Source organism: Taudactylus pleione, unplaced genomic scaffold, assembly GCF_031769625.1.
Source record: "Taudactylus pleione unplaced genomic scaffold, aTauple2 ptg001337l, whole genome shotgun sequence".
Taxonomy (NCBI): domain Eukaryota; kingdom Metazoa; phylum Chordata; class Amphibia; order Anura; family Myobatrachidae; genus Taudactylus; species Taudactylus pleione.
In genome coordinates this window covers 391,567-679,924 of record NW_028285737.1, presented here as the reverse complement: position 1 = coordinate 679,924, position 288,358 = coordinate 391,567, and the positions used below count along the sequence as shown (strand labels likewise).

The following is a 288,358-nucleotide window of genomic DNA, read 5'->3' as shown; positions in this document are numbered from 1 at the left end:
TGTGACACTATGACGGTGCAGTGATGAGGTATGAGTATGTGACACTATGACGGTGCTGTGACGAGGTATGAGTGTGTGACACTATGATGGTGCTGTGATGAGGTATGAGTGTGTGACACTATGATGGTGATGTGATGAGGTATGAGTGTGTGACACTATGACGGTGCTGTGATGAGGTGAGTGTGTGACACTATGACAGGGCTGTGATGAGGTACGAGTGTATGACACTGACGGTGCTGTGATGAGGTATGAGTGTGCCACTATGACTGTGCTGTGATGAGGTATGAGCGTGTGACACTATGACAGGGCTGTGATGAGGTACGAGTGTGTGACACTTTGACGGTGCTGTGATGAGGTATGAGTGTGTAACACTATGACGGTGCTGTGATGAGGTATGAGTGTGTGACACTATGACGGTGCTGTGATGAGGTATGAGTGTGAGACACTATGACGGTGCTGTGATGAGGTATGAGTGTGTGACACTATGATGGTGCTGTGATGAGGTATGAGTGTGTGACACCATGGTGTGATGAGGTATGAGTGTGTGACACTATGACGGTGCTGTGATGAGGTATGAGCGTGTGACACTATGACAGGGCTGTGATGAAGTATGAGTGTGAGACACTATGACTGTGCTGTGATGAGGTATGAGTGTGTGACACTATGGTGTGATGAGTTATGAGCGTGTGACACTATGACGGTGCTGTGATGAGGTATGAGCGTGTGACACTATGACTGTGCTGTGATGAGGTATGAGTGTGTGACACTATGACGGTGCTGTGATGAGGTATGAGTGAGGGACACTATGACAGTGCTGTGATGAGGTATGAGTGTGTTACACTATGACAGGGCTGTGATGAGGTACTAGTGTGTGACACTGACGGTGCTGTGATGAGGTATGAGTGTGCCACTATGACTGTGCTGTGATGAGGTATGAGCGTGTGACACTATGACGGTGCTGTGATGAGGTATGAGCGTGTGACACTATGACAGGTCTGTGATGAGGTACGAGTGTGTGACACTATGACGGTGATGTGATGAGGTATGAGTGTGTGACACTATGACGGTGCTGTGATGAGGTATGAGTGTGTGACACTATGACGGTGCTGTGATGAGGTATGAGTGTGTGACACTATGATGGTGCTGTGATGAGGTATGAGTGTGGGACACTATGATGGTGCAGTGATGAAGTATGAGTGTGTGACACTATGAAGGCGCTGTGATGAGGTATGTGTGTGACACTATGGTGTGATGAGGTATGAGTGTGTGACACTATGACGGTGTTGTGATGAGGTATGAGTGTTTTTTACAATGACAGGGCTGTGATGAGGTACGAGTGTGTGACACTATGACTGTGCTGTGATGAGGTACGAGTGTGTGACACTATGACTGTGCTGTGATGAGGTATGAGTGTGTGACACTATGACGGTGCTGTGATGAGGTATGAGCGTGTGACACTATGACAGGTCTGTGATGAGGTACGAGCGTGTGACACTATGACGGTGATGTGATGAGGTATGAGTGTGTGACACTATGACGGTGCTGTGATGAGGTATGAGTGTGTGACACTATGACGGTGCTGTGATGAGGTATGAGTTTGTGACACGATGACGGTGCTGTGATGAGGTATGAGCGTGTGACACTATGACAGGGCTGTGATGAAGTATGAGTGTGAGACACTATGACTGTGCTGTGATGAGGTGTGAGTGTGTGACACTATGGTGTGATGAGGTTTGAGCGTGTGACACTATGACGGTGCTGTGATGAGGTATGAACGTGTGACACTATGACTGTGCTGTGATGAGGTACGAGTGTGTGACACTATGATGGTGCTGTGATGAGGTATGAGTGTGTGACACTATGACGGTTCTGTGATGAGGTATGAGTGAGGGACACTATGACGGTGCTGTGATGAGGTATGAGCGTGTGACACTATGACAGGGCTGTGATGAGGTATGAGTGTGTGACACTATGACGGTGCAGTGATGAGGTATGAGTATGTGACACTATGACGGTGCTGTGACGAGGTATGAGTGTGTGACACTATGATGGTGCTGTGATGAGGTATGAGTGTGTGACACTATGATGGTGATGTGATGAGGTATGAGTGTGTGACACTATGATGGTGCTGTGATGAGGTGAGTTTGTGACACTATGACGGTGCTGTGATGAGGTATGAGTGTGTGACACTGACGGTGCTGTGATGAGGTATGAGTGTGACACTATGACGGTGCTGTGATGAGGTACGAGTGTGTGACACTATGACAGGGCTGTGATGAGGTACGAGTGTATGACACTGACGGTGCTGTGATGAGGTATGAGTGTGCCACTATGACTGTGCTGTGATGAGGTATGAGCATGTGACACTATGACAGGGCTGTGATGAGGTACGAGTGTGTGACACTTTGACAGTGCTCTGATGAGGTATGAGTGTGTGACACTATGACGGTGCTGTGATGAGGTATGAGTGTGTGACACTATGACGGTGCTGTGATGAGGTATGAGTGTGAGACACTATGACGGTGCTGTGATGAGGTATGAGTGTGTGACACGATGACGGTGCTGTGATGAGGTATGAGCGTGTGACACTATGACAGGGCTGTGATGAAGTATGAGTGTGAGACACTATGACTGTGCTGTGATGAGGTGTGAGTGTGTGACACTATGGTGTGATGAGGTTTGAGTGTGTGACACTATGACGGTGCTGTGATGAGGTACGAGTGTGTGACACTATGACGGTGCTGTGATGAGGTATGAGTGAGGGACACTATGACAGTGCTGTGATGAGGTATGAGTGTGTTACACTATGACTGTGCTGTGATGAGGTATGAGCGTGTGACACTATGACGGTGCTGTGATGAGGTATGAGCGTGTGACACTATGACAGGTCTGTGATGAGGTACGAGTGTGTGACACTATGACGGTGATGTGATGAGGTATGAGTGTGTGACACTATGACGGTGCTGTGATGAGGTATGAGTGTGTGACACTATGACGGTGCTGTGATGAGGTATGAGTGTGTGACACTATGATGGTGCTGTGATGAGGTATGAGTGTGGGACACTATGACGGTGCAGTGATGAAGTATGAGTGTGTGATACTATGAAGGCGCTGTGATGAGGTATGTGTGTGACACTATGGTGTGATGAGGTATGAGTGAGTGACACTATGACGGTGCTGTGATGAGGTATGAGTGTTTTGTACAATGACAGGGCTGTGATGAGGTACGAGTGTGTGACACTATGACTGTGCTGTGATGAGGTACGAGTGTGTGACACTATGACTGTGCTGTGATGAGGTATGAGTGTGTGACACTATGACGGTGCTGTGATGAGGTATGAGAGTGTGACACTATGACAGGTCTGTGATGAGGTACGAGCGTGTGACACTATGACGGTGATGTGATGAGGTATGAGTGTGTGACACTATGACGGTGCTGTGATGAGGTATGAGTGTGTGACACTATGACGGTGCTGTGATGAGGTATGAGTGTGTGACACTATGACGGTGCTGTGATGAGGTATGAGAGTGTGACACTATGATGGTGCTGTGATGAGGTATAAGGGTGTGACACTATGAAGGTGCTGTGATGAGGTATGAGTGTGTGACACTATGGTGTGATGAGGTATGAGTGAGGGACACTATGACGGTGCTGTGATGAGGTATGGTGCTGTGATGAGGTATGAGTGTGTGACACTATGACAGGGCTGTGATGAGGTATGAGTGTGTGACACTATGACGGTGCTGTGATGAGGTATGAGTGTGACACTATGACGGTGATGTGATGAGGTATGAGTGTGTGACACTATGATCATGCTGTGATGAGGTATGAGTGTGTGACACTATGACGGTGCTGTGATGAGGTATGTGTGTGACACTATGACGGTGCTGTGATGAGGTATGAGTGTGTGACACTATGACGGTGCTGTGATGAGGTATGAGTGAGGGACACTATGACGGTGCTGTGATGACGTATGGTGCTGTGATGAGGTATGAGCGTGTGACACTATGACAGGGCTGTGATGAGGTATGAGTGTGTGACACTATGACGGTGCAGTGATGAGGTATGAGTATGTGACACTATGACGGTGCTGTGACGAGGTATGAGTGTGTGACACTATGATGGTGCTGTGATGAGGTATAAGCGTGTGACACTATGATGGTGCAGTGATGAGGTATGAGCGTGTGACACTATGACAGAGCTGTGATGAGGTACGAGTGTGTGACACTATGACAGGGCTGTGATGAGGTATCAGCGTATGACACTATGACAGGGCTGTGATGAGGTACGAGTGTGTGACACTATGACGGTGCTGTGATGAGGTATGAGTTAGGGACACTATGACGGTGCTGTGATGAGGTATGAGTGTGCGACACTATGACAGGGCTGTGATGAGGTACGAGTGTGTGACACTGACGGTGCTGTGATGAGGTATGAGTGTGCCACTATGACTGTGCTGTGATGAGGTATGAGCGTGTGACACTATGACTGTGCTGTGGTGAGGTATGAGTGTGTGACACTGACGGTGCTGTGATGAGGTATGAGTGTGTGACACTATGATGGTGCTGTGATGAGGTATGAGTGTGAGACACTATGACAGTGCTGTGATGAGGTATGAGTGTGTGACACTATGATGGTGCTGTGATGAGGTATGAGTGTGTGACACTATGGTGTGATGAGGTATGAGTGTGTGACAATAAGATGGTGCTGTGGTGAGGTATGAGCGTGTGACACTATGACCTTGATGTATGAGCGTGTGACACTATGATGGTGATGCGATGAGGTATGAGTGAGGGACACTATGACGGTGCTGTGATGAAGTATGAGTGTGTGACACTGACGGTGCTGTGATGAGGTATGAGTGTGCCACTATGACTGTGCTGTGATGAGGTATGAGCGTGTGACACTATGACGGTGCTGTGATGAGGTATGAGCGTGTGACACTATGACAGGGCTGTGATGAGGTACAAGTGTGTGACACTATGACGGTGCTCTGATGAGGTATGAGTGTGTGACACTATGACGGTGCTGTGATGAGGTATGAGTGTGTGACACTATGATGGTGCTGTGATGAGGTATGAGTGTGAGACACTATGACGGTGCTGTGATGAGGTATGAGTGTGTGACACTATGATGGTGCTGTGAAGAGGTATGAGTGTGTGACACCATGGTGTGATGAGGTATGAGTGTGTGACACTATGACGGTGCTGTGATGAGGTATGAGCGTGTGACACTATGACAGGGCTGTGATGAAGTACGAGTGTGTGACACTATGACTGTGCTGTGATGAGGTATGAGTGTGTGACACTATGGTGTGATGAGGAATGAGTGTCTGACACTATGACTGTGCTGTGATGAGGTACGAGTGTGTGACACTATGACGGTGCTGTGATGAGATATGAGTGAGGGACACTATGACAGTGCTGTGATGTTGTATGCGTGTGTGACACTATGACAGGGCTGTGATGAGGTACTAGTGTGTGACACTGAGAGTGCTGTGATGAGGTATGAGTGTGCCACTATGACTGTGCTGTGATGAGGTATGAGCGTGTGACACTATGACGGTGCTGTGATGAGGTATGAGCGTGTGACACTATGACAGGTCTGTGATGAGGTACGAGTGTGTGACACTATGTCGGTGATGTGATGAGGTATGAGTGTGTGACACTATGACGGTGCTGTGATGAGGAATGAGTGTGTGACACTATGACGGTGCTGTGATGAGGTATGAGTGTGTGACACTATGATGGTGCTGTGATGGGGTATGAGTGTGTGACACTATGACAGTGCTGTGATGAAGTATGAGTGTGTGACACTATGAAAGTGCTGTGATGAGGTATGTGTGTGACACTATGGTGTGATGAGGTATGAGTGTGTGACACCATGACGGTGCTGTGATGAGGTATGAGTGTTTTGTACAATGACAGGGCATTGATGAGGTGCGAGTGTGTGACACTATGACTGTGCTGTGATGAGGTACGAGTGTGTGACACTATGACTGTGCTGTGATGAGGTATGAGCGTGTGACACTATGACGGTGCTGTGATGAGGTATGAGCGTGTGACACTATGACAGGTCTGTGATGAGGTACGAGCGTGTGACACTATGACGGTGATGTGATGAGGTATGAGTGTGTGACACTATGACGGTACAGTGATGAGGTATGAGTGTGTGAAACTATGACGGTGCTGTGATGAGGTATGAGTGTGTGACACTATGACGGTGCTGTGAAGAGGTATGAGTGTGTGACACTATGAAGGTGCTGTGATGAGGTATGTGTGTGACACTATGGTGTGATGAGGTATGAGTGAGGGACACTGTGACGGTGCTGTGATGAGGTATGAGCGTGTGACACTGTGATGGTGCTCTGATGAGGTATGAGCGTGTGACACTGTGACGGTGCTGTGATGAGGTATGAGCGTGTGACACTATGACGGTGATGTGATGAGGTATGAGCATGTGACAGTATGACGGTGATGTGATGAGGTATGAGTGTGTGACACTAAGATGGTGCTGTGATGAGGTATGAGCGTGTGACACTATGACGGTGATGTGATGAGGTATGAGTGAGGGACACTATGACGGTGCTGTGATGAGGTAGGAGCGTGTGACACTATGACGGTGCTGTGATGAGGTACGAGCGTGTGACACTATGACGGTGCTGTGATGAGGTACGAGCGTGTGACACTATGACAGAGCTGTGATGAGGTACGAGTGTGTGACACTATGACTGTGCTGTGATGAGGTATGAGTGAGGGACACTATGACGGTGCTGTGATGAGGTATGAGCGTGTGACACTATGACGGTGCTGTGATGAGGTATAAGCGTGTGACACTATGACGGTGCAGTGATGAGGTATGAGCGTGTGACACTATGACAGAGCTGTGATGAGGTACGAGTGTGTGACACTATGACAGGGCTGTGATGAGGTATCAGCGTGTGACACTATGACAGGGCTGTGATGAGGTACGAGTGTGTGACACTATGACGGTGCTGTGATGAGGTATGAGTTAGGGACACTATGACGGTGCTGTGATGAGGTACGAGTGTGTGACACTATGACTGTGCTGTGATGAGTTATGAGTGTGTGACACTATGACGGTGCTGTGATGAGGTATGAGCGTGTGACACTATGACAGGTCTGTGATGAGGTTCGAGCATGTGACACTATGACGGTGATGTGATGAGGTATGAGTGTGTGACACTATGACGGTGCTGTGATGAGGTATGAGTGTGTGACACTATGACGGTGCTGTGATGAGGTATGAGTGTGTGACACTATGACGGTGCTGTGATGAGGTATGAGTGTGTGACACTATGACGGTGCTGTGATGAGGTATGAGGGTGTGACACTATGAAGGTGCTGTGATGAGGTATGTGTGTGACACTATGGTGTGATGAGGTATGAGTGAGGGACACTATGACGGTGCTGTGATGAGGTATGGTGCTGTGATGAGGTATGAGTGTGTGACACTATGACAGGGCTGTGATGAGGTATGAGTGTGTGACACTATGACGGTGCTGTGATGAGGTATGAGTGTGACACTATGACGGTGATGTGATGAGGTATGAGTGTGTGACACTATGACGGTGTTGAGATGAGGTATGAGTGAGGGACACTATGACGGTACTGTGATGAGGTATGGTGCTGTGATGAGGTATGAGCGTGTGACATTATGACAGGGCTGTGATGAGGTATGAGTGTGTGACACTATGACGGTGCAGTGATGAGGTATGAGTATGTGACACTATGACGGTGCTGTGACGAGGTATGAGTGTGTGACACTATGATGGTGCTGTGATGAGGTATGAGTGTGTGACACTATGATGGTGATGTGATGAGGTATGAGTGTGTGACACTATGACGGTGCTGTGATGAGGTGAGTTTGTGACACTATGACGGTGCTGTGATGAGGTATGAGCGTGTGACACTATGACGGTGATGTGATGAGGTATGAGTGTGTGACACTATGACGGTGCTGTGATGAGGTATGAGCGTGTGACACTATTATGGTGCTGTGATGAGGTATGAGTGAGGGACACTATGACAGTGCTGTGATGATGTATGGTGCTGTGATGAGGTATGAGCGTGTGACACTATGACAGGGCTGTGATGAGGTATGAGTGTGTGACACTTTGACGGTGCTGTGATGTGGTATGAGTGTGTGACACTATGACGGTGATATGATGAGGTATGAGTGTGTGACACTATGATGGTGCTGTGATGAGGTATGAGTGTGTGACACTATGACGGTGCTGTGATGAGGTATGTGTGTGACACTATGACGGTGCTGTGATGAGGTATGAGTGTGTGACACTATGACGGTGCTGTGATGAGGTTTGAGTGTGTGACACTATGACGGTGCTGTGATGAGGTATGAGTGAGGCACACTATGACGGTGCTGTGATGAGGTATGGTGCTGTGATGAGGTATGAGCGTGTGACACTATGACAGGGCTGTGATGAGGTACGAGTGTGTGACACTGACGGTGCTGTGATGAGGTATGAGTGTGCCACTATGACTGTGCTGTGATGAGGTATGAGCGTGTGACACTATGACAGGGCTGTGATGAGGTACGAGTGTGTGACACTTTGACGGTGCTCTGATGAGGTATGAGTGTGTGACACTATGACGGTGCTGTGATGAGGTATGAGTGTGTGACACTATGATGGTGCTGTGATGAGGTATGAGTGTGAGACACTATGACGGTGCTGTGATGAGGTATGAGTGTGTGACACTACGATGGTGCTGTGATGAGGTATGAGTGTGTGACACTATGACGGTGCTGTGATGAGGTATGAGCGTGTGACACTATGACAGGGCTGTGATGAAGTATGAGTGTGAGACACTATGACTGTGCTGTGATGAGGTATGAGTGTGTGACACTATGGTGTTATGAGGTATGAGCGTGTGACACTATGACGGTGCTGTGATGAGGTATGAGCGTGTGACACTATGACTGTGCTGTGATGAGGTACGAGTGTGTGACACTATGACAGTGCTGTGATGAGGTATGAGTGAGGGACACTATGACAGTGCTGTGATGAGGTATGAGTGTGTTACACTATGACAGGGCTGTGATGAGGTACTAGTGTGTGACACTGACGGTGCTGTGATGAGGTATGAGTGTGCCACTATGACTGTGCTGTGATGAGGTATGAGTGTGTGACACTATGGTGTGATGAGGTATGAGTGTGTGACAATAAGATGGTGCTGTGGTGAGGTATGAGCGTGTGACACTATGACCGTGATGTATGAGCGTGTGACACTATGATGGTGATGCGATGAGGTATGAGTGAGGGACACTATGACGGTGCTGTGATGAAGTATGAGTGTGTGACACTGACGGTGCTGTGATGAGGTATGAGTGTGCCACTATGACTGTGCTGTGATGAGGTATGAGCGTGTGACACTATGACGGTGCTGTGATGAGGTATGAGCGTGTGACACTATGACAGGGCTGTGATGAGGTACGAGTGTGTGACACTATGACGGTGCTCTGATGAGGTTTGAGTGTGTGACACTATGACGGTGCTGTGATGAGGTATGAGTGTGTGACACTATGATGGTGCTGTGATGAGGTATGAGTGTGAGACACTATGACGGTGCTGTGATGAGGTATGAGTGTGTGACACTATGATGGTGCTGTGATGAGGTATGAGTGTGTGACACCATGGTGTGATGAGGTATGAGTGTGTGACACTATGACGGTGCTGTGATGAGGTATGAGCGTGTGACACTATGACAGGGCTGTGATGAAGTACGAGTGTGTGACACTATGACTGTGCTGTGATGAGGTATGAGTGTGTGACACTATGGTGTGATGAGGTATGAGTGTGTGACACTATGACTGTGCTGTGATGAGGTACGAGTGTGTGACACTATGACGGTGCTGTGATGAGGTATGAGTGAGGGACACTATGACAGTGCTGTGATGAGGTATGAGTGTGTGACACTATGACAGGGCTGTGATGAGGTACTAGTGTGTGACACTGAGAGTGCTGTGATGAGGTATGAGTGTGCCACTATGACTGTGCTGTGATGAGGTATGAGCGTGTGACACTATGACGGTGCTGTGATGAGGTATGAGCGTGTGACACTATGACAGGTCTGTGATGAGGTACGAGTGTGTGACACTATGACGGTGATGTGATGAGGTATGAGTGTGTGACACTATGACGGTACTGTGATGAGGTATGAGTGTGTGACACTATGACGGTGCTGTGATGAGGTATGAGTGTGTGACACTATGATGGTGCTGTGATGAGGTATGAGTGTGTGACACTATGACAGTGCTGTGATGAAGTATGAGTGTGTGACACTATGAAGGTGCTGTGATGAGGTATGTGTGTGACACTATGGTGTGATGAGGTATGAGTGTGTGACACTATGACGGTGCTGTGATGAGGTATGAGTGTTTTGTACAATGACAGGGCTGTGATGAGGTGCGAGTGTGTGACACTATGACTGTGCTGTGATGAGGTACGAGTGTGTGACACTATGACTGTGCTGTGATGAGGTATGAGCGTGTGACACTATGACGGTGCTGTGATGAGGTATGAGCGTGTGACACTATGACAGGGCTGTGATGAGGTACGAGTGTGTGACACTATGACGGTGCTCTGATGAGGTTTGAGTGTGTGACACTATGACGGTGCTGTGATGAGGTATGAGTGTGTGACACTATGATGGTGCTGTGATGAGGTATGAGTGTGAGACACTATGACGGTGCTGTGATGAGGTATGAGTGTGTGACACTATGATGGTGCTGTGATGAGGTATGAGTGTGTGACACCATGGTGTGATGAGGTATGAGTGTGTGACACTATGACGGTGCTGTGATGAGGTATGAGCGTGTGACACTATGACAGGGCTGTGATGAAGTACGAGTGTGTGACACTATGACTGTGCTGTGATGAGGTATGAGTGTGTGACACTATGGTGTGATGAGGTATGAGTGTGTGACACTATGACTGTGCTGTGATGAGGTACGAGTGTGTGACACTATGACGGTGCTGTGATGAGGTATGAGTGAGGGACACTATGACAGTGCTGTGATGAGGTATGAGTGTGTGACACTATGACAGGGCTGTGATGAGGTACTAGTGTGTGACACTGAGAGTGCTGTGATGAGGTATGAGTGTGCCACTATGACTGTGCTGTGATGAGGTATGAGCGTGTGACACTATGACGGTGCTGTGATGAGGTATGAGCGTGTGACACTATGACAGGTCTGTGATGAGGTACGAGTGTGTGACACTATGACGGTGATGTGATGAGGTATGAGTGTGTGACACTATGACGGTACTGTGATGAGGTATGAGTGTGTGACACTATGACGGTGCTGTGATGAGGTATGAGTGTGTGACACTATGATGGTGCTGTGATGAGGTATGAGTGTGTGACACTATGACAGTGCTGTGATGAAGTATGAGTGTGTGACACTATGAAGGTGCTGTGATGAGGTATGTGTGTGACACTATGGTGTGATGAGGTATGAGTGTGTGACACTATGACGGTGCTGTGATGAGGTATGAGTGTTTTGTACAATGACAGGGCTGTGATGAGGTGCGAGTGTGTGACACTATGACTGTGCTGTGATGAGGTACGAGTGTGTGACACTATGACTGTGCTGTGATGAGGTATGAGCGTGTGACACTATGACGGTGCTGTGATGAGGTATGAGCGTGTGACACTATGACAGGTCTGTGATGAGGTACGAGCGTGTGACACTATGACGGTGATGTGATGAGGTATGAGTGTGTGACACTATGACGGTACAGTGATGAGGTATGAGTGTGTGACACTATGACGGTGCTGTGATGAGGTATGAGTGTGTGACACTATGACGGTGCTGTGATGAGGTATGAGTGTGTGACACTATGAAGGTGCTGTGATGAGGTATGTGTGTGACACTATGGTGTGATGAGGTATGAGTGAGGGACACTGTGACGGTGCTGTGATGAGGTATGAGCGTGTGACACTGTGATGGTGCTCTGATGAGGTATGAGCGTGTGACACTGTGACGGTGCTGTGATGAGGTATGAGCGTGTGACACTATGACAGGGCTGTGATGAGGTATGAGTGTGTGACACTATGATGGTGCTGTGATGAGGTATGAGTGTGTGACACTATGGTGTGATGAGGTATGAGTGTGTGACAATAAGATGGTGCTGTGGTGAGGTATGAGCGTGTGACACTATGACCGTGATGTATGAGCGTGTGACACTATGATGGTGATACGATGAGGTATGAGCGTGTGACACTATGACAGGGCTGTGATGAGGTATGAGTGTGTGAATCTATGACGGTGCTGTGATGAGGTATGAGCGTGTGACACTATGACGGTGCTGTGATGAGGTACGAGCATGTGACACTATGACGGTGCTGTGATGAGGTACGAGCGTGTGACACTATGACAGGGCTGTGATGAGGTACGAGTGTGTGACACTATGACTGTGCAGTGATGAGGTATGAGTGAGGGACACTATGACGGTGGTGTGATGAGGTATGAGTGTGTGACACTATGACGGTGCTGTGATGAGGTATGAGTGAGGGACACTATGACGGTGCTGTGATGAGGTATGAGCGTGTGACACTATGATGGTGCTGTGATGAGGTATGAGCGTGTGACACTATGACAGAGCTGTGATGAGGTACCAGTGTGTGACACTATGACAGGGCTGTGATGAGGTACGAGCGTCTGACACTATGACAGGGCTGTGATGAGGTATGAGTGTGTGACACTATGACGGTGCTGTGATGAGGTATGAGTTAGGGACACTATGACGGTGCTGTGATGAGGTATGAGTGTGTGACACTATGACAGGGCTGTGATGAGGTACGAGTGTGTGACACTGACGGTGCTGTGATGAGGTATGAGTGTGCCACTATGACTGTGCTGTGATGAGGTATGAGCGTGTGACACTATGACAGGGCTGTGATGAGGTACGAGTGTGTGACACTTTGACGGTGCTCTGATGAGGTATGAGTGTGTGACACTATGACAGTGCTGTGATGAGGTATGAGTGTGTGACACTATGATGGTGCAGTGATGAGTTATGAGTGTGAGACACTATGACGGTGCTGTGATGAGGTATGAGTGTGTGACATTATGATGGTGCTGTGATGAGGTATGAGTGTGTGACACCATGGTGTGATGAGGTATGAGTTTGTGACACTATGACGGTGCTGTGATGAGGTATGAGCGTGTGACACTATGACAGGGCTGTGATGAAGTATGAGTGTGAGACACTATGACTGTGCTGTGATGAGGTATGAGTGTGTGACACTATGGTGTGATGAGGTATGAGCGTGTGACACTATGACGGTGCTGTGATGAGGTATGAGCGTGTGACACTATGACTGTGCTGTGATGAGGTACGAGTGTGTGACACTATGACAGTGCTGTGATGAGGTATGAGTGAGGGACACTATGACAGTGCTGTGATGAGGTATGACTGTGTTACACTATGACAGGGCTGTGATGAGGTACTAGTGTGTGACACTGACGGTGCTGTGATGAGGTATGAGTGTGCCACTATGACTGTGCTGTGATGAGGTATGAGCGTGTGACACTATGACGGTGCTGTGATGAGGTATGAGCGTGTTACACTATGACAGGTCTGTGATGAGGTACGAGTGTGTGACATTATGACGGTGATGTGATGAGGTATGAGTGTGTGACACTATGACGGTGCTGTGATGAGGTATGAGTGTGTGACACTATGACGGTGCTGTGATGAGGTATGAGTGTGTGACACTATGATGGTGCTGTGATGAGGTATGAGTGTGGGACACTATGACGGTGCAGTGATGAAGTATGAGTGTGGGACACTATGAAGGTGCTGTGATGAGGTATGTGTGTGACACTATGTTGTGATGAGGTATGAGTGTGTGACACTATGACGGTGCTGTGATGAGGTATGAGTGTTTTGTACAATGACAGGGCTGTGATGAGGTACGAGTGTGTGACACTATGACTGTGCTGTGATGAGGTACGAGTGTGTGACACTATGACTGTGCTGTGATGAGGTATGAGTGTGTGACACTATGACGGTGCTGTGATGAGGTATGAGCGTGTGACACTATGACAGGTCTGTGATGAGGTACGAGCGTGTGACACTATGACGGTGATGTGATGAGGTATGAGTGTGTGACACTATGACGGTGCTGTGATGAGGTATGAGTGTGTGACACTATGACGGTGCTGTGATGAGGTATGAGTGTGTGACACTATGATGGTGCTGTGATGAGGTATGAGTGTGTGACACTATGACGGTGCTGTGATGAGGTATGAGGGTGTGACACTATGAAGGTGCTGTGATGAGGTATGTGTGTGACACTATGGTGTGATGAGGTATGAGTGAGGGACACTATGACGGTGCTGTGATGAGGTATGGTGCTGTGATGAGGTATGAGTGTGTGACACTATGACAGGGCTGTGATGAGGTATGAGTGTGTGACACTATGACGGTGCTGTGATGAGGTATGAGTGTGACACTATGACGGTGATGTGATGAGGTATGAGTGTGTGACACTATGATCATGCTGTGATGAGGTATGAGTGTGTGACACTATGACAGTGCTGTGATGAGGTATGTGTGTGACACTATGACGGTGCTGTGATGAGGTATGAGTGTGTGACACTATGACGGTGTTGAGATGAGGTATGAGTGAGGGACACTATGACGGTACTGTGATGAGGTATGGTGCTGTGATGAGGTATGAGCGTGTGACATTATGACAGGGCTGTGATGAGGTATGAGTGTGTGACACTATGATGGTGCAGTGATGAGGTATGAGTATGTGACACTATGACGGTGCTGTGACGAGGTATGAGTGTGTGACACTATAATGGTGCTGTGATGAGGTATGAGTGTGTGACACTATGATGGTGATGTGATGAGGTATGAGTGTGTGACACTATGACGGTGCTGTGATGAGGTGAGTTTGTGACACTATGACGGTGCTGTGATGAGGTATGAGCGTGTGACACTATGACGGTGATGTGATGAGGTATGAGTGTGTGACACTATGACGGTGCTGTGATGAGGTATGAGCGTGTGACACTATTATGGTGCTGTGATGAGGTATGAGTGAGGGACACTATGACAGTGCTGTGATGATGTATGGTGCTGTGATGAGGTATGAGCGTGTGACACTATGACAGGGCTGTGATGAGGTATGAGTGTGTGACACTTTGATGGTGCTGTGATGAGGTATGAGTGTGTGACACTATGACGGTGATATGATGAGGTATGAGTGTGTGACACTATGATGGTGCTGTGATGAGGTATGAGTGTGTGACACTATGACGGTGCTGTGATGAGGTATGTGTGTGACACTATGACGGTGCTGTGATGAGGTATGAGTGTGTGACACTATGACGGTGCTGTGATGAGGTTTGAGTGTGTGACACTATGACGGTGCTGTGATGAGGTATGAGTGAGGCACACTATGACGGTGCTGTGATGAGGTATGGTGCTGTGATGAGGTATGAGCGTGTGACACTATGACAGGGCTGTGATGAGGTACGAGTGTGTGACACTGACGGTGCTGTGATGAAGTATGAGTGTGCCACTATTACGATGGTGCTGTGATGAGGTATGAGTGTGTGACACTATGACGGTGCTGTGATGAGGTATGAGCGTGTGACACTATGACAGGGCTGTGATGAAGTATGTGTGTGAGACACTATGACTGTGCTGTGATGAGGTATGAGTGTGTGACACTATGGTGTGATGAGGTATGAGCGTGTGACACTATGACGGTGCTGTGATGAGGTATGAGCGTGTGACACTATGACTGTGCTGTGATGAGGTATGAGTGTGTGACACTATGACAGTGCTGTGATGAGGTATGAGTGAGGGACACTATGACAGTGCTGTGATGAGGTATGAGTGTGTTACACTATGACAGGGCTGTGATGAGGTACTAGTGTGTGACACTGACGGTGCTGTGATGAGGTATGAGTGTGCCACTATGACTGTGCTGTGATGAGGTATGAGCGTGTGACACTATGACGGTGCTGTGATGAGGTATGAGTGTGTGACACTATGGTGTGATGAGGTATGAGTGTGTGACAATAAGATGGTGCTGTGGTGAGGTATGAGCGTGTGACACTATGACCGTGATGTATGAGCGTGTGACACTATGATGGTGATGCGATGAGGTATGAGTGAGGGACACTATGACGGTGCTGTGATGAAGTATGAGTGTGTGACACTGACGGTGCTGTGATGAGGTATGAGTGTGCCACTATGACTGTGCTGTGATGAGGTATGAGCGTGTGACACTATGACGGTGCTGTGATGAGGTATGAGCGTGTGACACTATGACAGGGCTGTGATGAGGTACGAGTGTGTGACACTATGACGGTGCTCTGATGAGGTTTTAGTGTGTGACACTATGACGGTGCTGTGATGAGGTATGAGTGTGTGACACTATGATGGTGCTGTGATGAGGTATGAGTGTGAGACACTATGACGGTGCTGTGAAGAGGTATGAGTGTGTGACACTATGATGGTGCTGTGATGAGGTATGAGTGTGTGACACCATGGTGTGTTGAGGTATGAGTGTGTGACACTATGACGGTGCTGTGATGAGGTATGAGCGTGTGACACTATGACAGGGCTGTGATGAAGTACGAGTGTGTGACACTATGACTGTGCTGTGATGAGGTATGAGTGTGTGACACTATGGTGTGATGAGGTATGAGTGTGTGACACTATGACTGTGCTGTGATGAGGTACGAGTGTGTGACACTATGACGGTGCTGTGATGAGGTATGAGTGAGGGACACTATGACAGTGCTGTGATGAGGTATGAGTGTGTGACACTATGACAGGGCTGTGATGAGGTACTAGTGTGTGACACTGAGAGTGCTGTGATGAGGTATGAGTGTGCCACTATGACTGTGCTGTGATGAGGTATGAGCGTGTGACACTATGACGGTGCTGTGATGAGGTATGAGCGTGTGACACTATGACAGGTCTGTGATGAGGTACGAGTGTGTGACACTATGACGGTGATGTGATGAGGTATGAGTGTGTGACACTATGACGGTACTGTGATGAGGTATGAGTGTGTGACACTATGACGGTGCTGTGATGAGGTATGAGTGTGTGACACTATGATGGTGCTGTGATGAGGTATGAGTGTGTGACACTATGACAGTGCTGTGATGAAGTATGAGTGTGTGACACTATGAAGGTGCTGTGATGAGTTATGTGTGTGACACTATGGTGTGATGAGGTATGAGTGTGTGACACTATGACGGTGCTGTGATGAGGTATGAGTGTTTTGTACAATGACAGGGCTGTGATGAGGTGCGAGTGTGTGACACTATGACTGTGCTGTGATGAGGTACGAGTGTGTGACACTATGACTGTGCTGTGATGAGGTATGAGCGTGTGACACTATGACGGTGCTGTGATGAGGTATGAGCGTGTGACACTATGACAGGTCTGTGATGAGGTACGAGCGTGTGACACTATGACGGTGATGTGATGAGGTATGAGTGTGTGACACTATGACAGTACAGTGATGAGGTATGAGTGTGTGACACTATGACGGTGCTGTGATGAGGTATGAGTGTGTGACACTATGACGGTGCTGTGATGAGGTATGAGTGTGTGACACTATGAAGGTGCTGTGATGAGGTATGTGTGTGACACTATGGTGTGATGAGGTATGAGTGAGGGACACTGTGACGGTGCTGTGATGAGGTATGAGCGTGTGACACTGTGATGGTGCTCTGATGAGGTATGAGCGTGTGACACTGTGACGGTGCTGTGATGAGGTATGAGCGTGTGACACTATGACAGTGCTGTGATGAGGTATGAGTGTGTGACACTATGATGGTGCTGTGATGAGGTATGAGTGTGTGACACTATGGTGTGATGAGGTATGAGTGTGTGACAATAAGATGGTGCTGTGGTGAGGTATGAGCGTGTGACACTATGACCGTGATGTATGAGCGTGTGACACTATGATGGTGATACGATGAGGTATGAGTGAGGGACACTATGACGGTGCTGTGATGAGGTATGAGCGTGTGACACTATGACAGGGCTGTGATGAGGTATGAGTGTGTGAATCTATGATGGTGCTGTGATGAGGTATGAGCGTGTGACACTATGACGGTGCTGTGATGAGGTACAAGCATGTGACACTATGACGGTGCTGTGATGAGGTACGAGCGTGTGACACTATGACAGGGCTGTGATGAGGTACGAGTGTGTGACACTATGACTGTGCAGTGATGAGGTATGAGTGAGGGACACTATGACGGTGGTGTGATGAGGTATGAGTGTGTGACACTATGACGGTGCTGTGATGAGGTATGAGTGAGGGACACTATGACGGTGCTGTGATGAGGTATGAGCGTGTGACACTATGACGGTGCTGTGATGAGGTATGAGCGTGTGACACTATGACAGAGCTGTGATGAGGTACCAGTGTGTGACACTATGACAGGGCTGTGATGAGGTACGAGCGTCTGACACTATGACAGGGCTGTGATGAGGTATGAGTGTGTGACACTATGACGGTGCTGTGATGAGGTATGAGTTAAGGACACTATGACGGTGCTGTGATGAGGTATGAGTGTGTGACACTATGACAGGGCTGTGATGAGGTACGAGTGTGTGACACTGACGGTGCTGTTATGAGGTATGAGTGTGCCACTATGACTGTGCTGTGATGAGGTATGAGCGTGTGACACTATGACAGGGCTGTGATGAGGTACGAGTGTGTGACACTTTGACGGTGCTCTGATGAGGTATGAGTGTGTGACACTATGACAGTGCTGTGATGAGGTATGAGTGTGTGACACTATGATGGTGCAGTGATGAGGTATGAGTGTGAGACACTATGACGGTGCTGTGATGAGGTATGAGTGTGTGACACTATGATGGTGCTGTGATGAGGTATGAGTGTGTGACACCATGGTGTGATGAGGTATGAGTTTGTGACACTATGACGGTGCTGTGATGAGGTATGAGCGTGTGACACTATGACAGGGCTGTGATGAAGTATGAGTGTGAGACACTATGACTGTGCTGTGATGAGGTATGAGTGTGTGACACTATGGTGTGATGAGGTATGAGCGTGTGACACTATGACGGTGCTGTGATGAGGTATGAGCGTGTGACACTATGACTGTGCTGTGATGAGGTACGAGTGTGTGACACTATGACAGTGCTGTGATGAGGTATGAGTGAGGGACACTATGACAGTGCTGTGATGAGGTAAGAGTGTGTTACACTATGACAGGGCTGTGATGAGGTACTAGTGTGTGACACTGACGGTGCTGTGATGAGGTATGAGTGTGCCACTATGACTGTGCTGTGATGAGGTATGAGCGTGTGACACTATGACGGTGCTGTGATGAGGTATGAGCGTGTTACACTATGACAGGTCTGTGATGAGGTACGAGTGTGTGACACTATGACGGTGATGTGATGAGGTATGAGTGTGTGACACTATGACGGTGCTGTGATGAGGTATGAGTGTGTGACACTATGACGGTGCTGTGATGAGGTATGAGTGTGTGACACTATGATGGTGCTGTGATGAGGTATGAGTGTGGGACACTATGACGGTGCAGTGATGAAGTATGAGTGTGGGACACTATGAAGGTGCTGTGATGAGGTATGTGTGTGACACTATGGTGTGATGAGGTATGAGTGTGTGACACTATGACGGTGCTGTGATGAGGTATGAGTGTTTTGTACAATGACAGGGCTGTGATGAGGTACGAGTGTGTGACACTATGACTGTGCTGTGATGAGGTACGAGTGTGTGACACTATGACTGTGCTGTGATGAGGTATGAGTGTGTGACACTATGACGGTGCTGTGATGAGGTATGAGTGTGTGACACTATGACAGGTCTGTGATGAGGTACGAGCGTGTGACACTATGACGGTGATGTGATGAGGTATGAGTGTGTGACACTATGACGGTGCTGTGATGAGGTATGAGTGTGTGACACTATGACGGTGCTGTGATGAGGTATGAGTGTGTGACACTATGATGGTGCTGTGATGAGGTATGAGTGTGTGACACTATGACGGTGCTGTGATGAGGTATGAGGGTGTGACACTATGAAGGTGCTGTGATGAGGTATGTGTGTGACACTATGGTGTGATGAGGTATGAGTGAGGGACACTATGACGGTGCTGTGATGAGGTATGGTGCTGTGATGAGGTATGAGTGTGTGACACTATGACAGGGCTGTGATGAGGTATGAGTGTGTGACACTATGACGGTGCTGTGATGAGGTATGAGTGTGACACTATGACGGTGATGTGATGAGGTATGAGTGTGTGACACTATGATCATGCTGTGATGAGGTATGAGTGTGTGACACTATGACAGTGCTGTGATGAGGTATGTGTGTGACACTATGACGGTGCTGTGATGAGGTATGAGTGTGTGACACTATGACGGTGTTGAGATGAGGTATGAGTGAGGGACACTATGACGGTACTGTGATGAGGTATGGTGCTGTGATGAGGTATGAGCGTGTGACATTATGACAGGGCTGTGATGAGGTATGAGTGTGTGACACTATGACGGTGCAGTGATGAGGTATGAGTATGTGACACTATGACGGTGCTGTGACGAGGTATGAGTGTGTGACACTATAATGGTGCTGTGATGAGGTATGAGTGTGTGACACTATGATGGTGATGTGATGAGGTATGAGTGTGTGACACTATGACGGTGCTGTGATGAGGTGAGTTTGTGACACTATGACGGTGCTGTGATGAGGTATGAGCGTGTGACACTATGACGGTGATGTGATGAGGTATGAGTGTGTGACACTATGACGGTGCTGTGATGAGGTATGAGCGTGTGACACTATTATGGTGCTGTGATGAGGTATGAGTGAGGGACACTATGACAGTGCTGTGATGATGTATGGTGCTGTGATGAGGTATGAGCGTGTGACACTATGACAGGGCTGTGATGAGGTATGAGTGTGTGACACATTGACGGTGCTGTGATGAGGTATGAGTGTGTGACACTATGACGGTGATATGATGAGGTATGAGTGTGTGACACTATGATGGTGCTGTGATGAGGTATGAGTGTGTGACACTATGACGGTGCTGTGATGAGGTATGTGTGTGACACTATGACGGTGCTGTGATGAGGTATGAGTGTGTGACACTATGACGGTGCTGTGATGAGGTTTGAGTGTGTGACACTATGACGGTGCTGTGATGAGGTATGAGTGAGGCACACTATGACGGTGCTGTGATGAGGTATGGTGCTGTGATGAGGTATGAGCGTGTGACACTATGACTGGGCTGTGATGAGGTACGAGTGTGTGACACTGACGGTGCTGTGATGAGGTATGAGTGTGCCACTATGACTGTGCTGTGATGAGGTATGAGCGTGTGACACTATGACAGGGCTGTGATGAGGTACGAGTGTGTGACACTTTGACGGTGCTCTGATGAGGTATGAGTGTGTGACACTATGACGGTGCTGTGATGAGGTATGAGTGTGTGACACTATGATGGTGCTGTGATGAGGTATGAGTGTGAGACACTATGACGGTGCTGTGATGAGGTATGAGTGTGTGACACTACGATGGTGCTGTGATGAGGTATGAGTGTGTGACACTATGACGGTGCTGTGATGAGGTATGAGCGTGTGACACTATGACAGGGCTGTGATGAAGTATGAGTGTGAGACACTATGACTGTGCTGTGATGAGGTATGAGTGTGTGACACTATGGTGTGATGAGGTATGAGCGTGTGACACTATGATGGTGCTGTGATGAGGTATGAGCGTGTGACACTATGACGGTGCTGTGATGAGGTACGAGTGTGTGACACCATGACAGTGCTGTGATGAGGTATGAGTGAGGGACACTATGACAGTGCTGTGATGAGGTATGAGTGTGTTACACTATGACAGGGCTGTGATGAGGTACTAGTGTGTGATACTGACGGTGCTGTGATGAGGTATGAGTGTGCCACTATGACTGTGCTGTGATGAGGTATGAGCCTGTGACACTATGACGGTGCTGTGATGAGGTATGAGCGTGTGACACTATGACAGGTCTGTGATGAGGTACGAGTGTGTGACACTATGACGGTGATGTGATGAGGTATGAGTGTGTGACACTATGACGGTGCTGTGATGAGGTATGAGTGTGTGACACTATGACGGTGCTGTGATGAGGTATGAGTGTGTGACACTATGATGGTGCTGTGATGAGGTATGAATGTGGGACACTATGATGGTGCAGTGATGAAGTATGAGTGTGTGACACTATGAAGGTGCTGTGATGAGGTATGTGTGTGACACTATGGTGTGATGAGGTATGAGTGTGTGACACTATGACTGTGCTGTGATGAGGTATGAGTGTTTTGTACAATGACAGGGCTGTGATGAGGTACGAGTGTGTGACACTATGACTGTGCTGTGATGAGGTACGAGTGTGTGACACTATGACTGTGCTGTGATGAGGTATGAGTGTGTGACACTATGACGGTGCTGTGATGAGGTATGAGCGTGTGACACTATGACAGGTCTGTGATGAGGTACGAGCGTGTGACACTATGACGGTGATGTGATGAGGTACGAGTGTGTGACACTATGACGGTGGTGTGATGAGGTATGAGTGTGTGACACTATGACGGTGCTGTGATGAGGTATGAGTGTGTGACACTATGACGGTGCTGTGATGAGGTATGAGTGTGTGACACTATGACGGTGCTGTGATGAGGTATGAGGGTGTGACACTATGAAGGTGCTGTGATGAGGTATGTGTGTGACACTATGGTGTGATGAGGTATGAGTGAGGGACACTATGACGGTGCTGTGATGAGGTATGGTGCTGTGATGAGGTATGAGTGTGTGACACTATGACAGGGCAGTGATGAGGTATGAGTGTGTGACACTATGACGGTGCTGTGATGAGGTATGAGTGTGACACTATGACGGTGATGTGATGAGGTATGAGTGTGTGACACTATGATCATGCTGTGATGAGGTATGAGTGTGTGACACTATGACGGTGCTGTGATGACGTATGTGTGTGACACTATGACGGTGCTGTGATGAGGTATAAGTGTGTGACACTATGACGGTGCTGTGATGAGGTATGAGTGAGGGACACTATGACGGTGCTGTGATGAGGTATGGTGCTGTGATGAGGTATGAGCGTGTGACACTATGACAGGGCTGTGATGAGGTATGAGTGTGTAACACTATGACGGTGCAGTGATGAGGTATGAGTATGTGACACTATGACGGTGCTGTGACGAGGTATGAGTGTGTGACACTATGATGGTGCTGTGATGAGGTATGAGTGTGTGACACTATGATGGTGATGTGATGAGGTATGAGTGTGTGACACTATGACGGTGCTGTGATGAGGTGAGTTTGTGACACTATGACGGTGCTGTGATGAGGTATGAGCGTGTGACACTATTATGGTGCTGTGATGAGGTATGAGTGAGGGACACTATGACGGTGCTGTGATGAGGTATGGTGCTGTGATGAGGTATGAGCGTGTGACAGTATGACAGGGCTGTGATGAGGTATGAGTGTGTGACACTATGACGATGCTGTGATGAGGTATGAGTGTGTGACACTATGATGGTGCTGTCATGAGGTATGAGTGTGTGACACTATGACGGTGCTGTGATAAGGTATGTGTGTGACACTATGACCGTGCTGTCATGAGGTATGAGTGTGTGACACTATGATGGTGCTGTGATGAGGTTTGAGTGTGTGACACTATGACGGTGCTGTGATGAGGTATGAGTGAGGCACTCTATGACGGTGCTGTGATGAGGTATGGTGCTGTGATGAGGTATGAGCGTGTGACACTATGACAGGGCTGTGATGAGGTATGAGTGTGTGACACTATGACGGTGCTGTGATGAGGTATGAGTGTGTGACACTATGATGGTGCTGTGATGAGGTGAGTTTGCGAAACTATGACAGTGCTGTGATGAGGTATGAGTGAGGCACACTATGACGGTGCTGTGATGAGGTATGGTGCTCTGATGAGGTATGAGCGTGTGACACTATGACAGGGCTGTGATGAGGTATGAGTGTGTGACACTATGATGGTGCTGTGATGAGGTATGAGTGTGTGACACTATGATGGTGCTGTGATGAGGTGAGTTTGCGAAACTATGACAGTGCTGTGATGAGGTATGAGTGTGTGACACTATGATGGTGCTGTGATGAGGTATGAGTGTATGACTATGCCAGTGCTGTGATAAGGTATCAGTGTGTGAAACTATGACGGTGCTGTGATGATGTATGAGTGTGTGACACTATAAAAGTGCTGTGATGAGGTATGAGTGTGTGACACTATGATGGTGCTGTGATGAGGTATGAGTGTGTGACACTATGACGGTGCTGTGATGAGGTATGTGTGTGACACTATGACGGTGCTGTGAAGAGGTATGAGTGTGTGACACTATGATGGTGCTGTGATGAGGTATGAGTGTGGGACACTATGATGGTGCAGTGATGAAGTATGAGTGTGTGACACTATGAAGGTGCTGTGATGAGGTATGTGTGTGACACTATGGTGTGATGAGGTATGAGTGTGTGACACTATGACGGTGCTGTGATGAGTTATGAGTGTTTTGTACAATGACAGGGCTGTGATGTGGTACGAGTGTGTGACACTATGACTGTGCTGTGATGAGGTACGAGTGTGTGACACTATGACTGTGCTGTGATGAGGTATGAGTGTGTGACACTATGACGGTGCTGTGATGAGGTATGAGCGTGTGACACTATGACAGGTCTGTGATGAGGTTCGAGCATGTGACACTATGACGGTGATGTGATGAGGTATGAGTGTGTGACACTATGACGGTGCTGTGATGAGGTATGAGTGTGTGACACTATGACGGTGCTGTGATGAGGTATGAGTGTGTGACACTATGACGGTGCTGTGATGAGGTATGAGTGTGTGACACTATGACGGTGCTGTGATGAGGTATGAGGGTGTGACACTATGAAGGTGCTGTGATGAGGTATGTGTGTTACACTATGGTGTGATGAGGTATGAGTGAGGGACACTATGACGGTGCTGTGATGAGGTATGGTGCTGTGATGAGGTATGAGTGTGTGACACTATGACAGGGCTGTGATGAGGTATGAGTGTGTGACACTATGACGGTGCTGTGATGAGGTATGAGTGTGACACTATGACGGTGATGTGATGAGGTATGAGTGTGTGACACTATGATCATGCTGTGATGAGGTATGAGTGTGTGACACTATGACGGTGCTGTGATGAGGTATGTGTGTGACACTATGACGGTGCTGTGATGAGGTATGAGTGTGTGACACTATGACGGTGCTGTGATGAGGTATGAGTGAGGGACACTATGACGGCGCTGTGATGAGGTATGGTGCTGTGATGAGGTATGAGCGTGTGACACTATGACAGGGCTGTGATGAGGTATGAGTGTGTGACACTATGACGGTGCAGTGATGAGGTATGAGTATGTGACACTATGACGGTGCTGTGACGAGGTATGAGTGTGTGACACTATGATGGTGCTGTGATGAGGTATGAGTGTGTGACACTATGATGGTGATGTGATGAGGTATGAGTGTGTGACACTATGACGGTGCTGTGATGAGGTGAGTTTGTGACACTATGACGGTGCTGTGATGAGGTACAAGTGTGTGACACTGACGGTGCTGTGATGAGGTATGAGTGTGCCACTATGACGGTGCTGTGATGAGGTATGAGTGTGTGACACTATGACAGGGCTGTGATGAGGTACGAGTGTATGACACTGACGGTGCTGTGATGAGGTATGAGTGTGCCACTATGACTGTGCTGTGATGAGGTATGAGCGTGTGACACTATGACAGGGCTGTGATGAGGTACGAGTGTGTGACACTTTGATGGTGCTGTGATGAGGTATGAGTGTGTGACACTATGACGGTGCTGTGATGAGGTATGAGTGTGTGACACTATGACGGTGCTGTGATGAGGTATGAGTGTGAGACACTATGACGGTGCTGTGATGAGGTATGAGTGTGTGACACTATGATGGTGCTGTGATGAGGTATGAGTGTGTGACACCATGGTGTGATGAGGTATGAGTGTGTGACACTATGATGGTGCTGTGATGAGGTATGAGCGTGTGACACTATGACAGGGCTGTGATGAAGTATGAGTGTGAGACACTATGACTGTTCTGTGATGAGGTATGAGTGTGTGACACTATGGTGTGATGAGTTATGAGCGTGTGACACTATGACGGTGCTGTGATGAGGTATGAGCGTGTGACACTATGACTGTGCTGTGATGAGGTACGAGTGTGTGACACTATGACGGTGCTGTGATGAGGTATGAGTGAGGGACACTATGACAGTGCTGTGATGAGGAATGAGTGTGTTATACTATGACAGGGCTGTGATGAGGTACTAGTGTGTGACACTGACGGTGCTGTGATGAGGTATGAGTGTGCCACTATGACTGTGCTGTGATGAGGTATGAGCGTGTGACACTATGACGGTGCTGTGATGAGGTATGAGCGTGTGACACTATGACAGGTCTGTGATGAGGTACGAGTGTGTGACACTATGACGGTGATGTGATGAGGTATGAGTGTGTGACACTATGACGGTGCTGTGATGAGGTATGAGTGTGTGACACTATGACGGTGCTGTGATGAGGTATGAGTGTGTGACACTATGATGGTGCTGTGATGAGGTATGAGTGTGGGACACTATGACGGTGCAGTGATGAAGTATAAGTGTGTGACACTATGAAGGCGCTGTGATGAGGTATGTGTGTGACACTATGGTGTGATGAGGTATGAGTCTGTGACACTATGACGGTGTTGTGATGAGGTATGAGTGTTTTTTACAATGACAGGGCTGTGATGAGGTACGAGTGTGTGACACTATGACTGTGCTGTGATGAGGTACGAGTGTGTGACACTATGACTGTGCTGTGATGAGGTATGAGTGTGTGACACTATGACGGTGCTGTGATGAGGTATGAGCGTGTGACACTATGACAGGTCTGTGATGAGGTCCGAGCGTGTGACACTATGACGGTGATGTGATGAGGTATGAGTGTGTGACACTATGACGGTGCTGTGATGAGGTATGAGCGTGTGACACTATGACAGGTCTGTGATGAGGTATGAGCGTGTGACACTATGACGGTGATGTGATGAGGTATGAGTGTGTGACACTATGACGGTGCTGTGATGAGGTATGAGTGTGTGACACTATGACGGTGCTGTGATGAGGTATGAGTGTGTGACACGATGACGGTGCTGTGATGAGGTATGAGCGTGTGACACTATGACAGGGCTGTGATGAAGTATGAGTGTGAGACACTATGACTGTGCTGTGATGAGGTGTGAGTGTGTGACACTATGGTGTGATGAGGTTTGAGCGTGTGACACTATGACGGTGCTGTGATGAGGTATGAGCGTGTGACACTATGACTGTGCTGTGATGAGGTACGAGTGTGTGACACTATGATGGTGCTGTGATGAGGTATGAGTGTGTGACACTATGACGGTTCTGTGATGAGGTATGAGTGAGGGACACTATGACGGTGCTGTGATGAGGTATGAGCGTGTGACACTATGACAGGGCTGTGATGAAGTATGAGTGTGAGACACTATGACTGTGCTGTGATGAGGTGTGAGTGTGTGACACTATGGTGTGATGAGGTTTGAGCGTGTGACACTATGACGGTGCTGTGATGAGGTATGAGCGTGTGACACTATGACTGTGCTGTGATGAGGTACGAGTGTGTGACACTATGATGGTGCTGTGATGAGGTATGAGTGTGTGACACTATGACGGTTCTGTGATGAGGTATGAGTGTGTGACACTATGACGGTGCAGTGATGAGGTATGAGTATGTGACACTATGACGGTGCTGTGACGAGGTATGAGTGTGTGACACTATGATGGTGCTGTGATGAGGTATGAGTGTGTGACACTATGATGGTGATGTGATGAGGTATGAGTGTGTGACACTATGACGGTGCTGTGATGAGGTATGTGTGTGACACTATGACGGTGCTGTCATGAGGTATGAGTGTGTGACACTATGATGGTGCTGTGATGAGGTTTGAGTGTGTGACACTATGACGGTGCTGTGATGAGGTATGAGCGTGTGACACTATTATGGTGCTGTGATGAGGTATGAGTGAGGGACACTATGACGGTGCTGTGATGAGGTATGGTGCTGTGATGAGGTATGAGCGTGTGACACTATGACAGGGCTGTGATGAGGTATGAGTGTGTGACACTATGACGATGCTGTGATGAGGTATGAGTGTGTGACACTATGACGGTGATGTGATGAGGTATGAGTGTGTGACACTATGATGGTGCTGTGATGAGGTATGAGTGTGTGACACTATGACGGTGCTGTGATAAGGTATGTGTGTGACACTATGACGGTGCTGTCATGAGGTATGAGTGTGTGACACTATGATGGTGCTGTGATGAGGTTTGAGTGTGTGACACTATGACGGTGCTGTGATGAGGTATGAGTGAGGCACTCTATGACGGTGCTGTGATGAGGTATGGTACTGTGATGAGGTATGAGCGTGTGACACTATGACAGGGCTGTGATGAGGTATGAGTGTGTGACACTATGACGGTGCTGTGATGAGGTATGAGTGTGTGACACTATGATGGTGCTGTGATGAGGTGAGTTTGCGAAACTATGACAGTGCTGTGATGAGGTATGAGTGAGGCACACTATGACGGTGCTGTGATGAGGTATGGTGCTCTGATGAGGTATGAGCGCGTGACACTATGACAGGGCTGTGATGAGGTATGAGTGTGTGACACTATGATGGTGCTGTGATGAGGTATGAGTGTGTGACACTATGATGGTGCTGTGATGAGGTGAGTTTGCGAAACTATGACAGTGCTGTGATGAGGTATGAGTGTGTGACACTATGATGGTGCTGTGATGAGGTATGAGTGTATGACTATGCCAGTGCTGTGATAAGGTATCAGTGTGTGAAACTATGACGGTGCTGTGATGATGTATGAGTGTGTGACACTATAACAGTGCTGTGATGAGGTATGAGTGTGTGACACTATGATGGTGCTGTGATGAGGTATGAGTGTGTGACACTATGACGGTGCTGTGATGAGGTATGTGTGTGACACTATGACGGTGCTGTGATGAGGTATGAGTGTGTGACACTATGATGGTGCTGTGATGAGGTATGAGTGTGGGACACTATGATGGTGCAGTGATGAAGTATGAGTGTGTGACACTATGAAGGTGCTGTGATGAGGTATGTGTGTGACACTATGGTGTGATGAGGTATGAGTGTGTGACACTATGACGGTGCTGTGATGAGGTATGAGTGTTTTGTACAATGACAGGGCTGTGATGAGGTACGAGTGTGTGACACTATGACTGTGCTGTGATGAGGTACGAGTGTGTGACACTATGACTGTGCTGTGATGAGTTATGAGTGTGTGACACTATGACGGTGCTGTGATGAGGTATGAGCGTGTGACACTATGACAGGTCTGTGATGAGGTTCGAGCATGTGACACTATGACGGTGATGTGATGAGGTATGAGTGTGTGACACTATGATGGTGCTGTGATGAGGTATGAGTGTGTGACACTATGACGGTGCTGTGATGAGGTATGAGTGTGTGACACTATGACGGTGCTGTGATGAGGTATGAGTGTGTGACACTATGACGGTGCTGTGATGAGGTATGAGGGTGTGACACTATGAAGGTGCTGTGATGAGGTATGTGTGTGACACTATGGTGTGATGAGGTATGAGTGAGGGACACTATGACGGTGCTGTGATGAGGTATGGTGCTGTGATGAGGTATGAGTGTGTGACACTATGACAGGGCTGTGATGAGGTATGAGTGTGTGACACTATGACGGTGCTGTGATGAGGTATGAGTGTGACACTATGACGGTGATGTGATGAGGTATGAGTGTGTGACACTATGATCATGCTGTGATGAGGTATGAGTGTGTGACACTATGACGGTGCTGTGATGAGGTATGTGTGTGACACTATGACGGTGCTGTGATGAGGTATGAGTGTGTGACACTATGACGGTGCTGTGATGAGGTATGAGTGAGGGACACTATGATGGCGCTGTGATGAGGTATGGTGCTGTGATGAGGTATGAGCGTGTGACACTATGACAGGGCTGTGATGAGGTATGAGTGTGTGACACTATGACGGTGCAGTGATGAGGTATGAGTATGTGACACTATGACGGTGCTGTGACGAGGTATGAGTGTGTGACACTATGATGGTGCTGTGATGAGGTATGAGTGTGTGACACTATGATGGTGATGTGATGAGGTATGAGTGTGTGACACTATGACGGTGCTGTGATGAGGTGAGTTTGTGACACTATGACGGTGCTGTGATGAGGTACAAGTGTGTGACACTGACGGTGCTGTGATGAGGTATGAGTGTGCCACTATGACGGTGCTGTGATGAGGTATGAGTGTGTGACACTATGACAGGGCTGTGATGAGGTACGAGTGTATGACACTGACGGTGCTGTGATGAGGTATGAGTGTGCCACTATGACTGTGCTGTGATGAGGTATGAGCGTGTGACACTATGACAGGGCTGTGATGAGGTACGAGTGTGTGACACTTTAATGGTGCTGTGATGAGGTATGAGTGTGTGACACTATGACGGTGCTGTGATGAGGTATGAGTGTGTGACACTATGACGGTGCTGTGATGAGGTATGAGTGTGAGACACTATGACGGTGCTGTGATGAGGTATGAGTGTGTGACACTATGATGGTGCTGTGATGAGGTATGAGTGTGTGACACCATGGTGTGATGAGGTATGAGTGTGTGACACTATGACGGTGCTGTGATGAGGTATGAGCGTGTGACACTATGACAGGGCTGTGATGAAGTATGAGTGTGAGACACTATGACTGTGCTGTGATGAGGTATGAGTGTGTGACACTATGGTGTGATGAGTTATGAGCGTGTGACACTATGACGGTGCTGTGATGAGGTATGAGCGTGTGACACTATGACTGTGCTGTGATGAGGTACGAGTGTGTGACACTATGACGGTGCTGTGATGAGGTATGAGTGAGGGACACTATGACAGTGCTGTGATGAGGTATGAGTGTGTTACACTATGACAGGGCTGTGATGAGGTACTAGTGTGTGACACTGACGGTGCTGTGATGAGGTATGAGTGTGCCACTATGACTGTGCTGTGATGAGCTATGAGCGTGTGACACTATGACGGTGCTGTGATGAGGTATGAGCGTGTGACACTATGACAGTGATGTGATGAGGTATGAGTGTGTGACACTATGACGGTGCTGTGATGAGGTATGAGTGTGTGACACTATGACGGTGCTGTGATGAGGTATGAGTGTGTGACACTATGATGGTGCTGTGATGAGGTATGAGTGTGGGACACTATGACGGTGCAGTGATGAAGTATGAGTGTGTGACACTATGAAGGCGCTGTGATGAGGTATGTGTGTGACACTATGGTGTGATGAGGTATGAGTGTGTGACACTATGACGGTGTTGTGATGAGGTATGAGTGTTTTTTACAATGACAGGGCTGTGATGAGGTACGAGTGTGTGACACTATGACTGTGCTGTGATGAGGTACGAGTGTGTGACACTATGACTGTGCTGTGATGAGGTATGAGTGTGTGACACTATGATGGTGCTGTGATGAGGTATGAGCGTGTGACACTATGACAGGTCTGTGATGAGGTACGAGCGTGTGACACTATGACGGTGATGTGATGAGGTATGAGTGTGTGACACTATGACGGTGCTGTGATGAGGTATGAGCGTGTGACACTATGACAGGTCTGTGATGAGGTACGAGCGTGTGACACTATGACGGTGATGTGATGAGGTATGAGTGTGTGACACTATGACGGTGCTGTGATGAGGTATGAGTGTGTGACACTATGACGGTGCTGTGATGAGGTATGAGTGTGTGACACGATGACGGTGCTGTGATGAGGTATGAGCATGTGACACTATGACAGGGCTGTGATGAAGTATGAGTGTGAGACACTATGACTGTGCTGTGATGAGGTGTGAGTGTGTGACACTATGGTGTGATGAGGTTTGAGCGTGTGACACTATGACGGTGCTGTGATGAGGTATGAGCGTGTGACACTATGACTGTGCTGTGATGAGGTACGAGTGTGTGACACTATGATGGTGCTGTGATGAGGTATGAGTGTGTGACACTATGACGGTTCTGTGATGAGGTATGAGTGAGGGACACTATGACGGTGCTGTGATGAGGTATGAGCGTGTGACACTATGACAGGGCTGTGATGAGGTATGAGTGTGTGACACTATGACGGTGCAGTGATGAGGTATGAGTATGTGACACTATGACGGTGCTGTGACGAGGTATGAGTGTGTGACACTATGATGGTGCTGTGATGAGGTATGAGTGTGTGACACTATGATGGTGATGTGATGAGGTATGAGTGTGTGACACTATGATGGTGCTGTGATGAGGTGAGTTTGTGACACTATGACGGTGCTGTGATGAGGTATGAGTGTGTGACACTGACGGTGCTGTGATGAGGTATGAGTGTGCCACTATGACGGTGCTGTGATGAGGTACGAGTGTGTGACACTATGACAGGGCTGTGATGAGGTACGAGTGTATGACACTGACGGTGCTGTGATGAGGTATGAGTGTGCCACTATGACTGTGCTGTGATGAGGTATGAGCGTGTGACACTATGACAGGGCTGTGATGAGGTACGAGTGTGTGACACTTTGACGGTGCTCTGATGAGGTATGAGTGTGTGACACTATGACGGTGCTGTGATGAGGTATGAGTGTGTGACACTATGACGGTGCTGTGATGAGGTATGAGTGTGAGACACTATGACGGTGCTGTGATGAGGTATGAGTGTGTGACACGATGACGGTGCTGTGATGAGGTATGAGCGTGTGACACTATGACAGGGCTGTGATGAAGTATGAGTGTGAGACACTATGACTGTGCTGTGATGAGGTGTGAGTGTGTGACACTATGGTGTGATGAGGTTTGAGCGTGTGACACTATGACGGTGCTGTGATGAGGTATGAGCGTGTGACACTATGACTGTGCTGTGATGAGGTACGAGTGTGTGACACTATGACGGTGCTGTGATGAGGTATGAGTGAGGGACACTATGACAGTGCTGTGATGAGGTATGAGTGTGTTACACTATGACTGTGCTGTGATGAGGTATGAGCGTGTGACACTATGACGGTGCTGTGATGAGGTATGAGCGTGTGACACTATGACAGGTCTGTGATGAGGTACGAGTGTGTGACACTATGACTGTGATGTGATGAGGTATGAGTGTGTGACACTATGATGGTGCTGTGATGAGGTATGAGTGTGGGACACTATGACGGTGCAGTGATGAAGTATGAGTGTGTGATACTATGAAGGCGCTGTGATGAGGTATGTGTGTGACATTATGGTGTGATGAGGTATGAGTGAGTGACACTATGACGGTGCTGTGATGAGGTATGAGTGTTTTGTACAATGACAGGGCTGTGATGAGATACGAGTGTGTGACACTATGACTGTGCTGTGATGAGGTACGAGTGTGTGACACTATGACTGTGCTGTGATGAGGTATGAGTGTGTGACACTATGACGGTGCTGTGATGAGGTATGAGCGTGTGACACTATGACAGGTCTGTGATGAGGTACGAGCGTGTGACACTATGACGGTGATGTGATGAGGTATGAGTGTGTGACACTATGACGGTGCTGTGATGAGGTATGAGTGTGTGACACTATGACGGTGCTGTGATGAGGTATGAGTGTGTGACACTATGACGGTGCTGTGATGAGGTATGAGAGTGTGACACTCTGATGGTGCTGTGATGAGGTATGAGGGTGTGACACTATGAAGGTGCTGTGATGAGGTATGAGTGTGTGACACTACGGTGTGATGAGGTATGAGTGAGGGACACTATGACGGTGCTGTGATGAGGTATGGTGCTGTGATGAGGTATGAGTGTGTGAAACTATGACAGGGCTGTGATGAGGTATGAGTGTGTGACACTATGACGGTGCTGTGATGAGGTATGAGTGTGACACTATGACGGTGATGTGATGAGGTATGAGTGTGTGACACTATGATCATGCTGTGATGAGGTATGAGTGTGTGACACTATGACGGTGCTGTGATGAGGTATGTGTGTGACACTATGACGGTGCTGTGATGAGGTATGAGTGTGTGACACTATGACGGTGCTGTGATGAGGTATGAGTGAGGGACACTATGACGGTGCTGTGATGACGTATGGTGCTGTGATGAGGTATGAGCGTGTGACACTATGACAGGGCTGTGATGAGGTATGAGTGTGTGACACTATGACGGTGCAGTGATGAGGTATGAGTTTGTGACACTATGACGGTGCTGTGACGAGGTATGAGTGTGTGACACTATGATGGTGCTGTGATGAGGTATGAGTGTGTGACACTATGATGGTGATGTGATGAGGTATGAGTGTGTGACACTATGATGGTGCTGTGATGAGGTGAGTTTGTGACACTATGACGGTGCTGTGATGAGGTTTGAGCGTGTGGCACTATGACGGTGATGTGATGAGGTATGAGTGTGTGACACTATGACGGTGCTGTGATGAGGTATGAGCGTGTGACACTATGACGGTGATGTGATGAGGTATGAGTGTGTGACACTATGATGGTGCTGTGATGAGGTATGAGTGAGGGACACTATGACGGTGCTGTGATGAGGTATGGTGCTGTGATGAGGTATGAGTGTGTGACACTATGACAGGGCTTTGATGAGGTATGAGTGTGTGACACTATGACGGTGCTGTGATGAGGTACGAGTGTGTGACACTATGACTGTGCTGTGATGAGGTATGAGCATGTGACACTATGACGGTGCTGTGATGAGGTATGAGCGTGTGACACTATGACAGGTCTGTGATGAGGTACGAGCGTGTGACACTATGACGGTGATGTGATGAGGTATGAGTGTGTGACACTATGATGGTGCTGTGATGAGGTATGAGTGTGTGACACTATGATGGTGATGTGATGAGGTATGAGTGTGTGACACTATGATGGTGCTGTGATGAGGTGAGTTTGTGACACTATGACGGTGCTGTGATGAGGTTTGAGCGTGTGGCACTATGACGGTGATGTGATGAGGTATGAGTGTGTGACACTATGACGGTGCTGTGATGAGGTATGAGCGTGTGACACTATGACGGTGATGTGATGAGGTATGAGTGTGTGACACTATGATGGTGCTGTGATGAGGTATGAGTGAGGGACACTATGACGGTGCTGTGATGAGGTATGGTGCTGTGATGAGGTATGAGTGTGTGACACTATGACAGGGCTTTGATGAGGTATGAGTGTGTGACACTATGACGGTGCTGTGATGAGGTACGAGTGTGTGACACTATGACTGTGCTGTGATGAGGTATGAGCATGTGACACTATGACGGTGCTGTGATGAGGTATGAGCGTGTGACACTATGACAGGTCTGTGATGAGGTACGAGCGTGTGACACTATGACGGTGATGTGATGAGGTATGAGTGTGTGACACTATGACGGTGCTGTGATGAGGTATGAGTGTGTGACACTATGACGGTGCTGTGATGAGGTATGAGTGTGTGACACGATGACGGTGCTGTGATGAGGTATGAGCGTGTGACACTATGACAGGGCTGTGATGAAGTATGAGTGTGAGACACTATGACTGTGCTGTGATGAGGTGTGAGTGTGTGACACTATGGTGTGATGAGGTTTGAGCGTGTGACACTATGACGGTGCTGTGATGAGGTATGAGCGTGTGACACTATGACGGTGCTGTGATGAGGTATGAGTGTGTGACACTATGACGGTTCTGTGATGAGGTATGAGTGAGGGACACTATGACGGTGCTGTGATGAGGTATGAGCGTGTGACACTATGACAGGGCTGTGATGAGGTATGAGTGTGTGACACTATGACGGTGCAGTGATGAGGTATGAGTATGTGACAGTATGACGGTGCTGTGACGAGGTACGAGTGTGTGACACTTTGACGGTGCTCTGATGAGGTATGAGTGTGTGACACTATGACGGTGCTGTGATGAGGTATGAGTGTGTGACACTATGACGGTGCTGTGATGAGGTATGAGTGTGTGACACTATGATGGTGCTGTGATGAGGTATGAGTGTGTGACACTATGACGGTTCTGTGATGAGGTATGAGTGAGGGACACTATGACGGTGCTGTGATGAGGTATGAGCGTGTGACACTATGACAGGGCTGTGATGAGGTATGAGTGTGTGACACTATGACGGTGCAGTGATGAGGTATGAGTGTGTGACACTATGACGGTGCTGTGACGAGGTATGAGTGTGTGACACTATGATGGTGCTGTGATGAGGTATGAGTGTGTGACACTATGATGGTGCTGTGATGAGGTGAGTTTGTGACACTATGACGGTGCTGTGATGAGGTATGAGTGTGTGACACTGACGGTGCTGTGATGAGGTATGAGTGTGCCACTATGACGGTGCTGTGATGAGGTACGAGTGTGTGACACTATGACAGGGCTGTGATGAGGTACGAGTGTATGACACTGACGGTGCTGTGATGAGGTATGAGTGTGCCACTATGACTGTGCTGTGATGAGGTATGAGCGTGTGACACTATGACAGGGCTGTGATGAGGTACGAGTGTGTGACACTTTGACGGTGCTCTGATGAGGTATGAGTGTGTGACACTATGACGGTGCTGTGATGAGGTATGAGTGTGTGACACTATGACGGTGCTGTGATGAGGTATGAGTGTGAGACACTATGGCGGTGCTGTGATGAGGTATGAGTGTGTGACATGATGACGGTGCTGTGATGAGGTATGAGCGTGTGACACTATGACAGGGCTGTGATGAAGTATGAGTGTGAGACACTATGACTGTGCTGTGATGAGGTGTGAGTGTGTGACACTATGGTGTGATGAGGTTTGAGCGTGTGACACTATGACGGTGCTGTGATGAGGTATGAGCGTGTGACACTATGACTGTGCTGTGATGAGGTACGAGTGTGTGACACTATGACGGTGCTGTGACGAGGTATGAGTGTGTGACACTATGATGGTGCTGTGATGAGGTATGAGTGTGTGACACTATGATGGTGATGTGATGAGGTATGAGTGTGTGACACTATGACGGTGCTGTGATGAGGTGAGTTTGTGACACTATGACGGTGCTGTGATGAGGTACAAGTGTGTGACACTGACGGTGCTGTGATGAGGTATGAGTGTGCCACTATGACGGTGCTGTGATGAGGTATGAGTGTGTGACACTATGACAGGGCTGTGATGAGGTACGAGTGTATGACACTGACGGTGCTGTGATGAGGTATGAGTGTGCCACTATGACTGTGCTGTGATGAGGTATGAGCGTGTGACACTATGACAGGGCTGTGATGAGGTACGAGTGTGTGACACTTTAATGGTGCTGTGATGAGGTATGAGTGTGTGACACTATGACGGTGCTGTGATGAGGTATGAGTGTGTGACACTATGACGGAGCTGTGATGAGGTATGAGTGTGAGACACTATGACGGTGCTGTGATGAGGTATGAGTGTGTGACACTATGATGGTGCTGTGATGAGGTATGAGTGTGTGACACCATGGTGTGATGAGGTATGAGTGTGTGACACTATGACGGTGCTGTGATGAGGTATGAGCGTGTGACACTATGACAGGGCTGTGATGAAGTATGAGTGTGAGACACTATGACTGTGCTGTGATGAGGTATGAGTGTGTGACACTATGGTGTGATGAGTTATGAGCGTGTGACACTATGACGGTGCTGTGATGAGGTATGAGCGTGTGACACTATGACTGTGCTGTGATGAGGTACGAGTGTGTGACACTATGACGGTGCTGTGATGAGGTATGAGTGAGGGACACTATGACAGTGCTGTGATGAGGTATGAGTGTGTTACACTATGACAGGGCTGTGATGAGGTACTAGTGTGTGACACTGACGGTGCTGTGATGAGGTATGAGTGTGCCACTATGACTGTGCTGTGATGAGCTATGAGCGTGTGACACTATGACGGTGCTGTGATGAGGTATGAGCGTGTGACACTATGACAGTGATGTGATGAGGTATGAGTGTGTGACACTATGACGGTGCTGTGATGAGGTATGAGTGTGTGACACTATGACGGTGCTGTGATGAGGTATGAGTGTGTGACACTATGATGGTGCTGTGATGAGGTATGAGTGTGGGACACTATGACGGTGCAGTGATGAAGTATGAGTGTGTGACACTATGAAGGCGCTGTGATGAGGTATGTGTGTGACACTATGGTGTGATGAGGTATGAGTGTGTGACACTATGACGGTGTTGTGATGAGGTATGAGTGTTTTTTACAATGACAGGGCTGTGATGAGGTACGAGTGTGTGACACTATGACTGTGCTGTGATGAGGTACGAGTGTGTGACACTATGACTGTGCTGTGATGAGGTATGAGTGTGTGACACTATGACGGTGCTGTGATGAGGTATGAGCGTGTGACACTATGACAGGTCTGTGATGAGGTACGAGCGTGTGACACTATGACGGTGATGTGATGAGGTATGAGTGTGTGACACTATGACGGTGCTGTGATGAGGTATGAGCGTGTGACACTATGACAGGTCTGTGATGAGGTACGAGAGTCTGACACTATGACGGTGATGTGATGAGGTATGAGTGTGTGACACTATGACGGTGCTGTGATGAGGTATGAGTGTGTGACACTATGACGGTGCTGTGATGAGGTATGAGTGTGTGACACGATGACGGTGCTGTGATGAGGTATGAGCATGTGACACTATGACAGGGCTGTGATGAAGTATGAGTGTGAGACACTATGACTGTGCTGTGATGAGGTGTGAGTGTGTGACACTATGGTGTGATGAGGTTTGAGCGTGTGACACTATGACGGTGCTGTGATGAGGTATGAGCGTGTGACACTATGACTGTGCTGTGATGAGGTACGAGTGTGTGACACTATGATGGTGCTGTGATGAGGTATGAGTGTGTGACACTATGACGGTTCTGTGATGAGGTATGAGTGAGGGACACTATGACGGTGCTGTGATGAGGTATGAGCGTGTGACACTATGACAGGGCTGTGATGAGGTATGAGTGTGTGACACTATGACGGTGCAGTGATGAGGTATGAGTATGTGACACTATGACGGTGCTGTGACGAGGTATGAGTGTGTGACACTATGATGGTGCTGTGATGAGGTATGAGTGTGTGACACTATGATGGTGATGTGATGAGGTATGAGTGTGTGACACTATGATGGTGCTGTGATGAGGTGAGTTTGTGACACTATGACGGTGCTGTGATGAGGTATGAGTGTGTGACACTGACGGTGCTGTGATGAGGTATGAGTGTGCCACTATGACGGTGCTGTGATGAGGTACGAGTGTGTGACACTATGACAGGGCTGTGATGAGGTACGAGTGTATGACACTGACGGTGCTGTGATGAGGTATGAGTGTGCCACTATGACTGTGCTGTGATGAGGTATGAGCGTGTGACACTATGACAGGGCTGTGATGAGGTACGAGTGTGTGACACTTTGACGGTGCTCTGATGAGGTATGAGTGTGTGACACTATGACGGTGCTGTGATGAGGTATGAGTGTGTGACACTATGACGGTGCTGTGATGAGGTATGAGTGTGAGACACTATGACGGTGCTGTGATGAGGTATGAGTGTGTGACACGATGACGGTGCTGTGATGAGGTATGAGCGTGTGACACTATGACAGGGCTGTGATGAAGTATGAGTGTGAGACACTATGACTGTGCTGTGATGAGGTGTGAGTGTGTGACACTATGGTGTGATGAGGTTTGAGCGTGTGACACTATGACGGTGCTGTGATGAGGTATGAGCGTGTGACACTATGACTGTGCTGTGATGAGGTACGAGTGTGTGACACTATGACGGTGCTGTGATGAGGTATGAGTGAGGGACACTATGACAGTGCTGTGATGAGGTATGAGTGTGTTACACTATGACTGTGCTGTGATGAGGTATGAGCGTGTGACACTATGACGGTGCTGTGATGAGGTATGAGCGTGTGACACTATGACAGGTCTGTGATGAGGTACGAGTGTGTGACACTATGACTGTGATGTGATGAGGTATGAGTGTGTGACACTATGATGGTGCTGTGATGAGGTATGAGTGTGGGACACTATGACGGTGCAGTGATGAAGTATGAGTGTGTGATACTATGAAGGCGCTGTGATGAGGTATGTGTGTGACATTATGGTGTGATGAGGTATGAGTGAGTGACACTATGACGGTGCTGTGATGAGGTATGAGTGTTTTGTACAATGACAGGGCTGTGATGAGATACGAGTGTGTGACACTATGACTGTGCTGTGATGAGGTACGAGTGTGTGACACTATGACTGTGCTGTGATGAGGTATGAGTGTGTGACACTATGACGGTGCTGTGATGAGGTATGAGCGTGTGACACTATGACAGGTCTGTGATGAGGTACGAGCGTGTGACACTATGACGGTGATGTGATGAGGTATGAGTGTGTGACACTATGACGGTGCTGTGATGAGGTATGAGTGTGTGACACTATGACGGTGCTGTGATGAGGTATGAGTGTGTGACACTATGACGGTGCTGTGATGAGGTATGAGAGTGTGACACTATGATGGTGCTGTGATGAGGTATGAGGGTGTGACACTATGAAGGTGCTGTGATGAGGTATGAGTGTGTGACACTACGGTGTGATGAGGTATGAGTGAGGGACACTATGACGGTGCTGTGATGAGGTATGGTGCTGTGATGAGGTATGAGTGTGTGACACTATGACAGGGCTGTGATGAGGTATGAGTGTGTGACACTATGACGGTGCTGTGATGAGGTATGAGTGTGACACTATGACGGTGATGTGATGAGGTATGAGTGTGTGACACTATGATCATGCTGTGATGAGGTATGAGTGTGTGACACTATGACGGTGCTGTGATGAGGTATGTGTGTGACACTATGACGGTGCTGTGATGAGGTATGAGTGTGTGACACTATGACGGTGCTGTGATGAGGTATGAGTGAGGGACACTATGACGGTGCTGTGATGACGTATGGTGCTGTGATGAGGTATGAGCGTGTGACACTATGACAGGGCTGTGATGAGGTATGAGTGTGTGACACTATGACGGTGCAGTGATGAGGTATGAGTTTGTGACACTATGACGGTGCTGTGACGAGGTATGAGTGTGTGACACTATGATGGTGCTGTGATGAGGTATGAGTGTGTGACACTATGATGGTGATGTGATGAGGTATGAGTGTGTGACACTATGATGGTGCTGTGATGAGGTGAGTTTGTGACACTATGACGGTGCTGTGATGAGGTTTGAGCGTGTGGCACTATGACGGTGATGTGATGAGGTATGAGTGTGTGACACTATGACGGTGCTGTGATGAGGTATGAGCGTGTGACACTATGACGGTGATGTGATGAGGTATGAGTGTGTGACACTATGATGGTGCTGTGATGAGGTATGAGTGAGGGACACTATGACGGTGCTGTGATGAGGTATGGTGCTGTGATGAGGTATGAGTGTGTGACACTATGACAGGGCTTTGATGAGGTATGAGTGTGTGACACTATGACGGTGCTGTGATGAGGTATGAGTGTGTGACACTATGACTGTGCTGTGATGAGGTATGAGCGTGTGACACTATGACGGTGCTGTGATGAGGTATGAGCGTGTGACACTATGACAGGTCTGTGATGAGGTACGAGCGTGTGACACTATGACGGTGATGTGATGAGGTATGAGTGTGTGACACTATGACGGTGCTGTGAAGAGGTATGAGTGTGTGACACTATGACGGTGCTGTGATGAGGTATGAGTGTGTGACACGATGACGGTGCTGTGATGAGGTATGAGCGTGTGACACTATGACAGGGCTGTGATGAAGTATGAGTGTGAGACACTATGACTGTGCTGTGATGAGGTGTGAGTGTGTGACACTATGGTGTGATGAGGTTTGAGCGTGTGACACTATGACGGTGCTGTGATGAGGTATGAGCGTGTGACACTATGACGGTGCTGTGATGAGGTATGAGTGTGTGACACTATGACGGTTCTGTGATGAGGTATGAGTGAGGGACACTATGACGGTGCTGTGATGAGGTATGAGCGTGTGACACTATGACAGGGCTGTGATGAGGTATGAGTGTGTGACACTATGACGGTGCAGTGATGAGGTATGAGTATGTGACAGTATGACGGTGCTGTGACGAGGTACGAGTGTGTGACACTTTGACGGTGCTCTGATGAGGTATGAGTGTGTGACACTATGACGGTGCTGTGATGAGGTATGAGTGTGTGACACTATGACGGTGCTGTGATGAGGTATGAGTGTGTGACACTATGATGGTGCTGTGATGAGGTATGAGTGTGTGACACTATGACGGTTCTGTGATGAGGTATGAGTGAGGGACACTATGACGGTGCTGTGATGAGGTATGAGCGTGTGACACTATGACAGGGCTGTGATGAGGTATGAGTGTGTGACACTATGACGGTGCAGTGATGAGGTATGAGTATGTGACACTATGACGGTGCTGTGACGAGGTATGAGTGTGTGACACTATGATGGTGCTGTGATGAGGTATGAGTGTGTGACACTATGATGGTGCTGTGATGAGGTGAGTTTGTGACACTATGACGGTGCTGTGATGAGGTATGAGTGTGTGACACTGACGGTGCTGTGATGAGGTATGAGTGTGCCACTATGACGGTGCTGTGATGAGGTACGAGTGTGTGACACTATGACAGGGCTGTGATGAGGTACGAGTGTATGACACTGACGGTGCTGTGATGAGGTATGAGTGTGCCACTATGACTGTGCTGTGATGAGGTATGAGCGTGTGACACTATGACAGGGCTGTGATGAGGTACGAGTGTGTGACACTTTGACGGTGCTCTGATGAGGTATGAGTGTGTGACACTATGACGGTGCTGTGATGAGGTATGAGTGTGTGACACTATGACGGTGCTGTGATGAGGTATGAGTGTGAGACACTATGGCGGTGCTGTGATGAGGTATGAGTGTGTGACACTATGACGGTGCTGTGATGAGGTATGAGCGTGTGACACTATGACAGGGCTGTGATGAAGTATGAGTGTGAGACACTATGACTGTGCTGTGATGAGGTGTGAGTGTGTGACACTATGGTGTGATGAGGTTTGAGCGTGTGACACTATGACGGTGCTGTGATGAGGTATGAGCGTGTGACAGTATGACTGTGCTGTGATGAGGTACGAGTGTGTGACACTATGACGGTGCTGTGATGAGGTATGAGTGAGGGACACTATGACAGTGCTGTGATGAGGTATGAGTGTGTTACACTATGACTGTGCTGTGATGAGGTATGAGCGTGTGACACTATGACGGTGCTGTGATGAGGTATGAGCGTGTGACACTATGACAGGTCTGTGATGAGGTACGAGTGTGTGACACTATGACGGTGATGTGATGAGGTATGAGTGTGTGACACTATGACGGTGCTGTGATGAGGTATGAGTGTGTGACACTATGACGGTGCTGTGATGAGGTATGAGTGTGTGACACTATGATGGTGCTGTGATGAGGTATGAGTGTGGGACACTATGACGGTGCAGTGATGAAGTATGAGTGTGTGATACTATGAAGGCGCTGTGATGAGGTATGTGTGTGACACTATGGTGTGATGAGGTATGAGTGAGTGACACTATGACGGTGCTGTGATGAGGTATGAGTGTTTTGCACAATGACAGGGCTGTGATGAGGTACGAGTGTGTGACACTATGACTGTGCTGTGATGAGGTACGAGTGTGTGACACTATGACTGTGCTGTGATGAGGTATGAGTGTGTGACACTATGACGGTGCTGTGATGAGGTATGAGCGTGTGACACTATGACAGGTCTGTGATGAGGTACGAGCGTGTGACACTATGACGGTGATGTGATGAGGTATGAGTGTGTGACACTATGACGGTGCTGTGATGAGGTATGAGTGTGTGACACTATGACGGTGCTGTGATGAGGTATGAGTGTGTGACACTATGACGGTGCTGTGATGAGGTATGAGAGTGTGACACTATGATGGTGCTGTGATGAGGTATGAGGGTGTGACACTATGAAGGTGCTGTGATGATGTATGAGTGTGTGACACTATGGTGTGATGAGGTATGAGTGAGGGACACTATGACGGTGCTGTGATGAGGTATGGTGCTGTGATGAGGTATGAGTGTGTGACACTATGACGGGGCTGTGATGAGGTATGAGTGTGTGACACTATGACGGTGCTGTGATGAGGTATGAGTGTGACACTATGACGGTGATGTGATGAGGTATGAGTGTGTGACACTATGATCATGCTGTGATGAGGTATGAGTGTGTGACACTATGACGGTGCTGTGATGAGGTATGTGTGTGACACTATGACGGTGCTGTGATGAGGTATGAGTGTGTGACACTATGACGGTGCTGTGATGAGGTATGAGTGAGGGACACTATGACGGTGCTGTGATGAGGTATGGTGCTGTGATGAGGTATGAGCGTGTGACACTATGACAGGGCTGTGATGAGGTATGAGTGTGTGACACTATGACGGTGCAGTGATGAGGTATGAGTATGTGACACTATGACGGTGCTGTGACGAGGTATGAGTGTGTGACACTTTGATGGTGCTGTGATGAGGTATGAGTGTGTGACACTATGATGGTGATGTGATGAGGTATGAGTGTGTGACACTATGATGGTGCTGTGATGAGGTGAGTTTGTGACACTATGACGGTGCTGTGATGAGGTTTGAGCGTGTGGCACTATGACGGTGATGTGATGAGGTATGAGTGTGTGACACTATGACGGTGCTGTGATGAGGTATGAGCGTGTGACACTATGACGGTGATGTGATGAGGTATGAGTGTGTGACACTATGATGGTGCTGTGATGAGGTATGAGTGAGGGACACTATGACGGTGCTGTGATGAGGTATGGTGCTGTGATGAGGTATGAGTGTGTGACACTATGACAGGGCTTTGATGAGGTATGAGTGTGTGACACTATGACGGTGCTGTGATGAGGTATGAGTGTGTGACACTATGACGGTGATGTGATGAGGTATGAGTGTGTGACACTATGATGGTGCTGTGATGAGGTATGAGTGTGTGACACTATGACGGTGCTGTGATGAGGTATGTGTGTGACACTATGACGGTGCTGTGATGAGGTATGAGTGTGTGACACTATGACGGTGCTGTGATGAGGTTTGAGTGTGTGACACTATGACGGTGCTGTGATGAGGTATGAGTAAGGCACACTATGACGGTGCTGTGATGAGGTATGGTGCTGTGATGAGGTATGAGCGTGTGACACTATGACAGGGCTGTGATGAGGTATGAGTGTGTGACACTATGACGGTGCTGTGATGAGGTATGAGTGTGTGACACTATGATGGTGCTGTGATGAGGTGAGTTTGCGAAACTATGACAGTGCTGTGATGAGGTTTGAGTGAGGCACACTATGACGGTGCTGTGATGAGGTATGGTGCTCTGATGAGGTATGAGCGCATGACACTATGACAGGGCTGTGATGAGGTATGAGTGTGTGACACTATGATGGTGCTGTGATGAGGTATGAGTGTGTGACACTATGATGGTGCTGTGATGAGGTGAGTTTGCGAAACTATGACAGTGCTGTGATGAGGTATGAGTGTGTGACACTATGATGGTGCTGTGATGAGGTATGAGTGTATGACTATGCCAGTGCTGTGATAAGGTATCAGTGTGTGAAACTATGACGGTGCTGTGATGATGTATGAGCGTGTGACACTATGACGGTGCTGTGATGAGGTATGAGTGAGGGACACTATGACGGTGCTGTGATGAGGTATGAGCGTGTGACACTATGACAGGGCTGTGATGAGGTATGAGTGTGTGACACTATGACGGTGCAGTGATGAGGTATGAGTATGTGACACTATGACGGTGCTGTGACGAGGTATGAGTGTGTGACACTATGATGGTGATGTGATGAGGTATGAGTGTTTTGTACAATGACAGGGCTGTGATGAGGTACGAGTGTGTGACACTATGACTGTGCTGTGATGAGGTACGAGTGTGTGAAACTATGACTGTGCTGTGATGAGGTATGAGTGTGTGACACTATGACGGTGCTGTGATGAGGTATGAGCGTGTGACACTATGACAGGTCTGTGATGAGGTACGAGCGTGTGACACTATGACGGTGATGTGATGAGGTATGAGTGTGTGACACTATGACGGTGCTGTGATGAGGTATGAGTGTGTGACACTATGACGGTGCTGTGATGAGGTATGAGTGTGTGACTATGACAGTGCTGTGATGAGGTATGAGAGTGTGACACTATGATGGTGCTGTGATGAGGTATGAGGGTGTGACACTATGAAGGTGCTGTGATGAGGTATGAGTGTGTGACACTATGGTGTGATGAGGTATGAGTGAGGGACACTATGACGGTGCTGTGATGAGGTATGGTGCTGTGATGAGGTATGAGTGTGTGACACTATGACAGGGCTGTGATGAGGTATGAGTGTGTGACACTATGATGGTGCTGTGATGAGGTATGAGTGTGTGACACTATGATGGTGCTGTGATGAGGTGAGTTTGCGAAACTATGACAGTGCTGTGATGAGGTATGAGTGTGTGACACTATGATGGTGCTGTGATGAGGTATGAGTGTATGACTATGCCAGTGCTGTGATAAGGTATCAGTGTGTGAAACTATGACGGTGCTGTGATGATGTATGAGCGTGTGACACTATGACGGTGCTGTGATGAGGTATGAGTGAGGGACACTATGACGGTGCTGTGATGAGGTATGAGCGTGTGACACTATGACTGTGCTGTGATGAGGTACGAGTGTGTGACACTATGATGGTGCTGTGATGAGGTATGAGTGTGTGACACTATGACGGTTCTGTGATGAGGTATGAGTGAGGGACACTATGACGGTGCTGTGATGAGGTATGAGCGTGTGACACTATGACAGGGCTGTGATGAGGTATGAGTGTGTGACACTATGACGGTGCAGTGATGAGGTATGAGTATGTGACACTATGACGGTGCTGTGACGAGGTATGAGTGTGTGACACTATGATGGTGCTGTGATGAGGTATGAGTGTGTGACACTATGATGGTGATGTGATGAGGTATGAGTGTGTGACACTATGATGGTGCTGTGATGAGGTGAGTTTGTGACACTATGACGGTGCTGTGATGAGGTATGAGTGTGTGACACTGACGGTGCTGTGATGAGGTATGAGTGTGCCACTATGACGGCGCTGTGATGAGGTACGAGTGTGTGACACTATGAGAGGGCTGTGATGAGGTACGAGTGTATGACACTGACGGTGCTGTGATGATCTATGAGTGTGCCACTATGACTGTGCTGCGATGAGGTATGAGCGTGTGACACTATGACAGGGCTGTGATGAGGTATGGTGCTGTGATGAGGTATGAGTGTGTGACACTATGACAGGGCTGTGATGAGGTATGAGTGTGTGATACTATGATGGTGCTGTGATGAGGTATGAGTGTGTGACACTATGATGGTGCTGTGATGAGGTGAGTTTGCGAAACTATGACAGTGCTGTGATGAGGTATGAGTGTGTGACACTATGATGGTGCTGTGATGAGGTATGAGTGTATGACTATGCCAGTGCTGTGATAAGGTATCAGTGTGTGAAACTATGACGGTGCTGTGATGATGTATGAGCGTGTGACACTATGACGGTGCTGTGATGAGGTATGAGTGAGGGACACTATGACGGTGCTGTGATGAGGTATGAGCGTGTGACACTATGACAGGGCTGTGATGAGGTATGAGTGTGTGACACTATGACGGTGCAGTGATGAGGTATGAGTATGTGACACTATGACGGTGCTGTGACGAGGTATGAGCGTGTGACACTATGACTGTGCTGTGATGAGGTACGAGTGTGTGACACTATGACGGTGCTGTGATGAGGTATGAGTGTGTGACACTATGACGGTTCTGTGATGAGGTATGAGTGAGGGACACTATGACGGTGCTGTGATGAGGTATGAGCGTGTGACACTATGACAGGGCTGTGATGAGGTATGAGTGTGTGACACTATGACGGTGCAGTGATGAGGTATGAGTATGTGACACTATGACGGTGCTGTGACGAGGTATGAGTGTGTGACACTATGATGGTGCTGTGATGAGGTATGAGTGTGTGACACTATGATGGTGATGTGATGAGGTATGAGTGTGTGACACTATGATGGTGCTGTGATGAGGTGAGTTTGTGACACTATGACGGTGCTGTGATGAGGTATGAGTGTGTGACACTGACGGTGCTGTGATGAGGTATGAGTGTGCCACTATGACGGTGCTGTGATGAGGTACGAGTGTGTGACACTATGACAGGGCTGTGATGAGGTACGAGTGTATGACACTGACGGTGCTGTGATGATGTATGAGTGTGCCACTATGACTGTGCTGTGATGAGGTATGAGCGTGTGACACTATGACAGGGCTGTGATGAGGTACGAGTGTGTGACACTTTGACGGTGCTCTGATGAGGTATGAGTGTGTGACACTATGACGGTGCTGTGTTGAGGTATGAGTGTGTGACACTATGACGGTGCTGTGATGAGGTATGAGTGTGAGACACTATGACGGTGCTGTGATGAGGTATGAGTGTGTGACACGATGACGGTGCTGTGATGAGGTATGAGCGTGTGACACTATGACAGGGCTGTGATGAAGTATGAGTGTGAGACACTATGACTGTGCTGTGATGAGGTGTGAGTGTGTGACACTATGGTGTGATGAGGTTTGAGCGTGTGACACTATGACGGTGCTGTGATGAGGTATGAGCGTGTGACACTATGACTGTGCTGTGATGAGGTACGAGTGACACTATGACGGTGCTGTGATGAGGTATGAGTGAGGGACACTATGACAGTGCTGTGATGAGGTATGAGTGTGTTACACTATGACTGTGCTGTGATGAGGTATGAGCGTGTGACACTATGACGGTGCTGTGATGAGGTATGAGCGTGTGACACTATGACAGGTCTGTGATGAGGTACGAGTGTGTGACACTATGACGGTGATGTGATGAGGTATGAGTGTGTGACACTATGACGGTGCTGTGATGAGGTATGAGTGTGTGACACTATGACGGTGCTGTGATGAGGTATGAGTGTGTGACACTATGATGGTGCTGTGATGAGGTATGAGTGTGGGACACTATGACGGTGCAGTGATGAAGTATGAGTGTGTGATACTATGAAGGCGCTGTGATGAGGTATGTGTGTGACACTATGGTGTGATGAGGTATGAGTGAGTGACACTATGACGGTGCTGTGATGAGGTATGAGTGTTTTGTACAATGACAGGGCTGTGATGAGGTACGAGCGTGTGACACTATGACTGTGCTGTGATGAGGTACGAGTGTGTGACACTATGACTGTGCTGTGATGAGGTATGAGTGTGTGACACTATGACGGTGCTGTGATGAGGTATGAGCGTGTGACACTATGACAGGTCTGTGATGAGGTACGAGCGTGTGACACTATGACGGTGATGTGATGAGGTATGAGTGTGTGACACTATGACGGTGCTGTGATGAGGTATGAGTGTGTGACACTATGACGGTGCTGTGATGAGGTATGAGTGTGTGACACTATGACGGTGCTGTGATGAGGTATGAGAGTGTGACACTATGATGGTGCTGTGATGAGGTATGAGGGTGTGACACTATGAAGGTGCTGTGATGAGGTATGAGTGTGTGACACTATGGTGTGATGAGGTATGAGTGAGGGACACTATGACGGTGCTGTGATGAGGTATGGTGCTGTGATGAGGTATGAGTGTGTGACACTATGACAGGGCTGTGATGAGGTATGAGTGTGTGACACTATGACGGTGCTGTGATGAGGTATGAGTGTGACACTATGACGGTGATGTGATGAGGTATGAGTGTGTGACACTATGATCATGCTGTGATGAGGTATGAGTGTGTGACACTATGACGGTGCTGTGATGAGGTATGTGTGTGACACTATGACGGTGCTGTGATGAGGTATGAGTGTGTGACACTATGACGGTGCTGTGATGAGGTATGAGTGAGGGACACTATGACGGTGCTGTGATGAGGTATGGTGCTGTGATGAGGTATGAGCGTGTTACACTATGACAGGGCTGTGATGAGGTATGAGTGTGTGACACTATGACGGTGCAGTGATGAGGTATGAGTATGTGACACTATGACGGTGCTGTGACGAGGTATGAGTGTGTGACACTATGATGGTGCTGTGATGAGGTATGAGTGTGTGACACTATGATGGTGATGTGATGAGCTATGAGTGTGTGACACTATGATGGTGCTGTGATGAGGTGAGTTTGTGACACTATGACAGTGCTGTGATGAGGTTTGAGCGTGTGGCACTATGACGGTGATGTGATGAGGTATGAGTGTGTGACACTATGACGGTGCTGTGATGAGGTATGAGCGTGTGACACTATGACGGTGATGTGATGAGGTATGAGTGTGTGACACTATGATGGTGCTGTGATGAGGTATGAGTGAGGGACACTATGACGGTGCTGTGATGAGGTATGGTGCTGTGATGAGGTATGAGTGTGTGACACTATGACAGGGCTTTGATGAGGTATGAGTGTGTGACACTATGACGGTGCTGTGATGAGGTACGAGTGTGTGACACTATGACTGTGCTGTGATGAGGTATGAGTGTGTGACACTATGACGGTGCTGTGATGAGGTATGAGCATGTGACACTATGACAGGTCTGTGATGAGGTACGAGCGTGTGACACTATGACGGTGATGTGATGAGGTATGAGTGTGTGACACTATGACGGTGCTGTGATGAGGTATGAGTGTGTGACACTATGACGGTGCTGTGATGAGGTATGAGTGTGTGACACGATGACGGTGCTGTGATGAGGTATGAGCGTGTGACACTATGACAGGGCTGTGATGAAGTATGAGTGTCAGACACTATGACTGTGCTGTGATGAGGTGTGAGTGTGTGACACTATGGTGTGATGAGGTTTGAGCGTGTGACACTATGACTGTGCTGTGATGAGGTACGAGTGTGTGACACTATGACGGTGCTGTGATGAGGTATGAGCGTGTGACACTATGACTGTGCTGAGGTACGAGTGTGTGACACTATGATGGTGCTGTGATGAGGTATGAGAGTGTGACACTATGACGGTTCTGTGATGAGGTATGAGTGAGGGACACTATGACGGTGCTGTGATGAGGTATGAGCGTGTGACACTATGACAGGGCTATGATGAGGTATGAGTGTGTGACACTATGACGGTGCAGTGATGAGGTATGAGTATGTGACACTATGACGGTGCTGTGACGAGGTATGAGTGTGTGACACTATGATGGTGCTGTGATGAGGTATGAGTGTGTGACACTATGATGGTGATGTGATGAGGTATGAGTGTGTGACACTATGATGGTGCTGTGATGAGGTGAGTTTGTGACACTATGATGGTGCTGTGATGAGGTATGAGTGTGTGACACTGACGGTGCTGTGATGAGGTATGAGTGTGCCACTATGACGGTGCTGTGATGAGGTACGAGTGTGTGACACTATGACAGCGCTGTGATGAGGTACGAGTGTATGACACTGACGGTGCTGTGATGAGGTATGAGTGTGTGACACTATGACGGTGCTGTGATGAGGTATGAGTGTGCCACTATGACGGTGCTGTGATGAGGTATGAGTGTGAGACACTATGACGGTGCTGTGATGAGGTATGAGTGTGTGACACGATGACGGTGCTGTGATGAGGTATGAGCGTGTGACACTATGACAGGGCTGTGATGAAGTATGAGTGTGAGACACTATGACTGTGCTGTGATGAGGTGTGAGTGTGTGACACTATGGTGTGATGAGGTTTGAGCGTGTGACACTATGACGGTGCTGTGATGAGGTATGAGCGTGTGACACTATGACTGTGCTGTGATGAGGTACGAGTGTGTGACACTATGACACGGCTGTTATGAGGTATGAGTGAGGGACACTATGACAGTGCTGTGATAAGGTATGAGTGTGTTACACTATGACTGTGCTGTGATGAGGTATGAGCGTGTGACACTATGACGGTGCTGTGATGAGGTATGAGCGTGTGACACTATGACAGGTCTGTGATGAGGTACGAGTGTGTGACACTATGACGGTGATGTGGTATGAGTGTGTGACACTATGACGGTGCTGTGATGAGGTATGAGTGTGTGACACTATGACGGTGCTGTGATGAGGTATGAGTGTGTGACACTATGATGGTGCTGTGATGAGGTATGAGTGTGGGACACTATGACGGTGCAGTGATGAAGTATGAGTGTGTTAGACTATGAAGGCGCTGTGATGAGGTATGTGTGTGACACTATGGTGTGATGAGGTATGAGTGAGTGACACTATGACGGTGCTGTGATGAGGTATGAGTGTTTTGTACAATGACAGGGCTGTGATGAGGTACGAGTGTGTGACACTATGACTGTGCTGTGATGAGGTACGAGTGTGTGACACTATGACTGTGCTGTGATGAGGTATGAGTGTGTGACACTATGACGGTGCTGTGATGAGGTATGAGCGTGTGACACTATGACAGGTCTGTGATGAGGTACGAGCGTGTGACACTATGACGGTGATGTGATGAGGTATGAGTGTGTGACACTATGACGGTGCTGTGATGAGGTATGAGTGTGTGACACTATGACGGTGCTGTGATGAGGTATGAGTGTGTGACACTATGACGGTGCTGTGATGAGGTATGAGTGTGTGACACTATGACGGTGCTGTGATGAGGTATGAGAGTGTGACACTATGATGGTGCTGTGATGAGGTATGAGGGTGTGACACTATGAAGGTGCTGTGATGAGGTATGAGTGTGTGACACTATGGTGTGATGAGGTATGAGTGAGGGACACTATGACGGTGCTGTGATGAGGTATGGTGCTGTGATGAGGTATGAGTGTGTGACACTATGACAGGGCTGTGATGAGGTATGAGTGTGTGACACTATGACGGTGCTGTGATGAGGTATGAGTGTGACACTATGACGGTGATGTGATGAGGTATGAGTGTGTGACACTATGATCATGCTGTGATGAGGTATGAGTGTGTGACACTATGACGGTGCTGTGATGAGGTATGTGTGTGACACTATGACGGTGCTATGATGAGGTATGAGTGTGTGACACTATGACGGTGCTGTGATGAGGTATGAGTGAGGGACACTATGACGGTGCTGTGATGAGGTATGAGCGTGTGACACTATGACAGGGCTGTGATGAGGTATGAGTGTGTGACACTATGACGGTGCAGTGATGAGGTATGAGTATGTGACACTATGACGGTGCTGTGACGAGGTATGAGTGTGTGACACTATGATGGTGCTGTGATGAGGTATGAGTGTGTGACACTATGATGGTGATGTGATGAGGTATGAGTGTGTGACACTATGATGGTGCTGTGATGAGGTGAGTTTGTGACACTATGACGGTGCTGTGATGAGGTTTGAGCGTGTGGCACTATGACGGTGATGTGATGAGGTATGAGTGTGTGGCACTATGACGGTGCTGTGATGAGGTATGAGCGTGTGACACTATGACGGTGATGTGATGAGGTATGAGTGTGTGACACTGACGGTGCTGTGATGAGGTATGAGTGTGCCACTATGACGGTGCTGTGATGAGGTACGAGTGTGTGACACTATGACAGGGCTGTGATGAGGTACGAGTGTATGACACTGACGGTGCTGTGATGAGGTATGAGTGTGTGACACTATGACGGTGCTGTGATGAGGTATGAGTGTGCCACTATGACGGTGCTGTGATGAGGTATGAGTGTGAGACACTATGACGGTGCTGTGATGAGGTATGAGTGTGTGACACGATGACGGTGCTGTGATGAGGTATGAGCGTGTGACACTATGACAGGGCTGTGATGAAGTATGAGTGTGAGACACTATGACTGTGCTGTGATGAGGTGTGAGTGTGTGACACTATGGTGTGATGAGGTTTGAGCGTGTGACACTATGACGGTGCTGTGATGAGGTATGAGCGTGTGACACTATGACTGTGCTGTGATGAGGTACGAGTGTGTGACACTATGACAGGGCTGTGATGAGGTATGAGTGAGGGACACTATGACAGTGCTGTGATAAGGTATGAGTGTGTTACACTATGACTGTGCTGTGATGAGGTATGAGCGTGTGACACTATGACGGTGCTGTGATGAGGTATGAGCGTGTGACACTATGACAGGTCTGTGATGAGGTACGAGTGTGTGACACTATGACGGTGCTGTGATGAGGTATGAGTGTGTGACACTATGATGGTGCTGTGATGAGGTATGAGTGTGGGACACTATGACGGTGCAGTGATGAAGTATGAGTGTGTGAGACTATGAAGGCGCTGTGATGAGGTATGTGTGTGACACTATGGTGTGATGAGGTATGAGTGAGTGACACTATGACGGTGCTGTGATGAGGTATGAGTGTTTTGTACAATGACAGGGCTGTGATGAGGTACGAGTGTGTGACACTATGACTGTGCTGTGATGAGGTACGAGTGTGTGACACTATGACTGTGCTGTGATGAGGTATGAGTGTGTGACACTATGACGGTGCTGTGATGAGGTATGAGCGTGTGACACTATGACAGGTCTGTGATGAGGTACGAGCGTGTGACACTATGACGGTGATGTGATGAGGTATGAGTGTGTGACACTATGACGGTGCTGTGATGAGGTATGAGTGTGTGACACTATGACGGTGCTGTGATGAGGTATGAGTGTGTGACACTATGACGGTGCTGTGATGAGGTATGAGTGTGTGACACTATGACGGTGCTGTGATGAGGTATGAGAGTGTGACACTATGATGGTGCTGTGATGAGGTATGAGGGTGTGACACTATGAAGGTGCTGTGATGAGGTATGAGTGTGTGACACTATGGTGTGATGAGGTATGAGTGAGGGACACTATGACGGTGCTGTGATGAGGTATGGTGCTGTGATGAGGTATGAGTGTGTGACACTATGACAGGGCTGTGATGAGGTATGAGTGTGTGACACTATGACGGTGCTGTGATGAGGTATGAGTGTGACACTATGACGGTGATGTGATGAGGTATGAGTGTGTGACACTATGATCATGCTGTGATGAGGTATGAGTGTGTGACACTATGACGGTGCTGTGATGAGGTATGTGTGTGACACTATGACGGTGCTATGATGAGGTATGAGTGTGTGACACTATGACTGTGCTGTGATGAGGTGTGAGTGTGTGACACTATGGTGTGATGAGGTTTGAGCGTGTGACACTATGACGGTGCTGTGATGAGGTATGAGCGTGTGACACTATGACTGTGCTGTGATGAGGTACGAGTGACACTATGACGGTGCTGTGATGAGGTATGAGTGAGGGACACTATGACAGTGCTGTGATGAGGTATGAGTGTGTTACACTATGACTGTGCTGTGATGAGGTATGAGCGTGTGACACTATGACGGTGCTGTGATGAGGTATGAGCGTGTGACACTATGACAGGTCTGTGATGAGGTACGAGTGTGTGACACTATGACGGTGATGTGATGAGGTATGAGTGTGTGACACTATGACGGTGCTGTGATGAGGTATGAGTGTGTGACACTATGACGGTGCTGTGATGAGGTATGAGTGTGTGACACTATGATGGTGCTGTGATGAGGTATGAGTGTGGGACACTATGACGGTGCAGTGATGAAGTATGAGTGTGTGATACTATGAAGGCGCTGTGATGAGGTATGTGTGTGACACTATGGTGTGATGAGGTATGAGTGAGTGACACTATGACGGTGCTGTGATGAGGTATGAGTGTTTTGTACAATGACAGGGCTGTGATGAGGTACGAGCGTGTGACACTATGACTGTGCTGTGATGAGGTACGAGTGTGTGACACTATGACTGTGCTGTGATGAGGTATGAGTGTGTGACACTATGACGGTGCTGTGATGAGGTATGAGCGTGTGACACTATGACAGGTCTGTGATGAGGTACGAGCGTGTGACACTATGACGGTGATGTGATGAGGTATGAGTGTGTGACACTATGACGGTGCTGTGATGAGGTATGAGTGTGTGACACTATGACGGTGCTGTGATGAGGTATGAGTGTGTGACACTATGACGGTGCTGTGATGAGGTATGAGAGTGTGACACTATGATGGTGCTGTGATGAGGTATGAGGGTGTGACACTATGAAGGTGCTGTGATGAGGTATGAGTGTGTGACACTATGGTGTGATGAGGTATGAGTGAGGGACACTATGACGGTGCTGTGATGAGGTATGGTGCTGTGATGAGGTATGAGTGTGTGACACTATGACAGGGCTGTGATGAGGTATGAGTGTGTGACACTATGACGGTGCTGTGATGAGGTATGAGTGTGACACTATGACGGTGATGTGATGAGGTATGAGTGTGTGACACTATGATCATGCTGTGATGAGGTATGAGTGTGTGACACTATGACGGTGCTGTGATGAGGTATGTGTGTGACACTATGACGGTGCTGTGATGAGGTATGAGTGTGTGACACTATGACGGTGCTGTGATGAGGTATGAGTGAGGGACACTATGACGGTGCTGTGATGAGGTATGGTGCTGTGATGAGGTATGAGCGTGTTACACTATGACAGGGCTGTGATGAGGTATGAGTGTGTGACACTATGACGGTGCAGTGATGAGGTATGAGTATGTGACACTATGACGGTGCTGTGACGAGGTATGAGTGTGTGACACTATGATGGTGCTGTGATGAGGTATGAGTGTGTGACACTATGATGGTGATGTGATGAGCTATGAGTGTGTGACACTATGATGGTGCTGTGATGAGGTGAGTTTGTGACACTATGACAGTGCTGTGATGAGGTTTGAGCGTGTGGCACTATGACGGTGATGTGATGAGGTATGAGTGTGTGACACTATGACGGTGCTGTGATGAGGTATGAGCGTGTGACACTATGACGGTGATGTGATGAGGTATGAGTGTGTGACACTATGATGGTGCTGTGATGAGGTATGAGTGAGGGACACTATGACGGTGCTGTGATGAGGTATGGTGCTGTGATGAGGTATGAGTGTGTGACACTATGACAGGGCTTTGATGAGGTATGAGTGTGTGACACTATGACGGTGCTGTGATGAGGTACGAGTGTGTGACACTATGACTGTGCTGTGATGAGGTATGAGTGTGTGACACTATGACGGTGCTGTGATGAGGTATGAGCATGTGACACTATGACAGGTCTGTGATGAGGTACGAGCGTGTGACACTATGACGGTGATGTGATGAGGTATGAGTGTGTGACACTATGACGGTGCTGTGATGAGGTATGAGTGTGTGACACTATGACGGTGCTGTGATGAGGTATGAGTGTGTGACACGATGACGGTGCTGTGATGAGGTATGAGCGTGTGACACTATGACAGGGCTGTGATGAAGTATGAGTGTCAGACACTATGACTGTGCTGTGATGAGGTGTGAGTGTGTGACACTATGGTGTGATGAGGTTTGAGCGTGTGACACTATGACTGTGCTGTGATGAGGTACGAGTGTGTGACACTATGACGGTGCTGTGATGAGGTATGAGCGTGTGACACTATGACTGTGCTGAGGTACGAGTGTGTGACACTATGATGGTGCTGTGATGAGGTATGAGAGTGTGACACTATGACGGTTCTGTGATGAGGTATGAGTGAGGGACACTATGACGGTGCTGTGATGAGGTATGAGCGTGTGACACTATGACAGGGCTATGATGAGGTATGAGTGTGTGACACTATGACGGTGCAGTGATGAGGTATGAGTATGTGACACTATGACGGTGCTGTGACGAGGTATGAGTGTGTGACACTATGATGGTGCTGTGATGAGGTATGAGTGTGTGACACTATGATGGTGATGTGATGAGGTATGAGTGTGTGACACTATGATGGTGCTGTGATGAGGTGAGTTTGTGACACTATGATGGTGCTGTGATGAGGTATGAGTGTGTGACACTGACGGTGCTGTGATGAGGTATGAGTGTGCCACTATGACGGTGCTGTGATGAGGTACGAGTGTGTGACACTATGACAGCGCTGTGATGAGGTACGAGTGTATGACACTGACGGTGCTGTGATGAGGTATGAGTGTGTGACACTATGACGGTGCTGTGATGAGGTATGAGTGTGCCACTATGACGGTGCTGTGATGAGGTATGAGTGTGAGACACTATGACGGTGCTGTGATGAGGTATGAGTGTGTGACACGATGACGGTGCTGTGATGAGGTATGAGCGTGTGACACTATGACAGGGCTGTGATGAAGTATGAGTGTGAGACACTATGACTGTGCTGTGATGAGGTGTGAGTGTGTGACACTATGGTGTGATGAGGTTTGAGCGTGTGACACTATGACGGTGCTGTGATGAGGTATGAGCGTGTGACACTATGACTGTGCTGTGATGAGGTACGAGTGTGTGACACTATGACACGGCTGTTATGAGGTATGAGTGAGGGACACTATGACAGTGCTGTGATAAGGTATGAGTGTGTTACACTATGACTGTGCTGTGATGAGGTATGAGCGTGTGACACTATGACGGTGCTGTGATGAGGTATGAGCGTGTGACACTATGACAGGTCTGTGATGAGGTACGAGTGTGTGACACTATGACGGTGATGTGGTATGAGTGTGTGACACTATGACGGTGCTGTGATGAGGTATGAGTGTGTGACACTATGACGGTGCTGTGATGAGGTATGAGTGTGTGACACTATGATGGTGCTGTGATGAGGTATGAGTGTGGGACACTATGACGGTGCAGTGATGAAGTATGAGTGTGTTAGACTATGAAGGCGCTGTGATGAGGTATGTGTGTGACACTATGGTGTGATGAGGTATGAGTGAGTGACACTATGACGGTGCTGTGATGAGGTATGAGTGTTTTGTACAATGACAGGGCTGTGATGAGGTACGAGTGTGTGACACTATGACTGTGCTGTGATGAGGTACGAGTGTGTGACACTATGACTGTGCTGTGATGAGGTATGAGTGTGTGACACTATGACGGTGCTGTGATGAGGTATGAGCGTGTGACACTATGACAGGTCTGTGATGAGGTACGAGCGTGTGACACTATGACGGTGATGTGATGAGGTATGAGTGTGTGACACTATGACGGTGCTGTGATGAGGTATGAGTGTGTGACACTATGACGGTGCTGTGATGAGGTATGAGTGTGTGACACTATGACGGTGCTGTGATGAGGTATGAGTGTGTGACACTATGACGGTGCTGTGATGAGGTATGAGAGTGTGACACTATGATGGTGCTGTGATGAGGTATGAGGGTGTGACACTATGAAGGTGCTGTGATGAGGTATGAGTGTGTGACACTATGGTGTGATGAGGTATGAGTGAGGGACACTATGACGGTGCTGTGATGAGGTATGGTGCTGTGATGAGGTATGAGTGTGTGACACTATGACAGGGCTGTGATGAGGTATGAGTGTGTGACACTATGACGGTGCTGTGATGAGGTATGAGTGTGACACTATGACGGTGATGTGATGAGGTATGAGTGTGTGACACTATGATCATGCTGTGATGAGGTATGAGTGTGTGACACTATGACGGTGCTGTGATGAGGTATGTGTGTGACACTATGACGGTGCTATGATGAGGTATGAGTGTGTGACACTATGACGGTGCTGTGATGAGGTATGAGTGAGGGACACTATGACGGTGCTGTGATGAGGTATGAGCGTGTGACACTATGACAGGGCTGTGATGAGGTATGAGTGTGTGACACTATGACGGTGCAGTGATGAGGTATGAGTATGTGACACTATGACGGTGCTGTGACGAGGTATGAGTGTGTGACACTATGATGGTGCTGTGATGAGGTATGAGTGTGTGACACTATGATGGTGATGTGATGAGGTATGAGTGTGTGACACTATGATGGTGCTGTGATGAGGTGAGTTTGTGACACTATGACGGTGCTGTGATGAGGTTTGAGCGTGTGGCACTATGACGGTGATGTGATGAGGTATGAGTGTGTGGCACTATGACGGTGCTGTGATGAGGTATGAGCGTGTGACACTATGACGGTGATGTGATGAGGTATGAGTGTGTGACACTGACGGTGCTGTGATGAGGTATGAGTGTGCCACTATGACGGTGCTGTGATGAGGTACGAGTGTGTGACACTATGACAGGGCTGTGATGAGGTACGAGTGTATGACACTGACGGTGCTGTGATGAGGTATGAGTGTGTGACACTATGACGGTGCTGTGATGAGGTATGAGTGTGCCACTATGACGGTGCTGTGATGAGGTATGAGTGTGAGACACTATGACGGTGCTGTGATGAGGTATGAGTGTGTGACACGATGACGGTGCTGTGATGAGGTATGAGCGTGTGACACTATGACAGGGCTGTGATGAAGTATGAGTGTGAGACACTATGACTGTGCTGTGATGAGGTGTGAGTGTGTGACACTATGGTGTGATGAGGTTTGAGCGTGTGACACTATGACGGTGCTGTGATGAGGTATGAGCGTGTGACACTATGACTGTGCTGTGATGAGGTACGAGTGTGTGACACTATGACAGGGCTGTGATGAGGTATGAGTGAGGGACACTATGACAGTGCTGTGATAAGGTATGAGTGTGTTACACTATGACTGTGCTGTGATGAGGTATGAGCGTGTGACACTATGACGGTGCTGTGATGAGGTATGAGCGTGTGACACTATGACAGGTCTGTGATGAGGTACGAGTGTGTGACACTATGACGGTGCTGTGATGAGGTATGAGTGTGTGACACTATGATGGTGCTGTGATGAGGTATGAGTGTGGGACACTATGACGGTGCAGTGATGAAGTATGAGTGTGTGAGACTATGAAGGCGCTGTGATGAGGTATGTGTGTGACACTATGGTGTGATGAGGTATGAGTGAGTGACACTATGACGGTGCTGTGATGAGGTATGAGTGTTTTGTACAATGACAGGGCTGTGATGAGGTACGAGTGTGTGACACTATGACTGTGCTGTGATGAGGTACGAGTGTGTGACACTATGACTGTGCTGTGATGAGGTATGAGTGTGTGACACTATGACGGTGCTGTGATGAGGTATGAGCGTGTGACACTATGACAGGTCTGTGATGAGGTACGAGCGTGTGACACTATGACGGTGATGTGATGAGGTATGAGTGTGTGACACTATGACGGTGCTGTGATGAGGTATGAGTGTGTGACACTATGACGGTGCTGTGATGAGGTATGAGTGTGTGACACTATGACGGTGCTGTGATGAGGTATGAGTGTGTGACACTATGACGGTGCTGTGATGAGGTATGAGAGTGTGACACTATGATGGTGCTGTGATGAGGTATGAGGGTGTGACACTATGAAGGTGCTGTGATGAGGTATGAGTGTGTGACACTATGGTGTGATGAGGTATGAGTGAGGGACACTATGACGGTGCTGTGATGAGGTATGGTGCTGTGATGAGGTATGAGTGTGTGACACTATGACAGGGCTGTGATGAGGTATGAGTGTGTGACACTATGACGGTGCTGTGATGAGGTATGAGTGTGACACTATGACGGTGATGTGATGAGGTATGAGTGTGTGACACTATGATCATGCTGTGATGAGGTATGAGTGTGTGACACTATGACGGTGCTGTGATGAGGTATGTGTGTGACACTATGACGGTGCTATGATGAGGTATGAGTGTGTGACACTATGACGGTGCTGTGATGAGGTATGAGTGAGGGACACTATGACGGTGCTGTGATGAGGTATGGTGCTGTGATGAGGTATGAGCGTGTGACACTATGACAGGGCTGTGATGAGGTATGAGTGTGTGACACTATGACGGTGCAGTGATGAGGTATGAGTATGTGACACTATGACGGTGCTGTGACGAGGTATGAGTGTGTGACACTATGATGGTGCTGTGATGAGGTATGAGTGTGTGACACTATGATGGTGATGTGATGAGGTATGAGTGTGTGACACTATGATGGTGCTGTGATGAGGTGAGTTTGTGACACTATGACGGTGCTGTGATGAGGTTTGAGCGTGTGGCACTATGACGGTGATGTGATGAGGTATGAGTGTGTGACACTATGACGGTGCTGTGATGAGGTATGAGCGTGTGACACTATGACGGTGATGTGATGAGGTATGAGTGTGTGACACTATGATGGTGCTGTGATGAGGTATGAGTGAGGGACACTATGACGGTGCTGTGATGAGGTATGGTGCTGTGATGAGGTATGAGTGTGTGACACTATGACAGGGCTTTGATGAGGTATGAGTGTGACACTATGACGGTGATGTGATGAGGTATGAGTGTGTGACACTATGATCATGCTGTGATGAGGTATGAGTGTGTGACACTATGACGGTGCTGTGATGAGGTATGTGTGTGACACTATGACGGTGCTATGATGAGGTATGAGTGTGTGACACTATGACGGTGCTGTGATGAGGTATGAGTGAGGGACACTATGACGGTGCTGTGATGAGGTATGGTGCTGTGATGAGGTATGAGCGTGTGACACTATGACGGTGCTGTGACGAGGTATGAGTGTGTGACACTATGATGGTGCTGTGATGAGGTATGAGTGTGTGACACTATGATGGTGATGTGATGAGGTATGAGTGTGTGACACTATGATGGTGCTGTGATGAGGTGAGTTTGTGACACTATGACGGTGCTGTGATGAGGTTTGAGCGTGTGGCACTATGACGGTGATGTGATGAGGTATGAGTGTGTGACACTATGACGGTGCTGTGATGAGGTATGAGCGTGTGACACTATGACGGTGATGTGATGAGGTATGAGTGTGTGACACTATGATGGTGCTGTGATGAGGTATGAGTGAGGGACACTATGACGGTGCTGTGATGAGGTATGGTGCTGTGATGAGGTATGAGTGTGTGACACTATGACAGGGCTTTGATGAGGTATGAGTGTGTGACACTATGACGGTGCTGTGATGAGGTATGAGTGTGTGACACTATGACGGTGATGTGATGAGGTATGAGTGTGTGACACTATGATGGTGCTGTGATGAGGTATGAGTGTGTGACACTATGACGGTGCTGTGATGAGGTATGTGTGTGACACTATGACGGTGCTGTGATGAGGTATGAGTGTGTGACACTATGACGGTGCTGTGATGAGGTTTGAGTGTGTGACACTATGACGGTGCTGTGATGAGGTATGAGTAAGGCACACTATGACGGTGCTGTGATGAGGTATGGTGCTGTGATGAGGTATGAGCGTGTGACACTATGACAGGGCTGTGATGAGGTATGAGTGTGTGACACTATGACGGTGCTGTGATGAGGTATGAGTGTGTGACACTATGATGGTGCTGTGATGAGGTGAGTTTGCGAAACTATGACAGTGCTGTGATGAGGTATGAGTGAGGCACACTATCACGGTGCTGTGATGAGGTATGGTGCTCTGATGAGGTATGAGCGCATGACACTATGACAGGGCTGTGATGAGGTATGAGTGTGTGACACTATGATGGTGCTGTGATGAGGTATGAGTGTGTGACACTATGATGGTGCTGTGATGAGGTGAGTTTGCGAAACTATGACAGTGCTGTGATGAGGTATGAGTGTGTGACACTATGATGGTGCTGTGATGAGGTATGAGTGTATGACTATGCCAGTGCTGTGATAAGGTATCAGTGTGTGAAACTATGACGGTGCTGTGATGATGTATGAGCGTGTGACACTATGAGGGTGCTGTGATGAGGTATGAGTGTGTGACACTATGACAGAGCTGTGATGAGGTACGAGTGTGTGACACTATGACAGGGCTGTGATGAGGTATGAGCGTGTGACACTATGACAGGGCTGTGATGAGGTACGAGTGTGTGACACTATGACGGTGCTGCGATGAGGTATGAGTTAGGGACACTATGACGGTGCTGTGATGAGGTATGAGTGTGTGACACTATGACAGGGCTGTGATGAGGTACGAGTGTGTGACACTGACGGTGCTGTGATGAGGTATGAGTGTGCCACTATGACTGTGCTGTGATGAGGTATGAGCGTGTGACACTATGACGGTGCTGTGATGAGGTAAGAGTGTGTGACACTATGACAGGGCTGTGATGAGGTACGAGTGTGTGACACTATGACGGTGCTGTGATGAGGTATGAGTGTGTGACACTATGACAGTGCTGTGATGAGGTATGAGTGTGTGACACTATGACGGTGCTGTGATGAGGTATGAGTGTGAGACACTATGACGGTGCTGTGATGAGGTATGAGTGTGTGACACTATGATGGTGCTGTGATGAGGTATGAGTGTGTGACACTATGGTGTGATGAGGTATGAGTGTGTGACACTATGACGGTGCTGTGATGTATGAGCGTGTGACACTATGACAGGGCTGTGATGAGGTACGAGTGTGTGACACTATGACTGTGCTGTGATGAGGTATGAGTGTGTGACACTATGGTGTGATGAGGTATGAATGTATGACACTATGACGGTGCTGTGATGAGGTATGAGCGTGTGACACTATGACTGTGCTGTGATGAGGTACGAGTGTGTGACACTATGACAGGGCTGTGATGAGGTATGAGTGAGGGACACTATGACAGTGCTGTGATGAGGTATGAGTGTGTGACACTATGACAGGGCTGTGATGAGGTACTAGTGTGTGACACTGACGGTGCTGTGATGAGGTATGAGTGTGCCACTATGACTGTGCTGTGATGAGGTATGAGCGTGTGACACTATGACGGTGCTGTGATGAGGTATGAGCGTGTGACACTATGACAGGTCTGTGATGAGGTACGAGTGTGTGACACTATGACGGTGATGTGATGAGGTATGAGTGTGTGACACTATGACGGTGCTGTGATGAGGTATGAGTGTGTGACACTATGACAGGGCTGTGATGAGGTATGAGTGTGTGACACTATGATGGTGCTGTGATGAGGTATGAGTGTGTGACACTATGACGGTGCTGTGATGAGGTATGAGTGTGTTGTACAATGACAGGGCTGTGATGAGGTACGAGTGTGTGACACTATGACTGTGCTGTGATGAGGTACGAGTGTGTGACACTATGACTGTGCTGTGATGAGGTACGAGCGTGTGACACTATGACAGTGCTGTGATGAGGTACGAGTGTGTGACACTATGACGGTGATGTGATGAGGTATGAGTGTGTGACACTATGACGGTGCTGTGATGAGGTATGAGTGTGTGACACTATGATGGTGCTGTGATGAGGTATGAGTGTGTGACACTATGACTGTGCTGTGATGAGGTATGAGGGACACTATGATGGTGCTGTGGTGAGGTATGAGTGTGTGACACTATGACGGTGATGTGATGAGGTATGAGTGTGTGACACTATGACGGTGCTGTGATGAGGTATGAGTGTGTGACACTATGACGGTGATGTGATGAGGTATGAGTGTGTGACACTATGACGGTGATGTGGTATGAGTGTGTGACACTATGACGGTGCTGTGATGAGGTATGAGTGTGTGACACTATGGTGTGATGAGGTATGAGCGTGTGACACTATGACGTGCCATGAGAATGTCAGCTAGATAAGACTATGCACTGGCCTCCTTACTGACAGTAATGGCTGCTTCCTCACCGTGACAATGTGTATGGAGCATTTGCTCGTTCATATAATTATAATGACCCATTAGTATAGAATACCCTACAGTAGCAGCAGAACGAGTAGCTGTGCATTGGATGTATTGATACAGAATGGTAAACTTCCATGAAGTCTACTTTACAGATCACAAAGTAACTATGTATTTGGGAGAGCAGTAAAGGAATGTATTCTAACCCCTCTATATTGTATCTTTAGGGGTTTAAAACCTGTTTACAGTTACTTCAACCAAGACTGGTGCTGCTGAGCCATCTGGCTTCTGTATTGTATGTTATCAATGTTATAGAGAGCGCTCTGCAATTCAGGATGTCATACTAGTAGCTTATTTGGAAGTGACCAAAGTTTCTAGGGAACAACCCGAATTTTATTATTTCTCAGCCCTAACCAGAACATTTACCGAGGGACCAGTAACGTCAGTAATTGTGTACTGAAGTTTTATTTGTAGCTTGTGCTGTAATTTTGTCCCAAATAAAAGCACAAAGAGCTGCATCAATGACCACAGCAAATAGGGCTGGCATGTATGATACGTCCTTGTGATCTCTTAATACCCAGTCATCCTCGTAATAATTTGGACAGAATGTGCAGATGTTCCAATGTTACACCAAGGCATCTATTCTGGCATAGAATCAGTGTTAAGCACCTGATGCCAGGACATGACGAATGCTGAACTCCACTGTTGGTTGCGAATCGTCTTCCACTCAGGTGCTTCTTCAATGGTCCAAAGAGATGGAAACCATTCGATGCCAGGTCAGGTCTGTAGGGAGGATGGTCCACCTTCCAATATTAGCGCCATAACTCATGCGTGCAGTTGTGTGGCCTGGCGTTATTGCACAGAAATACAATGCCTGTTCACAGCAACCCTGGTTGTTTTCCTCAACAATTTGGCGATGAATTTCAGCTGCTGATGTGCCCTGTAGACACAGAAATTTGATCACGCTACGCAACTCAATGTTTGAACGTTTCCACCAGCTTACAACTGATGTTGGGACAGTATCACTGATATGAGGCGCAGTCTAATGGCCATGAGGGGAAGCAGTGATGTACCTGCTCTGGACTAGTGGGAAACTAGAATGAAATAGAGAACTTTACACACGAGAGGTCTTGTTACCTTACTTATTGAACCACCCCGAAATGTAGCAAATCGCAGTGGCATCGATTGCACAAGTGGACAGTAGACCTCTAGAGAGATGTTGACACCTTGCCATCTGGATAGCTTTCCACAGCTCCCTGATATTTGTATGTGCAGGATCTTGGGTGCAGATTGACCTCTTCACCATGTCCCATAAAGGCTCGATTGGGTTCATTTCAGGCAAACGTGGTGGCCACACAATTCATCAGAACTCTACAAAATGCTCCTCGAACCTCATTTGTGTGTTTGCATGCTCTTATTTCATGTGTGTTTATGTCCTTGCATATCTGCTTTTCCACATTAAGCTAGCGTGGGAGGTAGAAAAAAAGCCCCAATTACAGGATAGAGTGAGGCTCGAATTGTACCATCTCTAAGCATGTACAATATTCTAGTCCTCTTGCAGGTGGTAAATTAGGCCCTGCAGCACCCGTTAACCCGGGATGGTTCCTCTAAATACACACATGCTCCATCCTTTACCCCGCTTCCCCTCTGAGCCTATTCTCACACTTTCTGGGCTTGTTACATTTCAGTGTCAGTAATTATTTATGCAGTAACAGAAGGGAAACATGTCTATGGCTGCTGTTACCCATATTATTCATGGTACAGGCTGTGTGACACTATTAATGCCATTAATGAATACACAGGGATCACATGCCAGCATTTGCCTAGATGTTATCCTCTGTATCTGGGAGGTGAGTGCATCTTACCTAGATGTGAATGGGGTATGAGGAATATTTCATAGAGTAGGATCTGGCAGATGAGGAACCCTGGACGTTGGGCTGATCATGGTGTTATTTGCTAGAGATAATACAGATTTGTAGTGGTGATGACAAGCGCTGACAATAATTGTCTCTCTGTTTATTTCTCCTAAAGAAGCAAAATCTCCCCAAAACAGGCAAAGAAATATATATATTTTATATTAAATTGCGAGACAGTAAAAAGAAAGCTAATATTTTTATTTTACTTTTCCTAGCCACCATCAATAATTTCTGGTTCATACATCACCATTAATCTATCATTCCAAAAGAGCAGATCGTTGGTTTCTATCCATAAGGTTCAATAATAAAATCTGATTTGAAATATAATAATGTATTTTATCTTTTAGGTGTTTGAAATGCATAAAATGTATCCCCTATATAACAACGCCGTGGTCTGTTATTACTGCAGAGAGTGGTGACGATATCCAATAGAATGAAGACAATACTGTTAGTTTCACCTAAATGTTCATTTCCAGTCACATACTAATGACACATCCCAATTATCTGTGGATGATTTACATACAATGTTAAAATCTCTTCCCCTGAGGAAACTGCTGCACACCTGAGTGGAGGAACGTGTAAGAGCTTCCTATCATCTGACTGCACCCTTATAATTTTTTGGAGGTCTGCCACCACATCAGCTGACTGGAGATGACTGCACTGTTCTCAATGAGATCGCTGTTTGGGGGCAGAAGGTGCCCTGTATTCACCCACAACTAATATTGAAATCACTGAAGCGGTTCCATATTGCCATAGCTGTCCTCACTGCACAGACGGCACCAGAGAACATCTACTCAGGATGGTAATATTACTGTGTAGTGTTCACTCTAGAGAAAGGGCACTTCTGCATGCACCAAAGGGGCATGGCCAAGGAAAAGAGGCATGTCTTTATGACGCATCCCTTTTGATCACTTTTGGGGGCGTATCCAGCATTTATGGACATGCCAGGCAGCCCCCAAGCGCTACGGTCACTGTGAATGGATTTCGGGTGCATCGCTGCACCACAGTTTTATCCACCTGCGGGACACTGCGGCCCGTGGGAAGGGACAGAACCCGCAGGCTGTTTCAGTGGGGTGCCGCGCCGGAGGGCAGGGTGCTTCCTGCCCTTTTAGAAATAGAGCAGGGCATGGTGCCCCACTGAAACAGCCTAGCGGGAATACTGCTGTGTGTGTGCCGGACTACACATTAATACAGCAGGATACTGAAATCTGTTCAGCCGCTATTAATACCATCTGTCACAGTTTTCGGTGGTTAGAGATACGAGTTCTGCAGACCATTGGCAAATATTACATCTGCTCACAGTGGGTAACTGAATTTAAAGGCACCTTTGACTATCGAAGTGCAGCTTATTATAAGATCTAATATATATCTTAATTCACAAGGGACAAGTGCTACACCTCTTTACAGGGGTTTGAAAGCATCACATTTGGGGCTAAAAACTTCCTTTACATGATTTAGGAACCATAATCACTATATAGACTGAATACTTATTGGCCAGACTACAAATTAGGTGCACCTAGTGCAGAGGTGCCCTTATGAACAAACTGTGTTTTACATTTGTATATTATGTGATGTGTTTCTTGCAGTCATTTTTATGATTCATTGTGTTGTCATTTGGTTTATTTTAATAAAATTTGAAAATCTTCATTAGCGCTCTTTGGATGAATACTATATAGTGTTATTGATTAGGCAATTCATTGTCGAGAAATAGTACTCACCCGTATTATTGTATTTTTTGATTGGGTAGTAGGCTTGACCCTTATTAGGAGCGTCTGATGAAGTATTTATTATTAATTATAATTACATTTAAATAAAATAATTGTATACACAGTTGCGCCATAATTATTTATAATCAGGATAAATATAATTATTGTATATAAAATGTTAAAATAATGGAGTGCTGCTACAACCCTGTTTTGTATCAGCTCATAGAAATTATTTTTTCTTGTGTGAAATCTGATGTCTAACAAGATGAGATTTATGTGAAAAAGATTTCCCACACTCAGAGCATGGAAATGGTTTCTCACCTGTGTGACTTCTCTGATGTATAACAAGATGTGATTTATCTGTAAAACATTTCCCACACTCGGAGCATAAAAAGGGATTTTCACCTGTGTGACTTCTCTGATGTGCAACAAGATTTGATTTGTGTGCAAAACATTTCCCACACTCAGAGCATGGAAATGGTTTCTCACCTGTGTGACCTCTCTCATGTTTACCAAGAGCTGATTTATTTGAATAACATTTCCCACACTCAGAGCATGAAAATGGTTTCTCACCTGTGTGACTTCTCTGATGTACAACAAGATCTGATATCCGTGTAAAACATTTCCTACACTCAGAACATGGAAATGGTCTCTCACCTGTGTGAATTCTGTTATGTGCAACAAGTTCTGATTTCCGTATAAAACATTTCCTACACTCAGAACATGAAAATGGTCTCTCACCTGTGTGATTTCTCTGATGTGCAACAAGAGCAAATTGAAATGTAAAACATTTTCCGCACTCTGAGCATGGAAATGGTTTCTCACCTGTGTGACATTTCTGATGTTTAACAAGATATGATTTATATGTAAAACATTTTCCACACTCAGAGCATGGAAATGGATATTCACCTGTGTGACTTCTCTGATGTGCAACAAGATCTGATTTCTGTGCAAAACATTTTTCACACTCAGAGCATATAAATGGTTTCTCACCTGTGTGACGTCTCTGATGTGTAACAAGATCTGATTTATATGTAAAACCTTTCCCACACTCAGAGCATGAAAATGGATATTCACCTGTGTGACTTCTCTGATGTCTACCAAGATCTGATTTCTGTGCAAAACATTTCCCACACTCAGAGCATGGAAATGGTTTCTCACCTGTGTGACTTCTCTGATGTCTAACAAGATGTGATTTATGTGTAAAACATTTCCCACACTCAGAACATGGAAATATTTTATCAGTTGTATGAGCTGCCGTATGTGTAACAAAATTTGAAGTATCAGAAGAACAGTCATTGGGATTAGAGGGATCAAATGATATATCTGCACAGTTATGTACAGGATATATATTTAGCATAACAGGGCTGTCTCGTAGAGATTCCTGTGTGATGTTATCTTCTATATTAATATCTGCAGACACGATGAGATCCCCCTCCAAGGCATTACTGCTTGTGCGTCCATCTGCTGGATATAATATTATTCACAATTCTTTATATAGCCCAGACATACTATGCAGCATTTTACAGAGAATAGTCATTCAAATCAGGCCGTGTCCCAGTAGAGCAATCTATGGGGTCTATTTACTAAGCAGTGCTAGGAGACAGAGTGAAAAGTGATAAGGTGCCAGCCAACCAGCTCCCAACTGTCATTTTTCAAACACAGCCTGTGAGATGGCAGTTGGGACCTGATTGGCTGGCACCTTATCACTTTTCACTCTGTCTCCTAGCACTGCTTAGTAAATAGACCCCTATATTCCCTACCACATGGACACACATACACACACTAGGGTTAATTTGAGTTAGAAGCCAATTAACCTACCAGTATGATTTTTGTATGGTTGGGGGAAACACATACGCCTTGTTCGGGAATTAAACTCATGAGTTCAGTGCTCTGGAGACAGCAATGCTAACCACTACACAACCGTGTTACAATTATGAATAAAGACATTCAGTTGTTTAATTTAATCTTGCAAACTACCATTTTATCGCAATTACAAATGTATCAACAACAAATAATGGACCCCATTCCCCTGCGATGCATTGGGGCAATTTGGAATTTTGTAGATGCTTGTCCCAAAAATGTATGGGGTTCACCAATTGCTGATTCTGATGAAAAAGTGCTCAGAATCACTAAATCAGGTTCTACAAAATGTTGATATTCAGAACTTAATCGGGGCTATACAGTTGATTGGTGCTGTATGGCTATGATCAACCGATTTGCTGACTGTTTTAGTGAAATTATGGGACTTTCACGACTGGCAGATCTGTGAATTGATGTAAATGATCTGCAAATCACTGACAACTATCTAATGTATGGGCACACATTGGTGGATTCGGGAATCTTTAAATCGGGGGGGGGGGGAATTCACAGAACCTGTGTTTTAGTTTTTTTAGATTGCTGATATGTGGGCCCCTTAAGTCTTTCTCGTTGAACAGAAAAAAAATCCCACAAGCTCATTATCAGCAAATGTCATAGACCCAGCTATAGGGATGTGATTATGGCATATCACCAATATATATCTCCAACCCCCCTTCCACACTAAATGCAGACTTTGCTGGGTAACGTTCCCTAGCCATCATCACAGAGCAGGAAGCCTCATTAGCCAGTGACATTGGTGAACCACAATACCCATCTAGACCGCCCTAACACACACACACGGGAAACTTGTGGGCTAATCAACAACTGCGTCCACACTACACAAATTTTTCCAGAAGGATATATATGTAGCAAAAGCAGCCTCTATATGGTCCTCTGGTCATCCTCGGGGAGAGTAGCCCCACCAGAGCCATGTTACTAAATTAGGGTAATGAGTCACTGTATATAACCGCTGAGAGGGAAGGAGAGCGATAGGACAGAGCAACACAGAATGATGGCGTCACAGAGCGGGGGAGGCAGCAGTACAGGGTAGGGGAACGGTGCAGGGCCAGTACAGGGTAGGGGAACGGTGCAGGGCACAGAGCGGGGGGAGGCAGCAGGACAGGGTAGGGGAATGGTGCAGGGCACAGAGCGGAGGAGGCAGGACAGGGTGGGGGAATGGTGCAGGGCACAGAGCGGGGGAGGCAGCAGGACAGGGTAGGGGAATGGTGCAGGGCACAGAGCGGAGGATGCAGGACAGGGTAGGGGAATGGTGCAGGGCACAGAGCGGGGGAGGCAGCAGGACAGGGTAGGGGAATGGTGCAGGGCACAGAGCGGGGGAGGCAGCAGGACAGGGTAGGGGAATGGTGCAGGGCACAGAGCGGGGGAGACAGCAGGACAGGGTAGGGGAATGATGCAGGGCAGAGCGGGGGAGACAGCAGGACAGGGCAGGGGAATGGTGCAGGGCACAGAGCGGGGGAGGCAACAGGATAGTGTAGGGGAATGCTGCAAGACACAGAACGGGGGAGGCAACAGGACAGAGTAGGGGAATGGTGCAGGGCACAGAGCGGGGGAGGCAGCAGGACAGGGTAGGGGAATGGCGCAGGGCACAGAGCGGGGCTGGCAGCAGGACAGGGCAGGGGAATGGTGCAGGTCACAGAGCATGGGAGGCAGCAGGACAGGGTAGGGGAATTGGTGCAGGGCACAGAGCGGGGGAGGCAGTAGGACAGGGCAGGGGAATGGTGCAGGGAATATAGCAGGGGAGGCAGCTGGACAGGGTAGGGGAATTGGAGCAGGGCACAGAGCGGGGGAATGCAGTAGGACAGGGCAGGGGAATGGCGCAGGACACAGACTGGCAACAGCAGAAAGAGGAAGACAGCAGAAGGGCAGAGCAGAATAGAGAAATCAGCAGATAAAGCACAACAGTACAGAAAATGCAAGCACAGAGACTGCAGAAAGACATTGTGCAATTAGAGTTGTGTGGTTATAGCACTGTGTGTGTAAAGAAGGTATTGTTTGTGTGATGTGTGTGTTGTAATGGGTCTAATAGGGGCTGATGGCTCCTGATGTATGAGATACACCAGATAGTGTGGGGAGGAAACTGGTCAGATCTCTGGGCTGGTAACACACAGTGACATGATGTGAGGAGGAGAGCAGGAGTATGATAGGGGCTGATGGCTCCTAATGTATGAGATATACCAGAGAGTGTGGGGAGGAGACTTGTCAGATCTCTGGGTTGGTAACACACAGTGATATGATGTGAGGGGGAGAACAGGAGTATAATAGGGCCTGATGGCTCCTGATGTATGAAATACACCAGAGAGTGTGGTGAGGAGACTGGTCAGATCTCTGGGCTGGTAACACATGGTAACATGATGTGAGGAGGAGAGCAGGAGTATAATATGGGCTGACGGCTCCTGATGTATGAGATACACCAGAGAGTGTGGGGAGGATACTGGTCAGGTCTCTGGGCTGGTAACACACAGTGACATGATGTGAGGGGGAGAGCAGGAGTATAATAGGGGCTCCTGATGTATGAGATACACCAGAGAGTGTGGGGAGGAGACTGGTCAGATTTCTGGGCTGGTAACACACAGTGACATGATGTGAGGGGGGAGAGCAGGAGTATAATAGGGGCTGATGGCTTCCGACTCCACTGGGCAGATACATTTACCTCATTAATTTGTAGCGACAGAGGAGGGCGTAGGATAAGAGATTGTTCTAGTGACTGAGCAAGGAGAATACATGACTAATTTCTGTATTAAGTGTTTATTACTCACCTGCATTGATATATGTAGGGATTTGTTCCTCCTTACACTGCTGGTCACACCTCACACATGTCTCTTCTTCTCCATCTATATCTTCTGCCTTCATATCAGTCACATACGTCTCTTTTTCTCCATCTATATCTTCTGCCTTCATATCAGTCACATACGTTACTTCTTCTCCCTCTTTCTCTTCTGCCTTCATATCAGTCACATTCGTTTCTTCTTCTCGCTCTATATCTTCTGCCTTCATATCAGTCACATACGTCTCTTCTTCTCCCTCTTTCTCTTCTGCCTTCATATCAGTCACATACGTTTCTTCTCGCTCTATATTTTCTGTCTTATTATCAGTCACATACATCTCTTCTTCTCCCTTCATATCAGTCACATACGTCTCTTCTCCCTCTATATCTTCTGCCTTCATATCAGTCACATACATCTCTTCTTCTGCCTTCATATCAGTCACATACATCTCTTCTTCTCCCTTCATATTAGTCACATATGTCTCTTCTTCTCCCTCTCTATCTTCTGCCTTTATAGTAGTCACATACGTCTCTTCTTTTCCCACTTTATTTTCTACCTTAATATTAGTCAGAACTTCATCCTAAAAAGCCCAAGAACCAAAATGTAACATGTCCACTATAAAAGAGAACCCACCAAAGATGCCTCACACTGGTACACTCCCTAAATCCCAGGGATGATACTTACAGTTTGCCCTCTCTTATTGTTTAATTCGTTTTTCCCCACTATTTATCTTAAATTATATTATTAAACAAAATGTTATACTGTGTTCCTTTCCCATTTCTTTACCACAACCTCATTGTTGTACAACTAATCCGCCCTTATCTAAATGTGTCATAATCTTACACATTATATCCTTTATAACCCTTAATGACATATATCCCTGACTAAACATTACGGTGCAGTCAGTAAAAAGGACGCACGGCATGGAGTTCTGTGTGAAGAGTCATTCACTGTCCTTGGCTAAGAGGTGATGTTCTGCTAGGGGTTTGCTGTGGAACCCACTGTATTGGATTATTTGGGACGTTGAGGCAGGTTATTCATCTGAAACCCTGTATTGCATGAGGACTTCTACATCAATCTGTGGACATCTTGAGGACGCGTGTGGACACCTTTGAATGTGTGCCATGGTGTGTTCAGTTCTGTCTTCATAATAAACCTCAAGGTGATCTGCGAAACCTGTATCCTCACATTTGCAGACAGTAACAGTAGGATTATTAAGACACCAACCCACGAGCACAGAAAGAGTGAGGTCACAGCAGAGAACACAGGATCAGCCATATGTAAAGAAAAAGAAATCATAGTGAGGTGGTTCCAGCAAGTGATTGGGTGTCAGTTCCATGAAAGGTAAAATGTTCCCAAGGAAAGCAAATCAATGCCGCAAGACTTTCAGGCAGTAGAGCTCATAGATAGAGGTTCATCAACGTATCAACAAGCTGGGAAGCCAGATATGTCATTTATTTTTACGAAGATGCAGACTATTTGGGAGTACCTGAATGAAGTTTGGCAGATTATCATCAGGTGGAGATTTGCCAGCATGCAGGACAAATTGTGTTACCTGTTGGATGCGTTCCTGCACTGCAAAGGGGAGACAGCTGCATGAAATCTGCTGGGGAGCCAGAGTTTGTAGGATTCACAAAGGAAGCAAACGCGAGAGTGGCCAAAAGGACACAAAAAGGCCAATATTTCAAGACAGGAGGGCAAGTCCAGTGTTAACTGTCTTCCCAGATAGAGCCAGAAGAGAAGTTCGACATGGGGCTGCTGCAACCCAGGCAGATGACCAAGTAGTCCAACCAGTGGGGCTTGTAGACCACTGAAAGAAATGAGCATGAAAATGAGCATGGTGGAGTTGATAGAGGAATGTCAGCTGTGAGGCATCCCTTTACAATTTTGCACTTGCAAGGATATCCTCCAGTGTATCCGCCAGGACCAGGGGGACCCAACAAAAGTGTTCACTGATTACTGGACATGGACCCTTCGTCTGGGTCCACGGATGAATGTGTGGGAACAGTTGGAGTCTGGAGGAGTGCTTCCTAGTGGCAGAGGAAGAAGCATTGGATAGGGGCCTCCTGGATACCCCACCTTGCCGAGATCAGTGCACTAGGTGAAAGCTAAAAGGCACCATCTGCAAGAGCTTCTCCCACACCCAAGGTAAACAGCTGGTCAGTGTACTGTACAGGGGTAAATGCTAGTGGTGTAATAAAAGTGGTACCCACCATCCAGGCACCATAGAAGGAGCTGATTAACACCTTAATTTTTTTCCGAGGTGGAAGATGAAGACCTATTAATGAGCTGCCAGGGGATCTATGAAGACAGTGTCCAAAAGGAGATCACTATGGACAGGGTAGTATTGTCCCACTCAACCACAAGCATACGAGCACTGTTTGACACCTTGCTCCAGGCTGCCCAGCATATTTCAGTTGGGGGAGGCCTATTGTGGGGGATTGGCAATGGCCACCCCAGTTATTTTGCCAAGGAAGGCTGAAGAGGTAGTGCCCTGTGAAAACCCTGTTTCCCTAACTCCACAAGAAGGTTATGAAGGATTGTTTCAATTTAGCAATTTGGAGAACAAGAAGCTGCTAAATGCCAGTACATACCCATTGACCAAAAAGGGACACGAATATCTGAGACTGTTAACATAATATCAGAGCAGGGGAATATGTTGCTCCACTTAAATTCTCCTGAAAGTTTTGTTGACTGTAACTGTGTGCCAGAGTACTTTTCCTGCCCTAAGTAAGATCCAACAAGTGCTGATCACGTGGATTTCAGGAGACACCATTTACCAACCCTTGTAACCTCCCAAAGAGAAGGCACTACGCAACTCAGCACCCTGTAGCCTGCAAAGCATAAGGTAGTTTTGGAGACAATCCTGGAAGCTTCAGCGGTTACAACCCTGTGCTAAACCCCACCAGTTACCCAGCCAACTAGGTCGGCAGTGGTGGTTATTCCAGAGAAGGACAGAGCAGAAGCAGCACCAGGTGAGACACTAGCTTTTGGGGGGGGGCTGGAACAGTACCAGCCTGTCCTGTCAACTCCCTTGCATCCACCATCTGCAATATTCCCGATGGATGGTCCATACCTGGCTCTGGGTGATGAGGAGCCAGGAAGCACGTTGCACTAACATTTGTCAGCCCCCAACTTGTTTGGGGGAGTAGATAATGGTCACAACTGCTGAAATGCTGGGTACAGGACCCAAACATTTGCCTGCCCCTGGGCAGCTGTTACTTGAATGAGGAGCAGTGGTGGAAGGTGTCTCCTGCCCCAGTGCGCCGAGGTGAAGGAGGTGAACATGGGCAGAGAGAAGACCCTGAGTACCCCAACTCGTGTACCAGATTATTTCAGATGTTTGAGGAAGGACAACTAGGGCCCAGATTTCTTGGATGGCAGTCTACTGGTACCATTCAATGTTTTAACATTGAACAGTGGAGACTTGGCTTATGAGGGGGGCTTATGAGGAGGGAAGGCTACGTCAAGACCTTTAGTTTTGGTTACTCACCTGCAGCAAGCCGTGACTTTTTGGATCAAAAGAAAGAATGATAGATCGATTCCTAATACACCAGAGGCGAGGGAAGCGAGGCACTGACTTCTGGATGTGTTGGGAAGTATTGGTTCTATGGGTCCTCTGCCTAATCAGGGCACCTCTGAAATAGGAACCATTTATGTGTGGTTCCCACAAACTTGGGACCCTGGTAGAGAACTGCTTATTACCTTCCCACCGGACCTGGGGAAAGACTCACTGGATTGTCCCAGCAACCTGGGTTGGACATTAAGGACTGTGCCTATGACTTGCTGGGATATTGGGTCCAAACAGTGGGGGAGGAATGTGATGAAACCTGTTGAATATGCAGTTTTTTCCCATGTTCCTCTAGAGTACATGCCCTAGCACACATTATGACTACATTCAGTATGTGTCATATCATTTCCCATAGCATGTCTCTGATCACCCACTTACTGTGTGTGCATGTTGCAACTCTCGGGTAGATAATGGATGCAACCCATATTTAGGGAATTGGCTTGACCTATTCCTGAGGTGCGGAGTCTAATGTGCCGGCAGTATTCACCAGGGACCCTCACAAGAAGTTATGGACTTGGCTGTGTCCGACACACAGGGTTCCCCTATACAGGTGCTGGAGAACTCTGAATAGAGCGTAGAGGATTTTCAACGTAGTCGACAGGCCGCGTCAGAACCAACAGACAAGACGGTACCAGGGAGCAGACGAAAAGCGGGTCTCAAGGAATAGCCGAGGTTGGTACCAAATACCAAACACAGTACCAAGGGTCAGGTGGAATCGGAGTAAAAAACAAGCCAAAAATCAGGAACGGATAACAGGATATGCACTGGAACGCTGGAGTAAGGTAATGGAGCCTATACTCTGGCACAGGAGTGCTCCCAGGGACTTCCTTTTATAGGCAGGGCTTGAATGAGGCGCATCCTGTGATGTCACCACTAGATGTCCATGGCCCTTTAAATTTTCAACAGGTTGGCACACGCGGTACTAGAGCTCTAGCGCTGCTGGACTCGGCAAGTGGATAGCCGGTGTTCAGTGCAACAGGGAGAAGCCACACACAAAACACCTGATTCAGACCCGCTCGCTAGGGCGTGATCGCTCGCGGCCGGGCGATTTTTGCTCAGTGCGCATCGCAGTGCATGTGCGCAAACTACTCATCGCAGTGCGCGTGCGTGGACTACTCATAGCGATCGGGATGCGGTCACTCGCCCACCACAGACAGCCCAGGGAAATGAGTGACAGGAGAGGCCGGTTGTGGGTGGTAGCAGGCGCTGTCCTGTAATAATGGGGGGTTGGAGATGCGAACGCAGGCGTGTATGATCGTTTCAATGCCGTTTCATAGGTGTGCATAATTAAAAAGCATCATCATTGTACACGTCACTTGCCTTTTTTTACACTGAAATCCTCGCAGAGCTTGTGGCAGGGTAAAGGTAACCACAAGCACTGCGTTCGCTTCCGATGGTCCTCGATGTACCAATGTTTTCATACACTTCCTGGAGATGACGTACGCTGATGGGCGGCTCTGCCTACGCTAATGGGTGTACACTCACACAAAGTGATCGCTCGCCAAGACATGGTGGGCGTGCTTATGCCTTGACGACCGATCGCTTCCCATGCCGTCACTTTGAAAAATTTGCATATGCATCTAGCGAGCGTACGCATCTAGCAAGCGGGCCTGAATCAGGTCCAATAGCAGTGGGCGCGTGGACACACTGCCCGCTGCTTCGAATTCCAGTGCTGCCGGATCCGGTGATAGCCGGTGTCCGGCGCACTGTAACATTACCCCCTCCTCTATGGGTTGGGCACCGAAAACCTCACAAATGGTTTGTTAGGAAATCTTCTGCGGAACTTCTGAAGAAGCTGGGGCGCATGGATATCTGAGGCCTTGAGCCAGCAGTGTTCCTCAGGTCCATACCCCTTCCAATCCACCAAGAACTGAACAGCTACTCTAGAAACCCTGGAGTCCAAGATCTGTTTCACTTCATACTCCTCCTGCTGGTCCACTGCAATCGCAGGAGGAGGAGGACTGCCAGGTGCCGAGAAACGATTAAGGACCAGGGGTTTTAGGAGGGACACATTAAATACATTGGGTATTCTAATAGTGCAGATTTTCCTTCAGATCTGTACAATAACGATTTAAAAAATCGTTCAATCATTAATATCTGAAGGAAAAGCTGACATATCTGTCATGTTTGAATGATGAACAATGCGCGTTCCCGATGGTCAGATAACGATATCTGACATCTGAAGTGTTTGCCGTCAGACTTGGACGATTCCATTCATTTTAATGCAGTCAGAAATTGTTCAATCGTTCATCTGACACATCTGACCGTGTGTATGCACCATATGTGTATTAAGAGTTCAAGACGTAATGCCACTCGATTAACCACCTGAAAAATCTGGAAGGGACCGATGTATCTGGGAGCAAACTTCATCGTAGGAACTCTCAATCTCAGATGTTTGGTTGACAGCCAGACTTTATCACCAGACCTCAACACAGGAACCTTCCTCCTTTTCCTATCTGCAAACATTTTATACCTTGAAGAGGCCTTGCACAGATTCTTCTTTACCTCCTTCCAGATTTTAAAGAACCGGTTTCCTGTACCATGCACAGCTGGGCACGATACTGATGGTAACTCTGGTAACATAGGATACAAACCGTATATAGTAAAAAATGGAGAGTGCCCCGATGCTTCATGATACAGATTATTGTGGGCAAATTCAGCCCATGGTAACAGAGAGATCCAGTCATCCTGACTGGCTGAAACATACATCCGAATGAACTTCTCCAAATCCTGGTTTATTCGCTCTGTCTGGCCATTACTCTGGGGATGGTAGGCCAAAGAGAAGCTCAAATTAATGTCAAAGCACCTGCATAATGCTCTCCAGAATCTAGAAGTTAACTGTACCCCTCAGTCGGAAACAATGGGTCTCATTCAGACCTGGTCGCAAGCGTCGATACGCTCGCAACCGGGTCGATGGTCCCCACAGAGCATGCGCACGACGGAGCCGGCTCTGTCGTGCGCATGCGCAAGACCCGGCTAGCGACGGGCGCTCTGTCGCTAGGGGTCTCGTAGCAGACGGGGCGAGCTGTCGATGTTGAGTGAGAGCTCGCCCCATTTGCTGGGCGGGCCAAACGAAGGCGTTCCAGTCGGAACGCTTGCCGTTTGAGGGCGGCCCCACTGACATCATTGATGATGTCAGTGGGGAACGTCCTGCTCCAACAGAGCAGGAAGTTCCCTGGGGCTTACGAGTGCCCAGACCCAACCTTAGGGTCTGGTCGTAAGCCCCGATGGTCATCACCATCGCGACCATCACCCTGATCGCAAGCTAAGCTGTGGGTGGTAACCAACAGCTTAGCTTGCAACCTGGAGGCAGCACTTCAAAACAAGAAGTGCCCGCCCCTCATTCAGAGTGAGCGATCGCTTCTTGAGGGCCAATGTCTTTAGGAAATCCGTGCAACCTAAAAATTTGTCTACTAAACACCTCCGCCAACTTCGTGCTGAAGGTAGACCCTTTAGAGGAACAAAGTGGGCGGTCTTGGAGAACCTATCCCAACCACCAGGATAGTGTTTAATCCTTGGCACGAATTAGATACGTCACAAAGTCCATAGAGATGTGAGTCCAAGAACAATCAGGCACTGATAGTGGCAACAGAGGACCTGTTGGAGAGTGTGGTGGAACTTTGTGCTGCGCACACATATGACAAGTTGCCACGAAGTCCCTAACATCTTGCCGGACTGTTGGCCTCCAGTAACTCCTGAGGATTAGCTCCAAGGTTCTTTTGACTCCTGCGTACCCACTGAAACGTGACGATTGTGCCCACTGAAGTAATTTGGAGTGGAGTTCGGAAGCTAAGAATATTTCCCCTGCAGAATTTTGACCTTGCTGGTGACAGCTACAAAGCAAATAGGGTTCAAAAACGTATCTTCCTTTACTTCTTTCATTTCAGCAGAACTGAATGCCCGGGACAGGGCATCAGCTTTGATGTTTTTATTACCCGGTCAATAGGTAATTACTAGATTAAACCGATAAAAAAACAATGACCACCTGGACTGACTATAATTCAAACAGTTAGCTGTCTTTAGACAGTCACTGGAAACTTCGCTCCTTCCAAAAAATACCGCCATTCCTGAAGAGCCAACTTGATGGCTAGTAGCTCTTTATCCCCAACAGCAGAATTCTTCTCCAGGTCCGAGAATTTACGGGAGAAGAACCCACAGGAATACCACTTCTCTTCTTCATCTCTTTGTGATAGCACTGCCCCAACTCCAACTGTGGAGGCGTCCACTTCCAGGAAAAAAGGTTGGTCACAATTTGGTTGCCTTAGAATGGGTGCTGAAAGAAAACATTGTTTTAGCAGAACAAAAGCTTCTTCTGCCTCAGAAGGTCATACTCGAGCATCCTGGCCTTTCTTAGTAACACCAGTTTGTTGAAACATACCTAATCTGACCACCACTTGATCAATTAGGCTTTCTCATTTCCCGGACGTTTTGAGTAGCCAGAAAGAAGATGACCTGGTTCACCACAGTTTATTTTTCAACCTCTTGGGCTCTTCAGAAGATTCCACCAGTGCCGTGAAACGTGGAGCGAGTTTGAAGGTGAAGCGACGGCACTGTTCCTTCTCTCTTGCTCTCTCCCTGTGATGAAGATCTACCAGGATACACAAGATTAAGTCATCCAAAGTGGTTGGCAATTCCCTGGATGCGAGTACATCTGTAATCTGATCTGACAGCCCCTGCTTAAATGCGGCAATCAAGGCTTTATTACTCCACCCTAATTCCAAAGCAAGGGTTGAAACTGCACAGCATATTGCCCTGCAGATTGGTTGCCTTGATTCAGCTGCAAGATAGCTGACCCCACAGAGGATACTCGTCTAGGCTCATCGAAGACCCTTCAAAAAACCTTCAGAAATTCAGCACTGTTATTGATCAGGGGATCATTCCTTTCCCACAACGGTGAAGCCCAAGCCAACGCCTGACCGGACAGTAGCGAAATCACGTAAGCCACCTTCATCCTTTCTGAAGGGAAATTTGCTGGTTGGACCTCAAATTGAATTGAGCATTGGTTCAGGAATCCTCAACAGCCTTTAGGGTCCCCATCATACTTCGTAGGATTAGGAATGCGTTGTGGGGCGGTAGTGCATGCAGCTTGTACAGTCATCGTAGGAGGAGTGACTGATTCCACCGGAGGCGGCTGAGCAGCACCGACTCATTGCATTAGGGTCTGCAGACACTGCATAATCTGAAAAAAATTCTTGTTTCTCGACCCTAGCAAGAAGGTGCTCGAGCAGATCTCATGGTGACAGATTTCCAGCAGCATCCATGTTTTGGGCCAGAGTATTCTGTCGCAACTCTCTGGTAGATAATGGATGAAACCCATATTTAGGGAATTGGCTTGACCTATTCCTGATGCGCGGAGTCTAATGTGCCAGCGGTATTCACCAGGGACCCTTGCAAAAATGTATGGACTTGGCTGCGTCCGACACACAGGTCGCGGCCCTCAGGATAGGTTCCCCTATACAAGTGCTGGAGAACTCTGGATAAAGCGAAGAGGATTTTCAACGTAGTCGACAGGCCGGGTCAGAACCAAACAGTCAAGACGGTACCAGGAAGCAGATGAAAAGCGGGTCTCAGGGAATAGCCGAGGTCAAAACCAAAGATCAAATGCAATACCAAGGGTCAGGTGAAATCGGAGTCAAAAACAAGCCAAAGGTCAGGAACGGATAACAGGATATGCACTGGAACGCTGGAGTAAGGTAGGATATAGAGTGTGCTATATGCCAAACCCAAGGGAGAGGTATATAGAGACAGACCAAACCTCTGAGACCAACCACAGTGCACGGAACCAACACTAAACTGTGCGTGTCTCACACATGAGGTGGTCAATTATGGCAAGCCAGACGTGGGAAATTGCACCCGGAAGTTTGCGTCTGGGGGGAGGAGCGGCTATCTCGCCTAGGCTGCGATTTTGATGGCCGGGTACACTGACCTCACAGTAGCAAGACGTTGACTAGTGCGTTCTAGTGCGTCTTACCACCCGTCCCCGGCGACAGAAAAATATGGCCCCGGCCTCCTTAATGAGGGCACGTTAGACAAGGTCTTCACAGGTAGCCGCCTCCAATGCGTCTCAACACCAGAGGCGAGGGACAGCTTAGCGCACGATTCCCCGAGAGGAATCGCTTACCTGACATCTCCGTGACCCGACTGCAGTCCCGGACCTCAGCATTAAGCTGCTAGCTAAGCCACACTGAGACCTGCCGAGAACCTCAGGGCATATTGCGGTGCTGGTGTTTCGGCGTCGGCGGAGGTAGACGGGGTCGCAGTACAGTGTCATTACCGGCAGCTGGTACCGCTAAACTCAAAAGTTTGAAAACTAAGGTAAATCGTAAAAGAAAAAAGGTTAGGACTGCCTAGGTAGTCTTGCTGCATAACAGGTGCGACTGGCTTGCCATGCGCCAAACAAAAAAACTGAATACCTGTGGCTGGGGGCGGGTATATAGCGAGGACTAGTGCATGCCGGGAGCTCCAAAGCTTTTGCTGTTTGGTGCATTGGATACGATCCAACTACATACCCCAAGGTAGATCCTGTGGACTCTATGGAACCCGAAGAAGAAACTAGATGGCAACTCTTACAGTGGGTTAAGTTCCTTCAAACTTAGCTAGAGACAGGTTTATATAAAGACACCTAATAGGCTGGTATATAATGCAGCTCATCCTCTTCCTGTGTCAGTAAGTGTTACCCATCTTCCCTTTAAACTATACCAATTGGTAAGTAAGCTGATAAGAAAGTAAGCCGGCTGATAGCAAGAGTGACAGGTGTAGCATGAGTCCCCACATTGCAGCAGTTCGTTGGTGCCTGTGCGAGTTGTCAGCAAGTATTAATGCACTTGGATCCCCACCCTCTGGCACTGTAAAGCAAGGGCAGAGCTAGCAGTTGCTGCTAGGTGATTGCTAGCACTATCCAAATTACTCCTGCACACAATGCTATGTGATACAGTATACTGATGTTTTCTTGTGTTTGACTACTTGCTTCTGCTCCTGCTGATATTGTACAGATTCCAGCTGGTGTGTGACTACCCGCTTCTGCTCTGTCCCCAGCCCTATCCTGTTGGATCCTGGCTTGTGATTGACTAACTGCTTCTGCTCCTCCTGCTGATACAGTGTACCAATTGCAGCTTGTGTTGGACTACCTGCATCTGATATAATCCTCCTGCTAATGTGTTGTTCTAAACCTGCCTCTGTTCTTGGATACAATTTGGTGCACTGGCCTTTGAACTGCTTATTAGTGTATTAGACCTATGGGACAAGATTAAAGCAGATAGCTGCCGAATGTCTTGTCTGGTCTTCTATATGCCTGCTTGTGTGCAGACCAAAGGACTGCCCAGACTCTGCTAAACAGCCCAACACATATGATACATAACTGTGCTGCATTTCCTTAATAAAGTTTCCTCACTGCATTCTTTGTGGGTTACTTGCTTCTCGCTGCCATACATGCACCGGCTCCTGCCACCGGATTCCACCCCTGAACCTCACTGGGAAAGTTTACAGGTCATGTGACACACTGTGTCTATGAGTAACTTACCAAGCTGTCTTTGAAATGTATATAATATGAACCGAGAAGGGTGGGAACACTGGGCTGCCATGGAGTGCTGAGAGGAATAGGAATTATCAGGTATATAAATCACTGTTCTCAGCTTCAGTCCTCCTTGGCAGCCCTTACCATGGAACGTACCCAGGCAATACAATAGTGAGGGCCACAAAGACACATTTAAAGCAACATATGCTGCATAATAATACATTTATTATATGGCTGTGTGGAGAACGAGTACAGGAGCCTAGGTACATGGGAATAGTCGCGCCGAGAGGGCTGTTTGACGTGACTGCTGCAAAGACGAGTGAGGACATCCTCCTGAATTGGTCAATAAGTTTAATAAAGCACTTACTGATGATACGTGTACCATGTGTGTATATAGGGCACGTCCCTTACTGTCTCTATCCGGTAAGCAGCACTTACTGATGATACGTGTACCATGTGTGTATATAAGGCATGTCCCTTACTGTCTCTATCCGGTAAGCAGCACTTACTGATGGTATGTGTACCATGTGTGTATATAAGGCATGTCCCTTACTGCCTCTATCCGGTAAGCAGCACTTACTGATGATACGTGTACCATGTGTGTATATAAGGTATGTCCCTTACTGTCTCTATCCGGTAAGCAGCACTTACTGATGATACGTGTACCATGTTTGTATATAAGGCATGTCCCTTACTGCCTGTATCCGGTAAGCAGCACTTACTGATGATACGTGTACCATGTGTGTATATAAGACACGTCTCTTACTACCTCTATCCGGTAAGCAGCACTTACTGATGATACGTGTGTACCATGTGTGTATATAAGGCATGTCCCTTACTGCCTCTATCCGGTAACCAGCACTTAATGATGATACGTGTACCATGTGTGTATATAAGGTACGTCCCTTACTGCCTCTATCCGGTAAGCAGCACTTACTGATGATACGTGTACCATGTGTGTATATAAGACACGTCTCTTACTACCTCTATCCGGTAAGCAGCACTTACTGATGATACGTGTACCATGTGTGTATATAAGACACGTCCCTTACTGTCTCTATCCGGTAAGCAGCACTTACTGATGACACGTGTACCATGTGTGTATATAAGACACATCTCTTACTACCTCTATCCGGTAAGCAGCACTTACTGATGATACGTGTACCATGTGTGTATATAAGACACGTCTCTTACTACCTCTATCCGGTAAGCAGCACTTACTGATGATACGAGTACCATGTGTGTATATAAGGCACGTCCCTTACTGTCTCTATCCGGTAAGCAGCACTTACTGATGATACGTGTACCATGTGTTTATATAAGGCACGTCTCTTACTGCCTCTATCCGGTAAGCAGCACTTACTGATGATACGTGTACCATGTGTGTATATAAGACACGTCTCTTACTGCCTCTATCCGGTAACCAGCACTTACTGATGATACGTGTACCATGTGTGTATATAAGACACGTCTCTTACTACCTCTATCCGGTAAGCAGCACTTACTGATGATACGAGTACCATGTGTGTATATAAGGCACGTCCCTTACTGTCTCTATCCGGTAAGCAGCACTTACTGATGATACGTGTACCATGTGTTTATATAAGGCACGTCTCTTACTGCCTCTATCCGGTAAGCAGCACTTACTGATGATACGTGTACCATGTGTGTATATAAGACACGTCTCTTACTGCCTCTATCCGGTAACCAGCACTTACTGATGATACGTGTACCATGTGTGTATATAAGGCACGTCCCTTACTGCCTCTATCCGGTAAGCAGCACTTACTGATGATACGTGTACCATGTGTGTATATATAAGGCACGTCCCTTACTGCCTCTATCCGGTAAGCAGCACTTACTGATGATACGTGTACCATGTGTGTATATATAAGGCATGTCCCTTACTGCCTCTATCCGGTAAGCAGCACTTACTGATGATACGTGTACCATGTGTGTATATAAGGTACGTCCCTTACTGCCTTTATCCGGTAAGCAGCACTTACTGATGATACGTGTGCCATGTGTGTATATAAGGCACGTCCCTTACTGCCTCTATCCGGTAAGCAGCACTTACTGATGATACGTGTACCATGTGTGTATATAAGACACGTCTCTTACTACCTCTATCCGGTAAGCAGCACTTAATGATGATACGTGTACCATGTGTGTATATAAGACACGTCCCTTACTGCCTCTATCCGGTAAGCAGCACTTACTGATGACACGTGTACCAAGTGTGTATATAAGACACGTCTCTTACTACCTCTATCCGGTAAGCAGCACTTACTGATGATACGAGTACCATGTGTGTATATAAGGCACGTCCCTTACTGTCTCTATCCGGTAAGCAGCACTTACTGATGATACGTGTACCATGTGTTTATATAAGGCACGTCTCTTACTGCCTCTATCTGGTAAGCAGCACTTACTGATGATACGTGTACCATGTGTGTATATAAGACACGTCTCTTACTGCCTCTATCCGGTAACCAGCACTTACTGATGATACGTGTACCATGTGTGTATATAAGGCACGTCCCTTACTGCCTCTATCCGGTAAGCAGCACTTACTGATGATACGTGTACCATGTGTGTATATATAAGGCACGTCCCTTACTGCCTCTATCCGGTAAGCAGCACTTACTGATGATACGTGTACCATGTGTGTATATATAAGGCATGTCCCTTACTGCCTCTATCCGGTAAGCAGCACTTACTCATGATACGTGTACCATGTGTGTATATAAGGTACGACCCTTACTGCCTCTATCCGGTAAGCAGCACTTACTGATGATACGTGTACCATGTGTGTATATAAGGTACGTCCCTTACTGCCTTTATCCGGTAAGCAGCACTTACTGATGATACGTGTGCCATGTGTGTATATAAGGCACGTCCCTTACTGCCTCTATCCGGTAAGCAGCACTTACTGATGATACGTGTACCATGTGTGTATATAAGGCACGTCCCTTACTGCCTCTATCCGGTAAGCAGCACTTACTGATGATACGTGTACCATGTGTGTACATAAGGCACGTCCCTTACTGCCTCTATCCGGTAAGCAGCACTTACTGATGATACGTGTACCATGTGTATATATAAGTCTCTTACTGTCTCTATACGGTAAGCAGCACTTACTGATGATACGTGTACCATGTGTGTACATAAGGCACGTCCCTTACTGCCTCTATCCGGTAAGCAGCACTTACTGATGATACGTGTACCATGTGTATATATAAGTCTCTTACTGTCTCTATACGGTAAGCAGCACTTACTGATGACACGTGTACCATGTGTGTATATATAAGGCACGTCCCTTACTGCCTCTATCCGGTAAGCAGCACTTACTGATGATACGTGTACCATGTGTGTATATATAAGGCACGTCCCTTACTGCCTCTATCCGGTAAGCAGCACTTACTGATGATACGTGTACCATGTGTGTATATAAGGTACGTCCCTTACTGCCTTTATCCGGTAAGCAGCACTTACTGATACGTGTGCAATGTGTGTATATAAGGTACGTCCCTTACTGCCTTTATCCGGTAAGCAGCACTTACTGATGATACGTGTGCCATGTGTGTATATAAGGCACGTCCCTTACTGCCTCTATCCGGTAAGCAGCACTTACTGATGATACGTGTACCATGTGTGTATATAAGACACGTCTCTTACTACCTCTATCCGGTAAGCAGCACTTAATGATGATACGTGTACCATGTGTGTATATAAGACACGTCCCTTACTGCCTCTATCCGGTAAGCAGCACTTACTGATGACACGTGTACCAAGTGTGTATATAAGACACGTCTCTTACTACCTCTATCCGGTAAGCAGCACTTACTGATGATACGAGTACCATGTGTGTATATAAGGCACGTCCCTTACTGTCTCTATCCGGTAAGCAGCACTTACTGATGATACGTGTACCATGTGTTTATATAAGGCACGTCTCTTACTGCCTCTATCTGGTAAGCAGCACTTACTGATGATACGTGTACCATGTGTGTATATAAGACACGTCTCTTACTGCCTCTATCCGGTAACCAGCACTTACTGATGATACGTGTACCATGTGTGTATATAAGGCACGTCCCTTACTGCCTCTATCCGGTAAGCAGCACTTACTGATGATACGTGTACCATGTGTGTATATATAAGGCACGTCCCTTACTGCCTCTATCCGGTAAGCAGCACTTACTGATGATACGTGTACCATGTGTGTATATATAAGGCATGTCCCTTACTGCCTCTATCCGGTAAGCAGCACTTACTCATGATACGTGTACCATGTGTGTATATAAGGTACGACCCTTACTGCCTCTATCCGGTAAGCAGCACTTACTGATGATACGTGTACCATGTGTGTATATAAGGTACGTCCCTTACTGCCTTTATCCGGTAAGCAGCACTTACTGATGATACGTGTGCCATGTGTGTATATAAGGCACGTCCCTTACTGCCTCTATCCGGTAAGCAGCACTTACTGATGATACGTGTACCATGTGTGTATATAAGGCACGTCCCTTACTGCCTCTATCCGGTAAGCAGCACTTACTGATGATACGTGTACCATGTGTGTACATAAGGCACGTCCCTTACTGCCTCTATCCGGTAAGCAGCACTTACTGATGATACGTGTACCATGTGTATATATAAGTCTCTTACTGTCTCTATACGGTAAGCAGCACTTACTGATGATACGTGTACCATGTGTGTACATAAGGCACGTCCCTTACTGCCTCTATCCGGTAAGCAGCACTTACTGATGATACGTGTACCATGTGTATATATAAGTCTCTTACTGTCTCTATACGGTAAGCAGCACTTACTGATGACACGTGTACCATGTGTGTATATATAAGGCACGTCCCTTACTGCCTCTATCCGGTAAGCAGCACTTACTGATGATACGTGTACCATGTGTGTATATATAAGGCACGTCCCTTACTGCCTCTATCCGGTAAGCAGCACTTACTGATGATACGTGTACCATGTGTGTATATAAGGTACGTCCCTTACTGCCTTTATCCGGTAAGCAGCACTTACTGATACGTGTGCAATGTGTGTATATAAGGCACGTCCCTTACTGCCTCTATCCGGTAAGCAGCACTTACTGATGATACGTGTACCATGTGTGTACATAAGGCACGTCCCTTACTGCCTCTATCCGGTAAGCAGCACTTACTGATGATACGTGTACCATGTGTATATATAAGTCTCTTACTGTCTCTATACGGTAAGCAGCACTTACTGATGATACGTGTACCATGTGTGTACATAAGGCACGTCCCTTACAGCCTCTATCCGGTAAGCAGCACTTACTGATGATACGTGTACCATGTGTATATATAAGTCTCTTACTGTCTCTATACGGTAAGCAGCACTTACTGATGATACGTGTACCATGTGTGTATATAAGGCACGTCCCTTACTGCCTCTATCCGGTAAGCAGCACTTACTGATGATACGTGTACCATGTGTGTACATAAGGCACGTCCCTTACTGCCTCTATCCGGTAAGCAGCACTTACTGATGATACGTGTACCATGTGTATATATAAGTCTCTTACTGTCTCTATACGGTAAGCAGCACTTACTGATGATACGTGTACTATGTGTGTATATAAGGCAAGTCCCTTACTGCCTCTATCCGGTAACCAGCACTTACTGATGATACGTGTACCATGTGTGTATATAAGGCATGTCCCTTACTGCATCTATCCGGTAAGCAACACTTACTGATGATACGTGTACCATGTGTGTATATAAGTCTCTTACTGTCTCTATCCGGTAAGCAGCACTGACTGATGATACGTGTACCATGTGTGTATATAAGGCACGTTCCTTACTGTCTCTATCCGGTAAGCAGCACTTACTGATGATACGTGTACCATGTGTGTATATAAGGCACGTTCCTTACTGTCTCTATCCGGTAAGCAGCACTTACTGATGATACGTGTACCATGTGTGTATATAAGGTACGTCCCTTACTGCGTCTATCAAGTAAGCAGCACTTACTGATGATACGTGTACCATGTGTGTATATAAGGTACGTCCCTTACTGCCTCTATCAAGTAAGCAGCACTTACTGATGATACGTGTACCATGTGTTTATATAAGGCACGTTCCTTACTGTCTCTATCCGGTAAGCAGCACTTACTGATGATACGTGTACCATGTGTGTATATAAGGCACGTCCCTTACTGCCTCTATCAAGTAAGCAGCACTTACTGATGATACGTGTACTATGTGTGTATATAAGTCCCTTACTGCCTCTATCCGGTAAGCAGCACTTACTGATGATACGTGTACCATGTGTGTATATAAGGGACGTCCCTTACTGCCTCTATCCGGTAAGCAGCACTTACTGATAATACGTGTACCATGTGTGTATATAAGTCTCTTACTGTCTCTATCCCGTAAGCAGCACTTACTGATGAAACGTGTACCATGTGTGTATATAAGGAACGTCCCTTACTGCCTCTATCCGGTAAGCAGCACTTACTGATGATAGGTGTACCATGTGTGTATATAAGGTACGTCCCTTACTGCGTCTATCAAGTAAGCAGCACTTACTGATGATACGTGTACCATGTGTGTATATAAGGTACGTCCCTTACTGCCTCTATCAAGTAAGCAGCACTTACTGATGATACGTGTACCATGTGTTTATATAAGGCACGTTCCTTACTGTCTCTATCCGGTAAGCAGCACTTACTGATGATACGTGTACCATGTGTGTATATAAGGCACGTCCCTTACTGCCTCTATCAAGTAAGCAGCACTTACTGATGATACGTGTACTATGTGTGTATATAAGTCCCTTACTGCCTCTATCCGGTAAGCAGCACTTACTGATGATACGTGTACCATGTGTGTATATAAGGGACGTCTCTTACTGCCTCTATCCGGTAAGCAGCACTTACTGATAATACGTGTACCATGTGTGTATATAAGTCTCTTACTGTCTCTATCCCGTAAGCAGCACTTACTGATGAAACGTGTACCATGTGTGTATATAAGGAACGTCCCTTACTGCCTCTATCCGGTAAGCAGCACTTACTGATGATACATGTACCATGTGTGTATATAAGGCACGTCCCTTACTGTCTCTATCCGGTAAGCAGCACTTACTGATGATACGTGTACCATGTGTGTATATAAGGCACGTCCCTTACTGCCTCTATCCGGTAAGCAGCACTTACTGATGATACGTGTACCATGTGTGTATATAAGGCACGTCCCTTACTGCCTCTATCCGGTAAGCAGCACTTACTGATGATACGTGTACCATGTGTGTATATAAGGCACGTCCCTTACTGCCTCTATCCGGTAAGCAGCACTTACTGATGATACATGTACCATGTGTGTATAAAAGGCACGTCCCTTACTACCTCTATCCGGTAAGCAGCACTTACTGATGATACGTGTACCATGTGTGTATATAAGACACGTCTCTTACTGCCTCTATCCGGTAAGCAACATTTACTGATGATACGTGTACCATGTGTGTATATAAGTCCCTTACTGCCTCTATCCGGTAGGCAGCACTTACTGATGATACGTGTACCATGTGTGTATATAAGGCACGTCTCTTACTGTCTCTATCCGGTAAGCAGCACTGACTGATGATACGTGTACCATGTTTGTATATAAGGCACGTTCCTTACTGTCTCTATCCGGTAAGCAGCACTTACTGATGGTACGTGTACCATGTGTGTATATAAGGCACGTCCCTTACTGCCTCTATCAAGTAAGCAGCACTTACTGATGATACGTGTACCATGTGTGTATATAAGGTACGTCCCTTACTGCCTCTATCCGGTAAGCAGCACTTACTGATGATACGTGTACCATGTGTGTATATAAGGCACGTCCCTTACTGCCTCTATCCGGTAAGCAGCACTTACTGATGATACGTGTACCATGTGTATATAAGGTACGTCCCTTACTGCCTCTATCCGGTAAGCAGCACTTACTGATGATTATACGTGTACCATGTGTGTATATAAGGTACGTCCCTTACTGCCTCTATCCGGTAAGCAGCACTTACTGATGATACGTGTACCATGTGTGTATATATAAGGCACGTCCCTTACTGCCTCTATCCGGTAAGCAGCACTTACTGATGATACGTGTACCATGTGTGTATACAAGGCATGTCCCTTACTGCCTCTATCCGGTAAGCAGCACTTACTGATGATACGTGTACCATGTGTGTATATAAGGCACGTCCCTTACTGCCTCTATCCGGTAAGCAGCACTTACTGATGATACGTGTACCATGTGTGTATATAAGGCACGTCCCTTACTGCCTCTATCCGGTAAGCAGCACTTACTGATGATACGTGTACCATGTGTGTATATAAGTCTCTTACTGCCTCTATCCGGTAACCAGCACTTACTGATGATACGTGTACCATGTGTGTATATAAGGCACGTCCCTTACTGCCTCTATCCGGTAAGCAGCACTTACTGATGATACGTGTACCATGTGTGTATATATAAGGCACGTCCCTTACTGCCTCTATCCGGTAAGCAGCACTTACTGATGATACGTGTACCATGTGTGTATATATAAGGCATGTCCCTTACTGCCTCTATCCGGTAAGCAGCACTTACTCATGATACGTGTACCATGTGTGTATATAAGGTACGACCCTTACTGCCTCTATCCGGTAAGCAGCACTTACTGATGATACGTGTACCATGTGTGTATATAAGGTACGTCCCTTACTGCCTTTATCCGGTAAGCAGCACTTACTGATGATACGTGTGCCATGTGTGTATATAAGGCACGTCCCTTACTGCCTCTATCCGGTAAGCAGCACTTACTGATGATACGTGTACCATGTGTGTATATAAGGCACGTCCCTTACTGCCTCTATCCGGTAAGCAGCACTTACTGATGATACGTGTACCATGTGTGTACATAAGGCACGTCCCTTACTGCCTCTATCCGGTAAGCAGCACTTACTGATGATACGTGTACCATGTGTATATATAAGTCTCTTACTGTCTCTATACGGTAAGCAGCACTTACTGATGATACGTGTACCATGTGTGTACATAAGGCACGTCCCTTACTGCCTCTATCCGGTAAGCAGCACTTACTGATGATACGTGTACCATGTGTATATATAAGTCTCTTACTGTCTCTATACGGTAAGCAGCACTTACTGATGACACGTGTACCATGTGTGTATATATAAGGCACGTCCCTTACTGCCTCTATCCGGTAAGCAGCACTTACTGATGATACGTGTACCATGTGTGTATATATAAGGCACGTCCCTTACTGCCTCTATCCGGTAAGCAGCACTTACTGATGATACGTGTACCATGTGTGTATATAAGGTACGTCCCTTACTGCCTTTATCCGGTAAGCAGCACTTACTGATACGTGTGCAATGTGTGTATATAAGGCACGTCCCTTACTGCCTCTATCCGGTAAGCAGCACTTACTGATGATACGTGTACCATGTGTGTACATAAGGCACGTCCCTTACTGCCTCTATCCGGTAAGCAGCACTTACTGATGATACGTGTACCATGTGTATATATAAGTCTCTTACTGTCTCTATACGGTAAGCAGCACTTACTGATGATACGTGTACCATGTGTGTACATAAGGCACGTCCCTTACAGCCTCTATCCGGTAAGCAGCACTTACTGATGATACGTGTACCATGTGTATATATAAGTCTCTTACTGTCTCTATACGGTAAGCAGCACTTACTGATGATACGTGTACCATGTGTGTATATAAGGCACGTCCCTTACTGCCTCTATCCGGTAAGCAGCACTTACTGATGATACGTGTACCATGTGTGTACATAAGGCACGTCCCTTACTGCCTCTATCCGGTAAGCAGCACTTACTGATGATACGTGTACCATGTGTATATATAAGTCTCTTACTGTCTCTATACGGTAAGCAGCACTTACTGATGATACGTGTACTATGTGTGTATATAAGGCAAGTCCCTTACTGCCTCTATCCGGTAACCAGCACTTACTGATGATACGTGTACCATGTGTGTATATAAGGCATGTCCCTTACTGCATCTATCCGGTAAGCAACACTTACTGATGATACGTGTACCATGTGTGTATATAAGTCTCTTACTGTCTCTATCCGGTAAGCAGCACTGACTGATGATACGTGTACCATGTGTGTATATAAGGCACGTTCCTTACTGTCTCTATCCGGTAAGCAGCACTTACTGATGATACGTGTACCATGTGTGTATATAAGGCACGTTCCTTACTGTCTCTATCCGGTAAGCAGCACTTACTGATGATACGTGTACCATGTGTGTATATAAGGTACGTCCCTTACTGCGTCTATCAAGTAAGCAGCACTTACTGATGATACGTGTACCATGTGTGTATATAAGGTACGTCCCTTACTGCCTCTATCAAGTAAGCAGCACTTACTGATGATACGTGTACCATGTGTTTATATAAGGCACGTTCCTTACTGTCTCTATCCGGTAAGCAGCACTTACTGATGATACGTGTACCATGTGTGTATATAAGGCACGTCCCTTACTGCCTCTATCAAGTAAGCAGCACTTACTGATGATACGTGTACTATGTGTGTATATAAGTCCCTTACTGCCTCTATCCGGTAAGCAGCACTTACTGATGATACGTGTACCATGTGTGTATATAAGGGACGTCCCTTACTGCCTCTATCCGGTAAGCAGCACTTACTGATAATACGTGTACCATGTGTGTATATAAGTCTCTTACTGTCTCTATCCCGTAAGCAGCACTTACTGATGAAACGTGTACCATGTGTGTATATAAGGAACGTCCCTTACTGCCTCTATCCGGTAAGCAGCACTTACTGATGATAGGTGTACCATGTGTGTATATAAGGTACGTCCCTTACTGCGTCTATCAAGTAAGCAGCACTTACTGATGATACGTGTACCATGTGTGTATATAAGGTACGTCCCTTACTGCCTCTATCAAGTAAGCAGCACTTACTGATGATACGTGTACCATGTGTTTATATAAGGCACGTTCCTTACTGTCTCTATCCGGTAAGCAGCACTTACTGATGATACGTGTACCATGTGTGTATATAAGGCACGTCCCTTACTGCCTCTATCAAGTAAGCAGCACTTACTGATGATACGTGTACTATGTGTGTATATAAGTCCCTTACTGCCTCTATCCGGTAAGCAGCACTTACTGATGATACGTGTACCATGTGTGTATATAAGGGACGTCCCTTACTGCCTCTATCCGGTAAGCAGCACTTACTGATAATACGTGTACCATGTGTGTATATAAGTCTCTTACTGTCTCTATCCCGTAAGCAGCACTTACTGATGAAACGTGTACCATGTGTGTATATAAGGAACGTCCCTTACTGCCTCTATCCGGTAAGCAGCACTTACTGATGATACATGTACCATGTGTGTATATAAGGCACGTCCCTTACTGTCTCTATCCGGTAAGCAGCACTTACTGATGATACGTGTACCATGTGTGTATATAAGGCACGTCCCTTACTGCCTCTATCCGGTAAGCAGCACTTACTGATGATACGTGTACCATGTGTGTATATAAGGCACGTCCCTTACTGCCTCTATCCGGTAAGCAGCACTTACTGATGATACGTGTACCATGTGTGTATATAAGGCACGTCCCTTACTGCCTCTATCCGGTAAGCAGCACTTACTGATGATACATGTACCATGTGTGTATAAAAGGCACGTCCCTTACTACCTCTATCCGGTAAGCAGCACTTACTGATGATACGTGTACCATGTGTGTATATAAGACACGTCTCTTACTGCCTCTATCCGGTAAGCAACATTTACTGATGATACGTGTACCATGTGTGTATATAAGTCCCTTACTGCCTCTATCCGGTAGGCAGCACTTACTGATGATACGTGTACCATGTGTGTATATAAGGCACGTCTCTTACTGTCTCTATCCGGTAAGCAGCACTGACTGATGATACGTGTACCATGTTTGTATATAAGGCACGTTCCTTACTGTCTCTATCCGGTAAGCAGCACTTACTGATGGTACGTGTACCATGTGTGTATATAAGGCACGTCCCTTACTGCCTCTATCAAGTAAGCAGCACTTACTGATGATACGTGTACCATGTGTGTATATAAGGTACGTCCCTTACTGCCTCTATCCGGTAAGCAGCACTTACTGATGATACGTGTACCATGTGTGTATATAAGGCACGTCCCTTACTGCCTCTATCCGGTAAGCAGCACTTACTGATGATACGTGTACCATGTGTATATAAGGTACGTCCCTTACTGCCTCTATCCGGTAAGCAGCACTTACTGATGATTATACGTGTACCATGTGTGTATATAAGGTACGTCCCTTACTGCCTCTATCCGGTAAGCAGCACTTACTGATGATACGTGTACCATGTGTGTATATATAAGGCACGTCCCTTACTGCCTCTATCCGGTAAGCAGCACTTACTGATGATACGTGTACCATGTGTGTATACAAGGCATGTCCCTTACTGCCTCTATCCGGTAAGCAGCACTTACTGATGATACGTGTACCATGTGTGTATATAAGGCACGTCCCTTACTGCCTCTATCCGGTAAGCAGCACTTACTGATGATACGTGTACCATGTGTGTATATAAGGCACGTCCCTTACTGCCTCTATCCGGTAAGCAGCACTTACTGATGATACGTGTACCATGTGTGTATATAAGTCTCTTACTGTCTCTATCCGGTAAGCAGCACTTACTGATGATACGTGTACCATGTGAGTATATAAGGCACGTCCCTTACTGCCTCTATCCGGTAAGCAGCACTTACTGATGATACGTGTACCATGTGTGTATATAAGGCACGTCTCTTACTGTTTCTATCCGGTAAGCAGCACTTACTGATGATACGTGTACCATGTGTGTATATAAGGCATGTCCCTTACTGCCTCTATCCGGTAAGCAGCACTTACTGATGATACGTGTACCATGTGTGTATATAAGACACGTCGCTTACTGCCTCTATCCGGTAGGCAGCACTTACTGATGATACGTGTACCATGTGTGTATATAAGGCACGTCTCTTACTGTCTCTATCCGGTAAGCAGCACTTACTGATGATACGTGTACCATGTGAGTATATAAGTCCCTTACTGCCTCTATCCGGTAAGCAGCACTTACTGATGATACGTCTACCATGTGTGTATATAAGGCATGTCCCTTACTGCCTCTATCCGGTAGGCAGCACTTACTGATGATACGTGTACCATGTGTGTATATAAGTCTCTTACTGTCTCTATCCGGTAAGCAGCACTTACTGATGATACGTGTACCATGTGTGTATATATAAGGCACGTTCCTTACTGCCTCTATCCGGTAAGCAGCACTTACTGATGATACGTGTACCATGTGTGTATATAAGTCTCTTACTGTCTCTATCCGGTAAGCAGCACTTACTGATGATACGTGTACCATGTGTGTATATAAGTCTCTTACTGTCTCTATCCGGTAAGCAGCACTTACTGATGATACGTGTACCATGTGTGTATATAAGGCACGTCCCTTACTGCCTCTATCCGGTAAGCAGCACTTACTGATGATACGTGTACCATGTGTGTATATAAGGCACATCCCTTACTGCCTCTATCCGGTAAGTAGCTCTTACTGATGATACGTGTACCATGTGTGTATATAAGGCATGTCCCTTACTGCCTCTATCCGGTAAGCAGCACTTACTGATGATACGTGTACTATGTGTGTATATAAGGCACGTCCCTTACTACCTCTATCCGGTAAGCAGCACTTACAGATGATACGTGTACTATGTGTGTATATAAGGCACGTCCCTTACAACCTCTATCCGGTAACCAGCACTGACTGATGATACGTGTACCATGTGTGTATATATAAGGCACGTCCCTTACTGCCTCTATCCGGTAAGCAGCACTTACTGATGATACGTGTACCATGTGTGTATATAAGTCTCTTACTGCGTCTATCCGGGAAGCAGCACTTACTGATGATACGTGTACCATGTGTGTATATAAGTCCCTTACTGCCTCTATCCGGTAAGCAGCACTTACTGATGATACGTGTACCATGTGTGTATATAAGTCTCTTACTGCCTCTATCCGGTAACCAGCACTGACTGATGATACGTGTACCATGTGTGTATATAAGGTACGTCCCTTACTGCCTCTATCCGGTAAGCAGCACTTACTGATGATACGTGTACCATGTGTGTATATAAGGCACGTCCCTTACTGCCTCTATCCGGTAAGCAGCACTGACTGATGATACGTGTACCATGTGTGTATATAAGGCACGTCCCTTACTGTCTCTATCCGGTAAGCAGCACTTACTGATGATACGTGTACCATGTGTGTATATAAGGCACGTCTCTTACTGTTTCTATCCGGTAAGCAGCACTTACTGATGATACGTGTAACATGTGTGTATATATAAGGCACGTCCCTTACTGTCTCTATCCGGTAAACAGCACTTACTGATGATACGTGTACCATGTGTGCATATAAGTCCCTTACTGCCTCTATCCGGTAAGCAGCACTTACTGATGATACGTGTACCATGTGTGTATATAAGGCACGTCTCTTACTGTTTATATCCGGTAAGCAGCACTTACTGATGATACGTGTACCATGTGTGTATATAAGGCACGTCCCCTACTGCCTCTATCCGGTAAGCAGCACTTACTGATGGTACGTGTACCATGTGTGTATATAAGGTACGTCCCTTACTGCCTCTATCCGGTAAGCAGCACTTACTGATGATACGTGTACCATGTGTGTATATAAGGCACGTCCCTTACTACCTCTATCCGGTAAGCAGCACTTACTGATGATACGTGTACCATGTGTGTATATAAGGCACGTCCCTTACTACCTCTATCCGGTAAGCAGCACTTACTGATGATACGTTTACCATGTGTGTATATAAGGCACGTCTCTTACTGTTTCTATCCGGTAAGCAGCACTTACTGATGATACGTGTACCATGTGTGTATATAAGGCACGTCTCTTACTGATTCTATCCGGTAAGCAGCACTTACTGATGATACGTGTACCATGTGTGTATATAAGTCTCTTACTGTCTCTATCCGGTAAGCAGCACTTACTGATGATACGTGTACCATGTGTGTATATAAGGCACGTCTCTTACTGTTTCTATCCGGTAAGCAGCACTTACTGATGATACGTGTACCATGTGTGTATATAAGTCTCTTACTGTCTCTATCCGGTAAGCAGCACTTACTGATGATACATGTACCATGTGTGTATATATAAGGCACGTCCCTTACTGCCTCTATCCGGTAAGCAGCACTTACTGATGATACGTGTACCATGTGTGTATATAAGTCTCTTACTGCCTCTATCCGGGAAGCAGCACTTACTGATGATACGTGTACCATGTGTGTATATAAGTCCCTTACTGCCTCTATCCGGTAAGCAGCACTTACTGATGATACGTGTACCATGTGTGTATATAAGTCTCTTACTGCCTCTATCTGGTAACCAGCACTGACTGATGATACGTGTACCATGTGTGTATATAAGGTACGTCCCTTACTGCGTCTATCCGGTAAGCAGCACTGACTGATGATACGTGTACCATGTGTGTATATAAGGTACGTCCCTTACTGCCTCTATCCGGTAAGCAGCACTTACTGATGATACGTGTACCATGTGTGTATATAAGGCACGTCCCTTACTGCCTCTATCCGGTAAGCAGCACTGACTGATGATACGTGTACCATGTGTGTATATAAGGTACGTCCCTTACTGTCTCTATCCGGTAAGCAGCACTTACTGATGATACGTGTACCATGTGTGTATATAAGGCATGTCCCTTACTGCCTCTATCCGGTAAGCAGCACTTACTGATGATACGTGTACCATGTGTGTATATATAAGGCACGTTCCTTACTGCCTCTATCCGGTAAGCAGCACTTACTGATGATACGTGTACCATGTGTGTATATATAATGCACGTCCCTTACTGTCTCTATCCGGTAAGCAGCACTTACTGATGATACGTGTACCATGTGTGTATATAAGTCCCATACTGCCTCTATCCGGTAAGTAGCACTTACTGATGATACGTGTACCATGTGTGTATATAAGGCACGTCTCTTACTGTTTCTATCCGGTAAGCAGCACTTACTGATGATACGTGTACCATGTGTGTATATATAAGGCACGTCCCTTACTGTCTCTATCCGGTAAACAGCACTTACTGATGATACGTGTACCATGTGTGCATATAAGTCCCTTACTGCCTCTATCCGGTAAGCAGCACTTACTGATGATACGTGTACCATGTGTGTATATAAGGCACGTCTCTTACTGTTTCTATCCGGTAAGTAGCACTTACTGATGATACGTGTACCATGTGTGTATATAAGGCACGTCCCTTACTGCCTCTATCCGGTAAGCAGCACTTACTGATGGTACGTGTACCATGTGTGTATATAAGGCACGTCCCTTACTACCTCTATACGGTAAGCAGCACTTACTGATGATACGTGTACCATGTGTGTATATAAGGCACGTCCCTTACTACCTCTATCCGGTAAGCAGCACTTACTGATGATACGTGTACCATGTGTGTATATAAGGCACGTCCCTTACTACCTCTATCCGGTAAGCAGCACTTACTGATGATACGTTTACCATGTGTGTATATAAGGCACGTCTCTTACTGTTTCTATCCGGTAAGCAGCACTTACTGATGATACGTGTACCATGTGTGTATATAAGGCACGTCTCTTACTGATTCTATCCGGTAAGCAGCACTTACTGATGATACGTGTACCATGTGTGTATATAAGTCTCTTACTGTCTCTATCCGGTAAGCAGCACTTACTGATGATACGTGTACCATGTGTGTATATAAGGCACGTCTCTTACTGTTTCTATCCGGTAAGCAGCACTTACTGATGATACGTGTACCATGTGTGTATATAAGTCTCTTACTGTCTCTATCCGGTAAGCAGCACTTACTGATGATACATGTACCATGTGTGTATATAAGGCACGTCCCTTACTGCCTCTATCCGGTAAGCAGCACTTACTGATGATACGTGTACCATGTGTGTATATAAGGCACGTCTCTTACTGTTTCTATCCGGTAAGCAGCACTTACTGATGATACGTGTACCATGTGTGTATATAAGTCTCTTACTGTCTCTATCCGGTAAGCAGCACTTACTGATGATACGTGTACCATGTGTGTATATAAGGTACGTCCCTTACTGCCTCTATCCGGTAAGCAGCACTTACTGATGATACGTGTACCATGTGTGTATATAAGTCTCTTACTGCCTCTATCCGGGAAGCAGCACTTACTGATGATACGTGTACCATGTGTGTATATAAGTCCCTTACTGCCTCTATCCGGTAAGCAGCACTTACTGATGATACGTGTACCATGTGTGTATATAAGTCTCTTACTGCCTCTATCTGGTAACCAGCACTGACTGATGATACGTGTACCATGTGTGTATATAAGGTACGTCCCTTACTGCCTCTATCCGGTAAGCAGCACTGACTGATGATACGTGTACCATGTGTGTATATAAGGTACGTCCCTTACTGCCTCTATCCGGTAAGCAGCACTTACTGATGATACGTGTACCATGTGTGTATATAAGGCACGTCCCTTACTGCCTCTATCCGGTAAGCAGCACTGACTGATGATACGTGTACCATGTGTGTATATAAGGTACGTCCCTTACTGTCTCTATCCGGTAAGCAGCACTTACTGATGATACGTGTACCATGTGTGTATATAAGGCATGTCCCTTACTGCCTCTATCCGGTAAGCAGCACTTACTGATGATACGTGTACCATGTGTGTATATATAAGGCACGTTCCTTACTGCCTCTATCCGGTAAGCAGCACTTACTGATGATACGTGTACCATGTGTGTATATATAATGCACGTCCCTTACTGTCTCTATCCGGTAAGCAGCACTTACTGATGATACGTGTACCATGTGTGTATATAAGTCCCATACTGCCTCTATCCGGTAAGTACCACTTACTGATGATACGTGTACCATGTGTGTATATATAAGGCACGTCCCTTACTGTCTCTATCCGGTAAACAGCACTTACTGATGATACGTGTACCATGTGTGCATATAAGTCCCTTACTGCCTCTATCCGGTAAGCAGCACTTACTGATGATACGTGTACCATGTGTGTATATAAGGCACGTCTCTTACTGTTTCTATCCGGTAAGTAGCACTTACTGATGATACGTGTACCATGTGTGTATATAAGGCACGTCCCTTACTGCCTCTATCCGGTAAGCAGCACTTACTGATGGTACGTGTACCATGTGTGTATATAAGGCACGTCCCTTACTACCTCTATCCGGTAAGCAGCACTTACTGATGATACGTGTACCATGTGTGTATATAAGGCACGTCCCTTACTACCTCTATCCGGTAAGCAGCACTTACTGATGATACGTGTACCATGTGTGTATATAAGGCACGTCCCTTACTACCTCTATCCGGTAAGCAGCACTTACTGATGATACGTTTACCATGTGTGTATATAAGGCACGTCTCTTACTGTTTCTATCCGGTAAGCAGCACTTACTGATGATACGTGTACCATGTGTGTATATAAGGCACGTCTCTTACTGATTCTATCCGGTAAGCAGCACTTACTGATGATACGTGTACCATGTGTGTATATAAGTCTCTTACTGTCTCTATCCGGTAAGCAGCACTTACTGATGATACGTGTACCATGTGTGTATATAAGGCACGTCTCTTACTGTTTCTATCCGGTAAGCAGCACTTACTGATGATACGTGTACCATGTGTGTATATAAGTCTCTTACTGTCTCTATCCGGTAAGCAGCACTTACTGATGATACATGTACCATGTGTGTATATAAGGCACGTCCCTTACTGCCTCTATCCGGTAAGCAGCACTTACTGATGATACGTGTACCATGTGTGTATATAAGGCACGTCTCTTACTGTTTCTATCCGGTAAGCAGCACTTACTGATGATACGTGTACCATGTGTGTATATAAGTCTCTTACTGTCTCTATCCGGTAAGCAGCACTTACTGATGATACGTGTACCATGTGTGTATATAAGGTACGTCCCTTACTGCCTCTATCCGGTAAGCAGCACTTACTGATGATACGTGTACTATGTGTGTATATAAGGCACGTCCCTTACTACCTCTATCCGGTAACCAGCACTTACTGATGATACGTGTACCATGTGTGTATATAAGGTACGTCCCTTACTGCCTCTATCCGGTAAGCAGCACTTACTGATGATACGTGTACCATGTGTGTATATAAGGTACGTCCCTTACTGCCTCTATCCGGTAAGCAGCACTTACTGATGATACGTGTACCATGTGTGTATATAAGGCACGTCTCTTACTGTTTCTATCCGGTAAGCAGCACTTACTGATGATACGTGTACCATGTGTGTATATATAAGGCACGTCCCTTACTGCCTCTATCCGGTAAGCAGCACTTACTGATGATACGTGTACCATGTGTGTATATAAGTCTCTTACTGCCACTATCCGGTAAGCAGCACTTACTGATGATACGTGTACCATGTGTGTATATAAGGTATGTCCCTTACTGCCTCTATCCGGTAAGCAGCACTGACTGATGATACGTGTACCATGTGTGTATATAAGGTACATCCCTTACTGCCTCTATCCGGTAAGCAGCACTTACTGATGATACGTGTACCATGTGTGTATATAAGGTACGTCCCTTACTGCCTCTATCCGGTAAGCAGCACTTACTGATGATACGTGTACCATGTGTGTATATAAGTCCCTTACTGCCTCTATCCGGTAAGCAGCACTTACTGATGATACGTGTACCATGTGTGTATATAAGGCACGTCTCTTACTGTTTCTATCCGGTAAGCAGCACTTACTGATGATACGTGTACCATGTGTGTATATAAGGCACGTCCCTTACTGCCTCTATCCGGTAAGCAGCACTTACTGATGATACGTGTACCATGTGTGTATATAGGGCATGTCCCTTACTGCCTCTATCCGGTAAGCAGCACTTACTGATGATACGTGTACCATGTGTGTATATAAGGCACGTCCCTTACTGCCTCTATCCGGTAAGCAGCACTTACTGATGATACGTGTACCATGTGTGTATATAAGGCACGTCCCTTACTGCCTCTATCCGGTAAGCAGCACTTACTGATGATACGTGTACCATGTGTGTATATAAGGTACGTCCCTTACTGCCTCTATCCGGTAAGCAGCACTGACTGATGATACGTGTACCATGTGTGTATATATAAGGCACGTCCCTTACTGCCTCTATCCGGTAAGCAGCACTTACTGATGATACGTGTACCATGTGTGTATATAAGGCATGTCCCTTACTGCCTCTATCCGGTAATCAGCACTTACTGATGATACGTGTACTATGTGTGTATATATAAGGCACGTCCCTTACTGTCTCTATCCGGTAAGCAGCACTTACTGATGATACGTGTACCATGTGTGTATATAAGTCCCTTACTGCCTCTATCCGGTAAGCAGCACTTACTGATGATACCTGTACCATGTGTGTATATAAGGCACGTCTCTTACTGTTTCTATCCGGTAAGCAGCACTTACTGATGATACGTGTACCATGTGTGTATATAAGGCACGTCCCTTACTGCCTCTATCCGGTAAGCAGCACTTACTGATGATATGTGTACCATGTGTGTATATAAGGCACGTCCCTTACTGCCTCTATCCGGTAAGCAGCACTTACTGATGATACGTGTACCATGTGTGTATATAAGGCACGTCCCTTACTACCTCTATCCGGTAAGCAGCACTTACTGATGATACGTGTACCATGTGTATATATAAGGCACGTCCCTTACTGCCTCTATCCGGTAAGCAGCACTTACTGATGATACGTGTACCATGTGTGTATATAAGGCACGTCCTTTACTGCCTCTATCCGGTAAGCATACGTGTACCATGTGTGTATATAAGGCATGTCCCTTACTGCCTCTATCCGGTAAGCAGCACTTACTGATGATACGTGTACCATGTGTGTATATAAGTCTCTTACTGCCTCTATCCGGTAAGCAGCACTTACTGATGATACGTGTACCATGTGTGTATATAAGGTACGTCCCTTACTGCCTCTATCCGGTAAGCAGCACTGACTGATGATACGTGTACCATGTGTGTATATAAGGTACGTCCCTTTCTGCCTCTATCCGGTAAGCAGCACTGACTGATGATAAGTGTACCATGTGTGTATATAAGGCATGTCCCTTACTGCCTCTATCCGGTAAGCAGCACTTACTGATGATACGTGTACCATGTGTGTATATATAAGGCACGTCCCTTACTGCCTCTATCCGGTAAGCAGCACTTACTGATGATACGTGTACCATGTGTGTATATAAGTCTCTTACTGCCTCTATCCGGTAAGCAGCACTTACTGATGATACGTGTACCATGTGTGTATATAAGGTATGTCCCTTACTGCCTCTATCCGGTAAGCAGCACTGACTGATGATACGTGTACCATGTGTGTATATAAGTCTCTTACTGCCTCTATCCGGTAAGCAGCACTGACTGATGATACGTGTACCATGTGTGTATATAAGGTACGTCCCTTACTGCCTCTATCCGGTAAGCAGCACTTACTGATGATACGTGTACCATGTGTGTATATAAGGTACGTCCCTTACTGCCGCTATCCGGTAAGCAGCACTGACTGATGATACGTGTACCATGTGTGTATATAAGGCATGTCCCTTACTGCCTGTATCCGGTAACCAGCACTTACTGATGATACGTGTACTATGTGTGTATATATAAGGCACGTCCCTTACTGCCTCTATCCGGTAAGCAGCACTTACTGATAATACGTGTACCATGTGTATATATAAGGCACGTCCCTTACTGCCTCTATCCGGTAAGCAGCACTTACTGATGATACGTGTACCATGTGTGTATATATAAGGCACGTCTCTTACTACCTCTATCCGGTAAGCAGCACTTACTGATGATACGTGTACCATGTGTGTATATATAAGGCACGTCTCTTACTACCTCTATCCGGTAAGCAGCACTTACTGATGACACGTGTACCATTTGTGTATATAAGGCACGTCCCTTACTGCCTCTATCCGGTAAGCAGCACTTACTGATGATACGTGTACCATGTGTGTATATAAGGCACGTCCCTTACTGCCTCTATCCGGTAAGCAGCACTTACTGATGACACGTGTACCATGTGTGTATATATAAGGCACGTCCCTTACTACCTCTATCCGGTAACCAGCACTTACTGATGATACGTGTACCATGTGTGTATATATAAGGCACGTCCCTTACTGCCTCTATCCTGTAAGAAGTGAAGGATATTTGGAATGACAACTTTAGCTGGATCTATCTTAGCCTGACACTATGCAATAAATACCTCTCAGACTCTGTAATATACATTAGAAGAAAATTTTGTCATTGCTCTGTAAAAGTGTATTGATTACGGACACTGAAAGTTCTTTATCGCTGATTAATTTCTGCTTTTTTTTCTATGCCACCAAATTTAGCTCTTAACATTTGGTACAAATACTGGACCCTGAAGAAATAGGTGAGGCCATGATTCCTCCTGAATGATCGCCCAAGGCACTGGGGAACCACAGGCATCGCGGCCAGAAAGTTAGAACTGCCATCACGTCTAGGCTAGATGAAAACTCCATGGCTCTGTTACAGCCGGGAACCATGAGAGAGGTAAGCCTATGTTACAGCCGGGAACCACGAGAGAGGTAAGCCTATGTTACAGCCGGGAACCATGAGAGAGGTAAGCCTATGTTACAGCCGGGAACCATGAGAGAGGTAAGCCTATGTTACACCCGGCAACCATGAGAGAGGTAAGCCTCTATTACAGCCAGGAACCATAAGAGAGGTAAGCCTCTGTTACAGCCAGGAACCATGAGAGAGGTAAGCCTCTGTTACAGCCAGGAACCATGAGAGAGGTAAGCCTATGTTACAGCCAGGAACCATGAGAGAGGTAAGCCTCTGTTACAGCCGGGAACAATGAGAGAGGTAAGCCTCTATTACAGCCAGGAACCATGAGAGAGGTAAGCTTCTGTTACAGCTGGGCACGATGAGAGACGTAAGTCTCTGTTACAGCTGGGCATGATGAGAGAGGTAAGCCTGTTACAGCCAGGAACCGTGAGAGAGGTAAGCCTCTGCTATAGAAACCAGACACACTACTAGCTGACCTAGACAGTAAAGGATACAGGTGACGTGGGGAAGCCTCATTACAGACATAACCCTTTGATGGGACCGCCATTGAAAACGGATATAGTAAGTCACTTCATATTTTACCATTTGGTGAGACCCTAAATCCCATCTACCTGATGATCCTGTGGGGTCCTGTGTTTCTCCTCTGTACAGTGCTGGGAATAAAGAGAACGAGGAAATCTCTCTGGGGTATTTCTGTTACTGGCTCCATCTGTAGGAGACACACAGTGACTGAGTACATTGTATATATGTGATTATCAGGTGATGTGTGTATATAGGCGGCCCACATACCTGCTCTCCCCATTACAATAAATGACAGTCTTCTCTTACCCAGTGATGTGAGGGGCCGGTGATTCTCTATCATCACGTCCTTGTACAGACCCCTGTGTTCCGCTATATACTCCCCCTCCTGCATGGAGACATAGACAGTGACATCCTGACACCTTATAGGAACCTGACACACACAATGATACAGTCATCAATGATCGCGGTGAGTGGAAAAAATTGTGGGTCCCAGGGACCCCTCACTTTAAAAAATTGGGGTCCTACACCACTTTTTCTGGGTCCCGTTACATATTATGGGAGTTGAGGGCAGGCACCAGTTGGGACTGTGCTGGGGGGTATATAGCAGTTGGGGTAGAGGGGGTTGGGGTAGAGCTGAGGGTAAAGGCAGGGAGAAGTTGGGGTAGAGCTGCAGCTATAGGGGAGTAAGGGCAGGCAGGGCTGGGGGTAGGGAGGGGTAAGTGCAGAAAGTTGATGCGACAGTGCTGGGGGGCATGGAGGGTACTAGGGGCAGGTTGTGTGAGGGGCAATGGTAGATAGCAGCTGGCGCAATACTTGGGGGGTACAGTGGGGGTTAGTGGCAAGCAGTACTTGGAGTAGGGAGGGGGTGATGGTAGATAGCAGCTGGCGCAGTACTTGGGGGGTACAGTGGGGGTTAGTGGCAAGCAGTACTTGGAGTAGGGAGGGGGAGAGGGTAGATAGCAGCAGGGGCAGTATGGGAGGCATATAGGGGAAAAGAGTTGTTAGCAGCTAGGGCAGTACTGGGTCAAGGAAGAGGTTAGGGGCAAGCAATACTGGGTGTAGGGAGTGGTAAGGGTAGATAACTAGGGCAGTACTGGGGGGCAAGGAGGGTGTTAAGGGCAGGCAATAGTTAGGATAGCAGCTGGGGCAGAACTGAGGGTACGGAGGGGGTAAAGATAGACAGCACATGGGGTAGTGTTTACCTCATTGCTTTTGCTGGGAGCCCCCGGCCGGGTCACTATTGCAGCTTCCTCCTGTCCCATGCAGTGTCCACCTTCCCTGCCTCCTGTGTGCAGAGCGCTCAGCTGGCTGAAGGAGAGCAGGCTGCCGGAGGGTCCCGGCACCACCGACAATTCTGCTGCCCGATGGACGCCGCGCATTAAGGCTGGGGGGAAGACACCGCGCACACAGGCTGGGGGGAGACACCGCGCGCCCATTGGCTGGGGGAGACGCCGCGCATCCATTGGCTGGGGAAGACGCCACGCGTCCATTGGCTGGAAGAGACGCTGCAGCGCAGCCATTGGCTGGTGGAGATGCTGCAGCGCAGCCATTGGCTGGGGGAGGCGTCGCAGTGCAGCCATTGGCTACAGCAGCACAAACAGAGCCAGCGGGTCCTACAGGACCCGATCAGTTTTTAAATCTGGGTCCCCAGCTTGCTGTAGCGCGTATTTTGCGAACCCTGGTCATCACCCAGACACCTCCCCTGGTGTTACTGTATAATTTCCCAATCCCAGCAGTCACCTCTCCAGTCATCACCCAGACATATCCCCCGGTGTTACTGTATAATGTCCCATTCCCAGCAGTCACCTCTCCAGTCATCACCCAGACACATCCCCCGGTTTTACTGTATAATGTCCCATTCCCAGCAGTCACCTCTCCAGACACATCCCCCTGGTGTTATTGTATAATGTCCCATTCCCAGCAGTCACCTCTCCAGTCAGCACCCAGACACGTCCCCTGGTGTTACTGTATAATGTCCCATTCCCAGCAGTCACCTCTCCAGTCATCACCCAGACACATCCCCTGGTGTTACTGTATAATGTCCCATTCCCAGCAGTCACCTCTCCAGTCATCACCCAGACACATCCCCTGGTGTTACTGTATAATGTCCCATTCCCAGTAGTCACCTCTCCAGTCATCACCCAGACACATCCCCTGGTGTTAATGTATAATGTCCCATTCCCAGCAGTCACCTCTCCAGTCAGCAGCTGAATGATCTTGTTTGTGAGGTCCAGGATCTTCTGGTCATTGTGTCTTTCATGTATAAGTGAGTGAGGTGGAGGCACCGTGATGGGGCTCTGGGTCCTGCTCAGTCCTCCTGACACACGGGGATGGCTGCTGGGTATTTCACACTCACCGGATGTCTTTTTCACTACTGTGTAACCCTGTGTATTGGGGGAGACATCAATGAAAAGGTCAATTAAACGCCACCTATATGGGGGTGTTTATTCAGATATTCGCTTTGCATAATATATAAGAAGACTCTAATTTACAGAAATAAATCTTGTAACAATCTCCTATATAAAAATGTACAGTATATAGTATCTCCTGCAGCTTTGACATCTATTTGTCAGCGAACCAGAAAAACAAAGAGTTAGCGCTAATCCAAGATTACTCTAAAGATTATTTAATTGTAGCATATTATCGAGTCAAATATGTAATAAAGAAAAATTGCATATATTTATTATTAATAATAAATATATGCAATAATAAAAATATATATAAAAGTGTCACAATAGCAAATACGTCATAAGGAGCAAATGCCTATAAGAAACATATGCGTACAGATACTATTCTGGTGAGTACACACAAAAGCTGCAGATGAATACAATATTGTGTGCTCTCCCTCCTTGATTTAGTGTATAGCAATTATAGAGAGGAAGCAATACTTTTGCTAATTCAAGAGTAAATGTATCTATCTAAAAAAATAGCAAGTCCAAAATAATGTAAAGTGTTACTTTGTATAATGACAATAGTCACAGAATTCCATAGACTGCAACTGGTTGACTTTCCATATTGTAAACTGACACAGTGTTCATGGTAGTCACAGCTGCAAATCCCACCCTTTCTCCATCTATATTACAATTATATTTTTATAGGTTCATATTTTTGATGGGATATGCAGCGCCGGAGTATAAAAATTTTTTAAAATATCTTTTTGTCAGTGACAGAAAGTAAACAACAAACTGTGAGCAATGTAATAATTCAGAACTGCTGCAAGGACTGTGGGACTGATACTGTATCTGAGACCGGCTCCCTGCTGCTCGGTTATTACTATAGATATAAGTGATGTCACTGTGACACTCCCAGATCCCCTCACTTCCCCAGTCATGTCTCTGTATTATTACTATAGATATAAGTGATGTCACTGTGACTCTCCCAGATCCCCTCACCTCCCCAGTCATGTCCCTGTATTATTACTATAGATATAAGTGATGTCACTGTGACACTCCCAGATCCCCTCACCTCCCCAGTCATGTCCCTGTATTATTACTATAGATATGTGATGTCACTGTGACACTCCCAGACCCCCTCACCTCCCCAGTCATGTCCCTGTATTATTACTATAGATATAAGTGATGTCACTGTGACTCTCCCAGATCCCCTCACCTCCCCAGTCATGTCCCTGTATTATTACTATAGATATAAGTGATGTCACTGTGACACTCCCAAATCCTCTCACCTCCCCAGTCATGTCCCTGTATTATTACTATAGATATAAGTGATGTCACTGTGACACTCCCAGATCCCCTCACCTCCCCAGTCATGTCCCTGTATTATTACTATAGATATAAGTGATGTCACTGTGACACTCCCAGATCCCCTCACCTCCCCAGTCATGTCCCTGTATTATTACTATAGATTTAAGTGATGTCACTGTGACACTCCCAGATCCCCTCACCTCCCCAGTCATGTCCCTGTATTATTACTATAGATATAAGTGATGTCACTGTGACACTCCCAGATCCCCTCACCTCCCCAGTCATGTCCCTGTATTATTACTATAGATATAAGTGATGTCACTGTGACACTCCCAGATCCCCTCACCTCCCCAGTCATGTCCCTGTATTATTACTATAGATATAAGTGATGTCACTGTGACACTCCCAGATCCCCTCAGCTCCCCAGTCATGTCCCTGTATTATTACTATAGATATAAGTGATGTCACTGTGACACTCCCAGATCCCCTCACCTCCCCAGTCATGTCCCTGTATTATTACTATAGATATAAGTGATGTCACTGTGACACTCCCAGATCCCCTCCCCAGTCATGTCCCTGTATTATTACTATAGATATAAGTGATGTCACTGTGACACTCCCAGATCCCCTCACCTCCCCAGTCATGTCCCTGTATTATTACTATAGATATAAGTGGTCACTGTGACACTCCCAGATCCTCTCACCTCCCCAGTCATGTCCCTGTATTATTACTATAGATATAAGTGATGTCACTGTGACACTCCCAGATCCTCTCACCTCCCCAGTCATGTCCCTGTATTATTACTATAGATATAAGTGGTGTCACTGTGACACTCCCAGATCCCCTCACCTCCCCAGTCAAGTCCATGTATTATTACTATAGATATAAGTGATGTCACTGTGACACTCCCACATCCCCTCACCTCCCCAGTCATGTCCCTGTATTATTACTATAGATATAAGTGATGTCACTGTGACACTCCCAGATCCCCTCACCTCCCCAGTCTTGTCCCTGTATTATTACTATAGATATAAGTGGTGTCACTGTGACACTCCCAGATCCCCTCACCTCCCCAGTCATGTCCCTGTATTATTACTATAGATATAAGTGATGTCACTGTGACACTCCCAGATCCTCTCACCTCCCCAGTCATGTCCCTGTATTATTACAATAGATATAAGTGATGTTACTGTGACACTCCCAGATCCCCTCACCTCCCCAGTCATGTCCCTGTATTATTACTATAGATATACGTGATGTCACTGTGACACTCCCAGATCCCCTCACCTCCCCAGTCATGTCCCTGTATTATTACTATAGATATAAGTGATGTCACTGTGACACTCCCAGATCCCCTCACCTCCCCAGGCATGTCCCTGTATTATTAGTGTAGATATAAGTGATGTCACTGTGACACTCCCAGATCCCCATACCTCCCCAGTCATGTCCCTGTATTATTACTGTAGATATAAGTGATGTCACTGTGACACTCCCAGATCCCCTCACCTCCCCAGTCTTGTCCCTGTATTATTACTATAGATAATATGAGATATGGTAAGAACTTACCCTTGTTATCTCTATTTCTACGAAGTCCATAGGGTTCCACAGGATACCTTGGGGTATAGGTGTGACGTCAGTCGCAGGGCACCAAAGAGTTAAGCTTTCAGCCTCCCAGGATGCACTAGGTCCCCCTCCTATACCCCGCCCCCGGGCCAAGGCACCTCAGTTAGTTACCAAGCCATAGGCCGGAGGAGGAGAAGGAAGAGAGAGAACAAAGATCTGGACACATACAAGAATCACATTCTCACCAGAGGGAGACGGAAAACCGGTGACCAGAGCAAAGCCCATCTGCAGCACAGGTGCGACAGGGCGGGAGTCCTGTGGAACCCTATGGACTTCGTAGAAATAGAGATAACAAGGGTAAGTTCTTACCATATCTCATATTTTCTACTTCAGGGTCCATAGGGTATCCACAGGATACCTTGGGGATGTCCCAAAGCAGTATCCTTTAAGGGTGGGGACGCTCCTGTGCAGAAAGGAGAATCCGCCGCCCGAAGGAAGCATCCTGAGAGGCGAAGGTGTCAAACCTGTAATACCTCACGAAGGTATGGACAGAAGACCACGTAGCAGCCTTGCAGATCTGAACTGCCGAGGCACCACGTCGAGCTGCCCACGAAGGACCCACAGACCTAGTGGAATGAGCCTTCAGAGAAGGAGGGACCGGTAGGCCTTCATGAAGATAAGCTTCAGAAATAGCCATACGGATCCAGGCTGCCAAAGTTTGCTTTGAAGCAGGCCAACCCTTTTTACAGAAGCCATAGAGGACAACAAAGCGTCCGACTTCCTAAACAAAGAAGTGCGGTCAACATAAGTCCTTAAGGCCCGCACAACATCCAAAGAGGCCTCACCCACGGAAAGACCCGGTGATTTAAAGGCCGGAACAACTATTTCCTCGTTAACATGAAACTGGGAAACAACTTTGGGAAGAAACTCGGGCCGAGTGCGGAGCACTGCCCTGTTCCCATGAAAAACCAAGAAAGGGGGTCTACAAGAAAGAGCCCCTAACTCAGAAACTCGTCTGGCTGAAGCAACGGCCAGAAGGAAAACAGTCTTAGCTGTTAGCCATTTAATATCCACTGAGCCCAGTGGTTCAAACGGCGGTCCTTGGAGAGCCCTCAGGACCACAGCCAAATCCCAAGGCGCCACAGGTGGAACAAAGGGCGGCTGAATACGGAGAACACCTTGCATAAAGGTGCGCACATCTGGGATTGTAGCAATCCTACGGTGAAACCAGACAGATAGGGCCGAAACCTGTACCTTCAAAGAAGCAAGGCGAAGCCCATGATCTAGTCCCACTTGCAGGAAGGCGAGAATCCGAGACAGACGAAACTCCCGCGGTGCATAACCTCTCGGTCGACACCACTGGAAGAACGTATGCCACACGCGATGGTATATCCTCGCGGAAGACGGTTTCCGAGCTCGTAACATGGTACGCACCACAGAGCTGGAAAACCCCCAGGACCTCAGCATGGCCGTCTCAACAGCCACGCCGCCAAAGACAGCCGAGTCAGGTCCGGGTGAAGACAAGGACCCTGAGACAGAAGGTCCGGTCGTAGCGGCAACAGCAGAGGACTGTCCACGGACAGACCCTGAAGGTCTGAGAACCAGTGCCGTCTGGGCCACGCGGGAGCTATCAACAGGAGCGTCCCTCCTTCCTGTTTGAATTTCCGGATTACCCGTGGAAGAAGGGAGACCGGAGGGAACAGGTATGCGAACCTGAACGTCCACCGGACGGACAGAGCATCCACCAGAGACGCCCCTTCGTCTCTTGTGCGAGACCCGTACACCGGCAACTTGTTGTTGTGCCGGGACGCCATGAGGTCGATTTCTGGAAGACCCCACCTGTCCACCAGTAGTTGAAAAACGTCCGGGTGCAGGGACCATTCCCCTGGATGAACGTCCTGGCGACTTAGAAAGTCTGCCTCCCAATTTAGCACTCCCGGGATGAAGACCGCTGATATGGCCGGAAGATTGCGCTCCGCCCAAACCAGGATCCGAGAGACCTCTACGAGAGCCGCCCGACTGCGAGTTCCTCCTTGCCTGTTTATGTAGGCCACGGTGGTAGCATTGTCCGACTGGACCTGCACCGGGTGACCCTGGAGAAACCGCTGTGCCTGCAGGAGAGCATTGAAGACCGCACGGAGTTCCAAGATATTTATTGGAAGCTCCGCTTCTGTCGGCGTCCACCTGCCCTGGAACAAGTGTGGACCCGAAACTGCTCCCCAGCCCCGAAGACTGGCGTCCGTTGTCAACAGGACCCAATTTGGAACCCAGAACGGACGTCCCTTGTTGAGGTGGGTCGTCTTTAACCACCACGCAAGGGACAGGCGAACCTCCGGGGTGAGCACAATCGTCTGGAACTTCAGAGACTGAGGCAGCCCGTTCCACTTGGACAGGATCAGGTGCTGCAGAGGTCTGGAGTGAAACTGGGCGTATTCCACCATGTCGAACACCGACACCATGGAGCCCAGTAACCTCATCGCAGAGTGTAAGGACACCCGGCGGCTGTGCAGACAACTGCGCACCCTTGACTGTAAAGCAGAGATCTTGTCCTCCGTCACGAAGATCCTTTGCTGTCCCGAGTCCAATAAGGCTCCAAGATGCAGAATCCTCCGAGACGGGATTAGAGTGGACTTCTGCCAGTTGATTAGCCAGCCGTGCCGTTGCAGCAGTGCAATGGTCAGGTCCAAGTGGTGTAACAGGAGCTCTGGAGATCCTGCCACCAATAACAGGTCGTCCAAGTACGGCAACATGCGGACTCCTTGCAGCCGCAGAGAAGCCGCCATGACCGCCATAGCGTCCTGTATGTCCAATGACACCATGTAGTCCCCAGGTTCCAGCGCCAGAATGATGGACCGTAGGGTCTCCATCCGAAACTTCGGGACCCGCAAAGACTTGTTGAGTGCTTTGAGGTTGAGAATCGGACGATATGACCCATTGGGTTTCTGTACCAAAAATAGATTTGAATAGAAACCCTGGCCCCTCTGGGAGAATGGAACAGGCACTATAACTCCAGCCTGGAGCATAGTGTGCAATACCTTCCGCAGCTCCGTAGCCTTGTTCCGGTCTGATGGTAGACCCGTGGTGAAGAATCGAGCCGGGGGTCTGTGCCGGAAGGAGAGGGCGTACCCGTGAGAGACCACCTCCAGAACCCAAGTGTCTGTCGTAGTGAACAACCAACACCGGGAGAACTGCAGCAGGCGGCCTCCCACCCTGGGATCCCCCAAGGGGAGACCCGGACCGTCAGGCCGCAGGCTTGTCATCTGGCTTGGGGGCCGGACGTCTGGTACTCCATGCCTGTTTCCGGGGCTTGACCGATTTCTTAGGGCCAGCCTGTCGAGGAAACGACTGTGGTTTGGGCCTGCCCTGGGCCCTAGATGACCGAAAGGACGATGGTCCAGAACCAGAAGGAGCAGCGGCCGACGGGAGACAAGCAGATTTGGCTGCCGCCAGCGTGGCCACAATCTTATCCAGATCCGGACCGAAGAGAACTTCTCCGGTAAACGGCAACGCTTCCAGACCTTTCTTGGATCTGCGTCCGCCTTCCAGGATCGCAGCCACAAGGTGCGACGAGCAGCTACCGCTGCTGAAGAAATTCTAGACACCAGAGTACTAATGTCTAGAGCTGCCTCGTTGATGTAGGTGGCCGAATCACGGAGATTGCCAATCAACTCCGCCTGTTCGGCCGGACAGTCGGATTCAAAAGAAGCCTCTAATGAATCTGCCCAGCGCTCCATCGCTCTGGCAACCCAGCAAATGGCCATAGCCGGCCGTGCTGCCCCCCCTGCAAGGGAATAAGCGGACTTCAGGCAGATTTCTACCTTGCGGTCCGTAGCATCCTTAAGGGAGGACATGGATGGCATCGGCAATGTGGCACTACGGACAAGACGGGTCACGTGAGAATCCACCTGTGGAGGGGATTCACACTTAGCAAAATAATTATCCGCGAACGGATAAGCCACCGCCAGGCGTCTCTGCGGCTGGTATCTTTTGCCAGGTTGTTTCCACGCCTCCTCTAAATGGTCCACCAACTGACCCGAAAGAGGAAAGACTGTGGCATCGCCCTTCACATCTTTGAAAAAGGCATACTTAGATTTAGCCGCTGGGGGAACTTCGTCCTCAATCACTAAGGCTGTGCGGACCGCCCGAATAAGTCCAGGAATATATACTTTGGACTTAGCATCAGCGTCCTTAGTATGGAGAGGTTCCTGATCGTAAGGATCCAGAATCTCCCCATCATCAGACGTCCCTTCGTCATCCTCATAAGGAGCGGACAGAGACGCCACCGGCCTTTTATGAGGCCGCATCACAGACTCCCCTTGCAACACATCCGACAAGTGCTGTACAGAACTCGTCAGGGAGTTAACCCACGCTGGCTCCTGAGAACCCGGGAGCGGGGAAATAGGGAGACTGTGGGGTACCACCAATTGTCGTGGGAACCCCTGCATGGGTGACGACACCACAGACTGCTGGGACAAACCCATCGGAGTAAACGCGGGCTGCGGAGCTAACTGGCCCACTAAAGCTGTTAACGCCTGAGCGAAACAAGCCCAGGGCGGCTCCTGTACCGGTGCTGTAACCGTAATAGGCCGCGCCATGGACAAACACTGCCGGCAAAGGCCCTCCGCGCTACCCTCCCCCTCCGCTAACGGTACTTTGCACGTGGTACACTGTAGCCGGAGGGGAAAATCACTTTCAGACATGATGGCACCACGTATGTGACCTCTCTCACCAATTAAGTATTAAATAGGCGAGAGACCACCCTGCAGCACCGCACCGCAAGGGCTTTAGCAGAAAGAACAGGGACAGTAATAAAGCTGACAGTTTAGAGAAGAAAAGTTACAGGCAGCGCTAGCACAGTCACATACAATGCAGAGAAATAACAATTCCTGCACTAACAGCGCTGATCACTCAACTACACAGACACAGGGCCTGGTAGGACACAGCGCTGCATACACAGACCTGAGCCACAGCGGAGGAGAGGTATGCGGGGGGACCCAGACCACGATGCTTCCTTCCAGACTTCCAGCAGCGTTCACCATGCGTTGCAGAGAAGATGGCCGCCGAGGAGCAGAGAGAAGCTGGCCTGGGGAAAGAGCGCTGACACAGGACCAGTCAGCACAGTGCAGAGAGGGCTGTGTGCAGCGGGGGAGGCGCCGGCTGTGAGACAGGGAAGGCGCGCTCCCCTGGCATGCATTTAACCCCTGGGACGCTGCAGCGCTACCGCTCTGCTGCGGTCCGCTGTCCCAGGGGGTAGTGGAAGCGCAGGTTGGTCGCCTGGCTCCACGCTGCAGCCAGTCCCCAGGGAGCCCCCTGCCTGGGGACTTAGGACCATGTGATCAGCGGGGACCCACCGCGGGACCCCGCTGCTTACCTCTGTCCCCCTTGAATCCGGCCATGGTCCGGAGCATCTGGGGTCACCGCTAGCTGTGACCCCAGACGCCCACCAGCATCCCCGGATCAGTACCGGCGTTCTGGTACCGGCGGGGTGTAGGGAAGACAGCATGGACGTCAGGACTGACTGTCCATGCTGTTCATCCAGATGTGCAGCCACAGCTGCATGAAGAAAAAGCTTCAGGGGCTCTTCTAGCCCCCACTCCAACAGGTGCACCCGACTCCGGCCGGACCAAACTAAACTGAGGTGCCTTGGCCCGGGGGCGGGGTATAGGAGGGGGACCTAGTGCATCCTGGGAGGCTGAAAGCTTAACTCTTTGGTGCCCTGCGACTGACGTCACACCTATACCCCAAGGTATCCTGTGGATACCCTATGGACCCTGAAGTAGAAATAAGTGATGTCACTGTGACACTCCCACATCCCCTCACCTCCCCAGTCTTGTCCCTGTATTATTACTATAGATATAAGTGGTGTCACTGTGACACTCCCAGACCCCCTCACCTTCCCCGTCATGTCCCTGTATTATTACTATAGATATAAGTGATGTCACTGTGACACTCCCAGATCCCCTCACCTCCCCAGTCATGTCCTGTATTATTACTATAGATATAAGTGATGTCACAGTGACACTCCCAGATCCCCTCACCTCCCCAATCATGTCCATGTATTATTACTATAGATATAAGTGATGTCACTGTGACACTCCCAGATCCCCTCACCTCCCCAGTCATGTCCCTGTATTATTACTATAGATATAAGTGATGTCACTGTGACACTCCCAGATCCCCTCACCTCCCCAGTCATGTCCCTGTATTATTACTATAGATATAAGTGATGTCACTGTGACACTCCCAGATCCCCTCACCTCCCCAGTCATGTCCCTGTATTATTACAATAGATATAAGTGATGTTACTGTGACACTCCCAGATCCCCTCACCTCCCCAGTCATGTCCCTGTATTATTACTATAGATATAAGTGATGTCACTGTGACACTCCCAGATCCCCTCACCTCCCCAGTCATGTCCCTGTATTATTACTATAGATATAAGTGATGTCACTGTGACACTCCCAGATCCTCTCACCTCCCCAGTCATGTCCCTGTATTATTACTATAGATATAAGTGATATCACTGTGACACTCCCAGATCCCCTCCCCAGTCATGTCCCTGTATTATTACTATAGATATAAGTGATGTCACTGTGACACTCCCAGATCCCCTCCCCAGTCATGTCCCTGTATTATTACTATAGATATAAGTGATGTCACTGTGACACTCCCAGATCCCCTCACCTCCCCAGTCATGTCCCTGTATTATTACTATAGATATAAGTGATGTCACTGTGACACTCCCAGATCCCCTCACCTCCCCAGTCATGTCCCTGTATTATTACTGTAGATATAAGTGGTCACTGTGACACTCCCAGACCCTCTCACCTCCCCAGTCATGTCCCTGTATTATTACTGTAGATATAAGTGATGTCACTGTGACACTCCCAGATCCTCTCACCTCCCCAGTCATGTCCCTGTATTATTACTGTAGATATAAGTGATGTCACTGTGACACTCCCAGATCCTCTCACCTCCCCAGTCATGTCCCTGTATTATTAGTGTAGATATAAGTGATGTCACTGTGACACTCCCAGATCCCCTCACCTCCCCAGTCATGTCCCTGTATTATTAGTGTAGATATAAGTGATGTCACTGTGACACTCCCACATCCCCTCACCTCCCCAGTCTTGTCCCTGTATTATTACTATAGATATAAGTGATGTCACTGTGACACTCCCACATCCCCTCACCTCCCCAGTCTTGTCCCTGTATTATTACTATAGATATAAGTGGTGTCACTGTGACACTCCCAGACCCCCTCACCTCCCCAGTCATGTCCTGTATTATTACTATAGATATAAGTGATGTTACAGTGACACTCCCAGATCCCCTCACCTCCCCAGTCATGTCCCTGTATTATTACTATAGATATAAGTGATGTCACTGTGACACTCCCAGATCCCCTCACCTCCCCAGTCATGTCCCTGTATTATTACTATAGATATAAGTGATGTCACTGTGACACTCCCAGATCCCCTCACCTCCCCAGTCATGTCCCTGTATTATTACTATAGATATAAGTGATGTCACTGTGACACTCCCAGATCCCCTCACCTCCCCAGTCATGTCCCTGTATTATTACTATAGATATAAGTGATGTCACTGTGACACTCCCAGATCCCCTCACCTCCCCAGTCATGTCCCTGTATTATTACTATAGATATAAGTGATGTCACTGTGACACTCCCAGATCCCCTCACCTCCCCAGTCATGTCCCTGTATTATTACTATAGATATAAGTGATGTCACTGTGACACTCCCAGATCCCCTCACCTCCCCAGTCATGTCCCTGTATTATTACTATAGATATAAGTGATGTCACTGTGACACTCCCAGATCCCCTCACCTCCCCAGTCATGTCCCTGTATTATTACTATAGATATAAGTGATGTCACTGTGACACTCCCAGATCCCCTCACCTCCCCAGTCATGTCCCTGTATTATTACTATAGATATAAGTGATGTCACTGTGACACTCCCAGATCCCCTCACCTCCCCAGTCATGTCCCTGTATTATTACTATAGATATAAGTGATGTCACTGTGACACTCCCAGATCCCCTCACCTCCCCAGTCATGTCCCTGTATTATTACTATAGATATAAGTGATGTCACTGTGACACTCCCAGATCCCCTCACCTCCCCAGTCATGTCCCTGTATTATTACTATAGATATAAGTGATGTCACTGTGACACTCCCAGATCCCCTCACCTCCCCAGTCATGTCCCTGTATTATTACTATAGATATAAGTGATGTCACTGTGACACTCCCAGATCCCCTCACCTCCCCAGTCATGTCCCTGTATTATTACTATAGATATAAGTGATGTCACTGTGACACTCCCAGATCCCCTCACCTCCCCAGTCATGTCCCTGTATTATTACTATAGATATAAGTGATGTCACTGTGACACTCCCAGATCCCCTCACCTCCCCAGTCATGTCCCTGTATTATTACTATAGATATAAGTGATGTCACTGTGACACTCCCAGATCCCCTCACCTCCCCAGTCATGTCCCTGTATTATTACTATAGATATAAGTGATGTCACTGTGACACTCCCAGATCCCCTCACCTCCCCAGTCATGTCCCTGTATTATTACTATAGATATAAGTGATGTCACTGTGACACTCCCAGATCCCCTCACCTCCCCAGTCATGTCCCTGTATTATTACTATAGATATAAGTGATGTCACTGTGACACTCCCAGATCCTCTCACCTCCCCAGTCATGTCCCTGTATTATTACTATAGATATAAGTGATGTCACTGTGACACTCCCAGATCCCCTCACCTCTCCAATCAACAGGTAGATGATCTCTAGGGTGATATTTAGATCCTCTCTGTCATGTGGCTCATGTCAGTATCCACCCTCTCTGATAAGTCTCATCCTCGCAAGAGTTCTAGGACAGATGCTTCAGTTCTTTACTGTTCAGAGTGTAGGAATAATTACAATAAACATCACAGAATACATATGTAATATAATCAAACATGAATCACTTAGTGACCTGTATAATAATAATAGGACACCATAGGCTGCTTCCCCTGGATAATAATAATAACAAGACACCACAGGCTGCTCCCCCTGTATAATAATAATAACAAGACACCACAGGCTGCTCCCCCTGTATAATAATAATAGGACACCACAGGCTGCTCCCCCTGTATAATAATAATAACAAGACACCACAGGCTGCTCCCCCTGTATAATAATAATAATAACAACAAGACACCATAGGCTGCTCTCCTGTATAATAATGCTAATAACAGGGCACGACAGGCTGCTCCCCCTGTATAATGATAACAAGACAGCACAGGCTGCTCCCCCTGTATAATAATACTAATAACATGGAACCATAGGCTGCTCTCCTGTATAATAATACTAATAACAGGGCACGACAGGCTGCTCCCCCTGTATAATAATAGTCACCATCAGCTGCTGACAGACACAACAAAGTCTCCTATCTGCCTCTTCCCGCTCAGCACAGTCTACCAGAAGCTGTTACCAAAAGGAGGAGATTGGTGGAACGCACAAGGCGGAAGTCAGGTGAAACGCACAGGGTGGAAGACGAGTGCAACGCACAGGGCAGAAGTTAGGTGAAACGCACAGGGCGGCAGTCGGGTGGAACGCACAGAGCGGAAGTCTGGTGGAACGCACAGAGCGGAAGTGGGGTGTGCAGCGCAATCCGGGTGCAGGGCTTGCGGTAAGTACATACATAGATACAGGGAGAGATATAACACGGTACATGCAGCCGGTGTGGGGCCTGGAGGGCTGTTGCTTCCCCTCTGCACATTGTACACCCCTCTCACATCTCTGGTGCTGCCCTGTACCTATACCCTGCTGCCCCTGTTACCCCACAGTAAGGAGCTCCTTTTACCCCCACACTAAGGGGCCCATGTTACAACACACTAAAGGGCTCACATGGTATCCTCTTAATGCCGCCTTATACCGCTTACCTGGTATCCTCCTAAAACCTTGTACCTCTCACCTAGTATACTAATGCCACCTCATACCTCTCCCCTGGTGAGGCATTCCAGTCTCTAGAGTGAAGGTGCCTACACACTAGGCGATGTTGTCACGACGCGATATCATGTCCAATTTCCCTTGTTCTCTCCCTGGCATCTCCTCGGCAGTCGTGGGCACAATTTGGAGTTTAAAAACTGTCCAGGTTAACCCACGATCTATCGTGCATCAAACTAATTCCAGTGCATCGTGTCTGAGATTTTCAGCTCTTGCCTGCAGCAGGCAAGGTCTAAAGATGCGATGTACGACCAGCGGATACGCGCATTGTGATCGTGAGTGGACACTTACGATTAGGACACATTTTACACGATTTCTCGTTCCGATGCGTCAGAATCGGGCAGATCGTGTAAGAAATCGCCTAGTGTGTAGGCACCTTTACACTGGACACTTTAAGATTATCTGTCTCGCCATTCATCTATGTATTTGGAAGGGGTGGTGGGTGCACAGGCGTGTCCGTTACAGACATAGGGGCGGTCCTATGATAAAAAATACTGTAATATAAATGTAATTATAATCTCTCTTTGAGAATATTAAACACAAATTATAGCAGTAATCCGGTGGTGCTCCGCTAGAGTCACAAAATTAAATGATAGTTTATGGAGAAAAAAGGAAACTTTTTATTGGGGACACTTGTGTTATTATTAAAATGTAACTCGTATTACTTTCCTTTAATATAGTCTAATCCCACTTAGAAAATGGAATGGAAAGAAACACACAATGGGCTGTATTCAATTAGCGGGGAAAAGCGTGACGACATTTCGCCGTGCAAAAAAGTTTCCTCCGTATTCAATTCCGGAGACTTTTCGCCCGGTGCGGAAACTCAATGCAATGGAGCCGGCGAAAAAGTTTTGCCTATGAATAGCAGCCGGAAAAAAGTGCAGAATTGGGGTTTTGGGGTGCAAAGTTGCGGCAACCCCCCTGTACCCTTGGGACAGTCCCCCAAAGGTAAACTGCGTAAAAAAATACTTTAGATCACCCCAAAAAAGTACTTTCATTTTTGGGGGCGAAAAAGCCCAAAGTTGGGGGACAAACTTAAAAACTAGCGAAATAGACTCCCGGGGGGACCCCAAGTATGCCCCAGGTGTTTTTAAGTTTGCAGGTGGTTGCGGCAGGTGGATTTTTAACGTTTTTTTAAAACTTCACTTTAGCAACTTTAAAATATGCTCACCCCCATTTTCATGTACCCCAAATTTGCTGGGACTACTTATTTTCTCCCGAAAAAAATCTGCTAAATGCCATTCTTCACCACTTATGCAAAGACGCTAAATAGCAGCTATTGAGATAATTTAAGTACCCCAAATACCTTCAGCAGGCCTATTCGGGGGTATCTATAGTGATCCCCAATGTCACAGCATCTTTTGGGGGGTGTCAGGCTGATTTCCCCAAATCTGACAGCACTTTTCGCATGTTAGAGTTTCGCCGGGTCCCGTTTTCGTAGATTTCTAATTGAATATGGGGATAAGTGGGGACGAGCGCGATACTTTTTCGCATGGAAAACCAGCGATATCGGTGAAAAGTCCGGCATGCGAACAGTACAGGAATTTTTGGCACCTAATTGAATATGCCCCCAAATTTATAAAATAGTATTAAATAGTCACAAGAATATTCTTTACAACATAAATGTCGACCTTTTTTTCATCCTTTGTGATCTCTCACATATATTTCTTTTACTCTGAACAATCCACAAGTACATCTCTAACTGGATACAGTATGTAGATCACAATTATGCCATACCATTATCATGCAAAGATACAAAGCCGCGTATCCACTAGGCGACTGAGGAAAGACAGTACGATTACGACATCGTTACTGTCGTTCCTGATTCCCTGTAGTGCCAACACTGAATGATATGTCGTTCAGTGCAGACACCCCCCCTCATCCCAGAACATGGCCAATCTGTCGTTATTGGCAGATTGACCGGCATGTTCAGGCGATGATTGATGTCGGAAACGACCAGCGGGAGCGCGCATCGCTGGTTGTTTCCGTCATTATAGTGCACGATTTATGAGCGATTGAACGATTACGATGTCGTAATTGGTCAATCGCTCATGAAAATCTCCTTTATAAACTTATCAACTTAAAAACTGAAGTGATCCTCTGATTGGGAGATATACATCTCTCCAGTTTTAAGATAATTACATTATTTTCCATCACAAAACACATCATATTTCATTGTATCCCAATATACACTATATGGACAAAGGTATTCAGAAACCTGACCATTACACCAACAGGGACTGTAATGACATTGTATTCAAATACATATACTGTAATATGGAGTTGGTCCCCCTTTTGCAGCTATAACAGCTTCCACTCTCCTAGAAAAGCTTTCTACAAGATTTTGGAGGGTTTCTGTGGAAATTTGTGCCCATTCATTCTGTAGAGTATCTATGAGGTCAGGCGCTGATGTTGGATGAGAAGACCTGGCTCGCAATCTCCATTCCAGGTCATCACAAAGCTGCTCGATGGGGGTGAGGCCAGGGCTCTGTGTGGACCAGTCAAGTTCTTCCACACCAAACTCATCAAACCATGTCTATATAGTCCTTGCTTTGTGCACTGGGGCACAGTCATGTTGGAATAGAAAAGGGCCTTCCCCAAGCTGTTGCCACAGAGATGGAAGCATAGCATTGTCCAAAATGTCTTGGTGTGCTGAAGTATTAATATTTCCCTTCACTGGAGATAAGGGGCCTAGCCCAAACCCTGCAAAACAGCCCCATCCCATTATCCTCCACCAAACTTCACAATTGGCAAAATGCAGTCAGGCAGGTAACGTTCTCCCGGCATCCGCCAAACTCAGACTCGCCCATCTAACTGCCAAACCAGAGACGTGTGATTAGTCCTAATTCATGGCTATAGGCAGCATCCAGTGCAACGGACCAATCCTGTTCTGAAAGTGGTCACCGTTCTTATCTATTCATAAAGAAGTAAATCCTCTTTAGTAACAAATGCTTCATCCACACAGTCAGCTCCGTATATTGCTCAGGTGGCTGCAGAATAAGACACTTTGTACAAACATTTTACTTTCTGCCTATAAAGATCCGTCACCTGCAGAGCAGATCCTGTGACATGACAGCTCCCACCTCACAGGTCCTACAAGGCTGATACAGAGATCCCTGTTACTCCCCTGCTCTATCCTGTGACATGACAGCTCCCACCTCACAGGTCCTACAAGGCTGATACAGAGATCCCTGTTACTCCCCTGCTCTATCCTGTGACATGACAGCTCCCACCTCACAGGTCCTACAAGGCTGATACAGAGATCCCTGTTACTCCCCTGGTCTATCCTGTGACATGGCAGCTCCCACCTCACAGGTCCTACAAGGCTGATACAGAGATCCCTGTTACTCCCCTGCTCTATCCTGTGACATGGCAGCTCCCACCTCACAGGACCTACAAGGCTGATACAGAGATCCCTGTTACTCCCCCTGCTCTATCCTGTGACATGGCAGCTCCCACCTCACAGGTCCTACAAGGCTGATACAGAGAACCCTGTTACTCCCCCTGCTCTATCCTGTGACATGGCAGCTCCCACCTCACAGGTCCTACAAGGCTGATACAGAGAACCCTGTTACTCCTCCTGCTCTATCCTGTGACATGGCAGCTCCCACCTCACAGGTCCTACAAGGCTGATACAGAGATCCCTGTTACTCCCCCTGCTCTATCCTGTGACATGGCAGCTCCCACCTCACAGGTCCTACAAGGCTGATACAGAGATCCCTGTTACTCCCCCTGCTCTATCCTGTGACATGGCAGCTCCCACCTCACAGGTCCTACAAGGCTGATACAGAGAACCCTGTTACTCCCCCTGCTCTATCCTGTGACATGGCAGCTCCCACCTCACAGGTCCTACAAGGCTGATACAGAGAACCCTGTTACTCCTCCTGCTCTATCCTGTGACATGGCAGCTCCCACCTCACAGGTCCTACAAGGCTGATACAGAGATCCCTGTTACTCCCCCTGCTCTATCCTGTGACATGGCAGCTCCCACCTCACAGGTCCTACAAGGCTGATACAGAGATCCCTGTTACTCCCCCTGCTCTATCCTGTGACATGGCAGCTCCCACCTCACATGTCCTACAAGGCTGATACAGAGATCCCTGTTACTCCCCTGCTCTATCCTGTGACATGGCAGCTCCCATCTCACAGGTCCTACAAGGCTGATACAGAGATCCCTGTTACTCCCCCTGCTCTATCCTGTGACATGGCAGCTCCCATCTCACAGGTCCTACAAGGCTGATACAGAGAGCCCTGTTACTCCCCTGCTCTATCCTATGAAGTTGTCTCTCAGCTGTTTGGGCCTAGGCTCATGCTGGGTCAGGTAACTGGGGTCTAAACACAGAAGAGACTTTTCTTCTATATAATCTGTAGGGATTCTGTGTGTGTTTTGTACACTGATCTGCTGTGTAATCTCCATTAATGACACCAGACATTATTATGTGTTTTATAGGTTGTTAAGGGTGGAGACCTCACTCATTTTATGGTAGAAGATATAGAAACGTAAGAAGAGCCATATGTGATGGGTGATGATCAGTGTAAGGAAGAAAAAATCCCAACAGATATCAACACAGGTGAGTAATAATCACTTATTACAGAATAGAGTCACATATTTTCCTTACTCAGTCACTACAACTGTCAGTACAGACTAATGAGGGAAATGTATCTGCCCAGTCAGGAGCCATCAGCCCCTATTATACTCCTGCTCTCCTCCTCACATCATGCCACTGTGTGTTACCAGCCCAGAGATCTGACCAGTCTCCTCCCCACACTCTCTGGTGTATCTCATACATCAGGAGCCATCAGCCCCTATTATACTCCTGCTCTCCCCCTCACATCATGTCACTGTGTGTTACCAGCCCAGAGATCTGACCAGTCTCGCCCCCACACTCTCTGGTGTATCTCATACATCAGGAGCCATCAGCCCCTATTATACTCCTGCTCTCCCCCTCACATCATGTCACTGTTTGTTACCAGCCCAGAGATCTGACCAGTCTCCTCCCCACACTCTCTGGTGTATCTCATACATCAGGAGCCATCAGCCTCTATTATACTCCTGCTCTCCCCCTCACATCATGTCACTGTGTGTTACCAGCCCAGAGATCTGACCAGTCTCCTTCCCTCACACTCTCTAATGTATCTCATACATCAGGAGCCATCAGCCCCTATTATACTCCTGCTCCCCCCTCATATCATGTCACTGTGTGTTACCAGCCCAGAGATCTGACCAGTCTCCTTCCCTCACACTCTCTAATGTATCTCATACATCAGGAGCCATCAGCCCCTATTATACTCCTGCTCTCCTCCTCACATCATGCCACTGTGTGTTCTGACCAGTCTCCTCCCCACACTCTCTGGTGTATCTCATACATCAGGAGCCATCAGCCCCTATTATACTCCTGCTCTCCCCCTCACATCATGTCACTGTGTGTTACCAGCCCAGAGATCTGACCAGTCTCGCCCCCACACTCTCTGGTGTATCTCATACATCAGGAGCCATCAGCCCCTATTATACTCCTGCTCTCCCCCTCACATCATGTCACTGTGTGTTACCAGCCCAGAGATCTGACCAGTCTCCTCCCCACACTCTCTGGTGTATCTCATACATCAGGAGCCATCAGCCCCTATTATACTCCTGCTCTCCCCCTCACATCATGTCACTGTGTGTTACCAGCCCAGAGATCTGACCAGTCTCGCCCCCACACTCTCTGGTGTATCTCATACATCAGGAGCCATCAGCCCCTATTATACTCCTGCTCTCCCCCTCACATCATGTCACTGTGTGTTACCAGCCCAGAGATCTGACCAGTCTCCTTCCCTCACACTCTCTAATGTATCTCATACATCAGGAGCCATCAGCCCCTATTATACTCCTGCTCCCCCCTCATATCATGTCACTGTGTGTTACCAGCCCAGAGATCTGACCAGTCTCGCCCCCACACTCTTCGGTTTATCTCATACATCAGGAGCCATCACTCCCTATTATACTCCTGCTCCCCCCTCATATCATGTCACTGTGTGTTACCAGCCCAGAGATCTGACCAGTCTCCTCCCCACACTCTCTGGTGTATCTCATACATCAGTAGCCATCAGCCCCTATTATACTCCTGCTCTCCCCCTCACATCATGTCACTGTGTGTTACCAGCCCAGAGATCTGACCAATATCCTCCCCACACTCTCTGGTGTATCTCATACATCAGGAGCCAACAGCCCCTATTATACTCCTGCTCTCCCCCTCACATCATGTCACTGTGTGTTACCAGCCCAGAGATCTGTCCAGTGTCCTCCCCACAGTCTCTGGTGTATCTCATACATCAGGAGCCATCAGTCCCTATTATACTCCTACTCTCCCCCTCACATCATGTCACTGTGTGTTACCAGCCCAGAGATCTGTCCAGTCTCCTCCCCACACTCTCTGGTGTATCTCATACATCAGGAGCCATCAGCCCCTATTATACTCCTGCTCTCCCCCTCACATCATGTCACTGTGTGTTACCAGCCCAGAGATCTGACCAGTCTCGCCCCCACACTCTCTGGTGTATCTCATACATCAGGAGCCATCAGCCCCTATTATACTCCTGCTCTCCCCCTCACATCATGTCACTGTGTGTTACCAGCCCAGAGATCTGACCAGTCTCGCCCCCACACTCTCTGGTGTATCTCATACATCAGGAGCCATCAGCCCCTATTATACTCCTGCTCTCCCCCTCACATCATGTCACTGTGTGTTACCAGCCCAGAGATCTGACCAGTCTCCTTCCCTCACACTCTCTAATGTATCTCATACATCAGGAGCCATCAGCCCCTATTATACTCCTGCTCCCCCCTCATATCATGTCACTGTGTGTTACCAGCCCAGAGATCTGACCAGTCTCGCCCCCACACTCTTCGGTTTATCTCATACATCAGGAGCCATCACTCCCTACTATACTCCTGCTGCCCCCTCATATCATGTCACTGTGTGTTACCAGCCCAGAGATCTGACCAGTCTCCTCCCCACACTGGTGTATCTCATACATCAGGAGCCATCAGCCCCTATTATACTCCTGCTCACCCCCTCACATCATGTCCCTGTGTGTTACCAGCCCAGAGATCTGACCAGTCTCCTCCCCACACTCTTCGGTGTATCTCATACATCAGTAGCCATCAGCCCCTATTATACTCCTGCTCTCCCCCTCACATCATGTCACTGTGTGTTACCAGCCCAGAGATCTGACCAATATCCTCCCCACACTCTCTGGTGTATCTCATACATCAGGAGCCAACAGCCCCTATTATACTCCTGCTCTCCCCCTCACATCATGTCACTGTGTGTTACCAGCCCAGAGATCTGTCCAGTGTCCTCCCCACAGTCTCTGGTGTATCTCATACATCAGGAGCCATCAGTCCCTATTATTCTCCTGCTCTCCCCCTCACATCATGTCACTGTGTGTTACCAGCCCAGAGATCTGACCAGTCTCATCCCCACAATCTCTGGTGTATCTCATATATCAGGAGCCATCAGCCCCTATTATACTCCTGCTCTCCCCCTCACATCATGTCACTGTGTGTTACCAGCCCAGAGATCTGACCAGTCTCCTCCCCACACTCTCTGGTGTATCTCATACATCAGGAGCCAACCGCCCCCATTATACTCCTGCTCTCCCCCTCACATCATGTCACTGTGTGTTACCAGCCCAGAGATCTGACCAGTCTCATCCCCACAATCTCTGGTGTATCTCATACATCAGGAGCCATCAGCTCCTATTATACTCCTGCTCTCCCCCTCACATCATGTCACTGTGTGTTACCAGCCCAGAGATCTGACCAGTCTCCTCCCCACACTCTCTGGTGTATCTCATACATCATGAGCCATCAGCCCCTATTATACTCCTGCTCTCCTCCTCACATCATGTCACTGTGTGTTACCAGCCCAGAGATATGACCAGTCTCCTCCTCACACTCTCTCGTGTATCTCATACATCAGGAACCATAAGCCCCTATTATACTCCTGCTCTCCCCCTCACATCATGTCACTGTGTGTTACCAGCCCAGAGATCTGACCAGTCTCCTCCCCACACTCTCTTGTGTATCTCATACATCAGGAACCATCAGCCCCTATTATACTCCTGCTCTCCCCCTCACATCATGTCACTGTGTGTTACCAGCCCAGAGACCTGACCAGTCTCCTCCCCACACCCTCTGCTGTATCTCATACATCAGGAACCATCAGCCCCTATTATACTCCTGCTCTCCCCCTCACATCATGTCGCTGTGTGTTACCAGCCCAGAGATCTGACCAGTCTCCTCCCCACACTCTCTGGTGTATCGCATACATCAGGAGCCATCAGCCCCTATTACACTCCTGCTCTCCTCCTCACATCATGTTGCTGTGTAATACCAGCCCAGAGATCTGACCAGTCTCCTCCCCACACTCTCTGGTGTATCTCATACATCAGGAGCCATCAGCCCCTATTATACTCCTGCTCTCCCCCTCACATCATATCACTATGTGTTACCAGCCCAGAGATCTGACCAGTCTCCTCCCCACACTCTCTGGTGTATCTCATACATCAGGAGCCATCAGTCCCTATTATACTCCTGCTCTCCCCCTTACATCATGTCACTGTGTGTTACCAGCCCAGAGATCTGCCCAGTCTCCTCCCCACACTCTCTGGTGTATCTCATACATCAAGAGCCATCATCCCCTATTATACTCCTGCTCTCCCCCTCACATCATGTCACTGTGTGTTACCAGCCCATAGATCTGACCAGTCTCCTACCCACATTCTCTGGTGTATCTCATACATCAGGAGCCATCAGCCCCTATTATACTCCTGTTCTCCCCCTCACATCATGTCACTGTGTGTTACCAGCCCAGAGATCTGTCCAGTGTCCTCCCCACAATCTCTGGTGTATCTCATACATCAGGAGCCATCAGTCCCTATTATACTCCTGCTCTCCCCCTCACATCATGTCACTGTGTGTTACCAGCCCAGAGATCTGACCAGTCTCCTCCCCACACTCTCTGGTGTATCTCATACATCAGGAGCCAACCGCCCCTATTATACTCCTGCTCTCCCCCTCACATCATGTCACTGTGTGTTACCAGCCCAGAGATCCGACCAGTCTCCTCCCCACAATCTCTGGTGTATCTCATACATCAGGAGCCATCAGCCCCTATTATACTCCTGCTCTCCCCCTCACATCATGTCACTGTGTGTTACCAGCCCAGAGATCTGACCAGTCTCCTCCCCACACTCTCTGGTGTATCTCATACATCAGGAGCCATCAGTCCCTATTATACTCCTGCTCTCCCCCTCACATCATGTCACTGTGTGTTACCAGCCCAGAGATCTGACCAGTCTCCTCCTCACACTCTCTGGTGTATCTCATACATCAGGTGCCATCAGCCCCTATTATACTCCTGCTCTCCCCCTCACATCATGTCACTGTGTGTTACCAGCCCAGAGATCTGACCAGTCTCCTCCCCACACTCTCTGGTGTATCTCATACATCAGGAGCCATCAGCCCCTATTATACTCCTGCTCTCCCCCTCACATCATGTCACTGTGTGTTACCAGCCCAGAGATCTGACCAGTCTCCTCCTCACACTCTCTGGTGTATCTCATTCATCAGGTGCCATCAGCCCCTATTATACTCCTGCTCTCCCCCTCACATCATGTCACTGTGTGTTACCAGCCCAGAGATCTGACCAGTCTCCTCCCCACACTCTCTGGTGTATCTCATACATCAGGAGCCAACCGCCCCTATTATACTCCTGCTCTCCCCCTCACATCATGTCACTGTGTGGTACCAGCCCAGAGATCCGACCAGTCTCCTCCCCACACTCTCTGGTGTATCTCATACATCAGGTGCCATCAGCCCCTATTATACTCCTGCTCTCCCCCTCACATCATGTCACTGTGTGTTACCAGCCCAGAGATCTGACCAGTCTCCTCCCCACACTCTCTGGTGTATCTCATACATCAGGAGCCATCAGCCCCTATTATACTCCTGCTCTCCCCCTCACATCATGTCACTGTGTGTTACCAGCCCAGAGATCTGACCAGTCTCCTCCTCACATTCTCTGGTGTATCTCATACATCAGGTGCCATCAGCCCCTATTATACTCCTGCTCTCCCCCTCACATCATGTCACTGTGTGTTACCAGCCCAGAGATCTGACCAGTCTCCTCCCCACACTCTCTGGTGTATCTCATACATCAGGAGCCAACCACCCCTATTATACTCCTGCTCTCCCCCTCACATCATGTCACTGTGTGTTACCAGCCCAGAGATCCGACCAGTCTCCTCCCCACACTCTCTGGTGTATCTCATACATCAGGTGCCATCAGCCCCTATTATACTCTTGCTCTCCCCCTCACATCATGTCACTGTGTGTTACCAGCCCAGAGATCTGACCAGTCTCCTCCCCACACTCTCTGGTGTATCTCATACATCAGGAGCCATCAGCCCGTATTATACTCCTGCTCTCCTCCTCACATCATGTCACTGTGTGTTACCAGCCCAGAGATCTGACCAGTCTCCTCCCCACACTCTCTGGTGTATCTCATACATCAGGAGCCAACCACCCCTATTATACTCCTGCTCTCCCCCTCACATCATGTCACTGTGTGTTACCAGCCCAGAGATCCGACCAGTCTCCTCCCCACACTCTCTGGTGTATCTCATACATCAGGAGCCATCAGCCCCTATTATACTCCTGCTCTCCCCCTCACATCATGTCACTGTGTGTTACCAGCCCAGAGATCTGACCAGTCTCCTCCTCACACTCTCTGGTGTATCTCATACATCAAGTGCCATCAGCCCCTATTATACTCCTGCTCTCCCCCTCACATCATGTCACTGTATGTTACCAGCCCAGACATCTGACCAGTCTCCTCCCCACACTGCACTGTTTCTTTTTATCATTATCTATGTACTAACTGGATAAGAATAGATTTTCATTTATTACTGTATATAGGAAAGAACAGTTCTGAAGGCCACTTATGTACACAGATTACCTGATAATCACATATATACAATGTACTCAGTCACTGTGTGTCTCCTACAGATGGAACCAGTAACAGAAATACCCCAGAGAGATGTCCCCGTCCTCTGTATTCCCAGCACTGTACAGAGGAGAATCCCATATATACAATGTACTCAGTCACTGTGTGTCTCCTACAGATGGACCCAGTAACAGAAATACCCCAGAGAGATGTCCCCGTCCTCTATATTCACAGGACTGTACAGAGGAGAATCACAGGACCCCACAGGAGCATCAGGTACAGTAGATGGGATTTAGGGTCTCACCAATATACCAAAGTGACAGTCACTGTATGATGTGTAGAGCAGATGATATTATACTGTGCAGTCTCAGTGATAGCAGACATTGTTGATATGTTAGTTACAGATGGAGTAATGCACTTAGATGATATAGTGGATGGGGTGCGTGCATTAGTGTCCTGGTAAAACCTAGGTAAAAGTGCTACTTAGCTTCGTGTTGCCGCGGAGCTCTGTATTTGGTGCCTGTAGACGGACATCTGTGGTAATGCAGAGATGGATCTGTATGGCTGTGGGGGAGCTGGAGGGATGATAATGTGTAGGAGGAGTGACGAGAGCTGCGGAACAGCTAATCTACTATAACGTAGGCCCAGTAGGTGTACATACAGTGTGAGAAAAGGACTTGAATGGGAAGTAAAGGGTCAGATAGGACAAGTGTTAGGATAGTAAGTTGGTGATTTGGAAAGTAAGAGCCAAGACACAAATAGGATGGAGAATTAGTGTCCTAGTAGACAGGAGTAACAATGGAAAGGGTAAGTAGTATGGGAAATACAGAATAGAAACCATACTGTGTAATAAATGGAATGCACTATGCTCGCTACTAGTACAAGAGGATTACTTAGCGTTCCCGCTAGGCTGTTTTAGTGGCGCCCTGCCTGATTTCAAAAGGGCAGAATGTGCCCTTCCCCCCTTGGTGACGCCCCTTTTAAAACAGCCTGCCAGGTGCCGTTCCCACCCGCAGTCCGCAGTGTCCCGCGGGTGTGGAAAATTGCTGTACAGTGATTACTGCCGGTGAATAGATGCCAAAAATGGGAGAGCTTGTCGGCAGCCCGGCATATCTGTAAGTGCCGGGCACACCCCCAAGAGTGATGAAAAGGGGGCACACCCTCTATTCTCGAGGTCATGCCCCATTTTCGGCTCCGGACCTAGAGTGAACAATAATAACGCATACCTGCCTACTGTCCCGTGCGGGAGAGTCCTGTACTTTGGGGGGAAGAGGGGGGGACCCTGGGTCATCCAGAGGAGCAGGAAATCCTATTGAGCAGAAACGAGGCTTTGCTATTAATGCTCTGCGATTTAACACTTTGCGATTTTCTCTTTGTGGCTCCATAAGTAGCAGCAAAGGGTTAAGTCAGTGTCTTACATAACTCAGTATTAAGGAGCGTCCTATCCAGCGCTTGAATGTCTGATTTCTGTGAAATATGCCTAAATTAGACTGATGGCATAAAACAAACTAAAACCAGGTAAATGTAATTAGGAATTAGGTTAAATAGAGAGCGATGTACTATTATCCCACATATTGTGAAGGTATAGTAGCTCCTGCTTCACCATTTATCGGGGCAAAGCATGGAGCTATAGCACGAGACGTATTAACATCTCAGCCGCCGCAGTGGGGGGGAGCGAAAGCCGGCGATCTCTGCTAGTCCCATAGTTCCTCCGACTAGTCCTAATACTCTACATCATGGCTCCTGGCCGGCCCGTACACACTTGCCGATGTGTCTGCAGATATATCTGTCCATCGGATGTACAGCACAGCCAATGTGATATGTCTATGAACGACGTCGTTCACCGACATATCGCGGGTACACACTGGCCGACGGGCACCAGATATATTGGCCGATCAATTGATCAGCCAATATATTGGCCAGTGTGTACCCATCATTACTGTCTCTCCCTGTTAGACTGTAACGTGTGGGTAAATAGCAGGGCAGAATAATTACAATCTATATAAATGGTTACAGCATAATGTAATGTTGGCTATTCAGAAGGGACACACACACTACACCTAGCTAGATCTCTTGTAGTTTAGGTAAACAAGCCTCTGTCAAACAATAGTCTGGTCTACATGACCTGATAATCTAATTATTCTTGTATGGCTTCTACACATCTGGAATACACACAGACTTATGGGGCCCATACATCTGCCTACAGCGAGGTCGGGGAATTCAACATGTTGGAAATCCTCGATTTACCGATCCTGACCAAAAGAATGATGGGGGTCTTAGGATTTATAACATGCAGTTTTTTTCCCAATCCGCCGTCAGTTCGCCAATCATCGATGGCTGCCAATTGATGGATTTGATCGGGGAAGCAGGGCCGTAGATTTCTGGCCCGCATTACTGCTTTGGCGTAAGTAAACAATAGGAAGCTCTAGGGCTAACATGAATACCTCACCTACAGTGCAACAGATAACGTAACACAATCTTATATAATACCAATATTAAGGCTGACATGCACTGTCACAGTGCGCCGGACACCGGCTATCACTTACCAGGTCCGGCAGCACTGGAATTCTAAGCAGCGGTCGGTGTGTTCCCGGTGCCCGCTGCTATCGTGTGTGGCTTCCGGACACCGACTATTTACTTGCAGAGTCCACAGCGCTGGAGTTCCGGGCGGCAGGCAGCGGGCGGTGTCTGCCGGCATCCGCTGCTGATGGATGTGGCTCCACCTGCTGGGCGGCTGTCAGGCTGCAGGCGGCCGTGGCTCCTAGGAGCGCGCGTACCGACCTGTAGGGAAATTTAAAGGGCCATACACATCTAGTGGTGACATCACAGGATGCGCCTCATTCAAGCCCTGCCTATAAAAGGAGGTCCCTGGGAGCACTCCTGTATAGGCTCCATTACCTTACCTCAGCGTTCCAGTGCATATCCTGTTATCCCATTCCTGACCTTTGGCTTGTTTTTGACTCCGCTTCCGCCTGACCCTTTGTACTGCGTTTGATCTTTGGTTCCGACCTCGGCTATTCCCTGAGACCCGCTTTTCGTCTGCTTCCTGGTACCGTCTTGTCTGTTAGTTCTGACCCGGCCTGTCTACTACGTTGAAAATCCTCTACGCTCTATCCAGAGTTCTCCAGCACCTGTATAGGGGAATCTATCCTGAGGGCCGCGACCTGTGTGTCGGACGCAGCCAAGTCCATACATTCTTGCGAGGGTCCCTGGTGAATACCGCCGGCACATTAGACTCCGCGTCTCAGGAATAGGTCAAGCCAATTCCCTAAATACAGGTTGCATCCATTATCTACCCGAGAGTTGCGACAGAATACTCATGGATGCTGCTGGAAGTCTGTCACCACGAGATCTGCTCGAGAACCTCCTTGCTAGGGTCGAGAATTTGGAAAGTAAGAGCCAAGACACAAATAGGATGGAGAATTAGTATCATAGTAGACAAAATTTTTTCAGATTGTGCAGTGTCTGCAGACCCTAATGCAACGAGTTGGTGCTGCTCAGCCACCTCCGGTGCAATCAGTCACTCCTCCTACGGTGACTGTACATGCCGCCCCACAATGCATTCCGAATCCTACGAAGTATGATGGGGACCCTAAAGGCTGTCGAGGATTCCTGAACCATTGCTCAATTCAATTTGAGGTCCAAGCAGCAAATTTCCCTTCAGAGAGGACGAAGGTGGCTTACGTGATTTCGCTAGTGTTCGGTCAGGCGTTGGCTTGGGTTTCACCGTTGTGGGAAAGGAATGATCCCCTGGTCAATAATAGTGCTGAATTTCTGAAGGTTTTTCGGAGGGTCTTCGATGAGCCCGGACGAGTATCCTCTTCGGGGTCAGCTATCTTGCAGCTGAAACAAGGCAACCAATCTACAGGACAATATGCTGTGTAGTTTCAAACCCTTGCTTCGGAATTACGGTGGAATAATAAAACCTTGGTTACCGCATTTATGCAGGGGCTGTCAGATCAGATTAAAGATGTACTTGCATCCAGGGAATTGCTAACCACTTTGGATGACTTAATCTCCTTGTGTATCCAGGTAGATCTTCACCACAGGGAGAGAGCAATAGAGAAAGAACAGTCCCGTCGCTTCACCTTCAAGCTCGCTCCACGTTTCACGGCACTGGTGGAATCTCCTGAAGAGCCCATGCAGGTTGGAAAGTCTCACCTTCCTGCCGTAGACAGAGAGAGGAGGGTCAAAAATAAACTCTGTCTGTACTGTGGTGAACCGGGTCAGCTTCTTTCTGGCTGCTCAAAACATCTGGGAAACGAGAAGGCCTAATTGATCGAGGGGTGGTCAGATTAGGTACGTTTCAACTCACCCCAAAAGACTGTGCTGTTCCTCAATTTACCATTGATGTAACTCTGGTCCATGGAAATTGCTCTGAAGTCATTAAGGCCTTTTTAGAATCAGGTTATATGGAGTTCAGTTGTCTCTCTCCGTAAGATCAGCTTCCAGCTCCATACCAATCCTTCAGTGATGTGTTCAGTAAAAAGGCCACTGAGATACTTCCTACCCACAGAGAATGAGATTGTGCCATAGATTTGTTACCTGGGAAAGCGCCCCCTCGTGGAAGAATTTTTCCTCTCTCGTTTACCGAGTCCCAGGCAGTGACAGATTATATTAAGGAGAATCTGGAACGTGGTTTTATCAGGGAATCCAAATCCCCCATTGGGGCTGGCCTATTTTTCATTAAAAAGAAGGATGGAGGTTTGCGACCATGCATTGACTGCCGGAGTTTCAATGCATTTACTATCAAAGACCGGTTTCCTCTGATCTCTGAGCTCTTCGATCAGATAAAAGGAGCAAAGATTTTCACCAAGCTGGAACTTCGTGGGGCTTATAATCTAATCAGGATCCGGTCGGGGGACGAATGGAAGACGGCCTTTAATACTCGTGATGGCCACTACGAATACTTAGTTATGCCATGTGGTTTAAGTAACGCCCCAGCTGTTTTTAAAAAATATATGAATCACATCTTACGGGACCTGTTATACAAGTACGTAGTGGTATATCTGGACGACATCCTGATTTTCTCCGAAAATATAGTGAGTCATCACCAGCATGTATGTGAAGTGTTGTCACGACTTAGGACCAACCAGTTTTTCTGCAAGCTTGAAAAATGCTCCTTCGAACAGAAAGAATTGACATTTCTGGGATACATCATTTCGGGGTCTGATTCAGACCCGCTCGCAAGCGGGTCGACGGCCGGGCAGTGTGCACGCGCGAGCCCCGGAGCGAGTGAGAAATTCACTCGCTCCGGGGCTCGCTACAAACGGGGCAGCTGTCGATGTTGATCGACAGCTCGACGCCTACCGTTTGTGGGCGGCCCTACTGACATCACGAGTGATGTCAGTAGTGAGCTTCCGGCTCTATTAGGGTCTCGCCGCAAACCCAATGATCGCGACCATCACCTAGTCACTCACTAAAGCTGTGGGTGGTCACCTACAGCTTAGCGAGCGGCCAGGAGGCCGGACAAAAAAAACGCCCTTCAGACCAGTGAGCGGGTCTGAATCAGGGCCTTTGTTTCCGACCGAGGGGTACAGTTTACTTCTAGATTCTGGAGAGCATTATGCAGGTGCTTTGACATTAATTTGAGCTTCTGTTTGGCCTACCAACCCCAGAGTAATGGCTAGACAGAGCAAATAAACCAGGATTTGGAGAAGTTCATTCGGAAGTATGTTTCAGCCAATCAGGATGACTGGATCTCTCTGTTACCATGGGCTGCATTTGCCCACAATAATCTGTATCATGAAGCATCGGGGCACTCTCCATTTTTTACTATATATGGTTTGCATCCTATGCTACCAGCGCTACCAGGTCAGTGTCGTGTCCAGCTGTGCATGGTACAGGAAACCGGTTCTTTAAAATCTGGAAGGAAGTAAAGAAGAATCTGTGAATGGCCTCTTGAAGGTATAAAATGTTTGCAGATAGGAAAAGGAGGAAGGTTCCTGTGTTGAGGTCTGGTGATAAAGTCTGGCTGTCAACCAAACATCTGAGATTGAGAGTTCCTACGATGAAGTTTGCTCCCAGATACATTGGTCCCTTCCAGATTCTTCAGGTTGTTAATCCAATGGCATTCCGTCTGAAACTCCCTAATACACTTAGGATACCCAATGTATTTCATGTGTCCCTCCTAAAACCCCTGGTCCTTAATCGTTTCTCGGCACCTGGCAGTCCTCCTCCAGCGATTGCAATGGACCAGCAGGAGGAGTATGAAGCGAAACAGATCTTGGACCAGGGTTTCTAGAAGAGCTGTTCAGTTCTTGGTGGATTGGAAGGGTATGGACATGAGGAGCGCTGCTGGGTCAAGGCCTCAGATATCATGAGCCCCAGCTTCGTCAGACGTTCCACCGAAGATTTCCTAACAAACCATTTGTGAGGTGTTCGGTGCCCACCCCAAGGGGGGGGGGTGTAATGTTGGATACCTGCTGATATTTACCAGGTCCAGCAGCACTGGAATTCTAAGCAGCGGGCAGTGTCCCCCTGCACCAACTGCTACCATGTGTGGCTTCTCCCTGTTGCGCTTGACACCGGCTAACTACTTGCCGAGTCCAGTGGCGCTGGAGTTCCGGGCGGCGGGCAGTGTCTCCCCGGCATCCGCTGCTGATGGTTGTGGCTCCCCCTGCTGGGCGGCTGTCAGGCTACAGGCTGCCGTGGCTCCTAGGAGCGCGCGTGCCGACCTGTAGGAAAATTTAAAGGGCCATGCACATCTAGTGGTGACATCACAGGATGCGCCTTATCCATGCCCTGCCTATAAAAGGAAGTCCCTGGGAGCACTCCTGTGCCAGAGTATAGGCTCCATTACCTTACTCCAGCGTTCAAGTGCATATCCTGTAATTCGTTCCTGACCTTTGGCTTGTTTTTGACTCCAATTCCGCCTGACCCTTGGTACTGCGTTTGATATTTGGTTCCGACCTTGGCTATTCCCTGAACCCGCTTTTCGTCTGCTCCCTGGTACCATCTTGTCTGTTGGTTCTGACCCGGCCTGTCGACTACATTGTAAATTCTCTACGCTCTATCCAGAGTTCTCCAGCACCTGTATAGGGGAACCTATCCTGAGGGCCGCGACCTGTGTGTCAGACGCAGCCAAGTCCATACCTTCTCGAGAGGGTCCCTGGTGAATACTGCCGGCACATTAAACTCCTCACCTCAGGAATAGGTCGAGCCAATTCCCTAAATACGGGTTGCATCCATTATCTACCCGAGAGTTGCAACATGCACACACAGTATGTGGGTGAGCAGAGACATGCTATGGGAAATGATATGACACACATACTGACTGTAGTCATAATGTATGCTAGGGCATGTTCTCTAGAGGAACATGGGAAAAAAGTGCATATTCAACAGGTTTCGTCATATTCCCCCCCTACACACTTTTTATATCCAATGTCCCGGCAAGTGATAGGCACAGTCCTTAATGTCCAACCCAGGCTGAAGGTAATAAGCAGTTCTCTACCAGGGTCCCAAGTTTGTGGGATCCACATATCCATGGTTCCTATTTCAAAGGTGCCCTAAATAGGCGGAGGACCCATAGGACCGATACTTCCCAACACATCCAGAAGGCAGTGCCTCGCTTCCCTTGCCTCTGGTGCGCTAAGAATTGATCTATTATTCTTTCTTTTGATCCAAAAAGTCACGGCTTACTGCAGAGGAGTAACCAGAACTAAAGGTCCTGAAGTAGCCTTCCCTCCTCATAAGCCCCCCTCATAAGCCATGTATCCACTGTTCAATGTTAAAACATTGAATGGTACCAATAGACTGCCATCCAAGAAATCTGGGCCCTAGTTGTCCTTCCTCAAACATCTGAAATAATCTGGTACAAGAGTTGGGGTACACATGGTCTTCTCTCTGCCCATGCTCACCTCCTTCACCTCTGCGCACTGGGGCAGGGAATACCTTCCACCACCACTCCTCATTCAAGTAACAGCTGCCCAGGGGCAGGCAAATGTTTGGGTCCTGTACCCGTCATTTCAACAGTTGTGACCATTATCTACTCCCCCACACAAGTTGGGGGCTGACAAATGTTAGTGCAACGTGCTGGCTCCTCATCGCCTGGTGCCAGGTATGGACCATCCATCGGGAATATTGCAGCTGGTGGATGCAAGCGAGTTGACAGGACAGGCTGGTCCTGTTCCAGCCCTCCCCCCAAAAGCCAGTGTCTCACCTGGTGCTTCTTCTGCTCTGTCCTTTTCCTGGATAACCTCCACTGCCATCCTACTTGGTTGGGTAACTGGTGAGGTTTAGCTCAGGGTTGTAACCACTGAAGCTTCCATGATTGTCTCCAAAACTACCTTATGCTCTGCAGACTACAGGGTGCTGAGTTGCGCAGTGCCTTCTCTTTGGGAGGGGACAAGGGTTGGTAAATGGTGTCTCCTGACATCCAAGTGATCAGCACTTGTTGGATCTTACTTAGGGCAGGCAAGTACTCTGGCACATAGTTACAGTCCACAAAACTTTCAGGAGGATTTAAGTGGAGCAACATATTCCCCTGCTCTGATATTATGTTAACAGTCTCAGATATTCGTGTCCCTTTTTGGTCACAGGGTTTGTACTGGCATTTAGCAGCTTCTTGTTCTCCAAATTGCTAAATTGAAACAATCCTTCATAACCTTCTTGTGGAGTTAGGGAAGCAGGGTATACACAGGGCACTACCTCTTCATCCTTCCTCGGCAAAATAACTGGGGTGGACATTGCCAATCCGCCGCAATAGGCCTCCCCCAGCTGAAATATGCTGGGCAGCCTGGAGCAAGGTGACAAACAGTGCTTATATGCTTGTGGGTGAGTGGAACAATACTACCCTGTCCATGGTGATCTCCTTTTGGACACAGTCCTCATAGATCCCCTGGCAGCTCATTAATAGGTCTCCATCTTCCACCTCGGAAAAAAGTAAGGTGTAGCTCAGCTCCTCCTTTGGTGCCTGAGTGGTGGGTACCACTTTTATTACACCACTAGCTTTTACCCCTGTATAGTACACTGACCAGCTGTTTACCTCGGGTGTGGGAGAAACTCTTGCAGATGGTGCCTTTCAGCCTCCACCTGGTGACAAGGTGGGATATCCAGGAGGCCCCAATCCAATGCTTCTTCCTCTGCCACCAAAAAGCACTCCTCCAGACGCCAACTGTTCCCACACACTCATCCGTGGACCCAGACGAAGAATCCATATCCAGTAATCAGTGAACACTTTTGTTGGGTCCCCCTGGTCCTGGCGGATACACTGGAGGATATCCTTGCGAGTGCAAAATTGGAAAGGGATGCCTCGCAGCTGACATTCTCCTATCAACTCCACCATGCTCATTTTCATGCTCATTTCTTTCAGTGGTCTACAGGCCCCACTGGTTGGACCACTTGGTCATCTGCCTGGGTTGCAGCAGCCCCATGTCGAACCTCTCTTCTGGCTCTATCTGAGAAGACTGTTGACACTGGACTTGCCCTCCTGTCTTGAAATGTTGGCTTTGTTGTGTCATTTTGGCCACTCGAGCGTTTGCTTACTTTGTGAATTCTACAAACTCTGGCTCCCTAGCAGATTCCATGCAGCTGCCTCCCATTTGCAGTGCAGGAACGCTTACAACAGGTAACACAATTTGTCCTGCATGCTGGCAACTCTCCACCTGATGATAATCTGCCAAACTTCATTCAAGTACTCCCAAATGGTCTGCATCTTTGCAAAAATAAATTATATATCCGGCTTCCCAGCCTGCAGATACGTTGATGAACCTCTATTTACGAGCTCTACTGCCTGGAAGTCTTGAGGCATTGATTTTCTTTCCTTGGTAACATTTTACCTTTCATGGAACTGACACACAATCACTTGCTGGAACCACCTCACTGTGATTTCTCTTTCTTTACGTATGGCTGATCCTATGTTCTCTGCTGTGACCTCACGCTTTCTGTGCTCGTGGGTTGGTGTCTGAATAATCCTACTGTTGCTGTAGGCAAATGTGGATACAGGTTCCGCAGATCACCTTGAGGTTTATTATGAAGACAGAACTGAACAAACCACGGCACACATTCAAAGGTGTCCACACGCGTCCTCAAGCTGTCCACAGATTGATGTAGGTCTTCAAACAATACAGGGTATCAGGTGAAATAACCTGGCTCAACGTCCCAAATAATCCAATACAGTGAGTTCCACAGTGAACCCCTAGCAGAACAGCACCTCTTAGCCAAGGACAGTGAATGACTCTTCACACAGAAGTCCATGCCGTGAGTCCTGTTTACTGACTGCACCGTAATGTTTAGTCAGGGATATATGTCATTAAGGGTTATAAAGGATATGATGTGTAAGATAAGGACAAATGTAGATAAGTGCGGATTAGCTGTACAACAATGAGGTTGTGGTAAAGAAATGCGAAAAGAACACAGTAGAACATTTTGTTAAATAATATAGTTTAAGATACATAGTGGGGAAAAAGAATTAAACAATAAGAGAGGGCAGACTGTAAGTATCATCCCTGGTATGTAGGGAGTGTCCAGTGTGAGGCATCCTTGGTGGGTTCTCTTTCATAGTGGACATGTTACATTTTGGTTATTGTGCTTTTTAGGATGAAGTTCTGACTAATATTAAGGTAGAAAATAAAGTGGGAAAAGAAGAGACGTATGTGACTATAAAGGTAGAAGATATAGAGGGAGAAGGAGAGACGTATGTGACTACTAGAAAGGCAGAAGATATAGAGGGAGAAGAAGAGACATATGTGACTGATATAAAGGCAGAAGATATAGAGGGAGAAGAAGAGACGTATGTGACTGATATGAAGGCAGAAGATATAGAGGGAGAAGAAGAGACGTATGTGACTAATATGAAGGTAGAAGATATAGGGGGAGAAGAGACGAATGTGACTGATATGAAGGTAGAAGATATAGAAGAAGAAGAGACATATGTGACTGATATGAAGGTAGAAGAGAAAGAGGGAGAAGAAGAGACGTATGTGACTGATATGAAGGCAGAAGATATAGATGGAGATGAAGAGACGTATGTGACTGATATGAAGGCAGAAGATATAGATGGAGATGAAGAGACATATGTGAGGTGTGATCAGCAGTGTAAGGAGGAACAAATCCCTACAGATATCAATACAGGTGAGTAATAAACACTTAATACAGAAATTAGTCCTGTATTCTCCTTGCTCACTCACTAGAACAATCTCTTATCCTACACCCTCCTCTGTCACTACAAATTAATGAGGTAAATGTATCTGCCCAGTGGGGGACTCGGAAGCCATCAGCCCCTACTATACTCCTGCTCTCCCCCTCACATCATGTCACTGTGTGTTACCAGCCCAGAGATCTGACCAGTCTCCTCCCCACACTCTCTGGTGTATCTCATACATTAGGAGCCATCAGCCCCTATTATACTCCTGCTCTCCCCCTCACATCATGTCACTGTGTGTTACCAGCCCAGAGATCTGACCAGTCTCCTCCCCACACTCTCTGGTGTATCTCATACATCAGGAGCCATCAGCCCCTATTATACTCCAGCTCTCCCCCTCACATCATGTCACTGTGTGTTATTAGCCCAGAGATCTGACCAGTCTCCTCCCCACACTCTCTGGTCTATCTCATACATCAGGAGCCATCAGCCCCTTTTATACTCCTGCTCTCCCCCTCACATCATGTCACTGTGTGTTACCAGCCCAGAGATCTGACCAGTCTCCTCCCCACACTCTCTGGTGTATCTCATACATCAGGAGCCATCAGCCCCTATTATACTCCAGCTCTCCCCCTCACATCATGTCACTGTGTGTTACCAGCCCAGAGATCTGACCAGTCTCCTCCCCACACTCTCTGGTCTATCTCATACATCAGGAGCCATCAGCCCCTTTTATACTCCTGCTCTCCCCCTCACATCATGTCACTGTGTGTTACCAGCCCAGAGATCTGACCAGTCTCCTCCCACACTCTCTGGTGTATCTCATACATCAGGAGCCATCAGCCCCTATTATACTCCTTCTCTCCCCCTCACATCATGTCACTGTGTGTTACCAGCCCAGAGATCTGACCAGTCTCCTCCCCACACTCTCTGGTGTAGCTCATACATCAGGAGCCATCAGTCCCTATTATACTCCTGCTCTCCTCCTCACATCATGTCACTGTGTGTTACCAGCCCAGAGATCTGACCAGTCTCCTCCCCACACTCTCTGGTGTATCTCATACATCAGGAGCCATCAGCCCCTATTATACTCCTGCTCTCCCCTCTCACATCATGTCACTGTGTGTTACCAGCCCAGAGATCTGACTAGTCTCCTCCCCATATTCTCTGGTGTATCTCATACATCAGGAGCAATCAGCCCTTATTAGACCCATTATCTTCCTTGAGTAATGTTACATTACTGACTGATTTTCAATATGCTGTATACTACATATTACAACACACACGTCACACAAACGACACCTTCTTTACACACAGTGTTATAACCACAAAACTCTAATTGCACAATGTCTTCCTGCAGTCTCTGTGCTTGCATTTTCTGTACTGTTGTGCTTTATCTGCTGACGTCTCTATTCCGCTCTGCCCTTCTGCTGTCTTCCTGTCTGCTGTTGCCAGTCTGTGCCCTGAGCCATTCCCCTGCCCTGTCCTGCTGCCTCCCCCACTCTTTGCCCTGCACCATTCCCCTACCCTGTCCTGTTGCTTCCCCCGCTCTGTGCCGTGCACCATTCCCCTACCCTGTCCTGCTGCCTCCCCCACTCTGTGCCCTGCACCATTCCCCTACCCTGTCCTGCTGCCTCCCCCGCTCTGTGCCCTGCACCATTCCCCTACCCTGTCCTGCTGCCTCCCCCGCTCTGTGCCCTGCACCATTCCCCTACCCTGTCCTGCTGCCTCCCCCGCTCTGTGCCCTGCACCATTCCCCTACCCTGTCCTGCTGCCTCCCCCGCTCTGTGCCCTGCACCATTCCCCTACCCTGTCCTGCTGCCTCCCCCGCTCTGTGCCCTGCACCATTCCTCTACCCTGTCCTGCTGCCTCCCCCGCTCTATGCCCTGCCCCATTCCCCTACCCTGTCCTGCTGCCTCCCCCGCTCTGTGCCCTGCACCATTCCCCTACCCTGTCCTGCTGCCTCCCCCGCTCTGTGCCCAGCACCATTTCCCTACCCTGTCCTGCTTCCTCCCCCGCTCTGTGCCCTGCACCATTCCCCTACCCTGTCCTGCTGCCACCCCCGCTCTGTGCCCTGCACCATTCTTCTACCCTGTCCTGCTGCCTCCCCTGCTCTATGCCCTGCCCCATTCCCCTACCCTGTCCTGCTGCCTCCCCCGCTCTGTGCCCTACACCATTCCCCTACCCTGTCCTGCTGCTTCCCCCGCTCTGTGCCCAGCACCATTCCCCTACCCTGTCCTGCTGCCTCCCCCGCTCTGTGCCCAGCACCATTCCCCTACCCTGTCCTGCTGCCTCCCCCGCTCTGTGCCCTGCACCATTCCCCTACCCTGTCCTGCTGCCTCCCCCGCTCTGTGCCCAGCACCATTCCCCTACCCTGTCCTGCTGCCTCCTCCGCTCTGTCCTGCACCATTCCCCCTACCCTGTCCTGCTGCCTCCCCCGCTCTGTGCCCTGCACCATCTCCCTACCCTGTCCTGCTGCCTCCCCCGCTCTGTGCCCTGTACCATTCCCCTGCCCTGCTGCCTCCCCGCTCTGTGCCCTGTACCATTCCCCTGCCCTGCTGCCTCCCCCGCTCTGTGCCCTGCACCATTCCCCTACCCTGTACTGCTGCCTCCCCCGCTCTGTGCGCTGCGCCATTCCCCTACCCATCCTCCTGCCTCCCCCGCTCTGTGCCCTGCACCATTCCCCTACCATGTCCTGCTGCCTCCCCCGCTCTGTGCCCTGCACCATTCCCATACCCTGTCCTGCTGCCTCCCCCACTCTGTGCCCTGCACCATTCCCCTATCCTGTCCTGCTGCCTCCCCCACTCTGTGCCCTGCACCATTCCCCTATCCTGTCCTGCTGCCTCCCCCACTCTGTGCCCTGCAACATTCCCCTACCCTGTCCTGCCTCCCCCGCTCTGTGCCCTGCACCATTCCCCTACCCTGTCCTGCTGCCTCCCCAGCTCTGTGCCCTGCACCATTCCCCTACCCTGTTCTGCTTCCTCCCCCACTCTGTGCCCTGCACCATTCCCCTACCCTGTTCTGCTTCCTCCCCCACTCTGTGCCCTGCACCATTCCCCTACCCTGTCCTGCTGCCTCCCCCACTCTGTGCCCTGCACCATTCCCCCACCCTGTCCTGCTGCCTCCCCCACTCTGTGCCCTGCACCATTCCCCTATCCTGTCCTGCTGCCTCCCCCACTCTGTGCCCTGCACCATTCCCCTATCCTGTCCTGCTGCCTCCCCCACTCTGTGCCCTGCACCATTCCCCTACCCTGTCCTGCCTCCCCCGCTCTGTGCCCTGCACCATTCCCCTACCCTGTTCTGCTGCCTCCCCCACTCTGTGCCCTGCACCATTCCCCGAGCCTATCCTGCTGTCTCCCCCACTCTGTGCCCTGCACCATTCCCCTACCTTGTCCTGCCTCCCCCGCTCTGTGCCCTGCACCATTCCCCTACCCTGTCCTGCTGCCTCCCCTGCTCTGTGCCCTGCGTCATTCCCTTACCCTATCCTGCTGCCTCCCCAGCTCTGTGCCCTGCGTCATTCCCTTACCCTGTCCTGCTGCCTCCCCAACTCTGTGCCCTGCACCATTCCCCTACCCTGTCCTGCTGCCTCCCCAGGTCTGTGCCCTGTACCATTCCCATATCCTGTCCTGCTTTCTCCCCTGCACCATTCCCATACCCTGTCCTGCTGCCTCCCCTGCTCTGTGCCCTGCACCATTCTCCTATCCTGTCCTGCTTTCTCCCCTGCTCTGTGCCGCCATCATTCTGTGTTGCTCTGTCCTATCGCTCTCCTTCCCTCTCAGCGGTTATCTACAGTAACTCATTACCCTGTTAGTAGCATGACTCTGGTGGGGCTTCTCTCCCTGAGGATGACCAGAGGACCATATAGAGGCTGCTTTTGCTACATATATATCCACCTGGAGAACTTTGTGTAGTGTGGACGCAGTTGTTGATTAGCCGACAAGTTTCCCGTGTTTATGTGTGAGGGCGGTCTCTAGATGGGTATTGTGGTTCACCAACGTCACTGGCAAATGAGGCTTCCTGCTCTGTGATGAAGTTACCCAGCAAAGTCTGCATTTGGTGGGGAAGGGGGGTTGGAGATATATATTGGTGATATGCCATAATCACATCCCTGTAGCTGGGTCTATGACATTTGCTGATAATGCGCTTGTGGCATTTTTTTTGTATTCAAAAAGAAAAACATAAGGGGCCCGTATATCAGCAATCTAAACAAAACTAAATTACACATTCTGTGAATTCCCCCCCACCCCGATTTAAAGATTCCCGAATCCACCAATGTGTGCCCATATATTACACATAGTTGTCAGTGATTTGCAGATCATTTACATCAATTCACAGATCTGCCAATCGTGAATGTCCCATAATTTCACTAAAACAGTCAGCAAATCGGTTGATCATAGCCATACAGCACCAATCAACTGTATAGCCCTAATTAAGTTCTGAAAATCAACATTTTGTAGAACCTGATTTAGTGATTCTGAGCACTTTTTCATCAGGATCAGCAATTGGTGAACCCCATACATTTTTGGGACAATCATCTACAAAATTCCAAATTGCCCCAATGCATCGCAGAGGAATGGGGTCCATTATTTGTTGTTGATACATTTGTAATTGTGATAAAATGGTAGTTTGCAAGATGAAATTAAACAACTGAACGTCTTTATTAATAATTGTAACACGGTTGTGTAGTGGTTAGCATTGCTGTCTCCAGAGCACTGAACTCATGAGTTTAATTCCCGAACAAGGTGTATGTGTTTCCCCCAACCATACAAAAATCATACTGGTGGGTAAATTGGCTTCTGACTCAAATTAACCCTAGTGTGTGTATGTGTGTCCATGTGGTAGGGAATACAGGGGTCTGTTTACTAATCAGTGTTAGGAGACAGAGTGAAAAGTGATAAGGTGCCAGCCAATCAGGTCCCAACTGCCATCTCACTTTACTGGCACCTTATCACTTTTCATTCTGTCTCCTAACACTGCTTAGTAAATAGATCCCATAGATTGTTTGCTCTAGTGGGACACAGCCTGATGTGAATGACTATTCTCTGTAAAATGCTGCGTAGTATGTCTGGGCTACATAAAGAATTGTGAATAATATTATTTCCAGCAGATGGACGCACAAGCAGTAATGCCTTGGAGGGAGATCTCATCGTGTCTGCAGATATTAATATAGAAGATAACATCACACAGGAATCTCTAGGAGACAGCCCTGTTATGCTAAATATATATGCGGTACCTCACTGTGCAGATATATCATCTGATCCCTCTAATCGCAAGGACTGTTCTTATGATACTTCAACTTTTGTTACACATGGGGCAGCTCGTGCACCTGATAAAATATATCCATGTTCTGAGTGTGGGAAATGTTTTACATATAAATCACTTCTTGTGACACATCAGAGAAGTCACACAGGTGAGAAGCCATTTCCATGCGATGAGTGTGGAAAATGTTTTACATATAAATCATATCTTGTTAAACATCAGAGAAGTCACACAGGTGAGAGGCCATTTCCATGCAATGAGTGTGGAAAATGTTTTACATTTAAATCTGTTCTTGTTGCACATCAGAGAAGTCACACAGGTGAGAGACCATTTTCATGTTCTCAGTGTGGGAAATGTTTTACGCGGATAGCAAATCTTGTTACACATCAGAGAAGTCACACAGGTGAGAGACCATTTCCGTGTTCTGAGTGTAGGAAATGTTTTACACGGAAATCAGATCTTGTTGCACATCAGAGAAGTCACACAGGTGTGAAACCATTTTCATGTTCACACTGTGGGAAATGTTTTATACAGAATTCAGCTCTTGTTGTACATCAGAGAAGTCACACAGGTGAGAAACCATTTCCATGCTCTGAGTGTGGAAAATGTTTTTCAAATAAATCAGCTCTTGGTAAACATGAGAGAAGTCACATAGGTGAGAAACCATTTCCATGCTCTGAGTGTGGAAAATGTTTTGCACAGAAATCAGATCTTGTTGCACATCAGAAAAGTCACACAGGTGAAAATCCATTTCCATGCTCTGAGTGTGGGAAATGTTTTACATATAAATCAGTTCTTGTTACACATCAGAGAAGTCACACAGGTGAGAAACCATTTCCATGCTCTGAGTGTGGGAAATGTTTTCCACATAAATCTCATCTTGTTAGACATCAAATTTCACACAAGAAAAAATAATTTCTATGAGCTGATACAAAACAGGGTTGTAGCAACACTCCAGTATTTTAACATTTTGTATACAATAATTATATATAACCTGATTATAAATAATAATTATGGCACAACTGTGTATAAAATTAATTTTATTTAAATATAATTATAATTAATAAATAAATACTTCTTCATCAGACGCTCCTAATAAGGGTCAAGCTTACTACCCCAATCAAAAAATACAATAATACGGGTGAGTACTATTTCTCGACAATCAATTGCCTAATCAATAACACTATATAGTGTTCATCCAAAGAGCGCTAATGAACATTTTAAAATGTTATTAAAATAAGCCAAATGACAACACAATGAATCATAAAAATGACTGCAAGAAACACATCACATAATATACAAATGTAAAACACAGGGTCTCATTCAGAGCCGCTCGTAAGCGCTCGTTCGTTCCGAGCGATGTTCGCACAACTGCGCATGCGTACGGATTGTAATACGCATGCGCGAACCAGTCAGTGCGGCCGAAAATCGTGTGCTCGCAATATAGCAAATGCCTGCTATTTTGAGTGACAGGATGAGGCGTATGTGGGTGGTAACAGGGGAAGGTGCTTGAAAACGGGGAGTGGAGATCAGAACGCAGGCGTGCCTAAAGGTCAAAACAGGCGTTTTATGGGTGTGCATAATTAATACAGCAGCGTCATTGACCACGTCACTTGGTTATTTTATAGTCAGAACTGCTCGCAACATTGCAGTAGGAAAAACCAACCACAAGAATAGCGAGCAGTTCAGACGCTGTTCGATGTACTCGATTAATCTAATAAATAGCGGACATGACGTATGATGCGAGCGGCCAGGGGGCGTATTTTTAAAAAAAGACCACATGTTTTGTTCGCTCGTTCAGACATGGAGGCGTGAACAGACCGCAAAGAGCGAACGGTTCATTTGAATAGCCACCCCCTTTTTCTGAACGAGCGAGCGCAAATACCGTCCGGCTCTGAATCAGACCCACAATTTGTTCATAAGGGCACCTCTGCACTAGGTGCACCTAATTTGTAGTCTGGCCAATAAGTATTCAGTCTATATAGCGATTATGGTTCCTAGATCATGTAAAGGAAGTTTTTAGTCCCAAATGTGATGCTTTCAAACCCCTGTAAAGAGGTGTAGCACTTGTCCCTTGTGAATTAAGATATATAATCGATCTCATAATAAGCTGCACTTCGATAGTCAATGGTGCCTTTAAATTCAGTTACCCACTGTGAGCAGATGTAATATTTGCCAATGGTCTGCAGAACTCGTATCTCTAACCACTGAAAACTGTGACAGATGGTATTAATAGCGGCTGAACAGATTTCAGTATCCTGCTGTATTAATGTGTAGTCCGACACACACACACAGTAGTGTTCCCGCTAGGCTGTTTCAGTGGGGCGCCGCGCCCTGCTCTGTTTCTAAAGGGCAGAAACAGCCTGCCCTCCGACACGGCGCCCCACTGAAACAGCCTGCGGGTTGTCCCCTCCCGCGGGTCACAGTGTCCCATGAGTGGGGAAAACAGCGGTGCAGCGATGCGCCCGACATCCATTCACAGTGACCGTAGCGCTTGGGGGCTGCCTCGCATGTCCATAAGTGCTGGACACGCCCCCAAAAGTGATGAAAAGGAGACGCATCAGAGATACGCCTCTTTTCCTTGGCCACGCCCCACTGGCGCACACAGAAGTGCCCTCTCTCTAGGTCCGGCAACCTGCCCGGCGCAGGACCTAGAGTGAACACTACACAGTAATATTATCGTCCTGAGTAGATGTTCTCTGGTGCCGTGTGTGCAGTGAGGACAGCTATGGTAATATGGAACCGCTTCAGTGATTTCAATATTAGTTGTGGGTGAATACAGGGCACCTTCTGCCGCCAAACAGTGATCTCATTGAGAACAGTGCAGTCATCTCCGGTCAGCAGATGTGGTGGCAGACCTCCAAAAAATTATACTGGGTGCACTCAGATGATATAAAGTCCTTACGCGTTCCTCCACTCAGGTGTGCAGCAGTTTCCTCAGGGGAAGAGATTTTAACATTGTAGGTTAATCATCCTCAGATAATTGGGATGTGTGTCATTATTATAAGACTGGAAATGATCATTTAGGTGAAACTAACAGTATTGTCTTTATTCTATTAGATATTGTCACAACTCTCTGCAGTAATAACAGATCACAGCGTTGTTATATAGGGGATACATTTTATGCATTTCAAACACGTAAAAGATAAAATACATTATTATATTTCAAATCAGATTTTATTATTGAACCTTATGGATAGAAACCAACGATCTGCTCTTTTGGAATGATAGATTAATGGTGATGTACGAACCACAAAATATTGATGGTGGCTAGGAAAAGTAAAATAAAAATATTAGCTTTCTTTTTACTGTCTCGCAATTTAATGAAAAATATTTTGACCTTTTTTTTGCCTGTTTTGGGGAGATTTTGCTTTTTTAGGAGAATTAAACTAATGGTATTTTCTTGGAAAAAAAACAAGATATGTATTGTGTGGGCACTGCATAAATCATACAATGCAGAGAGACAATTATTGTCAGCGCTTGTCATCACCACTACAAATCTGTATTATCTCTAGCAAATAACACCATGGTCAGCCCAACGTCCAGGGTTCCTCTTTATCTGCCAGTTCCTACTCTATGAAATCTGCCTCATACCCCATTAACGTGCAGGTAGATGTGGTCACCTCCCAGATACAGAGGATAACATCTAGGTAAGGGCTGGTGTGTGATCCCTGTGTATTCATTAATGGCATTAATAGTGTCACACAGCCAGTACCATGTATAATATGGGTAAAACCATCCATAAACATGTTACCCTTCTGTTACTGCATAGATAATTACTGACATTGAAATGTAACGAGCCCAGAAAGGGTCAGCAGGGAAGTGGGGTAAAGGATGGAGCATGTGGGTATTTACAGGAACCATTCCGGGTTAGCGGGTGCTGCAGGGACTATTTTCCCACCTGCAAGAGGACTACAATATTGTACATGCTTAGAGATGGTACAATTCGAACCTCAGCCTATTCTGTAATTGGGGCTTTTTTTCTACCTCCCACGCTAGCTTAATGTGGAAAAGCAGATATGCAGGGACATAAATACACATGAAATAAGAACATGCAAACACACAAATTAGGTTAGAGGAGCATTCTGTAGAGTTCTGATGAAAGGTGTGGCCATGTTTGCCCGACATAAACCCAATCAAGCCTTTATGGGACGTGGTGGAGAGGTCAATCCGCACCCAAGATCTCTCTAGAGGTCTACCGTCCACTTGTGGAATCGATGCCACTTCCATTTGCTACATTTCGGCGTGGTTCAATAAGTAAGGTAACAAGACCTCTCACGTGTGTAAGGTTCTGTATTTCATTCTAGTTTCCCACCAGGCCAGAGCAAGTAGATCACTGCTTCCCCCCATGGCCATTGGACTGTGCCTCATATCAGTCATACTGTCCCAACATCAGTTGTAAGATGGCGGAAACGTGTTCAAACATTGAGGTGCGTAGCGTGATCAGATTTCTGTGTCTAAAGGTCACATCAGCAGCTGAAATTCATCGCCAAATTGTTGAGGAAAACAACCAGGGTTGCTGTGAATAGACATTGTATCGCTGTGTAATAACGCCAGGCCACACAACTGCACGCATGAGTTATGGCGCTAATATTGGAAGGTTCTGGACCATCCTCCTTACAGCCCTGACATGGTACTAAGTAATTTCCATCTCTTTGGACCATTGAAGAAGCTCCTGGGTGGAAGGCGATGCGCAACCAACAGTGGAGTTCAGCATTCGTCATGTCCTGGCATCAGGTGCTTAACACTGATTTCTTCTATGCTGGAATAGATGCCTTGGTGTAACATTGGAACATCTGCACAATCTGGTCCAAATTATTACGAGGATGACTGGGTATTAAGAGATCACAAGGACGTATCATACATGCCAGCCCTATTTGCTGTGGTCATTGATGCAGCTCTTTGTGCTTTTATTTGGGACAAAATTACAGCACAAGCTACAAATAAAACTTCAGTACACAATTACTGACGTTACTGGTCCCTCGGTAAATGTTCTGGTTAGGGCTGAGAAATAATAAAATTCGGGTTGTTCCCTAGAAACTTTGGTCACTACCAAATAAGCTACTAGTATGACATCCTGAATTGCAGAGCGCTCTCTATAACATTGATAACATACAATACAGAAGCCAGATGGCTCAGCAGCACCAGTCTTGGTTGAAGTAACTGTAAACAGGTTTTAAACCCCTAAAGATACAATATAGAGGGGTTAGAATACATTCCTTTACTGCTCTCCCAAATACATAGTTACTTTGTGATCTGTAAAGTAGACTTCATGGAAGTTTACCATTCTGTATCAATACATCCAATGTACAGCTACTTGTTCTGCTGCTACTGTAGGCTATTCTATACTAATGGGTCATTATAATTATATGAACGAGCTAATACTCCATACACATTGTCACGGTGAGGAAGCAGCCATTACTGTCAGTAAGGAGGCCAGTGCATAGTCTTATCTAGCTGACATTCTCATGGCACCGTCATAGTGTCACACGCTCATATCTCATCACACCATAGTGTCACACACTCATACCTCATCACAGCACCGTCATAGTGTCACACACTCATACCTCATCACATCACCGTCATAGTGTCACACACTCATACCTCATCACATCACCGTCATAGTGTCACACACTCATACCTCATCACATCACCGTCATAGTGTCACACACTCATACCTCATCACAGCACCGTCATAGTGTCACACACTCATACCTCATCACAGCACCGTCATAGTGTCACACACTCATACCTCACCACAGCACCATCATAGTGTCCCTCATACCTCATCACAGCACAGTCATAGTGTCACACACTCATACCTCATCACAGCACCATCATAGTGTCCCTCATACCTCATCACAGCACCGTCATAGTGTCACACACTCATACCTCATCACAGCACCATCATAGTGTCACACACTCATACCTCATCACAGCACCTTCATAGTGTCACACGCTCATACCTCATCACAGCACCATCATAGTGTCACACACTCATACCTCATCACAGCACCTTCATAGTGTCACACGCTCATACCTCATCACAGCACCGTCATAGTGTCACACACTCATACCTCATCACATCACCATCATAGTGTCACACACTCATACCTCATCACAGCACCTTCATAGTGTCACACGCTCATACCTCATCACAGCACCGTCATAGTGTCACACACTCATACCTCATCACATCACCATCATAGTGTCACTCACTCATACCACATCACAGCACCTTCATAGTGTCACACGCTCAAACCTCATCACAGCACCGTCATAGTGTCACTCACTCATACCTCATCACACCATAGTGTCACACACTCATACCTCATCACAGCACCGTCATAGTGTCCCACACTCATACCTCATCACACCATAGTGTCACACACTCATACCTCATCACAGCACCGTCATAGTGTCCCACACTCATACCTCATCACAGCACCATCATAGTGTCACACACTCATACCTCATCACAGCACCATCATAGTGTCCCACACTCATACATCAACACAGCACCGTCATAGTGTCACACACTCGTACCTCATCACAGCACCTTCATAGTGTCACACACTTGTACATCACAGCACCGTCATAGTGTCACACACTCATACCTCATCACCGCACTGTCATAGTCTCACCCACTCATACCTCATCACACCACCGTCATAGTGTCACACACTCGTACCTCATCACAGCACCGTCATAGTGTCACACACTCGTACCTCATCACAGCACCTTCATAGTGTCACACTCTCGTACCTCATCACAGCACCGTCATAGTGTCACACACTCGTACCTCATCACAGCACCTTCATAGTGTCACACACTCGTACCTCATCACAGCATTGTCAGTGTCACACACTCGTACCTCATCACAGCACCATCATAGTGTCACACGCTCATACCTCATGACAGCACCGTCATAGTGTCACACACTCGTACCTCATCACAGCAGCGTCATAGTGTCACACGCTCATACCTCATCACAGCACCGTCAGTGTCACACACTCGTACCTCATCACAGCACCGTCATAGTGTCACACGCTCATACCTCATCATAATACCGTCATAGTGTCACACACTCAAACCTCATCACAGCACCATCATAGTGTCACACACTCATACCTCATCACAGCACCGTTATAGTGACACACTCGCACCTCATCACAGCACCGTCAGTGTCACACACTCATACCTCATCACAGCACCGTCATAGTGTCACACACTCATACCTCATCACAGCACCGTTATAGTGACACACTCGCACCTCATCACAGCACCGTCATAGTGTCACACACTCATACCTCATCACAGCACCGTCATAGTGTCACACATTCGTACCTCATCACAGTGCCTTCATAGTGTCACACACTCGTACCTCATCACAGCACCAGCATAGTGTCACACACTCGTACCTCATCAACGCACTGTCATAGTGTCACCCACTCGTACCTCATCACAGCTGTGTCATAGTGTAACACGCATAAATCATCACAGCACCGTCATAGTGTCACAAACTCGTACATCATCACAGCCCCGTCATAGTGTCACACACTCGTACCTCATCACAGCACCATCATGGTGTCACACACATACCTCATCACAGCACCATCATAGTGTCACACACTCATACCTCTTCACAGCACCATCATAGTGTCACACACTCATACCTCATCACAGCACCGTTATAATGTCATACACTCATACCTCATCACAACACCGTCAGTGTCAAACACTCATACCTCATCATAGCACCGTCATAGTATCACACACTCATACCTCATCACAGCACCGTCATAGTGTGACACACTCATACCTCATCACCGCACCGTCATAGTATCACACACTCATACCTCATCACCACACTTTCATAATGTCACACGCACATACCTCATCACAGCACTGTCATAGTGTCACACTCATACCTCATCACAGCACCATCATGATGCCACACACTCATACCTCATCACATCACCTTCATAGTGTCACACACTCGTACTTCATCACAGCACCATCATAGTGTCACACACTCGTACCTCATCACAGCAGCGTCACACATACCTCATCACAGCACAGTCATAGTGTCACACACACATACCTTATCACAGCACCGTCATAGTGTCACACACTTGCACCTCATCACAGCACCGTTATAATGTCATACACTCATACCTCATCACAACACCGTCAGTGTCAAACACTCATACCTCATCATAGCACCGTCATAGTATCACACACTCATACCTGATCACAGCACCGTCATAGTGTCACACACTCATACCTCATCACCGCACCGTCATAGTATCACACACTCATACCTCATCACCGCACTTTCATAATGTCACACGCACATACCTCATCACAGCACCGTCATAGTGTCACACTCATACCTCATCACAGCACCTTCATAGTGTCACACACTCGTACCTCATCACAGCACCATCACACATACCTCATCACAGCACAGTCATAGTATCACACACTCATACCTCATCACCGCACTTTCATAATGTCACACGCACATACCTCATCACAGCACCATCATAGTGTCACACACATACCTTATCACAGCACCGTCATAGTGTCACACACTCGCACCTCATCACAGCACCGTCATAGTGTCACACGCATAACTCATCACAGCACCGTCATAGTGTCACACACTCGTACCTCATCACAGCACTGTCATAGTGTCACACAGTCACACACTTGTACATCACAGCACCTTCATAGTGTCACACACTCGTACCTCATCACCGCACTGTCACAGTGTCTCCCACTCGTACCTCATCACAGCTGTGTCATAGTGTAACACGCATAAATCATCACAGCACCTTCATAGTGTCACACACTCGTACATCATCACAGCCCCGTCATAGTGTCACACACTCGTACCTCATCACAGCACCATCATGGTGTCACACACATACCTCATCACAGCACCATCATAGTGTCACACACTCATACCTCTTCACAGCACCGACATAGTGTCACACACTCATACCTCATCACAACACCGTCATAGTGTCACACACTCATACCTCATCACCGCACCGTTATAGTGTCACACACTCATACTTCATCACCGCACCGTTATAGTGTCACACACTCATACTTCATCACCGCACCTTCATAGTGTCACACGCACATACCTCATCACAGCACCGTCATAGTGTCACACACTTATACCTCATCACATCACCTTCATAGTGTCACACACTCGTACTTCATCACAGCACCGTCATAGTGTCACACGCTCGTACCTCATCACAGCAGCGTCATAGTGTCACACGCTCATACCTCATCACAGCAGCGTCATAGTGTCACACGCTCATACCTCCTCACAACACCGTCATAGTGTCACACGCTCATACCTCATCACAGCACCGTCATAGTGTCACACACTCATGCCTCATCACAGCACCGTCATAGTGTCACACACTCATACCTCATCACAGCACCGTCACACATACCTCATCACAGCACAGTCATAGTGTCACACGCATAACTCATCACAGCACCGTCATAGTGTCACACACTTGTACATCACAGCACCGTCATAGTGTCACACACTCATACCTCATCACCGCACTGTCATAGTCTCACCCACTCATACCTCATCACACCACCGTCATAGTGTCACACACTCGTACCTCAACACAGCACCGTCATAGTGTCACACACTCGTACCTCATCACAGCACCTTCATAGTGTCACACACTTGTACATCACAGCACCGTCATAGTGTCACACACTCATACCTCATCACCGCACTGTCATAGTCTCACCCACTCATACCTCATCACACCACCGTCATAGTGTCACACACTCGTACCTCATCACAGCACCGTCATAGTGTCACACACTCGTACCTCATCACAGCACCTTCATAGTGTCACACTCTCGTACCTCATCACAGCACCGTCATAGTGTCATACACTCGTACTTCATCAGAGCAATGTCATAGTGTCATACACTCATACCTCATCACATCACCATCATAGTGTCACACACTCATACCTCATCATAATACCGTCATAGTGTCACACACTCATACCTCATCACAGCACCATCATAGTGCCACACACTCATACCTCATCATGCACCATCATAGTGTCACACACTCATACCTCATCATAATACCGTAATAGTGTCACACACTCATACCTCATCACAGCACCATCATAGTGTCACACACTCATACATCACAGCAGCGTCACAGTGTCACACGCTCATACCTCATGACAGCACCGTCATAGTGTCACACACTCGCACCTCATCACAGCACCGTCACACGTACCTCATCACAGCAGTCATAGTGTCACACACACTTACCTTATCACAGCACCGTCATAGTGTCACACACACATACCTCATCACAGCAACGTCATAGTGTCACACACTCGTACCTCATCACAGCACCTTCATATTGTCACACACTCGTACCTCATCACAGCATCGTCAGTGTCACACACTCGTACCTCATCACAGCACCGTCATAGTGTCACACGCTCATACCTCATGACAGCACCGTCATAGTGTCACACACTCGTACTTCACCACAGCACCGTCAGTGTCATACACTCATACCTCATCACAGCAGCGTCATAGTGTCACACTCTCATACCTCATGACAGCACCGTCATAGTGTCACACACTCGCACCTCATCATAGCACCGTCACACGTACCTCATCACAGCAGTCATAGTGTCACACGCTCATACCTCATCACAGCACCGTCAGTGTCACACACTCATACCTCATCACAGCACCATCATAGTGTCACACACTCATACCTCATCACAGCACCTTCATAGTGCCACACACTTGTACTTCACCACAGCACCGTCAGTGTCATACACTCATACCTCATCACAGCAGCGTCATAGTGTCACACCCTATACCTCATGACAGCACCGTCATAGTGTCACACACTCGCACCTCATCACAGCACCGTCACACGTACCTCATCACAGCAGTCATAGTGTCACACACACATACCTTATCACAGCACCGTCATAGTCACACACTCATACCTCATCACAGCACCATCATAGTGTCACACACTTGTACCTCATCACATCACCGTCATAGTGTCACACTCATACCTCATCACAGCACAGTCAGTGTCACAGACTCATACCTCATCACAGCACCGTCATAGTTCACACGCTCATACCTCATCACAGCACCATCAGTGTCACACACTCATACCTCATCACAGCACCGTCATAGTGTCACACACTCATACCTCATCACAGCACCGTCATAGTGTCACACACTCGTACCTCATCACAGCACTGTCATAGTGTCACAGACTCCTACCTAATCACAGCACCGTCATAGTGTTATACACTCATACCTCATCACAGCACTGTCATAGTATCACACACTCATACCTCATCACAGCACCATCATAGTGTTATACACTCATATCTCATCACAGCACCATCTTTTTAAATGTCATATGTTTTATTGCAAAAAACCTTTTTATATGTATCTTTTTACAATATGTATTTCTTTCGATAGCACTTTGCACATATGTTTTATGTAACTGTATGCTTGTTTGTATTGTAGCATTCGTCCTCAGTTGCCAGGCAACTGTAACAACACTTGATGCAGTTTTCATTATGCTACCTACGATCTATAGTAGGTCTGATACTGTTGAACACATGTGGTTTCACAACCTTTGGTGTTCAGTAATAGATTTGTACAAATCATTTTTATATTTGTATATTTTTTCACGTTATTTCAGATTGCTTGTGTGACTCATGTTGCCGTGGTTATCATTTAGGAACTGTGGCCAACCTCGTCCTCCCGTGCGCTGGAAGTGGTCACGTAAGCGCCAGCCTCACACGTGTTCTGGATGAGAGGTGATTTGCACGTCCGGGTGCTGAGTTATTTAAAGCTGTTTGTTTGTTATCACATTTTGTATTTGACATCCTGATGAAGCGGTGTGTTGCCCGAAACGTCGATGATGATGGTTTCATATTAAAACACAGCACTGTTTATACGATACTGAGATGTCTCCGAGTGCCACCTTCTTGTTCTTCTATATGGTGGGGACGCCGTTCCCCATTAGGAGGGCACCGGAGCAGGTATTTTGCCGTATTCACCCTGCGAGTGCCGGATCATTGTTGTACATCTATATATATATATCTATAATTATTACTGTACGTTATTTTAGTTACATAGTAACTCCTGTGAGTGATCCAGAAATATTTGAGCATATATTGATACAAGATGAAATATTATCTCTAAAGGAGTTTGTAATGTTCTCATTAATTATCTATACAAGTGAGAAAGTGTGTCTGTGTCTATTTGTCCTTTATACACGGCCAGAGTTTTGTACCTAGCTCCACCAAATTTGCCATGGAGGTGTAGTTTGACCAGGACTAGCTTTTTGGCTATGTTTGAAGTTGATCAGGGCCATGGAGCTCTACATAGTGCCCACCAAGTAGGCCGTGGAGTCTCTGACTTTATATTTTTGTTTAAGAAAGTTCGCTCAAGATGTCTTCAGGTGCCTAAACCTGCCCTGATCTAAAGGCACAGGCTGATATGTACCAGTGTGGGGCAGGTAACAGTGCTCCAATAGAAAAGCAGTGAGTTGGAGGATCAACTGTCACACTGCACCTGCACTGACAGTCACTGATTTCCTCCAAGCACATTCTCATATGCCATGGTCTCCAATGTTGTTGTGCCGCAGAGGTCACCGGACCTAGAAAAGGGCATTCCTGCACGCGTGCCGGAAAAGGGGGCATGTCTTTAGGACACGTCCCCTTTTCGTCACTCTTGTGGGCGTGCCCGGCACTTACGTACATGCCTGGCTGCCCCCAAGCACCATTCACCGGTGGTGACCGCTGCACCGCTGTTTTCCCCACCTGCGGAACACTGCGGTACACGGGTGGGGACAGCACCTTCAGGCTGTTAGCGAGATGCCGCCAAAAGGGGCAGGGTGCATTCTGCCCTTTAGAAATCGGGTAGGGCGCGACGCCTCGCTAAAACAGCCTAGCAGGAACGCTACTTGTAGGACATGTGAGTTGGGAGCTGCTATGTCACTGGATCTGCTCTGCAGGTGATGGATCTTTATAGGCGGAAAGTAAAATGTTAATACAAAATGTCTTGTTCTGCAGCCACCTGAGCAATATACGGAGCTGATTGTGTGGCTGAAGCATTTGTTACTAAAGAGGATTTATATACTAGAGTTACCAACAAGGGTAATTACTAAGCCTATAGCTGTCAGTACTAGAGACCAGCACCGTCCCCATACAATGCAGTGACGGATCCGGTGGTGGCGATTAGGGCGATCGCCCTCCGTAGTGAAAACCGTCCTACATTATGTTTCAGCAATCCTGCTGCACTCCTGCACTGAAAAGGTTAATTTCCCACTCCTCCCTTTAGCTGCACACACACCCGGAACCTTTCATCTAAGGACACTGGTCATCTGTCTTTTTGCATGATCAGGCTGCCAGTGTGCTGTGAACGGAGATCGGAGGTGGTGGGGAGAGGGCTGCAGTATCCGGAAAGTTATTTTTTGTGCAGCCAGCTCCCAGCCTATAACTGGGCTAAGGGCACATCACACAGCTCCTCCACAAGCCAGGCACTGAGTGCTGAGGGGCTTTTGCCGGGATCCTGGGGGAATGTTTAGCTAATGGAGCTGCAGTTTGCAGAGTTGGACATGTAGTAGCAGTAGCCTGGTGTAATTCTGTCCCTTCTCTCTCCCTGGCCACACTACACCCTCTCTAGTGTGAGTACTAGGCAGCATGTACTTCCCTGCCCTGCCTCACCCACGTAAGTGGCTGCAGAGATGGGCACCCAGCCCTGGCTGGCACATGGCTATCGGCACCTCCAAGTGGCAGGGTCTGGTACTGTGTGTCCCGTGCATTGTGCAGGGGTAACTGCCTGAACACTTCTGGAGGGAAGATGCCAAGGGATGGGTGCCCTGCAATGTGCCAGGCAGCTCTGGTCTCGTCATTGTGCTTACTGTAGCCTGTGAGTTTGTATAGATGCATTTAGCACGCTTGCATTGTACATGTACAGACAAACACAGGACGGAATGTACTAACGCTAAAAAATGCCATCAAAACTCCAAAATGTGCAGTTTTGATTGCATTTCCCATATGCACAAAGTTTCGCTTTCCGGAGCATGTGCCTGATAGACAAACCATAAATAGATGGCGTCGCCTATAGAAGCCTATGGGCTTTCTTCGGCAGAAATTCCCGGAAAGATCCCTCCTTTTCCTCGAATACGCTGGCTGACTGTCATAAGCCTGGAAGTCATAACTTTGCATGGGACAGTTCTTGTCTTCAGAGCTGTCCTGTGTGTAAGTAATCATGCATACAGCGTTAATAAATGCTGGTATGCATGCAATAAGGGGAGGGGTGTACAAGACACATCCCACCTACAGTGGCTACATGCGTTAGATCCCAGTCACTTATCGGGAACATACCGTCATTAATAATGCTGGTATGTAGCTAGAAACGCGATGAGCTGTCCTTTGCGAAAGAGGGACTTCTGGGCTTATGCCCCGGGAGTACTTCTGCACATGCTCAGTATGACTCGTGCGCCGCGGGTGTGCTGGTAAAGATCCGATTGGGAAAGCTAGATCCCCTTCCGTAGATTGACCCTGAGGTCATCAGCCAGTGTCCAACGTCACTCCCTGCCATTCGAGTGGGCACAGAGGGGGAATATAATCATGTGCAGAGCGTAGCGAGCCACTGAGCCCAAAGCATGGTGAGCGAAGCGAGGGGCCAACTTTCTTTTTGGTGGACTGCGTGGGCAAGAAACTGCGCTTCCGCCCTCAGTGTACGTCACTTCCAGGTACAGTATCTGAAGGGGAAATAGTCTCTACCGATCCGATTGGATCTCTCTCTGATGCAAATGTGAAAAGAAACCCATAGTCTTCTGGCATCACTCACCGGGTCCAATGAATCATTCAGGAGCTTAGTACAAGTGAAAGGGTGGTCTAAACAAAGTTTTGGCCGCATTTTTGCCCTTAGTACATCCCACCCTAAAACAAATAGAAATTGGAATAATCCATGTAACAAACGAGTATGGACCAGAAAGGAGGAGGAGTAGGGACCAGAAAGGGGAGGTCAGGATCGATCATTAAATCGCCCCTCTCCCCTAAAATAAAAGTCTAGATCCGCCCCTGATACAATGTACGGGGCAGGTGCTCTTGTGTCATTTATCCAGCTTCCAAGCTAAAGGTTTTCTGCGCTTGATTCCAGTAGCGAATGTCATCTCGGAAGCTCCTGGAGTGTGATGCCCGGGTCCTAGGTAGATGCCGCCAGTAACACAGCTAGTGCAGAAATCAGCAGGATGTTAGGCTACGTGCATTGGAGACCTTCACCGGCTGGGGGGCAATGGTGATAAATAGCCCCAGAGAGGCGGCTAATGGTGGTAACATGGAGCACGATGGGCCTCCAGGCAATTACTGCTGGTGTAATAACATGGGCCCCTTAGTGCGTGGTAACGCAGACCCCTAGTGTGGAGTAACATGGGCCCCTCTGTGCGTGATAACACAGGCACCCCAGTGTGGGGTAACACGTGACTCTTTGTGTGGGGCAACACGTGATTTAGTTTGGGGGTTAACAGAGGCCCCTTACTGTGTGGTAGCAGGGGCGCATTAGTGTGGGGTAACACAGGCCCCTTAGTGTGTGGTGTAACAGGGGCCACTTAGTGTGGTGTAACATGGGCCACTTATTGTGTGGGGGGTAAAAGGGGCCACTTAGTTTGTGGGCTAACAGGGCAGCACCAGAGCTTTGAGAGAGGTGTACGGGCGGCAGGGTGCAGGGGGGAGACTGCAGCCCCCTCCAGACCCACACCCGCTGCATGTACCGTGTCATATCTCTCCCTGTATCTATGCATGTGCTTACCGACAGCCCGGTAGCCGGAATGCGCTGCACACCCCACTTCCGCTCTGTGCGTTCCACCAGACTTCCGCTCTGTGCGTTCCACAGTGGGTTGTGTTTCTATCCCCTTTGCTTGCTGCTAGATCCTTATCCCCTTCAGCTACAGAACCTGGCCGTGATGCCGCGTGAGGGCGGAAGTGCTGTTCTGCCTCCTCCCATAGACTGTGCTGTGCGGGAAGAAGCAGAAAGGAGACTTTGTTGTGTCTGAGGGTGATTATTTTTATTATTATACATGGGGAGCAGCCTATGGTGTCTTGTTGTTGTTATTATTAATATACAGGGAGAGCAGCCTGTGGTGTCTCATTATTATTGTTATACAGGGGGAGCAGCATGTGTTGTCCTGTTGTTGTTGTTGTTATTATACAGGGGGAGCAGCCTGTGGTGTCCTGTTATTATTATTATACAATGGGAGCAGCCTGTGGTGTCCTGTTGATGATGATGATGATGATGATAATAATAATATAATATTATTCAGGGGGAAGCAGCCTGCGGTGTCCTAATGTTGTTATTATGCAAGTCATTCAGTGTTTCATATGTGAGTATGTTACATGTGTATTCTGTGATGTTTATTATTATTTATTCCTAGACAACCGAGCAGTGAGAATCTGAAACATCTGTACTCGCAAAAATGAGACGTATCATTGATTCCCCGGGAATGGATAAGGACAAGAGTCACATGACAGAGCGGATACTAAATTTCACCCTGGAGATCGTCTACCTGCTCACTGGGGAGGTGAGGGGGTTTGAGGGCATCACAGTGTCCTCACATATATAGTAATAATACAGGGACATGACTGGGGAGGTGAGGGGGATCTGCGAGAGTCACAGTGACATCACTTCTATCTATAGTAATAATACAGGGACATGACTGGGGAGGTGAGGGGATCTGGGGGTGTCACAGTAACATCACTTATATCTATAGTAATAATACAGGGACATGACTGGGGAGGTGAGGGGATCTGGGAGAGTCACAGTGACATCACTTATATCTCTAGTAATAATACAGGGACATGACTGGGGAGGTGAGGGGATCTGGGGGTGCACAGTGACATCACTTATATCTATAGTAATAATACAGGTACATGACTGGGGAGGTGAGGGGATCTGGGAGTGTCACAGTGACATCACTTATATCTCTAGTAATAATACAGGGACATGACTGGGGAGGTGAGGGGATCTGGGAGTGTCACAGTGACATCACTTATATCTATAGTAATAATACAGGGACATGACTGGGGAGGTGAGGGGATCTGGGAGTGTCACAGTGACATCACTTATATCTCTAGTAATAATACAGGGACATGACTGGGGAGGTGAGGGGATCTGGGGGTGCACAGTGACTTCAGTTATATAAATATATATATATATATATATATATATATATATATATATTGTTATAACCGAGTACCAGAGAGCCGTTATCCAATATTAGTATTAGTCCCATAGTCTTCGCTGGATTTGGGATTTATTTTATAGAGAGTTACTATATACTCTAATATACTCTATATTGATGTCTCCCATAATACACAGTATTACACAGTAGTGAAGAATACATCCGGTGAGTGTGAGACACCCAGCAGCTGTCCCTGTGTGTCAGGAGGACTGAGCAAGACCCAGAGCCCCATCACGGTGCCTCCACCTCACTCATTGATACATGAGAGACACAATGACCAGAAGATCCTGGAACTCACCAACAAGATCATTCATCTGCTGACTGGAGAGGTGAGTGCTGGGAATGGGACATAATACAGTAACACCAGGGGATGTGTCTGGGTGATGACTGGAGAGGTGAGTGCTGGGAATGGGACATAATACAGTAACACCAGGGGATGTGTCTGGGTGATGACTGGAGAGGTGACTGCTGGGAATGGGACATAATACAGTAACACCAGGGGATGTGTCTGGGTGGTGACTGGAGAGGTGACTGCTGGGAATGGGACATAATACAGTAACACCAGGGGATGTGTCTGGGTGATGACTGGAGAGGTGAGTGCTGGGAATGGGACATAATACAGTAACACCAGGGGATGTGTCTGGGTGGTGACTGGAGAGGTGACTGCTGGGAATGGGACATAATACAGTAACACCAGGGGATGTGTCTGGGTGGTGACTGGAGAGGTGACTGCTGGGAATGGGACATAATACAGTAACACCAGGGGATGTGTCTGGGTGATGACTGGAGAGGTGAGTGCTGGGAATGGGACATAATACAGTAACACCAGGGGATGTGTCTGGGTGGTGACTGGAGAGGTGACTGCTGGGAATGGGACATAATACAGTAACACCAGGTGATGTGTCTGGGTGATGACTGGAGAGGTGAGTGCTGGGAATGGGACATTATACAGTAACACCGGGGGATGTGTCTGGGTGATGACTGGAGAGGTGACTGCTGGGAATGGGACATTATACAGTAACACCAGGGGATGTGTCTGGGTGATGACTGGAGAGGTGAGTGCTGGGAATGGGACATAATACAGTAACACCAGGGGATGTGTCTGGGTGGTGACTGGAGAGGTGACTGCTGGGAATGGGACATAATACAGTAACACCAGGGTATGTGTCTGGGTGGTGACTGGAGAGGTGACTGCTGGGAATGGGACATAATACAGTAACACCAGGGGATGTGTCTGGGTGATGACTGGAGAGGTGACTGCTGGGAATGGGACATTATACAGTAACACCAGGGGATGTGTCTGGGTGGTGACTGGAGAGGTGACTGCTGGGAATGGGACATAATACAGTAACACCAGGGGATGTGTCTGGGTGATGACTGGAGAGGTGACTGCTGGGAATGGGACATTATACAGTAACACCAGCATCATTACATTGCAGTTATATGTACTCACCTCCTAGATACAGTGGGACACATCTATACAGGGGCTGGCTGTTAGCCACACCCAACTAGGCTTTTTATAGCCTTAATTGAAAGCTGCCATGATAGCAAAAGGCAATGTAATGATGTGCTAGGCATATATGCTAGTGTTAGGGACCTGCAGAAAAATGGGGACCCTTGATGCTGGGCTGCAGGCTTAAATGCTTTGATCAAATCATGACTAAATCCCCTTTGTTTTATTTGCTGCACACACATAAATTTGCAGTATATTATTGTTAGCGCCGATAGCAAAAGTTTTTCCCTCTAGACTCTGGGCAGGCAGGGAATCTAGGCGTGCACCAAAAAGGAGGCGTGGCTGACTGGGAAGGGGTAGGCCATTGTGACACGCCCCCAATCCGGCACATTTGGGGGCATGCCCAGCACTTTCGGAGATGCTAGACTTTCCCCAAGCTCTCCCCTCACGGTGAATAGATGCGGTATCAATTCAACCCATATTGATCGATCACCGCAAGTTTTTCTCACCCGCAGGTGGGGAAGGCACAGGACAGGGTTTTTAAGCAGGGCGCATTAAGCCCTTTTAAAATCGGGCAGGGCACGGCACCTCTCTAACACAGCCTAGCGGGAACACCACACTCCTGACACCACACGCTATACCTCATAGTATCCAGTGTCCCCCCAAGCACTGAGAGAGAATGATTTGTAAACAAGGTACAAAAATCTAATATTTCATAATATGACCTGTGTCTAATACACTATTCTTGTAGATAATCTCAATTAAGGAACAGAAATTATTAAATTGTTATTAATTTGTGACTTATTTAGAGTGAAGATCTGACTGATATGAAGACAGAAGATATAGAGGGAGAAGAAGAGACGTATGTGACTGATATGAAGACAGAAGTTATAGAGGGAGAAGAAGAGACGTATGTGACTGATATGAAGGCAGAACTTATAGAGGGAGAAGAAGAGACGTATGTGACTGATATGAAGGCAGAAGATATAGATGGAGAAGAAGTGACGTATGTGACTGATATGAAGGCAGAAGATTTAGAGGGAGAAGAAGAGATGTATGTGATGGGTGATCAGCAGTGTAAGGATGAGGAAATTCCTACAGATATCCGCACAGGTGAGAAATAAACACTTTTATTGCAGAAGAGAGTCACATATTCTCTGTGTGCAGCATTCTGACATAGTGGGGTAAATGTATTATAGTGGCACACATCATGCCACTATAACTCTTCCTGCTTCGCCTCTTTACCGAGGCGAAGCAGGAAGCAATAACGTTGAGATGTATGAACATCTCATCTGCCGGAGTGGGGGTGTGAAAATTCCCCCCTCCCAACGATCCTTCCAGAGTATACAATGCATCAGCCTAGTGCTGATGCGCTGTGTCTCACTCCCGGCCGCCTCCACTGGGCATGCGCAGGATCTTGTAAACAACCTCCAGAGTTGGCGGCCGCCGCAGCAGAGACAGTGCTTTCCCAGCTGTGGTAATAGGGCAACGACAGCAGCAGTTGTCGATATCGATAGCTGCAGCTTGTGATGCCTGAGGGTTGGTTTTGGGTTGGAATAGGTGTGGTAGACTGAAGAGGAGATCAGAGAGGTGTGGATGAACTTAGGTGTTGAGAGCCAGGACCTCCTCATATAGATGTGAGGAGGTAGAGATACAGCAGTGGATGATGGGCCCGAAGTTGAGAACAGGAATAGAATGTAATTATTGAACAGTTTGTTGGAATGGAACTGAATATATAATACTGAATGAATGAGCAAAATCGGATTGGGACCGATGATGCTGGATTGAGAGCTGGATCGGTTTGAGACCGATGTTGATTTGAAGAACTTGATGGAATTGAGGGCTCGATTCAGACCCGTTCGCACGCAGCTGTCCGCAATAGTATGCAAATCCCGCGATTGCAAGCAAAACATTAGCACGCCCACTATGATTTGCCTTTTGATCTTTGTATGTATTTAGACGCCCATCAACCTGACACAAGACGCCCACTTGGTCTTAGAAACATACGTCATGTCCAGGAAGTGTATTAAACTATCGGTAACATCTGCCAACATAGGACCCATACGCAGCACTTCTGGTGGACCTTACCCTACCGCAAGCACTGCGAGTGCTGCTGTGTTTATTTCAGCCGTGTGACGTGTATGCTGACGATGCGTCTTAATTGTATACACCCTTGAAACAGTGTTCATACGCACAGACACACCTGTCAGTCTCCTCCCCACACTCTCTGGTGTATCTCATACATCAGGAGCCATCAGCCCCTATTCTACTCCTGCTCTCCTTCTCACATCATGTCACTGTGTGTTACCAGCCCAGATATCTGACCAGTCTCCTCCCCACACTCTCTGGTGTATCTCATACATCAGGAGCCATCAGCCCCTATTATACTCCTGCTCTCCCCCTCACATCATGTCACTGTGTGTTACCAGCCCAGAGATCTGACCAGTCTCCTCCCCACACTCTCTGGTGTAGCTCATACATCAGGAGACATCAGCCCCAATTATACTCCTGCTCTCCCCCTCACATCATGTCACTGTGTGTTACCAGCCCAGAGATCTGACAAGTCTCCTCCCCACACTCTCTGGTAGATCTCATACATCAGGAGCCATCAGTCCCTATTATACTCCTGCTCTCCCACTCACATCATGACACTGTGTGTTACCAGCCCAGAGATCTGACCAGTCTCCTCCCCACACTCTCTGGTATCTATCCTACATCAGTACACTTGACATCACTTTAATGATGAAATCACTGGTCAATGTGATGAGACCCCATGTGACATTACCCAATATCTTCCTTGAGTAATATACATGAGTGAGTGATGTTTAATAAGCTGTATACTACCCATCACAACTCACTCCACTTTAACTCCTCCGTCACACAGAGCTATAACCACACACCTGTCATTGCACAATGGTTCCCTCTAGTCTACGTGCTTGGATGCTCTGTTCTGTTGTGCTTTATCTTCTGACCTTTCTCTGTAACCTGCTCTGCCTTCCTGCTTTCTTCCTCTTTCTGCTGTTTCCCGCTCTGTGCCCTGTGCCATTCCCCTACCCTGTCCTGCTGCCTCTCCTGCTCTGTGCCTGCACCCTTCCCCTACTCTGTCCTGCTGCCTCCCCGCGCTGTGCCCTGCACCATTCCCCCTACCCTGTCCTGCTGCCTCCCCCACTCTGTGCCCTGCGCCATTCGCCTACCTTGTCTTGCTGCCTCCCCGCGCTGTACCCTGCACCCTTCCCCTACTCTGTCCTGCTGCCTCCCCGCGCTGTGCCCTGCACCATTCCCCTACCCTGTCCTGCTGCCTCCCCCACTCTGTGCCCTGCGCCATTCGCCTACCCTGTCTTGCTGCCTCCCCGCGCTGTACCCTGCACCCTTCCCCTACTCTGTCCTGCTGCCTCCCCGTGCTGTGCCCTGCACCATTCCCCCATCCTGTCCTGCTGCCTCCCCCACTCTGTGCCCTGCGCCATTCCCCTATCCCCTACCCTGTCCTGCTGCCTCCCCCGCTCTGTACCCTGCACCATTCCCCTACCCTGTCCTGCTGCCTCCCCCACTCTGTGCCCTGCACCATTCCCCTACCCTGTCCTGCCTCCTCCGCTCTGTGCCCTGCACCATTCCCCTACCCTGTCCTGCTGCCTCCCCCGTTCTGTGCCCTGCACCATTCCCCTACCCTGTCCTGCTGCCTCCCCCGCTCTGTGCCCTGCGCCATTCCCCTGCCCTGTCCTGCTGCCTCCCCTGCTCTGTGCCCTGCACCATTCCCCTACCCTGTCCTGCTGCCTCCCCACGCTGTGCCCTGCACCATTCCCCCATCCTGTCCTGCTGCCTCCCCCACTCTGTACCCTGTGCCATTCCCCTACCCTGTCTTGCTGCCTCCCCCATTCTGTGCCACCATTATCATACTTTGTTGCTCTGTCCTATCTCTCTCCTTCCCTCTCAGCGGTTATATACAGTGACTCTGGTGGGACTACTCTCCCTGAGGATGACCAGAGGACCATATAGTTGCTGCTTTTACTACATATATATCCACCTGGGGAACTTTGTGTAGTGTGGACGCAGTCTTTGGGTAATTAGCCGACATATGTCCCATTTCTATTTGTGAGGGAGGTCTAGATGGGTTTTGTGGTTCACCAACATCACTGGCTAATGAGGCTTCCAGCTCTGTGATGATGGCTAGGGAATGCTACCCAGCAAAGTTTGCATTTGGGAGGAGATATACATTGGTGATGATCAGCGGACGTCCATGCTGCTGCTCTGACACCCCCGCTGGCGCCGACCACCGTTACTGATCCGGGGAACTCGGCGGGCTTTTGGGGGTTCCAGCTAGCAGGAAACCCCCCGGGGAGCCCTGGACTGTGGTCGGTACGCAGGGGGACAGCAAGGTAAGCAGCGGGCGTCTGCTGTAGACGCCCGCTGATGCACAGTCCGTTTTTGTCCCCGGGGCTCCCTGGGGATGGCTGCAAGTGGAGCCAGGCAAGAGCCTGCGCTACCACTGGACCACCAGGATATGGGGTTGGCATGCCGCGGAGTTGCGCGCCAGCATCCAGCGGGTTAAATGCATGCCAGGGGAGAGAGCTTTCCCTGTACAGCACAGGAGGCTCCCCCCCCCTGCTGCACACAGCGCCGTTTTCTCTATGTATTAAGCGAGCGGAGTTGCACGCCAGCATCAAAGGGGTTAAATGCATGCCTGGGGGGAGCGCTTTCCCTGTACAGCACAGGAGGCTCTTCCCCCCCCCCCCTGCTGCACACAGCGCCGTTTTCTCTATGTATTAAGCGGGCTGTACCAGCGATCCTCCCCCGGGCCCGCATCCTCTGAGCTCTCCGGCGGCCATCTTTTTTTGAGCAAGCGCTGGTCTCAACGTTGTACGGTTCCTGGGTCCCTCCTGCATACCTCTCCTCACAGAAGGTCAGCTTCACCTACGGAAAGATCTGGAGCCTGAAAAACTGGAACTACAATTTCTTCATACAAATGAAAACGGGACACTACCTTAGGAGGGTAACCCTCCCTTGTACTAAGAACAGCTTCATCCTGGTGAAAAATCAAAAATGGTGAGCGACAAGAAAGAGCTGCCAAATCAGAGACTCTGCATGCAGAAGAGATAGCAAGGAGAAAAAGTGTCTTCGCTGTCAACCATTTCAAATCTACAGAGTCAGGAGGTTCAAATAGGGGAGCTTGTAGCCCCATAAGAACCAAAGACAAATCCTGCTGTACTTCCGATGGAAGAAAAGGAGACTGAACTTGCAGAACTCCTTGGAAAAATATTCCAACATGTGGTAATGAGGCAATCTTCCTCTGGAACCAGACTGACAGGGCAGAAACTGCACTCTCAAAGTGGCCAGGCGGAGACCACGGTCTAAACCTGCCTGGAGAAAAGCCGGTACCCTGGAAATCCTGAAAAGCCAGTATCCTAGAAATCCTGAACACCTTAGGATCCTACTTCCTATGGGAACACCATTGACCAGAAGAATGCCAAACTCTGTAATAGATGCGGACAGAGGCACACCATCTAAGCCACACCATCTAAGCCAGACAAGATAAGTACGGATGCCGGCAGGGACCCTGCATTAGCAGATTCTGCCATAGAGGAAGAGGATACAGAAGTCTATTGACAGATTCTGTATGACGGTGAACCAATGACGTTTGGGCTAAGCCGAGCCACCAATATTACTGTTCTGCCTTCCTGCTTGAATTTCCCAAGAACTCTTGGGAGGAGGGAAATTGGAGGAAAGAGATACGCCAGCTTGAAATCCCATCTTACTGCCAGTGCGTCCACAAAGGCTGCTGATGGGACTCTGGACCTGGGGACCTTGTGGTTGTGACGTGACGCCATGAGATCTATCCCTGGTAGACCACATTTGTTTACCAGGAGTTGAAATACTCCCGGATGAAGAGACCACTCTCCGGCGTGTATGTCCTGGTGACTTAGGAAGTCTGCTTCCCAATTGTGTACTCCTGGTATGACTATTGCCGAGATGGCCGGAAGATGATGTTCTGCCCAAATCAGAATCCTTGTCACTTCTTTCATGGCTGCGTAACTTCTCGTGCCTCCCTGATGATTGAGGTAGGCCACTGTAGTCGCGTTGTCGGACTGGATCTGGACCAGCCTGCCCTGGAGCAGGTCCTGTGCCATGATAAGTGCTTTGTATACTGCTCGCAGCTCCAAAATATTTATTGGCAGATGACTTTCCTGATTTGTTCATCTTCCCTGAAGGGTGCGATGACCTGTCACCACCCCCCATCCACTGTCATCTTTGGTGAGAAGCACCCAATTTGGAATCCAGAATGGGCGCCCTTTGTTCAGATGATCCTTTCTCAGCCACCACAGGAGGGAGTGATGAACCTCTGGAGTGAGAATGATCTTCTGGGGCCTTATTAGATGATACTGTCCGTTCCACTTGGACAGAATCAATCTTTGCAGAGGCGTGAAATGGAACTGAGCATACCCCACCATGCTGAAGGTGGATACCATTGATCCTAGGACCTGCATTGCTAACAAAATGGCTACCCTTTGCTTTCATAGCATTTTGCATATTCGCAATGATAGACTCACAATCCTGTCCTCTGGCAGAAACCCTGTTTGTGCCAGAGAATCCAGAAGAGCTCCCAGATGTACCATCTGCTGTGTTGGAGAAAGCAATGATTTCTTCCAATTGATGATCGCTTTTGTAGACCACACAAGCAGTCAGGGGAAACCGGCGCAGAGGTGAGCAACGGCAGATCCTAGGCTGAACCCTGACAGTACCATCTGCTGTGTTTGAGAAAGCGATGATTTCTTCCAGCCATGCTTTTGTAGTCAGTTGAAGATGGCTTTGTAAAACAACCGGAGTCTGTGCCAAAATCAGAAGATCGTCCAGATATGGCAGAATTCTGACTGCTTGATGCCTGGCTGCCATTATTTTGATAAATACCCGGGGAGCCATAGATAGGCCAATGGGTAGAGCCTGAAAATGGTAATGTAGCTGAAGGACAGCAAACCATAAAATTGTTAGTGGGATTGTGTAATAGGAACATGCAGATATTCATCCTGAATGTCCAGGGAAACCATATAATCCCCAGGCTCCATTGCCAAAATAATTGACCGGAGAGTTTCCATACAAAACTTGGGTACAAGGATAAACTTGCTGAAGGTTTTTAGATTTAGTATAGGGTGATGAGCCCCATTCGGTTTCTAAACCAAGAATAGATTGGAATAATAACCACTTCCCTGTTGCGACACAGGAACCGGGATTATTAACCCCGCTTGCAGCAGGGAGTGAATTGCTTCCTGAAGGGCTAAGGCCTTTGCCCATATGATGGAGGATCTGTGCAAAAAAAACTTCTGGGGAGTATGCCTCCTGAAAGTGAGGGCATACCCATGAGAGACCACTTCTCGGACCCAGGCATCTGTTGTCGTTTGACGCTAACAATCCACAAACTGAAAAAGTCGGCCTCCCACCCTGGGATCCCCCAGTAGGAGGCCCGTCCCATTAGGCCCAGGGTTTGTTGTCTGGCTTACAAGCTGAACGTCTTGCTTTGTCGCCTTGTCTTGCGAAAACTAGTCGGCTTAGAGGAAGACTTCCCTTGCTCGTCCCTGAGGATGAAGGGACCGAAAAGAAACCTGCCTATATTTTATAGTTGTCATAGATGGCAGACCTGCTGACTTTGAAGCCACCAGAGTAGCTATTATTTTATCCAACTCTGCTCCAAAAAGTACCTTTCCATAGAAAGGTAAGGCTTCCAGCGCCTTCTTTGATCCTGCATCCGCTTTCCTGCATGCCACTATTGGAGCTGCTGTTGCCTTTAGAAGCTAAAATTCCAGAATCCACTGCAACTCCTCCCAGATAGGAAGCTGCTTCCTGTATGTGGGAGATATACATCATCTGTTCTGTTGTAGCATTTGGTAGAAAGTCTTCTAATGCCCCCATCTATTCTTCAACAGCTTTGGCTACCCAGGCTTCAGCCATAGCTGGATGAGTAACAGCTCCAGATGATGAAAATATTGCCTTAAGACATGCTTCAATTTCTTTATCTGTGGAATTCTTCAGAGAAGATGCTGATGGAATAGGTAATGTAGCATTTCTGATTAAATGCGTCACATGAGCATCCATAGTAGGAGGTACATCCCACTTAGTACATAGAGATGTCGGGAAAGGATACAACGATGTTATTCTTTTATTCACATAAAATCGTTTGTCCAGGTTACCCCATGCCTCATCCATAAGCTCAGTGAGCTGTTGAGATACAGGAAACTCAGTTTTGACCATTTTTCGGTGGTAATTAAACACTGGTGACTTCTTACTATGAGGTGGTTTATCATCCTGAATATCTAGGATTGATTTAACCGTTCTCACCAAAGAAGGAACATCCACTGTGGACAGTTGGTCCTTTTCCCCCGAGCTAAACCCTGGAGAGGAACCCTGTGCATCATCTGATTCCTCTGACGATGTGTCTGAATCCATATGTTGGGCAGACTGATAAAAAGATAACTTCTGCATAGGCGCCTTAGTAATTACCGGTCTGCTGTCAACATTAGATGGTGCCATCCTCTGACTTGGATGGCCATAAACATCATTCCAGGAAGGATGCATAGGAGGTGCAAACATGGCATGCTGTGTACACCCCATCCAAGGAGGCAGTGTGGTAGCAGCCATACGATCCACAAACTGCTTCATTACCTGGGACAAAGAGGAGACCCAAGATAGCTCTTGTCCAGGGACAGGTAAACTGGACCAGTAAGGTGGCTATTTACAGACAACACACCAACCATCCTTTACATCCTGAGGCGATAAATAGGCCATACAGGATTTACATGAAACCAGCACAGGTGGCTCCCCCTCCTGTATCCCTTTAGCTTTTCACATGTTCAATAAAGGCAATAATTGCAATGTTATGTGACAGCATTCACAAATCTTTATGAATGTGAAGTACTCAGAGAAAAACTTCCACCCCAAGAGGATAGAGAAAAAACAGTGATAGTTATAATTGACAGCTCCTGTATTGACACTGTCTCTATCAGTCACATACAATGCATATGTAATATATTTACAATTAACTCTAAATTAACTGCACAAACACAATGGAATGGTAGGTTATAGAGCACTATATACCTTAACCAAGGGAGAGGTATACAGGGAGACTGACCCAAACCCTCCTGAGACCAACAGCTACAGCAGCACACTAAGGGCCTGATTCAGAGCCGGACGCTCTGACCAGAGCGCTCGCTCTGAATCAGGGCCCTCCTCCATGAAAATGGAGCGGCCTCCTGGCCGCTCGCATAGCTGTGGGTGACCACCCACAGCATATGCGAGCGGCCAAAAAGATGGTCACGATGGTCTTGACCATCGGACTTGCGACGGAGACCTTGCGATAGGGTCTCCCTGCCACAAGAACTGGAGTGATTTTAGCTCTATCAGAGCCAAAATCACTCCCACTGACATCACTAGTGATGTCAGTGGGGCCGGCTTCAGACGGTAGGCGTTCCCATGGGAACGCCTCCGTCTGGCAGGCATGCCCGCCAAAGGGGGCGTGCTGTAAATCAACATCGACAGCACGCCCCCTTTGGTGCGACACCCGGAGCGATGGGAAGCCCGTCGCTCCCCGGGTCTCGGGCATGCGCACGACGGAGCTCCCTCCATCGTGCGCATGCGCAGTGGGGAACATAAATACTCCTAACCTAACCCCTACCCATCCCTCCCCAGTGCCTAACCCCTTACCTTATCCCTCCCCCTAACCCACGACTATCTTCGTTATTCCAGCGGTCGTGATGCTGGTGCCGGTATTCTGATGAGTGTCAGGATTCCGGCGTCTGCATTCTGTCCGCCAGAATCCCAGCAGTCAAGATTTTGTCTGCATCCCGTCTGTGCTATACAAAAAAGTGTGAATAATAATAATACAGGTATTGTATTTTCAGCAGATGGATGCACAAGCAGGAATGCCTTGGAGGGACATCTCATCTTGTCTACAGATATTAAAATAGAAGATAACATCACACAGGAACCTCCAGGAAATAATCCCATTACACTAAATATACATCCAGTACCTCACAGTTCGGATATATCATGTGATCCCTCTAATCGCAAGGACTGTTCTTCTGTTACCTCAGCTTTTGATACACACAGTGCAGCTCATGCATCTGATAAAATATATCCCTGTTCTGAATGTGGGAAATGTTTTACACATAAGTCAGATCTTGTTAAACATAAGAGAAGTCACCCAGGTGAGAAGCCATTTCTATGCTCTGAGTGTGGGAGATGTTTTGCATATAAATCAGTTCTTATTAGTCATCAGAGAAGTCACACAGGTGAGAAACCATTTCCATGCTCTGAGTGTGGGAAATGTTTTACACATAAATCGGATCTTGTTATACATCAGAGAATTCACACAGGTGAGAAACCATTCCCATGCTCTGAGTGTGGGAATTGTTTTAAAAATAAATCGGCTCTTTGTAAACATCAGAGAACTCACACAGGTGAGAAACCATTCCCATGCTCTGAGTGTGGGAAGTGTTTTGCATATAAATCAATTTTTGTTAAACATCAGAGAACTCACACAGGTGAGAAGCCATTTCCGTGCTCTGAGTGTGAGAAATGTTTTGCACAAAAATCTGATCTTGTTGCACATCAGAGCAGTCACACAGGTGAGAATCCATTTGCATGCTCTGAGTGTGGGAAATGTTTTACAAATAAATCAAATCTTGTTAAGCATCGCAGAACTCACACAGGTGAGAGGCCATTTCCATGTTCTGAGTGTGAGAAATGTTTTGCACACAGATCAATTCTTGTTGAACATCAGAGAAGACACACAGGCGAGAAACCATACCCATGCTCTGAATGTGGGAAATATTTTAGAAGTAAATCAGCTCTTTGTAAACATCAGAAAAGTCACAAAGGTGAGAGGCCATTTCTATGTTCTCAGTGTGGGAAATGTTTTACATGGAAATCAAATCTTGTTGCACATCAGAGACGTCACAGGTGAGAGGCCATTTCCATGTTCCCACTGTGGTAAATGTTATTCACATAAATCAGTTCTTGTTACACATGAGAAGCATGTGAGGTGAGAAGTATTTTTTGAGCTCTAAAGTGCGGGAACTAACAAATCAGATTTTGTTACACATCAGAGAAGTCACAGAGGTGAGAATCCATTTCCATGCTCTGAGTGTGGGAAATGCTTATGGTGGTGGATCAGTGTCTCTTACAGATCACACCGATAAATTGCTGTGGTTCTTCAATTATTGAGTATATATGTAAAGAGATAACAAAGAAAATGCAATATGATGTAGTATTTCCAAATGTTCATGGAATCATAATGTGAATCACAACAATCCAAGGGAGAGGTGTTTACTTCTCATTCCCAAACATGTCAGCAAGTCAGTTTGTTAAAATTACACATCTGCCCAGTGTTCCACTCTGGCGGGGTATGAGACAGGTATCTTCTTAATGTGTTTCGACATTTCCTCTCATTCAAAAGCCAAAGTGGAACACTAGATGGACATGTAAATTTAGTCAATGGACTTGTGAATTTTGCAGCATAGAAAGATCTTGTTACACGCCTCTTACATCCATCTGGTACTTAAGCTGGGGCTTTAAATAAAACTTTTCATTGTTATGCATTTTAAAAATTGTCTTTTTGTTTTTCATGTATATTAAAGTGTTCTCTTCTTCACTACTTCATGGCAGCCAATACTCTGGGATTACTTCCCATCCCCCTAGTTCTAGACAGGAATTATTTTCCCACAGGGACCGCTCACTTAGGGTATATAGTTTCACTCCTCCTCTTGCTCTTTAGTCTTTTTTCCTGTCTCCTAGTCATAGGGATAGAGTAGGAAGTTTGTTATTTTGTTTCTAGGACTTACCTCTATTTTTCTAAGTATTCCCTTCTTTGTAGCCATGGTCTGGATAGTGTGGCACTCTGGGGAGTGGCTGGTGTGCTGTGATTAAAATGGGCCCGGTGACTATGTGCCCGAATATGGTGTCCTCCACTGTGTGCGCTGTTGGCCGCTGCCTGCAGTGCTTCAGTATCACCCCTGCAACTGCGCAACCTACCCCTCCCACGTATTCAGTACTGTGGGTGGTAGTACCGAAAATGGCTGACGTCAGGCGGAAGAAATGGGGACGGCTAATGGATGGAAGTGCCAATGAAGCGTCTGACCCAGAGGGCTGTGCAGGGTAGTCTGCACAGAGTCATTTAAATATGGTGCCATGCATACAATGGTATAGAGCTGCTTTTGCCCTTCCATTTACTACTGGGATTTGGTGGTGTGTCTGCTTGTCCTGCATTGGAGCCAGTATGGAGCAGGAGCCTTCTTCCCAAAAGCCAGCATGTGCCCAAATGAGGTGAGTCCTCATAGAGGGCACTTTTATTAATGCAGCGTTAGGGTGTAGGTATAGTTACCATCCTATTCTGTCTATCCTGTCTCAATTATGCCAGATCTTACTTTTGAGCAGTGGACAATGAGAGAATGATGAATCTGGTGAAATACAAGATAATGAGGTTCACCATGACGTGGTTCATGGGCAAACATCTTTGGCCAAACGTACTAAGAACCTTATTACAAAACCATGTTGTTCGAGTTTATTATATATATTTTGATAATGAGTGTGCATCTGCATTTTTCCCCCTTTGTTCTGCATTAGAACTACAAAATAATGTCAGAATACTTAATCTGGATCTTGTGGATAGTCTACTGACAAATTTCTATATATCTATGAATTGTAATGAAACTGAGGACTATTGTGACGATCAGGATTTGTTGTTTGAGGACAGGTCTAAAAAAATAAAAAGCAGGTATTTTCCGGTACATAAAGCAATGAAGGAAATTATCTCTAAGGAATGGCAGAATGTTGATAAACGTCTGGGTAATATCAAAAGAATAGGTTGGATGTATTTGATTAATGATGAACAATTCCTTTCTTGGAGCACTGTTCCTAAAATCGATGCAGCAGTTGCAGAGATTTTATCAAGAACTACCATTCCTCTTGAAGATGGGGCTGTATTAAAAGTTAGTATGGATTAAAGGATTGCGTTCCTTAAAAACAAATTGCTTAGCTCTGCGGCTGTCTCTCTGAAGTCTGGTGTGGCTATAGCATCAGTCTCCAGAACACTAGGAGTCTGTTATGAACACTGACTTGAAAGAAAAGATTTCAAGTCATTATTTATGGAGAAGTCTTAATAATCAATAAAGCTATAGAATATCTCTGTGAGGCCTCACTCAATGTATTGAAATTCTCTGCAAATCTATAAGGTACACACTGATATATAAAGTAGTTGTTCCATTGAACGGGTAATGTATCTATAGTGCATATGCTAGTGTGTACAGCAGTGAATGACATAATTCACAGACATCCGCTGGTGTGTATGAGTGAAATGCTGATCATCCGCACACATGCTGCAGGGAACCAGTGGTGAGTGACAGCTCAACTGGGTTGTTGGCAAGAAGAACCCTGTGGTTGCGTTTATGGGCAGCTGATGTGCATTCAAAAATAGACTGGTTTCTTTACCATAGGAAGAGTCCCTGCTCTTTGCTAATAAGTGGAGGCAATAATACTGAAAATCAAAAGAGGTAACTCTGCAAAATTACCTTGGGATAGACAGCAGGTATTCTATGCCATCTTCTAAACAACAGTTTAAGAAATCTAGAAGTTCTAGACCTGGATGGCAATATAGTAGCAGATACTCTTGAGGGATGACACGGCAGTCCTATTGCCAGTTCTATAAAAGGGGCAATTGGAGACAATGACTACTACAGTTTCCCAGCATCCATGACAGTAGGGGGCAGACTCCTGAAATATGCCAAGCAATGGAAGGATTCTGTTCAAGACAGATGGGTTCTGGATGTGGTGTCTCAATGTCTCAAGGGTATTGGGTAGATTTTTCTAAAACTCCAAAAATGAACAACTTTGTGGAATCAAAGGCTCTGGTAGTAACTTTAGGCATTAGGGTGCTAGAAAACAGTTTGGAGAAATCGATTAACTCAAACGCTGTGGAAATTGTCCTAACGTCAGAAAAGAAGGGACTTTGTTCTTGAATATTTTTGATACAAAAAATCTACAGGATTCAAAACTATTCTGGACCTCAGACAATTGAATAAATTCATGAAGGTACATAAATTTTATATGGAAACCCTGAAATCCATTCTGGGTTATAAGAAAAGAGGATTTTCTGGTGCCAGTAGATCTAAAGCCGGCCATACACGGTGTGACCGCACCGTGTGAGGCAACGGGATCCGACTACGGGCAGTCCCCACACCCAGTGCGATCGGGTGGCCGACTGACCGATATGCCAGCTCCCCCCTACCTCAACCGCATAGCGCTGTATGGGATCGCACATCACATCCCCTGATTGACTGCTTTTGCTGTACAATCAGGAGATGCAATGTACGACCCCAGGGGAACGCGCTTGGGCCGTCATCAGGCCCATACACGGTGTGATGTAGCAGCCAAATCACACCAATCAGTCGGAATCGGCTGCTTCATCGCACTGTGTATGGGCCGCTTTAAGGATGCCTATTACCATGTTCCAGTATGCAAGGGATATAAAAATTGTCTGAGATTCTGCATCCAAGAAAAGCATCTCTAATTTACTTATCTTTCAGTATAAAATACCTAACTCTATACAAATAAACATTGAAAATAATAAAATACAGTAATTCATAGTGCACCAGAAGTTGAGTCCGCTGGAGATTTATAAAACCAATTATCATTATTACATTAGAAGCAGGGGTGAACTTACATACCTTTTAATAGCGTCTCTAGAAGATTTGCATTAATATTGTGCCAGATGAATATTAATGTTTATTAACTAATAATAAAAGCTTTTGTAACCATTTTGTGCACCATGACAAGACAATTCTCGTTTTACCTGTATTTAGCAAATTACCAGTGATACCTGATTACAGATATATATTTATATACATATAAATTCCATACCAATGGAGACATTTTAATGCTATTTATACTTTGGAAGAGGGGGGGCACTACAAAATGTTTTGCACAGGGTGCTAGTAGACCTGGGACCGGCCCTGATTACACCTATATCATACAACAAAAGGCCTGGAAGTGCCCCTTCCATTGCTGTATGCAAAATGCTCTAGAAAATTGCCACTGGGTAATTAATACTGTACAGTGTGATATAATTTAAGAGCCCATTATGTTCTGGGAAGCATGAAAAAAATTGCAGGTTCCCTTGAGGTCTGGAATATTTATTATTTAGTCCATGCTTCTGAATAGCCATAAATAGTTACATTTGTTACCACATCTTATGCCAGGTCCAGTGGTCCATAGAGGATAAGCTCAATGTTTTCCCAATGGAAGGACCTTGCACTACCATTTGCTCTTCCACCTTCTTACACAGCTGCTTAGCATTTCACACAAATCCAAAACAGACTAGGGGGCTACAAATCATTCTAGTTACCCAATTTGGCCACCTAAGCTTGCTTCAGTTTGATAAACAAATTCAGGGTGTGGTTTAAAATTCCCCCACCTCCCCCCGGGCTCTCCAGGGAAGGTCTCAGGGAACATCAGAGGTGCTGGATCCCCTCACACAATATAAACGAGAGGCAGATAGAGTTGGTTCCTGTCTGATTTACTTTTGGCATCTCCCACTACAGCTGTAACTTCTGCATCTATAAGGCCAGAAACTATAGCAAGATACACAGCTGTAGATAATAAGCTTATCAGATGGCATTCCCTAATACTGACGACCTTCTCTACTGTGACTTGCTGTACACTCTCTGGCTTAAACATGGCCTCAGCCATTGTTAGATCATTTAGCTCTGCTCTCTAGCCTTACTCATGCTGGGCTTCACCATAATATCAGTATGACCTCTGCCTTATTACAATATATTGCCTTCAGACTCGTTTGTCATAAGTGCTGTTCCCCATGTAATTATTCTGCTATTATCCCTTTTATGTCATTTACATTCTACCACACACATTAGATGGTGTCACCGATGATATCTCAGCAGTACCGGCTTTACATTCAGTCACAGACATTAGATGGTGTCACCGATGATATCTCAGCAGTGCCGGCTTTACATTCAGTCACAGACATTAAATGGTGTCACCGATGATATCTCAGCAGTGCCGGCTTTACATTCAGCCACAGACATTAGATGGTCTCACCGATGATATCTCAGCAGTGCTGGCTTTACATTCAGCCACAGACATTAAATGGTCTCACCGATGATATCTCAGCAGTGCCGGCTTTACATTCAGTCACAGACATTAAATGGTGTCACCGATGATATCTCAGCAGTGCCGGCTTTACATTCAGTCACAGACATTAAATGGTGTCACCGATGATATCTCAGCAGTGCCGGCTTTACATTCAGCCACAGACATTAGATGGTGTCACCGATGATATCTCAGCAGTGCCGGCTTTACATTCTACCACAGACATTAGATGGTCTCACCGATGCTATCTCAGCAGTGCCGGCTTTACATTCAGCCACATACATTAGATGGTCTCACCGATGATATCTTAGCAGTGCCGGCTTTACATTCAGCCACATACATTAGATGGTGTCACCGATGATATCTCAGCAGTGCCGGCTTTACATTCAGCTACAGACATTAGATGGTCTCACCGATGATATCTCAGCAGTGCTGGCTTTACATTCAGCCACAGACATTAGATGGTCTCACCGATGATATCTCAGCAGTGCCGGCTTTACATTCAGCCACATACATTAAATGGTGTCACCGATGATATCTCAGCAGTGCCGGCTTTACATTCAGTCACAGACATTAGCTGGTGTCACCGATGATATCTCAGCAGTGCCAGATTTACATTCTACCACAGACATTAGATGGTGTCACCGATGATATCTCAGCAGTGCCGGCTTTACATTCAGCCACAGACATTAGATGGTGTCACCGATGATATCTCAGCAGTGCCGGCTTTACATTCTACCACAGACATTAGATGGTCTCACCGATGCTATCTCAGCAGTGCCGGCTTTACATTCAGCCACATACATTAGATGGTCTCACCGATGATATCTTAGCAGTGCCGGCTTTACATTCAGCCACATACATTAGATGGTGTCACCGATGATATCTCAGCAGTGCCGGCTTTACATTCAGCTACAGACATTAGATGGTCTCACCGATGATATCTCAGCAGTGCTGGCTTTACATTCAGCCACAGACATTAGATGGTCTCACCGATGATATCTCAGCAGTGCCGGCTTTACATTCAGCCACATACATTAAATGGTGTCACCGATGATATCTCAGCAGTGCCGGCTTTACATTCAGTCACAGACATTAGCTGGTGTCACCGATGATATCTCAGCAGTGCCAGATTTACATTCTACCACAGACATTAGATGGTGTCACCGATGATATCTCAGCAGTGCCGGCTTTACATTCAGCCACAGACATTAGATGGTGTCACCGATGATATCTCAGCAGTGCCGGCTTTACATTCTACCACAGACATTAGATGGTCTCACCGATGCTATCTCAGCAGTGCCGGCTTTACATTCAGCCACATACATTAGATGGTCTCACCGATGATATCTTAGCAGTGCCGGCTTTACATTCAGCCACATACATTAGATGGTGTCACCGATGATATCTCAGCAGTGCCGGCTTTACATTCAGCTACAGACATTAGATGGTCTCACCGATGATATCTCAGCAGTGCTGGCTTTACATTCAGCCACAGACATTAGATGGTCTCACCGATGATATCTCAGCAGTGCCGGCTTTACATTCAGCCACATACATTAAATGGTGTCAACGATGATATCTCAGCAGTGCCGGCTTTACATTCAGCCACATACATTAAATGGTGTCACCGATATCTCAGCAGTGCCGGCTTTACATTCAGCCACAGACATTAAATGGTGTCACCGATGATATCTCAGCAGTGCCAGATTTACATTCTACCACAGACATTAGATGGTGTCACCGATGATATCTCAGCAGTGCCAGATTTACATTCTACCACAGACATTAGATGGTGTCACCAATGATATCTCAGCAGTGCCGGCTTCACACCTGCACACGATTGTAGCATCATTTCTGAGGATGTAACTCCGACACTGCTACAAGGCTTTGCTACAAGGCTTTACTTTATGTCAGCATGGTGTGTTATACCTAACCTGATTGATGTGACCATCCACTCGGGTCATGGAAAACCACTGACCTTGCTTCATCTTAACCAGGCCATCACCACCCATGGGCAGACTGAAAATCAGAGTAACCGTCTATAACTAAAGATTTCAATATATTACAGGCCTAATGAGTCTTCCTTCAGGAGATATCATTTAGTCATATTATACAAACCAGATGGTCCACTGTGTGCAAAAAGGCTCAATCTGGGGAAAGGAGGGGCTTGGTGACTAATAGCATGTCTATAAGATGTCCAAAAAGTTTAGTAGGAGTTTTGTGAAGATTCAATAGTTATCAGATGGAGATGTCACATGTCTAATGGATTTCTGGAGGCTTGGAAGTGATACTGATCTTGCAACGGAGGGCCCAATTCCTGTAGGTGTGGAAGTCCTTTACCTGTCTGGGGTCTTTAATGAAGATAGTCTTGCCACCAATGTCCACTGTAATCTTGAAAGGGAAACCCCATTCATAGCAGTCACTTGGCACAGAGCACTTGTGTCAGATCTCTCAAGATGCGATGCTTGTCTCCTGTCACAGTGTAATTGTCCTGTAAGAATACGTAAAAAAATGCTTGGAGAGGAAAATGGCACTGCAACCAGACTTCAGCCTGTCCACACCAGAATGACCTATCCCTCTAGGTCTGTTAGAAAATCAAATAGCATACGGTAAGTGTGAATTAAGGGCACTGTCTGTTGTGTAACAAGGGAACTGCTTAAGGAAAAATACTTATCTTATAACGTATTAATGTTTTTCCTTGTACTGTTATAGTTCTACTTGATGTCATTCTTTATGTTCATCCAACCCGGGTTGCAGCCACCAGTCTCAATCCCAACAGTGTAATCCCGGAAAGGGATTTCACATAGGCACCGAAATACCGACGCCAGAACGCCGAACCGATCATCCTCTCTGCCGGGTAAGGCCAGTTACACACCTGCCGGTTTTTCGCCGGCCGGACAAGAAACTGGCGGTAGCCAGATGGGTTTTTCAGGCACTCAGTGCCTTTCACAAGCAGTGGCTTTGAGACGCTTTTAATGTTTTTTTTTTTTCAATTATTGGGCATGCACAGCAGTAGCTGCTGCACAAGCCCAGCCGGCACAAGCCAGTGTGTGTGAAAGGAAACATTGTTTCCTAAACACCACTGGCGTGCAGGGATGGCATGGCAGCCGTCCTGCTCAGTAGATACTCCCAGCTGTTACACGGCAACCGTGCCATGCCGGGCCGTGTGAAAGGATCCAACTGCTTCCCTGTTTATCATTTTTTCACACCCTGTATAAAACCAGGCGGCTTTTTGCCACCAGTCAAAACCGGCAGGTGTGAAACTGGCCTTTGTATACACTTAGCCCAGGTAAGGGGATTTAGGGACCCACCCGGGAAAGGTTAGGGTTAGGCTGCAAGGAGGGGGAGTTAGGTTTAGGCACCCATGTGGGGGAGGTTAGAGTTAGGCACCCTTAAGTGAGGGTTAGGGGCGGAGAGGGGAGACTTTACCATACTTATCCCTGGGCGTCGGGATCTTCAGCTGTTGGCCTCTCACTGTTGGGATTTGAACCATCGGCCCTTCAGCCGCCGGTATTTCAATCGCATTCCTTTCATACATATATAGAAATAAACAATACAAATATCTGTAGTTTCTTCCAGGTAAAAAAACCTCTCAAATAGTTTTTGATTTTTTTTATATATTTTTTTATAATTAAAATATTTTTTTTTTTACCTGGAAGAAACTACAAATTTTTTCATTATGTATATTTCTATATATATGTATGAACAACCCGGGTTGAATGAACATAAAGACATCCGGTATAATTACAATAGTACAAGGAAAAACACTAATACGTCATAAGATAAGTATTTTTCCTTGAGCACTTCCCTTGTCACACAACAGACAGTGCCCTGAATTCACACCTACCATATGCTGTAAGAAGAATCTTTTGAAATGTTTATAAAGGAAGTGTGGGTGACCTCTGATGGAGTTCATGATGTGTTCCGTATATTTGAAACATAAAAGGTGGATGGAAATAACTTGTGGAGACTTCTTGTAACAAGGCTTTGGGCACAGCGTCCTGTGAGCACATTCAGTGCAGAGAGAACAACTCCAGGTCACAGATTCAGGGACATTTTTGATACATATGTTATAGCGGCTCTGCCTATTCTCCAGCTCTTATCTCATGTTCCACCGATTCATTATGGAAATCATGAACCTCAATATTTATGTCAGGTGAAATCTAATAAATTTCTATTGATGAGGCTTTGTAGTTTGAGAAGTGGAGCAGATGTCCTCCTTAATGTAAGATACCACATCCTCTAGCTGAGATATTAGAGTTTAAAATTATCACTGATGAATTTTAAGTCAAGGAAATCTTTAGTTGAAGGAGATAAATTTCTGATGCTCAAAGCTAAGGGGGAGTCAGTCTAACTAGGTGCACATCAGCATGAGATGGGGGAGTCAGTCCCTCTAGGTGCACATCAGTATGAGATGGGGGACTCAGTCTCTCTAGGTGCACATCAGCATGAGATGGAGGAGTCAGTCTCTCTAGGTGCACATCAGCATGAGATGGGGGAGTCAGTCTCTAGGTGCACATCAGCATGAGATGGGGGTGTCAGTCTCTCTAGGTGCTCATCAGCATGAGATGGGGGAGTCAGTCTCTCTAGGTGCACATCAGCATGAGAGGGGGAGTCAGTCTCTCTAGGTGCACATCAGCATGAGATGGGGGAATCAGTCTCTCTAGGTGCACACCAGCATGAGATGGGGGAGTCAGTCTAGGTGCACATTAGCATGGGATGGGGGAGTCAGTCTAGATGCACATCAGCATGGGATGGGGGAGTCAGTCTCTATAGGTGCATATCAGCATGAGATGGGTGAGTCAGTCTCTCTAGGTGCACATCAGCATGTGAGGGGGGAATTAGTCTCTCTAGGTGCATATCAGCATGAGATGGGGGAGTCAGTCTCTCTAGGTGCATATCAGCATGAGATGGGTGAGTCAGTCTCTCTAGGTGCACATCAGCATGAGATGGGGGAGTCAGTCTCTCTAGGTGCACATCAGCATGCAAGGGGGGAATTAGTCTCTCTAGGTGCATATCAGCATGAGATGGGGGAGTCAGTCTCTCTAGGTGCATATCAGCATGAGATGGGTGAGTCAGTCTCTCTAGGTGCACATCAGCATGAGATGGGGGAGTCAGTCTCTCTAGGTGCACATCAGCATGAGAGGGGGAGTCAGTCTCTCTAGGTGCACATCAGCATGAGATGGGGGTATCAGTCTCTCTAGGTGCACACCAGCATGAGATGGGGGAATCAGTCTCTCTAGGTGCACACCAGCATGAGATGGGGGAGTCAGTCTAGGTGCACATTAGCATGGGATGGGGGAGTCAGTCTAGGTGCACATCAGCATGGGATGGGGGAGTCAGTCTCTATAGGTGCATATCAGCATGAGATGGGTGAGTCAGTCTCTCTAGGTGCACATCAGCATGCAAGGGGGGAGTTAGTCTCTCTAGGTGCATATCAGCATGAGATGGGGGAGTCAGTCTCTCTAGGTGCATATCAGCATGAGATGGGTGAGTCAGTCTCTCTAGGTGCCCATCGGCATGCGAAGGGGGAGTTAGTCTCTCTCGGTGCACATCAGCATGAGATGGAGTCAGTTTCTCTTGGTGCACATCAGCTTGAGATGGGGGAGCCAGTCTCTAGGTGCACATCAGCATGAGATGGGGAGCCAGACTCTCTAGGTGCACACCAGCATGGGATGGGGGAGTCAGTCTCTCTAGGTGCACACTAGCATGGGATGGGGGAGTCAGTCTCATCAGCATGGGATGGGGGAGTCAGTCTTTCTAGGTGCACATCAGCATGAGATGGTGGAGTCAGTCTCTCTAGGTGGAAATCAGCATGAGATGGGGGAGTCAGTCTCTCTAGGTGCACATCAGCATGAGATGGGGGGAGTCAGTCTCTCTAGGTGCACATCAGCATGAGATGGGGGAGTCAGTCTCTCTAGGTGCACATAAGCATGAGATGGGGGAGTCAGTCTCTTTAGGTGCACATCAGCATGAGATGGGGGAGTCAGTCTCTTTAGGTGCACATCAGCATGAGATGGGGGCATCAGTCCCTCTAGGTGCACATCAGCATGAGATGGGGGCGTCAGTCCCTCTAGGTGCACATCAGCATGCGAAGGGGGAGTCAGTCTCTTTTGGTGCACATCAGCATGAGATGGGGGAAGTCAATCTCTCTAGGTGCACATCAGCAGGAGAAGGGGGAGTCAGCCTCTCTAGATGCACAACAGTATGAGAAGGTAGAATCCATCTCTCTAGGTGCACATCAGCATGAGATGGGGGAGTCAGTCTCTGTAGGTGCACATCAGCATGAGATGGTGGAGTCAGTCTCTCTAGGTGCACATCAGCATGAGAGGAGGAGTCAGTCTCTCGGTGCACATCAGCATGAGATGGGGGAGTCAGTCTCTCTCTAGGTGCACATCAGCATGCAAAGGGGGAGTCAGTCTCTCTTGGTGCACACTAGCATGGGATGGGGGAGTCAGTTTCTCTAGTTGCACATCAGCATGGGATGGAGGAGTCAGTCTCTCTAGGTGCACATCAGCATGAGATGGGTCAGTCAGTCTCTCTAGGTGCACATCAGCATGAGATGGTGGAGTCAGTCTCTCTAGGTGCACATCAGCATGAGAGGGGGAGTCAGTCTCTCTAGGTGCACACTAGTATGGGATGGGGGAGTCAGTTTCTCTTGGTACACATCAGCATGGGATGGAGGAGTCAGTGTCTCTAGGTGCACATCAGTATGAGAGGGGGAGTCAGTCTCTCTAGGTGCACACTAGCATGGGATGGGGGAGTCAGTTTCTCTTGGTGCACATCAGCATTGGATGGAGGAGTCAGTCTTTCTAGGTGCACATCAGCATGAGATTGGTCAGTCAGTCTCTCTAGGTGCACATCAGCATGAGATGGGGAAGTCAGTTTCTCTAGGTGCACATCAGCATGAGATGGTGGAGTCAGTCTCTCTCTAGGTGCACATCAGCATGAGAGGAGGAGTCAGTCTCTATAGGTGCACACTAGTATGGGATGGGGGAGTCAGTTTCTCTTGGTGCACATCAGCATGGGATAGAGGAGTCAGTCTCTCTAGGTGCACATCAGCATGAGATGGGGGAGTCAGTCTCTCTAGGTGCACATCAGCATGAGATGGGGGAGTCAGTCTCTCTAGGTGCACATCAGCATGAGATGGTGGAGTCTGTCTCTAAGTGCACATCAGCATGAGATGGAGGAGTCAGTCTCTCTAGGTGCACATCAGCATGAGATGGGGGAGTCAGTCTCTCTATGGTGCACATCAGCATGAGATGGGGGAGTCAGTCTCTCTAGGTGCACATTACCATGAGAAGTGGGAGTCAGTCTCTAAACGCACATCAGCATGAGAAGGGGGAGTCAGTCTCTTTTGGTGCACATCAGCATGAGATGGGGGAGTCAATCTCTCTAGGTGCACATCAGCATGAGATGGTGGAGTCAGCCTCTCTAGATGCACATCAGTATGAGAAGGTAGAATCCATCTCTCTAGGTGCACATCAGTATGAGTTGGGGGAGTCAGTCTCTCTAGGTGCACATCAGGATGAGAGGGGGAGTCAGTCTCTCTAGGTGCACATCAGCATGAGAGGGGGAGTCAGTCTCTCTCGGTGCACATCAGCATGATATGGGGGAGTCAGTCTCTCTCTAGGTGCACATCAGCATGCAAAGGGGGAGTCGGTCTCTCTAGGTGCACACTAGCATGGGATGGGGGAGTCAGTTTCTCTCTAGGTGCACATCAGCATGCAAAGGGGGAGTCAGTCTCTCTAGGTGCACATCAGCATGAGATGGGGGAGTCAGTCTCTCTATGGTGCACATCAGCATGAGATGGGGGAGTCTGTCTCTCTAAGTGCACATCAGCATGAGATGGGGGAGTCAGTCTCTCTAGGTGCACATCAGGATGAGATGGGGGAGTCAGTCTCTCTATGGCGCACATCAGCATGAGATGGGGGAGTCAGTCTCTCTAGGTGCACATTACCATGAGAATTGGGAGTCAGTCTCTAAGCGCACATCAGCATGAGATGGGGGAGTCAGTCTCTCTAGGTGCACATTACCATGAGAATTGGGAGTCAGTCTCTAAGCGCACATCAGCATGAGATGGTGGAGTCAGCCTCTCTAGATGCACATCAGGATGAGAAGGTAGAATCCATCTCTCTAGGTGCACATCAGCATGAGATGGGGGAGTCAGTCTCTCTAGGTGCACATCAGGATGAGAGGGGGAGTCAGTCTCTCTAGGAGCACATCAGCATGAGATGGGGGAGTCAGTCTCTCTATGGCGCACATCAGCATGAGATGGGGGAGTCAGTTTCTCTCTAGGTGCATCAGCATACAAAGGGGGAGTCAGTCTCTCTAGGTGCACATCAGCATGAGATGGGGGAGTCAGTCTCTCTAGGTGTACATCAGGATGAGAGGGGGAGTCAGTCTCTCTAGGTGCACATCAGCATGTAAAGGGGGAGTCAGTCTCTCTAGGTGCACACTAGCATGGGATGGGGGAGTCAGTTTCTCTCTAGGTGCATCAGCATGCAAAGGGGGAGTCAGTCTCTCTAGGTGCACATCAGCATGAGATGGGGGAGTCAGTCTCTCTATGACGCACATCAGCATGAGATGGGGGAGTCAGTCTCTCTAGGTGCACATTACCATGAGAAGCGGGAGTCAGTCTCTAAGCGCACATCAGCATGAGAAGGGGGAGTCAGTCTCTTTTGGTGCACATCAGCATGAGATGGGGGGAGTCAATCTCTCTAGGTGCACATCAGCATGAGATGGTGGAGTCAGCGTCTCTAGATGCACATCAGTATGAGAAGGTAGAATCCATCTCTCTAGGTGCACATCAGCATGAGATGGGGGGAGTCAGTCTCTCTAGGTGCACACTAGCATGGAATGGGGGAGTCAGTTTCTCTTGGTGCACATCAGCATGGGATGGAGGAGTCAGTCTCTCTAGGTGCACATCAGCATGCGAGGGGGGAATCAGTCTCTCTAGGTGCACATCAGCATGAGATGGGGGAGTCAGCCTCTCTAGATGCACATCAGTATGAGAAGGTAGAATCCATCTCTCTAGGTGCACATCAGCATGCAAAGGGGGAGTCAGTCTCTCTAGGAGCACACTAGCATGGGACGGGGGAGTCAGTTTCTCTTGGTGCACATAAGCATGGGATGGAGGAGTCAGTCTCTCTAGGTGCACATCAGCATGAGATGGGTCAGTCAGTCTCTCTAGGTGCACATCAGCATGAGATGGGTCAGTCAGTCTCTCTAGGTGAACATCAGCATGAGAGGGGGAGTCAGTCTCTCTTGGTGCACATCAGCATGAGATGGGGGAGTCAGTCTTTCTCTAGGTGCACATCAGCAGAGAGGGGGAGTCAGTCTCTCTAGGTGCACATGAGTATGAGGGGAGAGTCCGTCTCTCTAGGTGCACATCACCATGAGATGGGGGAGTCAGTCTCTCTAGGTGCACATCAGTATGAGATGGGGAAGTCAGTTTCTCTAGGTGCACATCAGCATGATATGGTGGAGTCAGTCTCTCTCTAGGTGCACATCAGCATGAGAGGAGGAGTCAGTCTCTATAGGTGCACACTAGTATGGGATGGGGGAGTCAGTTTCTCTTGGTGCACATCAGCATGGGATAGAGGAGTCAGTCTCTCTAGGTGCACATCAGCATGAGATGGGGGAGTCAGTCTCTCTAGGTGCACATCAGCATGAGATGGGGGAGTCAGTCTCTCTAGGTGCACATCAGCATGAGATGGTGGAGTCTGTCTCTAAGTGCACATCAGCATGAGATGGAGGAGTCAGTCTCTCTAGGTGCACATCAGCATGAGATGGGGGAGTCAGTCTCTCTATGGTGCACATCAGCATGAGATGGGGGAGTCAGTCTCTCTAGGTGCACATTACCATGAGAAGTGGGAGTCAGTCTCTAAACGCACATCAGCATGAGAAGGGGGAGTCAGTCTCTTTTGGTGCACATCAGCATGAGATGGGGGAGTCAATCTCTCTAGGTGCACATCAGCATGAGATGGTGGAGTCAGCCTCTCTAGATGCACATCAGTATGAGAAGGTAGAATCCATCTCTCTAGGTGCACATCAGCATGAGTTGGGGGAGTCAGTCTCTCTAGGTGCACATCAGGATGAGAGGGGGAGTCAGTCTCTCTAGGTGCACATCAGCATGAGAGGGGGAGTCAGTCTCTCTCGGTGCACATCAGCATGATATGGGGGAGTCAGTCTCTCTCTAGGTGCACATCAGCATGCAAAGGGGGAGTCGGTCTCTCTAGGTGCACACTAGCATGGGATGGGGGAGTCAGTTTCTCTCTAGGTGCACATCAGCATGCAAAGGGGGAGTCAGTCTCTCTAGGTGCACATCAGCATGAGATGGGGGAGTCAGTCTCTCTATGGCGCACATCAGCATGAGATGGGGGAGTCTGTCTCTCTAAGTGCACATCAGCATGAGATGGGGGAGTCAGTCTCTCTAGGTGCACATCAGGATGAGATGGGGGAGTCAGTCTCTCTATGGCGCACATCAGCATGAGATGGGGGAGTCAGTCTCTCTAGGTGCACATTACCATGAGAATTGGGAGTCAGTCTCTAAGCGCACATCAGCATGAGATGGGGGAGTCAGTCTCTCTAGGTGCACATTACCATGAGAATTGGGAGTCAGTCTCTAAGCGCACATCAGCATGAGATGGTGGAGTCAGCCTCTCTAGATGCACATCAGGATGAGAAGGTAGAATCCATCTCTCTAGGTGCACATCAGCATGAGATGGGGGAGTCAGTCTCTCTAGGTGCACATCAGGATGAGAGGGGGAGTCAGTCTCTCTAGGAGCACATCAGCATGAGATGGGGGAGTCAGTCTCTCTATGGCGCACATCAGCATGAGATGGGGGAGTCAGTTTCTCTCTAGGTGCATCAGCATACAAAGGGGGAGTCAGTCTCTCTAGGTGCACATCAGCATGAGATGGGGGAGTCAGTCTCTCTAGGTGTACATCAGGATGAGAGGGGGAGTCAGTCTCTCTAGGTGCACATCAGCATGTAAAGGGGGAGTCAGTCTCTCTAGGTGCACACTAGCATGGGATGGGGGAGTCAGTTTCTCTCTAGGTGCATCAGCATGCAAAGGGGGAGTCAGTCTCTCTAGGTGCACATCAGCATGAGATGGGGGAGTCAGTCTCTCTATGACGCACATCAGCATGAGATGGGGGAGTCAGTCTCTCTAGGTGCACATTACCATGAGAAGCGGGAGTCAGTCTCTAAGCGCACATCAGCATGAGAAGGGGGAGTCAGTCTCTTTTGGTGCACATCAGCATGAGATGGGGGGAGTCAATCTCTCTAGGTGCACATCAGCATGAGATGGTGGAGTCAGCGTCTCTAGATGCACATCAGTATGAGAAGGTAGAATCCATCTCTCTAGGTGCACATCAGCATGAGATGGGGGGAGTCAGTCTCTCTAGGTGCACACTAGCATGGAATGGGGGAGTCAGTTTCTCTTGGTGCACATCAGCATGGGATGGAGGAGTCAGTCTCTCTAGGTGCACATCAGCATGAGATGGGGGAGTCAGCCTCTCTAGATGCACATCAGTATGAGAAGGTAGAATCCATCTCTCTAGGTGCACATCAGCATGCAAAGGGGGAGTCAGTCTCTCTAGGAGCACACTAGCATGGGACGGGGGAGTCAGTTTCTCTTGGTGCACATAAGCATGGGATGGAGGAGTCAGTCTCTCTAGGTGCACATCAGCATGAGATGGGTCAGTCAGTCTCTCTAGGTGCACATCAGCATGAGATGGGTCAGTCAGTCTCTCTAGGTGAACATCAGCATGAGGGGGAGTCAGTCTCTCTTGGTGCACATCAGCATGAGATGGGGGAGTCAGTCTCTCTCTAGGTGCACATCAGCAGAGAGGGGGAGTCAGTCTCTCTAGGTGCACATGAGTATGAGGGGAGAGTCCGTCTCTCTAGGTGCACATCACCATGAGATGGGGGAGTCAGTCTCTCTAGGTGCACATCAGTATGAGAGGGGATAGTATGTCTCTCTGGGTGCACATCAGCATGAGAGGGAAGGGACAGAAATCAGGGCACAAAGTCGGGCAGAGATCGGTAGCAACAATAGATTATTGCAGGCACAGCAATGTTATAGCAGGTAAACAGGGCCTGGATAGCTGCAATATAATGTGTGACCACCAGGTGGTAGTTCAGCACACAAGGTAAGCCTGCAGCAGACTTTATTACATTGGTAGAAACAAATACACTGAGCAGGAGTTGCCCAGCATGGGAGCAAAGAGTGCAGAGAAACCAACTGTTCCAGATGGTTGGGGCAGTCTAGAAGTTTTGATGTCCTGGGTAGATTACTGGCAGTGGTAGCTGGAGATAATGCAGGGAAACCTTAGATGATTACAATTATGTATTTTATTCTGTATCACTTTCATTAATGTTTGGAGTTTTCTCTATATCTCATTGTGAAATTTAAGGTTATGAATTAAACATCAGGACAAGCTAGATGTGACTATTTAACTTAGTATCACAATGCAGGTACCCTGCCTGACCCTCTTACCTTACCGTGCACTGCCGAGCTGCTGGAATGTCTCCCTTGGCCAGTCACCTCAGGATGTTCCTGTTTTTTCCACTTCAGTATAGTGTTTCTGTGCTCTGGAAGAAGAAATGGAAAAAACCCTGGCACCTCCTATGGGTATATGACAGAAATGCTGCTCCAAATATGATGGGTCGTTGAACCAAAATGGTTAAAGGATTAAACTGCTAAAAGGAGGGAGCGTTATGAGGAATGTGTTGTTAAACATTTAATTTACAATATTGCTAAAACCATTATTCATATAAATACAGATAACACTTAGGAGCTGATTCAGGGACGCTCACAAGCGCTGTGCGCTGCAAGCGGCCCGATGTTTGTGCACTGCGCTGGGCGTGCGCGAGTCTCGCTGAGCAACTGAAGTTCAGCCGCTACGGGGCTCGCAACAAGATAGGGCGGCTGTCGATGTTGATTGACAGCTCGCCCCGTTTTGTGGGCGGGTAGGGGGGGGTGGCTGCACAAACGCAGGCGTTCCATTAGGAACGCCTGGCGTTTGTTGGGCGGTCAAACTGACATCACTATTGATGTCAGTAGTGGACTTCCTGCTCTATTAGAGCAGGAAGTCCACTCGGCCTTGCGACAGCTAGACCCTACCCGAGGGTCTCGTCGCAAGGCCGATGGTCGCGATTATCGCGACGGTCTCCAGCCCGCTCACACAAGCTGTGGGTGGTCACCCACAGCTTTGCGAGCGGCCGGAGACCAAAAAAAACAAACACGCCCTTATTCAGAGCGAGCGGCCGCCAGCAGCGAGTGGATCTGAATGAGCTCCTTATTACACACAATAAATACAGATAACACTTATTACACACAATAAATACAGACAACACTTATACACAATAAATACAGATAACACTTATTACACACAATAAATACAGATAACACTTATTACGCACAATAAATACAGAAAACACTTATTACACACAATAAATACAATAAGGGACAGAAGTTGCTCTGCATGGCCCCTTGATCGACAGCTGGGCTTCCGAGATCATTTTTGGAGCTGGACTGAGTTATTGTTGATGTGTCCATTAGTCTCCTGCTGCATAGTGCTCAGCTGGCCTTCGGTGAGTGCTGATACCTCGCACAGCATATTCTATTTGGGCTGAGGGACTCTCTCTTTCACGTCCCGGGGCATCTGTCAGCTGTAAACAGTTACAGGGTGAGTGCTGGCACTATGGACGGGCTGTAACACAACAGTGGCACACCAGATGTGAGAGTGCTCAGTGGGTGCCCATATAAGCTACATATGTATATAGTGTCCTCACACTGACAATTACTACTACCAGAGCCTGTGCTGCCTGTGGTCAATGGGTGCACATAAAGGTTTGATTTATCTTCTATACCATTGACTCTTGGGGTCTTCATACAATGGAAGATACTCCCCAGTCAACCAAAATATAATGGAACAAGGCTATAATGTAGTTTGTTATATAAACATAGGCTTTTTTTTAATATAAAAATGCAAATATGCCCAATCCATCAAAAGATGGAAATGTACTGATCCCACTGAAATTGGAAGAGGGAACCCGGGTCGGTCAAGTCAGGTGGGAATGACATAAGAATGTACAGGACACCGCATCAAACTGTAAGGACACTCAACGCGTTTCGGTGCACTGCGGCACCTTTTTTAAGATGCGTGTCTTTCACTCTCGGTATCAAGCCGCGTTTATATATACCAAGCTACATTATAGCCTTGTTCCATTTTATTTGGTTCACTGGGGAGTATTTTCCATTATACGTACGAAGACTCGAGTCGATGGTATAGAACAAGGATGGGGAACCTCAGGCCCGGGGGCCGTATAAGGCCTGCGGAATCATTTGGTCTGGCCCTTTGAGCTTTTGTTTGCTAGACTCATATGGCTAGCTGTGTACCTAGAATGGCACCCTGCAGCCAGAATCTATGCAGCAGTGCCACCTGAAGGGTCCTTAGGCCGCTTTAGACGGTCACACCACTGCCCTTACAGCTCCCCGGAGCATCCACAGAATGCTCTGGGTATTGCTGTAATCACTGGAGTTTGAGGTACCGCCCCCATGTGACATCACACAGAGGAGGCGTGGCCTGCACCGGTCCCGCAAATGTTATATATATCAAAATGGCCCTCGGTAAGAAAAAAGGTTCCCCACCCCTGGTATAGAAGATAAAACAAACCTTTATGTGCACACACCTTCCGATACAAGTAAGCATACATGTAAGGATTTCACACAGCATTTTATCCACTCACGTCTGGGTGATACCTACGGCATTGGGGTTATACAACCACTTTCCTACTACTTGAACACATCTCTGGGGTGCAGTGCTTTTGTGTGATATTACACCATTGTGTTTTTGTATTTAATTTTATGCTCTGGATGATCATATGGGAGCAACGAGGACATTATCTATAGGGACTTTTGTCAACTACTTGGAACAATTCTTAGTGCATGTGATGTATGCACATGAGAAGGCAGCAGTGGGCGTCCTTATGCTTGGGGAAGCTTTGCAACCGGTAGGTAGTCAAGAAGCCAGCGGTCATAATGCTGACTCCCGGCTTCCCAACTGTGAAATCCTGGCATGGGACTAATGTTAAGCGGCAAAATCCCGACGCCTATCATTATCCACCCACCAAAATCCTGACGCCCGGCATACCGAACGAAGGTAAGCCGGGCGTCGCGAGCGGACAGCCATGGGGGGAAGGGTTAGGTTAAGGGTCTCCCAGGGGGACTTAGGGTTAGGCACCCCCCCAGGAGAGTTAGGCTAAGGGAAGGGGGGGTTAGGCACCCGATGTGGGAGTTTAGTGTTAGGCACCCCCCGGGAGGGTTAGATTGAGGGTTTTAGATTAAGAGGAACCACTCACAGTTGGGAAGATGAAGCAACTTTTTCCTGGCTTTAGGTCTGAAGTCACTTCAGAGTTCAAGGCGACCATTCGTGATTGTCAGCAGGCTGAGGTGGAAGGAGGAATCACCTGGAAATCAAGAGAGGTGAGCTGGTTGGCTCCCATAACAGTTTGATCACTGCTCAGAGGTCCATGTGAACTGGACATCACAGCCCTGAGGTTGGTGATTTAGAGAACACATCCAAACACAACAATGTCAGTATCTGGGGTTTCCCTGAATCTGATCCCTACTCAGGTCAGAAAAGGTAAGTGACTTCCGCACCAGTGTGGATCATAGAATATTAATTCTACCATTGAACCGCATAAGAATTTATCATATTCATGTTTATTTTTTTCTTTAAATGGGGGTGATACCTATGATATCCAATAGGGGTTGTGTACGGAATGCCGGCGCTCTCGGATACCAGCGGTCAAAATCCCGAAGCCAACATCCTGACAGGGTTAGGATACCGACACGTGTCAGATGGTATCCTAACCCTCCACCCCTCCCTACCCCAACCCTCCCTGCAACCTAACCCACCGCAGCCTAAACCTAACCCTCCCCCTAGTGCCTAAGCCTAACATCTAACCCTCTCCCTAACCCCAGTATTTACCCTCAGGATCCCGGCGGTCAGGATGCCGGCGTCAGTATTCTGATAAGTGTCGGGATTCCGGTGTCGTCATTTTGAGCACCAGAATCCCCGAAGTCGGGATTATGACTGCATCCCGTCTTTATCATTGTGCACTTAATTAAAACATAACTAATTATGTACATCTAAAACATTTATTTGTAATGTAAAACCAAAAGAATTTTAAGAGATAGAGGGCCTGACTCAGCACGGATCGCTATTGCTAAAGCGTTGGGCAATCACGCACGCAGTTCTGCAGCAACATTATGCAAATGAATGTGATCGCAATGCCGCCGCAGCACAATATAAAGACGCCCCTTCCCCTTACACAGATCCGTAATACCTTGCAAGTCTGCAAAAACATCGGAGCCTCCCGCACACTTGCACAAGGTCAGACCTTACTCAGACATTGCTAAACTTCCTGTAGGCACTAGAGAGATCTCAAGCTGCGTAGGCGATCGCAATGGCTAATTTATGCACGACCCTGCAACGGCGTTCAAACACACTGACGCACCTGCGTTTCTCCGATCACCACTCAGTCACGCCCCCAAACGGTACATCCTGTCAATCACTCTTCAATGGGTCTGCGTACTCACTGCGATCACTTTCCCGATCGCAGTGTAGGGTTTGCGCGCTGCGATGCGTACACATGCGCAGTACGCGAACAGCGGCCGTCTGCATGCGCTTTAGCAATAGTGCTTGCGCTCGCAAGCAGGTCGATGGTGGCCCAGTGCGCATGCACACGACGTAGCCGGCTCCGTCGTGCGCATGCGTGAGACACGGATAGTGACGGCAAACCGTCACTCCGGGTCTCGTACCAAAGGAGGCGTGCTGTTGATGTTGAGTGACAGCATGCCCCCTTTGGTGGGCGGGCCGGGGGAGTGGCTGCCCAAACGGAGGCGTTCCCATGTGAACGCCTCCGTTTGGGGGCGGCCCCGCTGACATTACGAGTGATGTCAGTGGGAGAGATTTCGGCTCTGTTTGAGCCGAAATCTCTCTTGGGCTTGCGGCCACGAGACCCTACCACAAGGGTCTCGTCGCAAGCCTGATGGTCGCGATGGTCTTGACCATCTTCCTGTCAGCTCGCTATAGCTGTGGGTGGTCACCCACAGCTATGCAAGCGGCCTTGATTCACAGCGAGCGCTCTGTCAGAGCGTCCGGCTCTGAATCAGGCCCTCAGTCCCGCTGTGTGTTCCTCTGTAATATATATATATATATATATATATATATATATATGTGTGTGTGTATATTATTATTACTCTACGTTATTTTAGTTACATAGTAATTCCTGTGAGGGATCCAGAAATATTTGAGCATATATTGATACAAGATAAGATGTTATCCCTAAAGGAGTTTGTAATGTTCTCATTAATTATCTATATAACTGAGAAAGTGTGTGTGTGTCTATTTGTCCTTTACACACGGCCAGAGTTTTGTACCAAGCTCCACCAAATTTGGAATGGGGGTGTAGTTTGAGCAGGACTAGCTTTTTGGCTATATTCGAAGTTCGGCAGGGCTATGTAGGTCTACATGGTGCCCACCAAGTAAGCCGTGGAGTCTCTGATCTGACACTTTTGTTTAAGCAAGTTCCCTCAGGATGTCTTCCAGTGCCTAAACCTGCCCTGATCTGAAGGCACAGTGGGGGGCAGTCAGAGGTCCAAAGGAAGAGCAGTGAGCCGGAGGATCAACTGTCGCACTGCACCTGCACTGACACCCACTTCTTCCAAGCACATTTCCAATGTTGTTGTGCCGGGCAGGGCACTGGACATAGAAAAGGGCATTCCTGCACGCGTGCCAGTAAAGGGGGGGTGTCTTTCATCCCCGGTCTCTTACAGACATGCCTGGCTGCCCCCAAGTGACCGCTGCACCACTATTTTCCCCACCTGCGGGACACTGCGGCCCATGGGTGGGGACACCACCTTCAGGCTGTTTTAGCGAGACGCCACCAAGAGGGGCAGGGTACATTCTGCCCTTTAGAAATCAGGCAGCGCGCTGTGTCCCGCTAAAGCAGCCTAGCAGGGACGCTACTTGTAGAACCTGCGAGGAAGGAGCTGAAATGTCACCCGGTCTGCTCTGCAGGTGACGGATCTTTATAGGCAAAAAAGAAAAAGTTTGTACAAAATGTTGTATTCTGCAGCCACCTGAGCAATATACGGAGCTGACTGTGTGGAAATAGCATTTGTTACTAAAGAGGATTTATATACTAGTGTTACCAACAAGGGTAATTACTAAGCCTATAGCTGTCAGTTCTAGAGCCCAGCGCCCTCCTCATACAATGTATGGGGCAACTATGCTTGTGTCATTTATCAAGCTTCCAAGCTAAAGGTATTCTGTGCTTGAGTCCGGCAGCGTACGCCATCTTCCAAGTTCCGGGAGCGCGATGTCAGATCCCAGGTAGATCCCACTAGTAATGCTGCTAGTGCAGAAATCAGCAGGGTATTGGGCTGCGTCAGGTCAGCTGTGCAATTGAGGGCTGTAGCATGGGGTAACAGGGGCCGCTTAGTGTGGGGTAACACGGGCCCCTTAGTGTGGGGTAACACTAGCCCCTTAGTGTGGGGTAACACGGGCCCCTTAGTGTGGGGTAACACGGGCCCCTTAGTGTGGGGTAACAGGGCCCTCTTAGTGTGTGGTAACACTGGCCCCTTAGTGTCGGGTAACACGGGCCCCTTAGTGTGGAGTAACATGGGCCCCTCAGTGTGGGGTAACACAGGGCTCTTAGTTTGTGGGATAACAGGGGCCGTTAGTATGGGGTAACAAGTACCCTTTAAAGCGGGGTAAGGCGTGACTCAGTGTGTGTGTGGGGAGAGGGTAAACGGCCCCTTAGTGTAGGGGTAATTTAGTGTGAGGGGTAACAGAAAGGAACAGGGAATAGGTACAGTGCAGCACCAGAGATATGAAAGAGGTCTAAGGGGTGCAGGGAGAAACTGCAGCCCCATCTAGCAGTGCACCCAGATTGCGCTGCACACCGCTCTAGTGCTCTGTGCGTTCCGCCCGACTTCCGCTCTGTGCGTTCCACCCCACTTCTGAACTGTGCGTTCCACCTGACTTCCGCTCTATGCGATCCGCTGGACTTTCGCCATGTGCGGTCCATTCGACTTCCGCCCTGTGCGTTCCACAGTCGGTTGTGAATAGAGCTCTTTCAACAACTGAACCTGGACGTGTTGTCGCGTGAGGGCGGAAGTGCTGTCCTACTTCCGGTAGACTAGACTGCTGTTCTGGAAGAAGCAGAGAGGAGACTTTGTTGTGTCTGCCAGCAGCTGATGGTGACTACTATTATTAAACAGGGGGAGAAGCCTGTGGTGTCCTGTTATTATTATACAGGGGGAGCAGCCTGTGGTGTCCTGTTATTATTATACAGGGGGAGCAGCCTGTGGTGTCCTGTTATTATTATACAGGGGGAGCAGCCTGTGGTGACCTCATATTTTTATTATACAGGGGGAGCAGCATGTGATGTCCTGTTATTATTATACAGGAGGAGCAGTCTGTGGTGTCCTGTTATTATTATACAGGGGGAGCAGCCTGTGGTGTCCTCATATTTTTATTATACAGGGGGAGCAGCCTGTGGTGTCCTGTTATTATACAGGGGGAGGAGTCTGGGGTGTCCTGTTACTATTATTATTATACAGGGGGAAGCAGCCTGCGGTGTCCTAATGTTGTTATTATACAGGTCATTCAGTGTTTCATATCTGAGTATGTTACATGTGTATTATTTGATTTTTATTATAATTATTATATTTATTCCTAGACAACCAAGCAGTGAGAATCTGAAACATCTGTACTTGCAAAAATAAGAAGTATCATTTATTCCCTGGGAATGGATAAAGACAGGAGTCACATGTCAGAGCGGATACTAAATTTCACTTTGGAGATCATCTACCTGCTGACTGGGGAGGTGAGGGGGTCTGAGGGCATCACAGTGTCCTCACATATATAGTAATAATACAGGTACATGGGGGAGGTGAGAGGATCTGGGAGAGTCACAGTGACATCACTTATATCTATAGTAATAATACAGGGACATGACTGGGGAGGTGAGGGGATCTGGGAGTGTCACAGTGACATCACTTATATCTATAGTAAAAATACAGGGACATGACTGGGGAGGTGAGAGGTAATAATACAGGGACGTGACTGGGGAGGTGAGAGGGATCTGGGAGTGTCACAGTGACATCACTTAATTATAGTAATAATACAGGGACGTGACTGGGGAGGTGAGGGGATCTGGGAGTGTCACAGTGACATCACTTATATCTATAGTAATAATACAGGGACATGACTGGGGAGGTGAGGGGATCTGGGAGTGTCACAGTGACATCACTTATATCTATAGTAATAATACAGGGACATGACTGGGGAGGTGAGAGGGATCTGGGAGTGTCACAGTGACATCACTTATATCTATAGTAATAATACAGGGACATGACTGGGGAGGTGAGGGGATCTGGGAGTGTCACAGTGACATCACTTATATCTATAGTAATAATACAGGGACATGACTGGGGAGGTGAGGGGATCTGGGAGTGTCACAGTGACATCAGTTTTATATATTGTCATAACCGAGTACCAGGGAGCCAGTATCCAATATTAGTATTCTGTACACAGTCCTAACTGGATTTGGGACTTATTTTATAGAGAGTTACTATATATTCTAATATACTCTATATTGATGTCTCCTGTAATACAAAGGGTTACACAGTAGTGAAGAAGATATCTGGTGAGTGTAAGACACCCAGCAGCCGTCCCCATGTGTTAGGAGGACTGACCAGGACCCAGTGTCCCATCACGTTGCCTCCACGTCACTCGCTGATACATGAGAGACACAATGACCAGAAGATCCTGGAACTCGCCAACAAGATCATTCAGTTGCTGACTGGAGAGGTGACTGCTGGGAATGGGACATTATACAGTAACACCAGGGGATGTGTCTGGGTGATGACAGGAGAGGTGACTGCTGGGAATGGGACATTATACAGTAACACCAGGGGATGTGTCTGGGTGATGACTGGAGAGGTGACTGCTGGGAATGGGACATTATACAGTAACACCAGGGGATGTGTCTGGGTGATGATTGGAGAGGTGACTGCTGGGAATGGGACATTATACAGTAACACCAGGGGATGTGTATGGGTGATGACTGGAGAGGTGACTGCTGGGAATGGGACATTATACAGTAACACCAGGGGATGTGTCTGGGTGATGACTGGGGAGGTGACTGCTGGGAATGGGACATTATACCGTAACACCGGGGGATGTGTCTGGGTGATGAATGTATCATTGTGTATGTCAGGTTCCTATAAGGTGTCAGGATGTCACTGTCTATGTCTCCATGCAGGAGGGGGAGTATATAGAGGAACACAGGGGTCTGTACAAGGACGTGATGATGGAGAATCACCGGCCCCTCACATCACTGGGTAAGAGGAAACTCTCATTTATTGAACAGGGGAGAGCAGGTATGGGGGCCCCCTATATACACACATCACCTGATAATCACATATATACAATGTACTCAGTCACTGTGTGTTTCCTACAGATGGACCCAGTAACAGAAATACCCCAGAGAGATGTCCTCGTCCTCTATATTCACAGGACTGTACAGAGGAGAATCACAGGACCCCACAGGAGCATCAGGTAGGTGGGATTTAGGGTTCCACAAAATGCAAAGTGACTTTATATGTCAGTTCACCAGCTGGGATCTGTACACTGTATCAGCAGGAGGAGCAGAAGCGGGTAGTCACACACCAGCTGGGATCTGTACACTGTATCAGCAGGAGGAGCAGCAGCGGGTAGTCACACACCAGCTGGGATCTGTACACTGTATCAGCAGGAGGAGCAGAAGCGGGTAGTCACACACCAGCTGGGATCTGTACACTGTATCAGCAGGAGGAGCAGAAGCGGGTAGTCACACACCAGCTGGGATCTATACACTGTATCAGCAGGAGGAGCAGAAGCGGGTAGTCACACACCAGCTGGGATCTGTACACTGTATCAGCAGGAGGAGCAGAAGCGGGTAGTCACACACCAGCTGGGATCTGTACACTGTATCAGCAGGAAGAGCAGAAGCGGGTAGTCACACACCAGCTGGGATCTGTACACTGTATCAGCATATCAGCAGGAGGAGCAGAAGCGGGTAGTCACACACCAGCTGGGATCTGTACACTGTATCGGCAGGAGGAGCAGAAGCGGGTAGTCACACACCAGCTGGGATCTGTACACTGTATCGGCAGGAGGAGCAGAAGCGGGTAGTCACACACCAGCTGGGATCTGTACACTGTATCGGCAGGAGGAGCAGAAGCGGGTAGTCACACACCAGCTGGGATCTGTACACTGTATCGGCAGGAGGAGCAGAAGCGGGTAGTCACACACCAGCTGGGATCTGTACACTGTATCGGCAGGAGGAGCAGAAGCGGGTAGTCACACACCAGCTGGGATCTGTACACTGTATCGGCAGGAGGAGCAGAAGCGGGTAGTCACACACCAGCTGGGATCTGTACACTGTATCGGCAGGAGGAGCAGAAGCGGGTAGTCACACACCAGCTGGGATCTGTACACTGTATCGGCAGGAGGAGCAGAAGCGGGTAGTCACACACCAGCTGGGATCTGTACACTGTATCGGCAGGAGGAGCAGAAGCGGGTAGTCACACACCAGCTGGGATCTGTACACTGTATCAGCAGGAGGAGCAGAAGCGGGTAGTCACACACCAGCTGGGATCTGTACACTGTATCAGCATATCAGCAGGAGGAGCACAAGCGGGTAGTCACACACCAGATGGGATCTGTACACTGTATCAGCAGGAGGAGCAGAAGCGGGTAGTCACACACCAGCTGGGATTTGTACACTGTATCAGCAGGAAGAGCAGAAGCGGGTAGTCACACACCAGCTGGGATCTGTACACTGTATCAGCAGGAGGAGCAGAAGCGGGTAGTCACACACCAGCTGGGATCTGTACACTGTATCAGCAGGAGGAGCAGAAGCGGGTAGTCACACACCAGCTGGGATCTGTACACTGTATCAGTAGGAGGAGCAGAAGCGGGTAGTCACACACCAGCTGGGATCTGTACACTGTATCAGCAGGAGGAGCAGAAGCGGGTAGTCACACACCAGCTGGGATCTGTACACTGTATCAGCAGGAAGAGCAGAAGCGGGTAGTCACACACCAGCTGGGATCTGTACACTGTATCAGCATATCAGCAGGAGGAGCACAAGCGGGTAGTCACACACCAGATGGGATCTGTACACTGTATCGGCAGGAGGAGCAGAAGCGGGTAGTCACACACCAGCTGGGATCTGTACACTGTATCGGCAGGAGGAGCAGAAGCGGGTAGTCACACACCAGCTGGGATCTGTACACTGTATCGGCAGGAGGAGCAGAAGCGGGTAGTCACACACCAGCTGGGATCTGTACACTGTATCGGCAGGAGGAGCAGAAGCGGGTAGTCACACACCAGCTGGGATCTGTACACTGTATCGGCAGGAGGAGCAGAAGCGGGTAGTCACACACCAGCTGGGATCTGTACACTGTATCGGCAGGAGGAGCAGAAGCGGGTAGTCACACACCAGCTGGGATCTGTACACTGTATCGGCAGGAGGAGCAGAAGCGGGTAGTCACACACCAGCTGGGATCTGTACACTGTATCGGCAGGAGGAGCAGAAGCGGGTAGTCACACACCAGCTGGGATCTGTACACTGTATCGGCAGGAGGAGCAGAAGCGGGTAGTCACACACCAGCTGGGATCTGTACACTGTATCGGCAGGAGGAGCAGAAGCGGGTAGTCACACACCAGCTGGGATCTGTACACTGTATCAGCAGGAGGAGCAGAAGCGGGTAGTCACACACCAGCTGGGATCTGTACACTGTATCAGCATATCAGCAGGAGGAGCACAAGCGGGTAGTCACACACCAGATGGGATCTGTACACTGTATCAGCAGGAGGAGCAGAAGCGGGTAGTCACACACCAGCTGGGATTTGTACACTGTATCAGCAGGAAGAGCAGAAGCGGGTAGTCACACACCAGCTGGGATCTGTACACTGTATCAGCAGGAGGAGCAGAAGCGGGTAGTCACACACCAGCTGGGATCTGTACACTGTATCAGCAGGAGGAGCAGAAGCGGGTAGTCACACACCAGCTGGGATCTGTACACTGTATCAGTAGGAGGAGCAGAAGCGGGTAGTCACACACCAGCTGGGATCTGTACACTGTATCAGCAGGAGGAGCAGAAGCGGGTAGTCACACACCAGCTGGGATCTGTACACTGTATCAGCAGGAAGAGCAGAAGCGGGTAGTCACACACCAGCTGGGATCTGTACACTGTATCAGCATATCAGCAGGAGGAGCACAAGCGGGTAGTCACACACCAGATGGGATCTGTACACTGTATCGGCAGGAGGAGCAGAAGCGGGTAGTCACACACCAGCTGGGATCTGTACACTGTATCGGCAGGAGGAGCAGAAGCGGGTAGTCACACACCAGCTGGGATCTGTACACTGTATCGGCAGGAGGAGCAGAAGCGGGTAGTCACACACCAGCTGGGATCTGTACACTGTATCGGCAGGAGGAGCAGAAGCGGGTAGTCACACACCAGCTGGGATCTGTACACTGTATCGGCAGGAGGAGCAGAAGCGGGTAGTCACACACCAGCTGGGATCTGTACACTGTATCGGCAGGAGGAGCAGAAGCGGGTAGTCACACACCAGCTGGGATCTGTACACTGTATCGGCAGGAGGAGCAGAAGCGGGTAGTCACACACCAGCTGGGATCTGTACACTGTATCGGCAGGAGGAGCAGAAGCGGGTAGTCACACACCAGCTGGGATCTGTACACTGTATCGGCAGGAGGAGCAGAAGCGGGTAGTCACACACCAGCTGGGATCTGTACACTGTATCAGCAGGAGGAGCAGAAGCGGGTAGTCACACACCAGCTGGGATCTGTACACTGTATCAGCAGGAGGAGCAGAAGCGGGTAGTCACACACCAGCTGGGATCTGTACACTGTATCAGCAGGAAGAGCAGAAGCGGGTAGTCACACACCAGCTGGGATCTGTACACTGTATCAGCATATCAGCAGGAGGAGCACAAGCGGGTAGTCACACACCAGCTGGGATCTGTACACTGTATCGGCAGGAGGAGCAGAAGCGGGTAGTCACACACCAGCTGGGATCTGTACACTGTATCGGCAGGAGGAGCAGAAGCGGGTAGTCACACACCAGCTGGGATCTGTACACTGTATCAGCAGGAGGAGCAGAAGCGGGTAGTCACACACCAGCTGGGATCTGTACACTGTATCAGCAGGAGGAGCAGAAGCTGGTAGTCACACACCAGCTGGGATCTGTACACTGTATCAGCAGGAAGAGCAGAAGCGGGTAGTCACACACCAGCTGGGATCTGTACACTGTATCAGCATATCAGCAGGAGGAGCACAAGCGGGTAGTCACACACCAGATGGGATCTGTACACTGTATCAGCAGGAGGAGCAGAAGCGGGTAGTCACACACCAGCTGGGATTTGTACACTGTATCGGCAGGAAGAGCAGAAGCGGGTAGTCACACACCAGCTGGGATCTGTACACTGTATCGGCAGGAGGAGCAGAAGCGGGTAGTCACACACCAGCTGGGATCTGTACACTGTATCGGCAGGAGGAGCAGAAGCGGGTAGTCACACACCAGCTGGGATCTGTACACTGTATCGGCAGGAGGAGCAGAAGCGGGTAGTCACACACCAGCTGGGATCTGTACACTGTATCGGCAGGAGGAGCAGAAGCGGGTAGTCACACACCAGCTGGGATCTGTACACTGTATCGGCAGGAGGAGCAGAAGCGGGTAGTCACACACCAGCTGGGATCTGTACACTGTATCGGCATGAGGAGCAGAAGCGGGTAGTCACACACCAGCTGGGATCTGTACACTGTATCGGCAGGAAGAGCAGAAGCGGGTAGTCACACACCAGCTTGGATCTGTACACTGTATCGGCAGGAAGAGCAGAAGCGGGTAGTCACACACCAGCTGGGATCTGTACACTGTATCAGCAGGAAGAGCAGAAGCGGGTAGTCACACACCAGCTGGGATCTGTACACTGTATCAGCAGGAAGAGCAGAAGCGGGTAGTCACACACCAGCTGGGATCTGTACACTGTATCAGCATATCAGCAGGAGGAGCACAAGCGGGTAGTCACACACCAGATGGGATCTGTACACTGTTTCGGCAGGAGGAGCAGAAGCGGGTAGTCACACACCAGCTGGGATCTGTACACTGTATCGGCAGGAGGAGCAGAAGCGGGTAGTCACACACCAGCTGGGATCTGTACACTGTATCGGCAGGAGGAGCAGAAGCGGGTAGTCACACACCAGCTGGGATCTGTACACTGTATCGGCAGGAGGAGCAGAAGCGGGTAGTCACACACCAGCTGGGATCTGTACACTGTATCGGCAGGAGGAGCAGAAGCGGGTAGTCACACACCAGCTGGGATCTGTACACTGTATCGGCAGGAGGAGCAGAAGCGGGTAGTCACACACCAGCTGGGATCTGTACACTGTATCGGCAGGAGGAGCAGAAGCGGGTAGTCACACACCAGCTGGGATCTGTACACTGTATCGGCAGGAGGAGCAGAAGCGGGTAGTCACACACCAGCTGGGATCTGTACACTGTATCGGCAGGAGGAGCAGAAGCGGGTAGTCACACACCAGCTGGGATCTGTACACTGTATCGGCAGGAGGAGCAGAAGCGGGTAGTCACACACCAGCTGGGATCTGTACACTGTATCAGCAGGAGGAGCAGAAGCGGGTAGTCACACACCAGCTGGGATCTGTACACTGTATCAGCAGGAGGAGCAGAAGCGGGTAGTCACACACCAGCTGGGATCTGTACACTGTATCAGCAGGAAGAGCAGAAGCGGGTAGTCACACACCAGCTGGGATCTGTACACTGTATCAGCATATCAGCAGGAGGAGCACAAGCGGGTAGTCACACACCAGATGGGATCTGTACACTGTATCGGCAGGAGGAGCAGAAGCGGGTAGTCACACACCAGCTGGGATCTGTACACTGTATCGGCAGGAGGAGCAGAAGCGGGTAGTCACACACCAGCTGGGATCTGTACACTGTATCGGCAGGAGGAGCAGAAGCGGGTAGTCACACACCAGCTGGGATCTGTACACTGTATCGGCAGGAGGAGCAGAAGCGGGTAGTCACACACCAGCTGGGATCTGTACACTGTATCGGCAGGAGGAGCAGAAGCGGGTAGTCACACACCAGCTGGGATCTGTACACTGTATCGGCAGGAGGAGCAGAAGCGGGTAGTCACACACCAGCTGGGATCTGTACACTGTATCGGCAGGAGGAGCAGAAGCGGGTAGTCACACACCAGCTGGGATCTGTACACTGTATCGGCAGGAGGAGCAGAAGCGGGTAGTCACACACCAGCTGGGATCTGTACACTGTATCAGCAGGAGGAGCAGAAGCGGGTAGTCACACACCAGCTGGGATCTGTACACTGTATCAGCAGGAAGAGCAGAAGCGGGTAGTCACACACCAGCTGGGATCTGTACACTGTATCAACAGGAGGAGCAGAAGCGGGTAGTCACACACCAGCTGGGATCTGTACACTGTATCAGCAGGAAGAGCAGAAGCGGGTAGTCACACACCAGCTGGGATCTGTACACTGTATCAGCATATCAGCAGGAGGAGCACAAGCGGGTAGTCACACACCAGATGGGATCTGTACACTGTATCAGCAGGAGGAGCAGAAGCGGGTAGTCACACACCAGCTGGGATCTGTACACTGTATCGGCAGGAGGAGCAGAAGCGGGTAGTCACACACCAGCTGGGATCTGTACACTGTATCGGCAGGAGGAGCAGAAGCGGGTAGTCAAACACCAGCTGGGATCTGTACACTGTATCGGCAGGAGGAGCAGAAGCGGGTAGTCACACACCAGCTGGGATCTGTACACTGTATCGGCAGGAGAAGCAGAAGCGGGTAGTCACACACCAGCTGGGATCTGTACACTGTATCGGCAGGAGGAGCAGAAGCGGGTAGTCACACACCAGCTGGGATCTGTACACTGTATCGGCAGGAGGAGCAGAAGCGGGTAGTCACACACCAGCTGGGATCTGTACACTGTATCGGCAGGAGGAGCAGAAGCGGGTAGTCACACACCAGCTGGGATCTGTACACTGTATCAGCAGGAAGAGCAGAAGCGGGTAGTCACACACCAGCTGGGATCTGTACACTGTATCGGCAGGAAGAGCAGAAGCGGGTAGTCACACACCAGCTGGGATCTGTACACTGTATCAGCAGGAAGAGCAGAAGCGGGTAGTCACACACCAGCTGGGATCTGTACACTGTATCAGCAGGAGGATTAAAGCAGAAGCGGGTAGTCACACACCAGCTGGGATCTGTACACTGTATCAGCAGGAGGAGCAGAAGCGGGTAGTCACACACCAGCTGGGATTTGTACACTGTATCAGCAGGAAGAGCAGAAGCGGGTAGTCACACACCAGCTGGGATCTGTACACTGTATCAGCAGGAGGAGCAGAAGCGGGTAGTCACACACCAGCTGGGATCTGTACACTGTATCAGCAGGAGGAGCAGAAGCGGGTAGTCACACACCAGCTGGGATCTGTACACTGTATCAGCAGGAAGAGCAGAAGCGGGTAGTCACACACCAGCTGGGATCTGTACACTGTATCAGCAGGAGGAGCAGAAGCGGGTAGTCACACACCAGCTGGGATCTGTACACTGTATCAGCAGGAGGAGCAGAAGCGGGTAGTCACACACCAGCTGGGATCTGTACACTGTATCAGCAGGAGGAGCAGAAGCGGGTAGTCACACACCAGCTGGGATCTGTACACTGTATCAGCAGGAGGAGCAGAAGCGGGTAGTCACACACCAGCTGGGATCTGTACACTGTATCAGCAGGAAGAGCAGAAGCGGGTAGTCACACACCAGCTGGGATCTGTACACTGTATCAGCATATCAGCAGGAGGAGCACAAGCGGGTAGTCACACACCAGATGGGATCTGTACACTGTATCGGCAGGAGGAGCAGAAGCGGGTAGTCACACACCAGCTGGGATTTGTACACTGTATCGGCAGGAGGAGCAGAAGCGGGTAGTCACACACCAGCTGGGATCTGTACACTGTATCAGCAGGAAGAGCAGAAGCGGGTAGTCACACACCAGCTGGGATCTGTACACTGTATCAGCATATCAGCAGGAGGAGCAGAAGCGGGTAGTCACACACCAGCTGGGATCTGTACACTGTATCAGCATATCAGCAGGAGGAGCAGAAGCGGGTAGTCACACACCAGCTGGAATCTGTACACTGTATCAGCAGGAAGAGCAGAAGCGTGTAGTCACACACCAGCTGGGATCTGTACACTGTATCAGCAGGAAGAGCAGAAGCGGGTAGTCACACACCAGCTGGGATCTGTACACTGTATCAGCAGGAGGAGCAGAAGCGGGTAGTCACACACCAGTTGGGATCTGTACACTGTATCAGCAGGAAGAGCAGAAGCGGGTAGTCACACACCAGCTGGGATCTGTACACTGTATCAGCAGGAGGAGCAGAAGCGGGTAGTCACACACCAGCTGGGATCTGTACACTGCATCAGCAGGAAGAGCAGAAGCGGGTAGTCACACACCAGTTGGGATCTGTATACTGTATCAGCAGAAGGAGCAAGAGCAGATAGTCAAACACAAGCAAGGTTCTATTGTTCATTTCTGCACCCTGCACCTCTTAAAACCCTTGCAATACCTCTTTGCTTCCTGGGGTGTCACTCTCTGCTCTGGTGATTCTAGCACGCAAACGGCTTAATCTCAGCTGTTTGATGCATTAGTTGTGTGCTAGAAGCACCAGAGCAGAGAGCGACACCCCAGACAGGATAGAGGAACTGCACGGGTTGTGACAGGTGCAGGGTGCTAGAATGAAGAATAAGGATCGATATAATGTATCACCTAGCATCATGTGCAGAAATAGCTTGGATAGCACTAGCAATCACCTAGCAGCAACTGCAAGGTCTGTCCCTCCTTTACAGTGTCAGCGGGTGGGTAAGAAAGGGGATTAGAACTTGCTGACAACTTTCATAAGCACTGTTGAATATTGTCAATGCTGGAGACTTGCGCTACACCGGTCATTCTTCCTCTCAGCCAGCATACTTTCTTAACAGCCTTTCATAGTGCCCAATTGGTATAGTTTATTTGGAAGATGGGTAACACATCCTGACACGGCAAAAGAAGAAGCCACAATAACCCACTGTAAGATCTGCAATGGAGTACATCAAAGAAAAGTAACTTTCAGATACATAATTTGCTGTTCTCTCTAACATCCAATTGGGTACACCGGATAATATGGGGTAGAGAATAAGGTGCAGAGAGACCAGCAGGTGCTAGAGCGTTTCCAGTTAATATAAAGTGACCATACTCTAGTGTTCCTTCTAGACTGTGGGCAGGGTGCTAAGGGGAGGCAGGGAGTCTAGGCGTACACCAAAAAGGAGGCATGGCCGACCGGGAAGGGGTACGCCATTGTGACATACCCCCAATCCGGCACATTTGGGGGCATGTCCAGCATTTACGGAGATGCTAGAATTTCCCCCAAGCTCTCCCCTCATGGTGAATAGATGCGGTGTCTATTCGGTGATCGGTCACCGCAACTTTTTCCCACCCGTAGGTGGGGAAGGCACAGGGCAGGGCTTTTTAGCAGGGCGCATTAAGCCCTATTAAATTCGGGCAGGGCACGGCAACTGCTAAAACAGCCTAGCGGGAACACCACACTCCTGACACCACATGCTATACCTCATAGTATCCAGTGTCCCCCCAAGCACTGAGAGAGAATGATTTGTAACCAAGGTACAAAAATCCAAAATTTCATAGTATGACCTGTGTCTAATACACTAATATTCTTCTAGCTAATCTCAATTAAGGAAAAGAAATGATTAAATTGTTATTAATTTGTGACTTATTTAGAGTGAAGACCTGATTGATATGAAGACAGAAGATTTAGAGGGAGAAGAAGAGACCTATATGATTAATATGAAGATAGAAGATATAGAGGGAGAAGAAGAGACATATGTGACTGATACGAAGGCAGAAGCTACAGAGGGAGAAGAAGAGACATATGTGACTGATACGAAGGCAGAAGATACAGATGTTGAGGAAGAGACGTATGTGACGGGTGATCAGCAGTGTAAGGAGGAGGAAATCCCTACATATATCAGCACAGGTGAGAAATAAACACTTTCATTGCAGAAGAGAGTCACATATTCTCTCTGTGCACCATTATGACATAATGGGGTAAGTGTATTATAGTGGCACACATCGTGCCGTTATAACTTTTCCTGCTTCGCCTCTTATGAACATCTCATCTGCCGGAATGGGGGAGTGAAACTCCCCCCCCCTCCCTTCAATGAGCCTGCCTGAATATACAATGCATCAGCCTAGTGCTGATGTACTGTGTCTCACTCCCGGCCGGCTCCCCTGGACATGCGCGGGATCTCGCAAGCAAGAGCTGGCAGCTGCCGCAGCAGAGAGTGATCTCCCAGCTGTGGTGATTGGGCAACGGCAGTTGCAGTTGTCGATATCGATAGCTGCAGCTTGTGACGCCTGAGGGTTAGTTTTGGGTTGGAACAGGCATGGGAGACTGAAGAGGAGGTTTGAGAGGCGTGGATGAACTGAGATGGTTTGAGCCAGAACCTCCTCCTGTATAGATGTGAGGAGATAGATACAGCAGTGGATGATGGGCCCAAAGGCGAGAACAGAAATAGTCTATTGAACAGCAGGTTGGAATGGAACTGAATATATAATAATGAATGTGCAGAATCAGATTGAGACCGATGTTGCTGGATGAGAGCTGGATCGGTTAGAGGCAGATGTTGATGATTTGAAGAACTTGATGGAATTGAATCTGATGTTGAAGAATTGATGAACTTGTTCAGTTTGAGACCGATGTTGAAGAACTTAATTGATATTAGGGATGTGCAGGCTCGGTTCCGTTCGTTTTTTTTTACCGAATCTTATTGGGTATCAGCTGTCACGAGTTTTGGATAGCCAATAAGATTCGGTAAAAAAAAACGAACGGAACCGAGTAGAACCGAGCCTGCACAACCCTAATTGATATGCGTCCAATGTTGTTGAATTAATGAGCTTGATCCAATGTTGATGAATTGAGGAACTTAAATAATGAGAGTCCGATGTTGAAAGCATCGGATGAGACCGATGGTTGGAGGTATCGTCTGGAACCGATAGTTGCTGTAAGAACAAGGCTCTGTGGTAAAACCAGACTGGTGTGCAATTTGGTATAGAAGATTTGTTTACCAGATCTAGGAACTGGATATAACGGACTGGGACCGTTCAGATACAGATTACCTGGGAGCTCCGTACTGAGCTGTAATTTCGGCAAGAAGTGACTTTGTACTGGCAATGAGGGTTAGTCAGGGCATACAATTTATAGTTGTGGATCCCCAGGGATTGGATGCTGCAATCAGCTGGTCTGGGAGCGGCGCTCTGAGTGAAGGAAGAGCGTCAGGTGCCAGAGTCCAATATGGCTGCGCCCATACTGTTGTTTTGTAGGGAACTCTGGTGTGCAGTTTGGATACCATCATGCTGGGGAGACAATCTGTGAGCAAGTGACTGCGGAGAGCCATCTCCATGCTCAGTGACAGGACACTGAGCAGATTGGGCAGGAGTAGACCTCAGCACCAGCCGGGAGAGTCTAGAATCTTTGCCACTTCATATTCAACTCCACGATGAGTCTGGACTTTGGGTGCCTATGGAGGTGTTGAATGAAACCGATTGAGTGCTTTCAATAAAGAAATATGGAACGAATTGGTATCCTCAGGCAGGGAGGCAGCTTGTGTTTAAATGAAACTGGGTTGATTACACACTCTACGGCGAATGGCCCAATGTTGCGGGAAGCAAATTTAATGGATGGCACTTTTAACTGCAGATTTCATGTAGAGAGTTAAACTCTATCACCTTCTTTGAGACTGGGAACTGTCCTCCTCTTCCTGTCAGCAAACTTCTTGTACCGCTCAGAAGCCTTCACAAGTGAGGAGCGGATCTCTTTCCAAATCTTGGAGAAGTGCTGCAAGCTGTGGTCAGCATCTGCAACCTGTAAGGCAGGAAGAGGCTGAAACTCAGGAACTCGTGGGTGAAGACCATCGGTGGCACAAAAAGGGTGTGGAACCAGATGAAGATTGGTACTGATTGTTGTGACATACTTCCACCCAAGGATGCAATCCAGCCCAGTTGTCCTGAGAGGAGAATACAATTAAAAGAAGAAATGACTCCAGGTCTTGGTTGATTCTTTCCGTCTGACCATTGGACTGGGGGTGGTAACAATATAAAAGCAGCTAATGAAGCAGGGTGATAGGCAGTGGAGAAATTGAACAAGGCAAAATTATTGTGTCATCCAGTGGCGCTGGATATAAAATGTTGCAAAACACAAAGTATAGGGATAGTACTTAATCCTTATCAGAAATTTGAAATCCTGCTGGTCATCCTTTTGTATCTGGAGTTCTCAAAATCTTCATACTTTGTCCATATGATACATGTAACAAAAATAGTAAAGGAATGTCTTAATAGTCTGATGTAATTTTCCTATTAATGTTCATATGCAGAATGACGTTGTTCTTATCAAATGGGCACGTATGGTTAATGCGTACCCCACTCACATTAGAAAGTGTGGTTTAACGCCTAAAAAGGTTTCTTTACTCTTCCTTCCTAATTGTTATTCCAAACAAGTCTTTTTATATCGTGACACACAAATGTTTATGAGGGGTGAAGTGATGCGTACCCTACTCACATGGTGTAAATGCTGTAACCTGCATATAATGGTTTCTTTTCGGATATCCTCCTGGAGTATCCTCGGGGTTAATTCCCATATGATGTTTCCTTCCGCCTCGCTGTCACGTGGATGATACTTATGGGCTCATTGCTCCGTCCTAAGAGAGGATTTCTCACAAAATGATGATGTCCTCTTCTTCTCTTCCATGTCTGTCAGCTCCTGGGACACACACAGCGCAGGACGGAGGACACCTGCTGGTGGAGGCGGATATCACGCGTCACGTGTCAGTACAGGAGACCAGAGGCTGCAAATTGAGTTTGACTTGAAGTGAAGAACACAAGGAATGCCAAAACTTGGCGACAAACTGCACTCCCTGGTCAGAGATGATTTCCTGAGGTAGTCCATGGAGTCTGCAGATTTCTTGTATTAATAATTTAGCCAACTTGGGAGCTGACAGTAGACCGGTAAGGGGTATAAAGTGAGCCATCTAGGTGAACTGGTCAACTATCACCCAAATGGTGTTGAATTTGTTTGAAACCGGGAAATCAGTTATGAAGTTCATCATCATGTGTCTCCATGGCTGATGTGGAACATAGAGAGGAAGTAACTGCCCAGCTGGAGACTGTTGAGACACTTTGGACCTCATTCAGAGTCGGTCGAAGCGGCCGCACGGTCGTATAGAAAAAGTTGCCGGATATGCAAATGATGCATACGCATGTTGCGTCCCTAAGGTCGGATCGTTAGCTGGCCGACCAAGGGGTGGATGCGGTCGGATCGCTAAAAATATGCCCACATCTCGTACGCATAGCGCGTCATCTCCGGCTACATAAGGATTAATCGCGAGCATCGTATGCCATCGGAACTGGTCGTAGAGCTAAAGGTTGACCTGACCCTCTCTTTAGCTCTACGATCATGTCAGTGTAAAACCTCCCCTGTCACGTGTGCCATGACACTACTTTGTTAATTATGCACTCCCATAAAACGCCGTTCGCATAATGAGGCATGCTTGCGTTCTGATCTCCACTCCCCCGTTTTCAAGCACCTTCCCCTGTTACCACCCACAAACGCCGCAATCTGTCACTCAAACTACCGACCTGGCGGTGTTCAAGGAGAGAGAAATTTCTGATCGTAGCCACTAGTTTGCATACGCGCATTGCGAACTGTACGCATGCGCAGATCAGCGAACATCGGCTGCGTACGACCGTGCGGCCGCTTCGACCGACTCTGAATGAAGTCCTTTATGCTGGACACCCTTGTTACAAGAGGCAATGAAGTCTTATTTTAGGAGTCTTTTTTTTTTGAGAGAGAGGGCCTCCAGTAAGACCTGGAAATGAACTGTCTTTTGTATGCCTGCATGACCTGCAAAGTGGGAAGCATGAGCTCAGTGTAGCAGTTTCTTGCATAATGTGGTCTTGACCAGAGTTCTTCCAACAGGTGATGAGGATTCTACTTTGACTGCAGAGAAGGCCGCTGGATCAATGATGAGATGCTTCTTAGCGGATGTAGGTTCATTTTCTTGCTCCGTGGAACGAGAGAGGGCATCAGCCTTTTGGTTCTGGACCCATGGACGAATAACAGGAGCTGAAATGAACTTGTGTTTGATTTTTTTTTAGAAGGCTTCCTTTGCTTTCTCTGACCATTGGGATGGATTGGCACCTTTCCATTTGAGCACGGCGATATGTGTAATGATGGTGGAAAAGTTCTTTATGAATTAGCGATAGTAGTTCGAAAACCCAAGGTAGCTATGTACTGTCCTAAGAGTATTAGAAAGTGGCCATCCCTAATTATATATCCCAGGAAGGGAATAAACCTGACCCCAAAGACACATTTCTCCAATTTGCAGTAGAGATGAGTGGAACGGAGACGTGTCAGAACCTCCTTTACTTGCCGGCGATGTTTTTTCCAGATCATTGGCGAATATGAGAATATTGTCAAGATAGACAGCATTTTTGTACGACAGATCGCGGAAGATCTCGTTGACAATGTGTTGGAATACCGCGGGAGCATTGCTGAGACCGATGGGCATAACGAGGTATTCGTCGTGACGTCGCGGGTGTTAAATGCTATCTTCAACTCATCTCCCTCTCAAATTCGTATGAGATTATATGCTCCTTGCAAGTGAAATTTGGTGAAGATGGTGGCTCCACTGACTTGGTCAAAAAGATCTGTGATCAGAGGGAGAGGATAGCAGTTTTTAATGGTGATGTCATGCGCAGATCTCCATCCTTTTTTTACGATAAAGAAGTGAGAGGTGCAAGGATGGATGAAACCTTTTTCCAAATTCTCTTGGATATAGTCAGTCATGGCCTTGTTTCTGAGAGTGATAATGGATAAGTTCGCCCTCTGGGAGGAGATTTCCCAAGGATTCATTCAATTGGACAATCTCATTCACGGTGAGGAGGAAGAATATCAGCACCAGCTCTACTGAAAACATCAATGTATTCTTGATAAGGAGGAGTAGGAGTATCCGGATGAGACTGTACTGCAGAGCATACAGGAAGAACGTTATGGAGACAAGAACCGAAGCAGGAAGATCCCAAAGCGGTGATTTGTGAGGTCAATTTGAGGATTATGCACACAGAGCCAGGGCATGCCCAGAACTATGGAATGCAATGCCCTGGGTATGACCAGAAAATGTAAAAGTTCAGAGTGCAGAGCACCAATCTTGACTCACAGAGGTCGAGTCTGAAGGGTAATGATACCCCCTAAGATGCGGCTTCCATCAACTGGTGTGAGGTAGATAGGATGAAGCAGACTCTTGGCTGGTAATGCCCACCGCTGGACCAATTCAGATGTGACAAAGTTACCATCTACTCCTGAATCCAATAGCGCAGAGACTTGCTTGAAGCGCTTGGTTACTTGAAGAGAAACTGAGGGAATGCAAGCAGTTTTCTTTGGAGAGGAATTAATTACTTATAACTTAGCCTCTCCTTGCTGAGTTAGGAGCAGGGCAGGAGCAGCACAGTATAAACAGATCCTCGGACTGTTGCCTTTGGCGTTCTAACTGTGACAGGGGAGAACGGCTGATTTGCATCGGTTCCTCTTTGGGAGGAGAGACTGACTGAAGCAAGACTGTCATCCGAGTCTTGGAATGAATAAATCTCCCTCTTTCAATAGCACTTTCTTTAAAATGTAAGTCCACCTTGGTTCACAGGGAGATCAAGTCCTCTATTTTGCCCAGGAGGCCACGAGTAACATCTTTAACTTTGTCGGATAAGCCATTCCAGAAGGCTGTATAAAATTCTCCATCATTCCAAGAGAGTTATGATGCCAGTATTTCAAACTGCACCAGATAACGGCCTACAGAATTTGCACCCTGGCGTAGATGTAGAAGGTCTGAAGATGCAGATGACACTCTCTTAGGCTCTTCGAAGATTTGGCGGAATGTCGTGACAAATTCCATGTGAGATGTTAGGATGGGATACGATCTTTCCCATAAGGATGAAGCCCAGTCTAAGGCGGATCTAGATAAGATGGAGATGATATTTGCCACACGGATACAGTCTGTAGGAAATTTGCAGGGTTGGAGCTTAAACTGTATTTCACATTGATTTAGGAAACCCCTGCAATTTTTGGGGTTCCCATCAATTTTTTCAGGAGTAGGAATGTGCAGACGAGGTGCCACTGAGGACACTGGAACCGGAGAAAACGGAATGATTAAAGTGGCAAATCCTGAGCCTCTCAGAGTGGATTGGATGTGTTCCAGCTGGTTAGTCAGTTCTTGGAAAAACTATGCCACCTGACCCTGTGCCACCTGTTGGTGTTCTAGGCGAGGTACAAGATCAGGTGTAAACCCAGCAGCTTGTGCCTCATTCTTGGCTGGATCCATTAGCCAATAACTTTCACTCCTGAGGGTTGGTTTTGGGTTGGAACAGGCGTGGAAGAGGAGATTTGAGAGGCGTGGATGAACTTAAGTGGTTTGAGCCAGGACCACCTCATGTATAGATGTGAGGAGGTAAAGATACAGCAGTGGATAATGGGCCCGAAGACAAGAACAGGAATAGAAAGTCTTTACTGAACAGCAGGTTGGGATGGAACTGAATATATAATACTGAATGAGCAAAATCGGATTGGTACTGTTGATGCTGGATTGAGAGCTGGAACGGTTTGAGACCGATGTTAATTATTTGAAGAACTTGATGTAATTGAATCCAATATTGATGAACTTGATCGGTTGGGACCGATGTTAATGAATTTAAGAAATTGATTGGTTGGGACCGATATTGAGGAACTTAATTGATAAGAGACTGATGGTTGGAGGTATTGGTTGGAACCGATGGTTGCTGTAAGAACAAGTCTCATTGGTAAAACCAAACTGGTGTGCTAGATAGTATTGGAGACTTGTTTACCAGATCTAGGAACTGGATATGACTGACTGGGACCAGTCAGATACAGAGTACCGGGGAGCTCAGCAAGAAGCAATGTTGTGCTGGCAATGAGGGCCAGTCAGGGAATGGAATTTCTAGGGGTGGATCCCCAGGGATTGGATGCTGTGATCCGCTGGTCTGGGAGCAGCGCTCTGAGAGGAGGAAGAGAGTCAGGTGCCTATACTGTTGTCTTGGAGGGAACTCTGGCGTGCAGTTTGTATACCATCATGCTGGGGAAACACGCTGTGAGCAAGTGACTGCGAAGAGCCATCTCCATGCTCAGTGACAGGACACTGAGCAGATTGGGCAGGAGTAGACATCAGCACCAGCCGGGAGAGATGTGCAGCGTGAGCAGACCTCTGTGCTATCCGGCAGTGATGCACAGCGCGAGCAGATCTTGGCGCTAGCCTGGACAGGCACCAGAGAGGTAAAAATGTGGTTTTAATTGTCTGGAGCGAGACACTGCTGTGGGAACGGTCAGTACTGACCGTTCATACATTGCCCTGCACATCGACGCTGCTGGGGGGAGGAGTGGTATCAGCGCACATATCGTGCGCTGATACCATTCCTCCCCCATATTGCCGCTTCTACACTAGTGTTCGGTTTGATTTTAACCAGTGTCTTGTATGTGAAGTTTGTATGTTCTCTAAGTTTTTGCATGGCTTTCCTTCCCCAGTCCAAACATATACTGGTATATTAATAGACTTCTGACACAATGGGTTTCTGTGTGTGTTAGTGTATTTAGATAGTAAGATGCAATGTGTAGTGGACTCATGTGGATGACTACATATCTTGAATACAGCATCTTATTTTAAGTTGACGATAATTCAGTCAGTACAAACATCTTATTATACACTCTTCTCAGCCCCAATTAGACTGCCGCTCTCCCCCACACTTCATATCATTGTCCTAATAGCCCAGAGATCTGACCAGTCTCCTTCCCACACTCTCTGGTGTATCTCATACATCAGGAGCCATCAGCCCCTATTATACTCCTGCTCTCCCCCTCACATCATATACAGTAACTGTGTGTTACCAGCCCAGAGATCTGACCAGTCTCCTCCCCACACTCTCTGGTATATCTCATACATCAGGAGCCATCAGCCCCTATTATACTCCTGCTCTCCCCCTCACATCATGTCACTGTGTGTTACCAGCCCAGAGATCTGACCAGTATCCTCCCCATACTCTCTGGTGTATCTCATACATCAGTAGTCATCAGCCCCTATTATACTCCTGCTCTCCCCCTCACATCATGTCACTGTGTGTTACCAGCCCAGAGATCTGACCAGTCTCCTCCCCACACTCTCTGGTGTATCTCATATATCAGGAGCCATCAGCCCCTATTATACTCCTGCTCTTCCCCCTCACATCATGTCACTGTGTGTTACCAGCCCAGAGATCTGACCAGTCTTCTCCCCACACTCTCTGGTGTATCTCATATATCAGGAGCCATCAGCCCCTATTATACTCTTGCTCTCCCCTCACATCATGTCACTGTGTGTTACCAATCTGACCAGTCTCCACATGCCCTGGTGATTTCCATACATCAGTACAAGGTGATTCCATCACCTATCAGTGGGACGAGTCCCCATGTGATATTGCTAAAGAGTTTACTTATGCACCGCCACGTGTGACATTACCATGATCTTCCTTGTGTAATAACTGAATGTTTGATTATATACTGCAAAACTTTAGTAAAATTGCCCTTCTGCTTTCAGCCACTTTCTGCTGTTTCCTATATAATATACCCTGCTGCACTGCACATGCACTTATAGCAGCTTCCCCATTGATTTTGGTTTTTTTTTATTATTGTTGCTACTTGTGTGCCCACTTGGGGAACTTTATGACCTGTGGCCGAACAGTGTCCTATGGTTCCTGTGTCATTAACGGTATGCAGACGTTATTTCTGCCGAGGGCCATTTTGATATATATAACATTATCCGCCGACCTGGTGCAGGCCACGCCCCCTCCATGTGATGTCACACGGGGGTGAGGTCACAATCGCCGTTGATTACAGCAATGCCCGGAGCATCCTGAGGATGCTGTAAGGGCAGTGGTGTGACCATCGGAAGCGTCCTAAGGACGCTCCAGGCAGCACTGCTGCATAGATTCTGGCTGCAGGGTGACATTCTAGATAGTGGATCTATATAGGGGCCATTCAGATGAGGCAAGCAGAAAAAAGCTCCGAAGGCCAGACCAAATGATTCCGCGGGCCTTATACAACCCCAGGGCCTGAGATTCCCCATCCCTGGTATAGAAAGTCGTCATGTCTACACCTGAATGTTAAATTTTACTGTCAACACAGTTAAAATGTCGACTAATTACATGTCTACATAGTCATTAAGTCGACAAACCGGTGATCGGCATAGGTGTCAACATTTGAACATGTCAACTTGATGTTGACCTCATAAACATGCAGACGTGCTATGTCGACATGCTGTAGTCTGACTTAGGATTGTCAACATTTTAAATTTCATGAAATCATACCAAATCCGTTATTATCAGTCCAATAATGAAAATCGTTTGTACATCTAAATGTAAATGATCCCAGTAATATGGATATGGATGTAGAGGAGGAATTCCCACCAGGGGAAGAGCCTATGCAAGTTACATCGTAGCCACTTTATACTGTTGCTCATGAAGGATCCTGGGTGGTACAATAGTATCACTATCCAATCAGCGCCCGACACAGTCTCCATTCATTCCTATAGCCTTTATATGAATAACCTCCAGTCATAGACGTGAGTGTGCTTCCGCCCTGCTAGGGCTAGTAGTGTGCGCTATTTCAGCGTATTCAGCGGTTACAATATTTCCCCATCAATCAACGGCAAAATACAGTACTCGGCCGTGCAGCTAATCCAGGCTCGCCTTAGACAGAGTCTCAGTCTCATACAGTAATGTAAGGAGCTGTGAAAGGGCTGTGCCATATTACATAATTATAATTATAATATGCTATTAGGGGGTACATTTACTAAAGTTCGGGCTTTTAGAAGTGGAGACAGCAACCAATCAGATTCGACTTAACATTTATCTGGCACCTTCTAGAAGATAATAGCTAGAATCTGATTGGTTGCTATGTGTAACAACCTGCAATGTACCATTCATGAATTGCCATCCTGCCACTGAGATACTTTGTATAGGATACAGCTCTGTTACACTGTACAGGTTCCACCATTTTGACCTTGGAGGATGGACCCTCATTCTGATTCCGCGCTTACCAATATCACACACCTAGGGCTTATCTAATTGCGGGTGTGTGAGTGTTTGTAAGTGTGTGTGTGTGTGTGTGTGTTTATATGAGTGACCCCCGGTGTGTGTTAACCTTCCTGTGTATATCCCCTCATAAGGGGTGCTGGGAGAACTACATCTCCCAGCAGCTCCCAGGACTCCACGCAGCTCCCTCTCCAGTGAAAAGATGAAGGGGAGGCCACCGGGAACCACAGGGAGACCCCGGGACACGGGAATGTGCATAACCTTGGTAATCCAAAATTGGGCTTGAGGGGCGTGAAGTTTTTTTTTTTCCTTGCTAAACCTCGCAACCAATTGGACATGCCCCCTAGTCTGAATAGATCCTACTAAATAACGATACATGTATTGAGTAACGCATGCGCGCCATGAGTTTGGGAGCTGAAACACTCAGCAATATGTAAGCACTCATTTCTGGCACCACTTTGGCACAAATTATTTTTATTTTACTGCAATATTATTATCTGATCCAAAATAGTCTGACAAAATAAATGATTGTTAAAAAAATTATTCAAAAGACAACATGTCCGAAATTAATTTTAATTAAGTGCAAGTGTCTAAGGTCTAGTAATTTTTTTATTTATTTTTTAAAATTTGAATAATTCGTATTTATTAAAGTTTCAATGACTGATTTACTGCTCGATTCAGAGATGGACGCTATTCCGAATATTTACGCAGCGATTATCTGTAAACTGCGCAGGAGTCTAAGCCAAACTGCGCATTCGTCAAGGTACAATACCGTAGTCGCTCGCAGTGACTTTTTACGCACAGTGTGATTGACAGTCGGGGAGTGTTTAGAGGAGGTAACAGGGAACAGCCTGTCTATGTGATTCCGTAGGCAAGAAAAAATGTCTCCCGCGTCTCAGGACCCTCGGCCATACTGCGCAACCATAGGGCTATTAGTAGACTGATAATCTCAGGATCTGCGACCGACGGTGTCTTTCTACGCAGATCCTGGGCTTTGCAAAGCTGCAGGTGGGCGCCTCCATACATTTCTCAGCACCGCGACATTTGCGTATTTTCCCACATCCGCTGCGTGCAGAGCCGCAGCATTAGCATACGACTGTGATTCAGGCCCTTAGTGTATGGGGAAATAACAAACAGATAAGGGGAGGGGGATACACAAGCTTCTCTGGTACATTACAGTAGGCAACTGAAGTATACAATATGCATACCAACACACAGTAGTGTTCATTCTAGCACCCTTCACCTGTCACAATCCGGGCAGTTCCTCTTTCCTGCCTGGAGTGTCACTCTCTGCTCTGGTGCTTCTAGCAAACTCAGGTCTGCACATCAAAAGTTTGATGCATCAGCTGAGTGTGCTAGAAGCACCAGAACAGAGAGCGAAACCCCAGGCAGGAAAGAGGAACTGCACAGGTTGTGACTGGTGCAGAGTGCTAGAATGAACACTGAAGCAGTTCTATAAGGTAACCTGTAACATCCCCAAACCCAACAGACAATACATTTTTAGAAATTAAATAGATCTATTTTGTTCCACTCTTAAAACAACTTGCCTTGATCCCTTTACTTTCCAGCTTTATGTTTGCTTATGAGTTTGAAAGGTTAGGGTGAGATCAGAGATTGATTAATGATGCCTTTGGTGTGGGATTCTTAGTTAACTGTTTTGTTTCTCCCAGATGGACACAAAAGCAGGAACACCTTGGATGGTCATCTCATTTTGTCTCCAGATTTTAACTTAGAAGATAACGACCTCACAGGAGATTCTCCAGAAGAAAACTGCAGTAGCCTAGTTATACGTCCAGTGTATCACAGTGTAGATAAATTGCCTGATCCCGCTTATAATGAGGCGTGTTCTCCTGATAACTTGACAGATCATAGAGGTGATGTTATATATTCCTTTTCAGAATGTGGTCAATCTTTTACACATCAGTCAGTCTCTGTTAGACAAGAGAGAGGTCACACAGGTGAGAAACCATTTCTGTGTACTGAATGTGGGAAATGTTTTAAATTTAAATCGCATCTTGTTAAACATCGCAAACATCACACGGGTGAAAAACCATTTCCATGCTCTGAGTGTGGGAAATGTTTTATACACCTATCGGCTCTTGCCGCTCATCAGAGATGTCACACAGGTGAGAAGCCATTTCCATGCTCTGAGTGTGGGAAATGTTTTATACACCTATCAGCTCTTGTTACTCATCAAAGAAGTCACACAGGTGAGAAACCATTTCTCTGTTCTGAGTGTGGGAAATGTTTTACACAGAAATCACATCTTGTTGCACATCAGAGGCATCACACAGGTGAGAAGCCATTTCCATGTTTGGACTGTGGTAAATGTTTTACACACAAATCGGATATTATTAGACATCAAAGAATACACACGGGCGAGAAACCATTTCCATGTTCTGAGTGTGGTAAATGTTTTAAAATTAAATCACATCTTGTTGAACATCAGAGAACTCACACAGGTGAGAAACCATTTCCATGTCCTGTGTGTGGGAAAAGTTATACACGAAAATCACATCTTATTACACATCAGAGAACTCACACAAGTGAGAAACCATATACATGTCCTACGTGTGGGAAATGTTTTGCACGGAAAACACAGCTAAATAGACATCAGATATCTCACACAGGTGAAAAAGCTGCTATTGTAAGGCATTAGAAAATTTACACTTGAATGTCAATGAGTTGGTAGATGTGAAACTGTTGCATTAATACACTGAAGTGCCAAAAGTCATGGGTTAGGTGCCTAGTATCGTGTCGGACCTCCTCTAGCCTGGCAAAGTGTAACAGCTAAACATGGCATTGATTCCACAAGTCTTTGGAGAGATGTTTCCCATGCCGTCTGGAAAGCTTCCCACAGCTCCCTGACATTTGTAGGTGCAGGATCTTGGGCGTGAATGGACCACTCCACCACGTCCCATAAATGCTCGACTGTGTTCATGTCATGATGGCCACACCATTCATCGGAACTCTCCAGAATGCTCCTTGAACCAATTTTGGACAACTTGGGACCGATCACACGGTGCATTATCCTGCTGGACTATTCCATCGTTGTGGGGATACACAAAGTCCATGAAGGGCTGCAAATGGTCAAGCAATGCAACATCGTTGTTAACGGTCAATGACGTGTTCAGACGGACCAGCAGACCCAGCCCATGTCACATGAACACACCCCACACCATTATGGAACCACCACCAGCCTGCATTGTGCCTTGTTGACAACTGGGGTCCATAGTCTCATAGGGTCTGCTCCACACCAGAAAACATCACCCCGAAACAACAAACTGACTGATCAGACCATGTTGCCAGGCCTACAGGGTCCAGTTAGCAACATCACAAGTCTAGGTATGGCCCTGTGCCTGGTGTCATAGTGTTTACAGGAGCACTCTGGTGAGTCTGCTGCTCCCATATCCCTTGGAAGCTAAAGAATGCTGCACTGACCTGCTGGATATATGCGTCTGGCACATCCTGTATTGTATTTGGACGTGACTTGCTTGTAAGTTACTATGGACAATTCTGGCCAGACACCACTGGTCATGATTATTAAGTACCTGTGGTCGGCCACCGCGCTGTCCATTGTAGGTGGTAGTGCCTTCCATGAGGTATTCCCGGTACACATGTGATACCATTGATTGAGGAATGTTGAATGTTTGCACAACTTCAGAAATAGAATGTCCTATCTGTTGGGCACCCACTATCATGCCCCGTTGGAAGCCAGATAATTCACTGGCTCACCATGAGCAGCCTAGCTGGTGTTCAAACTGACTCATGAGATGTCAGGTTGCAACTGATGCAGGTCCGGACATCAAGACGTCACAGTACAGTGACAACACCTACCATTACCTTTACATATGGCTATCCCATGACTTTAAGCACTTTAGTGTTATCTACATATAAGAAAAATGTAAAAACATTTAGCACAGTGGTGCTCAACATCAACCCTCACGTTTTCCCAACAGGTCATGTTTTTAGGATTTCTATCTGTGGAAGCAGGTGCTATAATTACTGACCCAGCAAAATAGATTACCTCACCTTTGCATTATGAAGGACATCCACATAACATTATCTGTTGATGGTACTTGAGAACGGGTTGAGAACCATTGGACTAGCGCGTTTCTCCAAATAGGATTTAGAATACTTTGTAGAAGCAAGGCAGTCATCTTGGATGTGCTTTCAAAATGATCCACATCAGTCCATGCCCCATTGCGCTTAGTCTAAATTCCATACCACACACCAGGTTGCATTTTTCAACCAGTCTTGAAAACCAGAGTAACTGTTGAAAACCCACAAGCCTGTTGAGAACATACAGACTCCACATCCATACGGCCTTGGTGGGAATCATACTTGAAACCCCAGCGCAGTGAGCCTGCAATTTTTCCCACTATGCCACCATGTATAGTAAAAATATTTAATGTGAATTGTAAAAAGTAAAAACAGTCATAATTAAATGTACAGAGTGCTCAAAGTGGTATTTACAATGAGGTATGGAGAGTAGTAATTCAATGCTGCAGTCACACAGTAATAAAATGTTATGATTGAAGCGCTATCCACATAAGTGAAATATAACTATAGTGTTACTTTATACACAATCTGTATTCATTTGATTATGTGCAATAGTTTTTTTTTTTTTTTTAATTGTTTTATTATGGTTTAGCGTGCTTTCCTCATGTCTTGAAATACTTAATTTGTGTCTCTGTATGTTTTTTGTGTAATAAATGAAAAATCTTATATTTAGAAATCATTGGTCTGTTTTTCCGATTATGCATTCAGACACCCCTGCACTAATTGGGATTAAACCAATGTGAGGTGGTCCATATGGATCCTGGCAAGGTTTTAGAGGGGTTTGGGTTCCGGTCGGACCTCCCGTTAATGTACGCTGGGCTGAACTTTGACCCAGGGAACCAGTTCTGTGCCTTCCACTGGATGGATTTGGACAAAAACTTTACAGAGTGGTAACATTGGATCCCAGAAGACATACTAGGGAGTTGAGGTCCCAGTCGGTCATCCTGTTTGTGTATGCTGGGCAGAACTTTGACCCAGGAACGCTAGGCAGAACTTCAACCCGTGGAGCCCGTTCTAAACCTAATACCATTGGGATTCCAGAGGCGGTATTCTGAGGGATCCTGAACACTGGGATGCTGACTACATCCTCAAGAAACCTGGAAATCTGGTTGTTCAGAAGTAAGATTATAATCACAAAGAATGGCTATCGAGTTTTAAAAAAAATTACCTTCTAGTGATATGCCCGGCTGACAAGGGAGGGGCCATACTAATAATGGATTTTGACACCTATCGTGATATTTTTGATCAGCTAGCACATACCGTAAGGTCATTAGTCATCCTATACATCTGATTAAAAACATGTTGACTTGCCCATTGGGCAAGCTATACAAGCAGGTTATATAGACAAAAAAATTATGGTTGAACATCCAGTAGGTCCAATATTATACAATGCACGACCTTCCTGGTAGACCAATCCTATCTTCCAGGGGCTCAGTCCTGCAGCTGGTGACTCAATTAGTAGACCGTATTTTACAGCCTTTGGCGATTGCAATGTCCAGCTTTTATTAATACGCTCATTTGGAGTGATCCCTGATAATCTGCTAATAACCACAATGAATGAGGCTTCTCTGTATACAGTGATCCCTCATGACCAGGGTGTTGATGCAATATGTAAGAGATTAACCAAGGGGCAATATAATGGCCGTCACATTGAGTTTGTATGTCTGGTTCTCAAAAAATAATTTTCGATTATAGAGACTCATTTTGTTCAGGATGTTGGGCCCTCGATGGGTTCTAATTTGGCATCGGTGTATGTCAATCTCTGCCTGTCGGAGTATTAGGAGAAACACATTTTTTCCCATATATGGTCCCAGGAGCCTGCATTTTTTAGATATATTGATGATGTATTTATATTCTGGAATAACACTATTCAGACTTTCCAGGAGATGATTACTGATTTAAACAAACTCTTCCCCCATTCGCTTTACTTGGAGTATATATGTACAATCCATTACATTTCTGGATACCGTACACTGACTGGATTGGGTATAACTCTATACACAAAACTGATTGATAGAAATACCCTTCTCTGTGCAACTAGCCACCATCCACTGGCACTAAACAATGGACTGCCGATTATACAATTTTTGCATGTATTAAGAACGAATCAACAGCATGCAGAGATGGCCGTGAAATTCAGGATATAGAGTACTCATTAACTGTAATTAATCAATGCCTAATTAAGACAAAATTCTGTGCTCAAGAATAAACTAATCAAAGACGAGAGAGGACAATATGGTGATAGTCACCTCTTTGATACCAACTCTTCCCACTCTAGCAGATCAATACGCAGTCATTAGGATTTTGTGAAAAGGGATCCCAGATTGGGTTTGGAAAATAACAAGCACATGTTCTCTTACCAATGGGAGCCCAATTTGCCTGATCTCTTAATAACACCTATGTTTCATTTTTAATCTGATGTGGGCATCACTTGTTTGCGAAAACCTAAGAAGGGATGCTTTAGGTCACAGGTTCTCAAACTCGGCCCTCAGGACCCCAAACAGTGCATGTTTTCCATGTCTCCTCACAGAATCACAAGTTATAATTAGTTCCACCTGTGGATCTTTTATAATGTGTGAGCAATGACTACACCTGTGCACCTGCTGGGTGACCTAGAAAATGTGAACTGTGTGGGCTCCTAAGGACCGAGTTTGAGAAGCACTGCTTTAGGTGCACAGGTTGTCCCATATGCCTGGCTGTGCTTTTATTGTAATATAATTCCTCTTTTATAGTAATTAAGACTCTATGGGGTATATTCAATTGGGCGCGAACTTTAGCGAGGAAAAAAACCTTGCGCCCAATTTTGGATTACCGCGGGTATGCGCACTCCGGATATCCAATTTTTAAAAAATTGGTTGTGGGATCTTCAGCTCTGAAAACCCAATGCCACGTAAAAAAAAATAAAATTCAATTCTGCACTTACCTGCCCGGGGGTCTCCGCGGTTCCCGGTGGCCTCCCCTCTATCTTCTCACTGGAAAGGGGACTTCTGGGAGGCTCCAGGGGCTGGTGGGAGGGGCAAGGGCTAGTGGGAGATGGTACTCCAAGCGCCCACTCTGGGGGGGACATTGAATTGAGGGAAGAGACAGCTCTTCGGAAGGTGAGTATTACTGACTAAGCAATTGGAAGGGTCCAATTAGCTTAATAAGTCATTAGGAGTAGTGCCACCGAGGTCCCGGAGCATTTACCGACCTTTTATCGAAAAATTGGTAGTGCTCTGGAGGTGGGCAAAAAAAAACCTTCTGGAGAGCAAAAAGTGAAAAACCCTGTGCCTGGTTGTGCAGCAAAAATCCTGCACCTGCAGGCAAAACCCAGCTGGTGCGGGATTTTTGCTATTCTCGCACCCAATTGAATATGCCTCTATATATTATATGTACCTACTGGCAGCAATTTTCAATGAGATGATATAACCTCTGGTCTGCAAAGGGGCTTGATGTCCATGATGCTTAGCTATTCAAACACATTGGTGGCCAATGGAAAACATTGACTTTGGCTAGAACCTGGATTCACATTATGTGAAGTAGCTGCTGATGGGATTATACTATGCATCTGAGAGCTACCTCTGACTGCAGAGGTGGGGGACAGCTGTGGAAGTGAACAGATTTGGCTATGCATACTGGAGTCACTTTGGTCTATCAAGCTATGACCATGATTAAGGTCCCACAGGAGGATTGAAACATTGATCTAAAATGTAATTGTTGTTGGATTTAAGTAAAATATTGGTTGCAGACGTGGAGTTTGGGATACATACACACACAAAATAAAATGGTGGCACTAACGGGATTTGAAAGTAAACAATACAAGGCAGCTGGACTGTTCCATATGCAGTCGTGTGCCAGAGAACCTGAGACAGCTGCTTCCATAACCAGTACATGTTTACCACACCCCACATTACATGGTATCTTCTGAAATCCTAGTGGGCGTGCAATAGAGATTGGCCACTGATCCATGGCCTAAATCGGACACCAACCGCATGCAATGCAAATATACACACAGTTGGCTGATGTTGTAAGTACTCTGCATACGTCCCAATGGTAACCACATGGAGGTTCAAAATGTATTTGGACATGAAGTTTTTATTTTAGTCAGCTTTTCCTAGGATGTAACATGTCACAGATAAGTGCATTTCGGCGGCAGCTGCTGCGTCCAAAGGCATAGAACCGCTCACACAGGACATCATGTTCAGATGGACAATCTGCACCTGCCATAAAGACTCTCCGGGATGGTTTTGCACCACTGCAAATGGACGTCTCACTATGATAAAATTGGCGGTGTCATTAGCATTAAGATGTACCACAATTTTTATGGGTGTTGCATAATAACTCTGATGACGTTACTGCAGAGTTCCAATTGACCCGAGATGATGATGAAGTTCTAAGAATATGAAAGACAATATTGTTATAAAATACATGAACAAAGCTAGGTCTATCTTTGGCCAGGGTGATACATGTAGGAGAGGATATGTTAATGCTGTAGACTTATTTGTTTCTCATACTACAGATGACTCGGACACGCCCCATCATCCAAAATGCTATTAGTGAACATTGGCAAAGTGTCACCTCTGAGCCTGCCCTCAAAAGGGGTTTACCCAAGAAACCCCTTATAAGTTACAAGAGAGGTCAAAACTCGAAAAACATTTCAATGTGAATAGAATTGTGCCCCAAACAGAGTACAGCCACTTGGTTACCTCCCATTAAAAGGGATGTGTTTTTTGTACCGAATGTGCGACCTGTAGAAGCATGACCATGGGCGAATTCTTCCTTCATCCTCATACATCAACTATAGATTGTCTAGTATATCCAATCATGTTGTATACAGTACATCTAGAGCTGTCAATGCTCACTCATTTGCTGGAAAGACTATCTGGCCCTTCCACGAAAGGGTGGCTAATCACAGTCCCATCAGATAACCCCGTAACATGACACCTAAAAAAGGGTGTGATTGTACTAAAATGTTGCTCTGAAAGGAAGCTAATAGGATCCACAGACTGGACACCATATGACCTCGTAGTAATTTAGAGTACCTCTAAATGTTACATCTTAATTTTTTTTTTAGTATTTAATACAATATACTTTTTTTTACCTTTTTAGATATTTTTGACTTGCATCTTTATTTTTCTTTCATTTTTTCTTATATGACTTGTGCCCAATAACCTAATTTTGCATTTATCTAAATTGTTGTTGTCTAACTGCTCTTGTTCATATTACTTGTATATCAATTTATGGTGCCATAATGACCCTAGGTAGTTATGCTCACATCATGACTTATATTTGTTTTAGATGGTTTCATTTGTGCCTAAAATAAGTTTTAACAGTCTGTTATGATTTATGTGCCACTTCTGGGTTTGAGGTACACAGTGGATCGTATATCTCTGCTTCACACAGAACAGAACTGGATGCCACTGCACACGGGTCGGAGTGCGCCCCACCTAGTTGGAAACTTCTGGTCTGTGTTTCCCTGTTTTGTGAGTGCGCGTACGTTGGCTTGAGTTCCAGGGTCTGGATATTTAAGGGATAAAGGTTCCTCACATTAACATCTTGCCAAAGGTCCAAATTAGGACCGAAACGTTGATGGCTCTGTCTCTGCTTGATAGGTAAATAAAAAAAAGTTGCTTTGCTTAAGTCTGGTGAATGTACCAGTTTCTATATTTTTTATATTTGGACTCGGCTTCTATATCTACCCGGCTTTCTATTCCAGCACCATATTTATGGATATACAAGAGTATGTGAACTTCATTATATAAATAGTTATATGGAGAATCTTCAGGAGGAAGCCCAATGAGAGAAATAAAACCAAGCTGGGGGAGGGGAGGCTGGCCTGCCTTTGACCATATGCAGAACACAGAATTTACCCCTTTACATGGTGGGTGCAGACGTCATCATTTCTTCTCAATCTTCAAAAAGTGAGGTATGAGCAGGTGATGGCTGCTGTAATGTGACAGGACTGCCCCCTGTAAGTCTTGGGATGACGCTTTATGCAGAGTGAGGTATGAGCAGGTGATGGCTGCTGTAATGTGACAGGGCCGCCCCCTGTAAGTCTTGGGATGATCCTTTATGCAGAGAGTGAGGTATGAGCAGGTGATGTCTGCTGTAATGTGATGGGGCCGCCCCCTGTAAGTCTTGGGATGACCCTTTATGCAGAGAGTGAGGTATGAGCAGGTGATGGCTGCTGTAATGTGATGGGGCTGCCCCCTGTAAGTCTTGGGATGATCCTTTATGCAGAGAGTGAGATTTGAGCAGGTGATGGCTGCTGTAATGTGATGGGGCCGCCCCCTGTAAGTCTTGGGATGATCCTTTATGCAGAGAGTGAGGTATGAGCAGGTGATGGCTGCTGTAATGTGACGGGGCCGCCCCCTGTAAGTCTTGGGATGACCCTTTATGTAGAGAGTGAGGTATGAGGTGATGGATGCTGTAATGTGATGGGGCTGCCCCCTGTAAGTCTTGGGATGACCCTTTATGCAGAGAGTGAGGTATGAGCAGGTGATGGCTGCTGTAATGTGACGGAGCCACCCCCTGTAAGTCTTGGGATGACCCTTTATGCAGAGAGTGAGGTATGAGCAGGTGATGGCTGCTGTAATGTGACGGGGCCACCCCCTGTAATTCTTGGGATGACACTTTATGCAGAGTGAGGTATGAGCAGGTGATGGCTCCTGTAATGTGATGGGGCCGCCCCCTGTAAGTCTTGGGATGACCCTTTATGTAGAGAGTGAGGTATGAGCAGGTGATGGCTGCTGTAATGTGATGGGGCCGCCCCCTGTAAGTCTTGGGATGATCCTTTATGTAGAGAGTGAGGTATGAGCAGGTGATGGCTGCTGTAATGTGACGGGGCCGCCCCCTGTAAGTCTTGGGATGACCCTTTATGCAGAGTGAGGTATGAGCAGGTGATGGCTGCTGTAATGTGACGGGGCCACCCCCTGTAAGTCTTGGGATGACCCTTTATGTAGAGAGTGAGATATGGGCAGGTGATGGCTGCTGTAATGTGACAGGGCCGCCCCCTGTAAGTCTTGGGATGACCCTTTATGTAGAGAGTGAGATATGGGCAGGTGATGGCTGCTGTAATGTGACAGGGCCGCCCCCTGTAAGTCTTGGGATGACCCTTTATGCAGAGAGTGAGGTATGAGCAGGTGATGGCTGCTGTAATGTGACGGGGCCGCACCCTGTAAGTCTTGGGATGACCCTTTATGCAGAGTGAGGTATGAGCAGGTGATGGCTACTGTAATGTGATGGGGCCACCACCTGTAAGTCTTGGGATGACCCTATATGCAGAGAGTGAGGTATGAGCAGGTGATGGCTGCTGTAATGTGATGGGGCCGCCCCCTGTAAGTCATGGGATGACCCTTTATGCAGAGAGTGAGATATGAGCAGGTGATGGCTGCTGTATTGTGACAGGGCCGCCCCCTGTAAGTCTTGGGATGACCCTTTATGTAGAGAGTGAGGTATGAGCAGGTGATAGCTGCTGTAATGTGATGGGGCCGCCCCCTGTATGTCTTGGGATGACCCTTTATGTAGAGTGAGGTATGAGCAGGTGATGGCTGCTGTAATGTGATGGGGCCACCCCCTGTAAGTCTTGGGATGACCCTTTATGTAGAGAGTGAGATATGGGCAGGTGATGGCTGCTGTAATGTGACGGGTCCGCCCCCTGTAAGTCTTGGGATGACCCTTTATGTAGAGAGTGAGATATGGGCAGGTGATGGCTGCTGTAATGTGACGGGGCCGCCCCCTGTAAGTCTTGGGATGACCCTTTATGCAGAGAGTGAGGTATGAGCAGGTGATGGCTGCTGTAATGTGACGGGGCCGCCCCCTGTAAGTCTTGGGATGACCCTTTAAGCAGAGTGAGGTATGAGCAGGTGATGGCTGCTGTAATGTGATGGGGCCACCACCTGTAAGTCTTGTGATGACCCTTTATGCAGAGAGTGAGGTATGAGCAGGTGATGGCTGCTGTAATGTGATGGGGCCGCCCCCTGTAAGTCATGGGATGACCCTTTATGCAGAGAGTGAGGTATGAGCAGGTGATGGCTGCTGTAATGTGACAGGGATGCCCCCTGTAAGTCTTGGGATGACCCTTTATGTAGAGAGTGAGGTATGAGCAGGTGATGGCTGCTGTAATGTGATGGGGCCGCCCCCTGTAAGTCTTGGGATTACCCTATATGTAGATTGAGGTATGAGCAGGTGATGGCTGCTGTAATGTGATGGGGCCGCCCCCTGTAAGTCTTGGGATGACCCTTTATGCAGAGAGTGAGGTATGAGCAGGTGATGGCTGCTGTGATGGGGCCGCCCCCTGTAAGTCTTGGGATGACCCTTTATGCAGAGAGTGATGTATGAGCAGGTGATGGCTGCTGTAATGTGATGGGGCCGCCCCCTGTAAGACTTGGTATGACCCTTTTTGCAGAGAGTGAGGTATGAGCAGATGATGGCTGCTGTGATGGGTCCTCCCCCTGTAAGTCTTGGGATGACCCTTTATGCAGAAAGTGATCCATTCATACTATACATGTGGAGAAATATCGTGTGTCTGACATTGTGTCCTCCATCATCCAGCCCTGAGAGTTCGGCCTCAATGATGCAGGAGCCCCGGCCACCTACCTGTGTGCATGTTACTGATAAATTGTTTATATTACTCCCCTGCCTTCCAGCAGAGGCTCCGGAGGCTGCTGACTGGGGCTTCATGCTGGTGGTATGGGGCATTCCATGAAGAATTAATTTGTGTATCATGTTATGTTTTACGACAGTGATGTTAGAATCCACTTATAATACATCAATCCTGACTGTGATGTATCATAGCTCTCTGCAGCCTGTGTCACTAACAATAGAGACATTGTATTTCCCTAACGTGCATAAAGTGATACATATAATTGTATTACATGTATGGCACTGAGTATTTGTACAATAAAAATAAAAGTCCTCATATCAGGAGACGTCATTACATGTGAATTCCGGTCACCCTGTATAGTAATGTACTTACTATCTCAGTGATGATATGAGTGATGTATAATATGTAACTTTCCCAGCTCCCTCAGCTCTCAGAGTCTGGTCACCCTGCATGGTAATGTACTTACTTCTCAGTGATGATATGAGAGTGATGTATAATATGTAACTTTCCCAGCTCCCTCACCTCTCAGAGTCTGGTCACCCTGTATGGTAATGTACTTACTGTCTCAGTGATGATATGAGAGTGATGTATAATATGTAACTTTCCCAGCTCCCTCACCTCTCAGAGTCTGGTCACCCTGTATGGTAATGTACTTACTGTCTCAGTGATGATATGAGTGATGTATAATATGTAACTGTCCCAGCTCCCTCACCTCTCAGAGTCTGGTCACCCCGTATGGTAATGTACTTACTATCTCAGTGATGATATGAGAGTGATGTATAATATGTAACTTTCCCAGCTCCCTCACCTCTCAGAGTCTGGTCACCCTGTATAGTAATGTACTTACTATCTCAGTGATGATATGAGAGTGATGTATAATATGTAACTTTCCCAGCTCCCTCACCTCTCAGAGTCTGGTCACCCTGTATGGTAATGTACTTACTGTCTCAGTGATGATATGAGAGTGATGTATAATATGTAACTTTCCCAGCTCCCTCACCTCTCAGAGTCTGGTCACCCTGTATGGTAATGTACTTACTATCTCAGTGATGATATGAGAGCGATGTATAATATGTAACTTTCCCAGCTCCCTCACCTCTCAGAGTCTGGTCACCCCGTATGGTAATGTACTTACTATCTCAGTGATGATATGAGAGTGATGTATAATATGTAACTTTCCCAGCTCCCTCACCTCTCAGAGTTTGGTCACCCTGTATGGTAATGTACTTACTATCTCAGTGATGATATGAGAGTGATGTATAATATGTAACTTTCCCAGCTCCCTCACCTCTCAGTCTGGTCTACAAAAACTCTGTCTTCATACCTAAAAAGTTTCTCCAAAACATCTCAATTTTTTAGACAGAAAAAAAACAGAGCATCTCATATATTGCCGATTTATTACAGAAAGCACAAAAATAAATCACACCAATCATATTTAAAATTAAAATAAACAATTACAGCATACAATAAGTCTTTGCAGGTCTGACTACCAAATTCAGGCTGTTGTGAGCGCAGAGAGAATATAAACCGTCACAATGTTACACCCCGGTATTTTGGCTATGCTATGCTGCCTCTCCTGCTATCCTCCAGAAGGGAGCTTGTTGTGAGAAAGAGCCACCCTCACCTGCCGACGCATTTCAACGACTGTGTTCTATCAAGGCTTTGACAAAGACCATAATGGTTGAAAATGCTTAATAAGGAGACTCTTTAGCAGTGTAGATAAAAAAAATCTTACACTAACCAGTGGACAATTTTAATTGTATTGCACCTATGGTGCTGAGTGTGTTTGTACAATAAATTCAACTGTCTGAGGCAAATAATTTTCTTTTAATAACGAGACCAAAAGCCATCAGTTTCCTGTGTGCCGAGGTCATATGAGCATTAATTATTGTGTCCAATATGTCAATGACAGGCGACATTGTATACTAAACAAATATCCTTCACTTTCTGCATCAAGTCCAAAGAGAAGGTGTAATATTTTAGTCCTCTTGCAGGTGGGAGAATAAACCCTGTAGCACCCGCTAACCTGAGATTTTTCCTATAACGACATGCTCCATCCTTTACCCCGCTTCCCCTCTGACCATATTCTAACACTTTCTGGGCTTCTTACATTTCAATGTCAGTAATTATTGATGCACTAACAGAAGGGAAACATGCCTATGGGTGGTGTTACCCATTTATACATGGTACCGGCTGTGTGACACTATTAATGCCATTAATGAATACAGAGGGATCACATGCCAGCATTTGCCTAGATGTTATCCTCTATCTGGGAGGTGAGTGCATCTGACCTGCATATTAATGGGGTATGAGGCGTATTTCATAGAGTAGGAACTTGCAGATGATGAGGAACCCTGGACGTTGAGCTACGAGCTTAGCTGTTATAATGAAAATATGAACATGATCATGGAGCCATTTGCTAGATAATACAGATTTGCAGTGGCGGTGACAAGTGGCGACAATAATTGTCTTGTTTTATTTATAAAAAGAAAGCAGGATCGCCCCTCAATCAGTCCATATAAATTAGACTCAAACTGGCAGCTCCAACAGCAGGATCTGCTTACCTGCTAAAAGAGACAATCAGAAAAAATGTAGATGGAGCGCTTGTTTGAGAAACCACAATTAGTAAAATAAATAATTTAATAACTAATATATAATGTATCCAACACAAATGATATTGAAAATTCAGTCCAATGATCTGCTCCAAGCTCTGTAAGGCAATCAAAAATAAAGACCTATCCTCCACACATAAAAAAGGATAATTATTAGAGTACATGACCTGTAACAAATTTTGGTCCTATACAGTTATTCACCAAAAGGTTATTTCTGGTTCATGCAATAAAATAGTTACTCACTTTCCTGATGCCAGTTCCTATATAGGCACAGGGCACCAATGTATGATACTTTTTACTGCCACATATAATAGTACTTGTCTGTAAGTGTATCTCCGGTTAATACAGTCTGTATTATGATGTATCCACCGACCGTGTGTTCTGCGATCATGCATGCACGGGTAATGCTGGAGTTGAAAGCTGCAGATACTCACTGGTGGGCAGTCCGGGATCGCATGTCCGGCGGTTCGAATCCCGATGTTGGAAGACCCCAACAGGTATTTTTACTATTTACTAATCCCCTCCCCCAACCCTCCCTTAGGGGTGCCTAAACCTAACCCCCACAGTAAGTGCCTAAACCTATCCTCCCCTTCCCCACAGCCTAAACCTGTCTCCAGGGGGGTGTCTAACCCTAAGTCACCCCAGGAGTGCCTAGCCTAACCTCCCCCCCCCCACGGCTAGCCGCGCCCGGCTTACCTTCGATCGGGATGCTGTGCTCCTGGCGTAGTTAAAATGACATGGATTAGACAGTTGGGATGCCGATAGTTGGCATTTAGACCATCGGCATCCCGACTGCATACCGTGCAGTCCACATGGGGTAGCTCTCAACCATCTGTCAGTGGGAGCACAGGCTTTTCGCGGACCAGCCATTTGGTGGTATGTGGCCAGGCTATGCAGCAAGGCAGTAGAATCCAGGTGAACCCACCAGCATGTTTGTGTGCTAGTGGTGAGCCGGTCCTTCCCGGTTCAGCTCAGCAATGAGTAGGGTGATTATATGAGCTTATCAGAGCAATCTCTCCATCCTTGACGTGTTTCTCTGGGTATTGGAGTCCCGGTTTCTTCAGAAGGTGCAGATTCCACTGAGCTGGTCTGTGATTTTAAATAGCTGTGATTGCTTTTCAATAAGTAAAAATCTCAATCAGCTGATTGACCAGTGTCAGTGGGCTACTTTGCACTGTTAGAACCTGTTTACAAAGAAAATGGATCTCAGACTGCACACTCTGGACATATATATATATATAATTGGAGGTGCTACCTGTGGAGACCATTGATATATACACAAAGAAGAAATACAGGTGCACAACTCCAAATTAACTGATTATATATAAATAAATACAGTCTGAGATCCATTTTCTTTGTAAACTAATTAGTGCATTGATTTGCACACCTGGGAAGCCTGAGCCACTTCCCACTCAGACTAGCACCTCTACTACATTGGTTACAGCATGGAGTCTGGCAATGTAATATGCACACCAGTCAAGGCACAATATAGGTAAGTCCTGCTAATATTTAGACTGTGTAGTGCAGCTTTGGTTCATTTTTGGCGTGTGGGTCCCCCTAGATTGCTTTGCTAGTCTCCTTCAGGGCACCGCAGTATAACACATTTTCCTTTAACACATTTTAATACCTCACTGTCTGTTTCTTTTATATATATGTATTTCACTTTTTTATTTTTATTCTTTATATGCAGCCAATGGCTGCTCTTAACACTTCACTTTTCTTATTAGAGCAGTGCCTTGGGGTGGTTTAGCTGGGCTAGTTTGGGGGTGTCCTGCACTCTGGATTTGAGCCCTAGTATGTTAGGGACCTGCCCGACAAGAGGTTACCCGGATATGGTGGGCAGGCCCATAAACTTGGCCAAGATTATGCCAAAAACCTCTACTGTATTTACTACAAAATGTATTTATTTATATATAATCAGTTAATTTGGAGTTGTGTACCTGTATTTCTTCTTTGGGTACTGTTAGAACCTGTGTCAATTACTTAAACATTGTAAAACCTAAAAACGATATGAATTTAAAAAAATATAAAAAGTATCTAAATATATAGTCTGTGTAAAATTTTAGCAGATCCCTATATTGGAGCAACATTTCTTACAGATCCTGGACTATATAATTTTCATCTAATTATCTTTTTATGTAAGGCAGACTGGTTAATCTCTGATTGCCTTACAGATATTGGAGCAGATCATTGCATGGAATTTTTAATATAATTTGTATTGTATACATTATATAACACTGTTATTAAATTATTTCTTTTGTATTATTTAGGTAGTGCCCACACAATTACTTTTTCAAGAACATTTTCAAGAAAATGCCATTAGTTTGCTTATTTCTCCTAAAAAGGAAAAAATATATATTTTTTATTAAATTGCAAGACAGTAAAGAGAAAGCTATTTACAAAAAAATATATATTTGTTTTCTAACCACCTCCAAGAAATACTTTGTACTGCGTGAGTAACGATTAATCCACCATTCCAAAGCAGCAAAAAGCTGGATTCTATCCATGTTTCCATAATAAAACAAATTTAAAATATTATAATGCATGTTATCTTCAATTGTATGACTGAAATGCATAAAATGTAGACCCTATATAACAATGTGGTCTGTTATTACTGCAGAGATTGGTGTTAATATCTAATTGAATAAAGACAATACTGCAAGTATAACCTGAGTGATCTATTCTAGTCTTATATTAATGACACAAATTCCAATAATCTGTGGATGGCTAACTTAAAATGTTAAAATACTGTGTAGCTGGAGTGTTGCTACAACCAATTTGTATCAGCTCATAGGTGTGAAATCTGATGTTTAACAAGAACTGATTTCTGTAGAAAACGTTTCCCACACTCAGAGCATGGAAATGGTTTCTCACCGGTGTGACTTTTCTGATGTTTAACAAGATCTTTGTTCACTGAAAAACATTTCCCACACTCAGAACATGTAAATGGTTTCTCACCTGTGTGACGTCTCTGATGTATAACCAGATATGATTTCTGTGCAAAACATTTCCCACACTCAGAGCATGGAAATGGCCTCTCACCTGTGTGACTTCTTTGATGTTCAACAAGATGTGATTTGTAGGTAAAACATTTCCCACACTCAGGACATGGAAATGGTCTCTCACCTGTGTGAATTCTCTGATGTGTAACAAGAGCTGATTTATCTGTAAAACATTTCCCACACTCAGAACATGAAAATGGTCTCTCACCTGTGTGAATTCTCGCATGTGCAATAAGATTTGATTTCTGTGGAAAACATTTCCCACACTCAGAGCATGGAAATGGTTTCTCACCCGTGTGACTTCTCTGATGTTTAACAAGATCTTTTTTCACTGAAAAACATTTCCCACACTCAGAGCAGGGAAATGGCTTCTCACCTGTGTGAGTTCTCTGATGTGTAACAAGAGTTGATTTATCTGTAAAACATTTCTCACACTCAGAGCATGGAAATGGCCTCTCACCTGTGTGACTTCTCTGATGTATAACAAGATGTGATTTATTGGTAAAACATTTCCCACACTCAGGACAGGGAAATGGTTTCTCACCTGTGTGATGTCTCTGATGTGCAACAAGACGTGATTTATATGTAAAACATTTTTCACACTCAGGACATGGAAATGGCTTCTCACCTGTGTGTCTTCTCTGATGATCAACAAGATGTGATTTATAGGTAAAACATTTCCCACACTCAGAGCATGAAAATGGTTTCTCACCTGTGTGACTTCTCTGATGTTTAACAAGATCTTTTTTCACTGTAAAACATTTCCCACACTCAGAGCATGGAAATTGTTTCTCACCTGTGTGATGTCTCTGATGTGCAACAAGACGTGATTTATATGTAAAACATTTCCCACACTCAGAGCATGGAAATGGTTTCTCACCTGTGTGACTTCTCTGATGTTTAACAAGATCTTTTTTCACTGTAAAACATTTCCCACACGCAGAGCATGGAAATGGTTTCGCACCTGTGTGAGTTCTCTCATGTCTAGTAAGACTCGATTTATATGTAAAACATTTCCCACACACAGAACAGGGAAATATTGTAGCAGGTGTATGAGCTGCACTATGTGTAACAAAAGCTGAGGTATCAGGAGAACAGTCCAGATGATAAGAATCAGATATATCTGCACTGTGAGGTACTGGATGTATATTTAGAGTATCGGGGTTGATTCCTGGATAGTCCGGTATGATGTTATCTTCTATTTTAATATCTGCAGACACTATGAGATCTCCGTCCAAGGCATTCCTGCTCGTGCGTCCATCTGCTGGAAATAAAATATCTTATTAGTCACAGTTCTTTACATAGCATATACATATTACACAGAACTATACAGTAAATATTTACTCAGTGACATCAGGCCATGCCCCAGCGGAGCTTACACTCTATGGGCCTGATTCAGATGAGTTCACTATTTCAATATTGACGCAGTTTAGCAATTATCGGTGGACTGAGCATGCATCTTAGCCACAATGCACAGAAATTAAATTGCGATAAAATGCGACTACAGTTGTAGTGATGATTTATTTCCAATCATTTGACAGATCCTCTCACATTATATATATATATGTGTATAGAATATATATATATAAATAGCACACCTGACTTATGTCCAGGGGTGCAAACTGAAGCTTTGTAACGTTTTCTTTCAGCGAGTGTATCAAATACAGCTGAAGAACTGAGTTCATGAAAAAAATATATGCTCATGCGTACCAGTACTCACACTCCTTGTAGTTTAGACATCCCTTCTGGGTATCTTTTCTTTAAGGGTTTCCACCATAAAAAAAACTTTAGTAATGTAGACTGGTATAGAATGTATTTTTATTCCAAATATATCATTAAAAAATTAAAAACATATAACAATTTGTCAGAATAATCTGCAAAAATGTGCAAAAAACATATAAAGTCTGTAATGACGTGTAGAAAAATAGGTAGGAACTGCACTAGGACAAAAATCAACAAAGACGCATGTGTGGAAATATATAGGTGCCAGCTCTATATATAGCAAGATGGTGAACAAAAGAGAAAATGACACATACCTCCTGTCCAAAAAAAGTACAGTGCAAGGTTCCTAACATATGGAGTCTCCAGTAACCAACGCGTTTCGAGATGTATTCTCTTTATCAAGGTCTGGAGGTACTCGGGTGAATGTCTTGTTTATATAGTGATTGTCGGTGACATCAGAATGGCGTCACTTCCGGTGTACGTCTTGCGGAAAAAGTGGTCTTTAAACAAAGTTCTTTCTTTTGAGGTTCTTCGTGAGCACTGGAAACAAGCCTCAAGTCAAATCCCCACATGCCTCTGCATTCGATCTCTCGTGGGGAAACTTCCTCTCTAATCTCTCGCTCCAACCAGAAGTCCTCGGATGTCTGTAACTTCCTCTTGGCAAAACCGGAAGTTCCCGGGTGGCCGCAGAGATACTTGGGGAATGTAGTTCCCTGGTTAATGCCCATTGAATGACGTTTTCTTCTATTGAAGGCTGAATTCACGGGAGGTGTGTTTTCTCCATAGTAATGGAGGTAAACAATATCCGGACAAAGTCTAAAATATATAAAAATTAGTCCAGAACTATATAAAATAGAGAACTTTATTTTATAAGTTCCCTAAAACTAACAATATTAAAAGATGTAATATATATATATATTACATGATATATATAACAATTGAGAGTAAGTCCAGGTAAATAAAAATCTCATATCTCAGAAATGTAGATATAGATATGGAAGATATAAATAAATAAATTCTAATATCCTGTTGTAAAAAATAAAATACTTCAATAAAAATAACACCTGTAGGTAATATAAATAACAAATACTCACAATATAAGGAGATGTTTCTCAGGGTCATTACACATATAAATATCTAGAACGACACTTATGTTGACAAGTTAACTTATGTGGACAACACCACATATATGTATATTAGTGCTACAAAAACACTGGGGGGAAGAAAAAGATAAGACAAAAAATAACCACCAGAGAGTTTATATAAATAAAACTTAATCTTAGGTAGAAATAAAATATGCAGAATAGAGGTACAAAAAGGCTGAGGGGAACCAAGGTCATATTTTAAAAACTGAATGTTGTTCCAGAAACCTCTTCAATTCAAAGTCCTGGTTCAAACCTTTTCAGACTTAAAGTGTTGAGTTTAAAAACAAGCTTCATCTCTGCTATTGCTAGATTTGTCTCTATATTTTTGTCCCTTCATGATGTTTTTGTGTGCTGAATGCCCATGAATCTGCGAATATGTGAAGTCAGACAGTTGTGTTGCAACTTAAAGTGGTTGAAGAGATGGTGTGTCGGGAGTCCTTTTTTCAAATTTTTTAAGTGTTCAGAGATCCTGGTTTTTAGCGTTCGTGTCGTCCGTCCTACATATACAAGACCGCATGTACATTCAACTAAATATACTACATTTGCAGTAACACATGTAATGAAGTCACACATTTTTGGATTGACCCCATTCACTGTAATTTCATATATTTAGCATGATCGTCCTTAATATTCCTACATCCAATACATAAGCCACATCTGTGAAACCCTTTGGTCCAGACTAGATGTTTGGAAGCATCCAGCAGAGTGCTTTTCACAAGATGATTTTTAATATTTCTTGCCTTCTGATATGAAGTAAGGTTTTTCAGGAATGATTTAATTCAGGATTGGTTCCCTCCATAAGAGGTGCCAATGTTTTTAGAATAGTTTTTCTACTTGTTTATATTGAGCATCGTATTTGGTAATTAAGGCCCATTTTTGTTTATCCTTGCTAGTACTTGACTGATTATTTTTATTCTTTTTAGGTTCAATTAATAAGGTTCTAGATTTCATAAAAGGTATCTTCTATGGTGTTATTTAGTTGTTCTATGTTATATCCTTTTTCCATGAAATCTCTTCTCATCTGACACATTTTCTCCTTACAGTCTTCATTATTGCTGCAATTCCTCCTCAACTGAAAGAATTGACTCTTTGGCACACTCTTGAGCCAATTTGCGTGGTGCTGGCTATCTATAGGTATAAAGGTATTAACGTCGGTAAGTTTCCGAAAGGACTTGGTTTGAATCATGCAATCTTCTACATAGATTGTGAGATCTAAAAAGTTGATTTGTTCACAGCGGTGTGTCAATGTAAAATTGATGTTCATATTATTGGTGTTAAGCAGTGAAAAGTATTCAAGAGCCTCTCCTGTTCCTTTCCAAAACAGAATCACATCATCGATGTAATGGTACCATTTAACAAGATCGGCACCCCAAGCTACACCGCCATATACGTCTCCTCCCAATAGCTCATGAAGAGATTGGCGTAGCTTGGGGCAAATTTGGTGCCCATCGCAGTCCCAGTGCGTTGCAGGAAAAAAATCGCCGTTAAAGAAGAAGTAGTTATTCTCCAAGATAAATTTAATTGCTTCCAGTAGGAATTCTTTCCTCTCTGGAGGGAGATCTGTTTTATCTAAAGACCAGGATATAGCTTCTAGACCCTTGGAGTGGATGATACAGGTATGGAGTGATGTGACATCTGCGGACGCCAGTCTCATGTCGTCGGTCCATGTAAAATTTCTGATTTTAGCGAGAACGTCTCCCGTGTCTTTGAAGTATGAATTACTTTTCACTACTAGTGGGTGTAAGGCTCCATCTATAAGTGATGATAGATTTGAAGTAAGGCTATCTGTTCCAGCAATAATGGGCCTTCCAGGTGGGTTGGTTGCATCCTTATATATTAGGTAATATATACAATGTGGGGATTATAGGATTTTCTACAATTAAGTCACTTTCTTTCTTGGATATACCTCCTTTTTGTATTTGTACAATAATTTGTTGAGCTTTTCTTTAATTTGGTTCGTAGGATCTGACTTCAACTTCATATACATTGTAGTATCTGATAGTTGCCTATATATTTCTTTTGTGTAATCATCTCTATTCACGATCACTATTCCAACCCCCTTATCGCAGGACTTAATAATACTACTTTCGTCTTTTCCTAAATCTTGAAAAGTTTTACTTTCTTTTTTAGTCAAATTGAACTTTACCTTCGGTTTCTTTAAGTTTCTTAGTTCTTCAATAACAACTTTGGAAAAGGTATTAATAAAGTTTCCTTTGACGTGGGTAGGGTAGAAAATAGATTTTTTCTTTATCTTATTCTTATCTTTAATGTTCTCATTCTCTACGTCATTCACTCTATTTTTCTCCTTGTTTTCTGCTTGTTCTTTATCTTTAATCGCAAATCATTTTTTTAGAGTGATTTTTTTAATAAACTTATGAACGTCAATAAATTTTTCAAAGTGATCCATATGGGCCGTGGGTGCATATTTGAGCCGTTTACACAGGACTCTTTCTTCATCCTTAGAAAGTATGCGTTTACTAAGATTGAAGATGTCTAAGCTTTTATAGAATGTCAGAAAGATCCCGCACCAGGCTATCTATAATACATCTGTTATATAAATAGGGGCAATTTTTCAGCTAGCCATATGGTTTTCAATGTATAATTAAACCTTAGGTGATTATTGTCATTAGGTGCTACCCATTGATTCAAAATCAGGAATACTTGTGTGAGAAAGAGAAAGAAAAGGAATAAATGTAATTGTGGGTGCACTCAAAACCCCTTATTTTTCAACACATAAAATATATACATTTTATTGGGTATACTTTTAAAAAAATAAACTTTTTTATATTATTGCTCTGGCTGGTAGATATTCAAAGAAAGAGGCTATATATTGCCTCTTACAATTATCAATCAATACATTATATCCAATTCTAGCTATTGCTTAAATCTAATCTGTGGTACCCCATTTCTCCGTATGCCCTAAAATAGGGCCTTCTGTAGCGAAATATAAATTAAAAATATATTTTATTACACAAAAGTACAGAGTGATAGACACGAAAAAAAAAAATTTGTGACAAGAATTAAAAATATATTAAAAACAAGGTCGCGTGCTGTTAATAATTCTATATATAAATGTTATCTCTCCTGCACATGTGTGTTTAACCATGCAAGGCTATTGTATGAAACCGACAATTGAGAGAACAGATGTTGTAATTATCATTTAGTACTGGTTAAACCAGCAAATATGAATATTGCTAACTGGATCTATTTCTGGTTAATTATCCAAACTTTATTAGAGCTATTTGCTCATCTAAGAATCTTTTCACAGTGGATACAGACATAAACACAGTGTTACTAATTTCTGTAACAATTTGACTGAAGAAACATTTGTTACAATTTTCATTAGGCATACATAACAAGTGAGTTATTCTAACCACAGCTATATGGGAATAAATTATTTCTACAGCAGTTTATCTTTGCTCTTAGATTTCTATTCCCTCAGTTAAGTGTCTTGTTCTCCCAGTATTTTCACACTTTAACAGGGCAATAATGCTGTCAGTGTCTTATTGATTAATCATGGTCTTTTATCTCACTCGTGTGCCGAACTCAAGCAGTCTTTGTGCCCAGAAGGGTTCCGAAGCGTCTTGAAATGTTGGTGGCTTGTTCATTCTTAATCCCTTGGGTATTATTTGTTCAGCAGTGTATTTCTCTAGTGTGGCAACTTCCCACCATAATTTATTTTCTTTTAGAAGCCACTCTTCTAATCTGTGCATTGCTGTTTCAAGATTGTTATCTGTCATGTCTATTTCCTCCTCATTAAAATTGATTCTAAAGGCTTCTTCTACTTTAGTTGATCTTCTTTCCCTATGGTTAAACATGCTGCAGCCCTCTCTCTCTCGAAGGGATAAAAAGTGAATAATACAAAGTATTTGGATAGGAAAAAGAAAGTGGCCCTGCTAAAAAGACTGCTGCCTATCCACAACAAAAAGACCTATCCCTCAAGGCCTCAACATACAATCCGATACAAATACACTGGGTGTTTCTGGAATAACATTCAGTTTTTAAAATATGACCTTGGTCCCACCGGCCTTTTTTCTACCTCTATTGTGCATATTTTATTTCTACCTAAGATGAAGTTTTATTTATATAAACTCTCTGTTGGTTATTTTTTGTCTCTCTCTCTTTCCCCCCCCCCCAGTGTTTTTGTAGCACTAATGTACATATATGTGATATGTGTTGTTGTCCACATAAATTAACTTGTCAACATAAGTGTCGTTCTAGATATTTATATGAGTAATGACCCTGAGAAACATCTCCTTGTATTGTGACTATTTGTTATTTATATTACCTACAGGTGTTATTTTTATTGAAGTATTTTATTTTTTTACGACAGGATATTAGAATTTATTTATTATATCTTCCATATCTATATTTCTGAGATATGAGATTTTTATTTACCTGGACTTGCCCTCAATTGTTATATACATCATATAATATATATTTTTACACCTTTTAATATTGTTAGTTTTAGGGAACTTATAAAATAAAGCTCTCTATTTTATATAGTTCTGGACTAATTTTTATATTTTTTAGACTATGTCCGAACATTGTTTACCTCCATTACTGTGGAGAAAACACACCTCCCGTGAATTCAGCCTTCAATAGAAGAAAACGTCATTCACTGGACATTAACCAGGGAACTACATATACTATACTAAGTATCTCTGCGGCCACCCGGGAACTTCCGGTTTCACCAAGAGGAAGTTACAGACGTCCGAGGACTTCCGGTTGGAGCGAGAGATTAGAGAGGAAGTTTCCCTGCGAGAGATCGAATGCGAAGGCGTGTGGGGATTTGACTTGAGGCTTGTTTCCTAGTACCAACGAAGAACCTCAAAAGAAATAACTTTGTTTAAAGACCACTTTTTCCGCAAGACGTACACTGGAAGTGACGCCATCCCGACGTCACTGACAATCACTATATAAACAAGACATTTACCCGAGTACCTCAAGACCTTGATAAAGAGAGTACATCTCGAAACGCGTTGGGTTCTGGAGACTCCATATGTTAGGAACCTTGCACTGCACTTTTTTTGGACAGGAGGTATGTGTAATTTTCTCTTTTTTGTTCACCATCTTGCTATATATAGAGCTGGCACTTATATATTTCCACACATGCCTCTTTGTTGATTTTTGTCCTAGTGCAGTTCCTACCTATTTTTCTACACGTCATTACAGACTTTATATGTTTTTGCACATTTTTGCAGATTATTCTGACAAATTGTTATATATGTTTTTAATTTTTTTTATGATATATTTGGAATAAAAATACATTCTATACCAGTCTACATTACTAAAGTTTTCTATTGTGGAAACCCTTAAACAAAAGATACCCAGATGGGATTGTCTAAACTACAAGGAGTGTGAGTACCGGTACGCATGAGTGTATATTTTGTTTCATGAACTCAGTTCTTCAGCTGTATTTGATACACTCACTCAAAGAAAATGTTACAAGCTTCAGTTTGCACCACCTGGACGTAAGTCAGGTATGCTATTTATATATATTCTACACACATATATATATATATGTGAGAGGATCTTGTGGGATGTGAACTAGCACCATTTCCATATAAAGAAACCATTACAAATTCATGAACACACCTTCTTTTGTAAGTTAGGTGCGTCTCTCCACCTTACAGGAGAACATAGAAATTATATATTTCTCCTGAGAATTTGACATATATATATATATATATATGTATCACGTATCTAGATCTCCATTTTGAATTTATAGACATCTATACAGATTTCCACCTGTACCACATGTATATTATTACTGTACAAAAAGTTAAGAAAATTTCAAAAACAACACTATTGTATTATGTCTATTTTTTATGTATGAACAAATTCAATTGGGAGAAAATGAAAAACATCAAAAAAGAATACTAACCAGGATTCAAAATTATCCATATAACAGGAGATAAGTATCCTTCCTTGAACATCTCCCTTGTTTCACAGAAGACAGCACCATTCATTCACACCCACTGTTGCCCTATGGACCTTGAAGAAAAAGAGTTATCAAAGGTAAGTCTACCATAACTCCCATTTTCTTCTTCATGGTCTATAGGGATACCATGGGGATGCCCTAAAGCAGTTCCCCTAAGGGTGGGAACGCTCCAGAGCAGAAAGAACTCGTTGCCCAAAGGAAGCATTCTGAGAGGCAAAAGTATCAAAGGTGTAGAACCTAAGAAAAGTGTGGACAGAAGACCACGTGGCTGCCTTGCACAATTGTTCAGCAGAGGCACCACGACTAAACGCCCACGATGGTCCAACAGGCCGTGTACAATGTGCTGTCGCCGTGTTGGAGACAGGGAGATCAGCCTGTGTGTAAACCTGAGAGATAGTCATACATAACCATCGAACCAGAGTTTGTTTGTTAGCTGGCCAACCTCGTTTGTGAAAACCATATAGCACAAAAAGACCATCTGGTTTTCTCACAGAGTTTGAACGCTCCACATAGATACGGAGAGCACGAACCACATCCAGGGAAGCTTCATCTATAGAAAGGTCTGAAGACTGAAAAGCTGGAACCACAATCTCTTCATTTACATGAAAACGGGACACTACCTTTGGAAGGTAATCCTCCCTTATACAGAGAACAGCTCTATCTTCAAAAACATACCAGTATATTTTTGGACTAGGGAATGAAATCCATGCAAAAACTGGGAGAACATACAAATTCTACATATATAAGACACTGGTTAAAATAACAACGAACATGGTGGACAGAGAGAATATTTCACTATTCTGTAATTAGTATTTATTACTCACCTGTGCTCATATCTGTAAGTATTTCCTCCTCCTTACACTGCTGATAACCCCTCACATATGTCTCTTCTTCTCCCTCTATATCTTCTGCCTTATTATCAGTCACATATGTCTCTTCTTCTCCCTCTGTATCTTCTGCCTTCATATCAGTCACATATGTCTTTTCTTCTCCCTCTATATCTTCTGCCTTTATATCAGTCACATATGTCTCTTCTTCTCCCTCTATATCTTCTGCCTTCATATCAGTCACATATGTCTTTTCTTCTCCCTCTATATCTTCTGCCTTCATATCAGTCACATACGTCTCTTCTTCTCCCTCTATATCTTCTGCCTTCATATCAGTCCCATACGTCTCTTCTTCTCCCTCTATATCTTCTGCCTTCATATCAGTCACATACATCTCTTCTCCTTCTATTTCTTCTGCCTTTACATTTGTCAGATATTCACTCTAAATAACCCACACAATAAAAAAACACTTTAATAATTCTGTACCATTGAGATTAACCAGAAGAATACTAGTGTATTAGACGCACACATGTCATATAATGAAACATTGGATTTTTGTACTTGCATTATGTATAATTTTCTCCCAGTCCTCTGAGGGACACTGGATACTATGAGGTACAGAGTGTGGAGACAAGAGCATGTTTACTTTATATTCACTGGAAACGCTCATACTCCTCCTGGTGTCTCTGCACAGCACTTTCTGCCCCATAGTGTCCAGTTTCCTCCAGCTTCATGTTGTAGAAAACAGCAAATTATGTACCTGAAAATTACTTTTCTTTGATGTACTCCAAGGCAGCTGTTATAGTGGGATACATTCCTTCTAACTTATCTAGAGACAGGTTTATAAAAAGACACCCAATAGGATGGCATATAATGCAGTTCATCCTCTTCCTTTGTCAGGATGTGTTACCCATCTTCCATGTAAACTATACCAATTGGGCAGTATGAGAAGCTGGTAAGAAAGTATGCTGGCTGAGAGGAAGAGTGACAGGTGTAGAAAAAATGTCTTCAACATTGCGAAAGTTCACTAGTGTTATGCGAGTTGTCAAGTCCTAATGCAAATGCATCCCGACACAGTAAAGCAGAGGAAAAACCTAGCAGTTGCTGCTAGGTGATTGTAAGTGCTATTCAAGCAATCCTGCACACAATGATAGGTGATACAATAAACCAATTCTTGCTTGTGTTTGATTACCTGTGTTCAACTTACTTATGTTTGACTTACACCCTGGCACACACCTGATACACAGGTTAAAAGCTCCACATAACCTGGATCATCATTGTGCATTACAGAGATGGAGCTCTGTTATATTGCATCGGCAGAGAGATTGAACCCTGCTTCCTCTCACTGCACTGGGAAACAGCACCTTAGGCAGAGAGATCTGTTTGCCTCATGGAGATGGAGCTCCGCTACATCACATTAGCAAGGAGACTTAGCCCTACTTAAACCCACCACATAACAAAACAGTACATTACAGAGATCACAGTGTTTCACAGATACAGAACTCGGTTTGAACCCCACAGTCATGTGCCGAGCAGTAAGTCAGCACATTGTGGATTTCTCATATCCATTTCCTGGTGTGTTATCACATATTAAGCCCCACTCTGCTTGTGCCTTATTGCCAACAGCACATTGCAGGTGTTCCACTGGCTGCTTCTTTCCATCAGAACAATGGATGATACAGCCACATTGTTATTAACGCCTGCTATATAAGGAACTTCGTCCCGATACCTTATTGTGCTGTGTGTGGACGTCCCTTACTATTTATTGCAACACAGACAGGTGCACGTCCCATTGTGCCCCATGCAGTGACTGATTAGTCTTATTACATCCACCTGCAGATTGTGAGATCCGGGGAATATAGTCTACGTACAGGAAGCCACAAATAAGTCTCCTTGTAATACATCTGTACTGCTACATTCTGTAGGCTGTGGGACTCTACCAATAGTGTGGGGGCGATCGTCATTATTTTGACACTTCGGTGTAGAGGGACCTTTTCATAGTCCCGTATTTTACTATGACTTTGTCCTCATATAAACAAGGCGCTGCCTACTCCTATATCTATAGGATATATAATTACACAGACTATTACAATTCACTTATAGGGGTGTGCTAATCTGCTATCATATATGGTCACAATTTGTATGTATTATTCTTTGTAGTTATTGCAATAAAATATTAAAATCAAATCTATCTACAGATTCTCATCACAATTCAAATACTCTCTCCATACTCTTCTTTTTCCCTTGTAATTGGTATAGTAGCAGAACCTACTGTGAGAGCTGCCAAATTGAAAAAGCTGTTTATTTGGCTGGTCGATTACCACAATGTTACTACTTCTCCAGTGTACAGATCCCTGCTGGTGTGTGACTACCGGCTCCAGATACAGTGTACAGATCCCAGCTGGTGTGGGACTACCCGCTCCAGACAAAGTATACAGATTCCAGCTGGTGTGTGACTACTGGCTCCAGTTACAGTGTACAGATCCCAGCTGGTGTGTGACTACCGGCTCCAGATACAGCGTACAGATCCCAGCTGGTGTGTGACTACCCGCTTCTGCTCTTCCTGATCATACAGTGTACAGATCTCAGCTGGTGTGTGACTGCCCGCTTCTGCTCTTCCTGCTCATACAGTGTACAGATCCCAGCTGGTGTGTGACTACCCGCTTCTGCTCTTCCTGCTCATACAGTGTACAGATCCCAGCTAGTGTGTGACTATGCGCTTCTGCTCTTCCTGCTGATACAGTGTACAGATCCCAGCTGGTGTGTGACTAACTGCTTCTGCTCTACCTGCTGATACAGTGTACAGATCCCAGCTGGTATGTGACTACCTGCTCCAGATACATTGTACAGATTCCAGTTGGTGTGTGACTACCCGCTTCTGCTCTTCCTGCTGATACAGTGTACAGATCCCAGCTGGTGTGTGACTACCCACTTCTGCTCTTCCTGCTCATACAGTGTACAGATCCCAGCTGGTGTGTGACTACTGACTCCAGATACAGTGTACAGATCCCAGCTGGTGTGTGACTACCGGCTCCAGATACAGTGTACAGATCTAAGCTGGTGTTTGACTACCGGCTCCAGATACAGTGCACAGATCCCAGCTGGTGTGTGACTACCCGCTTCTGCTCTTCCTGCTGATACAGTGTACAGATCCCAGCTGGTGTTTTACTACCCGCTTCTGCTCTTCCTGCTGATACAGTGTACAGATCCCAGCTGGTGTGTGACTACCCTCTTCTGCTCCTCCTGCTGATACAGTGTACAGATTCCAGCTGGTGTGTGACTACCAGCTTCTGCTCTTCCTGCTGATACAGTGTACAGATCCCAGCTGGTGTGCGATTACCCACTTCTGCTCTTCCAGCTCATACAGTGTACAGATCCCAGCTGGTGTGTGACTACCCTCTTCTGCTCCTCCTGCTGATACAGTGTACAGATCCCAGCTGGTGTGTGACTACCAGCTTCTGCTCTTCCTGCTGATACAGTGTACAGATCCCAGCTGGTGTGCGATTACCCGCTTCTGCTCTTCCTGCTGATACAGTGTACAGATCCCAGCTGGTGTGTAACTACTGGCTCCTGCTCTTCCTGCTGATACAGTATACAGATCCCAGCTGGTGTGTGACTACCGGCTCCTGCTCTTCCTGCTGATACAGTGTACAGATCCCAGCTGGTGTGTGACTACCCTCTTCTGCTCTTCCTGCTGATACAGTGTACAGATCCCAGCTGGTGTGTGACTACCCGCTTCTGCTCCTCCTGCTGATACAGTGTACAGATCCCAGCTGGTGTGTGACTACCCACTTCTGCTCCTCCTGCTGATACAGTGTATAGATCCCAGCTGGTGTGTGACTACCCGCTTCTGCTCTTCCTGCTCATACAGTGTACAGATCCAAGCTGGTGTGTGACTACTGGCTCCAGATACAGTGTACAGATCCCAGCTGGTGTGTGACTACCCACTTTTGCTCTTCCTGCTGATACAGTGTACAGATCCCAGCTGGTGTGTGACTGCCCGCTTCTGCTCTTCCTGCTGATACAGTGTACAGATCCCAGCTGGTGTGTGTGACTACCAGCTTCTGCTCTTCCTGCTCATACAGTGTACAGATCCCAGCTGGTATTTTACTACCCGCGTCTGCTCTTCCTGCTGATACAGTGTACAGATCCCAGCTGGTGTGTGACTACCCGCTTCTGCTCTTCCTGCTGATACAGTGTACAGATCCCAGCTGGTGAGTGACTACCAGCTTCTGCTCTTCCTGCTGATACAGTGTACAGATCCCAGCTGGTGTGCGATTACCCGCTTCTGCTCTTCCTGCTCATACAGTGTACAGATCCCAGCTGGTGTGTGACTACCCTCTTCTGCTCTTCCTGCTGATACAGTGTACAGATCCCAGCTGGTGTGTGACTACCCGCTTCTGCTCCTCCTGCTGATACAGTGTACAGATCCCAGCTGGTGTGTGACTACCCGCTTCTGCTCTTCCTGCTCATACAGTGTACAGATCCAAGCTGGTATGTGATTACTGGCTCCAGATACAGTGTACAGATCCCAGCTGGTGTGTGACTACCCACTTCTGCTCTTCCTGCTGATACAGTGTACAGATCCCAGCTGGTGTGTGACTACCCGCTTCTGCTCTTCCTGCTGATACAGTGTACAGATCCCAGCTGGTGTGTGACTACCCGCTTCTGATCCTCCTGCTGATACAGTGTACAGATCCCAGCTGGTGTGTGACTACCCGCTTCTGCTCTTCCTGCTCATACAGTGTACAGATCCAAGCTGGTATGTGACTACTGGCTCCAGATACAGTGTACAGATCCCAGCTGGTGTGTGACTACCCACTTCTGCTCTTCCTGCTGATACAGTGTACAGATCCCAGCTGGTGTGTGACTACCCGCTTCTGCTCTTCCTGCTGATACAGTTTACAGATCCCAGCTGGTGTGTGACTATCCGCTTCTTCTGCTCCTGCTGATACAGGTTACAGATCCCAGCCGGTGTGTGACTTCTGGCTCCAGATACAGTGTACAGATCCCAGCTGGTGTATGACTACCGGCTCCAGATACAGTGTACAGATCCCAGCTGGTGTGTGACTACCGGCTCCAGATACAGGGTACAGATCCCAGCTGGTGTGTGACTACCCGCTCTGCTCTTCCTGCTGATACAGTGTACAGATCCCAGCTGGTGTGTGACTACCAGCTTCTGCTCTTCCTGCTCATACTGTATACAGATCCCAGCCGGTGTGTGACTACCGGCTCCAGATACATTGTACAGATCCAAGCTGGTGTGTGACTACTGGCTCCAGATACAGTGTACAGATCCCAGCTGGTGTGTGACAACCCGCTTCTGCTCTTCCTGCTGATACAGTGTACAGATCCCAGCTGGTGTGTGACTACCCGCTTCTGCTTTTCCTTCTGCTGCAGTGTCTGATCCAGGCTTGTGTGTGACTACCTGCTCCTGCTGTAATCCTCCTGCTGATGTGCTGTTCCAAGCCAACCTCTATTCTTGGCTACAATTTAGTGCACTGGCCTCTAAACTGCTTATTAGTGTATCAGACCTACAGGACCAGCTTACACCAGATAAGCTGCCTAAAGTCTTGTCTGCTATTATATATGCCTGCAAGTGTGCAGACCTCAGAACTGCCCAGACTCCGCTTAACAGTGATCAGGATATTTATGTTCTTACCTGGTTAAATCCTTTTCCATAGGGGACACAGGGACAACACTGGTGTATTGGCTGGCAGTAGAGTCTGGGCACCAAACAGTTAATCTTTGACATCCCGGCAGCCCAGGCTCCTCCAGGTCCCAGTCCCAGGCAGGGAAGTCAAGTTAGCAAGCCCAAGGCAGGAGTGAGAAGAAGGAGAAGGAAGACCAGCAAACACACAGGATCAATCACACCTGAAGAGACATGTGTGAGCAGAATACCACGTAGCTGCCCAGCAAAGTTGCTCAGAAGAGGTGCCATGAAGAGCTGCCAAAGAGGTACCAACCGACCTGGTGGAATGCGCAGTAACCACAGCCGAGGAAGGAAGGTGCACCGGCGCGATTGAGGCGGATGTTCAAATGCAACCATCTGGCCAAGTTCTGCTTTGTAGCCGGCCAGCCCGGCTTGTGAAAGCCATAGAAAAGGAAAAGGGAATCAGAATTTTGGATATCTCTAGTATGCTCTACACAGATCTGGAGGGGCCTCACAACATCTAAAGAAGTCTCCGCAGAAACGTCCGGTGACTGAAAAGCCAGAACCACAAACTCCTGATTGAGGTGAAATCTGGAAACTACCTTAGGAAGGGTAGCCTAACCGATTCTGAAGAATGGCCCAGTCTGAGTGAAAGACAAGAAACGGAGAGCGACACGACAGCGCTCTCAAGTCTGACTCTCTCCAGGCTGAAGTAACAGCCAGAAGAGAGATGGTCTTTCACGTCAGCCAACAAATGTCCACCTAATCTAAGGTCTCAAAAGGAGAAATCTTTGGTTCCTTCAGGCTCTCCAGTCAAGTCCCATGGAGCCACCCCGTCAAAGTGAGATGAGCCAGGGCCAGACAAAAGTACGGGCCCTGTGACAGAAGATCCGGCCGTAGAGAAAGACGCAATGGAGAATTGATGGAGAGTCTCTGAAGATCTGCATACCAAGCCTATCGCGGCCATTCGAGAGCTACCAGGATCATGCTGATCGGAAGGTAGCTCACCTGAGCTGTCCATTGACCTTGGAAGGACTGCTGGCAGGTCACTGCCCCCACACCCGCGAAGACTTGCGCCTGTGGTATGGATGACCCATTTCAGAATCCAAAAGAGGCAGCCCTTGACTAAATGGGACCCTGGAACCACCACAAAAGGGGGAGACAGACCTCTCAAGATAGGATGATTGTCTGCAGTTTCATTTGTTGATGGGATTTGTTCCAGCGAGCCAGAACTGAAGTGGCCGGGAGTGAAACTGGGGATACTCCACCATGTCGAAGGTGGAGACAAGTGAACCCAGGGTCTGCATGCAGGAGTGTATTGACAGATGGCGGTAATGTAAGAACCTGCTGGGAGAAAGACCCTCTGAACGCTGGAGTCTAGCAAGGGCCCCAGATGGAGCATCTCCTGAGACAGAGTGAAGGGAAGGGAGAAGATATATTGTGAGATGGAAGTGTTCCCTGAGGACATCTAGAGACAGGGCCAGGATAAGCAGATCTTACAAAGTAGAGCATTATTGGCTCCCTCGAGGTCTGGCTGCGGCTGGGGTTCTCAGTGTGCAGTGAGAAGGACCTGGCCGTGATTGCTGAGCTGCTCGCATGCGATTGGTGGAGCGGCAGTGCTGGCATCCTGTAGGTCACCAGGCGCTGCCTACTCATAAAATTAAAAGAAAAAAAATTAATTTAAGTATGAGGCCACTTCAGCCCGGCGGCACTAAATGAAGACTGGCCTGGCTGGGGCGGAGGAGCCTGGACTACTGGGATGTCAAAAGATTAACTGTTTGGTGCCCAGACTCTGCCAGCCTATACCCCAGCGTTGTCCCTGTGTCCCCTATGGAGGTGAAGAAGAAAAACATATGATCCATAACTGTGCTGCTTATCCTTGATAAAGTTTTCTCACTGTAATCCATAACAACTTATGGGTTACTTGCTTCTCGCTGCCATATTTGCACCAGCTCCTGCCACTGAACTCCTCCCCTGAACTTCACTAAGTAAGTTTACACCCAGGTCATGTGACACAGTGTCACTTAGTAACTTTCCAAGTTGTCTCTGAAAAATATATATTAATAAGAACCAAGATGGGAGGGAACACTGGGCCGCCATGGATTGCTGAGAGGAATAGGAATTATCAGGTACATAAATCACTGTTCTCAGCTTCAGTCCTCCTTGGCAGCCCTTACCATGGGACGTACCCAGGTAATACAATAGTGAGGGCCACAAGGAAACATTTAAGCAACATATGCTGCATAATAATACATTTATTACATGGCTGTGTGGAGAACGTGTCACACACTGAGAACCAGCAGAAGATAATATATCCCAGTGGTAATAACTAGTGAGGTCACCCAGCTGCCTCTGCTACATTCTGTCACTGAGGGCTGAGCTTCCTTTGCCTAAGAAGTCACCTCTGCCCCAGTATAGGGGCCTATTATTACCCCTGGTAACTTATGTGCACATTACTTATATCCCTGTGTGATTACTTCTGTGACATGTCTGGAAGAGGCACAAACTTTCTGAGGTCCCTAGGGAATCACCAATACATATTCTGCATTCCTAATACACAATAATCACTCAGCAAGTCCAGTGACTGATGTCTCTTCCCTCATGGGATATGGAAATAGTAACTCACTTCTTATTTTATTATTTGGTGAGACCCCAAATCCCACCTACCTGATGCTCCTGTGAGGTCCTGTGATTCTCCTCTGTACAGTCCTGGGAATAAAGAGGACGGGGACATCTCTCCGGGGTATTTCTGTTACTGGGTCCATCTGCAGGAGACACACAGTGACTGAGTACATTGTATATATGTGAGTATCAGATGATGTGTGTATATAGGGGGTCCCCATACCTGCTCTCCTCTGTACAATAAATCACAGTCTCTCCTTACCCAGTGATGTGAGGGGCCGGTGATTCTCCATCATCACGGCCTTGTACAGAGCCCTGTGTTCCTCTATATACTTCTCCTCCTGCATGGAGACATAGACAGTGATATCCTCACACCTTATAGGAACCTGACACACACAATGATACAGTCATCACCCAGACACATCCCCTGGTGTTACTGTATAATGCCCCATTCCCAGCAGTCACCTCTCCAGTCATCACCCAGACACATCCTAGCGTTCCCGCTAGGCTGTTTTAGCGGGGCGCGGCGCCCTGCCCTCCTTCTGGAGGGCAAAAAGCACCCTGCCCTCCAGGAGGAGGGCAAAAAGCGCCCTGCCCTCACAGCCTGCGGGAGCCGTTCTCACCCGCGGGACGCAGTGTCCCGCGGGTGGAGAAACATGCGGTGACCCGGTCACCGCTGGAGAATAGACACCGGGCGCATGCGCCCGGCATCTATTCTCCCTGTCTGCAGGGCTTGGGGGCTGCCCGGCGTGTCCGTAAGTGCCGGGCACGCCCCCAAGAGTGACGAAAAGGGGACGCGTCTTATAGACACGCCCCCTTTTCCGATGACCGCGCGCCCTCTCTAGCTCCGGCGCCCTGCCTCCCGCCAGAGGGAACACTACATCCCCTGCTGTTACTGTATAACGTCCCATTCCCAGCAGTCACCTCTCCAGTCATCACCCAGACACATCCCCTGCTGTTACTGTATAAGGTCCCATTCCCAGCAGTCACTTCTCCAGTCATCACCCAGACACATCCCCTGGTGTTACTGCATAACGTCCCATTCCCAGCAGTCACCTCACCAGTCATCACCCAGACACATCCCCTGGTGTTACTGTATAACGTCCCATTCCCAGCAGTCACCTCTCCAGTCATCACCCAGACACATCCCCTGGTGTTACTGTATAGTGTCCCATTCCCAGCAGTCACCTCTCCAGTCATCACACAGACACATCTCCTGGTGTTACTGTATAACGTCCCACTCCCAGCAGTCACCTCTCCAGTCATCACCCAGACACATCCCCTGGTGTTACTGTATAACGTCCCACTCCCAGCAGTCACCTCTCCAGTCATCACCCAGACACATCCCCTGGTGTTACTGTATAACGTCCCACTTCCAGCAGTCACCTCTCCAGTCATCACCCAGACACATGCCCTGGTGTTACTGTATAATGTCCCATTCCCAGCAGTCACCTCTCCAGTCATCACCCAGACACATCCCCTGCTGTTACTGTATAATGACCCATTCCCAGCAGTCACCTCTCCAGTCATCACCCAGACACATCCCCTGCTGTTACTGTATAATGTCCCATTCCCAGCAGTCACCTCTCCATTCATCACCCAGATACATCCCCTGGTGTTACTGTATAATGTCCCATTCCCAGCAGTCACCTCTCCAGTCATCGCCCAGACACATCCCCTGGTGTTACTGCATAATGTCCCATTCCCAGCACTCACCTCTCCAGTCATCGCCCAGACGCAGTCACCTCTCCAGTCATCACCCAGACACATCCCCTGGTGCTACTGTATAATGTCCCATTCCCAGCAGTCACCTCTCCGGTCATCACCCAGACACATCCCCTGGTGTTACTGTATAATGTCCCATTCCCAGCAGTCACCTCTCCAGTCATCACCCAGACACATCCCCTGGTGTTACTGTATAATGTCCCATTCCCAGCAGTCACCTCTCCAGTCAGCAGCTGAATGATCTTGTTGGTGAGTTCCAGGATCTTCTAGTCATTGTGTCTCTCATGTATAAGTGAGTCAGGTGGAGGCACCGTGATGGGGCACTGGGTCCTGCTTAGTCCTCCTGACACATGGGGATGGCTGCTGGGTGTCTCACACTCATCGGATGTCTGCAGTGTAATTCTGTGTATTGGTTGAGATAGCATTGAAAAGGTAAATTAAACTCCATCTAAATGGCACTGTTTATTTATGTGTGTATATTTTCCATTATATACAAATGTACTATTTTACAGAAACAATCTTGTGACAATCTCCTATATACAGGAAAATGTTGAGTATATACAGCCATGGCCAAAAGTTGAGAATGACAGAAGTATTGGTTTTCACAAAGTTTGCTGCTTCAGTGTTTTTAGACCTGTTTGTTAGATGTTACTATGGTATACTGAAATAACATTACAATCATTCATAAATGTCAAAGACTTTATTGACAATTACATTAAGTTTATGGAAAGAGTCAATATTTGCAGTGTTGACCCTTCTTTTTCAAGACCTCTGCAATTCGCCCTGGCATGCTGTCAATCAACTTCTGGGCCACATACTGACTGGTGGCCACCCATTCTTGCCTAATCAATGCTTGGAGTGTGTCAGAATTTGTGGGTTTTGTTTGTCCACCCGCCTCTTGAGGATTGACCAGAACTTCTAGGGAGTTTGCTGACCATGGCCCCAAAATTTCGATGTTTTGTTCCCTGAGCCACTTAGTTATCACTTTTTCCTTATGGCAAGGTGCTCCATCATGCTGGAAAAGGCATTGTTCGTCACCAAACTGTTCTTGGATGGTTGGGAGAAGTTGCTCTTGGTAGATGTTTTCTTTTTTTTCTTTTTTTAAATGTGTTTACTGAAGTCATCAAATGAATCATGATACACAAAAATATATCACAAAGGTATGTCACAGTCATAACATAAATACAAATCATTTGTGGTTTAGAAAAAATGACTTCACCACAATTTTCTCATTTTACCATTCCATATAAAAATAATCAAGAAATTATTGTAGTGACTTCAACCATAATAAAAATAATATAAAGTAAGATAGGAAATGGGTAGCAGGGGGAGGAAGAGGAAAGAAAAGGGAAAGAAAAGATAGAAAGAGGGGATATGAAGGGAAGGGGGATATGAGCCATGCACTCCCGGGCCCAGTTTCTCTCTGCCCTGCCCTCCTTGATCACCTTTGTTTTACTTATTTTTTTATTTTTAGGTGTTATTTATTGGGGGATCTTGTAGGAGCAGTCTAGTTTCATACCAGTGTGTTGATTTGAAACATTGTTGTATTTGTCTTTTAATCTCAGGATTTAAAGTATCAATAAAGCTCTCCCAAATTAAGAACTGTTCTTTTTATTTTCCTTATTGAGAGAGGAGTCGACCCAATCCATTTTGAAGATATAGAATAGTTTCTCTTGGAACATAGTTAATGAAGGAGGGGTAGGAGCAATCCATTGTTGCAGGATACATTTTTTAGCTACAGCCGAGATAATTAATAATAGTTTTCTACATCCCTTAGAAACTCTAGTTATTCCTGGAATATATCCCAACACTGCCCACTCTGGTGTTAATGGAAGATAATTAATTAGGTCCGCAAGCACATGCTGCTTCACTTCCATCCAAAATTTCTTAATGACCCTACAATCCCATAAACAGTGATACAAAGTTGCTTCTAATTGGGCACATTTTGGACACGCAGAGGAGGTTGCGATACCGATAAGATGACAACGTGTAGGAGAAAGATATCCCCTATAAAATAGCCTATAAAACATTTCTCTATAGGTTGTAGCTGTCAATGTGCGGAGGGAATATTGTAAAGTGCGTAAAATATTAGTTTCCGTTAGATTTGGAAAGCAGGCCTGCCACTTAGTGATACCCGTGGAGAATGTTCCCGTAAAGTAAGGAACTCTTAATAGGCTGTAGAAAAGTGATATAGTTTTATACGGATCTCCAGTGGACAAAAAGGCAGCATCTAGCTTATTATCCCAATCCAAGGGAGATAAAAAGGATAAGATTTTACTGGTATAATGTTGTGCCTGTAAAAAGGCCAAATTATTAGACTGAAGAAAATCGTATTGTGCGTGTGCCTGTTCATATGTTAAGGGACGCTTAAGCGAAGAATTAGTGAACTGTCTGACTGTGCGGAGGCCCAGTGAATCCCACCTTCGGGAAGGGGTGTGCTGTAGACCCATTCTGTAAAGTCATTGTTTCCCAGCAGAGGGCGATGTAGTGAATAAGAATCATGGAGTTTAAATTTGTTACGTATGGAATGCCATGTTGACCAAGCTGACATCAGGAGTGGGTTATTGAGCAAAGATGATGGTATATCATGTTTGGGCATATGTAAAAAGTAGACCAAGTCCAAACCAGGTTGGAACGGTCTCTCTAAATCATAGTGAGCAAATTGATTTCTATGTAGAATCCAGTCTTGTATCTACAGATTGCAGCTTGATTATAAAGGAAAGTATGGGGAAAGTTAATTCCTCCCTCTTCCTTAGTGCGTTGAAGAATTTTCAAACTAAGCTTTGGTTTTTTTATTATTCCATATGAATTTCCGAAATGCAGCATCTAACTTTTTAATGTCAGTTAAAGTGAGAAGTAACGGGAGGACCTGTAGAGGGTACTCAATTTAGGAATGATTATCATTTTTATTAAATTGGCCCTTCCTAAGTATGAAAGCTGAAAATGCTTCCAGCTTTCCATTTCCGTAAATACTTTATTCATTATCGAAGTAATGTCCAAAGAGTATAAATTATAAATATTTTTGGGTAATTGTATACCAAAATAAGGTATACTAGATGACGCCCACCTCAAGCCACCTAAATTGTCTCTAGGTCTAAAAGGTCTATTACCCAAAGTTAATGCCGAAGATTTGGTAAAGTTGATTGTAAATCCAGAAATATGGCCAAATTGTTCCAATTTTTCAAATAAGGGGGTCAGACTAATTTCCGGGTTTGATATAAAAAGGAAAAGGTCATCTGCAAAAGCCATGAGCTTTAATTCGTAATCTCCAATGAAAGCGCCGCGCAACAGTGACCAACTCTGAAGAGCACGAATCAACGGGTCAAGTGCTAGATTAAATAAGAGGGGTGAGAGCGGACACCCCTGTCTTGTACCTATAAACATATATATTGTATTACCGAGAAGGCCATTGACAAGTAACCTAGTACGCGGATTCAAATAAAGATATTTGATTGTGTTTATAAACGACGTCCCAAATTCCCTGGAGTCCAGGACTAGGAATAAATATTCCCACAAAATTTTGTCAAAGGCCTTCTCAACGTCCAAACTTAACAGAATAGTGGAGGATCTCTGATCCGCTGGGGAGGAGGCCAAAACTGCAACCGCCGAGCGAATAGCCAATACAGGATGACGACCTTTTGTAAACCCATGTTGATGTGGGGTAAGGAGTGTCGGCATCATATTATGTAGCCTGATCGACATAATTTTTGCCAAGATTTTATAGTCTTGATTAAGCAAACTGATGGGTCTATATGAAGACAACAAGGTGGTGTCCCTATCTGGTTTGGGTATCAAGATTGTCATTGCCTCGTTAAATGAAGGATAAGCGATGTTATCCGAATAAATTTGTTGCAATAGATTAGTAAGAACAGGTGCAATATCGTCTTTTAATATTTTATAATAATTTGCTGCAAGGCCATCAGAGCCAGGTGATTTATTCAATTTGAGCGAGTCAATAGCCATGACAACCTCTTCCTCTGTGATATCATCTTCTAAACATTCCCTCTGCTGGGTGGACAGCTTTGGTAGCACGTTTTCGTTAAGAAATTGTCTTGCATTTTCTAAATTGGGTGTTTCGGCTGCATATAAATTTTGGAAATATACTTCAAGAAGTTTTGATATGTCAGATTGAGAGGTAATGGTTGCTCCTGTCGTAGGGTCGCAAAGACTAGCAATGCAATGTCTTTTCTTTTGTCTGTTGGCCATAAATGCTAAAAGTTTACCTGTCTTGCCTCCCCATCGAAAATAGTGATTCTTAGTAAAATCTGTCCTAAGTTTAGCCTCCTGTAATAGAAAAGCTTCCAATACTTGTTTATTTTGAAGGTAAAGGGATCTATTTTCAGCCGTTGTAAAGGACAAATATCGTTTATAAGAGGAATTCAACCTGCTATTTAGAAGGCGTAGCTTTTCCTTATGGTCCTTATTACGTTTTGCTAGGTAAGATATGACATGACCCCTCATAACTGCCTTCAACGTCTCCCAGAATAATACTGGGTTATCCCAGTGATCGATATTATCATCTACGTATTCATGCCATTTGGCTTTCAGATACTTTTGAAAGTCTTCATTTTGTGAAAGGAAGGAAGGGAAGAGCCAAAGGCAGGAAATATTTAGAGGAGCACGTCGCGTCAAGTCTAAACTAAAACAATAGGGGCATGATCAGAAATTATAATGTTATCAATAGAAGTCCGTATTATGCGGGAGAATAGATTTTCTGCTATTAAAATATAGTCGATTCTAGGAAAGGAGTCATGTACTCTAGAATGAAAAGTGAATTCACGACTAGAAGCATTCTGGAGTCTCCAAGCATCGATCAGGGCATGATGAGAGCAAAGAAGGGAAACGCCTTCCCGTGGAGAGACAGAAGGTTTATTCGGTGGATTAGAGTGGTCCAGAATACTGTCATGTAATGAATTAAAATCTCCGCCAACTATAAGGTTAGGTGTATCGTGTTTCATAAGTATATTGGAAATACCCTTATAAAAGGAGAAATTAGGGAAATTTGGAGCATATATGTTGAGGAGTGTGAAATGCTCACCTTGGATTGTGATATGAACCAAAAGAAACCTGCCCTCAGGGTCCGCCAGCGTCTTTGTGATAGAATAGACCAAATTCTTGCTAAATAATATAGCTACCCCACGTTTTTTCTTACAATATGAGGCAGATACACATTCCTGTATCCAGGGGCTTTTTAAAGTAGAGTTAGCACTTTTTAACCAATGTGTTTCCTGAAGCATTATGATGTCAGGGCGAAAGCGTTTTATATGACTTAAAACCTTACGTCTCTTAATGATGGAATTTAAACCTGCAACATTCCATGACATACATCTGAAGGAAGTAGAGTTTAGTTGTAGATTAGTTGGTGAGGGAGATTGTAATGACATTAACCTACCCCAGTTCTACAAAGAGAAGACCAGCCAAGTAACTGCGATGGGGTGTCTTCCGTCTCATCCCAGCGAGCAAGACGAAAGAGGGTCCTAGGAATGCAAAACCACTGGCTTCCAGGAGTGCACAGCCCAAGGGGAAGAGGGAGGAGAAAGAGAGGGGAAGACAAAAAAGAGAGAGACAGACAAAAAAAGACAAAAACATATAACATATAAAGAACTGCAATATCAGTGATTGCTCCATCCTGTAGAGTCAATCAGCAGTAGAGGTCTCAATATATCAAAATGATCAAACTGTAACTGCGTGTTAGTCACGCCTCAACAATATGAAATTTACTATATATTAGCACTGAAAGAAAAGCAATCATCCATTAGTGGGTGGACTGGTGGAAGATGTGTTCTGAGAGATTTGAAAGTGAAAGAGGGTCCTCAAAAAAAATGGGTTTACCATCAGCCATGACCCTGAGCTTTGCTGGATACAGCAGAGCAAAGCGAATATTATTATCAAACAAATGTTTACAGATAGGGGTGAATTCTCTACGCTTCTGGATGACAGAGACCAAAAAATCCTGAAATTTTAAGACCTTAAAGTCACGTATCACAAGTGTACGTTGTTTCCTGTATGCTATTAGGATGTTCTCCTTATCCCGGTAATTTAAAAACTTTGCGATCACTGGTCTAGGATTTGCATTACGGGTTTCGCATTCAGGTGCAATGCGATGTGCCCTCTCTATGATCACCGTACCAGAAGTGGTAGGGACAGTAAGCGTATTAATAATATCTGTACTGAGGAGGTCAAACAAGTCAGATCCTTTAATATGTGCTAGAATACCAATGAACCTTAGGTTATTTTGCCTGTGACGATTTTCTAAGTCATCCAACTTGGATTCCATAGTCGTTATATATTGTTCTGTTCCTCAACTGTTTTGAAGAGCCAAGATGCCAAGATGGCATCTTCATTATCACTGGTACGTTGTGCAACTTCAACAAGTCTTTTGGTATTAGACTTAAGGTGGGTTAGAATTGCATTAATGGATGGTTGTATAGCATCCAGTTTTTTATCAATTTGCAAGGCCTGTTGAGGAAAGTACTTGAGGGGATTCTGGGATAACTTGTGGAGTGCTCTCAGGGGGGCACATTTGAAGGGGATGCGGGCCCTGAAACTGATTAATTAGATATTGGTGAAACTCTGGTGGGATTGGGCTTGGTCATCTGTTTTTGTGGTTCCCCATTTTAGGTGGTTGAATTTTGTTTAAATATCTGTCCATACCATGGTCAAGACCATCGTGACCATCGGGCTTGCGACGAGACCCTTGTGGTAGGGTCTCATTGCCGCAAGCCCTGGAGTGCTTTCGGCTCTATCAGAGCCGAAGGCACTCCCACTGACATCACTTGCGATGTCAGTGGGGCCGGCCCCAGACGGTAGTCGTTCCCATAGGAACGCGTCCGTCTGGGCAGCCACACCCACCAAACGGGGCGTGCTGTCACTCACCATCGACAGCACCCCCCTTTGGTACGAGACTTGGCCGTCACTATCCGGGTGTCGCACATGCGCATTACGGAGCTGGGTCCGTCGTGTGCATGCCCACTGGGCCAACATCGACCCGCTTGCGAGCGCTCAGCGCTCGCGAGTGGGTCTGAATTAGGGCCTAAATTCATTGTCATGTCAAAGAGGAACTTTGCAATTGCTATTCATCTGATCATACTTGTGACATTCTCAAAACTTTGGCCACGGCTGTAGTATCTCCTGCAGCTCTGACATCTTTGTTTCAGTGATAGAAAGAAAACAACTTACTGTTAGCAATGTAAAAAATCCCAACTACAGTGAGAACTGAGGGACTGATACTAATATCTGAGACCGACTCCCTCCTGCATGGTTATTACTATAGATATAAGTGATGTCAGTGTGACACTCCCAGATCCCCTCATCTCCCCAGTCATGTCCCTGTATTATTACTATAGATATAAGTGATGTCACTGTGACACTCCCAGATCCCCTCACCTCCCAGTCATGTCCCTGTATTATTACTATAGATATAAGTGATGTCACTGTGACACTCCCAGATCCACTCACCTCCCCAGTCATGTCCCTGTATTATTACTATAGATATAAGTGATGTCACTGTGACACTCCCAGATCCCCTCACCTCCCAGTCATGTCCCTGTATTATTACTATAGATATAAGTGATGTCACTGTGACAATCCCAGATCCCCTCACCTCCCCAGTCATGTCCCCGTATTATTACTATAGATATAAGTGATGTCACTGTGACACTCCCAGATCCCCTCACCTCCCCAGTCATGTCCCCGTATTATTACTATAGATATAAGTGATGTCACTGTGACACTCCCAGATCCCCTCACCTCCCCAGTCATGTCCCTGTATTATTACTATAGATATAAGTGATGTCACTGTGACACTCCCAGATCCCCTCACCTCCCCAGTCATGTCCCTGTATTATTACTATAGATATAAGTGATGTCACTGTGACACTCCCAGATCCCCTCACCTCCCCAGTCATGTCCCTGTATTATTACTATAGATATAAGTGATGTCACTGTGACATTCCCAGATCTCCTCACCTCCCCAGTCATGTCCCTGTATTATTACTATAGATATAAGTGATATCACTGTGACACTCCCAGACCCCCTCACCTCCCCAGTCATGTCCCTGTATTATTACTATAGATATAAGTGATATCACTGTGACACTCCCAGATCCCCTCACCTCCCCAGTCATGTCCCTGTATTATTACTATAGATATAAGTGATATCACTGTGACACTCCCAGATCCCCTCACCTCCCCAGTCATGTCCCTGTATTATTACTATAGATATAAGTGATGTCACTATGACACTCCCAGATCCCCTCACCTCCCCAGTCATGTCCCTGTATTATTACTATAGATATAAGTGGTCACTGTGACACTCCCAGATCCCCTCACCTCCCCCAGTCATGTCCCTGTATTATTACTATAGATATAAATTATGTTAGTGATACTCCCAGATCCCCTCACCTCCCCAGTCATGTCCCTGTATTATTACTATAGATATAAGTGATGTCACTGTGACGCTCCCAGATCCCCTCACCTCCCCAGTCATGTCCCTGTATTATTACTATAGATATAAGTGATGTCACTGTGACGCTCCCAGATCCCCTCACCTCCCCAGTCATGTCCCTGTATTATTACTATAGATATAAGTGATGTCACTGTGACACTCCCAGATCCCCTCACCTCCCCAGTCATGTCCCTGTATTATTACTATAGATATAAGTGATGTCACTGTGACACTCCCAGATCCCCTCACCTCCCCAGTCATGTCCCTGTATTATTACTATAGATATAAGTGATGTCACTGTGACACTCCCAGATCCCCTCACCTCCCCAGTCATGTCCCTGTATTATTACTATAGATATAAGTGATATCACAGTGACACTCCCAGATCCCCCTCACCTCCCCAGTCATGTCCCTGTATTATTACTATAGATATAAGTGATGTCAGTGTGACACTCCCAGATCCCCTCAGCTCCCCAGTCATGTCCCTGTATTATTACTATAGATATAAGTGATGTCACTGTGACACTCCCAGATCCCCTCACCTCCCAGTCATGTCCCTGTATTATTACTATAGATATAAGTGATGTCACTGTGACACTCCCAGATCCACTCACCTCCCCAGTCATGTCCCTGTATTATTACTAGATATGTGATGTCACTGTGACACTCCCAGATCCCCTCACCTCCCCAGTCATGTCCCTGTATTATTACTATAGATATAAGTGATGTCACTGTGACACTCCCAGATCCCCCTCACCTCCCCAGTCATGTCCCTGTATTATTACTATAGATATAAGTGATGTCAGTGTGACACTCCCAGATCCCCTCACCTCCCCAGTCATGTCCCTGTATTATTACTATAGATATAAGTGATGTCACTGTGACACTCCCAGATCCCCTCACCTCCCAGTCATGTCCCTGTATTATTACTATAGATATAAGTGATGTCACTGTGACACTCCCAGATCCACTCACCTCCCCAGTCATGTCCCTGTATTATTACTATAGATATAAGTGATGTCACTGTGACACTCCCAGATCCCCTCACCTCCCAGTCATGTCCCTGTATTATTACTATAGATATAAGTGATGTCACTGTGACAATCCCAGATCCCCTCACCTCCCCAGTCATGTCCCCGTATTATTACTATAGATATAAGTGATGTCACTGTGACACTCCCAGATCCCCTCACCTCCCCAGTCATGTCCCCGTATTATTACTATAGATATAAGTGATGTCACTGTGACACTCCCAGATCCCCTCACCTCCCCAGTCATGTCCCCGTATTATTACTATAGATATAAGTGATGTCACTGTGACACTCCCATATCCCCTCACCTCCCCAGTCATGTCCCCGTATTATTACTATAGATATAAGTGATGTCGCTGTGACACTCCCAGATCCCCTCACCTCCCCAGTCATGTCCCTGTATTATTACTATAGATATAAGTGATATCGCTGTGACACTCCCAGATCCCCTCACCTCCCCAGTCATGTCCCTGTATTATTACTATAGATATAAGTGATGTCACTGTGACACTCCCAGATCCCCTCACCTCCCCAGTCATGTCCCTGTATTATTACTATAGATATAAGTGATATCACTGTGACACTCCCAGATCCCCTCACCTCCCCAGTCATGTCCCTGTATTATTACTATAGATATAAGTGATGTCACTGTGACACTCCCAGATCCTCTCACCTCTCCGATCATGTCTCTGTATTATTACTATAGATATAAGTGATGTCACTGTGACACTCCCAGATCCCCTCACCTCCCCAGTCATGTCCCTGTATTATTACTATAGATATTAGAGATGTCACTGTGACACTCCCAGATCCCCTCACCTCCCCAGTCATGTCCCTGTATTATTACTATAGATATAAGTGATGTCACTGTGACACTCCCAGATCCCCTCACCTCCCCAGTCATGTCCCTGTATTATTACTATAGATATAAGTGATGTCACTGTGACACTCCCAGATCCCCATCACCTCCCCAGTCATGTCCCTGTATTATTACTATAGATATAAGTGATGTCACTGTGACACTCCCAGATCCCCATCACCTCCCCAGTCATGTCCCTGTATTATTACTATAAATACAAGTGATATTACTGCGATACTCCCAGATCCCCTCACCTCCCCAGTCATGTTTCTGTTGTTATTATTATAGATATAAGTGATGTCACTGTAACACATCCAGATCCCCTCACCTCCCCAGTCATGTCCCTGTATAATTACTATAGATATAAGTGGTCACTATGACACTCCCAGACCCCCTCACCTCCCCAGTCATGTCCCTGTATTATTACTATAGATATAAGTGATGTCACTGTGACACTCCCAGATCCCCTCACCTCCCCAGTCATGTCCCTGTATTATTACTATAGATATAAGTGATATCACTGTGACACTCCCAGATCCCCTCACCTCCCCAGTCATGTCCCTGTATTATTACTATAGATATAAATTATGTTAGTGATACTCCCAGATCCCCTCACCTCCCCAGTCATCTCCCTGTATTATTACTATAGATATAAGTGATATCACTGTGACACTCCCAGATCCCCTCACCTCCCCAGTCATGTCCCTGTATTATTACTATAGATATAAGTGATATCACTGTGACACTCCCAGATCCCCTCACCTCCCCAGTCATGTCCCTGTATTATTACTATAGATATAAGTGATATCACTGTGACACTCCCAGATCCCCTCACCTCCCCAGTCATGTCCCTGTATTATTACTATAGATATAAGTGATGTCACTGTGACGCTCCCAGATCCCCTCACCTCCCCAGTCATGTCCCTGTATTATTACTATAGATATAAGTGATATCACAGTGACACTCCCAGATCCCCTCACCTCCCCAGTCATGTCCCTGTATTATTACTATAGATATAAGTGATGTCACTGTGACACTCCCAGATCCCCCTCACCTCCCCAGTCATGTCCCTGTATTATTACTATAGATATAAGTGATGTCAGTGTGACACTCCCAGATCCCCTCACCTCCCCAGTCATGTCCCTGTATTATTACTATAGATATAAGTGATGTCACTGTGACACTCCCAGATCCCCTCACCTCCCCAGTCATGTCCCTGTATTATTACTATAGATATAAGTGATGTCACTGTGACACTCCCAGATCCCCCTCACCTCCCCAGTCATGTCCCTGTATTATTACTATAGATATAAGTGATGTCAGTGTGACACTCCCAGATCCCCTCACCTCCCCAGTCATGTCCCTGTATTATTACTATAGATATAAGTGATGTCACTGTGACACTCCCAGATCCCCTCACCTCCCCAGTCATGTCCCTGTATTATTACTATAGATATAAGTGATGTCACTGTGACACTCCCAGATCCCCTCACCTCCCCAGTCATGTCCCTGTATTATTACTATAGATATATGTGATGTCAGTGTGACACTCCCAGATCCCCTCACCTCCCCAGTCATGTCCCTGTATTATTACTTTAGATATAAGTGATATCACTGTGAGACTCCCAGATCCTCTCACCTCCCCAGTCATGTCCCTGTATTATTACTATAGATATAAGTGATATCACAGTGACACTCCCAGACCCCCTCACCTCCCCAGTCATGTCCCTGTATTATTACTATAGATATAAGTGATGTCACTGTGACACTCCCAGATCCCCTCACCTCCCCAGTCATGTCCCTGTATAATTACTATAGATATAAGTGGTCACTGTGACACTCCCAGATCCCCTCACCTCCCCAGTCATGTCCCTGTATTATTACTATAGATATAAGTGATGTCACTGTGACACTCCCAGATCCCCTCACCTCCCCTGTCATGTCCCTGTATTATTACTATAGATATAAGTGATATCACTGTGACACTCCCAGATCCCCTCACCTCCCCAGTCATGTCCCTGTATAATTACTATAGATATAAGTGGTCACTGTGACACTCCCAGATCCCCTCACCTCCCCAGTCATGTCCCTGTATTATTAGTATAGATATAAGTGATGTCACTGTGACACTCCCAGATCCTCTCACCTCCCCAGTCATGTCCCTGTATTATTACTATAGATATAAGTGATATCACTGTGACACTCCCAGACCCCCTCACCTCCCCAGTCATGTCCCTGTATTGTTACTATAGATATAAGTGATATCACAGTGACACTCCCAGATCCCCTCACCTCCCCAGTCATGTCCCTGTATTATTACTATAGATATAAGTGATGTCACTGTGACACTCCCAGATCCTCTCACCTCCCCAGTCATGTCCCTGTATTATTACTATAGATATAAGTGATGTCACTGTGACACTCCCAGATCCCCTCACCTCCCCAGTCATGTCCCTGTATAATTACTATAGATATAAGTGGTCACTGTGACACCCCCAGATCCCCTCACCTCCCCAGTCATGTCCCTGTATTATTACTATAGATATAAGTGATATCACAGTGACACTCCCAGATCCCCTCACCTCCCCAGTCATGTCCTTGTATTATTACTATAGATATAAGTGATGTCACTGTGACACTCCCAGATCCCCTCACCTCCCCAGTCATGTCCCTGTATTATTACTATAGATATAAGTGATGTCACTGTGACACTCCCAGATCCCCTCACCTCCCCAGTCATGTCCCTGTATTATTACTATAGATATAAGTGATGTCAGTGTGACACTTCCAGATCCCCTCACCTCCCCAGTCATGTCCCTGTATTATTACTATAGATATAAGTGATGTCACTGTGACACTCCCAGATCCCCTCACCTCCCCAGTCATGTCCCTGTATAATTACTATAGATATAAGTGGTCACTGTGACACCCCCAGATCCCCTCACCTCCCCAGTCATGTCCCTGTATTATTACTATAGATATGTGATGTCACTGTGACACTCCCATATCCCCTCACCTCCCCAGTCATGTCCCTGTATTATTACTATAGATATAAGTGATGTCACTGTGACACTCCCAGATCCCCTCATCTCCCCAGTCATGTCCCTGTATTATTACTATAGATATAAGTGATGTCACTGTGACACTCCCAGATCCCCTCACCTCCCCAGTCATGTCCCTGTATTATTACTATAGATATAAGTGATGTCACTGTGACACTCCCAGATCCCCTCATCTCCCCAGTCATGTCCCTGTATTATTACTATAGATATAAGTGATGTCACTGTGACACTCCCAGATCCCCTCACCTCCCCAGTCATGTCCCTGTATTATTACTATAGATATAAGTGGTCACTGTGACACTCCCAGATCCCCTCAACTCCCCAGTCATGTCCCTGTATTATTACTATAGATATAAGTGATGTCACTGTGACACTCCCAGATCCCCTCACCTCCCCAGTCATGTCCCTGTATAATTACTATAGATATAAGTGGTCACTGTGACACCCCCAGATCCCCTCACCTCCCCAGTCATGTCCCTGTATTATTACTATAGATATGTGATGTCACTGTGACACTCCCATATCCCCTCACCTCCCCAGTCATGTCCCTGTATTATTACTATAGATATAAGTGATGTCACTGTGACACTCCCAGATCCCCTCACCTCCCGTCATGTCCCTGTATTATTACTATAGATATAAGTGATATCACAGTGACACTCCCATATCCCCTCACCTCCCCAGTCATGTCCCTGTATTATTACTATAGATATAAGTGATGTCACTGTGACACTCCCAGATCCCCTCAACTCCCCAGTCATGTCCCTGTATTATTACTATAGATATAAGTGATATCACAGTGACACTCCCAGATCCCCTCACCTCCCCAGTCATGTCCCTGTATTATTACTATAGATATAAGTGATGTCACTGTGACACTCCCAGATCCCCTCACCTCCCCAGTCATGTCCCTGTATAATTACTATAGATATAAGTGGTCACTGTGACACTCCCAGATCCCCTCAACTCCCCAGTCATGTCCCTGTATTATTACTATAGATATAAGTGGTCACTGTGACACTCCCAGATCCCCTCACCTCCCCAGTCATGTCCCTGTATTATTACTATAGATATGTGATGTCACTGTGACACTCCCAGATCCCCTCACCTCCCCAGTCCTGTCCCTGTATTATTACTATAGATATAAGTGATGTCACTGTGACACTCCCAGATCCCCTCACCTCCCCAGTCATGTCCCTGTATTATTACTATAGATATAAGTGATGTCACTGTGACACTCCCAGATCCCCTCACCTCCCCAGTCATGTCCCTGTATAATTACTATAGATATAAGTGGTCACTGTGACACTCCCAGATCCCCTCAACTCCCCAGTCATGTCCCTGTATTATTACTATAGATATAAGTGATGTCACTGTGACACTCCCAGATCCTCTCACCTCCCCAGTCATGTCCCTGTATTATTACTATAGATATAAGTGATGTCACTGTGACACCCCCAGATCCCCTCACCTCCCCAGTCATGTCCCTGTATAATTACTATAGATATAAGTGATGTCACTGTGACACTCCCAGATCCCCTCACCTCCCCAGTCATGTCCCTGTATTATTACTATAGATATAAGTGATGTCACTGTGACACTCCCAGATCCCCTCACCTCCCCAGTCATGTCCCTGTATAATTACTATAGATATAAGTGATGTCACTGTGACACTCCCAGATTCCCTCAACTCCCCAGTCATGTCCCTGTATTATTACTATAGATATAAGTGATGTCACTGTGACACTCCCAGATCCCCTCACCTCCCCAGTCATGTCCCTGTATTATTACTATAGATATAAGTGATGTCACTGTGACACTCCCAGATCCCCTCAACTCCCCAGTCATGTCCCTGTATTATTACTATAGATATAAGTGATGTCGCTGTGACACTCCCAGATCCCCTCACCTCCCCAGTCATGTCCCTGTATTATTACTATAGATATAAGTGATGTCGCTGTGACACTCCCAGATCCCCTCACCTCCCCAGTCATGTCCCTGTATTATTACTATAGATATAAGTGATGTCGCTGTGACACTCCCAGATCCTCTCACCTCCCCAGTCATGTCCCTGTATTATTACTATAGATATAAGTGATGTCGCTGTGATACTATCAGATCCCCTCACCTCCCCAGTCATGTCCCTGTATTATTACTATAGATATAAGTGATGTCACTGTGACACTCCCAGATCCCCTCACCTCCCCAGTCATGTCCCTGTATTATTACTATAGATATAAGTGATGTCACTGTGATACTCCCAGATCCCCTCACCTCCCCAGTCATGTCCCTGTATTATTACTATAGATATAAGTGATGTCACTGTGACACTCCCAGATCCCCTCACCTCCCCAGTCATGTCCCTGTATTATTACTATAGATATAAGTGATGTCACTGTGATACTCCCAGATCCCCTCACCTCCCCAGTCATGTCCCTGTATTATTACTATAGATATAAGTGATATCACTGTTACACTCCCAGATCCTCTCACCTCCCCAGTCATGTCCCTGTATTATTACTATAGATATAAGTGATGTCACTGTGACACTCCCAGATCCTCTCACCTCCCCAGTCATGTCCCTGTATTATTACTATAGATGTAAGTGATGTCACTGTGACACTCCCAGATCCCCTCACCTCCCCAGTCATGTCCCTGTATAATTACTATAGATATAAGTGGTCACTGTGACACCCCCAGATCCCCTCACCTCCCCAGTCATGTCCCTGTATAATTACTATAGATATAAGTGGTCACTGTGACACCCCCAGATCCCCTCACCTCCCCAGTCATGTCCCTGTATTATTACTATAGATATAAGTGATGTCACTGTGACACCCCCAGATCCCCTCATCTCCCCAGTCATGTCCCTGTATTATTACTATAGATATAAGTGATGTCACTGTGACACTCCCAGATCCCCTCACCTCCCCAGTCATGTCCCTGTATTATTACTATAGATATAAGTGATGTCACTGTGACACTCCCAGATCCCCTCACCTCCCCAGTCATGTCCCTGTATTATTACTATAGATATAAGTGACGTCACTGTGACACTCCCAGATCCCCTCACCTCCCCAGTCATGTCCCTGTATTATTGCAATAGATATAAGTGACGTCACTGTGACACTCCCAGATCCCCTCACCTCCCCAGTCATGTCCCTGTATTATTACTATAGATATAAGTGATGTCACTGTGACACTCCCAGATCCCCTCACCTCCCCAGTCATGTCCCTGTATTATTACTATAGATATAAGTGATATCACTGTGACACTCCCAGATCCCCTCACCTCCCCAGTCATGTCCCTGTATTGTTACTATAGATATAAGTGATGTCACTGTGACACTCCCAGATCCCCTCACCTCCCCAGTCATGTCCCTGTATTATTACTATAGATATAAGTGATATCACAGTGACACTCCCAGATCCCCTCACCTCCCCAGTCATGTCCCTGTATTATTACTATAGATATAAGTGATGTCACTGTGACACTCCCAGATCCCCTCACCTCCCCAGTCATGTCCTGTATTATTACTATAGATATAAGTGATGTCACTGTGACACTCCCAGATCCCCTCACCTCCCCAGTCATGTCCCTGTATTATTGCAATAGATATAAGTGATGTCACTGTGGCACTTCCAGATCCCCTCACCTCCCCAGTCATGTCCCTGTATTATTACTATATAGTGTTCATTTTAACACTCAGCACCTGTCACAAATCGTGCAGTTCCTCTTTCCTGCCAGGGGTGTTGCTCTCTGCTCTGATGCTTATAGAACACTCTGGTCAATATCTCAAAAGTTTGTTGCATCAGCTGAATGTGTTAGAAGCACCAGAGCAGAGAGCGACACCCCAGGCAGGAAAGAGGAACTGCACAGGTTGTAACAGGTGGAGGGTGCTAGAATGAACACAACTATAGATATAAGTGATGTCACTGTGACACGCAAATCAGTGTACAGGACGGATCTCACGCTCATGTGACTTTTAATAGAGACTCTGGTTCCACAAACACCAATTGTCTAGGAATAAATATAATGATAATGTTTCTTTGAAGTTCCTCTGATTCAGCTTCATAAGACTGGTTAATGAAGTCCCCACAATAATGTATTGTGAAACCCAAGAGAGCCGTGGTAGCAGCCTCCAGCTCATTTTCAGGAAAGAGATTTGTTAAAATAAATGTAGGTAAAAGTCTGTTTTGTACAGTGTTTGTCTCCTGAGTTTACGCTCTCATTGCTGGGACAGCATCTGTTTTGTTCACCAAAGGATAAATGAGATAAGAAATTTCAGCTTCCCAGATACCACATGGTGCAATTTTGTTGAAAACTTTGGTCTGGATTTAGGGGGTCATTCAGACCCGGTCGCAAGCGCTGAGCGCTCGCAACCGGGTCAATGTTTCCACACTGGACATGCGAATGCGCGAGACCTGGCTAGCGGCGAGCGCTCCGTCACTACGGGTCTCGCACCAAAGGGGGCGAGCTGTCGATGGTGAGTGACAGCTCGCCCCGTTTGGGAGGCGGGCAGGGGGCGTGGCCGGCCAAACGGAGGCGTTCCCGATGGAATACTTGCCGTTTTGGGGCGGCCCCACTGACATCAGCAATGATGTCAGTGGGGAGCTTCCTGCTCGGAAGCTCCCTGGGGCTTGCGGTTGACAAGACCCAACCTTAGGGTCTCGTCGCAAGCCCCGATGGTCTTGACCATCGCGACCATCACACTGGTAGATCGCAAGAGCTGTGGGTGGTAACCCACAGCCTAGCAATCGACAAGGAGGCGGCACTTAAAAAAGTAAGCGGCCGCCCTCATTCAGAGCGATCGCTTGCAGCAAGCGATGGACTCTGAATGAGGTCCTTAGTTTCATTCCAGAAACTAAGAGATAATTATTGAGTTCAGAATGACATCCAATAACCTGTGTTAAGTGATGCTAATTGTATTTCTCACCAATCCCAATTCACAGCTATATAAAAAAAACTGATAAGCAGGTCACAGAGATGTTGCACACCACAGTCTGCTCCTCCTGTATAATAATAATAACAAGACACCACATGCTGCTCCTCCTGTATAATAATAACAGGACACCACAGACTGCGCCTCTTGTATAATAATAATAACAGGACATCACAGGCTGCTCCCCCTGTATACTAATAACAGGACACCACAGGCTGCTCCCCCTGTATAATAATAATAACAGGACATCACAGGCTGCTCCCCCTGTATACTAATAACAGGACACCACAGGCTGCCCCTCCTGTATAATAATAATAACAGGACACCTCAGACTGCTACTCCTATATACTAATAACAGGACACCTCAGACTGCTCCTCCTGTATAATAATAACAGGACACCACAGGCTGCCCCTCCTGTATAATAATAATAACAGGACACCTCAGACTGCTCCTCCTATATACTAATAACAGGACATCTCAGACTGCTCCTCCTGTATACTAATAATAATAATAATAATAATAATAATAATAATAATATATCAGGACACCACAGGCTGCTCCTCCTGTATACTAATAACAGGACATCACAGGCTGCTCCCCTGTATAACAATAATAACAGGACACCACAGGCTACTCCCCCTGTACAATAATAATAACAGGACACCACAGGCTGCTCATCCTGTATACTAATAACAACAGGACACCACAGGCTGCTCCCCCTGTATACTAATAATAACAGGACACCACACACTGCTTCTCCTGTATAAAAATAACAGGACACCACAGACTGCTCCTCCTGTATAATAATACCAGCACAACACAGGCTGCTCATACTGTATAATAATAATAAAAGGATACAATAGATTGCTCCTCCTGTATAATAATATTAACAGGACACCACAGACTGCTCCTCCTGTATAAAAATAACAGGACCCCACAGGCTGCTCCCCCTGTACAATAATAATAACAGGACACCACAGGCTGCTCATACTGTATAATAATAATAACAGGACACCACAGACTGCTCCCCCTGTATAATAATAATAACAGGACACCACAGACTGCTCCTCCTGTATACTAATAATAACAGGATACCACAGGCTGCTCATACTGTATAATAATAATAACCGGATAACAAAGACTGCTCCTCCTGTATAATAATAATAATAATAATAATAATAACAATAATAACAGGATACAACAGACTGCTCATCCTGTATACTAACAACAACAGGACACCACAGGCTGCTCCCCCTGTATACTAATAATAACAGGACACCACACACTGCTTCTCCTGTATAAAAATAACAGGACACCACAGGCTGCTCCTCCTGTACAATAATTATAACAGGACACCAAACACTGCTCATCCTGTATACTAATAACAACAGGACACCACAGGCTGCACCCCCTGTATACTAATAGGAACAGGACACCACAGACTGCTCCTCCTGTATAATGATAACAGGATACCACAGTCTGCTCCCCCTGTATAAAAATAATAATACCAGGAAACCACAGGCTGCTCCTCCAGTATAATAATAACAGGACACCACAGGCTGCTCCTCCTGTGTAATAATAATAATAACAACAATAATAACAACAACAGGACACCACAGACTGCTCCTCCTGTTCCCTAATAATAACAAGACACCACATACTGCTCCTCCTGTATAATAATAACAGGACACCACAGGCTGCTCCTACTGTATAATAAAAATAACAGGACACCACAGGCTGCTCCTCCTGTATAATAATAATAATAACAACAATAATAACAACAGGACACCACAGACTTCTCCTCCTGTTCCCTAATAATAACAAGACACCACATACTGCTCCTCCTGTATAATAATAACAGGACACCACAGGCTGCTCCTCCTGTATAATAATAAAAATAACAGGACACCACAGACGTCTCCTCCTGTATAATAATAATAACAGGACACCACAGGCTGCTCCACCTGTATAATAATAATAACAGGACACCACATACTGCTCCTCCTGTATAATAATAACAGGATACAACAGACTGCTCCTCCTGTATAATAATAAAAATAACAGGACACCACAGACTGCTCCTCCTGTTCCCTAATAATAACAAGACACCACATACTGCTCCTCCTGTATAATAATAACAGGATACAACAGACTGCTCCTCCTGTATAATAATAAAAATAACAGGACACCACAGGCTGCTCCTCCTGTGTAATAATAAAAATAACAGGACAACACAGGCTGCTCCTCCTGTATAATAATAATAACCGGATACCACAGGCTGCTCCCCTGTATAATAATAATAACAGGACACCAAAGACTGCTCATCCTGTATACTAATAACAACAGGACACCACAGGTTGCTCCCCCTGTATACTAATAACAGGACACCACAGGCTGCTCCTCCTGTATAATAATAAACGGATACCACAGGCTGCTCCCCCTGTATAACAATAATAACAGACACCACAGACTGCTCCCCCTGTATAATTATACCAGGACACCACAGGCTGCTCCCCCTGTATAATAATAATAACAGGATACCACAGGCTGCTCCTCCTATATACTAATAACAGGACACCACAGACTGCTCCTCCTGTATAATAATACCAGGACACCACAGGCTGCTCCTCCTGTATAATAATAATAACAGGATACCACAGGCTGCTCGTCCTGTATACTAATAATAACAGGACACCACAGACTACTCCTCCTGTATAATAATAACAGGACACCACAGGCTGCTCCTCCTGTATACTAATAATAACAGGACACCACAGGCTGCTCCTCCTGTGTAATAACAAAAATAACAAGACACCACAGGCTGCTCCCCCTGTATACTAATAATAACCGGATACCACAGACTGCTCCTCCTGTATACTAATAATAACAGGAGACCACAGACTGCTCCTGCTGTGTAATAATAACAGGACACCACAGGCTCCTCCTGTATAATAATAATAACCCGACACCACAAACTGCTCCTCCTGTATACTAATAACAGGACACCACAGACTGCTCCTCCTGTATAATAATAATAATAATAACAGGACACCACAGACTGCTCCTCCTGTATAATAACCGGATACCACAGGCTGCTCCTCCTGTATACTAATAATAAACGGACACCACAGGCTGCTCCTCCTGTATAATAATAATAACAGGACACAACAGGCTGCTCCCCCTGTATAATAATAATAACCGTATACCAAAGACTGCTCCTCCTGTATAATAATAACAGGATACCACAGACTGCTCCTCCTGTATAATAATAATAACCGGATACCACAGACTGCTCCTCCTGTATAAAAATAACAGGACACCAAAGGCTGCTCTTCCTGTATAATAATAATAACAACAACAGGACACCACAGACTGCTCCTCCAGTATAATAATAATAATAATAATAATAATAATAATAATAATAATAACAACAGGACACCACAGACTGCTCCCCCTGTATAATAATAGTTACAGGACACCACAGGCTGCTTCCCCTGTATAGTAAAAATAACAGGACACTACAGGCTGCTCCCCTGTATAATAATAACAGGACACCACAGGCTGCTCCCCCTGTAAAATAATTATAACAGGACACCACAGGCTGCTCTCCCTGTATATTAATAACAGGACACCACAGGCTGCTCCCCCTGTATAATAATAATACCAGGAGACCACAGGCTGCTCCCCCTGTATAATAATAACATAATTACCGGCAGCCAGACTCTTGTGCGTGGAATAATGATCTCTCTGCGCTCCGTCCTCAGTGACCCGGAAGTTGAGATTGAGGAAAACAGAGTTCCGGTGTTTGGAACACAAAGGCCGGAAGTCTGGTGGAACGCACTGCACGGATGTCAGGTGGAACGCAATGTGGGAAAGTCAGATGGCACGCACGGAAATCAAGTGGAACGCATAGGCCGGAGTCTGCAGTGTGACATTTTCGGGCGGTTACTGGGATGGAATTACTTACATATAGAGAGCTAGGGAGCGATGATGACCAAACTTCTATAATGGAGACACACTTAATATACATATATGACACACACATGATACTGTACATGCTATATTCCTCCCTCACAGCCAGTGCCCAGCTCCCATCTGTATACACTACACAGCCCTGGTGTGAGGTAGTTACATGTCTCCCTGTCACACCTTATACTGACCAGAGCTCAGTCACTGCCTGTATCTACCATGTGTCATCCACACAGTATAATATATTACTGGTGACAGATCATTGGTACCCGGACACGGGATCCTGCTCTCACTACCGCCTCATATATACCTCTACAGCTACTATATGTACCTCATATATATAACCCTACTACTATATGTACCTCTATATATATAACCCTACTACTATATGTACCTCTATATATATAACCCTACTACTATATGTACCTCCTATATATGTATATACCCCTACTGACCTATATGTACCACCTATATATATATATACCCCTACTGCTACTATATGTACCTCATATATATATTATAAATATATATATATATACCCCTACTGCTACTATATGTACCTCATATATATATATATACCTATACTGCTACTTTATGTACCTCCTATATATATATATACACCCCTACTGCTACTATATGTACCTCCTATATATATATACCTGTACTGCTACTATATGTGCCTCCTATATATATGTACCTACAGCT

General features: G+C 46.8%; 4 protein-coding genes across 7 annotated transcripts; 2 read left to right on the top strand and 2 right to left on the bottom strand.

Moving 5' to 3' along the window:
• Positions 1-67,989: 67,989 nt before the first annotated feature.
• LOC148443067 (uncharacterized) lies at positions 67,990-123,323 on the bottom strand. Of its 2 annotated transcripts, none has more exons than XM_088463272.1 (6): positions 123,237-123,323; positions 110,729-110,920; positions 108,843-108,921; positions 108,626-108,723; positions 74,113-74,701; positions 67,990-70,942 (listed from the first exon to the last, which is right to left on the bottom strand). In XM_088463272.1, the coding sequence occupies exons 1-6, from the start codon at positions 123,237-123,239 to the stop codon at positions 69,705-69,707; spliced, it is 2,199 nt and encodes a 732-aa protein (XP_088319398.1). In that variant the 5' UTR covers positions 123,240-123,323; the 3' UTR covers positions 67,990-69,704. The 2 variants fall into 2 exon arrangements, with proteins under 2 accessions (XP_088319398.1, XP_088319399.1); XM_088463273.1 differs by having other exon boundaries at positions 67,990-70,939.
• A 148-nt stretch (positions 123,324-123,471) lies between these two features.
• Positions 123,472-180,960, top strand: LOC148443066 (uncharacterized). Its single transcript, XM_088463300.1, has 6 exons — positions 123,472-123,510; positions 128,278-128,398; positions 134,997-135,094; positions 145,357-145,891; positions 151,006-152,028; positions 180,076-180,960. The coding sequence occupies exons 2-6, from the start codon at positions 128,347-128,349 to the stop codon at positions 180,870-180,872; spliced, it is 2,505 nt and encodes an 834-aa protein (XP_088319426.1). The 5' UTR covers positions 123,472-123,510; positions 128,278-128,346; the 3' UTR covers positions 180,873-180,960.
• A 24,306-nt stretch (positions 180,961-205,266) lies between these two features.
• On the top strand, positions 205,267-230,313 carry LOC148443065 (uncharacterized). Of its 2 annotated transcripts, XM_088463284.1 has the most exons (7): positions 205,267-205,352; positions 205,835-205,981; positions 206,776-206,967; positions 207,422-207,500; positions 207,620-207,717; positions 217,043-217,298; positions 229,114-230,313. In XM_088463284.1, the coding sequence occupies exons 2-7, from the start codon at positions 205,904-205,906 to the stop codon at positions 230,100-230,102; spliced, it is 1,692 nt and encodes a 563-aa protein (XP_088319410.1). In that variant the 5' UTR covers positions 205,267-205,352; positions 205,835-205,903; the 3' UTR covers positions 230,103-230,313. The 2 variants fall into 2 exon arrangements, with proteins under 2 accessions (XP_088319410.1, XP_088319411.1); XM_088463285.1 differs by lacking the exons at positions 205,267-205,352; positions 205,835-205,981; positions 206,776-206,967 and adding an exon at positions 207,056-207,099.
• Positions 230,314-245,082: 14,769 nt separating this feature from the next.
• On the bottom strand, positions 245,083-287,453 carry LOC148443064 (uncharacterized). Of its 2 annotated transcripts, none has more exons than XM_088463274.1 (6): positions 287,395-287,453; positions 265,560-265,743; positions 263,879-263,957; positions 263,662-263,759; positions 255,339-255,783; positions 245,083-246,967 (listed from the first exon to the last, which is right to left on the bottom strand). In XM_088463274.1, exons 3-6 carry the CDS (start codon positions 263,910-263,912, stop codon positions 245,490-245,492), a joined length of 2,055 nt encoding a protein of 684 aa, XP_088319400.1. In that variant the 5' UTR covers positions 263,913-263,957; positions 265,560-265,743; positions 287,395-287,453; the 3' UTR covers positions 245,083-245,489. The 2 variants fall into 2 exon arrangements, with proteins under 2 accessions (XP_088319400.1, XP_088319401.1); XM_088463275.1 differs by having other exon boundaries at positions 245,083-246,964.
• Between the last annotated feature and the right edge of the window lie 905 nt (positions 287,454-288,358).

What these genes read in the sequence shown, in the direction of transcription:
- LOC148443067 (XM_088463272.1), bottom strand. An exon ending in CCGGCCCCTCACATCACTGG is followed by an intron (nt 108,724 to 108,842) that starts GTAAGAGAAGAC and finishes TGTCTCCTACAG; the next exon opens with ATGGAGCCAGTAACAGAAAT. An exon ending in CCCTACATATATCAATGCAG is followed by an intron (nt 70,943 to 74,112) that starts GTGAGTAATAAA and finishes TATTATATCCAG; the next exon opens with CAGATGGACGCACAAGCAGT.
- LOC148443066 (XM_088463300.1), top strand. Translation starts at nt 128,347, where the DNA reads ATGGGTGATGATCAGTGTAAGGAAGAAAAAATCCCAACAGATATCAAC. An exon ending in CCCTACAGATATCAATACAG is followed by an intron (nt 145,892 to 151,005) that starts GTGAGTAATAAA and finishes TATTATTTCCAG; the next exon opens with CAGATGGACGCACAAGCAGT. An exon ending in GTGTGGGAAATGTTTTCCAC is followed by an intron (nt 152,029 to 180,075) that starts ATAAATCTCATC and finishes AATGTTTTACAC; the next exon opens with ATAAGTCAGATCTTGTTAAA.
- LOC148443065 (XM_088463284.1), top strand. Translation starts at nt 205,904, where the DNA reads ATGGATAAAGACAGGAGTCACATGTCAGAGCGGATACTAAATTTCACT. An exon ending in TTCAGTTGCTGACTGGAGAG is followed by an intron (nt 206,968 to 207,421) that starts GTGACTGCTGGG and finishes GTCTCCATGCAG; the next exon opens with GAGGGGGAGTATATAGAGGA. An exon ending in CCCTACATATATCAGCACAG is followed by an intron (nt 217,299 to 229,113) that starts GTGAGAAATAAA and finishes TGTTTCTCCCAG; the next exon opens with ATGGACACAAAAGCAGGAAC.
- LOC148443064 (XM_088463274.1), bottom strand. Translation starts at nt 263,912, where the DNA reads ATGATGGAGAATCACCGGCCCCTCACATCACTGG. An exon ending in CCGGCCCCTCACATCACTGG is followed by an intron (nt 263,760 to 263,878) that starts GTAAGGAGAGAC and finishes TGTCTCCTGCAG; the next exon opens with ATGGACCCAGTAACAGAAAT. An exon ending in ACTTACAGATATGAGCACAG is followed by an intron (nt 246,968 to 255,338) that starts GTGAGTAATAAA and finishes TTTTATTTCCAG; the next exon opens with CAGATGGACGCACGAGCAGG.